Source organism: Cuculus canorus, chromosome 1, assembly GCF_017976375.1.
Source record: "Cuculus canorus isolate bCucCan1 chromosome 1, bCucCan1.pri, whole genome shotgun sequence".
Lineage (NCBI taxonomy): Eukaryota > Metazoa > Chordata > Aves > Cuculiformes > Cuculidae > Cuculus > Cuculus canorus.
Genome location: NC_071401.1, coordinates 171,839,461 through 172,105,298, shown reverse-complemented (window position 1 = coordinate 172,105,298; position 265,838 = coordinate 171,839,461). Strand labels below are relative to the sequence as shown.

The following is a 265,838-nucleotide window of genomic DNA, read 5'->3' as shown; positions in this document are numbered from 1 at the left end:
CAGCCTCCAGCCCTGCTGAGCTTGCTAGGGCTGTGCAAACCCCAGGATGTTCAAGAAAGCACAATAAAAAATAGGGCAGTGCTGAGCCACGACGTCTTTGATTCATGCTCAGTAACCACATGAGAAGATCCCATGCTTATAAAACTAAACTGCTTCAGCATTAAGAGAAATATTTATGAAGATGCTGCCAGCACAGCTGACCTGCTAGTCTTCTGCAAACAGACTGATTTCCTGATGTCTCCTCTCTCCCGCAATCTTCATTTTTCTGCCAGGTTGTTACATCTTTCTTTTATCAGCGTTTGTTTTGTTGTGTCATTTCACGGAGCAGAAAGCATACTTGCACTTGAACTTTTACATCCTTGTCATTCAGAGAGGGGCAAGTTCAAGTTTAGCAAACCATCGCATGTGGCTTTAGGCATCTGAGCTCTAGAAGGCAGAAGCTTTCATTGTTGGAACTGTTGGAACGGGTCCAGAGGAGGGCTACAAAGATGATGGGAGAACTGGAGCACCTTTCCTACGAGGACAGGCTGAGAGAATTGGGCTTGTTCAGCCTGGAGAAGAGAAGGCTCCGAGGAAACCTTATAGCGACCCTCCAGTACCTGATGGGGCCACAGGAAAGCTGGAGAGGGGCTGTTCATAAAGGCTTGTGGGGATAGGATCAGGGGGAATGGGTATAAACTGGAGAGAGGCAGATTTAGACTGGATATTAGGAAGAACTTCTTCACCATGAGAGTGATGAGACATTGGCACAGGTTGCCCAGGGAGGTTGTGGGTGCCCCATCCCTGGAGGTGTTCAAGGCCAGGTTGGATGGGGCCTTGGGCAGCCTGATCTGGTGGGATGTCCCTGCCCATCGCAGGGGCATTGGAACTGGATGACCTTTAAGGTCCCTTCTAGCCCGAACTATTCTGTGATTCTATGATTCTACGATTGATGCCTGTCCTGGGTTATCCTGTGTTCTTTTAAAAAAAAAGTTCTGGGCTGTTTAAAGGAAACAGACATGTCAGGGCCCTGATCATCATATTTTCCTCCCAGCGTTCTCTGAAACATTTAGGCCTATCCAGGAGGATACTGAAGGAGCAGTGCACATTACAGAAAGGTGTGTACAGATGTATATATACACATACATATGTGTTTATGTGTGTTTGTGGACTCCTTGTGCTAGACCAGGCACCACCAGTGGGGTACAGTGAAATAAATGCATGCACACTGCTTGATTTTGCAGGTGACGAGTCCTACAGTTTTCTTTGGCATTGTGGCTGCTCAGAGCTGGGGACTTTCTTGTCATTATTGTTTTCTAGAGTTTATACCCTTTACCAGGGAGGGTTTGACCTGAATGGCATCAAGAGGGCATTTTGGATTGGAGGCTGGCAAACATTTGCCAATAATTGTTCTAAATCATAGGAATAATATTAATAGGAAATGGCTAATAGTGTTCAACAAGCAAGCCTCAGGAAAAAATGGATGATGTTAGTGGCATATGTTGGTGGATGAGGACTGTTTCCCCTGATTTTGCAGTGAGAGAAAGTAAACAGTACTCAGTGTCTTAGAAACTGAAACATCTAGAAGCATTTTTTAAGGGTGAATGCTGCAAAGAACCCACTTGTGACAGCCATGCCTATGATCTGGAGTGATCTGCAGGGAATCTAAGAATTTCAAAGGCGAGTTCCCTAATTAGATGTTCATAGCAATGCCTGCTAAAGAGGTCTGATCTCCAAGCAATGTTTTTAGTTACAGCAAAACAAAAGATCAATCATAAAGAGCCACCAACAGGAAGAAGCGTAATATTTGCATTATGCAGCCTTCAGGATACTGTAGTGACAGCTCTGGAGCCTGTCCTGCAAAGCATCACCCTGCACGTTGCAGGCAATGCTTACTTCTCTAATCCCACCAGCAAAGTTCTGAGTGACTCTGCTGAGCCGAGTTTCATCCCTTCTCTTTATTCCTAGAATACTGCTAATGGAATTAACACATAGGCCAAAAATACAGGCATTTTTTCCCTGCAAAATAAAATGATGGCTGTCTCGCAGGAGGCCCCTAAAAATCATTTTCCATGGCATTGTGTGGGCTTCTGCACGATGGAAGCCACACATATCTTTTGCTGACTTGTGCCCCAAGAGGTTATGGTTTGGAATGTAAAATCGTTGACAGTAATATACATTCAACAATCATTTTTTATTAGGAGGTTGAATGGTAGTGGTTAACAAATTAATCAGAGAACAGGACTACAAACATATGCCTTTATAGCTTATGGCATGGGTAGAACTCTTATTTTCTCCACTTAGTCAGTCTGTGCGATTTAAAAAGAATAAGTTATATACTCATCATTTTTCTTGTTGTCCAAGATCGGAGCAACAAAACAGTAGGAAACTCCCATTACACATTTCAACTCAGAAAGTATTCCTTTCTGCTCTCTGTAAAATGCGCAGATCTAGTGATCCAAGTTAAACATTACTGGAATTTCACCATAAGTCAAAAACAATATTAATTTTGAGCCCACATATTTTTCTTCTGGTAGGGTATAAAAGTTTAAAATAAGTACATGCTGCAGACAATCTGTAAATGTTAGAGAGCAGTGGATGAAATGAGTAAAACAAAACAAAACAACACACATATTTAATAACAGAGCAGCAGCAATGCTGGGTGGCAAGAACTTTTTTTGATGCGATAGCAGTTTTTTCTCCTCTTTGTGGTCTGGTTGAAAGAGAGGTGAAGGCTGGTATTGTGCCACTGAGTTGGAGCGAAAGATTTTTGTCCCATACAAATCCATAATTGGGGTTACTCCTCAGCTGGAAACACAGGGATTGTTGCAGAATATTAGTGTGGCATTTCTGAATTCCCGCATCCCTCACTCCCTCCCTGCGCAGGAGACACCACGCTGCTGTTTGTCTGAAGTCTGAGGACTGCCACAGCCATCTTTTTCAAATTAAAATGGCAATGTAAAGTTTTGTAAATGTTAGTTCTCCTAATTTACAGTGGCTTGTATAATTAAAATAAAATCACTAATATTTTCCCTTGTTTTCCTTTTTATCACTTAAGTTCATTTTTCAGTAACTCAGACGAGGTCTTCATTTTTATGAAGACCCATGCTGACCTCTAAATATCTGATTTTTTTCAGTGAGTGTTTATGCCCATCTGGTTTGAATTTAGCATTCTTATGAGTCATTTCACTTTGATAGGAACACTATGCTATAGAAAACTTCTTTTAATATTTTAACGTTTTAAATCCAACACTGCATAGTGCATTACCTAAGCCCCACTACAATTATGGAAACTGATGGGTTACTTTTCTTCATTCTACATTGTATTTGCTGTCTTTGTGAAATAAATGTTGCTTATAGAAGAAAAGTCTACAATGCATGTGTGTTCGAGTGTTTTACCATCTTTTCCTGCCACATCCTTTCCCAAACTTAATAATAGCCTTTTTGGAAACAGCCTTGCTAGAGGAATGGTGAGTGATTCTATAGGAAGTAAGGATGCCCGGCACTTCCTTACATTTGACATTTAACCCAGGCAAAAGTGCTGTATTTCTTTCTCTATCCATACTGATTTTATTACTTATTATGTTCTTACTATATGCATTTCCTGATGTTAAAGATGTAACCATCTCTTTTGGGCCTTTTCTTTTCATGCAGGGAAGCTTTTAAACAGATATTTTAAGAAACTCTAAGTGATTTGCAAATGAAAGGGAAAGAAAAATGTTATAAGCAAGCCATTAAAAATACCACGTTGGAGAGACCATTCTATTTCAAAATAAAATCTGAGTTTGTCAGTATGAGTTGGTAAGTTATAACTGAATCATCACATAAAATACAATGGATTGGTTCCAAATGGAAAACAAATGGAATATTTTAAAGCATTATTTGTTTGCAGTAAGTGGAAATATATTCTAAGGTTTTCGGAATCCCCTTCCTTTCTTGACTGTTTAGATACATTTTAGCTCTTAAGAAAATACAAAATAGAGTAAAAATTTGATGTTTTCTCTGAGATTCCTAAGTAAAAGAGAATTAGTTTCTGAGTATGAGTGATTTGTCTTAAAGCAGATGAAAATTGCATGCGGGAAAAGGTAAGAAGTTCTTTTTTTCCATAAACAAAAGCTGTTCAGGCACTTATTTTAAGCAAGCGCTTAGTGATTTTAGAACTTAAATATCTTCCCATGTACATACAAATTAGACTGGCACTTGAGCTTTTCCCTAGGCCCTGCAAGATAACAGATGTAAGAAACATGCATCACACAGTTAAATACATGTATGTTCTCTGCCACTTTACGGGTGAGGAATAGGGTGAGTCAGTGGAAAGGCTGCCTTTGTGACTGGGCAAGTTATGAGCGTTCTTAAGCAAAACACGGTTTGAAGGTCTAACATTATTTTTTCTACTACCTTCCTGCAGATAGTCTATTCCTTTTGGATGTACTAAGTACTCAGTGGTACCTAACTGTCACACACAACTGGCAAAGTACAGAAAGGTGTCTCTGCAGAAAATTGTTCTGTTGTTCTATTCACTTTGTGGATGTAGTCTTCTTGGACTTCTGTAAAGCCTTTGACAGAGTTTCTCACAGCATTCTGCTTAGGAAACTGGCTGCCTCTGGCCTGGACAGACGCACACTCTCCTGGGGGGAAAACTGGTTGGATGGCCGGGCCCAGAGAGTGGTGGTAAATGGAGATAATTCCAGCTGGAGGCCAGTCACAAGTGGCGTCCCCAGGGCTCAGTGCTGGGTCCAGTCCTGTTCAATATCTTTATCAATGACCTGGATGAAGGCATTGAGTGCACCCTTAGCAAGTTTGCAGTTGACACCAAGCTGGGAGGAAGTTTCAATGTGCTGGAAGGTAGGCTTTTCAAAGGGATCTAAACAGGCTGGATCGCTGGGCCGAGACCAATGGCATGAGGTTTAACAAGGCCAAATGCCGGGTCCTGCACTTGGGGCACAACAACCCTATGCAGTGCTACAGACTGGGGGAAAAGTGGCTGGAAAGCTGCCCGGAGGAGAAGGATCTGGGGGTGTTGATTGACAGCCAACTGGACATGAGCCAGCAGTGTGCCCAGGTGGCCAAGAAGGCCAATGGCATTTAGGTTTTTATCAGAAACAGTGTGGCCAGCAGGTCCAGGCAGGTTATTCTGCTCCAGTACTCGGCACTGGTGAGACTGCACCTCAAATCCTATGTTCAGTTCTGGGCCACTTGCTACAAGAAGGATGTTGAGGCTCTGGAGTGTGTCCAGAGAAGAGCCATGAAGCTGGTGAAGCGGCTGGAGAACAAGTCTTATGAGGAGCGGCTGAGAGAGCTGGGGTTGTTTAGCCTTGAGAAGAGGAGGCTGAGGGGAGACCTTATTGCTCTCTACAACTGCCTGAGAGGAGGTTGTAGAGGGGAGGGAGCTGGCCTCTTCTCCCAAGTGACAGGGGACAGGACAAGGGGGAATGGCCTCAAGCTGTGCCAGGGGAGGTTCAGACTGGATATCAGAAAAAAATTTTTCACAGAAAGTGTCATCGGGCACTGGCAGAGGCTGCCCAGGGAGGGGGTTGAATCACCATTCCTGGAGGTATTTAAAAGACGAGTAGATGAGGTGCTCAGGGACATGATTTAGTGGCTAATAGGAATGGTCGAACTTGATGATCCAAGAGGTCTTTTCCAACCTGATGATTCTATGATTTTTATCCAGCCTCCAGTGTATAAAGGACAGGCTTTCAGTTAAGGCACTGATCTGAAATGCTAGAGACTGGGCTCAGTTCCTAATTCTGCTACAAACACCTTCCCTGCCATGGCACATGGTATTTGGGATACAGGTACAGCCTGTGGCAGGTCTGTATCTGGTGTCAGACCCCTTTTGCCTTGATATTATACAGATGCAATGCCTGTTCAGGTGCTTCACTTCAGTAAAGCTGAGGAGAAATGCTAGGCTCTTGCTACTATGGACCCTGATGCAAGCATGCACTAATCCACAGTATAAATGGGGAAGACATACCATGTTATCCCATCTGCCTTCATGGTGACAGTAGGCAGCCTTGGGCAGGGAAATTGGCTGAGAGACCCTTTCCAAATATGTCTGGAGTACTTTCTGCAGAAGCAAATAGGATATCGTTGTCCCTACAGCTCTGAGTCTATGCTACAGGAAGGCACGAACAGCCTGTGCCTCAGGCTGAGGGAGCTGTGGTCCTTGCCCAGCTCAGTAGTACCTGGGACTCTGACTGTCTGGGCACAGTGATGCTGTAAAATCTGATTGAAGTTGGCCAGAAGTTGTTTATGGGAGCCTGACAGGCAAACAGACAGTCCAGCTGCATAGACCTGGTTTCCTAAGGAAACTGGGTTAAGAAAGGAGGATGATAGCACTTCCTGACCACGCAAGGATGTTGCGAGAATAAAAACAACTCTGATGGTGCTCAGGTGTTACAGTGGTGGAGACAATGCAAATGCCTAGACAACTAGATTAATTTTAGCATCTTTCCTTCCTCTGCATACAGCCTGAGTATGAAGTATCAGTAGTAAATAAGGTGGTAAGACATTCAGATTGTCTGCTGAAATGCTCTGTGTGTGTGGCAAAACATAAGAATTCTTACATATTTTTCCATGAGAAGAGTATGTTTAGAGTACAGCATTAAACCCTTGCTCCAGAAAGTGCATCATCTGATGTAGTTATTTCCCTTTCTTGAGTTTAAAAAAAATTGTGCATGTGTAACAGTGGGAACAGTATTATGATTCAAAACAAAAGCAGATTGGAGCCTCAGCAGTATGCAACAGGCTGTTCTTTCTGAGCAGAGAAGTAAGCAGCAGTAAGTTGTTAAATCCCAGGCTAGTGAGGAGCTGGAACATTTCCAGCAGGAATCAGAAAGAATTTGGGAAGCTATTCCAAGGCTGAAAAGCCTCAAACCTCCTGCTCTTCCACTGTCCAGTGTCACAGAGAATGAAACTCTGGAAACAGTTCAGTTTTCCACTTCCAAACCCTGGACAGGGTGGGGTAGCTTGACTCCTGGGCACATGGAGAATAGCCTCTGAGAGGCCTGGGCTTGCAGGCATCTGCCGCAGTCTGGAGATCTACTGGGACCTGTGGAGGAGGTGTTTCTCCTTGTCATATCATTCTTATTAAAACAGGTTGCTAAGAAGAACCGTGACACCTCTTTTAATGCCCATGACAGTAGGATAGGGAGAGCAATGTGCTGCTGTCCTGTGTTTACCCCTTGTATGGAAGGTGGGGCCAATACTCTGATCAATTTTCTCCATGCTCTGCCCTTGTTGGAACAACCTTCTCTCATGTTGTTCATTCCTTCGTTCTCTCTTCTGTAACAAAAGTAGAAATTACTTGGTCAGAAAGAAGGACCTAGTACATCTTTGTACTCCTTAGTATGGAGGAATTCAGGCATCTGCTCCAGCATATTTTTAAATATGCTATCTAATGGTTTTTCCATCTACAGGGAGGTCCCTGCAGGCAGACAGGGAAATCAAATTTAGGTCTCCCACATGCTAGATGAGCAATTCTGCCACTGCACTACTGTAAAAAGAGACATAGCTGTCTCTGCCGCTGGAAATTAAGGGCATAAAGAAGCAGGCTTGCTCTGCTTTTGAAGGAAAGAGGTTAGCCTCCAATCTTGTAGGGGAGGGATCCATGGCATGCACCTCTTAAACCCTCTTTCTGCTCAATGTGGGTTTTTCTGGAGCATCTCCAAAGACCACTAACTCCACTTGTGTGCTGGAGCTCAGCACCCGGGGAAAAGGTCTAGACTCTTATATCCATAACAGGCATCTCAAATTAGGTGGTGCAAGCCCTGGCACGTGATGATTTGGCCCTGCAGGGTCTGTGTTTGTTTAAAGAGCTATATGCTGAGCCAGGTCAGTGCCTACTGCATTAGTCATAACAAGCTTTCAAGATTATAAATGGGGAAAGTGCTGAGTAACTTGTGATTCAGCCTTATTATGATTTCTAAGTACATATTACTAACACACTCCCTGCTATTACACTAATCCCCCTGACCCCACCCCCTGTTCAACACCTACACTCTTTCCTCTCACAAAGCCAGAGCTGAGAAAGCTCCACTTATTTTCAGTAGCTGGCAGGAAATGTGGAGCTGGCTCATCCTCCACTCGGCATTTCTATCACCCTCAAAAACTCCCTTGTTTTTAACAGTTTACTCTGTGCCAAGATGTTTTATTTAGGCAACAGTATTGATATCGACCTTCCAGTCAAGACTGCAGGTTCTGCATCTGCTGCATGTTGCAATCAGTATTTTTTCCTTTTTATTTATCATGCATTATCCACTGGATTTTCAAGGAAGAGTGAAAATTGAACCACCAGGTGGTTTCTGTGGTAGAAGCTTGAATACTTTATAGGAGAAAAGACAACTTTGTTTCTTTTGGCATTATCTTAGATGAAGTTAATGGTGGGTGGAGGCTTGCCGGGAAGGAAATGTGTAGGGGTAAAAAATGAAATTGTGGTAGGCCACCACCCTGCAGGGCCTTGGTGGAAACCCTGAATAATTATCTGAATGTTTTGGGTTATAGAAGTTTGGGTCCTCTTCAGCCAGAGTTTTGCAGAGAAGTAGAGTGTTGCAGAAAATCTTGTTTGCGTATCTTTCCAATGGCAAGAACGTTGTGCCATTTTCTCACAAAGATGGCAGACCTTTACTCAATGGAATTTTCTTTGATCAAGTGTACTTACTTGAGGCATCTATTTTGCCAAGAATAGTCTCCTGAAGAAAAGATTATTCCTGTGGTAAAGGCCTGTGGGCCTAAAGTGCTGGGAGAGGTTTGGAGTGGCGATTCTAGATTAAGAGGGGCTCTGAGCTCCAAGAGCCATGTTCCTTCTCCCGTGGGGCTGTGGTAGCTCCCCAAACTGGAGGCAGAGCCCTGTGGCTCCCTCAGTAGTTGGCAGAAGGAGAGTGGCACCCACAACTGCCCTGCTCTCCTTCTCCCACTTTCTTTTCAGGGGCTGTGACCAGGCATTTAATTTAGGCACCTTAGTTAAGCACTTGAAATTAGAAAGGATGCGTCTGAGACCTGAAGTGCAGATGACATCCGTGACAGCAACCTAGCAACTTCCTCCTCCCTGGCTCCAGTGAACACACAAGACCCCAAATCTTTCTGGTGCTATCCCAGTTTGGGAACTCAGGCACAAAGCCAGAGATGCTGCTGGTTTATCATCATGCTGAAAAGTCAGTGCAGTGGTGTAGTTGAGAAGGACACCACAGTAGTCACCCAGGGCAGGGGACATAGAAGTCTTGTGAATGCCCAAGCCAGAACTGCAGTGAGGAACCTGCTGACCATGCACATGGGAAATTCAACATCTGCAAAAGCGAGATTCAGAAGATAAAATCAACTTTTAGGCATAAGTACTGTAGGAATCATGAGTTTGTCTGGAAACAGTGGTACTGTGTGTCCCCATTGGCCGAGTGTCTCAGAGGCCTGCCTGGGAAGAGGGAGATAGGTGCTCCAGGTTCTCCTTGGTTTGAGAGATTTGAAACTTCATCTTCTGCAGGCAGGTGAGTGCTTTGGCCACCATGTTTAGGATATTCTAAAGCAAAAAAACCCGCTGAAGCTGCACAGAGAAGGGCAAAACTTGTGGATCCAGAAGAAGATCCTGCTAAAGAGAGACTACTCTCCTAATCTTATTGTAGAGATTCTTGACCAGAGGCAGGGAAACCTGCTGGTCTGACCCCTGCTTCCAGGCCTCTTTATGAATTGATTTCACTCTGTATATAAAGACAAAAATGACATGAGGAGCAGGGCCTGGGATGCATCCTCTTTCTTCGAACACTTCTGCTGCACCACATCCACTCAGCTGAGCCCAGTAATGGCCTGAAGGCACCATGCAAGTGAGGTCCATTGGCAAAGGAAGCACGGTGATGCTTGTTCTTCTCCTTACGTCCAGACACCCTCAGTGAGAGGAAAGATACCTGCACAGTGTGCTCAACACCATCTCAGACTCTTCAGGAAGAGTTTTCCCTAACTACAGTCTTCCTGGGAGCTGGGAGTAGGTCTTTATCGGCATGACTGACTGGTTATGTGTGTCAAGATCATGGCCAGGGATTAACTCTGGGCCACCCCAAAGGAGTATGTGCTGACTTTGAATGGAGATTAATTTCATGCCTTTGTCTACGGTTTGTAATCACAGGTAGGAAGCGCTATCATGTCTGGTGGATATGATCAGTGTTATACCTTGCAAGAAAACCACAATCAGCTGGAAAAGACCTTCCTAATGTCGATTACATGCAGACAATGATGACATCATGACAAAAAATAAAAGTTACAGAAGAAGAGTGGGGGCTGGTGACTCATTTGGTGTAGATTCACATAGCCCTGGAAGGCTTTAGTGGTATTTCTCTGGTATGCAATCTCTACTGACCTAAGTGGGCAGTGGATGGCATATGTCGGGCTAAGCAAGGGGTGGTACCTGAACCCCATGTGTCAGCAGGTACCTCTTCTACATGACTATCAGTTGCTTCTGCAATTCAGATAGACTGAGATGGTAAATAATTCCTGTGAAAAACGAGAGCTTCCCATTTCACAATTTTCATTTTACTTTCTTTAAACATCTGGATACATTCCAGTGCTTTCTAGTAGCTGCCATTATAATGGTGTTCTGAACAAACACTCATGTGAGTTGCTGTGTTGCCATTTAGAATTCATCCTAGAAATGCTCTTTCTCCCAGTCCGCTGGGCGTTACAAGTTTCTTCCAAATTGTACCCTGAAGTCCTCCCCATACCACCTGACCTCCTCTTTGTGGTGAAATCTAGTTATTACAAAACATCTTGACCTCTCTGAGGTTAAGCAGATAAGCTTACACTAAATCCAGAGACATTTGGGTAAGTGCTTTCTGGCAAAAACTGTTTTATGTATTTGCAGTTCAAGGTCTGATTGAAAGTGCTGTTCATATAAAACAGAAAGTCAAGATAGTCACATTTAGGAGTGGAAGGCTCACAATCAGGTTAAGGATACGGAAGGGAAAATAATGTTAATGGTCTTAAGCATTATTGTATAACGATTGTTCTTTCCCATAATTAGTTAGCTGTGTGCCTCTGTGCTGCAATTTGACTCTTTAAAGTTTGTGTCTCTTGTTCTGGGTGAGATTATTTTCTGCATTACAGCAGTGATGAGACAGCATCATTGGAACTATCTGTGATAATAAGGGAATACTTTGTGCATGTGCTCTTCCAGGATTGTGGCTAGAGCTGTTGAAGGCGCAGAGTACTGCAGGTCTTCAGGAAAGCTGTGTTTCTAACCTGATTCCTTCCCTTTTTGTTTATTTTTGGTGGACAAAGCACAAGGCTCATGTTGTAGAATCAGCTTCAGATGGAAGTGCCCTGTCTATAGATACAATTTGTACAAGATTTTGGCACCCTTATTTGAAAAATAATCAAAATTATAGACAGCTTACAGACTGTGTACTCAGGTGGGCCTCCAGAACTCATCCTGAAGTTAAGCTACAACCATCAAAGGGATTTGAGGCTCAGCCCTGCTAATTGTGTTGCTCTTTATCTTTCCACTTCATTTCCTCTAGCTTTTCTTCTGTGTCATAGAAATCATTATGGTGTTTTTTGGACTTGTGTAGGAGTCCTGCATCTACTTTTTTCTAAATCTAGTGTCATACCTATAATGTAATAGGAACTGCAGTCTTGTTTGAATTACCATTGTGTTGCATTTGGATGCTGTTGTATCTGGTGGTCAAAACACTGGGAAAAGTAGCTCATAATTTGTGAAACACGTGAACTACATCCCTGCGACATTTAGAAATACTTGGCAGAGAGGTACTGTTGACTAAAAGGGAACAAGGAACCATTACTTTCCTGTGTAATTTGCTCTGTGTTATGGTGACTAAGAATGCTCTTGCATAACAATTTTTAGTTGTATTTCTTTCAGGTGAAGAGGCCAGTTGCTTTAGCATAATATTCTCTCTTTCTTTTCTTTTCTTTTCTTTTCTTTTCTTTTCTTTTCTTTTCTTTTCTTTTCTTTTCTTTTCTTTTCTTTTCTTTTCTTTTCTTTTCGTGCAGAAATAACATATTCATCACAACACACAACTGCTTATTTCCCAGAATGTAACTAACAGCTTGAATGGAGAGAACCTCCTGAAACTCACTGCAGGTAAAGATGACTAATCTTCTACTAGAAAGATCTTGACTGGGCTCTCAGGCTTTTTAACCTATTGCAATATTTATCCTCTGGGAGATCAATTTCTTGAATTGAAAAATGTGGCAATGTAATAACCAATATGTCAGCTATAAACATCTCTTTTGCTTGCTAAGGACAGAAAAGAAAACAAACCTTACATTCTACACTAAGCCCCACTAAGATAGTTATAAGTATGAAAAGGAATGACAAATTGTAAGTGGGAAATTGGCAGAACTTAATACAGAGCTAATACCAGTGGATACTTTGTCACTGTGTCAGATCCTGTACTACTCAAGCCTTGGAGAGTTTATTTAGCCATAAGAGCTTCCTCTATGTGGAGGGTATCAAAGGATATCTTGAACTCTCAAACATCTCCATGCACACTCTTACTAAGCCCCATAAGATATGATGGGATGCATCCTCATGTCATGCCATAAAATCAAGTCCGATGGGCTGCAGTGCAGTGGTTTTGTTATTTTGGGCACTATGATGAGAAAAGACATTGAAAACTATCGTGGTGCCCAGGGAAGCCCTGTGCCAAATATTTTGTGATAGGGCTAGATATTGTCAGATGTGAGCAGTCTGCAGTAGCTCACTCAGGAATCAGGCTTTCCTCTCGTGGTACCCAAGGCTGCAGTAGCTGTGGGTAGCTTCTGATAATTTCTAATCTAGTGTCTTCCTTCTAGTTGAAGAAGTCATGGATCTCAGAGGAGGGAGGGTCTCAGGAAACAGTATGTTCATTCTTCCATCAAAGTTCTGCCCTCATTTCCAGCCCATTACTTACAGGTGATACTAATGGGTGATAGGTAATAGCTATAATAGCATATAGCTATTAGTTTGTGGTAGATATATGATAGATCTGTGTCCTTGCGAAAGTCAGAAGCAGAAACTTAGCACCATAATTATTCCTGAAGGGGACACACTTTGAGATGTCTTTTCGTATTACCGCTTTCTTTTAAATGATTAAACTTGCTCCTCAATCACACAATAACTCATTTGTGGTCCAGCTGGGAGGTAGCTGTCAGCAGTCTTTGGGGAATCAACTGGCAATGCACACCAGTTTACCTCTGGACAACGGCCCTTGTGACCACGGGCTATACTGTTGTCTGACAGATTTTATTATCAAGGGTAAGACAGAGGCTTGATCTGAAGGGTAAAATTATGTCAGTTCAGGTGATGAGGTGTTTCTGTGCTGAACTGGTAGTGGGAGAGATAAGGAAGGGACAGGGCTATGAAGCTCTGACCTCTTGCGTCCTGCTAGCACACATCTACTATTCATGTTGGTTTTGTGTTTAATAAAAGAAAACCAACCAACTTATTTACACACACACACACGCACAGGAACACACATTATTAAGGAGGATGATAAGGATAACTATCTTGGGGTAAAACAGAGACTGGTTATTTTGCAGCCTACATTATTGTATGTATTCAATATGACTTAAGCAGTGTCAAATTGCTAGAAGAAAACTTTATTTATCCTCATGCAGCGGTTAAGATCTCCCTGTCTCAGGGCTCTGAAGCCATTGGCTTCAGGAGGCAGGTCTGGTAACAGGGCTCACTGCTGTGTTTAAGAGCATTTGTTACTTGGGATTAGCAGTTTTCCCATAGCGCCTAGGAGCCACAGCCACAGTGCAGAGCCCCGTTGTGCTCGGAGCTGTATGAATGTGCAGTGATGTTGTCTTTGTAATGTTTCAGCTTGATCCAAAGGAAAAAAAGGAGCCTGTGGGAGGAAGGTTTGTGTTGGCTGTAAACCAACACGTGCACAGTTTAATAACATACATCTATGTTCAGTGATTTCAGCTCTTATCTTTTAATTAGAAACTATAGGACCCTAACCCAATTTTAAACAGCTTACAAGTGCAGATTTTATAGTCTTGCCTTTTATTTTCTTTTTACTGAGGTGAAGCAGTGAGAAAAATCACTCTTAAGGAAAAAGCCCTTGCAGTAACTGTTATTCCTCAACGGTTTTTAAGTTTTTCTACCAGCTTTGAAGCTGTTATTTCCAGGTCTCTCTTAATTAATCCTAGGAACAGAAGGATTTGACAGAAGTGCATTTTGCTGGTTTGAGAAGCCCTATCCTCATGAGGTCTTTGATTACATTAATTAATTAGTCTTATATAATTCAATTCACACAGCTGAATAGACCTAATTAAAAATAAGTACATTTACAAGCTATCTTGTTACGACAGCATTAAGGGTAATGAGTTCATTAAGCTTCACGCGAAAACGTTATCAGACTGAAGGTACAGGCTGCAATATGTTGAAGACACTCACTGCTGGGAAAAGGAGGCTCTGCCAACAGAGATAGCCTATCTGCACCAAAAGCATTTACTTCAAAGATCATAGATAGTATTGGAGGGATTAATGAGGGTAAATAATTTTCAAAAGTAAATAGAACGATATAGTGGGCACATAAATTACATAACACTCACAGTATACGCTCTGCACTGGGGCTTACGGAAGCAATGGGGGTAAAAGTTAGCAGGTTCTGTTGCTCCCCCTATGTCAAAGGGATTTTCTGCTTGTAGATCAGGTCCTGTTGGTACAGGAGTGCCTAGTTGTGCTTACTCATTGGAATAGCATCATAAGCTTGAAATAGTTGCTACACACCCCATTTGTCCGAGTACTCCTTGTACTTGTGAGGTTTGTCCCAAAATGTTTGGCTGGTAACGGAGAAAAATAAAAGGTGGGTCTCAACATTGCTGTTCTGCTCCAGTTTTATAATTGTGAACTTTTGAAAAACCTGTTTCAGATAAAATGACATAAAAAGCTGCATGGTTATACTGAGAACAGGATTTAGAATCATAGCAAGCGTAGACTCATAGAATGGTTTGGGTTGGAAGGGATCTTAAAGATCATCCAGGTTCAACCCTCCCTGCAAAGGGCAGGGACACCCCCCAACAGACCAGGCTGCCCAAGGCCCCATCCAACCTGGCCTTGAACATTTCCAGGGAGGACATTCCCACAACTTCCCTGGGTAACCTATTCCAGTGTCTGACCACCCTCATCATTAATTTCTTCATAATGTCTGGTCTAAATCTCCCCCTCTCCAGTTTAAAACCATTCCCCCTCACCCCATCACAAGTCTTTGTAAAAAGTCCCTCCCCAGACTTCTTGTACACCCTCTTCATGGACTGGAAGGCCATTATAAAGTGTCCCTAGAGCATTCTCTTCTCCAGTCTAAATAGCCCCAACTCACTCAGTCAGTCCTCATAGCAGGGGTGGCCTAGCCCTCTGATCATCTTTGTGTCCCTCCTCTGGACCTGTTCCAACAGTTCCATATACTTCTTATGTTGAGGATGCCAGAACTGGACACAATACTCCAGGTGGGGTCTCACAAGAGTGGTGTAGAGGGGCAGAATCACCTCCCTCGCCCTGCTGGCCACGCTTCTTTTGATGCAGCCCAGGATATGGTTGGCCTTCTGGGCTGCGAGTGCACATTGCCGGCTCATGTCGAGCTTCTCACCAATGAGCACCCTCAAGTTCACTGCAGGGCTGCTCTCAATCATACCATCTCCCATCCTATACTGAAACTGTGGGTTGCCCTGACTCAGGTGTAGGACCTTGCACTTGTCCTGGTTGAACCTCATGAGGTTCACACAGGCCCACTTCTCCAGCTTGTCCGGGTCCCTCTGGAAGACATCTCCTCCTTCTGGTGTGACAACTGCACCACTCAGCTTGGTGTCATCTGCAGACTTGCTGAGGGTGCACTCGATCTCACTCTCTGTATAATTGATGAAGATTTTAAACAGCAGTGGTCCCAATATGGGTCCATGAGGGACACCACTTGTCATGGATCTCTGTCTGGACGTCGAGCCGTTGACCACTACTCTCTGAATGTGACCATCCAACTAATTCCTTATCCAACAAACAGTCCACCCATCAAATCCATCTCTCTCCAATTTAGAGAGAAGGATGTTATGGGACACCATGTCAAAGGCTTTACAGAAGTCCAGATAAATTACGTCCGTTGGTCTTCCTGTGTCCACTGCTTTAGCATAGCTTCTAGCAGGCACAGAGGTGAGGCTGACAGGCCAGTAGTTCCCAGAGTCATCTTTTCTACCCTTTTTAAAAAGGGGCACAACAATACCCTTCTTCCAGTCACCAGGGACTTCTCCTGACTGCTGTGACTTTTCAAATATCATGGAGAGTGGCTTGGCAACCACATCTGCCAATTCCCTCAGGACTCTGGGATGCATCTCATCAGGTCCCATAGACTTATATATGTTCAGATTCCTCAGGTGGTCATGAACCTGATCCTCCCCTACAGTGGGAGGGGCTTCTTGTTGTCCATTGACCCTGGAGGGATGAGGAGCACAGTTGTCGATCAAGGCTGAGGAAAAAAAGTCCTTATGTACCTCAGACTTCTCCTTGTTTGTTGATACAAAGTCACAACATTCATAGGTGGGGGTAGGCTTTCTTTAACCTTCCTTTTATGATTGAAAAGGACTTCTTTTTAGTCTTTACCTTCCTTGCCAAACTGCTTCAGATGCGCCTTGGCCTTCCTGACCCCATCCCTACACAACTGGGCAACGCTCCTTTACTCTTCCCAGATTCCCTGTCCCTGCTTGCACTGCCTGTGTAGTTTCCTCTTGGTCTTCAGTTTCACCGACAGACCTCAACTCAGCCACTCTGGTCTCTTCTCTTCCCTGCCTGATTTCCTACATCTGGGGACAGAGCGCTCTTGCACTTTATGGAAAGCATCCTAAATATTTGCCAGGTCTTCTCTGCTCCCTTGTCCCTGAGAACCGTATGCTGAGGGTCCTACTGATTCACTCCTTGAAGAGCTGGAAGTTTGCTTTCCTGAAATTTAAGGTCCTGACTGTACTCCTTACCTGTCTCATATCCCTCAGGACCTTCAACTCCACCAGTGCATGATCACTGCAGCCCAGGCTGCCTTCGACCTTGACAGCACTGATGAGCTCACTTGCATTAGTGACCCTCAGGTCCAGTATTGCATCCCCTCAGGCAGGAGTGTCTATTACCTGGGTTGAGTAATTATCTTCAATGCACTCTAGGAGTGCCCTGGATTGCCTACAGCTTGCTGTGCTACTTTTCCAGCATATTTCAGGGTGGTTGAAGTACCCCAGTAAAATGAGAGCTTGCGAATGCAAAGCCTCCTATAGCTGAAGAAGGCTTCATCGGTAGGCTCTCCTTGATCAGGTGGCCTGTAGTATACACCAACCACAAGGTTCCTTTCTCTGCCTTGGTCTTTTATTCTGATCCACAGTTTTCAACCTGTTCGTGGCAGGTTTTTATGATATGGTATTTTTTTTTATGATATGATATTTTTTATGATATTTATTTTATGATATGCAGGACCGATAATTGATTCTTTAAAACTTCGCTGTGTTTTCACATCAAACATTAAAATGTTATGTGCTGAACTGGCAGAGACAGGAAATTTTTAATGTGCTGAAATAAAATGTGCTTAAATAACCCTCCACAATACTCTTGCATTCTTTGCTTTGCTTGTATTGAGAACCAGCTGTCACTTTTAAGTTTTAATAAGTTTCATATGTTTTGTAGAGGAACCATGTTTGGTTAATTCTAACCTTTAATTAGTAGCCTCTGGATTGGTGTATACCCCAGGCACGGGGATGTTATTAGTGCAAACTGAAAGCTATGTGTGTTACTCCATAGCAGATCAAAACAAACCTTGTATGCTCTGACAGCATTAAACCCCACTGAGACCTGGTACAGGATATGGTTTTCCACTTGCAAAAGAAAATTGTAATTCACAAGCCTTTGCCAGATGTTGCCCCCCCGATACTTCGGCTTCATTACATACCTACTGAGTAGGTGGTCACCTAAGGTAAAACCGAGCGTGCCCTGTTAGAGCATTTGCCAGACTAAATAATTTCTCCAGGTTAGATTTTTTTTCTTTTTTTTTTTTTTTTTTGAAGAACAATAACAACAACAATGAAAAGGAGGTGCTGGAAAATGGCTGTTTAATATGAAAGGGATCCTGCTGTCTTCTGAGAGAAAGGCAGACCCATGCTCATGATCTCTTACAGAGGGAAGACTTAAAAGCTTAAAGGAATCTGCTGAGGACTTTGCTTCTTCTGAACAATGTCACTGCAGAACACACAGTACAACAAGTGCTGTAGCAATACAAAAAGGTGAGACAAAGAGAATGAAGAGGGCAGTAAAAGGAGACGTTTCCGTTTTACAGTACACAGATATATTTTATTTGTTCCAGTAGATTTTATAAGCATGGCAAGTAATGACTGCAAGTGCATTTTATACAGTAAAAAGAATTGAGATGACTTTTAAAAGGAAATTAAGTTCCCCCTGGCTTCTGGACCTTTTGAGAGGGATTAGGTAATTGTTTGACTCTGAATGCCATACGGTACTTATGGTACTACTACTTGAAGCCACAGAAATCTTATCTGCTACCATGGTGGAAACCAGCTTGTGAACATCAGGCATTCAGTAACATACTTACTTGATCTATTTTTGACCAGACCTAATTTAAGTGTTGTGATAAAAGAGCAAGTCCTGCTGACACGTTGGCATAAGGAGTGAAGAACAAATGCTGGTGGTGCCACACAGCAGTCCTGCAAACTGTTCTTCTTCCAGGAGTGGCACTATGGAGCTGTTGTCTGTAGTCGTAGGTGCACTCCTGCAAGATCAGACCTGCCTGAATGCAAATGGGATTGCTTTATTGATTATTTTGATGCTTCCTGAATGATTTCTTACAAAACGTACTGCAGCAAGTACATTTCTTCTGTAAAAAGGCTCTCGTAGCTCTAGTTCTATCGACGAGCCCCTCTGTCAGGAAAGCCAATAGCTGTCATGGAAGTGATTTAAAACCAGTCACACAGCAACCTCTGGCTATTTTATTACAGTACACTGAGGGCAATGTTATTTCTTTGTCTACAGATACCACACTGGCAACTCATTTTGAGAAACTACCCTATGTATGACTTTTCTAACATCTTGGTTTTAGTGGTATCACACCCTATGTCCGTGTAATTGAGGAAAAAAACTTCTCTCAGCAGCAGCAAGAGCAAGTTATCTTTCTGAACCTGACTTTTGAGGGCTTCCAGCACTAAATTTTGTGTGTGAACAAAGCAATAAAGTTTGCAGGCCTAAGTGAGTTAAGCTTTGAGCTTCAAGGAGAAGGCTGAAAAGCCAGGGTAGTTTTCCCTCTTTTCCTTTCTTCTACCTTTTAAATAAACATACAGAGGCAAACTTGCCAACTTCTGTTCAAACAACTTCCACAACATCCATCTTTCTCTACAGGTAAACACTGCAGGTCATTTCTTTCAAGCACATTATCTTCCTAAGTTTAGACCTGGATTAATCTCTTCTTTAGACAATGGCTTTCAATTCCTTGACAGAAATCTGAACAGCATAAAATAAAATTTCCTGGTCAAAATTACAGATCAGCTGGAAGTTCATATCCAGTCACACAGGATTTCCTCTGGAGGAATGAAAGAATGAATGAATGAGAGACATTTTATTTTTCAATTACATTGTTTGCCTCTAGAGGATAATAGCCAAGCAAATTAATTAGTGAAAATAAGCCACAAAACCATCAAAACATGCAGGCAAAGCTTCGCTCAAACTAACATGTTCAATGGAACAGAAACTTGGACTGGCAGCTCAGTGTTTTTACACTATTTGTTGATTCTACTGACAGCTTTAATCATTGCTGAGCTGACACTTCAGTGGTACAAATGAGTAAATAAAATGTCAGGTTTGCTTACAATGACATTGAACATAACCGTTCAGCCTTGACAGGTCTATATTTGTAGACAAGACAATCACTTCTTATACTTTCCTGCAAGAATAACACGGCTTAAATCTGCAGTGCTACCAAATACATAGCTTGTAACCAATAAAAGTCAGCTATTTTTATTTGTGATTCTTTGATAAAAAATAATGGTGTCTTTTTTCTTTCCCTGGTCAGAAGGACAGAGCAGCTGTAATGTGCACCCAGCTCCAGATCTCAAAGCAAAAGCCTCACTTCACTGAAACCAATGGGAGTCTGGCTATCAGCTCCTGTGGGCTCAGCACTGGCTCTACATTTGGTTCTAAGGATTACATGAAACTCTGAGTTTTTCTGCAAAAAATCCTATGTCAAAGAGGTTCTTTGTTTAAGGCATAACCTGAGTTGTCTGTCAAACGTGGGCCCCAATCCAGCAAACCACTTAAGCACATGCGTAGCATTGTTGAAACCAACAGGACTACCGCTCACATGTTTAAAGTCACGCGTGTGTTTAAGTGCTTTGCCGGCCTGAAGCCTTGCAGAAGTCCTTTATATCATGTTGATTTCAAAGCACATTTTGTTATTACATCACCATGCTGTTCTTGGCAGGGAATGAATTAATAAATGAGACAAGGAGAGGTCCAGCAGGAGCTGCCGGGGGAGTGGGATACTGCATTCCTTTCAAAAACAAGGCCGTGGCAATAGGTTTTCAGAAGACATGAATCAGCCACGTTGGCAGTTATAACTAACATGAAGCAGCCGGGTTGGGTGACATATTGCTGCACTATGTATATTGCAAGAACATATTGATACTGGGTACTTTGTGTTTTTGATCTACCCACAGACTTGGCGTCCAAACACGCTCCAAGGCCAACCGAAGTCTGGTTGGTGGGAGAACGCATTTACCCCTTCTCTCTGCATGAGATTTAAATTCATGAGCTGGGATTGTGTGGCTGGAGAACAGCACTGTTGTTTATGCCACACTATTGGCATAATTCTACAGACACATTAAAGCCAAACTTCCTCCCTGAAGACACTGCAGTAAGCACAGGGTTGCATGGAGAGATGTGCTTGCTCTCGAAACACATAAGCTGAGCTCTCGCAGAGATGATCTGCTGCATCCTGGACTCTGCAGTCCTACCTGTGTTGGCACATGAGTGCTGGGTTTAAAGCTGGATTTCTCTCATATGCACAGTCCCATTCAAAGAATGGACCTTCCCTCCCCAGGAACCCACCATCATGACATGGCTGTGCTACTTCTTACCAGCATCCAACCTTGCACCCTATTGCCAGAGGGTCGGCTTGGCACCCAGGTCCGCGCCTATTGGTAAGGTTTCAGAGCCCACATTGCGGAGAGCCCTGTGCCACTGTTGTATGAAGGCAGTGTCCTGGGAATAGCTGAAGGTCTCTTTTGGGGTCTCTTACTGGGGAAATACTGAAGCAAGGATGTAGAAGGGGATGCAGCCTCATTCAGCCGTGACAGCAAGAGCTCATGCTCCATGCTGCAGGAAGAGGGTGCCAGTAGGGGAAATCTGGGAATGGAAATTCAGTACCACAAAGAGTCTGGCCTGTCGTCATCTGGGAAAGGCATCAGTGTCCCTTTTGTTTTGCTGGGATTGAATTAAATACAACTTGTATTGATTACATGAATGGGAAGGAACAGCAGAAGCTACGGAGCTTTCAAACTTATCTTCACACACAATAAAATAAAGATAAATAGCACAAGTCTAGGACTTCTTCCCTTGGAAAGTTTCTCTTAAGGAAGCCACTGTGCTACAGATACTGACAAGCAGCTGGAAGAAAAAACTTCCGTGCAAGCCCGTGGGAAGAGGGGCCAAGCTCCCTGTCAGAGCCTCAGCCCCACATGCCTTTTCTGTTGAAATCTGCAAAAACTTGGTAGAAAGGACAAAGGATTTATTTATCATTCCATCTTGGAATTCTAGAAGTTTGGCACTGTTTTTCATTTCTTGCACTCTTTAGATTTGTTTGCTTATTACTAATAGATTATTTTAATGCCATTCATGACCAGAATGCAACAGATCATGTAATTAAATTTAAACAAAGTAAAACTAACTACAATTTTCTAGTCTGAAAAGAGGCATGATTTAGATTATTTCCTTGAACTAGGACCCATAGTCCACTTTGATTAAAGTTACCGGAAAGGTCTCAGCAGCAGCTTAAACACATGCTGCCAGGCTCACAACAGAGAAGAAGCACTTGCACACTTTCAAGAGGATGTTTTGCATCATGTTATTCCAGCAGTATGCAGCATTACTGTTATCATGGAGGCTGAATTGCTGCTTTTCATGGGAAACCTCATTTGGCGATCGGCTGAAATATTTTTTTCTCATGCATACATTGCACAGAGCTGGGACTTGATACAAAATGAGGATCTAATCCAAGGCCCCCTGTTACCAATGGTAAACTTCCTGTGACTTCTCTGGGATTTGGATCAATTTCTCTGCCTGTAATTGCTGATAGAGGAGGAATGTTATTTTTGCTGTGGTACTTGCATTAAGAATCACAGCTATCATTTGATCAAGCTTGTTGCAATATGTTTGCTAGCAAGAGACTTAACTTCTTTGAAGGATTTAAATCTGCTAAACCATCTGGGAAAGCAAAGATAATGCAAAATGTAATTTTAATGTATATAAATGTAATGCAAAATGTAATTTTAATCAATGTCAGAAGTGAACCACTTTTTACAATCTGATTCTTATCTGCAATTTTTATGAATAATGTACTACAGCTTTTACGTTTCTTGTTTTAGGACAGCTACTTCCCAAGGATTCTTCTTTTAAAAATGCATCAGGAGGGAGGCAAGAAAAAGAAGATCTTGTGATAACACCCTGCAGGATACATGTTATATTCCCACTGCCTACAACACTCAGCTTACCTCTATGTGTGCCGCTCTAGTGAGGCTGGGGCTGTGCTGAATAAGAAGTTATCCCTCCAGCCTGGCTGCTTGAGGTTCATTGCCGCAACCCTGCAGAGGGCAACTCCAACAGATCAGTGTACCTAGTTTTCTTCTTAACTTGGTGGATCTTATTTTGAGCAATTTTGAGTTGAAGGTCCTGACTAGTATGGGCTTCTGTCTGCAGCAGCTTTGGCAGCACTCCCCAAGCAGGAGTTGCCTCCTGCAAGTGACGAGGACCTTCGTCCCATGTTATCGTGATTTGCCATCTCCATGAGTTCCTTGGATGCAGGCTGCCTGCATGGACTGTTATCCATATCCAGCTGCTGGATACATTATCTATATCCAGCCACTGTAGCTGCAGGCAGGGCTCTGACAGCCACTGATCAAACCGAGCCATGGTGATTTCACCTGGAAAACTCACAAAAGTTCAAAGATGCCAACAAAATGCACCTTTCTACAAATCATTGATATACATAACCAGAGAAGAGTGAGATGTGAAAAAATCTCTTCGATCGCTACAGGAGTTTTAACCCTCAACATAAGTTGAGGCAAGTGGCTCTATTCAAGAAAGGTGCCTGGAAAGTAAGAGGAAGGAAGTGTTAATTTAGGTAGGGAATGTTAGTGCACGGGCAGACTGTGGGTAAAATTGACAGCACCTCCCAGAAAGAATCAGTTGCTGTGTAGCAGTAGAAGTTAGGGAGGGCAAGAGGTCTCCTGAGGGTGGGGGGTGAGGGGTGGGGGAGGGAAAGGAAGCTCCTGCAGCCTGCAAAGCGCATCAAGGCAGGGAGCAGGGGAACACCTGGTCACTATTTACTGCTTTCCTGTGCTCTTCTGCCCTCTGCTCCGTTTGGCTGTGAGCAGCGGTGGTGTTTATTGCTTTTCAAAGATGGCATTTCTTCTGCATGACACTATTTACTCTGGGCGTAGGAGGAGATAACCAACTGATTATCCTAGTGGACCAAAGGAGCAGAAAGTCAAGTTTCAAGCTATTGCCGTGACTTAAGAAACATGTAAGGCTTTTGCCTCTGGACATAATCAAGTCAACGTGTTCCGTATTGGTTTGTGCTTAAAAAGCAAAGTAAAAGCAGATGAAGTGTATTTATAGGCTCATCAGCCAATGAATGGATGAAAGGGAAAAAGAAATTAATGGGAAAATGTCAGCCAGAATAGAGGAGGGACTCACTGTGAAGTTCATGTCCAGACCAACAATTTGGAGTTAATTCCAAAGACTAGGGTATCTTGATTTACAATAGAAGAAAAATTGACACTTTATCAACTCTGAATTTAAAAGTAAGGCAGTAAAAATAGCCTAGTGTGAAGGAGATCTTTTTGCCAGACTACCTCAGGATGGGAAAGGCTAAGGGGCATTTAGGTTTGGCCACTTGCAAATGTGTGGCTTTGATCTGAAGCTCAAAATATTAAATAAAAAGGGGATCTCAGAAAGCAGTGTTACAAAAATGAAGTTGAGGCTCCTTCATACTCCTCAGGTTCAGATAAACTTGGGTGTAACCCTGAGAGTGATGAAAAAGAAAGGAAAATGGAGGAGTGAAATACTACTTCTCTCTGCCTTTGTGCTTTTCTGCTCTGACTAAACTGCTGCTTATTGTGTAGGCAAAAATCTCGTATTTAAAAGTAATTTTCAGCAACATGAAATACAGGGACAAACAGAAAGAAACAACAGCCTTGTTAACTGAAATATGAGGGCAGGCTAGCAACACAAGATAAGATCAATACACCACCCCTCTTTTAAAAATGATTTAGGGAATTGCAAAGAAGACTTTACATTTCATAAAAATCTCATTGTCTGATCTAGTCCAGTATTTAAGAGAAAGGGATATGAGGAAAACAGCATAATGAAACCCAGCCCAAGGAGGCCAGACTAGAACAAAGGAGTTGCTGTTGATTTCATGTCAAGCTTTGCCATGGTTTGACTGTGTGATCTGGAGCAAGTCTTTACATCCATGCTGCCATCAAAGGTGTGATCGCAGCTTATATAATCATGCCCTCGAGCTCTCTTTGCATCAGTTTAGCCATCTGTACCAGAGCCATTGTACACTTTCACCTCATTTAAGGGCTGTAGCAATGACTGACGTAATTGGAGTTTGTAAAGGATTTGCTGGTCTTCTGATGGAAAACATGGAAATGCAGAGCACTGTGATATTTCTGTTTGTTGAGCCTACTGATAGAGGCATGTGTCTTGGTGTTGGAGGAATCCTTTAATAAAACAAAATCCATTGCTCATCCACGTTCTTCTGGCTGTAAAACTATTGCTGTGACTTGATGCAGGCTTAAAAATGTAAACCAGAGCACAGAACTGAGCAATAATACACACACACACACATATACATATATATTCTTGGCAGATCATGACTGTGATCTGTTTAATGAGTATGTATTATTTAATGGTCTTATCTGGTGTTGATTTAAAAAATAACAGATTGGAATATATGTGCTTAAATGGCAACGAGGAGAAGATGACTCAAAACTAAACCGTTCCCTTAATTCTGGTAGATCTCAAGGCTCGAAAAAGCCCCTTAAAATGGCTTTAAATGAGCCTGAGCAGAGTTTACAAACTGGTGTCCATAATACCATTTATGTTCCAGAAAAGTAATAATGGAGAACACACGCACAATAGAGGCTCAGTGCTCAAAGCTTGTAATGTATAATTTGAGAGGAATATTCCTTTAAAAATGTAGAGCAGGAGTATCACTTATCATTCCCACATGGAACAAGTGGTGAAAAGGTTGTGGAAATATTTTTTATTGTTATCATATGTTTTCCCTAAATGTTGCTATAGAGGTAAACCTTTTTTGGTATTACTTACAATATGCTATTGTTTGACATCCAACATTACACTTATGTTTGCATAGCTTACTCTTGTAGCATCCTTCTTTTCCTTTGTTGATTAAGTTTGTGATAAATATACCATTGTTTTCATGAAGACTTTAAAATTATTCAGTCTCCTGCTGCGTGACTGAATACTAAAAGAATGGCAGAACTGACCTTAGTGGAATAACCTATTCAGACTGTTGCTCTTTGGACTGAGGGATCCAGATATGATTCTCTGATCTAGTTTCTTTCAATTCCTGTGCCCCAGGATGGAGCACCAGGCTCCTGGAGACATTGGTTGACTGTATGACTCTTGCTGTTACCCAACTCCATCATAAAGGAGGAATTTGCAGTCTGAAGCAGGCCTACAGGATTTGAGGATGAGTAAAACTTCCTGCGGTTGATTTCATTTGACTTGTGTGGTCAAAATGAATCATACTGGGTCTTCTGTGAGAGCAGATCAAGGAGGTTCTGCCGAAAAATGTGTGTAAATCTCTTGAAGTATATATTTCAAGTTTTGGGAAAATGCAACTTAGAGATATAGGGGAGGAGGTAGTTTTCAGTCATTGATTTTTGTAGTTTTCAGGCAAACTTCTGAAGTTTCAGAACAAGAAATACGTATTTTGATATTTGTTTAAATCTCATTTTCTGACCATATATTACCACTTCCATGTGAAAGGCATAGCAGGTCACAATTTTATTCTGTGTGAAACAGCTGCAGTAAGCCAGGCAGATATCCTTTGCTATGTCCCAGCTGCTAAGAAACAGTTGAGTTCTACTGATGTCACTGGATATATGATACCTAACTGTATTTTTAGATATATTCACCTCTACCAAAAGTTAACAGGTCTGGGACTACCTGACACAACTTGTCTTCGGTGTTCTCAATGTGACAACCAAAACTGCTTTTCCTGTATTTAAAGACGTATAATAAATACAAACTAAAATAAATAATAAGATATGTAGATATGTAAAGGACTCACCGTTTCAAAAGCTCGGTGAGTCACCAAGGACTTTAGAAGAGGTTGGGGCTCTCAAGACACTGGTGAGATTACCAGATGAAGTACAGTATCAAGGTTGTCACAAAATCACAGGATGACTGAGGTTGGAAGGGACCTCTAGAGGTCATCTTGTCTAACCTCCTGCCCAAGCAGGGACATCTAGAACAGGTTAGCCAGAACTGTGCCCAGATAACTTTTGAATATCTCCAAGGATGGAGACTGTATAACCTCTCTGGGCAACACTGCTCAGTCACCCTCAGAGTAATAGTGTTTCCTCATGTTCAGGAGAAACCTCCTTTCACTTTTTGTCCATTGCCTGTGGTTCTGTTACTGGGCACCATCGAAAAGAGGCTGGCTTTGTCTGGACCTGCTGCACGGCCCTGCCAAGGCCCTTTTATCCCTCTACCCTTCCTTCTCCCTTCATACACCTCCCTTGCCAAGCATGAAGTCTGTATGAAAATCTTACTACCTAGTGTGCTGCTGTGATACAGAGAGTTTCACCTGGTGCTGCTTGGATTTGCTACAATGCATTATTTCTTCTTAGACCAGGTCTGGTAACACAAATACTGCAAAATAGTAGGAAAAATTATCTGGAAACTACCCTGAGACTGCTGCTCCTCCCCTTTTAGGGACATCAAGTAACTTCATTTCAGGGCCAGCAGTACAGAAATCTACGTCTCTGCAGGAGGAGTTTGCCATTAGCTGTGAATTACACACTGCTCTCTGCTACGTGTGCTAGTGTCCACAAAAAAGGGCCGAAAACCTGCCAGAGCCTGCAATCACATTACATGTAGCTTCGCGTTATGGTCTCTGAGGTGTGTCTTAGATATTTTATCAGAAAAGCAGCCTCTTGCGATGAACTGTATTGATTCAATAAACTTAAATCAGCCTTTAAAGGAAACTTGATTTCAAATAATGGTGCATAATGTCTAAAATATATGTTGTGTAGCTTACATAAAGTTTTCATCTCATTTTCAGTAACCATTTAAACAGAAATACTTCATTTTAGGTAGATGTTAACATTATGTTAAGCCGTATTCTACTTCTGTGTACTAACAAAGGTCATGAATATAGTAATAAGCATTTGAGGTTTGCAGGATTGCTTTGATGTAAATTCTATTTGCCACTGGTATTCTCCATTTACCACATACATCCCCAGAGAATGGCTTGCCTGCGAAGATCATGAATTTGTTATAAATCATAGTGTGTCTATTACATCATTTCCAAACTAAGCTAAAAGCACAATGTGATTTTTTTTTTTTTCTGTGTGAAATTTCTAGTTTGGTGGCATATCTGCTGCATAATAAAATCCAGACAGTCATTCTTTCGTGGCATATCTAACCACTGGACATTTTAGACCTACGCTAGTTGCTTATTGAAAACTATGCGAGCTTGCCAGCCATTACAGCAGGACCAGAATTGGATCCTCTCTCTGTCTAACTTGCCTTTGTTGGAGCAGCATGCTGAGTTGAAACCAGCTTCTAATGAGAATGTATCTGGAGCTGTAAACATCAGATGTGCTAATTGTCTGCTGAAATACTGATTTTGGTGCCAGCAATAAAAGTTGGGCTTCTAATTCAATGCTGTTTGTTTTCTCTTGTGATTTAGTGTCACAAAATCAATCTGTTACATTTTCTAACAATGGCAAATGAGAAAAATGTTGGTTTGCAATGAATAATTCGGTATTATGGCAAAATAATGACAGTGATGCACCGTATTTCTCTTATGCTTCTGCTGTGCATACTTTGACTCCAAAACGAGGAAGGGGGAAGAAAGTATGTGATTTTACGTCACAATATTATCAGTCCTAGGTATTAAATCTTGTTGAAAGATAAGTCTGTAAGCCAAGTAAACTATGAAGTGTAAACCACCATTTGCAAGCATTTCTATACATAAGTTAGTCTCTAGACATGCATATTCTATTGAATTCAGTGGAATTACCCATGTGTATTCAGTTATTCAGTTGTGTGCCTATATTCTTGGGACTTTTGTTTGGCAGAAAACAGAAAGCTGAGATAAAACCGCTGGTTTGTAATATTCAGAAACACTTTAGCCTAAGAATAGCAAATGCATGACAGTTACAGTAACTATGTGCTCTACTTTTCACCAGAGGCATAATTTGGTGCTTACGTGTGACTCTACCTCTTTTCTGTTTATCTCTGATAACAACATAATGAAGACTAAAACTAACTGAAACTGCCTGAATAATGAAACAGTGTTAACAGAACAATCTCTAAAAGTAAACAGATACAGCAGAATCTGTATTTTTCACCAAGATTCTTATACAACTCATTAAGAAGCAAAATTGCATTGGGGGACAGCTTATTTGTTTTCTTCAGTAAAATGGTGGAAAACTTTTCAAAGTGCTATTTATAAAAATATGTTCTGAAAAAAATGTTGACATATTAATTTTTCACTTCTTCACCTCATCCTTCTCATCTCATTCAGCCCATTCAGTGCAATTGCAGCAGCATTTAAAATGAAAAAGTGGGCTAAGTTACCTCAGGCAGTAAAACCAGGAAAAAAAAATATGAAGAAGGAACCAGAAGGAAGTAAAAGGCAAGGCTTTTCAATTAATATTTTGGTCTTGTGAGGTGGTCAGGAGTGAGTAAGGTCTAGAAACCTCTGGGATTTCAAGATGAGGGCAGGTTTGCAGAGGGCTCTCCAGGGATAAGTCTCTGCAATGCAGGCAGCCATCAGGGTTTTCCAGTGGTCCTGGAGCAGGGACACAAACACCTATGAGGAACATTCAGCCCACTGTGCTAAGCACTGAAAAGATAGAGGGAATCCCACGTAGTCCGTTTCCCACCCCCGTAATACACTCTGCAACAGAGCAATCTACCTGCAGAGCTGAAACAAGAGCTAAAAAGTCAGACACAGCAATGGGTCACTTGGATAAATTTTTGGCAGCAATTTCCCACGCATACCCAAGCTCCATTTAAAACAGAAGTCTCCTATCAAGCAATCCTTTGAAATTATTTACTCTTTTATGGTTGCAAAGTATGGCAACATAATACCTTTAGTGGAAACCCAAATAAACAGCATATGCTGCGAAGTGTCTATGAATGGACTTTATGGGCTTGAATTCTTACGTCACACTGGTTACATTATGACTCCAGCAAATGCCTTGGGGTCATAAAAGAGCATATATAGAGTTTTAATGAAGGTATAAAGTGATAATGTTTATTTTAAAAGTGTATTCTCATTCTGTGAGAGAAGGTGGGGGAAACGTCATAAATAATGAAAAGATTTATTAGTGTAAAGTGCTTTACAAGTGTTACAATATGTTAAAAAACAGTGGTCCCCAATAAAGGGATTGGCTGCATGGGGAGTCCCACTGGCTCAGTTGCAAGTACAACAAAGACCCCAAGGACAGGGGTTAAGTGGCAATGTGATGACCTTCAGGCTGACAGCTTGCGGCACTGAGCCCTTGGGCTGCCTGGTTCAGAGGACTGACACAGAAGTTTAGGTGGGGCACATTTGGGTGTATCCCTGCACCTTGTTGGGATAAACTCTTACTAACTGGGATTATCCAGATCTGGACATCCTTTTGAGCATGCTTGGTGCCAGACTGTTAACCAGCCGCTAGTGCTCGATGAGAGCCATTTTCTGCACATATTGCCAAGCTAAGACATCAGTATGTGACTGCTTCAGCTGGAAACGCTTTAAAACCAACTCTAGTGTGGCTCAGTGTTCTGATCCTCTTCCCATACCATACTATGCTCATCCCCTTTTTTTGTTTTAAAATCTTATTTTCACAGTACTGGAAACATGATTTATTTTCCCCACTAATAGCTGAAGTGAAATTCCCTTACAATGTAATAACTATCCCATGTATAACCTTCCTCTCCCCGAAACTTTAAGATCCCACACTGTTAAGAGACTATTCCACAACTGACGTATTTAAGATCAAGCATTTCTTGGCCATATTTGGTGTCTGTTCAGCTGTTTCAATATGTGTTCAGTTGACATATACTTCGCAATCGAACAGTTGTTATCCGTGAAGAGCAATCACTTCATGAACAGCTTTCATGGCAGCTTTCCAATGGCAGGAGAGAATCAAATCACTGCTGTTTCAGTATCCTACGCTGGTCCCACCAAGCAGAAAATATTGGGAAGATGTGCAAGGGCTTAGATGTATTGAGATTAGGATTTGCAAAGTGTTTGAAGGAAATGCCAAATAATTAGTGAATCATGGAAGGAAAAACAGAAATTGTCTGGGGAACTGAATCCAGACCTTCCCCATCTAAGTGACTGCCATAACTTTATTATAAGAGTTGTGTTTAGACATGTCTATTTAGACCCACACCTGACACCTGAGCTGTGCTGAAGTGGCAGATCCTCCACACCACAATCCTGATGACGTCCCCTGCGGATCCAAGCTCCCCAGCATGATCCACTGCTGTGGATATGCAAGGACCCACCAGGGCAGCCTCAGGGTTGAGGTGGCCACGTTGTGGCCAGTAGAAAGGAAAAGGTAGTATTTTTCTGCTCTGAAAGGAGGAGTCTAGTTGATTTTGTCACTTGTTCCCAGTGGAGGGCCCTCCTGCTCACCCAGGACAGGGTGTGCAAGCAGCAGGAGAGGCTGGCATTGACTTGAAATCGTAAAGATCAGTGCCTTCACCTGAAGCATGTGCTCCTAAATCATCCAACAGCTTTACCCTAACCCAACACATGTGGGATACTCTATATGTTTCCCCAACTAGTGCTTTACAGGAAATACAAACCAGAAAACATCGACTCATTTCTGCTCTGTGCTTCTATTGCCGACCCTCTGGATGGTGCTGCCATCATAAACCTTCACACATCAGTCAGAAGGTTGGCCTCCCAACCAGTTGGTGCCTCCAACAATATGTTTCAGCTCCCATCATCAGTGAACGGCTGCCACAAATACATCCACTCCATTCTTACACAGCAAGGGTGGAGGGGCTGCATTTCTGGGCGGGGCAGCAAGCAGTCCTCTGTTGGGTTTCTAAGCACAGGAACAGGGAGAAGCCCAGGAGAAAATTTAATCTGAGCACCCTTTCTTATAGCACTTTCCAACCCTGCCTGCTCTCCATCAAAAAGGCTCCCCCATTCACTCTATGTTTGGAGCTAGGCCAGTGCTCAGAACTGCTGGTGTGATAAGTACCCTTAGTCTCCGCGGGGAAAGAGGAAATCCTGTCTCCAGCAAACTTACAGGCAAAATTCAGAGGCATTTGCTTTATTCTAACAGCACTTAGCAGATGGATTTCACGGTTACTATTGAAGCCCTGCACCTCCTTTCAAACTGCTCTGTGATGTGACTGCTGAAGTACCAGTCACAGCATTTACATAAGACCAGCATTTACTATAAAGCTTAAACGTTAATATTTATACATAGTGTCCATTGGGATGAAGTAATTCATTTTTTATTTAGAAGTTATTAAAGAGTTTTTCTAAATTGCCCCAAATGGGTTTCCCACCTAAAACATGCCGTTCTTTTTCCCCTGCAACTTATTTTTGTTTTCAGTATGGCTTTGATCTTCTGTTTTATTGGTGCTTCACAGAAAAATGCTCATAAACCTTCACAAAATGGTTCTCTTGGCTTATAGCTTTAGTCAAGAAATGTGGCGGATCTGTAGCAAAACTCTTAGGAGCACTTAAGAAGGGAAATCTACTGTCAGAGTACCAGAACAAAAAGGTTCACTTCCTCAAGTGTTTAGAAAGACACTTTCCAATATAGAGAAGTCTACTCTGATTTTGATTACAGATATACCACACTTTACAAAGCTTGGCCCTTTAAAGTATGAATTTTCATGTACTTAAATTCTTAAAAAGCATTCAAGAATGCCACAGCAAGACCATGCAAGTCTTTCTGAACACTTCCCTGGTTCAGACAAGCACAAATCCAGTGGCTGCAAACAGATCCCTACCCGCCGTAACTCTGGGGTAGGAACCAATCGCAGAACACGAGAGTGAGAGTTAGCAATTTGCCATAATCCAAGATTACTACGGTTTTATTGCAGGTCTCTACAAATTACAGAAGTATGTGAAACTAATGGTTTTTCTAAATGCCAATATGTGCTTTTGTTAAACGTATGGAATTGAGAGCAGAAAGATTATTTCTCAACAATTAGCACTTAATCTGCTATTACTGTAGTTTACCCATAAAATCCAAGACGAAAAGTTCACCATATGTATATTATTTTGTCTCTTGTGCTGTTTTAATCATTTTTTTCATATGATTTCACTTTCTTCTAGTAGAAGAAAATAGAATGAAAACAGTAATGAAACCCGGCATGTTACAACATAGGTCTGAAACGCTGTCGCTCTTTGCATTTTGATATTTAAGCTTCACAAGAGATACTGGTTGCAGATGCACGAAAAAGAGAAACTAGTCACACTGTGAGGCCAAAGGGAAATTCTGGCAAAAAAATCTGGCAAAAGGCTATTGTTTTTCTTCATTTTCATCCTGTCCATAAGTCTTTGAATCAAAGTTTGACCCAGGTCTCCAAAAGCTGAGGTGCAGCATGTCCAGGGAGGACCTCACAGAGTGCCATGTTAAGTCAGCTCTCAGCCTTCCCTACTCATAGCTTTGGCTGCTCATATGGACTAGAGAAATTAGACGTGAGAATCTCATTTGGTTGCAACAAGTAATATAGTTTGGGAGATACAGGTGCTAAAACAGTGCTATTGACCCAGGGACAAGAACCTATTCTGGGAAATGCCCTGTCAAATAGGGGCTAAAGAAAGAAAGGGAACAACCTTCAAAATAAAGGTTTCTCTTCCCCATGCAGTGGCTCTACTGGATGAAATAGAAAAGAGCTGTGTTTTTGGAGTTCCCTGGAGTTCTGAAATCTTCTTCTGGAAACTGATAGAAACATCCGTGCCTCCTGCTGAGAATTGTAGTCTGAATCACAGGTGAGAACATATCTCTTTCCACAATTCTCAGCAGGTTTGTGTGACACCAGGGTCAGTCTGGAGATGTGGCTATTAAATTTTGCAGGCTGTTGACACTGGTGGCTTCAGGTATGTGTATAGTTGTGTGTGCTTGTAGGGGTTGTCTGGTGGGAGGTACATGAGGATGTAACAGGGAGCAGAGTGACTGTAGAGACCAAGGTCCTCACTGGGAAAATCCAGCCCAATGCCTTCACCCAAGAGTCAGTACATTCAAACACAAGGTTTGCTTTTCTCATTAAGGTAGGTGCCAACTAAGATGGGCTTCTCTAAGTAGTATAGTAAGCCATGGCAAGGTGAGCACTTGCAGGGCTTAGGATGTCATGTTCATCCATGCAGGAGTTCTCCCTACAGTTCCAACTACTTCTGAGCACTCAAGTCCCGGAGAGACCCAGAACTGCCCTCCTGGCCCCCACCTCCTGCTGCTGGTCCCCTTGGCTCGTGTCTGACTGCACAAGCCTTTTCATGGCTGCTCCTGAACTGCATTATGGAATGTCATTTGTATTTCTGCTGTTTTAGTCATTAGCAGGCAGCTCAGATTGAATAGGAAAATGGTGGAAATGACCAAGGGAGAGGAGAGGCTGCCCCTAGAAACAGATTCATGCTCAGCTAAAGCTGCTGTGCAGCTCCAACACCAAGTTCTTTCACACCCCTTCTTTTGTTTTTTTATTTTTCCCTTCTGAATCCTAAAAGTTGGAGTCTAACTTGCCTTTTTCTTCCTCTGTCTCATGCATTTGCTTTGTTCCACAGCTTGCCTTAATCATGTCCCAACATTTTCTCTCCTATAGCCCATTCCCTCCATCTCCTCTGTTTTGCTGGGTGCACACAGGGTAACCTGTTTATAGGCATACAACTGAGTGTCTCAGCAAAGACAACCTTGGTAGATGAGTGCGTGGCTCTGGATAAGATACAGCTTTAAGAAAACAGACATGACAACACAAAATGTGGTGGTCAGCACATGAGTGAAGTTCCCATTCTACCTCTTCGGACTTCATTGCAAAAGGAGTTGAAGCAGAGAGACCACAGTAATTGGCAAAACACTGTAACTCATGTGGTGTGAAATCCCAAATACCTAGTGTTTAGTGAAAATCTCTGTATTTACTCCAAACTTTGGCCTAAGAATTGCAGGTAAGACTTAGGCCCATAAAACTCCATGGGAAAGCTCCCACTTTGCCCCCGGGCTGTTTCCTTTGTGAAGACAAGGTGATGGGACTGGGCTGTGAGCCATAACGAAGGATATATGGAAGGCTGCTAAAGACTTTTATGTGCCCTTTGCTACACTATGTGAGCAAGGAGAAAGGAAGTGGCTGGAAATCTAAAATGGATTAAAAGAAATACATCTTTTTTTTTATCCTCTGCACAGATTGCTCAGTGGGATAAGAATATTGAACTCATGGATAATAGTACTGTCCGTATTTATACCAGCTGAACTGCTGGCTGTTCCAGTAGAGTTACAAATTCTTTCAGATGAAATGTTTACGGTACCTTGCAGCATAAATGCTGACCCTTCTCCCCCCTCCGCAGATAAATCTGATCCTATAAAAAGAATAAGATACATTTTAGATTTGCCTGGAAAAGTACTGTTGTGCTATCCTAATGTTTGGGAGAGAAGTTCTGCTTATTTAACACACGAACATTAGCAGCCAAGCAGGACATTACGATTCATAGAGATCTGCACTTTTAAACTCAGGAAATACAAATCAACCTATTTCTCATTAACCTTATCTAAAAAATCTAGTCAATGGGACATACTCTTAAGTTTACTCCTCTTTCAAAAATCCTTTCCCTCCTCCAGGACTAATAGTGTTAGCTGCTTAGATCAAACTGCCAAATTTAGCCATCAGGCTATCTGCTAACTACTTCTTAGATAAAGACATTCTTCTCAAATTGTTTATAGGGTGCTTCCCTCCCTTTCTGTTCAAGTCTGGACCTCTGTTTTTTAAATTACATACAGTGTTAGGCATCTAATCCCATCAATCCATGAGATATCTCCTCTGCCCTCCTGGCTTCTTTCTATTCTAAAATAGATGGGTGCCATAACACCCTGACAAAATTAATTTCTTGCAAACCTGTATCATTTCAGTGGTTTTCTACTGCACCTTTCTAATCCTAGCAATATTCTTCCCATAACAATAGAGTCAGCCTCTCACACATAGCACTTGGAAAGGGCTCTCATCAGTGTGCTTTGACACTGCTAGAATAGCTTCAGTGGGTTTAAATGTCAGGCATACATACCCAAAAAGTTTGCTTGGCTTTCTGACAGCTGCCTAGCATGGTGCAGATGGTTTTAGTTTATTCCCCATTTACCACCATATGATTTCCCCCTTAAAATTAATAGAAGAAAAATATTTGGAAAGTGATAGCTGGTTGTTAGATATTACTTTTAGTGTTCCTGTTCATATTTTTCTTTTCTTTCTTTTCTTTCCCATATGCACTTTTTCTTGTGATCTTCCAGGGTTGTAATGTAATTAAACAAAGAACTGAAGTTGAGCCCATGGCCTCACTGATGCTGTGGCTGCTGCTGCAGCTGGACCTCCTCCTGAGTGTGCCTTCTGGTGGAGTCCTCAGCTTTGTCACCCCACAACGGCACCCTGGCTCTGGTGCCACCATCACCTTCAGGCCATGGTGGAGGAAGTGGTGCACTCGGTGCTGGAAGAATCTGCACCAACCTAGTGTTTGCTGTGGCCATGATTTTGGGATGCAGTGGATGAGGGAGGTTTTCAAAAAGGATTTCAAAGGGATGTACAAAGAAACCCCCTGTTGTCTGTGTTTATTGCTTTTGGGGACATCTAGCTTCTCAATCCAGACCATCTCAAGGCTGGAGAGAAGAGCAGCTTTTGATTCATACAGAATTGATAGCGTTTATTGAAATTAATTCCACATGGGGAAGTAAGCACTATCTCTGCATAGTAACACCCAGTGCAGAGTATACTGCTGAGTTTAGGCTCTGACTCTGAAAATGCTTGAAGGCAGAACATATGTTTTGGAGGGGTTGAAGATACCACAACCCAAGAGATATCTAAAGCAGCATGAATGTGTTTTGTATAACCCATGAACGTAAAAAACTAAAAGATCTCAGAAGGCTTGAAACTTTTCTCATATATATTGTGCTCAAATAAGTATAACTGTGGTTTCTGCTGGATCACTCCTCATTTATCCTTGTGTAATGAGAATACACTTTTGCCTTCTAATTAGATCTCCTTGAGATCTAATCTAGGCATTCAGATGGGCCTTAGAGCACCTGTCCCAAGCTCAGGAAAGTGCTATTAGACATTTCCGCTGCTGCTCCTGTGCACCTCTCCTCTCCTTTTCTTGGTTGAGGAGGCTCTGAAAGTATTTTTGGCCTGAATTTGATAGGCTGACTTCTTCGGTGGCATAAGGCAGAGTGGTTTCATTGATTTCCCCAGATTCACACCATCTGGGAACCTGACACAAAGGATTTACAGTAAGAAAGGTACATCATATTTCTATTATTTCATGATGTTGTTTTATTGCTATGACATCACTTTCTGGACAATAATAATTCAAACCCCTCCTTTTATAGCCTTTTTACCAGGCTGCCTAGGTAAACTCATCCCAGCACAGGCAGAGTTGGGACAGCAAGACTGAGCCTGACGGCAGTTTTGGTAGAAATGAACATTGGCTTTAATGACCCAATCCAAATCACAGGAAGTGTCTGGTGTATTTTGATATGTTTAATTATAATATTATCTATAGCTGAGGGAATCTGATAAGGTTTGGACCTGCAGTTCCACACCTGATGCTGTCATCTGCTCCAAATCAGGAAGAGCAGCAGTGATGAACTTTCCAAGTCTCGAAAACAGCTGCTGGCCCTTTTTTGAAATATTTGTCCTTGTTATCTGTGACATAAATGCACTTACTAAGCAGCGACCTTAGCTGAGATGGTTGTTATCCATAAGAAATTTAAAACCTTGAGCATTTTTCTTTTCTCTTATCTTCAGCTAGCAAGAAACATGACTGGACAGAAGCAGCCTGAAGTTAAGTCATGTAGATGTTACACTCACTGCAGTGAGACTTTTTTTAGGGAAAATAAGGAAATATGCCTTGTGTAGAAGTATATTTTGGCAGGATCATTTGTGGCTAAGGACACCTAATTTTTTCAGTCTATACCTCTAATTAGCCTTTCTCATTTAAGTAATTGTTTCAGGTAATCTTAAGTGGAAACTGTTTGAAAAATTAGAGAAACTAGACAAAGAAAGACCAGAAGACAATTATTTTATACTATACAAAATGGTTCCCACTCACTCCTCAGCTGGTGCAATCCCCCTGGCCACACATCTTTAGGGAGAGACTGCAAGATTCACCTTAGTTCCGGTATTTGTTGTGACCATTGATGCTGTTCCTTCCACTTTTTGAGTGCTGTACTTGGGGCTAGACAAATCATAAGCAAAATACACAATGGTAAGAAAGTGTAGTGATAACATAACACTGTATTTTTGCCTCTAATTTCCATGCTTCAAGTGAACATCTCCTTGCAGGTTCATGACAGCATTGTATAGCAGGACTTCAAAGCATGTATGATCTTAGAATCCCCAATGTATTGAGGGCATCAAAGTAGGGGCTGGTGCATGTGACTAAATATCTCTAAGGTTTATGTCTGAAATTGCCCTATCCTTTGACAAGGAGTATCCAAGAGACAAGTATGGAAATGGTTTTCTGTTCCAGGCAACTGGTTGTGGTGGCTCTGACGTAGATGCCTGTCTATACTAACTCTGGCTTTTCTGGTCTGTGGTTTCTGCGCAACTGGGACTCATAGTCTTAGCCCTATTCTGGATTTTATAGACCTACTTTGTGCAAGTGATGAAAACAACTGGCTTTTTTTCTCTTTGAAGACACAGTTGAAAGAGGAGTGCAAGGGTTACAGCAATTCCTCATGAATAGGAGCTCTCAGCTCAGCAATGTAACTGGAAATTACACATACTCCCGTTTTTTTGGAGCTAGGTTAACTTCACTGTCTCAGCTTCCTTAACAGTCAGTGGGGAAGGATCAGTGATTCATCCCACCCAACTTAGACCCATATTTTAGGAAGGAATGAATTACCCTCTGCCTGATTCAAACCTTAGATGAGACATCTAACATTTAAATGACTAAACCTTGATGACACAGACCTCCTTCTAAATGTAGAAAACCTGTTTAATTTGGCTATTCTTTTGACCTCTGTGTGGGAAAAAGAAACCATGAACTTTTCATCAACACCAAGCACTTACGTTTACTTTTTTATTTACTACTATCACACTGCTTCCTGGGGTCAGCCCTCCCTACCTTGCGGGTGTTTGCCTCAATTGAAAACATAGTGTGGCTGCTTTAGTACAATCTTCTACACCCCCATAGACTACAAAGGCACACACTTCTTTTACACACTTCTTTTACTGATCCTGTCGAAGTGTCTTTAACTGCCCTCAAGCACATGGTGGGTAAGAGGAGCTCAGCCCGAAGGTTTGCATTGCTGACATTAGTGCTGAGCTCTGTCACTGAGGGACTCAGCCACTTTGGAGAAAAGAAACCTTTGGACTTCTGTCAGTGGGAAGCAGAGAATCAAACACCCAAGATGTCTGCATCCTTACATCCTTGTGCATCACCTTCTCAGCAATGTAAAATCACATCTCTCTCTCAATCACCTATTGCAAAACTGTGAGGCTGGTGCATTGAACTCATAAAAATAAGAAGTGTTTTGGAAGCTTCTCAGATGAAGATTGGCTTTTCTCTGTTTAGTCACCAATGCACAGTTTTACTGAAGCCCATAACAATAAATGAAAAGGAAACCTCATGTAAACCAATTTAACACGCTATGTACTGTACAGCAGCATTAGTGCGGGAACCCAAGTGAGACCAAATTCAAGGTGAGTTCCTGCAAAGTGCTCATGTCCCAGAGGCAGGATGATCAGCACTGTCTAGAAAGAAGCCCCTAGACTACGCTATGCTTGTTGAGCTTTCAAAGGCGCTTCAGAAGAAGTCATGATTTTACCAGTAAGGATATTTCAAAGTAACCTTGTTGTAGAGCGTAACGGAGTTAGTGCATTAGCTGTGATAGTGTGGAGCAGTTAGGAAGTGCTTACTTCTAAATGGTTTATTGGTCTGTTTCCTCGTATTTAATTTTCTAGAGTAACTAACAGCTACTATAAAGCAAACAGCAGAATGTTAAGTTTATTAGGAGCTGTGTGTCAGCCTCTGAATTTCCATAAAGTATATGAGCAGAAGAAAAGCAATGTATGTAAACAGCACAGTATCAGTAGCCTTTCATCTCAAAAAGGGGAGTGCAAGTCAGGGCAACCGTTCCAACCTGCTGATGCACCCTGGGATGCCATCTGCTCTGCTCTGCATGTGTGCATGTGACTACTTTTTGAATACCTTCTCATTTCCAAGTCAGGCAATTAACCAAAATTCAGGGCCTTGGATGTATTTTCATTTAGAAATACAAATCAAGTCAGGTGTTGCTTGACCTAAGCCTGCTTCTCTGTAGGCAATGCGCTGAGTCTGGTCTTCTGAGCAGAGCTGGAATGGACCAAGGATCTGTACACAGCTCCTTTGCTCACAGGTTTAGTCTTTATAGTTTGCAGTTGGTCTTCTGAAAGCCATCTTGCTAAGCTGTCCTCCAGCCATGCTCTCAGTGCTATTTACATCATTCTTTCACTCCTTTCTCTGCTTCTTTTTTTGTCTTGCTTTTTTCAGTTATAATTTTCTATAATAAAAATAAAATGTGTTTTACTAGTTTCTGTGTGCAGAGCAGAGGTTGCAACTTTAGCTGGTCTGCACTTCCATAAGAGATTAATTATTGCTAACACATTGCCGTAAGCAACTCTAGTAGGTTTTCACCCAAGCCTCCAGCACTGTTTTCTTCACTGCCAGTGTCATTTGTGTGCACCTCCATCTGTGTTTATTTACCCTCAGGATCTTGCAGGTTTTGGTGTTACCAGAATAATAACTGCTTCTGCATAACCAGTTACCTTCAGGGCTGCATGTCCTAGAAGTATATTTAAGACCTTAAGGTTCCCCACAATGTAGAGTTCAGAAAAGTACAAAGGTAAATCTATGCACTACCATCTGATCTCAGTCAAGACTTCACAAAAAAAAAGGCAATAGTAGAGGTCATCCTTTCCAGGTCAAGGCTATTTACTGAAAAGAATGGAAACAGCCTTGAAGTTGTTAAGGGAAAGAGTATAGACAGAAGATTATGAATGCTTCCTGTGTTCCATAGGAAATGAAAACTTCCTAGTTTCCTTTCTTAAGCCTATTTCCTATTGAAATCAGGAGCTATACCATTAAATTGTGTGCACTAGTTAACAAAGATGGGGACTATTTTCATTTAGCGCACACATATAACCAAGCCAAGGTGTTCTGTGTCAAATTCTGACAGAAGAGAGACAGCTTCCATTCCCAGAATGGATAATTAAGTGCCGATGAAGCAATTTAATTATAAGGATTTTAATCAAATGCTGTAATTTTTGCCCCCATAAAACTGTGAATAATGATGCACTGAGACTTATTTATGAAACAAACGTCCTTATTGGTCTGCAAATGCAAGGCTTCTGACATTAATTCTCATCTCTTAGCCTGTGCTGTGTCATTGCTCTGTTGTTTTAAACACAACACAACACTTTGCTGAGTGTGCCAGATGCACATGTGACGGCGAATCACCATAAACCTTTGAAAAATCTAAAATATATATATATTAAAAGAGTAAAAAAGATACAGACACAGTTATGGCCCTGCCGTATAGTGTCACACACTCAAAGACAAACAAAGATGCATCTCATTAATAATGTAAACTGTTTGCAAAAGTGAGAGTGGGGGTTTTGTTATGGTCTTCTCAAACACAAGTTCTGTGTCATAAGCTTTGCCACACATGGTGTTGTTTAGGGCAAGACTCCTTTCTCTCTGCAAAGAAGTAAGGTGAGTTGTTGACGAGTCATGGTAGTACCTCAGAGACCAACGGGACTATAAGTGGACAGTGAGGTGGATCCCAAGGGCGTTGCTAGCAACACAAGAACAGCCACATATGGTCCTGCTTTTCTCCTGCTTTTTTCCTGCTCTGGGGAGACCAAAAGTCTGGATTGCAGAGGGAGATGCCAGCGGCTGGCAGGTCTTAGGTATTACTGGAGTTACTGTGTGTCTGTTGAGATATAAATGCCAAATCTAAACCATCCCAAACAGAGCATATTATGAACCTTTGTCAAAAACAGTCTTCTAACAGCGCCTCAGACACAGTTTCATTTGTCTTGGCCCCAAGCGCAGCTGCAGTCTAGGAGTGGTAGTTCATTGTAAACACCTTTAGAGCATGTCAAGCCTCATAAAACTATGATATAGTTTAAAGACAATGATCTGCAGTTATGTAGGGCCAAAGTAACTCCTTCTATGCATCTGCTGAGCTGATTTGTTTTCAAATGTCGATTTAAATTTTAGCTTTTATTATGTGATATTGCTAAAACTATGGTTTTATGACAAATGTGTTCCAATGCAATAAAAATGTGCTTATTTTTCTGCCTACTCCCTGAACTAAGAATAAAATGCCTTAAGGGACTATATATATTTAATAGATTTTCTGAATTAAAAAACCCCAATGATTAAAATCATAATCTTTGGTGGTCCCACATAATATTTTGTAGCTAACATTCATATATAATGTAATATAATCTTGTTTTCTGATGGGACTTATGCCTTCTCTAAGTTTCCTCTCTGTCTAATTAATGTTCCTGCCTGCCATTGATTTTTCAGATCCACCCAGATTTCATTTGTTATTTTCTTTCACTGATTATTTTAATAGCTTGTCTTAATGTAGCATATGTTTGGATTCCTGCTCCAGTTTTACCCTAGCCATTATTAACAATGTAAACTCCTCCTTCATATAGCAATGCTAATGTGCTCAATTAGCCCCATCTTAGCTGGCAAAGCATCGTTGAAGACTTGCATCCTATTTCCTAACGTTTCAATTTCCCATTTTGTTAGCAGATAAAAGCTGATGATAACCCTGTGCTGCAGATTTGGGGCACAACCATGTGCAGTCTTATTTTAGAGACTAAACAGACAGATTGCTTCCCACTTAAACTGCTACCTCATTGGACTATTATCGTCAGGCTAATCGTAATTGCATTCATGTATTTTCTGAGGATGCTAAATACAGGAAGATGCTTTCTATTTCTTGAATACTGGATCAAGTGCACTGCAGAAAGAGGGGGAAAAGCATTAAATTATAGGTGAAAAATATTTCCAAGGGGCCAAAACGTTTTTTTGGGTGGCAAAGGGAAATAAAAGTGGGAAGAAAACAGACACATAAAACCCTACTGTTACGCGGAGGTGATTCAGGCTGGAGGGTAATAGCAACAGAGAGCTCATCACACCATCTGAAGGATGTGAGGTTGGTTGGAGCAGCAACTCATCTAGAGCAGGAGCTGCACACTGGAGATGTCCCAGAGCAAGGTGGAGTGCATGCAAGGAGTGGCTTCACTCCCCATGTGCCTGTGAGTGAGGTGGGGTGGCAAGGGGGTCAAGGTTTCCTCATCAATAGCGTCTCCTAGCGTAGCACACAGCCCATGGGTCCAGGAGCCAGGAAGGAACAGAGCATTAACCCACATTAACTGTGCTGGCTATGAAACACCAAGGCAGCAAAGACATCTGTATTTTTCAGACAATGTATATAACGCATAGTGGCAGACATTAATTTGGCTGAACAAGTAGATGTAATAATGCTACAATTGGTATTATTTTTGAATTAAGAAGGCATACAGCAATTGGACCTTTACCTGCACTAAAGGCTATATGGCAAAGTACATTTGAATGTTTAAAAATTAATGTGATCAAGAAGATGATGAGAGATTAAAGAAGGATTAATTGAGAGACAGAAATTCTACATGCATGTATACAGAGGTGCCGGGGTAAGAAACACTGCTTGGTTCAGGCTTCAGGTGAAGCTTGAGGTGTGACAAATCTGACTCCCCTCTTGTGATCAGAGGAATGCATTGTTGTCATTGCTCTGGATTCTGTCTCTAATGATGACCAGACCAGATGTTCTGGCTTTAAAATAAGCTATGGACAATTAAGTTACTGTGCAAGGAACTGGCAGCGCCAGCTTTCAGTAATTTGCTGTCTGTGTGTGGATGTGATGTGATGGGAGTGGAAAGCAAAAGCAGAAATTTAATATGACCCTTGCTACAGGCATCTTGGATAAAGTACTCTTGGCCGCTAGACAAACGCAGGCCTCGATCCTGCAGAAGCCGATTAGTTTTATACACACAAATAGTCCCACTGTGGCATAAAGCGTGCAGAAATTTATTGGAAGATGACTTGAGAAGGGAAGTGGGAGTGAAGCAAGCTGGAGGAATGACTAATTAAGAAGTAGAAGGCAGTTAAGCACAGGGTAGCAGAAGTTCAGCCACTTGGCTGATCTGTATAGTGGGTGGGTTACAGCTGGACCATCACATCAGATAAAATAACAGGAAGAGCTGAGTGATGGCAATCACAGGAAGAAGACCACCAGGAAGACTAAGAAGTGGAATGATCCTTTTATACCACTGAGCAGGGTGAGAAAGGAGAGGAGGATACATTAAATGATTAATGCAATTATTCACATCTCTGACTCAGGACTGAATGGCCGTGAGTACTTCTTTTTTATGATTGTATTTTGGTTATTTTGCAAGTAACTGGGTCCAAAAGGAACATGCAGTGAAGCCTTTGGGAAAGCAGATTAGGTGGAGAGTCAGCAAATGAGTGAACAAAAATAATGTGTAAATCTAAATATCTGAGGAATTAATATCTGAACAACTGTGTTGGGTGAGAGAGGCAGGGTTGCAAATATGAATGACCATGCAACACAATCTTTAAATCTCATCGTAATAGGCCAGGAGACCATGTAAGAACAAATGAAGAGGGGAAGCCAGAAGAATCCTATCCAATCTGCCTATGACAACTTTGGAGGGATGGCTGCTTAATTCAGTTTCGTAAGCTCTTCAAGTTTTGCCCGTACCTTGCCAAGTCCCTGTCTCTGCTGTTCTGAGTACCTGCTCTTTTAAACCTAATGGCTGCAAATTATAAACTCCATGAACTTGGATGTGAACTACAATATTGCCTAAAAAGAGAAAAAGGCTCATCATCTTCATGGACTTCCAAGAGGCAGGTTGGAAGCGAGGCAACAGAACTCATTTCAGCTTGTCCTGTGCTATAGTATGTCCTGTCTGGTATGTGTCTGGTATGTAGGATCACTGGTGCTCGGTGTCCAGCTTAGCTCTTAGCTCGGCACAGTGAGTCCCATAGTGAAACGGGTGTCTCACCTTCAGGGGAGCCTCATAAGATGTGTCCCTCTGCTGAGCGCCCACCTCTGGGGCCCTTAACAGCAAACACACTTCTTGTCAGGCACACGCCTACAGTCCTCGAACAACAAAAAAAGACTACTTGCATGCAAAGCTTTTACAAATTTGGTCACTGTGACCAAACTTTATTACCCATTTTATGGAACTGTGACAAAAGTCTAGGAATCAAACAACATGGGGATCACAGAGGCTATTATGTTTATTGTGCTGAACAGACTGTGATAATCCATTAAAGGAACATTTTCAACAAGCAAGCGATTCGAAGTACAATCATCGACAGCAACTCTACACGAAGAACAAAGCAAAAAGTTAGAAGACACTCAAAAGAAAAAGTAAACTGTAGTTAAACATCTTGAAGTGTTTTTTTTTTCCTGCAAACACACCTCTCTTGCAGAAATGGTAGAAGAGTTAAATGTCCAGTCTTAGTTAGCAGTGACCAATGACAGCAAAGAACAGTCGTATAAAATTTATCTCCCACAAAAATAAACTATATATATAAAAAATTTTATGATGTTCTCACTGACTCAACGGCCACATGCAATTTTTCAGTCTGAATAAATGAGGTATAGAAGGCCCTAAGAGGTAGTAATGTGTTTTGATTGTACTACAATATATAGAAAATACAAGATTCAGTTCATCAGAGTGGCAAGTCTCTCGGAGGTTGAAGTGTGACACACAGAGAGCAATTATTTCTGTGACATCCACTGAATACAGTGGTTTAAAAACTGCAAAAAACCTCATCCCAAACCCCAAAAGGGACTTGCTAAGGCTTGATTGGATGCCCTTTGAGGTAAGCAGAATTCCTTCTACTGTCTTCAAGTGACACTGGATTTGGCCTGTTAGAGCTACTGTATAGCTAGGACTATTTCTCATTGACTTAATATTAATGTGTCTAGTTGTAATACTCTGATCAGCTCTTTCTCAGCAATTTCTGTCACTGAACCCTCTGTGGGCTTTTGAGGAGGTCTACCTTTCTTGACATTGCCTCGTGGAATAAGCCAGTAAGTAGTTATCTTTAACTGCATTTGGCTTGGTACTAAGCCATACCAACAGACGCCTTCCTGAGAAACTACCCCTGGCCCAGTTATTAACACAATGGTACAAAGTACTGACTAGAAAAGAGAGGAAGAAGTGAAATAAAACAGAAATAGAGAAAATGAAATAGGAGGAGAGGGAGAGAGAGAAAGAACAACAGAAGCGAGAGAGAAAAGAATAAAAAAACCTCTACACAAGAAGCATTTAAAATATATCTGGCTGAAACATATTACAAAATCACATTTGTGTAAAATACACGAAAATACTTGTCAAGTATTTTCTTACAATCTACTAATTATTTCTTTTAAAAACACATATTTGTGATTGCATTATGCAAAAGCTAAGCTTGTTGCCTCCCACCTACAAAGCTTCAAGTTTCTTTGAAGGTTTTTTTTGTTCATTTTTTTAATACGAAAGTAATTTAAAACGTGGTCATTTTCGACAAGTTATTTTACAAAAATAGTTTTGAATTAGGGATTAGTTGCAGTCCTCACTGTTTCAAACGTCTCAAAACTGATGCTGAAAGTAACAAGTTCATTCCATTTAAAGTCTGGAGGTAGGTCTTTGTCAATCAATTAGTCCATTTCTTTAAAAAAATCATTTGAGGTACAAACTTGGACAGTAATATTTAAACATTACAGCTAAATTTTTTTCTATGTCATGTAGTGTCATTGAAGAAAATTATCCTTACAAACCTATCAGCAATTCAGTACAAAAATATATTCAAGTTAACAGTACATTACACAGAAGTCTAGCAGAGAATAGGGTAAGTACATTAAAAAAAACCAAACAGACCAAGAGAAAGAAAAATACATAGTCATGCCAAAACACAATAAAGATATTGCTTATTTAACTGCAATTAAGTGTCGAAGCAGAAATAAGGGGAAAATGCAAATACTCATGATTATCTACCCAGTAAAAATTTCCTGCATTGAATGCGTATAGCAGCATGTATTTATCAGTCTGTTGAGTTAACTGTAAAAATCAGAGGTAGTATTGAATAGTGGGGTAATATTGCATCTGGTGCTAAAAGTGCTGCTTTGAATGAAAAGATGGAGAAATGCCTCTGGCACAGAAGTGCTCAGTGGACCATCCTATGTCAAAATACATTGCTTAAAGTAATGCACGCTGAGGTACGTGGTGGTTCTTACATCATGACTGATGAGCAATGAGGAGAAATTAAATTCTTTTGAAATACTGGTATGGGACGAGTGGAATTAGTTGAAACTAAGCAAAACATGGATTATGTTTGTTCAGATAAATTCACGATTAATTTTGAGGTACCTTTCTGTATGTTTTAAAACACTTTTCTCAATAAAGACTTAGTCATTAATGGCATAAGAGTGTTTGGTGTCAGTCGTTTTTGTTTCCATAGAAAACACCTGGCTCTACAGAAAGCCGACTCCGTCTGGCTTCCTATCCTCCAGAAGATGAGGGCTGTTCATTTTGTCTACTACTACTTCTGCTGATATGTTTGTATCTATAATTATACAACCTATCTTTGTCTTCCTTCCCTTTTGCAAAATGAAAGTACCTTTTTCGTGTTGATTTCTTTCTTCCGATTACCAGCTGAATGAAGTGAAAGATCAGCTCTCATTTTTTTCCTGAAATAACAGTAAGTCTTAAAAAAAAAAAAAAATCAAGTACAAGTCTACAAGAAGGTTACAAAAAAAAAAAAAAAAAAAAAAAGAGTAGTATCTATCCCTTATCTTTGGTGTTCTAAAACAGGGAGTTCACTAAGTAGGGACTGGGTTGCTGGAAGTGTTGCAAGGCTTTAGTGTTACACACCCAGCCTTTCCTATTTCAATGCCCATTATATTGACTATGTTACAAGTTTCTTGTTTATATGCAGTGCAGTGAGTGACATAAACCTGATTCAGAGCTCTTCTTGACCCATTCACCCTTACTTAGCAGCTCAAACAAACTATTAGTAGGTTAAGAAAAAAGAAAACAGTAATTAAAAGTTGCATCATTAATCTGTGTCCCCTTTGTTACAGCAGTTTTTCACTAAACCTGGGACTGTGAAGGGATTACAAAGAAGATGATTAATCAAACCCTTTTTAAGGTTACGCGATTTTTTTTCCCCAGGTGAAAGTGGAAAGACCATGGCAATAGAAAATAAGTGGTCAAGGCAGTGTCTTCTCCCTTCAAAAGACCCAACTGCTGATGAGGTAGAAATTGCATGGTGCGGTCTCCTAGTCTTCCTCTGCAGACTCTTGTGAGGACGTTTCTTCAGTCTCTTCCTAGAATACAAAAACAGAAAAAATAAACACTCTGGTGACAGTACACCTAGGCTGCCACCTCACTCTTCTCTCACCCAGCTGCCAATTACATCCTGGGCTAACAAAATGCCCTTACAGCTGCTATGACATCTCAAGAAGCCGCCTTGGGGAGGAGGGGAAGCTCCTCTGCCTTCCAGTCACCCTACTTTGGTTTGCCAGGCTTTCCTCCTACCCTAGTACCACATAAAAGTAATTTTCGCTTTGCTCCATTATGGGCTTCTTAGGGCCAGCAGACATGGGCCACTAGAAAACAGAAAGCACTTTGAACAGGTATCCAATGTGAAGCGGGTGCTCTGGGAAGCCTGCTCCTTATCCACTGTCGTCCTCCACTCCAGCACTTGCCTTCACGTTTGCCTTCAGCAGCCCTGACTAAACGCAATGCTCTTACACTGCTTATTTAACAAATGTGCAGTACCTTTCAGGACACAGGCCATAAACTGGGGGCAATAAACATTTCTGATAAAAGCCGCTATCAATGAAAAGTTGTTTTTCATCAAACGTTGCACATCATCGCCTAAGATAGCACGTGAAAAAGATCTAGCAAGAAGAGGAATTTACCCCCTCGGCCAACTGAGACCTTTTAAGAATGACCGGCTTAAAACAGCTTATAACAGTCTTCATACTTTAATAGATCTGATTTTCCACATGGCCTCATTTTGTCTGGGTGGCTAACTGACACAATTTATAACTCTCTTCCTTTCCCAGGCCACTACAGTACACCATTCAGCAAAGCATGCCTTAAAGCCTGCCTGCGTTATATGACCAAACTTCCATTCATTAGTGTTTGAAACACCTCAGCTGTGAAGAGCTCCTAAATGCTACCATGTGTGACACTGCCGCGGAGGAGCGGCATCAAGGAAAAGCACTGGGCTTTAATCATAGGCCACTGCTTACTGCAATCCCCTTTCAAAAGGTTTCGACCTCCCCTCCCCAACTCCCCACAAGACTGAAAAAAAAAAAAAAAAAAAAGCTGTAAATCCAGGGAATAAATGTAAGTATAAATGAATGGATGACAGCTTAAAAAATATAACCATAGCAGCATCAAGACATGAGATTTCACACTGGTTTTGTTTAGTCTGCTTTGGGTTATGTGAGAAATGTGAAAAGCGTGAAGCAAACACTCTCCCCTCTCCCTTCAAATTCCCACCCCCTGCTAAAGCTCAGGCCTCAGATATTTAAGCCAGTAGTTTTTATCTCCTGACTAGGAAACAGGCTATGACCCTGGGGTACTCTCTTGAGCACCAGGCACAAAGAAAGATGTAGCATGATCAAAGCCGTGGACAGAGGAAAGAGCAAAGGCAAGTGTCAGCTGCCCTCTGACCTTGACTTTTCAATTAATATTTAAATTCCAGAAGACATCGATCTATCATGCAGATGAACAATTTCTTCCTCACAACTTGTGTCTGCTTGTAGCAAGGTTATATTCACAGTGCTGCCATGAAAATGATCCCTGACTCATGGAAGGATTAAGCGAGTTTTAGCCTATCCCTGGCAGCATCAGGGAACTCCACTGAATCCCATTAACACGTAATGCATTTTTCTTGCTTACTTTCCCCACAGAATGGGGCTGCAACTGTTACGACATTTCAGTCAGTAAGAAAACCAGCATCTGCAGGCATCTAACGAAGGGCTAATTTGGGCTGCATGTGCATAGACAGTGCAAAACATGCTGGTTTGGGCCTTGGTAATTCAGAATTTTGGATGGTCGAGGCAAACACCAGCTTTGTCTCCAAGCCAAGTATTTCAGTTAAAAATTACAACTGTGGATTCTGTGTGCTTTTTAACATAACACAGATAGACAAGTTTTGGTATACGATGATGATCACTTGTTTAACTCCTTACAGCACCACAGTCATCCCTGAGCCTCTCATCATCATTTCCCAGAAGACAGTCCACACACATGGGCACGAAGCTGCAGCTCACTTTGTTTTACGCTTGGCTTGTCAAGCCTAGTGAAACCTGATGTACTCGTTTGCCGTGAAAGTGGACTTCCAATCACAGAATAAGGACAAGGAAAAGGCAAAGTATGTGGAAAGACATGCTTCAGAGCCCAGCCAGGGTGGCTACAGAGAACTATGTTTAGTTAAAGAGTTGCCCACTCTAGTGATTTTCTCTGCGAATCTCACAGTAGTTTTTCCCCTTCTACACTCTGCTGCAGCGACCAAGAATATAAATGAGAAGCTCTTCCTTCACCTACTATGTTCATGTAATGAAGGATGAGTTTCCCTCACGTGCATATGTATACGAAAAATATGTGTAACTGTAGTACCTGGAACGATTAGAAGCCAAAAATCAAGCTATTCCCCCCTAAATATTTTAAAAATACACCAATTATTAAAAAATATTTGAGACCAGCAGACTTCAAATTCACATCAGTCTTGGGAAAGATTTTTTTTATGAAGAAAAGCTGGCAAAGGGAACAGATTGTTGAGCAGGAAAAAGAAAACTTTCCTTCCCTAAGTTCATTCCTTGCAACAGACTAAGATAGCTTAGTTACAGATGGGTGGTTTTAAGCCAATATATCACGTACATCCCTTGTCAAGACACAGATGCCAACATGACTGCAGCTCTGAAGTGCTTACAACTCAAACAAAGGGATAATACAGACATATATGCATGGAGGGACGCAAAGGAAGAAGCAAGCAGAGGTTCTGAAAGAGAAAATGCAGATGTACGTGACAAGAACAGAGAGGGAGTTTTGCACTGGTGAAGAACTGGTTGAAAATAGCAGCAGGTCGTGCGGCTGTGATCCTCAACCCAGCCTCTGCCTCTACAGCACCCACACACGCACACACTTCCCCCAAAAAGATGGAGGGGAGCAGGCATTTTGAAAACTGTGCACCCCTTAGAAGTTGCAAACCTGCTCTGCACTGAGTCAGTTCAGCCAGAGATTCCCTGAAGTGCACTATGTGGCACATCAGGGCACTGGGTATGTCTGAGAAAGGGTGCTCTACCATCACTCAGCCCCCTCCAGGCACTATCAAGATCCTCACAGACCCATCAAGGTTGATAGATCAGCCATATATCATAGGATCAGACCCTAAGTCAAACGTCAGAGGAGGAACTGGGGCTGGAGTGAAATTTTTAAGTTCAGATGCGCTTCTGATCAAGGTGAAGAGAAGTGCGAAAATCAAGAAGGAAAGCATAGTCATTAGAGCAGACGTTAGAAATCCAAGTCAGCCTGTTACAGCCTGATAGCCATACAGAGCATAAATTCAGCAACACCACCACAGGAAGCACTCAGCCAAGAAGCAAAGGTTTCAGGTTACATAGCAGCCTTAATTCAGGTTGTTCTCACTTTTTAGGTGCATTCACTGTAGTTGTGGAGACAGAATGGTGACATGCGTTAATTGACCGTAAATGTTCATCGATCCAGTTTTGCCTTAAACAAGTACTCCCCTGGTTATTTGTTTTCAGCTGCTGCAAGCTCATGAGAGGCTGGGCTAGCAAACTGCACAGAGAAACCTGAGAAAGTTTCAAACTAATAAGGTGGGATCCAGCTACAAGGGAAACCACAGCTGCACAGAGCTCAGGGTGAACAAGACAAGCACCTGAAGAGCAGAGCATATACTCAAATGCACAGCTCAAGCTTTACTGCCTGCTACTCACACAATATCCCAAGTGGCTCCACATGCATCCACGTGCCCTCCATACATGTATCCCCAGGGGCTGACTGACACGGGCATGTTCTGCAGAAGCTGTTTCACTTCGCATGCTCTGTCCTTAGTTGTCCCATGCATGAGTGTGTTTATCCTGAGCTGCTAAATATCACAGCGTGATATTGCAAGACAAAATCTAAGCTAGCACGCTGAGCTGTTTCCACCCTTAACTGCTGTTAACAGCCCTACCAAGCCAGGAGTGATGTGGAGCTGCTGTCTCTCCTAAAAGAGAGCATCATGAAAGCTTTCTCCACAGCTTCTATGTGTACAAAAGTTTAACAAGTCTTTTCCTGGGGATGGTATCACTGCCAAGTGGCTAGCAGACATGGACACTGGACTGGGACCCACCAGTGCAGCCCCTTTACCCACTGATCTTGGGTCGCAGTAGGAGAGAAAGGACAGATGTCTCCCAGTAGCTCAGAGCAGGCACCTGCTCTCAGAAGGGCTGCTGTGCAGAGGGTTGGCACTGCTGTTGTTACCACTGATTCAGCAGTGGTGAAGGTAACAAAAGGGACCAGGAGGCAGGATAGCAGGCTTTGGTTAGAAGTTCTATCTGCAGCCAGCAGACCTGTTTGGGCTTTCTCAACACAATTTCAATATATGTACATCCTTGGTGGGATATGGTTGCCTAAAGATAGGAGCCTGAGGCTGTTTCAGTGGGTATATCATCTGGTATCCAGCAGCCAGGCCAGAAGCCTGCTGGTCTCCTATTTCATGCCCACTTGCTCTGTGTGGATGTCTATGATCCCCTAGAACACCTAAAAGGGCACAGCATAGCAGTGTTGCAATGTGTAGATCCGTTAACCCTTTGCAGAGCTATAATTCTGCTTCTTTGCTTTTGAAGGTTCCCTACTATGGAAAAACTAACTGGTGTATGCTGCAGGAATATGTGAAGTGATAACCAGCAGCACACGCACCTCATTCCTATAGCTCAGTGATGGCACCATCTAGAATGGAGCTGTGCCACGAATGACCATATACAAACGACAGCGTCTTTCCAGGTCAGAGGGACCCATTGTTCCCAACGGACTTCCTTCCCATCACATCTTGCACGGGTGAAATGTAGCGCTACCTGCCACCTGAGGCCTTGATCTGGTGATACACATTTGATTGGTGCAAGCTATTTTTCTGGCAGTACAAACAGGTAATAGCATCCTGATGTCCTCAAGAACAGAAAGGCTTAATTCAGTCTTCACATGTCCTCTACAACCCTTTTTTGACAGAGGGCCAAACATGATCACAACAAAATCAGATGATGAGACAATTATCAGTGTCTGACAGGAGCATTCCCTCCACCTGCAGAAGAGTAACTGTTTGACATTTTTGTAAAAATGTTTGTTCTGTTCTAATACCCTGGGGTGAAGCTCCTTTACAGCTACTGCAGAGTTAATTGCCTTTGCCTCACGATACTCACTGGCAATTCAGCCTGCAATTCCGATTTTCCCACCTCCTACTCATGAATATATGAACCATGGATTTAAAAAAATAGATTCAGTTTTGTGAGATAAATTGCAGGATGATGGTGATGCTATGTATGGAGCCTCCAAAATTGTCAGAGCTTTTATTTTATAACATAGTGTTAGTTATCAGCACAGATTTTGCTGGCTTTCTAAGCCTGAGAGGGTATGCTGGAACAGATACATCAAAAAAGAACTGCTGAAGAGAGCAACTTCCAAGCTATGGACTATGGTCTGCTGTTAACTTGTCGGGAAAACTCTGTCATGCAAGCTAATGTTTTCAGTGGAGTCCTTGAAGCCAGTGGCTCCTGTTGCAGGCACAGGGGTCTGTGCTGTGCCCAGCTAAGACACAGCACCATCCCAAGTGCTCCACAGCCAATGCAATAAACCACTCGAGGAATAGTGCTAACAAACACGCAGAGTAGGTTTGCTCTGTTAGGGTGGGATCTTCGATCTTCCCTGCAAAGCACACTGCTGAGCTCAAAGATGTCAGCTGTCACTCAGCAGTACGGCAAACTTTTGATTTAAGAAGATGGACTCAGAGCTCGAATTTTTTTGCAGGTATTTATTTCACACATCACAATAAAAGGATTTATTAAGGCAGAAGAGTGATTCTGTGATTCTGTGATCATGACCTCATATAGAGAGGTGTCACAACTCCTCTTACTGCTCAATTAAAGCATGTTTTTAAAAAGGCCATGTAAAAGAAATTCTTTCAATACAGAAACCTGTATCTGAACACAGGTGAGCCAAGCAGCCCACAAGCAAGCAATTTCTGTATGCTGTCATTGCTAGCATGCAAGAAGGATCATGACTTCTGTAGCCTGGTGGTTAAAAGCACAATTAAGGCCTCTGCCTACAGAGCAGTTCTGAGACCCTCTGACCTCTCTTAGTGCTGTTTCTGCAGTCATTGACTACAGCATGGAAGAGATCTGGAAGTATGTCTCCCCAAGGAAGCAAAACTCTCAGTGCTTAAATGACATTAAAGATAAATAGAGAGATGAACAGAGAAGTGACAGCCCATGGGGCAGTTTTGGGTTGAGATTTAAGGACTGTAAACCAGCATTCTCGCTTTACATGTCTAGGTCCCTATGGTCCTCTAATGGTCTACCTTGTCACCTAAGGATTTTGGCCTTCAAAAGACTACAGACTTGGCCTCAGCACAAGTCCAATATTTGGTTATCAGCAAGCAGCCCTGCTGAGATGCCACTTAACTTTACCAGTGCCCAAGTGCATGCTGGTGGGCATGTGCAGAGCTGCTTAATGTTCCTGGGAGCAGTCTAAGGGCTGGCAAGTCTCTTAAAGATAATGCTGACTTGGAGATGTCCTCAAAGTTTCCACAGTCAGGAAAGCAACGCACAACAGGCAGAAAGAATAACTTATCTTTGAAGTGTGCACCTACACAAAAGCACTGGTTTGGAAACTCACATGCAGACTTCTTTTGAAATTCCCATGCTCTCTGATTTGAAGGAGATACTTCAAACTGAGTTTTCTACCTTCTAGGAAGAAGCCGACCCACCAAGCTATTGTGTACAGAGGATGCCTCTTTCTTCTACAGAATTCATTCCAGTTTTATACTATCAATCAAATATTGTGTGAGGGATGCAAAGGGAGCAGAAAGAATAAAGCATAACACCGATGCTGTCCTGCAGGTGACCAGTTTGTGGATTTTCAGCTGCACAGTTAGTAAGCAAATTAAGGTTGTCCTCTCCTTTCACTGCTGGAACAATATTGCTTGACTAGCAAAAAGGCTGCTCATGAGGATTACTGGATAATCCACATGCCTAGCTGTTGGAGTAAGTGCACTAGCTGGGGCAGCCAGGGTGAAGTTGCTGAGGCTGTGCAGGGACTCAGCTGCTGGTGAGCATGGCCCAGGCCAACCACAGCAGCAGAGGTCAGAGAGAGCTACCACCCTTGCACACCCAGGAACCACTTCTACAGATCCCCTTCCTCTGCTGGAGGAAGTGTCTAGTAGAGTTTGGCAAATTTTCGTCCTTGAGCAACAAGTTCAGATAACTGGAGGGGACCAGGACAATGTTCAGGAGTATCCCTTCAGGAAAGCACAGGACAGGACATTTCTCATTAAGTTAGAACTGCCTTCTTTAAACATAGATTCAAGTCTCTTCTTCCTGTTAGATTAAGGAGGAATTCAAAACCATTTCTCTATCTCCTAACTTATCTCCCACTAGGAGAACCGCTTGATATAATGGAGTGATAATGAGTCTCTCTGATTACTCTGCTTGAAAGGGCTTATCTGACACAGGAAAACTTCCAGAGACAGAAAGACAGGCTGGTGGACATTTAGATACCCTAAAAAGTAACTGCCTTAGGCTCTGTTTCTCAATGTCTCCTTACAGATGGGCTTGAACAAACCTCAGCACCAGGTGCCCAAGGTTGCCTTTGATTTTAGAGCAGCCCTGAAGTTAACTAAGCAATGAGTTTTCTGCAAGGCAGCAGGTCACTCAGTGCTGAAGCTTTTGAAATTGAGACTTAGCTGTCTCAATTATGTCAGGCCAGATTTCTTAAACGCATTTTGGCATCTGAGTATAGCAAGTGCCTTTTTGACCTAAGCAGGTCAAAACACTTTGAAAATATCTGTTCCCCATGTGATCAGAAGGAGTTAAAATCTCTAGCAAAATCTCAGTAGTGACCAGAAGAATTTTTCAGGAGGCACCATTTAAAGTCTGCAAAGCACAGACCTCAAGCAAAAATGGTGCTTGAAGCAATCACGGGTGCTGTGGTAACACTGACAGAGAGGTATTTTGCCTTGGAGAGCGAGAGCTTCAAACCTACAAGATGTAAACAGTTCTGGTGGGGAGGAAATAAAATATTAAGGAAGAGAAGGCAGTGGTACTGTTAGAAACATATACAACCGAGCTGGACTAACCTCAACTTTGAAAAGCTTTTCTTACAAATCTCTTTCAAAAGCTGTAAACTGGAGGAGTGGCAAACTGCTCTGCATTCACACAGCACACAATGCTCCAGAGCTGCTCCAGAGCCAAAATCCAGGCTGCAGTGTAAGGCAACAGATTCTCTAATAATGGCCTCTAATCACTAATATTTACGCCATAATTAGATGAAAAATAATAAAAAAAAAAAGGTAGATGGCAACCTTTAAAAACCCTCAGCCTCGTACAGTCCACTGAAACACTATGGGTCACTGCATTAGCTCTGTTTTCTTATGGCAGTGGAGACAGCAAAGGCCAAAAGAATACTGGAGCCACACAGGTGAACCCAGGGGAGTTTGCCTTCCTTCTGAGCCCCTGTGGTACTGGGAACAGTGCCTAGTTCTGTGCATATTTTATGTTGAGCGACGGAGGAAGGACTACAGTGAGGGTCTCCATCCTCATGGGGGAATGGAGTAGAGAAAGGAATGCGAGGACAGGCTTTGAAACGGAGGTCAAGCCCGCATCATTTGCCTTTTGCCCACCCCCCCCTTATTTTAGGACATGAAAAGGAGAATAGAGTTAAGCCCTGTTAGATTTCTATTCTCCTTCCCCTTCCCTCCCCCTCCCAAAGCGACTGCTTGTTACAGACAGGAAGCAACTGCCAGAAGTTATTCACCTCCAATCCTTTATCACTTAAAAAAGCATTACGGCTCGGCCCATGGAGCCACTGGCAACCGTGGTTTGGAAACAGCTCTCTATCTGTAATGATAAATAATAAAATAAAGCGTCTTCCCTTTTGAATCCCAGCTGAGAGATTCTGCCAAGTGATCAAACTTGTCTGAACCTCAGAGCAGCAGCTTTGAAGTAATAAGAACGAGATTGAAAACCTGCAGCCAAGAGCCGCACACACCTCATTAGAGCCCAGCCATGCGGGAAGCTTGAGCGGCAGTCGCTGGGCTCACCCTCGCGTACCCACTGGAAAGGGGCTGTGGGAAGGGAAGATAAAAGAGCCTTTCACAGTGGAAGTGCACAGGTGACATTTTTATGAGCACGAGCCCCGAGGCCGAGTGGCTGCGCACGCCATGGCGGGCAGGGTCGCAGGGGGCTCTGCTGCTGCCATCGCTCTCCCCGTTTTTCCTCTTTTTTTTTTTTTTTCTTTTTTTTCCTTTTCTGAAGGAAAGAGTTTAACGTACAAGGCTTTACCTTCCCCAGGTTGTGCTTCGAAAAGCCCCCCAAATGAGAAACATATTTCTGAAAGACAGCGAGCTGGGTTCTCCGATCTGGTGTGGTAGAGTTCATGTGAGACTTTGTGGTATAATTCAGCTAAATAATTTTTTTCCTTCAAAAAAACCCCAAAGAAAACAAATACTCTAAAGTTTAACAGACTTGTAAAGCGCTTTTAAAACCGTCTGAAGAGTTTAGTCATAGATCTTTACCACACAGACACTGGTGAGGCTGTGTGCTGGCAGTAAGGCAGAGTATTTAACTTTGAGAGCTGAAGTTCTGGGTTTAATTTTCAGTTTCAGACTAAACAGCAGGTCTGCAGCGAAGGGCAGGGCGACGACTCCTGAGCAAAATGGGGTAATGGAAATGCTTCTCTTGCAGACTTTACTGATTTTGTAGCCACGGAGCACCACTTTGTGCAGGCAAAAGCACAAAATCAGAGAAGTTTGTGTTGGTTTTAATAAACTGCCCCCCCCCCCCCCCCCCCCCCGCCTCTGGTCCCCTACCTTTTTTACTGCAAAGAATTCTGCTGCTGTTTTATTATGTAATGCTGCAGGCTAAAAATATACCCCTAATTTAAGCCATCTTGCCAATAAATATACAAATATCAGGTAATCCAGAAAGCGTAGTTACGGTTTAATGACATACTCCTCTTGTCATCTTAATATGTTCAACTTCTAAAGGATTTAGAGCAATGCACTTAAAGTTTTTTTTTTCAGGTTCTTTACTATTTTCACACAGTGTGGTGGAAAGGGTGATAAAGTATGGTCCTCTTCAGCACGAAGCAGCAACTCAGCTTTTCAAGCTCCACCTGTGCCATGATCCATGCTACCACAGTGTGAAGCTTTTTCTTTCTCTAAGTAAGACAATCTGATTCAAAGGAAGTGGGGCTGTCCAACTTAATGGATAGTGATTATTTTCTTTTGATTATAGAACTTTTTATGGTAGTTTCTTTTCCAGTTGAACACATCTATATTCTATAATCAAATCAGAAAAGGTATCCTGGTGGAAATGTATGTTCAAAACATGTTTTCCTTTAGGACTGAGACAGATTTACTGCAATCTATACCTCAATGTTAACCTAGTCTCCTCTTCCTAAATATAAAAAATACAAGTATAAATTGCAGTTAATGCTTCACTGTGTAACAGAGTTCTCAGGAGACTATTACAGCGATGGGTGAGCTGCCTAACACACTGTAACTGTCTCTTTGCTGTACTGATTTCAGTTTCCAGATTTCGCCTCAAAGTAAGCATGAGAATCAGGGAAGAGAAGGGGGTGGAAGCCATTCACTCCCCTGAATCTGATATCTCCTGGGTCCTAGAACTCACATGTCCCTTCCTTCCAGACTCAAGTCTGGTTTCAATGGAGCTCTCATTTTTCTTCCCACTAATCCTGCCGTGAGATCAACCATTGGTAACTCTGTGACAAATTAAATACCAGGATGTGGGAAATACGAGATCTGAATTCGGGCAAAATGTCGGTGATTAATTTTTTTTTATTTCTCTCCTCCTCTTTTCCCATGGTTGTTGTGTGGCAAATAACTCTCCAAACCTGAAATCAGAGATCGGCCCTGAACAATGTGACTACACTGACAGAGCAGTGGCAAAGCAAGAAGTATGCTGACAATATGTCTTTTTAATACAAGCAACAATCATTTCTAAAGAAAGATTTCATCCAACATTTTCTTAAAACACTGACATCTCCAGAAATGCCTTTCAATAGGATCAACAGCAGAACTTTATCACGGTGATCTGCTGGAGTGGACTTCATAAAGAATTTAACATTTATGGTATTTGGCTTCCAATGAAACAGAATTCATTAGGTAGTTTGCTATGACGATGTGAGTGCTGCAATGCCCAACAGCGGGGCAGTCATTTTGAATGGTTCTTTTCCTTACTCAGTGTGAGAAAACACATTTATTTATTTAGATCCTACAAGAATGAACTCAGGACATTTACAAAGACTGGACTGCCCAAACGTTTAAATCCTTCATGCACTGTTTGGCATTGTGCTGATGCCTGTAAACCACCTAAGTACGTGTGGCCTTGAACGTGAAGTATCTAGAAGCATAATTCTCACTTCATAGTCTACTAAGAGGTTGTGACACTCCCAAACTTTTTACACTATCTAAAAACACAGCAGCACCATGCTCACGATATCCAATGAGCAACTGATGACCATGAGCTGCGAACCGCCTCCCAAACAGCAGCCTGTCTGTCACAGCTGGCTTGGTTGCTTCACACCATCAGAGCACTAAGAGACAGCACAGTGACAGCACCAATGGAAGTGACACAGGACAGAAGCTCTGTTGGGGAAAATGGTTTTAGAGTGTCTACCATGTTTTTATTTCATGCTGACTTTTATGAATCCTTTGCCTGAGCTGCAAGGAAAGAGGCATGCTCATGGTCCAGCCTATTCATCCCAGCCTTAATGTTTGGCACAGGTGTCCCAAGCTGATGGTCCACCCCAGGAGGCAAGATGTCATCCCAGGGTGGCATGGCAGCACTGATTTCAAGGAATTAAATGCACCAAGTTCCACAAATGCGCTTTGCGACTGACAGAGTAGCTGTGAAGTGGTTCTTATTCTTCCTCTATTCCAAGACTGTTATTTTGGGTAACAACAGGACCTTATAAAATTTCCCAGATGTCATGGAAACTCTAGAATAAAATGCGATATTGGCTTCTTATTGCTTCCATCCAGGATATGTGTAAAGATGTATATCAGTTAATAAGGGCTGAGCATACTGCTCTTTTCTCTATCCAAATATTTTTTAATAGTCCTGGTATGCAAATACTATAACTGACCATCCCAGCAAATTAAATATTTAACAGATAAAAATGTATTTACATTGGTCTTAACTTTGGTTTTAATTGTGTTTACCTTATTCACATCCATATGTCATTTTTAACATACAATTTCCAGCAGTATTTATATGGTCCTACACTAGCATGGAAAAGATGAAGCAATTTCTAGAAATGGATACATAGAAAGTTCATGTCCTCTGTTTTTCAGCCCCACACGTGAGCTGAGTTATAGCCCTGGAGTAACTCTAGATAATATTTATGTCTGGAAATAGGGCATCTTTCAGTTACTTCAGCAAGGTGTAGAGGAGCAACAACGATACTGACTGTGAAAGATGCAGAGCCATTATGAGAAGCTCAGGAATCAAGCTCTCAGCCGATTCTTTGCTGATCAGCATTTTGATTATTTTCCTTGCTGTATGTCCAGAGGCTGATCATTCTGGTAGTTTCAGCCTTCTGGCTATCATTCTAGAAACATCTTAAAATGATCAAAATTTTCATCCGGTAACCAAGTACTGCCTAGAATCCCATATGTCTGTGAAGTAAGATACCCAAGTGTTAGCAGTACAGAGTTTTGTTACTCTTGGAAATCTTAGCCAAAATACGTAGCATGTGTATGCAGAAGTAGCACTGTTTAATTTACTCTTGAATAACAATTTAAACACTGTTCCAGCCATACTCTACAATGGTGTTTCCCCACGCACACATCACAGCCCCTTCTCTTCTGGCTATCCTTAGTGAGATATTGGTCCATGTCAAATTGCAGCTAAGTTCTGAACTAGATGGAGCACCTCTCTAAATAGCATTTGTGGCCACAGTCATGGGGTCAAACACAAAGCCACTCTCCCCATAGCCATCACCTGCCTGTCTCAGTCTTCTTCCCCATGCAGGGAGGAGAGAGGAAGGAGGTGGGGAGAGAGAGAGGAGGAGATCTGCTGACTTAGGGAAATGTTTTAGCTTACTCTTCAGCCTCAAGCTTTCTACCACCAACTTCTGTGTCTGCTCGGAGTGCTACACATGGGGCAGCTCAACAGCTGTAGCCCCTGAACATTTCTATGTGTTTTCAGGAATAGGTCTTGCAGAACCCACAGACTTGAGAGCATGCCTGTACTGAATGGACAAATGTGTGACCAGCGCTGCATTCAGAAAGCTGCTCTAGGGCTTGTCTCAAAGGAATTATACGTTACATGTCTGAACAGTTAAAATAACTTTCTTTTGCTCTATATAAAATGGGACTTGCACACTGCAATACTTGGTGCTAATGGCTTCAAAGGCAGCAAGAGGCTCACCCAGCACGGTGCTGACCAAGGCACCTCTACTTCTTCGGCAGGCACCTCAGTCTGCCCTGCGTTACGCTGGTAAGCTAAGCAAGAGGATGCATGATTTAGTCAGTAGGAAATCTTTAACAGATGGGACCATTCAAAACCCTGTTTCTTTTCTGAACTCAGTCATTGCCCAGCAGCACTGAGGCCAGAGCCGCTGTGAAGCTGGGACTCAACGAAACTCTCTTCCTTCTGGTTGTTTGCTCTCTGGCTCTTTGACCTTTGACTCATTAGCTGCACTGCGTCCCAGGTTCAGTGAGCGGCATGGAGAACGTTTCTCCCTTAGCAGTCTGGGGTGCTGCTGAGATGAGAAATGGAGCTGCTTCTCGGGTCAGCTACTTGCAGAGCCACTCCTGCAGCCACCACAGTCGTACGAGAAGCAGGCTACCTCTGCTCCCCTGCAAAGCTCATTCCACTCCCACTACCACATACTGAATCCTAGCAGAGGCCATATAGGGTTTCTAAGTCCAAAATCATGTGAGATGTGAGCCTGGGATAGGTGGCACTTTATGACAGTGCAGCTGCTGTGCAAGCGCCCCTAACTCCTGTGGTAAAGCTAAGGTGCCTGCTGACTGCAAGAGAGACCAGGCAGGTAGAGATCGGGGTATTTGTGACTTTCTCTATTAAAATTACAAATTCTGCCAGCAAGGCTACCTGTATATCTCCTGGTAAACCAAAATGATGGAGGTTGGGATTACAAAGGTTATTTGAATATCTCGTTATGATGCACACTTAAATGCTTAACTACTTTCGTAAAAACCATCTGCCTGTTCTGTTTGTGCTCTCCAAGAAATTATGTAAATGCTGGGTGAGCTCTTCCAATGTTTTCATTACTGGTGGGATGGGTTCAGTTGAAGAAAATACTCAAATGTGCTATGTGCAAAAGCAATTTTATAAAAGTTATTTTTATAAAATTGATTTGTGGTAATGAACCTATGGGCCTAGTGTTCATTGGGTGAAAATGTACTTTGCCATCACAACACTGAGAGGCCAGCGTGTACCTAACAGTGTCAATAAAAGAAACTATAAAAAAACGTAAAAAATTGCCTTATAAAGCAGCAACCTACATCTTCAGATCACTGTATGTATTTCTGATTTTTGACTCTTTAAAAGTGACTTGAGTATACTCCTGTCTTGAAAGTAATTTTTCTCCTTTTCTTCCCTGCCTTCCGGTAACATAATGTCTCAGCTTATGCGTTTCATTAATTTACAGGCAAATTTCTGGAAACAGACATCAAAAAAATGTTACTCTATCATGACTATGTAATAAATGACAATAATAAATACTTAAAAACTTGGAAACCTGTATCTTTGATTTAGGTATTTAGGAGTAACCTCATTTAATTATGTTATTTAGAGTCTACTCAGAAGCTATGTCAGATTAATAAAAAAATATTTGCTGTCAGAAATACTTGAATTCCTCTTCTAGCCCTCATTCTTTAGAACAGGTTGGTGCTTTCTCTGTTCATAGAACTGGTAATTGCAATATCTATATTTTCTCTCTGTTTAAAAACAAAAAATTAAAAAACCCTTTTTCTTTTCTTTTATGTAACCAGACAAACTATTCATTCTCCCTGTCACAATAAACTGATTATAAAAGAAGACTGAATACATCTTCCTTTGGAAACCACATCATGCAAATGCCACCATTTTGCCTTGGAAGTAGAAATAAGGTAAGGATGTAGAGCTCAACACCCTCCACCAGACTCAACCTATTACATCCATGAAGAAAATAAGAGACTTTCCGGATTTTCTTAAAATCAAATTCAAACCTCTCCAATGGTAGTTTTATTCCTGCAGTTCAGACATCCACCTAATTTCTTAATAATTCTGGCTGTAATCCACAAGTTTGATATTACTGTAATTCTGTTTGTTTTTTATTTTACAGCAAGCAATCCTTACAGGTTACTTGAAATATAAACAGCAGAACTAGTAACAATGAAACATAATTTTCAAATTGGAGCCATTTTTCCTAAGACTTCCCATAACATTCTTATCCATTTGTTAAAATAATGTTTTCAAATCAGAAAACAATGTTTCTGGAACACTCAGAAGTACAATCTGGAAGGATTTTGCAAAGCAAAAATGTTCAAGAAACAGAATCAAACCCTATTTTGATTTTAAATACTCAGTCCCCAAGTGATCATAATATGTGAAGCTTTGGAAAAACAAAAATTCCAAGGACACCTGTGGGGAAAAGGGTCAATAAAACCAGGTTCTTTCATCATGAAGCTATTTATACAAAACCTCTGACAAGTTCCAACAAGCACCATCCCCCTTTCTGGTGGTGGTCGGAGGCACAGCACTGAGTCAGAGGGCTCTGCCGCAGGTCCAGAGCTGAGCCCGCTTGGAAAGCTTTGGGCAGCTCCACTGGGGCCACAGTCCACATGGGAAGGTGCAGTGAAGTCTGGGCTGATGGAACTGTGATACACACTTGCTTGGTGCATGTGCACATGGTAGCAAGGACCTCCAGACATATAAGATAGCCCCTATTGCTGCCTTTGGGAAACATTCAGTATTTGCTTTAAAAATAACAATAATAAAAGAACGGTAACTCGGACTTTCAGTGGATGTTCTGGAGTGGTGTGTATAACATGCATAAAATTACCCTACTCTGAAGTATAAAATTCCACATACCATTGGAAAATAAATTTTATTCCTCCTGGGATCTGACAATTTTCTGGCTCTCTGTATCAGTAAACAAAGAAAAAAGTAAGCAATACAGCTTGCTGGATGCAGTGGGAAGAGCAATGAAACTCCAGGGCACCAGGTCAACCTCTGGAACAGAGGCTTTTTTTCAATGCTTCTATTGCCAAGACTCAATTGAGTAAGGCTGCAATATTCCCAGCATAGCAGGACACAGAGTGGGCTTAGACAGCGGCACAGGCTCTCTTGGATGTGTATGTACACTTGCATGGGTGAAAAGGATTTGCCATCTTTTCAGTAACACTGGAAGCTTTTCAGCCTGCTAAAGTGGATCTCTGGTGTAGTTTTACCACATTTCTCTCTGGGATTTCTCAGAAGGGAAAAAAAAATAAAGCCACATGTGGTGGCTTGCACGTATGCAGAACACCTGAAGCTTGTGGAAGCAGATCTATTGCACAGCACAAAGAGGAACAGCAGCCTGCTGGCCAGGGTGTCCCAGTGCATTGGAGCTGCCACACAACCACCACAGGTCCCAGGCTCAGATCTGCTCACAGTGTGTGCTCCTTTTGAGCTGCATATGAATGTATGAATCATCTGTGTAGCTCCTGGGCTGCAAAGACTCATGCTTTTAGCATTTACTCTTTCCTACATTGAGTAGGCATATGTGATGGGTGCAGCTGGGAAACGCATACATGTTAAGGCTGTGACTTGTGTATATATGACTAATGAACATGCATAACTTTATTGGTACCAACAACTAAGAAATGAGTAACAGGAGAAAAAATATAGCAGATCTGCATTTTCTTTTCTATAAAACTAACATTTTTCTTTTTAGCTTTTATTTTTGTTGGGATTTGATTTTTTGGATGTTGTTTTAAAAGCATCTAATGCATTTGGCATTGATTAGAAAAGTATACTTCATGTGTACTTTTTGTGTACTTTTTCTGTACACTTTTTTGTGTATACTTTTCTGTGTACACTTTATGTGTACTTTTCTGAGTAATACACTGTCTTTCTGACTGATATGCGGTCTTTCAGACTTAGATACAGAGGATTTGCATGGATTTGAGATTTTAACAGACCTCCCAATGAGATTATAAGAAGATTTTTAAAGGGCTGTTCTAAACTCACAGTATTTCTTCTCTCTAGAAATGATAAAAATAAAGCATGTCAGGTTTCTAAGAAACTCTGATAACTTTCATGATGTTTTCCTAAAAATATCTATTTGCCTTGTATTACTTAAGAGCGTAACACACTCATATGGCTCAGGCCAAAGCTGCTGCAAAGAGCTAAAACCCAAGAAATAGAGAAATTTCTATTTCTGTTTGGACTGCTTATATGCACACCTTGGTAAGAATATTACTACATCATGCTTGTAAGATCTGACTGTACATTCCTCAAAGATAAAGCGCATTTCAAAGGAGTGCTTGTTTCTGTTTCTGAGGTGTAGGCATGAATTTATATAGAAGTGCTAAACTTACTGATGTCAGGCAGTTAGGCTTGCTATCTTTTTGTCATTTTCATAAGGAAATGTGAGAGTCTGCATCAGCGAGCATCACAAAATGTGTACACACCATAGCATTTAAAATTTTGCATGAATTATATGGTTGTGTAGATTTCCAGTGTATTTTACTGTTGTATTTATCATCTGTGTGATGGTAAAATCTTCAGAGCTCTGGGGATGTTTCAAGATACCGCAGAAGTTTATGTAGGTATCTACATGGCCCTAAACTGGACAGCAGATGTCCATAAAGAGATTCAGAGCATGGCAGACCCCTGCACAATGCTTAAAATCTGTGAAACAGTGATGGGGACAAAGCTATTATTCGTAAAACGAGAATTTTACCTGGTCTTGCTGCTTCTGTACTTTTATAAATTATACAAATCCAAGAGGCACAGCTACTAGCAAAAGCAACATGAGTAATAGTACTTTAAATTAATGTTTATAGAGATCTTGGAGAATACACCAAAAATTCAAGGCACAGCACTCAGGGGTGAAACGTGACCAAATGTTTCTGCCACTTTTACCAAGGCAGATTGGGGTAACACACTAAGCATCACACAGCAGTTCCCAACTGTAACCTCTTACAGTCCCCAGTGATGAAGAAAGGATACATTTCTAACTTAATGCAGACTGCCACATGGTAAAACCATCTGGGAAGTTATTTTGAAGGAAACAGATGGAAAAGGAAGAGATTCCTCTGAATGTAGTGTAAGATTTACATTATCCTCCATGAACTTCCATGTAGTCCCCATGTTTATATAATTTATCATGATTTCCTCAGACAGCTGAGATTAGGAAGCCTGCATGAGCTCATGTTCTTGTTGTTAATTCTGATTCTGAACCTCCCTCCTTTAAAGGGAAATTTAGTAGTGTAAAAAGAAAACTGAGAAAGGCAACCAGACTTAAGTGAAACCCAGCAGCATGGAGTTCCTGATATCCCAGGAATTATGCTGCTTTACCTCCTCCTTCTTTCATCCTCAGGAAGACACTGCCAGGACTGCTTGCTCACAGGGATAATTTTTGTTCTCTGCTGTGCACCCACACCCAACAAAATCATGAAGTTGAGCTAGAATAAGCATGGTATTGGGGCCTAATAAAATCAGGAAGGGTTAAAGAGAAGTCCATGTTTTGACTTCAATGATTGGGGGTTGGACTACATGGCCTGTAAAGGTCCCTTCCAACCCAAACCATTCTATGATTCTGTGATTCTATAATTTCGCTGAACAGCCCCCAGGCCAAGGATTAAGAAAAAAAAAAAAAAAAGAAATGTTCCCTGAGTAAAGACACGGCACACAAATAATTTAAAGTGTAATTTCATTAGTTACGTTGTGATGACTGGGGATTTTGTAAAAAGTTCTCTCTCTTCTTTCATGCATCCTTCTGTGCCTCTTCGTTTTCTATACAAACATTTCCTTTACTGATGGGAATGTCAAGGGGCCTCCTTTTCTCACTCTCTTTCTCTCTGTCACTGGCCACAGAGATGCTACTGAGGCACCATGCAGCAGCAGCTGCATCTGGCTGGCTGAAACACTCTACAGCATCCCCGTCACAGTCCCTGCTTGGGGAAAGAAGGGATAGGAAGATCCATACAGGCAACCCTGGTGCTTTGGTTCAAACATCTACATCATTTTGCCATCAATTAAATCTGTCATTACATCGTTCTGCTACAAAAAGAGTCTCAGGCCCCCTCCTTGCCTTCCTACACCACGGCCCCAGTCATTCCTTCCTCTCTTGTGCTAGGGCTTGTGGTCAATTACTATTCAAGAAAAACATGTACATGAGTAAGTGCACAAGGAGATTAGTGGCATCACACATGCCATCAGTGGCAAGGCTGCAAGCAGAGCCACCAGCTCCAGAGCCCTTTGCCCTGCTCACCCCGGTGGGGATGAACTCTGCTACATAACAGAGAAAACCGCAATACGAACAGCAAGCCAGGGGTCTTTGCCAGTTGGATTTACCTTCCTTTGCACAGCAGGGTTTAAGCTTCCTTGTTTCTCAGCTGCCACGGAGGAGATAGCTGACTTTGTGCTCACCAGCAGACTTACTACCATGTAGGAATGGCCTGAATGTGGCTGTAACGGTTCAAGGATGTAAGTGAGACCAGTGAGAGGAAATATCTTTTATTAGAACAACTTGATGTGTTTTGAATCGTGTGGTGTAGTCAGAAGGTTACAGATGGTACGTCCTTGGGGACTCACTTTGTGTTGCTCACATAGCCAGGCTAATAAAAGACATTACCTCTCCTTGCAAGACTTACCTCACTTGAAAACACTACTACATTCATCCTGTATATTATGTCTGCCATTCGGAGACATTAATATTGTTGCAAGTGCCATGGATTCATCATTACTGTGACTGTATTGATTTCTTTTGTACAAATGCGATTCCTGCACATGCTTTCGAGAGTTACATCATCTCACCCCTCCAACTTACAGGTAGGATGTTTTCTCTTTCTTACGTAACAACTCCTAATTCTGATTACAGCAGACATTACAATAATGTACACTGTGCAATAATGTACTGAAACCATAAGATGGAAAAAGAGAAGTATTATTTCCTCCTGAAAGCAGATCTCTTTCCAGAAAAGCAATGGATCCTTTAGGCTCTTGACTCAGCAATCATTTATACTTGCTGAGGTATGGTGGCACAGCCCATGCACTCTGCCAGGCAGGGATAGACCTGTTCCCATGCCCACACGCTGCTGCTGATGTAAAAAAGTCAAAGATTTAGGATGTTGGGTTTCTTCAACATGGGGTAGACTGGGGAAATAATATGGAAGTGATCATAAATGCAGAGTTTGACTGGTTTCATGACACCTTAGCTTGCGCTTTGTCCAAGGTATTAAAGAAGAAGGTATTAAAGAATTTGAACCGGAAGTTCAAATATGTTAGTCTTTGTGACAGATCTAGTTTGGTTATCAAGTTCAGCCTATTTTGTTTTGTGGATTTAGAGGCTCCTTTAAAACAGTAGTGAGAAGGGTTTTATACCTGTGCCCCCTCCTTCCTGTAAACAGTCCCTAGTTACGCACATTCAGGACACCCAGAGTTACATATCACATTCCGGAGTCACGCTAAGTGTGTGTGCATGTGCCTGCATTATTGTCGCAAGGTGGCTGCTGCAGAAAGAGGACACTGTTCACTGCTTCCTCCTCTCATTCCCAAGGGCCACCATGTGAATTATTCTGCTGGTTGTGCCTGGCAAGCCAACAGCTGTCCCCCAGCTCATATGATTAATATATTTTCCTTCATTCTTTACAGTAAAAAAGAGCAGTTCAAATACTGAGGAATTATTTAATTTAAAGTATTCCAAAGAATTTAGATTTGATTTTCTTACCTGAGCAGGCTTCTTTTGAACCACTTGTTGAGGCTGAAAAGTAAAACAAATGCATGGTGAGAAACCAAATTCACTGAGGTCACTTAATTGTGGTTTCACAGATGCTGGGAGAAATGTTTTCAGCAAAAGAAGTAAAACAAAGGAAAAGCTCACATTCAGAAACGGAACGATGAACATACCCAGCTCTCACCCCTGGCCTCTCCTACACCTATCTATGATCTTGCTTTGAAGTCATTCAGGTTACTGTGGATGCAGAGGAATATGTTAAGTTTATTTAATTACAATCAAGATGAAATCTAATTTAGCATGCTACAACTTTCGGCTCTTCTATGGTACTGCTAGATTTACTTTACTGCATTATTTAGCAGACTGTGACAGTGACCTAATTTTATAACTAGATCTTCTTGTCTGTACCGATGCTGTTCACTCTCTTCCCACTCTCTTTCAGCTGTGAGTGAAGCGTCCTGCTGTGGGGAGGCTCTCTCTCCTGGCCATGAGCAGGAGCACAGCTTGGACAGAGAGGTGAAGGACACATAACCTCACTCCTGAGCCAGGGCTTCCTGCTTGAACAAAGCTATCCTTGTCAAAACCAGGAGACTGGGATGGGCAGTGACTCCAGCTTTTGGAAGCTCTGGTTGCACAAAGGTGATGCTGGGCTGAGCGTTGTGAACCTGTTGATACGATTTTGGGAAGGCCCATCATAAGGCAGGTTGGGTGTGTGGGCAGGGAAAGCTGGCGGTTGTGTCCGCCTGCCTACGCAGGACCTGGTGTCACAGCCATGGGTTCCTCAGCAAGTCTCCTTCCTGGCTGCTACCACCCAGGAATGGGAAATGTGGTCCGTACACGTCAGGACACTCACCAAGGTGCCCGTGCTCTTCATTCCCACACCAGGGAGGAGGAGGAGTAGTACCAATTAAGGAACTAATACAAGCACACTTAAAATACACCACCACCCACACAATGTGACAACCCTTGCGGGTGCTAGAAGCAGCACAGAATAATAAAACCATAGATAAAGGATGAAATCCTGACATCAGGAGCACAAAAGAGCTTTTCTTACTTCAGTGGGGCAAAGCTGCTGCCATCCTCCCCTGCAGGACTTTCTGTTTTCAAAGTATATGAATTGCATCCAATGATTTTCTTCCTGCCCTTCCTTCCTGCCTGTTCCTAGTCCCAGCCATGATTTCAGTGACTTGTTTGGGCAGAGGCCAACAAGCTGTCCCTTTGCGTGGCCAAAAAAACTAATTTTCATGACAGTGTAGTAGGAAATAACTGGAATATTTCTGAATAAACAGTTCAGTGTAACTGGCTTTTCACAGCAATATTTCAGTGAGAAGGATCAATGAAAATGTAAATTAAATGTAATTGATTAATTTCAGACTGCCTACCACAAGCGTCCCATTTTAACAAGAGATGCTTTGTTTATTTTCAGTCTTTTTCAAATTCAGCGGAATCCTATTGCTGTAATATTTTTGTATCTGTGCCTCAGGCTCCTAGTTCTGCTCTCAAATAAATACGAGAAAAAAACATCTGATGACAGAGTCCCTCTTTAAACTTCAGGGTGGACCCTTTTCCATTAAATTCCCTTGCAATGGAGAAGCTATTACCAAGGTACATATTTTACTGATGCCTTCTCCAGGTGGACTGAAAGCCCTGAACTCATTAATGGACATTTGTTGCCCTTGGAGAAAGGAATGATTTGTTTCAAAGGAATCTCTTGTAATTAAAGAACTTCTTGAACTCTTCAGCAATCTGCCACTAGTGCTTTTCCTCTTTATTTTCTTTTTTTGTCTGCTGATTACACCTGTATACGTGTTTACTCCCAAACCACATGAAATCTGCAGACATCCTCAGAGGCTGATTGTTTTCTCCTGCTCAGAAATACCCATATATTTTTGGCCATGCACTCTGCATTCATGTGACTCTCACACACTGTAGCTCAATGAAATCTTCTGAAAGAGCTGCCAACTCACCAAATTTTCCATGAATTAGGTCCTGACACTTAAATGAGAGGAAAGACAATGTCTGAAACAAGGCCAGCTCTGGCTTTCTGCCTAGTATGTGTCACAGTAATTCTACCAGCTGCCCTTCTACACAGCAATCCATACTTTTCAGACCACCAAAAAGCCCCTTGAATACTTTCAGTGATAGCTGGAACTCAAGCTGCCAGCGTGTTTTCCCAGCCTCTGGCACCCAGCAGCTTCAGACTGGACCTAGAAAGTTTTTTGTATGTGTTTGTTTTGTTTTGTTTTTACTTTTATGAATGGCTTTCGCAGGGGACTCTGACTCCAGCACAATCCTATCCAGCCATTCATAAAAAGCAGAGGGAAAATATTGTACTTTGCTCAGTTGGAAACTGTCTCTGATACTGACCAAGGCTTTCAAGAATGTTATTAATTCAAGACCTTTGCTATCATAGTGCTTCATGTCGAGAGCTCCTTGGCAGTGGCTGCTTGCTGCCGGCTAGGTTTCCAGTGGATCTGGGATATGAAGTTCAGTGTGTGTTATGTCTTATCCCTCAAATGGAAGAAGTACAGCTATGGAAGCTCAAAAGGTGGGCTTAGCCCTACAGCCAGTGTTAACGACACACATCACCAATATGCCAAGAGCTGTCTGTGCCCACTTGTGCCATGCTGAGGGCTCCAGCTTGTAGCGGCTAAATCACTGCAAGTGCTCTTTTTCAGGGGCACTGCTTTTCCTACTTCAGCCTGGCTGTCTGGATGAATGCAGGCTGGATAAATCCAGCAAGACCCAGTCCTGAGAGGGTTGCAGTGTCCGCTCACTTAGGTCACCCCAAACCAGAAGAAATGAAGCACACTGAAATAATGACAGATTTCCTAAGCAACTCTCGTCATTTCTTTTTACTGTTGTGGATGTGATGCCTTTGGAAACTTCTGGACGCACTATGAATACAAATGCCTGGACTCACTAAGCTTTGTGTTCACTGAGTTAAGAGATCTTTTCAGGACTTCAAAGGAGACACCTCTGATTCAAAACAGTGTTGCAACAGCATGTTGAACCAGCTAGAAAGAAAAAGAATCTGTCTTGGTTATGGAAAAGACTGGAACCATAAAGAAAAGCCAAGGACAAGGGATTTTTGAAGAGGTGCTTTGGAGCAAAATAAAGTTGTATACATGACACAAGAACTCCGAACTATTATGCACACCACTAGAAGCCTGCAGAATATGACGGCAGACCTGGTCTCCCAGATGCTCTCTCATTTATGTCAGTGATTGTATGTAAGGGGAGCTTCAGGCAACATGTGACTTTCACATTCTATTTTTATCATAAGTTTAAAAACCAGCTATTGTACACTGAATGTGTATCAGCTGAAATTCCATGCTCTTGAAAACAGAATTCAGGGTTTTTTCCATCATATACAAGTACAAGTCAGCCTTAGGTAGCTTTCTTAAATCTGTATGATACAGAAAGAACAGTGACAGCATTGGTAAAAATCCTATGACCATGTCATTTGAATGTCTGTCACTTAAGAACAAATCCAAAGTACAGCAGATTTTCTTTTGCCGTGTTTAAACTACGTGAGCTAAGGTAAAAGACAATAATTTAAAACTTCATAAGATTCCTAACTTTGAACAGAAAAATATTAAACGACCTAAAGAGGGAAGTACACAAACCTCTGAGTGGTTTTATCTTTGCTGTAAGTTTTGAATGTTCAAAGCCCAACTGTTTATTTTCTACAACACACTTATTCCACTCCTCCTTTGTCACTTCACTCCTCTTTTTATCACCTAATTCTGTTACTTTACTCTCTGTCAGTATCTTAGATGTGTCCTTATATCCTATACAGACACTGGTTAAAGAATTTCTTTGCTTTCTATATGAGAACAAAAGAGTAGCCTCATGTAATAAGTCCATATTCATCTTGTACCAGTGGTCTAAAGTTGTATCAAATTCAATTCGCCACACTTTGGATTTGCATACTCCTTCTTATCCTGTGACTTTTTACGGGATTACAAAAATAAGGAAGGACAAGGGTAAGTCTGTGTCAACTAGTATGAGCAATGCTGGACACATTTTTGGTGTTCAGAAATAAAAGCACTGGTTTGAATGCAAATCAACCCTTGACTGCTGTGCCTGAAGCTCCAAGGGCAAGCTGCACACTCACAATGCTCCTAGATTTTGTGCTCGTGTCTTCCTCTGCAAACTAAGTGTGATGAAAATGTTTGACTGATGCTTCTTGGCAACAGTGATTCCCTGTTTTATTCCCACAGCTTGACACAGACAAGACATTCACAAGGATGTAGCTCTTCTAGTGAGACTAAATGACCAGGATGGAAACTAATACCCAGTTAGGATGACATTTATAGTGCTGACAGCTCAGAGTTGTGTAGAGATGATTAAAATAATTTTGTAGGTCACCCAAACACTTGTAGTTCTAAATTAAAAGATGAGTAAAACCATATTTAGTCTTTTTGTCTATATATCCTCAAAAAATCAGGAAGTACATATTATACCAGTTGAAACAAACATAACCCAAAATAAATCATGTCTTTCAAGCAGTTCCATATGACAGCAGAATAACTACTGTTCTGCCCTACAGCTTTAATTGTTTAAGGTCAAGCCTTTCCCTCCATCTCCCAGCACAGGGCGATCCAACAATGAGACTGGGGTCCTACGCGGTCTGTGAGGGAGCCCCCACCTCTGGGCAAAAGCTGCTTTCAGCTTCACGACCATCAGCAGGGATCAACCCCAGATCACATGGGACGGCGTGCCTGCCATTTGCTCCTCTGATTCAGATATGCTCATGGGTTTCTTTAGAAATTATCTTTCTTTCAAGGGTGTATTGGAAATTTTTTTTTTTACCCCACCAAAAGCAAGGGGGATGCCCCCTCCACCCAAGCAGGATTGGCTTGTGTTTTGGAAGCACAAGGTCATGAATCCTCACGCTTCCATCACACGTTTGCAGTCAACTGGCAACTGTGGTGTCTGTGTACGCACACTGCTGTGGGTCATTAGGATCTAACAGCAAAACCATCTGGCCCTCAGAGTTCAAAAGAGATCTGACAGTCCTCTGTGCAGTCTCATAAATGAGGTTAATAGTAATCTGTGGAGAATTTTGGCAAAATCTGTGGAACTTTTATTCTTTATTTTCTATCCTACTTGGCACTCCTCTGAGTTTTTAACACCAAATACAAAGTCAGGTCTTTCAAAAAATATTTATTAGCTTATTAATCTGACCTCCCCTGACTGCTGCTGGAAAACCCTGCAACATCTCAGAGCTGCACCAATAACTTCAGCCGATGACAAAGTAAATAGTACTTATATTGTACTTGTGGAAGAGAGCAGAGAACATCAGAGTTGTTCAAGTACACAAAGTGACATTAAATAGTTGTCTGGTAACAAAATTTTATGTTTCAAATGATGAATACAAAACACATTGCTTCAAATTACTCCTTCGGTAGCCTGAAAATTCAGGCTCTGGAACATATATCCAGTCAGGTATCTATATATCCAATGGAAGTCAAAGAATTGACTTAGCAGGGTCAGCATTTCCCACGTTTTGTTTACAGAAGACTACATTCACTATAGAACATCTGTAAGTTGCTACATTTGCAATGGTTTTATGTTCTGACAGGATAAAAATCATGCAAGAAATGTATTGAAAAATAAAATTACTTTTCAGTTGCTTTGATCCAGCCTTCCTCACAGTGGTAGATTTTCCACTGTTACAGATCTTGGTAAGTACAAACTTAATGGTTAGAACAGAAAGGGAAAAAAACTTAATTTTTCTTCATCTACTAGCTGAACTATTAGTTCAGCTAATAGTTCAAGGACAATACCCCATTGAGTTTATCAAAGATATAATCAAAATTCAAAGCACGGTAGCTGTTAGTGCAGTGTTCTTGATAGATGCTATTATTTTTGGTTGTATTTCCATAAAATATGTAGGGTAGTGCAGGTTAAATATCCATTTAATGGGTCTTGTATCTGTAGGTCAATGCTATAAACAAAGTTTAAATTGGCATACTCAGCTAAAATCAGTAAAGTTCAGCAGCAGGAGGATCAGTTGTTGCCGATTGCTCTTCTTCAGAGTTACCTCTGTTCTGTTGGGTTCCTCTGTTAATTCACTATTATCTATTATGTATTTGATAAGCTTTTCTCATACATTTTGCTCAGATTTACTTCAGCACCCTGGGCATTTTTCTGCTAAAATCTTCAGAAGTGATTTCTGTCTTTTTCAATAGTTCTAGCACAAGGTTTAGCATTGAGGGTTTTTCTGACAGGCACCTAAGGAAACATGAGCTGGCTCTTTTGTCTGGCAAACATCATATGCATCTGTCTATTTATAACTTTCTACACAGACAGACTATTGAGAAAGCCAAATGGGAGGTTCCAGTTATTCTTAGCTATAGCATAAGGAAAAAACATACATTTTAGTAGAAAGAAATAAATTATAAGTTATTTGCAAAGAAACCAAGCCCTCATAATTCAAGGATATAAACCAATCAGAAACTACTTACCTTTATACGTTGCAGACTTCGCCAAACAAATAACTATTGTGCAACTGTTTATCTCCAGACTGTCTTGTCTGTTTGGATACAGCAACCCCTGTGTCCACCATGCATTTCTCTTGGGCCATGTGGAAATGATTTTTGGTCACTACAAAACAGGCTAGATTTGAATTGACGACCTAGAGGTGAAAAGCACCATATCACATTACCATCCGGTTCTAACTCTTGTTTTAGAGTCTTCCCTCTCTACTTGCTCCTGCCACATGGACTTAAAAAACAGGGGCAGTTCCTTCTTCAGGGGACACTCCTGGCAGCACCACTGATGGTGGCTGCATGGAGCTCATCAGAGCTGCAGGACTGTCACCAAAGACTCAGCTCCAGAACTGACTGCCAGGAGCTCCTTAATCCCCCTGACCTTTGCATTGGCCTCCAATGAAATAACAGAACAAACAGGGCAGTAAAGTCCCAAACCAGGCAACCTGCCACAAAATCTGCTACTGTTTGGAAACTGAACTCTGAACTTCAGTGGTTTTGCTCAAATCTAACTATTGTCAGGTAACATTTCTCTTTACATCCTCCTACACCCATTCTCCTCCTCATTTAAGGTCATAAAGACATTAACTCATTCAGTACCAGTGTCCTTACGTCATTTAGAGACTGATACATGGGCACAGCCCATTTTCCTCAATGTAGGCTAAGATACAAACAATCAAATTAATTCCCAGGCCTATGAAAGCTTCGGCCAACAACAGGCCCAAGCCTAGAGGCAGGGATGGAAAAAGAACTGAAGTGGCAGTGGCAGTAAACGAAGGGTAAACTGCTCAACTGGGCAGACCAGGGACAACAGTAGCACCCCAGCAGTGCCAGGAGGCAACTCTGACCCTGCCTCATATCTCCATCAGTGTGCTGCTGCAATGTCCATGCCACAGCCAGGAGCTGCACTTCTTCACAAGAGCCCCTGAAGGAGGATACTGGTGAAAATACAGTATGCACTTCTCTCAGCCCTTGGCCATCTTCCCTACCCTTGAAGGTAGTGATTCAAGCCAAAGTGTCTCATTGTTGTCCTTTGGGTATTTCCCAGTGGCAGCCTGTGGCATATTTCTCCAGTTTAGCTGTGCACAAAAAGTGCTGCTGCTTCCAGAAATTTGCACATATTGTTTTAGCACGGCACTTCTCAACCAGAGGAGGAGAGCATCAGAACAGCCACTATATAAAGGCAGGTGCAAGAGAACATGGTCTGCCTACAAAACCTGCAGACTTCACCTATAAAAGAAAACAATCCAGTCCATGTCAACAGCCTGGCTTGCATCCATACTACTTTTCCTCCTCCCATATGAGGCTGTCCCTTCCATGCTGACTAGTCGGAAGAGCCCATGGGCTGTACTACTTCTTAAACCACACCTAGGCACCATGCTAGGTAGCAGAGGACAAGACAGTGAAGGAGAGAAGGTTCTCAATTGCACAGCACAGATGACTGCAGGGCAGTGCTTGAGACTGTGCTGAGGCACTGTTCAGTTCACTGAACACAGACACAACTCTAGAATTTTAGGAAGAGCTGTCTGACCCCTCATCTCCACAAACTGGGGTAAGGATGCAAGGAATCTGGGCAGCCTCTTTTGCAAAGCCATTTCTGCCCCTTTAGAGATGTAAAGCATCTTGTACAGAGCACATGTCTTCATCCCCAGCCCTAGCCCTACAGTCATAAAGGAGTTTCCCCTTCCCATCCAGCACATTGCCCCCATGATCTCCCATTGCCCTGTGACAGCTAGGCAGGGTTTTCCTCCAAAGAAAAACTATACAGCGCAAGGAAGGCCTGGCTGATCTTCTGCAGCTGAGGATCTGGCCTGAGGCACTTCTCTTGAACTTCTTTGTCTGAGCAGATCCATTGGTAGCCACATGGTTGGCTGGGGATGTTTTCCTATGTCTGGGATATACAGATGTCTGATAGCTGTCTGTCTATCAAATAGATTTGATAATTACTACTGCCTCCAGGAAACTGATGCTGCTAAGAGGGTCTGTCAGAGTCTGACCAGAACCTGCTGATGCCCTGGCACAGTTTCATAAAGAAGTCCAAAACAGAAAAACTGTACTTGAAATATACTAGCGGTTTGGTGGCAAGTTGTTGTAATTAATCCACTTCCTGGCTTGATATATTTTGGGATCATCCTCGTGCGTGTTAAGTGCTGAACTCAGTTCATATTGTTATTTTTCAAATGGAAATTACATTAATTATATGCAAAGGTATGATTTGTAGGCACTCCTTGCAATGCAGAAAAAACCCTCACTGCATTGCATTTTTCATGTGCTTTTACCATTCACTCATTAATAGGAACTTCATCATAAGCGTCGTTCTGAAATCTGCATGACACGGTAATGTATCTTAAAAGATGGTAGCAAAACGATTTTTTCTTTCAGGCAGCTAGAACTCATTTACTAAATGATTGCAAAGTCGAACTCTGCAATATCCTATCATCAGCCTCTCAACAGCACCAGAAATATGAATAGTGTCCACGTACACATACTTCCCTCAGTCTAAAAGAGAGAGAAATAAGGGGGAAGAAAGGAAGGGAGAAAGATTTTGCTCTTGATAATCCTGGTGCAATTTTAGAGTTGTTCTATTTATGTCCCTGGACAGACTCTGAATTTAGCTCAGTCTAGGAGAGAAGAATTTGACTGTAATTTTTACAGGACAATTACCTGACTGTCTAGCTACAGTTATTTAATAGCATTTTGGAAGCTACATCTGACCTGAAGATCCCATTTGTTGCTTGGATCTAACAATGTGAACATCAAAGGTATGTGTGTAAGGTATGCACACAAATCCCCTGCAGCTTTTTTCATAATAGTACTGAAATCCAATACCAGACCAAGAATGTGGCGCCCGGAGCACCCTACTACAGCCCTGCTCCCTGGTACAGCTTAAAGTGGTTTCCTCACTCACAGAGCTCCATCTGCCACTTGGAAAGCAGCCTGCTTTTAAATGTTGTGGTTGCTAGGGAGTACTTGTGAACATTTTAGCAAACACAGGTCATTTCAGAGAACAGGACTGCTCAATATTTACTCTCAGTTTCTGATAACTCTTCCATGTTTCGTTGTTTCTGTTGTTTACGTGACAAAACCTACTTTTTCATGTTACAAAAAACAAAGCTAAATTTTGTCCCTGGCTAAATTCTGCCCTTAGTTCAAACCAGTTCCAGAGTCTACCCAAAGAGATAAATGCCTCCATTTCCCAACTAGACACATGTAAGTGTTCTTGGAACCTATGTGGTTTGGTGTGCCAAAAATACACCGTTTGGTAGCATCTGTAGCTAGGTGGTCCTGGCAACAGAGGTGCAAGCAGCTTGTTAGATGAAAGAGAAGGATAGCTGGCCTCCAAATATTGCTGTAGTTGGCACAGACATACCCTTTCTGGGAATTGGGTACATTGGATAGAAAGAAGCTGGATTTGCAGCTGAATAAAACTTGCTTCCATGAGATCAAGTATTATATCAGCACCAGATCATTTAACGGCAGTTGCAACACCATTTTAGCACTGGCAGCAATGTGACCAAGGATAATCTGATACTTAATACTGTTAATTAATACCTGTTACTCTAGGTATTAACAGGTAAGGGAGCTAGAGATGGTGTGCAGCAAGGTCCTTCTGCTGGTGATCAGCAGCAGAAGGAAGAAGGTCTGGTGTCTGCAGGCTGTTCCCAGGCACCTAAACATCCCTATGTTCCATGCCTGTGACTGCCCAGAGCAGCCTCAAGCAAGATTTTTTCCTGGGAAAGGAGCCAGGGAGCCTGAGGGTGTGCCTTGAGGCAAGCCCCATGGACACTAGAGGTTGCTGCAAAACTCATGGCCAGCAAGGAGGCTACCAGTGAAGGAAGGACAGTATTTGGAGGAGAGGTGAGGAAACAACAGTATAGCTTGGGACAGTGTGTGCACACATAGGAGCTTCTGGAAATCTTTGACTGGTAGGGAACGGTGCTGGGAAGTTTTGGTTGGTGTCGGGAAGTTTTGGTTGGTTGCAGAGTGAGAAAGATCCAAAGGGTTGGGATGGAGGAATGAAAGTCTCTAGGAGAGATGATGGAGAAGAGAGGGACCAATTGCACAACACCTTCCCTGCTTGCACACAAATGGCAACAAGGTGTTTGCAGTGCGTATTATGCACAAGGAACTGAGAGGAAACATAGAAATACCTTATTTGTATTTCTTTTTGTCCACCAGCACATACAAGATGGCTGTATTTTTGTCATATTTTTTTGCTTCTTTTATGCTCTTAATAGTGTGTGCATTACTGACATATTTTGGGGGTTTTGTGGTGTTTTTAAATTGGGAAGTTTCATTAGAAAGACTGCTTTTAGGTTCCAGTGATTTTTTCAGATTTTAGGATCAATGCCTTTTGTGAGCTTCATGGAAGTGCTTCATCTTCTCAGATCATAAAAAGGAAGAGAGAAGTAGGAAGGCTCTGGGACTATACTGCCTCGGGGAGCAGAGGATTACACCCCTACCCGCAAGCAGAGAAACAACCTGCCGTTCAAGGCTGATGACAGCAGGATCCGCAGGAGCTCATGCTCTTCCTGAAGAAGAATTCAAGCCATCTCTCAGCACAGCAATCTCTGCAGAAGCAAGTCTGCTTCAGCTTTGTGGTTAGACAGCTCGGGCAGCGGGACAGCCGGGACACTCACTGTTTGTTATACAAGTACTTCAAAAGGGTGGGGGACAGTGATAGGATAAGGAGTTGCCCATGCCTCTTTGCCTTTCATCACCTCCCAGGAATGTCTGCCTTCAGGGCTAATTTAGATGAAATTACGTTAATAAATGTGTGGCCTTTTCAGCCACATTTTTTTCACTTTAATTCCTGTCTGCCATTGCTGGCACATGCCCTTGGCAATTCGTGGTTATTATGCTCATTCGGCATTGTACAATTGGCCTTTATTACTGAATATAGATTTTTTTTATAGTTAAGCAAAGGCAGAGTTCATGAAAGTCATATAGTCTAGCTCCATTTTACTTAGCAAATACTGGGCTTTTCCCTCTTTATTTTCTTCTTTTTCTCAGTCATAAAGACAATATTTTACTAACTGTAAACTTGTTTGCAAGCCCCAAACTGGTGATTTCGTGAGTCTTCCAGATGCATTGCCTCAATTCCAGAAAGCTTCCTGACTGAGAAGAAAGCCAAGACTTCTGTGACATCTCCACATCAGGACATTATTAATAAACTTTCTGTACATCAGAGAGAACCTCCCCAATATCACGTAAGGTCCATATGGCTACCTCCTCAGCACTGCGGACATCTCCTGCCTCTCCTCACTCCTAAGAGTGATAAGGCCCATTCTTTTGGGCTGCAGTTGGTTGAATGGTCCCTTTATGAAGTGCTCGAGGTCTCTATGTTCAACTCCAACCACGGCACTTCTTTCACATCCATACTCATCCTGTGACAAGATTATGGCTGTGCTCGGACCATTCAATATATATGAGATCAGATGGGTGAAGAGCATCCTTGAAGACAGACCATAGCAAAAAGAAGGCTGTTGCCCTCTGCCCAAGACAAGGGCTTTCAGAAGAGAGGATGCAGGGTAATTTTGCACTGCTGATAACTTTGGCAAGGAGGATCCAGCCCACAAGCTTTAGTTTAACCAGCCCTACCCTGGAAAACTGTAAGTATATCCATTTAAAATTTTGAACCTTCACTTATAGCATCAGCCGGTAATACCTAAGATATGCTTTCACCTGCGTGTCTTAGCCATGCTACACTCCAGCTACCAGGCTGCCAGTGTCCTAGGGGTGTCTTTAGTGTGCAGGAGTTACAGTTACATTCCTGGAAGACCTTAGGATGTCACTGAACCATGGAGACTTTAGGAGCAAAATGCATAATGTATTCACTGATTAGCATCCCATAGTAACACAAATACAGGCAAGGACATCTAGTTCCTGAAGACTACAGAACTAATCCCAACCTAAACCCAACCCTATGGTACGTAGTAGACAAGGGTCTACAAGCAAGAAAACTCAGGAAGTGCCTGGACATCACAATGATGAACTCATTTGTCTGTCTCCTCCTCAGTAGTATCTCTTGTGGTGAATTTCTTTTTTTTTTCCCACGCACATTTTCCTTAACCCTCAGTGTTTGTTCAGAAATGGAAATCTAACTACTAGATGTTCTGTGGGAGACCTATGGTGCTGTGAAATGGGTCATATCAGTACCACTCCTCATTTCAACATGGACTTCCTCACAAAAAGCTTGAGTATGTATCAGATAACTAAAAACAATCACAAAATTTAAATATATAGCCTCATTTTTGAATATCCTTTTCATGTCTGCAGATCCCAAAGTGATTTATACACTGAAAGTGACATGGGGACATTACAAAGGGATCTGTTTCATTCTGTACCAAAATGCAGCCATTCCTGGGATGAGGTCTGGCAGCTGTTCTAACAGCAGAAGACAGTGTTACATACAGTTGGGGCATGAGGTGAAAAATAGCATATCCAGTGTACATGGCAGAGACGGAAGGATGTAATTATCCAAATTGGAACTGGCCAGGACACCAGGGTCATAACCCTGACTCTTTTGAAAAGTGCCATGGGAAAGCTAATGACCAGAAGTGGTCAGGGCTTTGATTTCACATATAATCTGAAAAACACCTGCTCCAATGACAGTTTTCTTGAGTGCCATGCAGAGGCATTCATCCTAAGTTAATCTGAAAGAAAATTACATTCAAGCACAGCAGCTAGGTGTCCTTGGAGGTATTAATTTTGTTTCCCAGTTAGCCCATATAACCTGAGAGCCTGGGAACACATGCACATCCCTTTCACAGCACTGGTCTGCAAATAGAACAGGACACTGCTTGTGTTGGATATGTTTATCAGAAACTCAGATCACAACCCCACTATCTGGAAAACAGCAATATTCCCCCCATGACCATCTTGTGACTTGAATTCTGTTGTCTAAAATGTGAGTCACACCGAATGATTAATCTATGACCAGCTACTAACCAAATAACCATCCTTCCTTTGTGGTATTAGTGAGATACTGTATTCTGCATGATTTAAGTAAAACTTGAGAGGTGGTTGAGTTACCATCCCTGATGAAGTGCTTAGGGATATCATTTAGTAGTGGACAGGTACAGTTGGAGTTGATGATTTCAAGGGTCTTTTCCAACTTAATGATTCTATGAAACACATCAATGACTTAAAAGGCATTTTAGAAATTACTACCAGGTACGCAGAAATAACAGAATACATTCTGGTTTTAGCTTATTTCAGGTGTAAGGATATACAGCATCACTTTACACACATTTTACTAAGGTGAAGGAATAGTACTTAGCAATGAGGACAGGCTAGCTGCCTGTACACAGGTAGTCACTAATACTTATCAAAGCTCAGCCAGGACACTGTAACCCTGTCATGCATTAAATATCTCAACTAGAAATTATGTACAAATATGTTTTTATAGCTGCAGAGCGAGGAACTTAGTGCTAATGCACTAAGGTGGCTTACACCTTGTGACTGTTAATTTTATTGTCTTATTTCCAAAAATCAGCTTCAGCAACCTACCTGCCCTGAGAAGATTCTGCCTGGCACAAAACAACATGCAGTTCTCAACAAGTCCCTGCTGCTTATAGAGTAAGTCTTAGACTCTGTTAACTGAGAGCTAGACCTAGCGGCAGGTGCCTCCAGGCACTCAAATGACTGTAGCCCTCCAACAGCTTGTGAACTCTATCATCCTAGACTATGTACCACAGCTGGCAGTGGTACCAAGAGGAATCAGAGACTTTGCTGCTGGAGACAGGACAAAAACACCAAAGCCAACATTTCCAGGCTGCCCAACAAATGTTCACCCAGTGCTGTTCCTGTCAACTCTGGGGAAACAAGCAACGACCTCAGCAAGCAAGGCAGAAAGAATCTGGGCAAAAGGATTTTCATAAAGCATTGGGAAAATCAAGGAAATTTATTGTCCCTGCATTAGATGCTGCACAGGTGATTCCTTCACATGAAGAATGGTGGTCCAAACATGGAAGACTTACAAAAGGCTGGCTGTGGAAAAGAGGCCCAGAGAAGTGAAGCGTTTCCTCACAAAACATGTTAGTGTCAAAATTATTACTGAATGCAGGTTTCTTGGAACAGTTCTAGACTTCTAGCACATTTCTCATCTTTCAGATATGACTCAAAAGGTTATGCGAGTTTGTCACTTGCATTCAAATGCCATTCATAGGAAGGAATTCCCTTCTGACGATAAACCTTAGCACCTATAGCAGACCTTCACTTGTGATGGACTCATCAGCCCATCCTGCACAGGTCATGCCAGATTATCACATAGTCCCATCTGCCTTTCGCATTTGTGGGTCAAAGGTCTAATATTGATGTCACTAGTCTAACAAGGAAAAGCTACTCTGCTCTTAGAAATACTGCCAAAATGGTTTCTTTTTCATGAGGATTTCCATACATAGCACGAACATGCACACATGTGCTGCAGAGAAATTAAACAATAAATTATGATCAAGGAAAATTAAAGGAGTTGACACAAAACCCACTAAGACCAGATGCACATAACTAGAAATCTCAAATTTGTTTAACCGTCTCACAGAAGTGAGCTCAACTCAAAACCACCAGGCTGACAGCATAATTGTAACTGCACGAGGGAGAGCGCAGGACTGCAACACTGGGAGAAAATGGATCTTGGAGGTTCTACAGGGTGAGACAAGGTATTATGTAGTATATATACACATGAAGTGTAGACCAGCCAACCTAATAGCTCATCTCCTTTTCATAAAATTGGAATAAAAATTGTGATTTTTACTAACAGTAGCCAAGCACAGATTGTCCTCTTTTCAAAGTAAAATCTACTTAACAGACACACAGGTATGTTTGCTCCTGATCGCACTGTTAGAACTGCAAGTGAATGTTTGCTGCTTTGCTGGACATGCACAAGTATTAGATAACCTGTCATCCAGATAATTTTTGCTTATTTAATAATATTATTAATGATTCCAGATTATTTGTCTGTGCCCTTAAAAGCAATTGAACTTAATGTTAAATGATTTCTTATATTTCCTTTCCACCGCTGCCTTTTATGTAGAAAGAGCATTGCTGCACCTTAACTGTACCCAGTGCCCACAGCATTAAAAAAAAGCCCAACAACAAATAAACCAATGGCAAAATCCAAACCTCCTCTTGCTCACTGTTTTACCCAGTGTACTATCCTCTCACTGTTTTACTTTAATTGCCGGAGCTTGATACTGTACCCATTTTCTTCCCTCAGTTCATAATATCAATTTTCCTGAAGGTCAGAAACAATACATCAGGAAATATCCCCTGCTATTCAGGGATACCACAGGAAATTTGCATTTCCACTTTGTAATATGTTATTATTTTGGACTGACAAGCTACATTTACTTCATTATCCCAAAGTGTTTTGGTCCTTGAAAGCTAGAGAGATAATGGGTGTCCTAGCTGGACTCATGCAAGCATTTAATGGTCATTAAGACTCAAGAGTGAGAAGAAAAATAATTTGCTACTGAAAGATGTGTATTCTTCACACACAGTTCTTCCTGTCACTTCCACAGGAGTATGGGAGCCATTCAACCTCTTTGACAGTCTCTCCCAGCTCAACCAGCTCTCCTTTGGAGCTAGGTTGCCTCCTGAGTGCATTCTTCCAGCCTCTGTAAACTGCAATAAGGAATGAGTTGGCAGATAAAGCCAGAGAATTTGCTCTCTTGCAGGAATACAGGAGGCTCGAGCATGGTTTCTGTAGGAAGCTGGATGGTTTCCTTCCAGTCTCTTATTCACTGCATGTAACAACACAGAACTGTTTCGGGATCATCCACAGGGGAAGGAAAGCTGCCCACAGTTAGGTCCTCCAAGCCTTGCAACAGCTGTAGTGAATATCCCAAAATCAAATTTCAGCCCTGCAGCACTTTTTCCCCAGAGGGGCATTTTGAGGTAGCCACCAATACAAACTCCCGCAGTTTTACTTCCTTAGCATTCTCAGCACCACCGTGAGGGGTTGGGCAGGAAGGAGACCTATTCGAGTGAAGCTGCAATCCTGCACATTTCTGAACCATTTTCTACACAACATGGAGTAGCATTCATAGCCTTTTTTTCCAGCTCCTCAAATTCAAACATCTTTGTCTGTTCTTTTTTTCCTCCTGAGCTGACGGCGGCAGGGAGCAGCCATACCCCACAGGGCAGAGCAGAGGACCTGCTTCAGGTGGATGTGCCAGGGCAGTGCACAGCGTGGCTGCACATCACATCCCCTCATACGTGTCAAGAAGCGTGTGCTACATGCAATGTTGTGGGGGACGGCTATTCACAACCGCGTACCACTTCTCCCAGGAAGCCCAGCCTGCCATTCAGAAACACATGCAATGATGGGAATGAGGCCACCAGAATGAAGGTAGAAATGTGCTTAAAAATGGCTCTGTTTGTGGAGATCTGTCCGAATCCAGTTCCATGGCACAGGAAGAAGCGTGACTGTGGGAACTTTCTTGCAGTTTCTTCTTGGCTGGCCAAACACATCCCAGAGATTTCTCTTCTGGGACGAATGCCTTGAAGCTATTTTTTTATTTATAATGAGGTTATTTCAAGACATATCTCTATTTCAAGCAGCAGCACTGGAGACTGCTGAGAGAGAGAGTGCACCTTACTGGCCAGATTAAAGGAAGCTTTTTGACTGGCTGCACAAAAGGGCATAAACGACGGCAGCAGAGGAGCACACTCACTGACAGCTTCCCTGAGTCACTGTCCAGCCCTGCTCACACAAGGTTTCTGCATGGCCACCACCAGAGCCAAGCCAGCCTGCTGCCAGGGTGCTCCACATTATGCAGAGCCAGGGGTGACACAGGCTCCTGTGTCCCAGTGCAGTGGCAAGGCTCTAAGTTGCTGCTATGCCAGCAAGTCCAAGCTGCAAACGGAGTCCTGGCACAAGCAACCTCAAAGCCATCCTGTTATACCAGGTCAGTTTGCTCCCCTCACCCAAGAACAAGGAATGTAAAGTCCATGCACTTTCCCAGAGATGAGGACTATTGCGAGTCAGTTGAGAATTTCCCCTTTCAGGGAGTCCTTCCCAAATATTTGGTTTTAGTACTTGGCATCAATGGCGAAGTCTTGCTGGCAGAAGAGAGCTGCGAGCTGGCACTGACACACAGGCTGTTTGCACAAGGGCTGTCGTTTAAAACTCCAGACTGATAAAAGTAATGACTGTGTTGAGAGATGCTCATAAAACACTGAGTCACCTCTTATTCAATTAAGGAACCCATCACCAATCTTTCAAGGAGGCCTGAATGGGTTATTCCCCTCTACGCTGTGCTGAACTCAGAAATATCAATCTGCATGACACTTTGGATGACCTGGGCTAGCAGTCAGAAAGTTCAAAAGGTGAGGAACACCTCTCAACAGGAATAAACAGTGATGCATATTTGGAAATAACCCTTAAAACTACAGTTAACTGCCTGGTAGCCTCTCCTGCTTGGAAGCTTTTGTGCTGCTAAAAGGTTACCTAGGAGGGCTGGCAAGAAATGACTATAAACCAGCCCCAGCCGCCTTCAAGGCTGACTTAAAAATCAGGAGGATGAGAAATGGCAATGTTTAATATTTAAACAAAAATGTTTAATTTTTAAACATTTGTATTTCTTTTACGATTGTAAAATCAATGTTAATACAAAATGTAAACTTTTTTATAGCCTCCACATAGGACTTCCCTATCACTCCCTTCCTAAAAGATAGGTTTTTCAGGCAGATGAGCACTACCAGCCGGAGGCTCAGAAATGTTGATCCTAATAAATAACTCCACAGTAAGACCTGACACCCTTCTTCAGACACACTGCCTAATGACTTCAGTGAGAGTTCCGCCTGAGTAAAAATACCAAGTTTTGGCCCATTACCTTCAAATGAACAGAACAGTTTATTTGTGGTTTGAGGTGCTTCCTCCTCTTTCAGTTTTCTGGGCTGAGCCAAAGAGGTACAAAGGAGGTTACCCATAGTCCCGCAAATTCTACATGCACTCTAAAGGGCTCCCAAATTTTCGTGACTTGAGCTTGTACTTGCAACCCCTGCCTTCAGTGAACAGAAGCAATGGGTAGAGATGGAATATCTTGACAACGAGCTTTGACTGACTTGCAAATAATCTTTTTCCAGCACTAGGCTCCAAAGACAAAAGCCTTTCTCTAGTGCTATTAAGCTCTCATCCCCTCTCCAAACTACATATGATAAGTCATGCAGTGTTTCTAAATGCTCTTACAACCTACAGACAAAAACTGGGACAGTGCAGAAAAACAGGAATAGAAACAATAGACAATGACCATGCCTCCACCATTACTTCCCAGGAGTTGCTCCAAAAAGCAGTCAGTAAATACTCGTAAGCAAACCTAACACAAATCCACTGTGCTCTGCTAACACCACGCAGCTGCTGCCTTCCTTTTGCTTCCTCACGTTTGAATTTCATTCATTCATTCATTCATTCTGGAGAAGGTGCTGCAATTCTACCCCGGCACCACCAGCCGTTTCCAGAGAGCAAGAGAGCATCCCGGCTCTGAGGGCTGCAAAGCAGCCACCTGGCTCCCCTTCTTAGCATCCCCCCACCCCGCGCGCCGCCATGGTCCTTGGGAGGGAGACACGGGGAGGAAATGGTTCTGACATGTATTTTACTGATGTTTTAAAGCATATGGTCTGAATGCCCTGAATGCCATGGAAGATTACTGTCACATGTCCTAATCCACTGCCTATCTGTTGGCACAGTATCACCTTTCATAAATTGCTGGTTACCATTTTCCCATCAGCATTGCTCTAAACATAGGAATTATAGACAGGACACAAATTGAAGCAAGCTTCATATGCTTAATAAGAAAAATAACAATCAGCCCCTTAAATGTTTCACCTTTAAAGGTGATTTTTGATGAAACTTTTCCTTGGGACCTATGCTAATTTGTACTTTCCAGTGCCATAAATAATTAACACAAATGGAGAAAAAAATATAGCACACGCAAATCAGCCAGATTTATATTTTTAAATTCTAAAATACATGCTCATGTCGTGCTTTGTGTACTGGCACAATTTCTGAATGAATGCTAACAAAGCAAGATCTGCTTGAATGCACCAGACCCCCTAATGCATACCTAGCATAACTTCAAGTCAATGGAGCCAGACCAATTTACACCAGTTCAACAGTTGGCCGGCAAGGTTTACGTGTGCGTCATATCTTTCCGAGTACCTCCTCCTTTCCCTCCTTCCCAAGCTTGTGAATGGGTTAATGCCACATATCTCAGTACGCCCCAACTATCTGGATTTACTTCAGGTCACATGAAAGCAGGCTGGAAATCACACATACACCTCTGCACCTCCTCCAGCTCCACACATACTTCCACATGCTGATGGAGAGATAACCTCAGCTTTTCATAGGCAAACTGATTATTACTGATAAGCTAGTTCAGCACGGACTTGCATTTGGAGGTTTTCCATAAAGGCAAAATCTTCTGAAGTGAAAAAATACTTTCAGCTCAAATTTTGATTTTTTACCCAGTTTTCTGATGAAGATATTTCAACAGAAATAGCCTTGTCAGTAGCTAGGAAAGCTTTATACTCTAACAGCATAGCTCTGTGTCCTTCTACTCTGAAAACCCGTATCCTCAATCCCTAGATGTTTTGGCTTTCAACATGGCCTGCAGGTCCATAGATGGAGACTTCACTTGCTCAGACCCCCAAGTACCCTGCTTTTATCCTCTCCTCACCTAAGTGAAGAGGGGATTAGCACATATTAAGCCATTGGATTTGTCTGCTCCAAGTATACAGGGAAATAATAGTGACGTGTTTAAGAGCCAAATGTAAGCCATTTGGGGTTGCACCAGATAAAATCAAGACCTGGCAGCTGGTGATCAGCCAGGTTTCACTCCAGTGGAGCAGTACTGGTGAAAACTGGCTTGTGTCACGTGAGGAGACAAATTCTGTTATGGAGAGCTCCAAGAGGAACTCAAGCGTAGAGCCTCTTGAAGAAACCCAGTCATTCAGTGCAGCGGAGTACTGAGATCTCTCTGTCTTGCAGTACCATTGAAGTTTGTATGAAGCTCTCATTGCTACAGTACCGGGCAATTTCACATACATTAAAAAATATGCATGAAAATGACAATTTTCCCCCTTTCCTGTAGGCTTATAGAAACAGCTTAATTACTACACTGAGTTTATCTCATGTCACAAGTATCTACGGAGGATGCTCTGATAAGCATGCACAAAATTCCAGCACATTTGAGCTGCCATGCTTATGCACCGTAAAACAACCTTTGCCTCCTAATGTTCTAAGATTTCCTCTGTTGACTTCATGTTCCCAAAGTCTCTGAGAAACATATATTTGCACTCTAATCCTTCCGTTACATCTGCATGAGCTTGTGTCACACAATAGCGGTCTGGGAAGTGAAATGCTAAGTTGGCAGCCTAAGCTTAACATTGGGACTTTCATTAAAAAAATACACCAAACCTCTGGAAAGTGCCATATCATGTCAGTGTAGATCACTGGGCCATTAACCCCTTCCTTGCAGGCTTGTCTGGAGCTGCAGTGGCAGTGCTGCCCTAGCTGCCAGAACTCTCTGCAGGACCAGCTCACAAGACAGCAGGATCAAGAGCTCCAGCAGCACAGTCCAGCCCAGCCAGGCTTTGCCTTGTGGGCATGATTACAGTGCAGGTCACTGACATCATAGTCTCAGTGGCCCTTTCAGTGCAGTGAGGCTACACAGCTTCTAGCGTAATAGTTTGAAACTTGAATAGAGATACAGTGTGTGTGGCCCAAATCAGCAAGTTTCTGGCCCATAAGACAGACTGAATCTTTCCTCGTGGCCTTCCTTTGTTAATAATTGTCTGGTAAGAGATTGTACCCGGTTCTGGTGCTGACTACTATTTAGGGGACATTAGATTAGTGAATTCATGATCTAACCCTGTATTGTATATGTTTTTTTTTTCTTTTTCAAAGGAAATGCCTACACAGAACTTGCAAAGTATAACAACCCCAGGTCAGCAGGTCGAGGGAGGTGATTCTGCCCCTCAACTCTGCTCTTGTGAGACCCCACCTGGAGTATTGTGGAATCCTGAACATAAGAAATATATGGAACTGTTGGAATGGGTCCAGAGAAGGGCTACAGAGAAGATCAGAAGTCTGGAGCACCTCTGCTATGAGGGCAGGCTGAGAGAGTTGGGGTTGTTCAGCCATGAGAAGAGAAGGCTCCAAGGACTCCTTATGGCAACCTTCAAGTATGTGAAAGAGGCTACAAGAAAGCTGGGAATGAACTTTTTACAAAGGCATGTAGTGATAAGACAAAGCAGAATGGCTACAAATTGGAGAGGGGCAGATTTAGACTAGACGTACGGAGGAAATTCTTCACAATGAGGGTGGTGAGGCACTGGCACAGGTTGCCCAGGGAAGCTGTGGCTGCTGCATCCCTGGAAGTGTTCAAGGCCAGACTGGATGGGGCCTTGGGCAGCCTGATCTGGTGGGACGCGTCCCTGTCCATGGCAAGGGGCTTGGAATTAGATGATTTTTAAGGTCCCTTCCAACTCAAACCATTCTATGATTCTATTTCCTTACTGCTGACCTTAAAACAGAATCCCCTTGCTAAAATGGGGGATTATGCCATTATTTTCACATGTGGCTAGCCAGTTAAATTGTACAGAAAATCTTCTGTCTGATTCCTTCATTTTCTTATATATAAAACCAGCAGAGAAAATTATTGCCTACGAATGTTTGTTTCTGTTTTAGCAAAAGAAATGTCAAGTATGTTCAAATGCAGCCAAAATCCTATCTTTATCTTATTCTAACTAAACCATGGCCAAACCAATTTCATTCAAATTTTAAGGAAAAGAGATATATTCTTGAATCTCTGCTGAGAACTTGGGCATTACATTTCAATCTGGAGAAAATTTTCACGGCTGTGTTATTACTAATAGATGAAGTTCATAATGGAAATGTTGACAAGCCCTCCACCAAAGCAATACAGGCAGAGGCTGCTGTAATCAATTCAGTTAATACCTAATGGAAACTCTGATCTCCTGACATGCCAACTAACATTATGCTCAGAATAAACCAGAACAAGCATGGACTGCCTGCTGCTAATTCTCGAAGACTGCCATCATCAAATTCCTCTCACAGAGTAGCCGGTTTTATAAAACAATGCACCTTCTTCAAATCAACAGAAACTAATGATGTCAGACCAGATTGCTTCTTCATTTGACTAGATTATACTCCTTTAAATCTAGAACATTACTGCTGGCTACGCAAGCCCTCAGCCTCCTTACTGAAGTTATGACCACAGCTGACTTTGGCTCAGTAGCTGCTGAAAAGATTAAATAAAAATTAGCAGTTCCCATACAACAAAACATTTGGATATTAACCAGAGTTAAAAATCAAGCTTTAGTTTGTTTCCTGCAGTCAGACATGCTACACTGAACATCCTTTCTAAATTCCACAGGTAATAAAACTTGCAGTAAATGAGGCCAGTGTCAGCACAAGCCTGTCCTGATGTCAGGCACAGCAATCTCTTTCATGTGTGCTGCTTGGCAAGCACGGAGGCTGCAAGGCATAGGGGTTCATGAAAAGACACTGCTTCATAGGTTCTCTGATAACTTGATAAAGCTGATAATGCAATTATGGCTTGCTGGTAGCTGACAAGTTAAACAAATTTTTGCAGTAGTGATAGAGTGATACCAGAAATGAGCAAGAAAAACAAGGCCACTATGACTCACAGAATGTGAACTTTTGTTTCCTAGTCAAGTAAATAAAACAAATCCTTTTCAAAAGGATGTGCCTGTAACCTGGACTTGACATGGCAGAAGCGCAATCAAGGTAATTACAGTGCAGTTCAGGTGGGGCTCAAGCGCATGCAAATATAGCAAAAAAAAAGCCTCACACCACAGGATAACGGAATATGTAACATAGGGAGCCTAATCATCTATTCCTGATAAGACAACCTCCAAGGTGGGAACTCGGCAGCACAGAGTGGCAGGGAAGGGAGAGCCAGCTCTGAATCTGAGGACAAGCACCCTCTTCCCATGGGAGGACAGCACTGCTGCTGTCTCCACTGTTTCTACTCTGTCAGTGGCGGGCGTTGTGACACAGCTTCTCATCCTCTTCAGACAAAACCGGCCAGGCTCACTCAGACCAACCATTTAAACAGACTGAATTAATGTGTCTGATTTTACTTGCAACAGATTAGAGTGTGCTCACAGACAGCATTCAGTCTCAGCTGGGCAAAATCAGTAACTTCTGGCCAGGAGGCTGTGATAAGCTGCTGAGGGCAGTGATCTCTTCTACTGAATCTTGAAGGGGACCCCCTTCTACAGCTTAACTACATGGGGTCCTCCATTGGCAATGGGCAGCCAGGACGACTTGTCTTCTTTCTCAGGGAAATCACTCACCTAGGGAGTCATTCCCTTCTCACCAGCATGCAGCTCTGGAAGGGATGAAGTTTTTCTTTCAAATAATTTTTACTGCTACAGCAATGTGAACAGTTTTTATGGTAAACAGCAAACTAAATAAAATCAGAATGTCGGGGTTACAGTAATTGATAAATCCCCAAACACCCCCAACAGACACCCGTATGACTAGAAGATGCCATTGCTGTCACAATGTCACAGCTCCTGCACAGCCCAAGTCACAGAGTCTTACCCGGCAATTCTTGCATCAACATCACAACTTCAGGTTGAAGGATCACATAACTTCTAGAAAAACATCCAATTGTGATTTAAAGACTGTAAGTCTTGAAGAATTCACTACATCCCCAAAGCAAGCTGTTCCCATGATCAAATGCCTTCATTCTTCAAAATACCTCGGTGCATGTGGGAACTGAAAACGCAAAGGGTGACTGAGCCAAGTTCTGGTGCTCTGGCACACATGAAGAATCAATCTCTTATCAATTTTATGAGGTCATTATAATTCCACATAAGAGGTTATGATATCTGTCTGGAAGATCTCGTGCAGATTTTAGCATTGAACATTTTCTGCACTTCGTGAGAACTTTGCTTCCTTCTCAAGACTAAAACAGACTTGACAAGTTGCATCATTTTTGCATAGAGTTCATGATCTTCAACACCCACCACGATGGCAGTGGTACCATGGCTCTTTTCTAGCCCCCACACTGGCTTGTCCGCCAAGCAGCTGAGGCTGAAAAGTTGGGTCCTGAAGTTAAAAGACACCATGGTGCTACCAATAAAAGAGCAGGTTTTAATTTTTGCCAGCTACAGTTCCGGTTCCTCCACACAAAACAGGACAGAGGATGCGCCGCTGACAGGCAACCGAAGGGGAGCGACTGTGTCTTGCAGTCTGGCAGATGTCATGCTAAGGGCAAAGAACTGGGAGCTATATGACCCAGCAGCTGGTTTTTCAAGGACTGAAGAATAATTTAAAGTCCTTTAAAAATAAAACCATCATAAAAGGTTCACGAAATGAAAGTACCAACACAATGAATCAACTGAAATGTCTCATTTCAGACACTGGTACCCTGTTCTGATCACTCATGTTTGTATTAATCATAGACTGATTCATATTTCAAATAGAAAAGCAGGCCTTTCCATTTAGAAAATGCCAAAACAGGACATAACATTTTTTGGCTTTAATTGAAACGGGAAATGAGTTGAAATGGATCTTTCCTCTTCAGAATCTCTGATTAAATAACTTTGCGTTTCTGGATGAAAAAAATATAATCCTTGAAAAACTCTAAACCAGTTCCAGTAAACTCTTACCCAAGCTGAACAGCAGGCCAGTGTGCCTCAGATTTTGCTGTTGTGCAATCACAGCCCTGTGTGTAACAGAGAAAGGATGCATCTCCTTGCACTCAGTTCATATTATTCATGAACTACACCTTTACAACAGTGAGCAAAAGGAGAGCTGGTGCTGTGAACTCACTGCAGTGGTTGGACATGGCTGCTCATGGTCCACCAGCAGCCAGCAGGAACAAAACAATGAGCAGTGAGGGGCATCTTATTTCATGGACATAAGTGTTGCATATCTTGTTTTCTTAACTTAGAATAAAGTTGAAAACACACACTGATGTATGCTATCATCTATTCTTCCCTTGAAGAAGATGTTAACCTGTTAGAATCACTGGGAACTAAGGAGACAATTATTATCGTGCTTTCTGTACTGCCAGAATATTTTTTCCCATGTAAACCTTATCTCCCACACAGAGAACATATTCTCCTTCCAAGTTTTTTTCTTTCACCTGGAGGAATCAAATCATCCAAAGGGTATTGCTACAGAGAAGACCCTCAGCAGATCCTCATCTGCTGGTTGACTCCATCCAGCAGAGGCAGAGGTTCAATGTCTTTTTTCAATGAGCTGAAAGCAGCCAGCTGGCACATGGAAGCACAGCCTTCCCCCTCCTCCTGTCAACAGTTCCTATGTTTGATGAGAAAGGCAGCATTTTACTTGAGTCATCAGAATTTTCAAATGGCTATCTTACCTTTTTTCAGTCAAATACACAGAAAACAGATCTGCAGAAAACCTGAGCTTGTGGCTGGAGCCTGACCACTGGGATGACCCCTTCATGACTCTACTCTAGTCTCCAAATGAACATTAGAATGACTTCACTTTCAATCACTGCTAAATGTGACCCAACAACTGTATTTCCCCACATCAGTTTAGCTGCAGGCCTGTGTTTTAAAGTTCAGCACTATTAAAACACAGATTATTAGACACAATGAAGAATTAGACTTCAAAGACCTTTAGTCTGTCATGTGTAATTAACATACTGAATCATAATTAAACCATGACCGGCATTTTATAGCACTAGTTCTTTGAGGACAGGAAAGCTCATTTTTACAAATAGTCTTGAGAAAAAAACTCCATTATATAAAGGTACCTCTAATTTCTATACCATTCAAGATATTCTCAGGAGGTATGAAAAATATAATTTCAAACATTAAGTTGCTTTCATATTATTTCATTTTCCCTGCAGTATTTTGGGCAATGAGTATTTTGGAAGGTGAATTTAAAAACTGAACAAATACAAACCAAAGTTGTCAGTGCACTGATTGGAATTATGACTACGCATCCTTTAATCCTGTGTCCTACTCAAATCATGCAACTCTAAGTCCACATGGCCCAGGGTTGAATCTCCCACCGTGGGTATTAAACGCTATAATATGTTTCATTAATTCACTAAAAAGCACAAATTCCATGGACACCACAGTGACTGGTGCCAAGTAAATGTTTATAGTTATAGTAACTGTTAATAAAACATCACGCACTCCAGGTTTGGAAGCTGATATGGAAGAGCTGAGAGGCTCTGGGGCCTTGAAGTCATTCATATCTTTAGTCTCCTTACAGTCAAGGAGACGAAATTTTTGTCAAGCCAGTGCTTGACTCCTTTCTGTACTTTCCTGACCCTCTGCAGCTGCCTGTTTTCCACCATCACACATTATCAGGTGTGGTCTTCTTGGAAGCACAGCACTTGGAAGCTGATGAAATGCACCCAACAGTTCCTGGCTGTGGTATGACCAAGGCAGATGTGCCACCCAGACGTCCATTAGAACCAGGCCAGCCAGCACCAGGTGCTTACACAGCACCACGGTCATTCTCACCCCATTTTTCCCTAAATCTGTCAAGAGATGCAACCTCTGTACTCTCATTTGTTCATATTAATTTTCATTTCAGAGCTGTCGGCTGGATCTCTGCAAGCTTTCCATTCCTGTGACCATCAGCTTAGGCAGCCTTCTTTGTTCCCTGAGTACATCAGAAAAGCCTTGCCTCCTCTGACAGCTTTGCAATCAGACCGAGATGGACAGACAGATAGACAAAGGAATGATAAATGATTTGGGGAGTTTCCCCCAAAAGAGCTATAACTTGGCCAAATCGTAGTAGACCTCTTACATTTCCTCCAAACTAAACAATAACAACAGGTGCTTAACTTTAAAGTTCTTATATGAAGAGCTACGAGGGTTCTCCAGGGTACCAAAAAAGGGAGGGATGGACTCCAATGCCCTCACATGCTGCCTGTAGAGCTACTGTTTACAAATCTAAGAAGAGTTCTCTAGCATACTCGCATCCAGCTTTTCTCCCAACACTCTCCAAAAACAGTACTGTTCATCAGCATAAAAGGGAGAGAAGTTATGTGCGGCACGTGAGGACAATGTGCTTATTTCCCTTCTGTCTGATTCATCCCTCTCTTACTTTCGAAAGGAAGATTTCACAAAAAAAAATTGGTTTTGCAGAAACAGACTGATTGGCTTTAGGAAATTCTGAAACAAAAATACTTGGTTTATGTTTATTTAATTAATTCACTACCAGCTTCAAAATTAGATAAATTGACATTTTAGATAGTAAATGTGAAAATGAATTGGTTTGAAACTGCTGGAAATCTAATACTTTTCAAACCTCAAATTTAAAATTAAAGTTTTTTAAAGAAAAATCTTGCAATTTTTGTTTTTCAAAAGGAGCTGTACTGCTCACCCAAGCCACTGGTGTGATGTCTCACCAGAAGATGTATAAGATGTTCAAAGGAAAGGAAGGGCAAGTCTCAGGGTTGGTGGTTTCTGCAGGGAACAGCCTGCTCCGGAGGATCCTGCTGGAGTTTAGATAGCTGCAGGCTCTCTAGGGTTTTAGATCAGGTAGGGTGCTTTGGAGGCTAAGGCTCAGTTGTGCTCTACACAAAGAGTCTGGCAGCTCAGCCGAACCCTCCCTCAGACTGAGAAAATGCTTCTGCATGTTAACCAACCTTGGGCTCAAAAACTGCTAGAAAGAGCATTGTAGTGTTTACATTTACATTTTATTTGGTTTTGTCTCCCCTCAAAGATCAGCAGAAACAACTTCAAAAGAAAAGATGCAGTCCTGTCTTACCTTTGGTTGATAAGCTTATTTTTTATAAATAAAACTACTTTTGTACTACCTCTGTGAGCTTAGAAAATTATTTTTCACAACACATCCATTACAAGGACGATACAGCAGTTCTTAAGAAGTCACTAGCGAGAAAACCCTGCAAATATATTGTCTAAAACACTACAGGGTCACTATTACCAATGGAGTTTAAAAGCACTGGCATCTTTGGCTTTTATTTTCATACCAAGGTGAGTCCTTCCCTAATTTCTTTTCCTTCCTCTCCTCTGTGGAACACCAGTTATTGATCAGAATGAAACGCATTGATGGGAATTAAACCCATGGGAGGGAAGACAGGAATTGGGATCCGCTAGTGTCTCTGCTCTGATGATGTATAAGACGCCTTGGAGAAACCACTGAGCTGCTGAAGTTTGTATGGGTTTACTGCATCTCCTGGGACTGAGCTAGTCCACTGCTTCCTGAAGTGAGCAGAGCTAGAAAGATCTGCCACTGAAAATGGTCCCACAGAAAAAAAAGATTGTATGTTCACAAAAGCCAGGAAAGGATGAGGAAGAAACGGAAGGGAAATGGAGAACGGAGGGAAATGGAGGACGGAGGGAAACGGAGAAAGAGAAAGAACTGCACTGCCCTACAAGAGCAGCTTTGTGATTCCTCCAGTAACGTTACTCTGTTTTGTTTATCATGAAAAGATCCCATTAATGCTTCAGCCCCATCAAACAGCAGACCAAGTTCATGAATGGCACCTATCAGAGCCCAGGGTAAATCCAATGATTAGAGGGAATTTGCCAAAGGGCCTTTGTAGCTGAGAAAAATGCCTACTCCAGAGAGGAATGCAGAAAATTCCTGGGAGGACAGGCCCTCCTTTGTTGGGAGTCCCGCGGTATTCTGGAGCAAATAAAGGCACAAAAAATGGGATATTAGCTGCAATGAACATTTGAAGAAAATGTTCAAAGACATCCTTGAAACATTCACACCTCCCCCTCTTTCCCAACTGTACTAACTCTGTTTGGGATGACTGAACCAGCTATACTCAAAACACTACTATTTTAGGATTACATAATAGGAACGTCTCCGGACAGCAACAGCTTTACTTACTTAGTACTTTTTCTACTGCTTTTTCACCAGTTAAAACTTCTGTTGACACACTTTTTAGGGGCCAAATACAGTACAAATTGCTACAGATCCACTGAAAAAAAAGGATCTCTGCGGTATAGAATCTGACCTTAGATATAGCCCATAAAATAGAAGAAATGCACCCAAAGAAGGGAATGGACCTATAGCCAGCAGTGGACAACAGATGCTGATAACCCATCTCTGACCCACCCCACCTTGTTAATGTCTGTGCCAAATGAATATGCATTACCTATGAGCTATGCAGTGGCAGCTGAGACTGTGCTGCAGAATGATGAATTTGCCTTGATAGATTTGTCTTGAAAGTATAAACACATTCAGGAAGAAATTAAAGTCACGAGATTGGACGAGACAAGTTGTCACTTAGCAACTGAAAGGGACATGACATATGGGTGTTGATTCATTTCAGACTCATAGGGTGGATGCTCTTTTACTACACTTCTAAGTTAAGAACTCATTCATAAGACACACATTTAAAATAGCAAAACTACACGGAGACCCAAAGAACTCAGCCAAATTATATTATGCTGCAAATTCTTATGTAACATTTGTCCGTATTTGCTTACCATCACTTTGTCAACTACATTACAGCAATATAAGTTTTGTATTAAAATAGCCCCCAACTATACTAAATGTAGAGAGGCGATACTCTGTGTGCCACAGGCAAGACACTAATCTCAGTTAACATCAGTGTAAATCCAGCATATTTCCAACAATTTCAAACACCAACGAAAGTGAGATCAGAATTTGGCCCTATGCCTCCTTCCCTCTGTTTTCCTCCAGAGAAAACAAAAGCACTTTTTGTTATTTCTTTGGTGTGAAAAATCAGATACAGATTTTATGGTTGATTTAAAAGATCTTATCTGCTTCTGAAATCTTGAATTGCATAAACTGCATGTAATCCTCACATAAACACATTCAACAAACATTATTTCCTCCTCCTCTCCTCACTTCCTACGCTCTGAACAATCTTAATGCCTTTTTCTCTTCACAATGTGCACTTAAACGCAATATGCTTCCTCATAAACATTGTTAATGACTTTTATTTTATGTGCCATGTTAAAGAATTTGCTGTGATGATAGAATGAAGAAGTAGTAGTGTAGTTGGAAGTAGGCTCTCTAAGCATCGATGGGTGTATGCCCTCTCTGTTTGTGTGCACGCATCTGAAACCTAATAAAAATACACTTTGCAACTTTGGCGACTGATAGTGTAATGTTTTTCAAAACAAGGGTGAACTGTTTTCAAAAGTGGGGTTTTTTATTGCTCTCCAAAATCTTCATTTTACTATTTGTTTTAAGTGATCTTTTACTGGTCCAAGTGGATTTACCTTCACACAGCAGCGCAGTGGCAGCGAAACGATAAAGCGCTGGGTGTACAAACAAAGCTGGGCTGTGCGGAGAACTAGTGTGTTTCACAGTGGTCTGTAAAAAAAGCAGTTATGTTCAAAGAGCTCTTTTCCACTGTGTTTTAATGAATGAAAGCAACCAAAGCTTTCTGCTAACACCTTAGGTTCTGCCTTTTCCTGAATATTCCCAAATCACTTGATTAGGGGATGCTCTAGCTTTCCTCAGTGTCAGCAGGAGCGCTGCTGCTGAAACCGACTGCAAAACCTGGGACAGAATCTCCTTCTTTGGCAGGGAAGGAAGAGCTGGATCCTCTCAGTCTCATTCATGCTGGCTCATTTCCTTCAATGGGATTCCTTTGAGGGTAAAGATACCAAAGTGCTCGCCTGGGCGAGATGCCTAGAGAACAGGGCTTTGAAGGAAAAAAAAATGGTATTAAGGCATACAGGTTGGAAGAGCTGTACCACTGACACACAGCCTGTCCCGCACTTAACGCAGACACCTATGGTGCCACTTAAATAAAATGGGAAGTGCAGATATTCAGCACCTTCCCAGGTTAGACAATCAAAGCACAGTTAGACATAGTAAAAAAAACCCAAAACTGAGAGATAGTAATTCAATTCCTTTCAAGTGGAGCACGTCTCCCCAGCATAGTTCTTTAATTGCCATCAGCTGTGTAAATCCTAGGAGCATCTTCTGCTAAATAAGAATCAACTTAGAAACCCAGTCACTGCAGAAGTATGCAAACTCTGCAAAGCACACACACGTGTGTGTGCACTAACCTTCTCCTGCAACCTTGTTTTATTGAGCCTCTGCCCAGCAGATGGCTGACATTTTAAAATAGGCTTCTAAAATTACAGATCTGTTTGTCTTGTTTGTTTGTTTATTTGTTTTCCATCAAACAGACCGTAACAGCTCCAGGCGTAATCTATTAAAATCCAGGCTAGCAGGGTAAATGCCTGTCACTGGAAGCCTGACTTGTCATGCTGCCACGGAGCAGTGTGAAGCCCTAGGCTATTCTTCCCAAGCCAGAGTTACATCATCTCACACATGCTCCTTTTACCGCACTGTGTTTTGAGCTCCCTTCAAAACCATCCACAAATGATGCACTGATTTACTCGCTGTTCGGCACCATCAGGATCCCTTCTCCAGGGAGATGTTCCTGCTCTACCACAGATTTTGGGAATATGTGTACACTCAGTCATTTAAAGATATTTTAGGAACCAAGAGGCACAGACAGATGTTTGCAATAATATGTCAGACCAAAAAAACCCTGTGTTAATCCAGCAGCAGACACCTTGGCTGTTCAGACAGCCCGCCTCAGCCAGCAGCACAACCTCCTGCACGAAGGGTGACACAGAGGCTCAGGGCAGGAACTGCACGAAACCACCCTGCATGAGGTGGCCGATGGGTGAATCATGACAAACACAGACGGTAACACCCCGGTGACTTCTGCTTTAAAGGAAAAAATAAAGACTGGCTGTTTAAAGAGGGGATTCCGTTCAGAAGATTTTGAACTCTCCTTTCAATTAAAGGCAGAGTTATTTACCACTGCAAACAACCTTTAAGTCCTAAGCCATTAAATCCTGTAGTGAAACAAGGATTGAAGCAAGAAATAACTGACTGGCCTAGATTCAGAGGCCAGTACAGACAAAATGAGCTTGGAGGCATTTTTGCACCCCATGTTTTCTGGGGCTCGTACGGTTTCTTTGATAGTCTCTTCCAAGGAGTCAGGTACTGCTCGTGTCCATGGGAGACCTGCTTCTCCTCCAGTGTCTTGGTGAAGTGACCACATCTCATAACAGCAAGCTAAATAAAATGGATGTTTGTCCAACAAATGTAAGAAGTGAGAACATTTACAAAAAAAGGGTAAATGCATCACTGCCTCTTTCTGGTTACTACTTAGCATTGCCTCCTTCTGGTTCCCAATTTAGACTTAGAATTGAGAAGGAATTATTCCAATTAAAACAGCAGTGCCAAATTAGTCTGAGACCAGAATGAGGACTGTGGTTTATCACAACAGCTTCATGACTGGGTTCTTCGAAGGCCCAAAGACGCTGGCACCACTCTTTACACATGCCGGGAACCTCTGAAGCCTTCACTCTAGACATTAGAGTTTTTCCCCTTCCCCATGACAGTAAAACTCAGAGAGGGGAGCGGGAAGAGGCGACTGGATGAAGGAGTTAAACTTGACATTTGCTCGGCATTCAGAGCCATGGCCAGTGTTCGCACCCAGGCCTGACTGCTCAACATCAGTGTGGGAAGCAGGAGGAAGAAGTCACCGTCAAGGTCAGATGGAGGATGTGGTGACTGCCCCTCAAAGCCACCCCAGACTTCATCAGGATATGAATGTGTCTGCGCAAGGGTAGGCACTGCTTCCAAAATGAAATCTGGACAGTGTTCATTTATCATGCCTAAGCCTGAGGCCTGAAATAACAGTCACCAACATTTGTGGTTTTGTATACACTCTGAAAGTTCTGGGTAGCTAAAACTAGCTGTTTTCTTTCAAGAATTAAAGCACTTCTGACCTTCTTTTCAAATACCCTCTGTAAACACAACAGGAGATACAGGCACACATTAACTGGCTTTTTGTAGGGGAGAGGAAAGTGAACTTAGCAAAAAGCAAACCGGCAAAGAGAGGGCAGAGGTAGCTCTGAACACAAAAGGTCTTGCTCTGTTTCTTAAAGGTTCTCCTGTACTAACAGCAATTAGAAAGTTCAGCTGTAATTTCACCCCTCATTCATACAGGACCTTGTCTCACCTTCAACAGGAAATAGGGACTGAGTTAGGAGAGCCTGAATATAATAGAAGTCTGTGGCTGTGGTGCACTGCTGCCATCAATATAAATCTGTCATAAACACACTCAGTGAGGAAGGGGAACTTCCACGCACTGTGGCCTCTACATTTCTGGACGCAGATGCAGATTTATGGTGCATGGGAAGCAATAAGCCTTTGAGCCAACGTGGGTCTTGCAAGCATGCGGGGCTGTGCAGACTCATATTCCTCAACTGAACCACATTTCCATGACTCCATTTGTAACCACCTCCTGTTGTACAGGGGAGCTGGGTCAGAATAAAGCTAAGGATATGGTCTCGTTACGCTGGATATTCACAACAAGGTGGCCTACAAAAGGAAGACTAAAAATTTTTAAGCTGGACTGGAAAGGATTTGTTACGTGGTCTTCAAACTGCCACCCTGCACCTCCATGCATATGAAATGACATATGCATTTCTTTCATTCATAAATGGGATGGGACACATGCGCAACCCAGGGCTAAGGGGCCATCCACTATGAGGAAAAAGGGAAGCATCAGGCCCACAAAACCATGAGGAATTCAGTACAGCTTGATTCACTTTTCTAGCTAACTTCTAACTCCTCACTAAAAAAACAGCCATACCTAGAAGTAACTTACTCTTCTGAATTATGGTATCTTAAGAATGTTTTTACATAAAAGGAACTACAAATGAAAGCAGTTTTGAACAAATTAAAAAACAGCTCAGTGTCACTATTAATTAATTAAAAACATTTTTTCCAAGTCTGCCTAATAGAAGGCTTCCTACATGCAACCAGTAACTGATTAAGTGAGTGACTCAAGCAGTAAAATCACAGTTGGGCCTATTTTCTTCATCCTGGAAGGCCAAGTTCAATATTTTTCCTATGAGGCATGCCTTACTATAAAAAGAATGTGATGTTTGAACGTGAGCGTCTCTGCTTTCGGTGCTGGCACCCGAAGCCTTTCCTAGCCCTCTTGCCACATTTCAAGAGCGCAAGCTGAATCACAGTCATGTGGCTCACCTCCCTGCCAAATTCATTTCTTCTGCTACCACTATGAGTTCCTCCCAGACGGCTGCCAGCAGTGGTTGTCCCCCAGCCAAGACCATGGGGGTGAGTGTCAGTGGGAGAGACGAAGCTCCCTCCCTCCTTCTCCTCCAAGGAAAAGAGCAGGCACAGCGCTAGAGACCTGCAATCACAGGGCTAACTAAATAGGTAGTAGAATAGGTCAAGAAGGAGAGAAGGAGCAAGTAGGAGGCTGAAATGGAGAGAGAGAGAGGGGAAGGGGCATGTGTGGGTCCAGCTGGACGCTGCATCTCGCAGTGCTGCAAGATGGGTGAGCAGCACATCCTTCCTGCCACCCACCTGTAGATACTTTATCTATCTGTGCTACAGCAATCAGTACAATGCTGCTTTCAACCAGGCAACAGAGACTCTGGCACAACAGAGCGGCGAGGCTGCCTAACTCTACTATGATCTATTTTATTAGGCTGTAGCACCAGGGCCATAGTCTACAGTGGACAAGAGAGTGAGAAGAAAGATATTTACTGACAAGAGCTTGAGGAACATGAGCGATAGGCCACATCATTTCACTTTGCAAGAGGCGAGCAAAGAGGATATCATGTATGATACTGTTCTGTGTGCCAAGTTCATGCTGGCAGCCAAGGCAAGAATAAATACACGTCACACGTGAGGCGCAGGGCATACTGCAATTAAAGCACATGGGCTTCTGGATGCTTCAACAAGCAGTGGACGTGTACAAAAACATGCAGAGCCACTGATGGGCGCTTTTCGCTTGTTTCTGAGAGCTGCCCACCCCATCACTGGGGGTCGAGGTGAGGGCTGGAGATCTGGCAAGACCAGCAAGCACCTTTAGCAGGGTGCAAGAGCAGCACCCACAACCTCGCCTGAGCTGCCCAGCCACCAGCTCTCCTGACAGCCAAGCTCACAAACCTGTGCCTCTGACAAAGATTTTACGCGAGCTGCAGAGGAGAATGAAAGGTTCTGTGCCCTTTTCTACAGTCTTTGCCACGAGCATTGATTTTATATAGAAGGCATCCAGGGACTACAGGAAGGCATGAAAATGCAAAATTCTGAAATAAGGTTTTAAGCAAAGTAAAAAAGAAAGAGCATAGTATTTGCAAGTCATCATCAGCTGAATCCACCTGCTAGCTGCTACTGAGTACCTACAGCACAGAGTACCCCTGCTACAAATGAAATAACGGAAAATCCATGAACTCTTTACTACAGATCTTTCAGACAAAAGAATCCTCCTTTTCAGATAATGTGCTGTTATGATTTACCTGTGCAAAAATCATTGCCCATCTTAAAGAAAATAGTTCCTTTTCATGAGAACAATGGCACTGACAGTCCAGAACACTAGACATAACAGTAAGACTGAAGATTCAAGGTCATAAAAGATTCATTCTTTAAAAGCATCTCTACCTAGCCTTACAGATTACTGGCCTGCTTCTAAATGATTAAAAAATTATCAAGATAAATGTTTGACCACTGGAAAAGCTTTACTAATCTTGGATGGTTTTACTTGCTTTAAGGTAGTAAAAAGGTTCTAGCTGAATAATAGTGAACTGGTTTTACTTTTTTTTTTTTTTTCAAAATTATGCCCCGATTCCTAAAAACAAACATCATCCCAGTCTCTTTGATGGTTCTATACTGATTTACACAGAGCTGAAACCTTGAACTTTCACAGCTTAACTTGTGCCATAAAGAACATGAGACTTAAAACGTGTACAGTAAATCTAGACTTATATTACTCTCCTAGGTTTATTCATTTTCCATAAAAGCAAGGAAGGAAAAGCACCCCAAGGATATTAAACTCTGGAATCTCTGAGCTCTGGTGCTTTGTTCTGTGTATGCAGCATTCCCACGCCCAGAGACCTCAGGCTCAGGGGCATCCCAGAAGACAATGCCCACCTTCTTGAGACATTGCAGCTACTCTGAGAAACCTGCTAGCACTATGATGAAAGCCTTGGACTAACTTCTCCCAATTTACACTTAATTAGTCCCCTTTTTGTTAAGGCTGTTCCCATATTGGTTGTATCTTAAACTTTATCTGCCAAAGTCTCTCTCTCGGGAAGATTTTTACAACCAACTGATGGCCTCTGGGTCAGCTCAAAATAGGAATCACAGGCACACAGTCAAGTTACTGACCACATGCTTGCTCTCTGAGAGCAGTTTAAGTGAGGCCCTTTACTTTCCACTTGCAGCAGGTTGACAACACACACATGGCTGGCTACCACAGGTCAGCCAACAGGCAAAATGTGTCCTAGGTCCCACTTCTTTTGTGAGCCTTCTCTATGAAATAATACACCATGGCTACCAAAGCTCTGACTGGCTTTGCAGGGAAGAGACACTGAATAAGAGCATGTGAAATGCCTGGGGTTGACCCTTGCTCCTTTTCTGTAATATAAGCTGCCCATTGACTAGATTTTTCATTTTCAAAGTATTCCTTAGCATGGAGCCGAGGCAGAAACTGCTGGCAAGTTTCCACTTGAGAAGGGACAGTCTTTGAGACAACGTACTGTCAGTTTCTGAAACACCTTCACAATACTTTTTTTTTCCCAGCTGAGGAATAAAACTTTTCAAATTATTTCAAAATTTTTCTTGCAAGAATACATTATTATGTACTTCATTCAAACTCCTGAAACATAGTTATGGGCAACTGAAGCAGCCAAGTCTATCAGGCAGGGAATGGAGAGTTGGAATATGCCACCAATTCACTTTCTGCTGCCTAATTTCTCCTCCTACATGGGACAATAACATTCTCCTTTATACAATGTCCAAGAGATCTACACATGACAAATGTGCTATATATAGAAGACAGGCAATTTTTCACTCTTGCACATAAGTAGGTCCCCAATCAGAGGTTCAGAGCACTGAGAACAAAAACACCAGGTAATTCAGAAGAAGAAGAGATCATTTAAAACGCGAGTCTTTCCATTTTAAATAAACGATTGTTAACTTTCCCTAACTACATTATATTGTCCTAGTTTAGAATTTTTAGAAAGCTGAATAAATCATTGTTACCGCTGTCTTAATGGGAGAAAGCACTGTTTATAGGCATCAATAAATTCTGGAAACAAAAGTGCTCGATTACAAGACTACGACTAATTTCAGAAATAGTCCTTTCCATCACTCTTGATAGCAAGTTGCTTTAGAAAACATAAAAGACTGATTTGTGTCTTTGAACTAAAGCTAGTAAGTGGTTTCACTAATGTTAGCATAGGCCACAGCATCTCAGGTATGCCTTGACTCCCATGGTGATCACATAAGTAGGTGGTTCAGAACAACTGCATGGAAGAAAAATTGTCTCGTTCTTCACCAAGAGCAGAATTCAGCTCTGGCCTCAGTAGGTACTGTTCCCATGGAAGAAGGCTAGGATAAGCATGTTTCTATCCCATGGAAGAAGGCTAGGATAAGCATGTTTCCATCAGCAAGCTTATTATTTCAAATCAAACAGTCCTGAAATTATGACTACCTTGACAAACAGCTTTACAGTAAGAATTGCATTCCTATTACAAGTTCACATTCAGCATCCCAAATGTCATTTGTAGACTATGTCTCAAGAGGATGTTTTCAATTACTTAACTGCTTTTCTTGCTTCCCTACCCTGTCTGTTTCTCCTAGCTATTATTCAGTCCCTATAAAAGTATTTCTCTTGCGGCTATAACTTGGGCATGAGACACGTAAGTGTATACGCCTGTCTGTACATGCAAGTTAATGACTCAGATTCTCTCATTACAGGCTGTTTATAAGCAGCTTTTACCATTTCCTGGTAAGAGAGTTCTACTTTCCTTCTGTACCAGAGCTCAATTAAACCATGTAATCAAATTGATTGGTTCAGACTGAGTTCATTCACCTCCACCTACATATGAGTCGTAAGTGACTCAGGGTTTTCCTTTTGGTGTTTTCTTGTCTAACAAAAAAGCTATTTAAGTTTAGAGAAACATATGCCCGTTTTTGCTTTTGAAATTAAATAAACTGAATACCTTTCCTGTGACTGAAGAGGAAAGGAGGCTCCAGGACACTGTTCCAATACTATTCAGCGGACCTATTTGTTAGCGAACACAGCTGATTTGATGGGGTTGTTTTGTTTTGTTGCTGGATCCAGTACAAACACAAGCCATTGGCAGCTCAGCCAGAAACATATGAGAAGGGGCTTCCTCTCCCGCTGTAGCGTTCCTGGCTGCTTGAGCATGAACAGAAAACGTGGATGGATGCCAATTGGCAAAACAGATAGGAATAGCAGTGCATTATTCTAATACAAGCAGTAAAAAGACCAAGCACAAAACGTCTCTAGCACTCCCATTGACTGAGGCTGCTTTTGGCAAAGAGCAGCAGGCTTCTGCACGCTTAATTCCCTCTGGTCAGGGAAGATAGCTTTAATTATGTAGCCATGCAAGGTAATACTATACAGTCTCTGGCACTGTTGACGTACGAGGGTAGTAAATAGAGGGCAAAAGGACTGATCAGCTGTTAAGCAGCTCACAGCCCACCTTGGCTTTCAAATGAAATTCCACATAAGGGGCGTAGCTGGAGGATTCCTCAGACCAATTTACGTGTAGTGCAGGAATGCATGGGAAAGGGTGTGCACCTAAAGGGAAGGGAAATGTGTCAACGGCAGTGAGGCACTAATCCTGGCACATTTATACAAGGCAGGTTCACTGGGACTCACATGCTTCCTTCATGAACAGATCTTCATTAACAACTGCATGGAGCCTGTACGTGTTTCAGCATGTACAGAGTATGGCAGTGTGTGGACAATATACTTGCACGGTTCTTTTTGTCTTCCTTTCTTTCTTCCTTGCTCTTTCCTCCCTTCCTTCTTTCCTTTCTCTCTTTCAGTTTCCTGCAGGATACTGGCAGCTAAAAACTGATGCAGACCAAGCCTTTCTACCACTTTGCAATGAGTATGAGGACTTGCGGAAGGCTTTTTTCATAAATTATTATTCTTATCTGTGTGATTGTTGATATGATTATGACTATGAATATTGCTGGTTTGCTATTAAGGATTTCTCCCCCACTCAAGCAATAATTACACTGTGATCAACCAAAGGTAAGATGGTTAATTCGGGGACTCCAGAGAGAAAGGAAATACAATGTAAGATCATTTCCAAATCAGGTGACTTTTCTGTGATTTTTTTTTAAATTTTTCTGCTATTTCCCACTCCTTAATAGGCTCATTTCATAAAAATCCCAATTGCTATTTCTTTATAAAAGCCTCTGGCAGATGTTTTTGTTGTAGGAGGGACTAAGCAGAAAGGTATGGTGATCAGTGAAGCGTTTCACTCTGGACTGTGACAAGTGATACAGATCTAATAGGAAGACATGCACTCTCCTGAAGTACTAAATTTGGTGACTGCATGTTGGGAGCCCACTAAGCACCTGAGGCCAGCACCAAGGGCTTAATCTAATCCTCAGTAAAGCCAGGTCTCCACTGACTTCGGTGGATTCCGCATCAGGGTCATAAATGCATACGCTTCCACTCAAGCCAGAATAAATGTGCTCAAGTACAGTATGAGCTTGTACAATGTCCATTTTGATAGACAAACACAGGCAGTTTGATGTTTAGATTCACTGAAGACACATATGCAGCCTCTGATGTTATTAAAAGATGGCAACTGTGAAGTATATTTGAGGATGCCAAGGGCAGCACTTAGCTCATGAGAATCCTGAACAAGGATCCAGGCAGATTTCCAATGAAATGAACATGGAGCTGAAGACTGAGCCTTTACTATCCTGTCTTTGGAGGCTGATCCTGTACAGTGCTCATAAGAACATAGAGCAAAGCAAGAAAGCTCATCATAACATGTTCAGCGTCTTGCAATAACCAAGTCCTGCCTGCATTGCTATTGTTAAGAATGGATGCAAGGGAAGCTGAGTGCACTTAGAAGATATCGCCATAATTAGACATGCCACATATAGAGGAACAATCCTACTAGGATAGAACAAATCTTGATCTATCCCCACATTCTTTTTCTGCAAGCAGATGCCTAGAAAAAGGACACATTGAAAAAGGATACAATGCTGTGCAAACTCCTGATATTCTCTAAGCCTTTAGTTATTTTAAGTTGTGGGGGCTCTTAAGTCAGATGTGGTCTGAGAGTGTTTAGTAAACCTCAACGGATCTCATGAACTTTTCCATTCTTCCCTTGAACCCTCATAAAATGTTAGTGTCCAACCTCCCGTGGCAAGGAGTTCCACTGCAAACAAACTGCAGCATGAAGAACCATCTCTGCTTGTTCTGCAACAGTTCTGAAACTGTTCTAAAATCTGAAACTGATTTTAGTTGATCCGACTCACTAGGCCTCACTACAGAAATCCCATGCCTTCTGCTGTGTGGGTGAGTAGGGAAGAAAGATCGGGGTAGAGTGAGGGAGGGGAGAAAGGTGTGTTTTGTTTATAGTTCTAGTGATTTGGAAGAGTGTGTGTTTTCCTTTAGGAAGTGCCTAGTGCTATCTCTAGTGATCTAAAATCAGTGTCAAAGGTTTGTGAATGGGTTACAGAGTGAGCAAAGGCATCTCGTGTCATTAGCTGTCTACATTTTTTATAACCATTTGCAAACTTTTGGTCAACCACTGTAAAATAAACAGTCCTTCCCAAATGTTTTTGTTTTCTTTGACAGCACAGCAATAATTCACTTGGAATGCTGCAGAATATAATAGCACTTTAAAGCTGTTGTAAATCTGCCTTTTTATGATTTATGTCTGAGTTGTTTTCAAGTAGAAAAGATGCCAGAGCTACAAAAGTATATGCAATTAGCCGCTGTATCATATATGCATGTACATGTGTGCACGTATGTGCACAAGTGTGGGCTCAAGTGTGAGAGACTATTTCAAATAATTATTATTTTGTGGGGAATATCTTATCATTTGCCTGTGTCTTTGAAAAATGACTCAATGCAACCGCCAGATTTACTTCTACAACTACCAAAATCAAGATGACCAGCACAAGTCTCTTTCAATGTGAACTCTTAGGACTTCATGCTTGCTACATCCTTTGAGTAGAAAAATAATATACTCATTACTGGATGTTACATCTGACCAGAAGAAATATTTTACAGATAGAACATTGTATGACTGCAAATGCAACTGGGAAATCATATTCCAGGCTAGAGCAGAAACCTGTGAAAATTACTCCGGTGTCTGTTACCCTGCACTACCAGGGAGCAAGTCCACGTGACCACAAATGTTTATGTTCAGCCAGCATCACTATATTTATCTCTCTCATCTTCTTCCTGAAAACTCTTGCCTCCAGCCTGCACAACAAAGGCCCTGAACTGTGGTGTATGGGGAACAGGAATAAGCTGTACATTAAATTTGTTCTTGAAGGCTCAGAGGTTATCGGTTTGGCCATCACACCTGCATTCCTGACAAGCAGTTGGAGCCCCAGAGAGGCCTGCCCAGCTCAGTGCTTCTCCAGCAGAGAGCAGTGATACGCTGTCAGTGAGCTCAGCCCTGGAAAGCAGGGCAGCTCCCAAGCTCGGGGAAAAAGCAAAACTCAAAGCTGGCAAGCTCGCCAATGTCAGGGGAACTGGACTTAACAGAAATAGATGACAACGTGGGGTCATGTGAAAACAAAACCATTGAAAATACCTGCAAAGGCAGTGCCTGAGTGGCAACCCTCACTTCAGGAGGCACAGGCACACGAACAAGAGCTCTCAGATGAGATACGCAATCTTTGTAGCATTTTTTACTCTAAGGCAAGTAGCGTAAAATGCATTTTTACCATAAACTCCACCTGCCTCCAAATTAGTGTCTAATATTCTCTGGTAGCCATGGCTAAAGATGCCTACAACTGTTCAAGTGAGATCAAGGAGAAGACTCCATGCTGCCAAGAGAATAGGATCTATCTTACAAACTGTGTTTGAAATAGCAGAGTCACTGTACATTTAATCAGCTCAGGCTGTAAGCAAGGCAAGGTCTGCAAGCAGGAATAGACTCTTTTCATAGACAGGTAAGATAGACTTAAACCCAAACCAAACCTGTCTCACGCTTTGTCCTGTATATACGATGCTTCACTTATTACAAAGATAGGCTTACACATCCACACACATAGTCACTTCACTCTTTGCACCTTGTATGTATTTTATCCTTGTATATATGCTCAGCAGCCACTACTTAGTATAATAAAGTCAAAATGTGAACCTCTCCTATGCAATAAAAGGTACGGCATGCTAAATTACAGATTTCATTGCCATGCTCTAAGCAGCAGATAATGATGGCCTTACCTCTCAAATCCAAAGGAACTGATCTGGACCCTGAGAAGCAAGCCTTCCCAGGTGGAAAGGTTTCCCTCTGTCCCACATGCTAGTAAAATATTTGGTTTTCCTCTAAAGATCTCAAAACATTTCATGAAGTGAAAGACCAGGATTACTATTCCTAGTTTACACATGATGAAAACTGAATCACGTGAAGTACACTGTCTGGACTGAGGACACGAACCTGGGAAGGGAAGTTTTATGTTGTACATTGATGCTTCCCAACGTGCTTATAGCCAGGGCATCCTGCCACTGCTTTTTTGCCTGCCACATCGCCTCAGCTCTCTGCCACTGCTGCTTCAGTGTCCCTCGCCACTTCAGTCTTTCCCTGCTATCCTCTCAACAGCAGCCTACTCCTCCCCAGCTGCTGCCACAGCACTCCCTCAGCCTCCCACACCAGCAGCATCAGTGGGGAGCCCACAGTCGTACTCTCCATAGATCTTTGAAGCTGGTGCTCTCTGCCACGCTTTGGCTCAGCAGGTGACCTCATCTAGTGAGAGCCACCTCCTTTAGTGACATCAGCTGATTTAAACCATAATTTGCCTCTTCTGGCTTTGTGTCCCACATGCAGACACAAGTCTGCTCTTACAGTGAAAAGGGCCCACATAACATCCACTATAACACAACTTGCATTTTCTTACAAGCGCTGTTAGGTCAGCCTAAATATTTCAGCTGTATGTCTATTTCACACCAGCCATCACTAAAAGAAGGCTGTTAGGTCAGCAGGCAGCTTTGTGAATCAAGAGTGTGCATGAGTACATGCACACTCCACCCCTCACCACGGCCACTTCACCTCGCCTAGAACAGCAAAGGAGTCTTTCTTGTCTTAATGAAACCCCGGCAGAAACTGCTCTTTAAGCAACAACAGTTCTCTCAGAGCTGCTTTGCGTTATATACAGCCATACAACCTGGCTACCCAGTCTGTCTTCCCACCCATGTGCAAGATAAGAAAAGCTTGTGAATCTTGCTACACTCCCCGTTCCAGGGGATGGCCAGGGTGCAGGAGAACCTGTGGTGGTGAGAGCCTTGCTGGTGCTGGTAGAAACCAGACTGGCTCCCCTTTTGCTGGAGCCTATCTGTGTGGTGGCAGAGATGGGGAGTTCTGGCAAGCTTGTAACCTCCACTGCAATAACCCAGAATGATGCCAGCTCCAAACAACGAGCTCAGTCTGATTCTTCCTACTTTCCTCCTCCTCTTTACTCTCTTGGTAGCCACAAGGTATTTCCAGAGCAGCATCTACTATAAAACTTATCTCTAATAGTGTTGAAGCAATTACATCAAGAAAGAATTCCACATTGGAAATACAGGATTCTGCTGTTTTCTCCTCTCATTTCACCATATTCTGCCTGAAGTTGTCCTATGCTTTTTGGTCTCAAGTATGCATGTGGGCGCAATTCCTTTTTTACTGGAATAAGCACACACTCTTTCTGCATCTCATGGGCACATGACTCTGCATGATACAGCATGAATTTAAGTTTGAGAGAGAGCGCTTTGTCTACTGTAATGGTCTCCCCACTTTCCCCATGACTGGGCAACAGCACTAAGGTGAAGGAAACCCTTGCTTTCTCCATCAGCCTGGCTGTACTGCTAACCAGCATGTTCTATCTGTGGATCACATGAGATGGCCCTGTAGACACCATGTAGCCTGTAAACAGCAATTCAGTTGCCTAAATGGTATGAAAAATAACCATGAAAGCAGAAACTATAGGCTTTTTTGATCCTTTGGCACACACTGACCTTACAATGTCCCCTTGCAGCCAACATCCTTTTCTGTCTGAATTAAAAAATTATACAAGCCTATCTATTTGTCATCAACATTTTGAAATTTAGTCTGACACCACTCGGAAGGGTAAAGAGCTGCTATTATTATTATAATTATTATTATTATTATTATTATTATTATAGCTGATACTACTTTAAGGACAGCCTCTGTTAGAGCTTTCTGATATCCTATCAATAAGAGAGGTTGAGAAGGCAGTGACCTCCTTTCCCCAGGTACCTGGAGGGCATAACAAGTGCAAACCAAGAGTCCATGCACACAAAACGTGTAAAATTTTGGAGCAGATGGTTGTCTCCCATGTTCTCAGAGCAAAAATTCTGGTTTTAATTGGTATCTTTTGTAGCTCACTGCTCATCAGTACCAATGTGGTTCATACTGGCACACCTTTGTAAACCTCAAGCTCTTGTGGTGACCTTCTGTGCTTTCAGCAGGAGCAAGAAAATGCAGATTACTCATAATGTTGAGTAAATACGGAAAAAAACAGCTAGAGTTTTCATCCAGGACAGTGACCCCGTAACAGCGAGAAGAGACTAAGTCTGTAACAGCACTTGCTAACAAGTGTGCAAGAGGCAAAGCAATGCTCTCAACATTCATTACACATTCCACCTTCAAAGAGGTTCATATGACGGCTTGGAACCAAGAGCTTTAGGGTGCCTTCCTGAATTTACCATTCAAGGATACAGTAGAGGAATAAGGATCAAGGTGGCACCTTTCCCAAAAGGCACATATACAGTGAAGTGAATTTTGAAGGGCTGGCTCAAATCAAGTGACACACTTGTGTTTCACATTCCTCTTGGTGATCATGATCTCCTGCCACTATGCAAGGTTCCCTTCAAAGCAATTCTACCCAGGGCCCCAAAAGCATCTATTGCCCTGCTCCCTCCTTGCTCTGCCACCACCCTGGGCCACATTTGCTGGCAGCAGCTAGTAAAGCGGCACTCGAAACCTCAAGCCTGGGCTTCTCAGCTAGTGAAGAATGTGGGCTGCTGTGCTGGCTGAAAGGGTTGGGAAAGTGCAGCCCTGCTGTTTCATGTCAACATTCCTCCCCCTCTGCCTTTCCCAAGGTCTCCGGCAGAAAATCCTTTTTTGTTCTTATCAGTTCAAACAAGAACAATGAATTCCTCAAGCCCACAAGAATGTGACAAGGTGCCAACAAAGCCAACCAGGAAGGTGATGTATGGTCTATAGGCTGCAGCTCAAATAAATCACTTCAAAAACCAGTGCTGCAAGGAGGGAATTCAAACAGCTTTGAGCCTCTATTTCTAGTTCTCCCCTTCAGATTTTCACCTGACAAGTATCCTGAATAAAAGCAGTATGTGTGATGCTAAAACGCTGCGCACTCTTTGCTTTTGTCACCAGAAATAACTGTGCAGCATCTAACTAAGTCGATACTACAGTCTCGTGTTTGCACAGTCTTGGTGAAGGCAGAGTTACAGCTTCCATTATAAACCCCTATATTTGAAATTTTTCAACCGGCTGTGAAAGTGGCTCACTGAGCAGAATTTGGTGCACACAGCTGTCAGACAGGAAGCAAATTATTTTTACCTAATCTTAAAAATAATTTGTTTGGTTCTTTTAAAATCATATTTATTTTTTTTTTAATAAGGTTACCACATCTAGATGCTTCTTGGCATCTTGCATTTTAGATGCATCTTCCATTTCTACAAAGAAACACTGATGTCCTAGTCCGCTAGTCCGATTGGGAAAATAAAAGAACGATGACCAACATATTCAGTCGTAAAAAGGCAGCTCAGCAAGTACATATTCTGTATGTGCAAGGATTCAAATGTCTCAGTCTTTGCTTGGACAATGTACCTTCTAAACAGAATTCACATGACACCTGACAATAAAGAAATCAGAAGAATTGCTTCATGCTAAATTACATGCATGATGGTGAAAATTCACAATCCAGACAGACTGGCAAGGAGGTGTCTAAGATGATCAGCCCATACATAGGCTCTTTTAACAGCCAGTGATTGAAATAACTGACAGACACTCCAGCATTGCTCCTACTCCATCATCTGCCTTGTCTACATCCTGCCTCACCAGTATACATACCACTGGGATGCCAGTGCTGCTATTAGACTGTAGCAACCAGGGTTTGCCGTATTTGCTGGGTCTAAGTTGGCCCTACTTGCCATCTATTGAATAAGAAGAAGGTAAAGAGAAAGAAATAACATATCTGACTGATGGGGCTTTTCAGATCAACTTTTATGGCTTGTATTAATAATTGATAAAGCACCAGCAAACGTGCTACAGAGTACTGAAAAAAACTACGACACCTCCATGAGAATTCTTAGTATGGCTCTGGATTACTCCATTTTTTCCTAACAAATGGCAAGACAGAGTCAGTGTTGTGTGACTGGCCACCTCTTAAAATGGCTTCAGCTGAAGCAGGACTTGGTCTTCCACCTTTAATGGGCAGATTTGCACATCTTTGAAGAAGTATCATTTTTGTGTAACTATGCATACATATGTTAAAAAAAAAATCTCTGCCCTAAATACATATTTTATACAACCTACCAAAGCACTCAAGTAAGTAATTCATGTGCTGGGTTGAAACAGCCTATTTGGAACTACTGCAGTCTGCTGAGCGTGTCACATGGGTTGGGAAAAAGTCCTCCTCAGAGATTACTATATAAAAATCATTCTAACAGAATGGGAAGGGTTCCCTTCTGATACTTACCTTGCCACTTGCATTCACCAGAAGACAATCTGTGGGCATGGATCTAAGCCTGGAAATACTCATGGATATGAGTTCTCCTGGTTTATACCAGTCAAAACTATGATTCCAGAAATGCAGCATTCCTGATGGATGAGGTGTGGCAACAACAGAGGAGAGGTGTGGCACAGAGCCCAAGTTCATTCCCCCTGAGACATCATGATCAGGCTGAGCTCTGTGCCCCTTTGGTGGGACTTGGGGAGAGGCAAGGAATGGGAGGAAAAGAGGACTGCTGGGCTACTGGGGCCAACAAAGTAGGCTACAGAAGCAACAGCCCAGATTGGAGGTGGACAGGGCACCGAAAAGGAGACAAGACAGCAAGAAAGGCTGGTAGAAGAACAGCTGGGAGCTACCACCCTGAAAGACTGATGCACTAAGTTCTGTGGTATGTCCCGTGATACTTGGTGAGTTTCTTAAACTCTCAGAAGCTGAAGCCAAATACATATGTAAAAATATTAGAATACATCACCATTAAACTGTTTTTAAAGGAAAAGCTCAAAATTCTGAAGGCAGTTTCTCTTCTAAGTCTCTTATGGTTCTCAGCCAATCTCATGAAGCCTGTTGTGCATATCTCCTCTTTTAGAAAAATTTCTGTACAGCTACAGAAGTTACATATAGACGACACCAAGGCACTTTTCAAGATCACACATACAGTTCTCATATAAAAGAGCTTTTGATATTTTAAGAGAAATTACAACTAAGGCCAAAGAAGGGGAACACCAGCAAACAGAAACTGGTTTTACCTTATCACTATAAATTTACATTTTATATTACCTATGAAGTTCTGACTGTTCCTATATGTTCTGGCCCAGCTAAATAGTAATTACAAGAATATAAAGCACTTTCAAGTGAAATATATAATTTTATTGTAGTCCTAATTCAGGACTAATTGTAATTCAGATCTAACTAAATCACTAATTTACACCACATAAAGATAAAAAAAGTCTAAAAACCTCTGCAATTAGCTCCATTCTTCTATTAAATCATTTTTTTATATCAAGCTTGAAGAACACCAAGAGAATTTTAGGTAACAAAGACAGACCGTCAGTCCATTTCACCTCAATGGTACAAGCTCTTAGCACATATCACAAGCAGAAATGCTCTCTGGCATCCTCTTATTCTCATCTAATAAAATAAACAAGTAAACATGCAGTTTGGCACAAACCTCACAGCTCAAGAAAGGCCCCAAATGGCATAAAAGCAGATGTCACTGGCTGGGTCTGAATTATAGTAAATAGCCTCCCACAGTGAGCACTATCACATGTAACTAACACAGGTATACGCAGCTGCAGCTTCTTATTCAAATAAATACGTATTTGCCTAGTGCACATTTTTAATATAAATAAATGATGTGATATGATTAATTAGCAACTTCCACCTCTTAAACAGTGTCGAGAGCTAACTAACTACCTAACTAACTAACAAAACTTACAGCTCAGAAGTAATATTTAACAAAATCCTACAGGCAGTTTATCGTGTACTAATTTTGTGATGTCTGTTAAAGGAAAAACTCATTTTTCATGTGACCTAAATAAGCACGTTCATCTGGGCAGAAGGATAAAAGACCCAATTCTCCTTGTTGCCAATTCAAATTCATCATGGTCTCAGAAGGACTTCACTGACAACCAACAGTACTGAGCACTTGGAGCTCAGAGACCTCACAGTTTCCAAACAGTTGGAGCAGGGCTGCAAAGGTCTCTCATACTGAAAAGGAGAGATTGGTAATATGATATGCTCGATCCTCTACTCTTAACTGCAGTAATGCCTTGTGTACTTGGTTACTAGTATCACATTATTAGCAAAATTTCCCATCATCATTATTCAGATCTCAAGCATTATCTCTTCTCCATTATCTTTTTCCTAAAAAGATGAAAATGGGCATTACAGTTACACTACCAAGGCCAGTATCCCTTCTAAATGGCTGCCAGTGAGGAACACTTTGGGAAGACCATATGAGTAAGACAAGCACATGGTTACACTTCCCATAATGCCGTCTCAGTTTTCAACGATTTATGGCTCTGCAACTTCCTAAACCTAAGCTCTGGCATTGACTAGCCAACGATAAAAAACACATGCTTTGAATCTGTCCAACTAATAAGAACTTCCAGTTTCTGTGACATCCTGTAATAAGAGGTTTCAATATGTCTTATGTGATAAGCCATCTTCTTTTCTTTCTTTCAGACCTGCCAGCCACTACAATCGTTAAAATTACTCCCAGTTCTGTCATCAGAAGAATGACAGTGAACATTTCTCTTTCTGTGTGACGTGACTGATTTGAGACCTCCAAAACACATCCTACCTGCAATCATCTTCCTTCCTGACCAAAAAGCCCTCCTCTGTTTGATTCTTCACCTGAAATTCATTTTGCACCTTCAATTACCAATTTTAATCTCCTGTGTGTCTTTACCAGTCCTATTCTCCTCTTAATCCTCACACCCCCTGTGCTCTCATTTTTGGCCAGCAGAGGAACGCCTCCAAGATGACTGAGGAATGCTTTAAGTTTCTTTTGGCTGCATTTAGGCCAAGTGGCAGCTGAATGCTGTGGTGCACCCGCTGTATGGATCAGAGATATGGCTTGAGCATGTCATGGCTCCCTTCTGGCCCACACGTTCTGGTTTCTTTTGCTAGGAGAAGAGTACGTGTTTTGAGCAAGGAACCACTCAGAGGCTGGCCCACTCCTGGCTCTTGCCTGGACATGGATTTGGAACATGGCTGGGGTGAATAACTGGAGTCAGGAGCTCACAATAGTCTCAAGTTCACTAAATCATGTGTAGCCTTTTTATTCTGCTGCTAGTTCCTTGGGTAAGCAACATCTCCTGTTACTCTGAGAGTCAAACAGTATATATGAAGTCACCCTGACTTTGCCCTTCTCAACTCAATGGAGAGTGGCGACACTTTTCTGATGATTGCACGGAGTCAGGAATTCTAGAAATCCTGTATGCCCTTTCAACAGTCTAGAATAAAGCCCACTGCTGTCTCTAGCTTCTCATTGCCAATTACATAACTTTGCTCCAAAGACACGAATGAATTATACGGCAGTGGCTTGAAACACAGTGCCAGTTCATGCTGTCCCTTTCCTCCTTTGGCTTATTGACTGCAATTCTCTCCTGTGACTGTACCGAACACAGCACATTTTGGAAGCACCTGCACTAGAATCAGCACACACCAAATCTCTGTCCTCCCTGACAAAACATAGGCTCAGCTGCAAGCTTTCTAAAGGATCATTCTGCAGAAGGCTGATAAGAGAAGGTAAAACTGAGGACAGTTATGCAGGTTTTACCTTGTCGTCTTATAGATCTACAGAGAGCAACCAGAAACAAAAATACAGCCTGCAGTTGTTTCACTGAGTCACCAGTGTTTCCAAGACTAAGCACACAAAGTAGGTATTCTCAAGGACTTATTTTTGTTTATGGTTTGTTTGCTTTTTAAACCAAGCTTCTTAAAATTCCCATTAAGTAATCATGCACCACATATGCAGGCCCAACTAAATAAATTTTGCAGTAACCCACCTTTGCCCTGAGCTGCTCTAAATTTCTCTTGATGATACTCCAGTTGTTTTGGGAAACAGAATCTGTCAAATGGTAACATGGTCTTCCTGCTGTTAAACTGTCCACTTCAAAGAGAGAGGAGCCCAAAGGACCTGGTTTCTCTTCTGATAGCTTCAGTAACTGGACTTAAATTGGAACTGGAGTGGAATTTCTTCATGAAAACAGAAACACTGCCATCACATTTTCTCTGCATGGAATTCTGGATTTTTAACTCCAGAGAATTAGAAAAAAAATGAGGAAATTAAACCACTATTGAGCTACATTAACAGGAGAGAAGCAGGCACTGCAATATTTGGCAATGTCTTCACGGCTTAAATTAACCCGATCATAAATGTATTTTTAAATATGTGTAGCTGGTCCCCCATCTTCGACTGGAACCTCCATAAAATATTATATATAAATCTACTTTAACATGTGCACAACTTCACAAATCACTGTTTAAAGGCTTTATGTCTACAGTACCGTAGTTGATGGAGGAAAAACAACCCTGTAGAGAAAAGGACTGGTAGAACTCGATCCTGTTCCTGGTTACGCTAAAGACTTCGATATTTTTCTGAGCAAGAAAAAGACTCTAATTTTGCTGACTGTAAAAGGGGGATATTACTGCCTTGTATCTATTCCAGCTTAGGCGATAAACCTTTGTGGTAGTTCTCAGACATTGCCACAGTAAGTAAAGACTATGTTTTCAAACATTATAGGAGCTAAAGAGTCTGTACTCGTTCACTATATTAGGAAAAAATCTCTAATCCATGCAACCTTTTGCTGGCATGAACCAAGGAAAAAGGAACAAACCTCCTTCTAATAAAGTGGAGACAGTAACCGTGCAGTTCCACTGAACATGTGCTAATCCAACACTTCCCAACCATCCCTGCTGCCAGCAGGATTTACTCTGTGCAAGGGAAAGCTGCTGCTGCTCTCTCTGGAAGCCTCACAAGAGAGTACAGAGGTACCCCTACTATCCCATCTGCTTGGGAACTTGCCTCCTTGGCAGCCCAGCTGAGTGGTGCAGTTCACCTTCCAGCACCCACTGAGGCCCGAATCACATAATTTAAATTTTGTGCGTTGTGTTTTTGCAAAATCATCTGTGGAATAAGTCAACTGACTCAAAAGACTTCTACAGGTAAATCCAACTTGCCATTTTCAAAGGGGGCTTTTAATTCATATCTGCTTTTTTCTGTTGGCTTGGGTTTGGGTTGTTTTTTTTTTGAGGAGGAGGAAGAACAGAATCATAGAATCACTTAGGTTAGAAAAAACCCTTAAGATCATCAAGGCCAGCCATAAAGAGCAGTACAGCAGACATTATCTTCTTCCTCTGCCTGTATTCATTACCTCTCACCTCACGATACTAGGATGGAATTCAGTGAATCCAAATGTAACTTCTACTATAATACTATGCAAAATTTGGCATGTTCATAGTTCGTCCTGTCGGACTAATAAGTACACTTCATAAAGTATAACTAACCCTGAAGATCCGGAAATGTTTGACTATTAATACAAAAAGATTTTCATCTACAGAACTTACTTGCAACATACTAAGGGCTATTCTCTCTCACAGAGAGAGGGGTGTAGATACATGTATGATACTGGAAACAGAGACATAGAAACACTGCTATGAAACTGAAGATCTGCTGTTATGGGACAAATTGTCCTACATTCATGTTCATTAAAAATGCTAATATTTCTATTCAGTGTTCAGAAAAATTCTCCTACAGCATGCTACCATATACAACATATCTAAAGCAGGCAAGGAATTGACGCACACAGGAACAGCTGCAGTTTCTCTGCATATAAGAGAAATTATAAGCTTGATTTGTGTCATGTAAAGAGATATTCAAGGTGAAAACATACTTCCAGTCCAGGGATTTCAGAAGCTTTACATCCATCAAAATACATATTCTTTATTGTAATATATGTTGGAACTTCTGTTTCTGCTGAAATTTCTTATTATTGAAATATTAACTATAATATAGAAGTGTTCTGAACTAGAAATTAAGACCTCAAGAGCACTCATAGTGAGTCACAATAAAAATCTATGTCAAGAGCAGTGCCAGTTCAGACAGTGGTTAATAAGGGATGCTGTGAAAAATACACATGGCAAATATGGAATCATACTTCCTGCATTTTTGAAGTGAGAGATGGCATTAAGTCCACTGAGTTTAAAAATCCTTTCTGCACAAGGTCTGTTAAAATCTTTTTTCTGTATCTCACTTTTTCCTTTGAATTTGTCTAAACAGTTTTGTAAACCAAATTATACATCTGACATGAAGAACTTCTATGCTCATGAGCTCAACCATCTAACTATACTATGTGAAAAAAATACTTCCTTTTGTTTGCTTTTACTCTAATAATTTCTGTTGGTCTTCTAGTTGTTATATCTTGAGAAGCAATAAATAATGATTTTCCATTTATGCCTTATGCAGAATCAACTAGATTTACAGGTCTCTTGTCATGTTTCATTTTAGGTTCTCTCTTAGCTTTAGTTGAGAAGTTCTCCCTTATTTTAAGTTGAGAAGACCCGGTCTGTTTATTTCCCCTTGTGAGGAAATCATTCTGTACCTCTGAACAATGTAATACTCATCTGCACTTCTTCTGGTCCGTTATTATTCATAGTGCTCAAATTCATTCAAAATCCAAGTATGCCACTAAGTCATCTATGCCATATTTTGTTCTCTATTTCATTTGTAGCAATTATTAATATTTTATTCTCTTCTTTTGATGACTGCTGTCGCTGAACTGACATTTTGCAAGAACTATCCATCATGACTCCAAGTTCTCTTTCCTGTTCAGAAATAACTAACTCAGAGCCCACCTTTGCAAAGGCGGAGTTTCTTCTCATATACAGCGACACAAAGTGTACCCTGCCATTGCATTGCCAAGCCGTTCAGTACCATGAGTTCCCTCTTTCTGCTCACAATCCATTCTGCATTAACTGATTTTTTACCACCACCAAGTCATAACTTTGCACAACTAGCTTCAAAATCATTAATCTTGAGCAGCCTATGTCCCAGCACAATTCCCGATGGAAGTACACTGGTATTTCCCCTCCATTGCCAACGTAGTCCAGAAGAGGACTTTCTCTCTCATTCCCTGACCACACAATTCTTTTAAAGCCCTCAATGAACAACACTGAAAAAAAAAATTTTGGTAAACCAGACACCTCACATTGATTGAACTGTGCCTAACCACACACTCACTGTTTTTCTTTCAGAGAATTCCTACGGGTTTGTGATACACAATTCCCTTCTAAAAAATCTTACCACTTTTCTTATGTTTTTACTCATTTTCCCTATCAATATTACATTTACCCAGTTCTCTACAATTTTATTCTTTTTCATAGCTTATAACTATTTGCCTGGCATGGTGATTAGACCTACTATGCTGTAGTTCCAGAAGCTCTCTTGGTGTCAGAATGGCTGCTACTACCTTCTCTGGGGCTGAGCCACTTACTCTATGTCCTACAGCTAGGGCTTTGCTGTAGGAAGCTTGGAAATTTCATATCTCGACTTGATCTGACTTCTTTGGATAACACTGTTTGGTCCTGACAATTTGTCACTACTGATTCATTTATCTCTTTGAAAACTCCTTCACCTGCATTTCAACATTAAACAGCTACCCAACATCATTCCCTGTAAAGAAAGGTTCTGGTGTGGAAATCTTAAATTCTTCTAAGATGCCTGGAATTCATATATCTCTGTTCCTGTGGCCTTGCCTTAATCGAGCTCTCAATGAAACTTGTTCAAGATTCATTGCCTGTACAGAATCTTCAATGACCTCCTGTTTCCAGCATGTTTGGAAGTGTTTTTATTAGTACTTCCAAGCTTTTCATAGGCTGTTCCTCAGCACCTTTTTAGGACTGCTTCATCAATGCTTCCCATTTAACATGCTTCCCATTTAACATAAACATATTTTGCTTGTTCCTTCATTTGGACACGACTTCTACAAAGACTATTTATTTAAAACTGTCCTCTCCACTGATCTCCTTAAAAATGTCAATCTTTCTATAATCCTTCTAAAGTATTTTTGATAGCTGGTATATACATACTTTGAACGCTTTAAGAGGTCTGCAAGCAGTCTTCCTGCTGAGTGAAAGTCACTTCAACCTGTTGACTCTTCCTTTTAATTCCCTTTTAACCTCAATGTTATGTTGTTCTCCGTTATGACCTCAGATATGACTGTGGAGAAATTACTGTGAAGTAGAAGCACAAGTATGATTCAGCAGGACATCTTTGCCCAGTATGACTATGGATTTTATGTATGCTACTTTTATATAGGATAATATGAGGTTCCTTTTCCCAAGGACCAATAAAATGCTCTTTGTTCTGGAATTGTGCATTCAAGTACAGACCCAATGACGAAAGACTGGGTATTGCTGTGCTTTAAATGCTGATTGACTGGCTTACATCAATAAGTCTGTGGCATCAGCTTCAGCTCCTCATGGATAATCATGGATTCATCAGTTCAAGTCCATGTTTTGAGGATTTCAGAGAAAAGACTCTGGTATTTAAATCTACCCTACAACAGCTTTAGGCAAACTGGTGCAGCAGTGTGAGCCAACCTGCAGTTCTTCCAGCTATTAGCATGCAGGATACTATTCAGAGGGCATTTATCCAGCACCTTTAATTAATATTTTTAGTTTCATCAAAATAATTATATTCTACACCTATATTGCCTTTGTCAATACTGTTAATCACTGCTTTAGGTCACGGCTTTTCCAGATTAATCAAGCATTTGTATCATCATTCATCTAACAAAAACTACGGCAATAACCATTTGGTGAGAAAACTAATTTAGAGATGCTGAGATTTTTGCTGTTATTGAAAGGGCTTGACCTCATTAGTTCTTTGGTTGGAATTTTGCTTCCAGAAATACCTGTGAGGATTATTTCTCAGGTTCATTTTCTAGTTCTTAGATGTCTAATTGCCTAATTTGTAGATCTGATCAGGTAGTTAGTGTTCTAAGTACCATAAATGGCAACCACAATTATTTCCTGAAGCAAATTTGCAAGAAAAACAAAAAAAAAAGGAAGGCATTTTTCAAAAACAGATGAGAAATGTGTTTTTAATTGTAGATAAAAGCATCCCCAGCAGCACTAAAATACAGCCAGAGGTGTCATGCCCAAAGTGGCAGAGGCTAGGTTCATAACTGATAGATACCAGCTACGTTTAGTGAAGCTGTAAATGGTACGTACCAAAAAGTACTACAATTATGCTTGGCCTTATCAAACCTCTTCTTGATTATTATGAATGTATTATCAAACTTAAAAAAGAGTTGGGCAAATACATTTAATATCTGCGTGCCTCTTCTTAATTATTATGAATGTATTATCAAACCTAAAAAAGAGTTGGGCAAATACATTTAATAACTGCGTGCCTATTTGTACTTCACTGCACAATGTCTCTTGCATGTGTATCTGTGTACACATGTAATAAAAGTGAAGCCTCCCCTTCTTCTTAACTACATGAGATATGAAGACAATGAGTCTGGTACTAATGCCGCTTTGAGTTACTCCCTTTCAACTTCTGGCAATTTCAATACCATCATGGGCTGTGGTCTATCATCCTTAAGTCTTTTATCTTTGACAGATTAAAAAATAAAAGGCGAGTAGTACACAAGATAGGCATAAACAGTATATATATTGGATATACAGTCATATACATACATACATAGTCAGATATAGTCATCCTCCTACAGGATATTTGGGCTGTACACAACACAATGTCTTGCACTGATATCAAGACTCCTTAAAAATAGGAGTTTTGGCTATGAGAGCTGACTAGTGATCCTGATGGCAGCACCTACACACCTACAACAACCCTGGTAGACCTCAGCATTGCTGCACTTTAGTTTTCTAATGATTTATCAGAACTTAAAAAAATGTTTTCAAATACTGAGTACAGCATGCTGGAATCCTCAGCTAGTATAAAATGTAGTAATTTGGTGGAGCTATTGCATCTTGCTGCAGCTAAGAAATCTTGTACAAATCCTCTTCTAACTCCAGTCACAACCTGGCTTCTTCCCCTAGGCTTAGCACCCTCGCATACGCAAAGGTCACAGAGAGACAGACCCCCTAGATTCTCTGAAAAAATTAGACCATGTCTGCAAAATCTTTCCATGGGAATAAAAATCCACAACAGATAAAAGGCATTTTGCCTGGTTTTGCCTTGGAGAGTAATGAAGGAAAATTACAAAATCAACACTCTCAAGCACAGAGGCAAAGCCTTCTTTAATTCCCACTTTAACTGAAAGTCCCATCTGTGGAATGCTGGAACTAGGAAACTGAAAATCTGACTCAATGTAAAGCACTTAATTGTCATTAGATGTAAAAGTGAAAGGTATCTCTACTATACTTCCTGTCCTGGAACTTAAAATGGAACATATGGCACAAGTGGGTGGAGAGCTTGGATGTGAAAATACAGATATAGTTCTCTTTCCAGAAAGACTATGAAGAGCAACTTACTGACCAAATGAAGTTGGAAACTCACAGCACACCAGATATGGTCAAGGAATGTCAGAGTTTTAGCAACTGCTGATTAGTTAGAGAGACCTAAATTTGCTTACAGTTTTTGGCTATCTGGCACTCATTAGTGCTAAACCTATTATAAAGGATCAACTCATCCCTACCAAAAGGGAAGGCAACAAAGATAAACTGGAAAATAATACCTGGACTCTTAGTGGCAGCTGACTTTCCAGCTGGTATTATTAAGGGACAGAAGTATGCCGCAGTGTTGAGTACCTAAGATAGGAATGCTATCTAAATATTCCTTGAGTGATATTAGTGTGCCGAGTTTGCTGGTGACGATGCTTGAACCAGTTCTGTGTTATTTCCTTTTCCCCTTAACTATGGACACTAATAGCAGAAATATTCTGTCTCATCGCTCTTATATAAGAGTTCTCCTCCTACACCAACATTTTAGTCAGAGGGCAGGTCAGTGGGCAAAACACGCTCATGACTGTTTCCTTTGCTTCAGAAACACTTGCCAGATTGTAATGGCAAAAGTTTTGCATTCGCCTGTCGGGATGAGTGGTCTGGAGATTCTGGAAACAAGCCAGCGTAGAGTGGGACAGTTCTGCTGACCACACTGAGCTCATGATCAGCCTGTGAGCATTATCTTCAGGACTTCTCAGTACAGCTTCCCGAATGAGTAAGTCTTAAACAGGGGATAGCTGCACTGACTCTCCATTTAAATATGCAAGTATAAACTCAGAATCCTGTGAGTTTATAATCATAAACTCTGAGGTTTCCTCTGGAGTACTGTCTTCTTTTATGACACTCAGACTCTTATTTCCTCTGTCCCTTCTTCAAGCTGCCCTCCCTCCTTCTGCTTCCTTAGTGCCGCAGAACCACAAGAGTCCAGATTGTGAAAGACTCTTTGCCTCATCTAGTCCTCTGATTGCAGGAAAGACTTTCCAATACATTTTTTTTATAATGCAATGTAATCTCTTGCTTTTCTTACCCCCTCTGTCTTTGCTCTGCTTTTCGTTTCTTTTATGTTGTACAGTAGATTACAGTCTACCTTTCTTTCCATTTGCCTGCAGTGTCTGTTTTCTCTTTCCTTTTCACCAACCCTGTCCTTTTTCTCTTTTTCTTTCTCTGATCCCTTTTCTGTACTACCCCTGCACTTTCTCTTTTTCTCACACTAAATCACACCCAAGGGCTAGGTCTCCTAACCAAAGACAGAGAAAAGAGTAGTTCATGTCTCTGCAATCCCAAGTATGACACTGATTACTTTATACATTATCCTCAGGTTTTCAACTTTCTAAAGAATATGAATCTTTCTTTATCTGCCCATTCAGCCTGTCTTGCTCTGAACGTATGTTCTTGTTTGTCCTTTTTTTTTGTATGCTCAGTCCCACTGTCTGTGGGTTTTTCTGACTTGGCCACAATCACTATCACAGATGCTTTCTTACCCTACCTCTGCTCAACCAGATTTTTTTCCAATTTCTGAGAAGAAACATAGGGTCTAAAGAAAAATCAGAACAATGAAACAAAGTGTTGGGAAAAGCTTTTAAAAATAAGAAGTTAGGCAGAAAGGGACAGGAGTCATGTGAACAGGAGGCTTTAACAGGAAAGAGAAGCATGCTTTCCTAGGAGGGAAACATCTCACTGCTGAACTAGCTGAGGCAGATAAGAAGTCACTGCCAAGAAGAAAGTGACTCCATGGATCACAGGAGAAGAAAATAATCAGAAAGGACATCAGACTTTTCACATGATTTTGCTCTGTCCTTGTAAACATAAGAAGAAACCGAGGCAGGGAAATGTGTGGACACTCATTATTTTGCCTACGTCTCTATAAGCTAGGGCATCTTAAGATGCCTTATACGTCTGTTTTCTTTCACACAACACACATCTAAGAGTGAAAGCAAATGTTGTACTGCTGTCAGGATTGGCCCTCTGGGACAATACGAACCTGAGAAGGAGTGATCAGTGGCTGCAGGGGCCATCTGACTTCCCATCTGTGAAAAGTCACAGCTGTAACAGTGTCAGACACTCAGTCAGACTCTGAGAAATACTGCTGTGGATACCTTCCCAGACCAAGAAAGCATTGGAGTGCCTGTACAGCTGAGGCATCAACACAGCAGCCCTGAGAGCTTTTAGGTGAGCATCTGAGATGCGTAGGTTGGATTCACCAGAGAAGGAAAAGACAGCAGAGAAATTAAGCAGCTAAACTTGCTGTGATGTCTGCTAAAAGCAGCTCAGCTAGTGGTCTATCAGCAGGCAGAGCTAAGCTCAACTACAATTTCAGTTCAGGCATCTCAATACAATGGGATTTTCAGCATGGCCCTGGGGAGTCTGCTCTATCACCTAATATATTTTGCTTTTTTTGGAAATATTCCTGATAGGCAATTGAAGTTCTTCTTTGTTCAGTTTTTCCTATTACATCCACTTTATCTGCTAGTTTTTATTGAGTCCTTATTCATCTTTACATTAAACATGCCAAAAAGTGCTGAACCTCTGCTAACAGTCTGCTATAAGTATTTCAGGTACTGTTCCGCGTATTGACTCTCAAGCCTCTGATGTAAAAGAAAACCTTGAATTACAAAAATCTTTTAATCATGAACTTCATTACTATAAAAAAAATAACAACAGCAAAAGGAAAAAAAACACAGATCCTAGTATACTTAATAAATCATTATATCTTTGCTACTGCATTACGCAGAATACTTTAAAAAGAACATATTTTCCTATTACTTGCCACTTTTTCTAGAAAAAAATGCTGAAGAAACAAATTCATGTTTATAGCCACATCACTATCTACTATAATCAATCATTAATGACTCTTCCGTGACAGTGAATTTTGAACCCTGCTTATTTAACATGTGCAAAAATCCTTCCACAAGAAGAAAGTAGCAAAAATCACTGAAATAAAGTACTGAACCCCAGCTAGATATCTATTGGAGTTTTTCTGCATTCATTTTAGAGTTCATTACTACTATTGCAGATATTACTGTTGCTACGCTGATTTCTGATACATAAAAAGAATTTTTTTAAAAGCTATAAATTCAGTTAGTGCTGTGTACAGGAGGTGATTTCAACTGCAACAGGTTGATAATTCAGCAATAGTTCTCCTGTTTGACTTACAAATGCCACTTGCAAAAACATGAAACATTTGGAAGCCTAAGCAAAGGGAAGTGCTTTTCATGTAAAAGAGCTTGTCATCTTCAATTTAAACACAAAACCATTTTGCAACCCAGCCTAAGAGACAAACATATTCAAATCAAAGTTTTGGACTTTAGCTGAACAAACAGCTTTTATTGCTTAGCTCTGCTAACTGCATCCTAACCCTAAAGAGTCATTTTGGTGGTAATAGCAAACTGATAATTTTACATCAGCACCTCATGACTATTCACAGAGATCCCCACTGACCACCACAGAAAGCAATGTTAATAAAGGTCAAAATTACCATCTATCTGCATAATCTCCTGTAAGAAACATGCTGTAAAGGATCAACCAGTATAATTGTTTAATGTGTTTGTAAAAATCCGACTAACCCACACTAAAGTCACAGAAAACACTTCCACAGATTTTAAACACCCGAGCTGAGCCCGAGAGATGACAGTACAATAGCTTCTTTATCAAACATTTTAGTTTGATATTAAATTATTTCCATTCCTTTAAAGAGTACATTAGCTGACTTATTAAATCAACTGGTTACTCATTTAAAATTACTTCCTTGGTTTGTGGTAATAGGAAATGACTCTTTAACAAGTATTCTTGAAAGTGTATCACTGCTCATTTGCTCCGTAAGATAAGTCGATGCCTGTTACAGCAGTGTATCAACTTGCAAATTTTAAAATAAAAAACAAGGCAGCAATTAGCACTATAAGCATGAAAACAAGTAAAAGGCAGCATCGTCCAATTCTAAATATCCACCTAACCGTAACTCTTCTCCACTAACCCCACCAAACATTTACTTTTCGTATTTGTTTTGTAAAGTGCTACGCTATCGTTATTTTCCAGAAAGAGAATAGTTGCCACAAAACTTTCTTTTCCTTAAGCACTTCAAGAAAAACAGTGTACATGTCAGTGAAGTTAATGGAAAAGTCACAGGGAGCTGAATGCCACATGTAGGACACGCCACATTAAAAGCAGCCTGAGCTGCATGCACAGAGAGTGAGATTGTTTGTCAAATCATTAAACGTTTCTCTTTGCACATTCCATACGTTTTATATATTCTGCACATAGCACTCCATATTATTTATTCCATAATTTAAGGATTTGTATCACATCATCTTCTACTCAGAGATACATTTTTGTGACTAAGGACGTAGAAGTAATTGTTGATCAATGCCGTTGCGCTGCATAAGACTTTAGGAACAAGATGGACTCCTTTTCTTGCAAAGAAATGTGGAACTAAGTAACTTCGCAATCATCACCAGTGTTGTCCTCCTCACAACTTGCAAGCTGAACTTGACCCACAGACAAATCAGTCTCCAGACATGAGTACATTCCCCACACAGCCGGGCATAAACAGGAGCTACCACAGTGACTCCAGACCAAATGTTATCCATTAGTTGAAGTGGAGTCAGAAAGGTTGGCCAGCTCTCTTCACAGGATAGCACAGTATGCATTTAGATTCCAAGACAAGCTATTATTGAGATGAAGTAAAAATCATAATGAAAAAGAGAAAACAAAGCAGGTGATTTCAATGAGTTAGCTAAAATTTTGTCCCCACTGATGTCTGTTAGAGCTATAGTGAAATGTAACTTATTAAAAACATATTTTAGTATTAGGGGTCACTGCAGTGTCTCTCTAGGAAAGGTTGTCACTAAAATTCTGGCTATGAGAAAGGAGACAAAGGAAGAGATAAAGTTGATTGACCTTAAATAAGTATTTGCACATTTTCCAAGCTTTGGGAAATAGCATATGGTGGGGCTTTGGGTTATTTCAGGTTTGGGTTGGGTTTTTTCATAATATAACCTGAATTTTGAGTCTCTCAGGCTTAAAAACATGAGGATTGAAAAGTTTTAACTGCAATATTAGTTTCTATACAACTGTGTATTTTCTATATCCATACAATTTAATTTAATGTACAATTTAAGAACTGCTATTTCTATTACCTATAATGACAGGTTATTGCCTTGGAATTTCTTTGGTTTAAAAGTATGTCTGCCTGCCTGCATATATTATGTATGCAGAAGAATTGCTCAAATACAGGCACTGCTAAGAATCCCACAAACCCCGTACTTGTCAATCTGTTCTTTCTCAGATGGCATCCGACTCACACAAAGGCTATCTCTTTCTCACTTCTCATTCACCATTTAATTCTGATCAAATCAGATCTGACTAATCTCTACATGATTCCTCATCACAGCCACTCACAGCCTCCTGACGTCTCCTTCAAACAAATGAAGGCATTATTCAGGTCTTACTATATGACCGCAGACTCTGAAGTATTTTTGTAACTTCCACAGACACAGTATAACACACTCATCGGCCACAAACGTTTTACGTAAGTAACAGCTGAAGAATATTAAACTGAACACCAAAGAAGTGCTCTTCATCAAGACTAATAGAATAGAATACTTGTTTAAGAAAGAGATGTAGCTAAGGAGAGCCTGAAAAAAAAGTCAGACCCAGAATGTGAGACTGATCTCAAATTTTTGACATTTAAACCTTTCAGGGAATACGTTTGTCTCCAACAGAGAAGGTTGCTTCTGCATAAGCTGCAGGAAAGTTGGTTTCTTTTTTAGCAGAGATGTTACGGTGCTCAAAATGAAATAGAAGCTACTTACTTGGAGCCTGCGAGTTAAGCACTTCCAGCTGCAGGAAGCCCCAACTTGCAGCACAGTTGTGGTGGAGGTGTGGGTATGGGTACAGAGGATTCCAGCCTACACCACTCATCACTGTCGTTTGCATTAAGACATTTCACATTGTTGCTGGTGTAATAATTCCAGGTACAGTTACTGTGAAACTGAGACTAAAATAACCACCCACATCATGGCTAAAATATGGCTCTGTGCATATAAAGGTGAATGACTTTGCAACAGCTGCAAGCAGGATTTCGGACTGCTTTGGTTATGTGCATGGACCAGGAATGTGAAGAGTGTGTATGTTTGGATTTATCCATTGACAACCATAGATTTTCTCAGTACCTGACAGAAGCAACGGGTTTTCTTTTTATCTTCTTTGTCTTTTCTGGCATGAAAAAAACTCAGCAGACACTACTTGTTGACATCGGCACTTTTCCTCACAAAACTGAAGGATTTGCTCTTTTATCTACAAGGCCTACGGAAAGCAGAGCCTAGTAGGGTATATATTTCTAAGAGGACCATTCCTATACATCAAGTTTGCTAAGGTGAAAGAGTTGCCAACAGCAATCTGCAGCTGGCTGGAAGAGCTGCCCCAGGATGGAAAAAAAGAAAACATGGTAGGTTACAGAGGGAAGAAGAATCAAACAAGAACCTTACAACTAGTCCTCTCATTTCTTCATGGCATTTCTTTATATTTGGACCACATAGGCAGCTCAAGGGACAGCTGATCACTTCTCATCTTGACTCATTATTCAATGAGGAAAAGTGGTTAGTCACATCGATTATACATCTACCCTAGTTATCTGAATATTGTCCACAGAGCCTGCAATAGATGTCAGTACCACGGCAACAACCCTAAAAACTATTTCTGCCTAGTACATCTACCTTAATACAACTTTAATTTTCAAGTACCTGAAGAAACTGTACTGGGCCAGAGTTACTAAAAATGCCTAATGTTCAAAAGGGAAAAGTTTACACAAGAAATCTCATTAAAACAGTCTACACAATACATTCCACTCCCTAGAAGGGCTGTTCTACCTCTTCTCCTTTTAGCTCATCAAAACGAAAAGCAAACTCACACTGGATGCTTCCTAGGGATGGATAAATTAAGAGTCAGCAACCCCTTCCAGCCAGTCCTGCTGCCCAGGAAAAGCCCTATTTGTTGTTCTTACTATAATACCAGTTGTGAGAAACATTTCTGCCGTCTCAGGAGCAGCAAACAGAAAATTCCTGTATGAAACCCGGTGCATGAGACACCATTAACAGGCCATGGTTGGGCACAGAGGATGTAATTATTAAAACTTCAGGAAGTGGAGAGTCCCTGTCCAAACTTCGAAATGCTAGGAAAAAAATGAAACAAATCCTAGGGGAAATATTTCTGAGAAATTAAGAAATAGCACCCGTGGGAAACTAAAGGAGAAAGGAAATTTGAAAAGCATTTAAGAGTTAGAACAAATGGCCCACACAGAAACCCCTCCTGTCATTATCAGAAGAGGGAAATGAGAGTAAGACAAAGATGCCTGAAGAACACAAATGCAATTAAAGAAGGCAAGACCTACCACAATTTATCAACTTTATTAACTGATATGTCCGTAACTATGAATCCTGTCTTGAGGTCTGATATGGGAAGAAGCTGAAGAACAAACACAGAGGGAGGAAAGCTCCACCAGGACATGCTGGCCATTTAATACAGTCTCTGTAAACTTAGCCACCCTTTTCTTTTTGGTAAAGATGCTGTGGGAGGGAAGTGGATGCAGGAGGAGTTAGGGGGGAGAAGATAACTGTCACAGAGATAAAAAGTGGTTGCAGGATGGCAGTTCCCAGTCTGAAGTGAACCAGGCCCATGAACTCTGTACAGAGCCCCGAACTGACACCAAAGCAGGGGAATGGACAGACTTTCACCTCTATTAACAGCCAGAAAGAAGGGTAAGAAGCATGCTCCCAGAGCTGCAGTGATTCATAAGCTTACCCAGCAACGTGCTCTAGGAAGAAGAACAAGGACTTCAGAAATACAGAACACAAAAGGATGGCCACGGAAACTAAATGGTTGCTGGAGACTCAGTCTTGCATCAATTGTCTTGTTTACACTAATGACTCCAATGTATTAGGGAGGAATTAAAAACCTACCTGCTTGGTGAGGACATAAGGCAGACATTCCTGAACTCTGAGAAGTGTCATAGCTCCTTCAAGTGGGGTTTATGAGCCCCACTAAGCAGCAGGAGTGAAAGAAGAGCCGTAAAGCCAAAAGTGAAGCTGGAAGTGGGAAATGTCATCAAAAAAATGTGGGAACTTCTGGCATCAAAGGTAAGATTATTCCTGACAAAATCCTTTCATCGTGTCACTTCAAGAGTGACCGCAATTCCACAGAAGTTCATCAGGAATGTTTGCTGGCTACAATCTGAGGGAGCTTTTGCAAGAAACACACCACGTTTGTCAGCTGTAGGTGGACCACGCTTGCAACAAAGTCTTTGAGGAATCAATAGTGTCTGTTTCAACAATAGCTGTGCCTTCAGGGTTTGTGTTGATAAGAAAAAACACACAAGTCAGTTTGTCTTTCCAACAAATGCAGCAGCTTTCAGTAACAACTTCAGCGTTTCTGACAGAGATGTGCACAATTCATTCCTGTGACTGACTCATGTATTTTTACTGCCTTCAAATTATGCTATAAACTTAGAGGAAATCCTAACTGTTAAGCTTGAATCACCTTTGTTGGTACATATATCATGTGTTTGGGTTTTTTCCTCCCTTCCCTCTCATTCTTAATGAGGTCATTTGCCTGAAAACCTGTTTCTTGAGAGTTTGCCTGTTCCTTCTGTACCTCAAATCATAAGCCTTTGTTTGCAACCTCACAATTGGTTGCTGTGGAAATGCTTACGATGTCACATAAAAAAAAGGATTAGTAAAACCGCAAATACAGAATAAACAGGTTGAGCAGATGAACTCTTAAAAAAAACCCCAAAAACTGTTTTCCTGCAACTACTCACAGAAACAAAAAAAAAATAAACAAAAAAAGGAAGAAAAAAGGAAACAAAAACTTTCTCCCAAACCTGATGTATGATGTATGATGTATGTTCACACAGTGTTGTCCCAGACCAGGGATAGAAGAATTTCCTTCATGATTTCTGGTCCAGAAGCAATGGTCAGAAAAGTCTACTGGTAGTGAATACATACATGTCTTGGTAAGATACTTCCAGAACACAGGACACTCCATTCAAACTACTTGTGCTTCTCTTCCCTTCTCAATATATTAAAAAAAATATTCTGTGGCTATTTTTTCCCCCTGGAAAATGATGTATTTGTCACAGTGATAATATAAAGCTTCTCAGTGGACTTCAGATCAAACTAATTAAAACCAACCCCTCTTGGCTCCCACCTGCTGCACCATCAATCAGAATAACTGCTGCTCATGCATCTTCACCATGAGATGCTCAGACTTGCAAACTCTCTCACTTTGACAGGCGACATGGGTCCTCTGACTGAGGACCCTTCCCAGCAGCTCACTGATCACTACAACCTCTTGTCCATGACTGGCAGCAGCCATCTGAAGCAGACGGGTGGAAAATCTGCCAATTTGTTGTAGCTGGCATGTGAGATCAGAGTGGAGAAGGGAAGGTTATGCCTGTGCACAGCCAGCATGGGATGTGCAACCCATGCAGGTGAGAGCCCTCCCGCTTTACAGGCTTTAAGGGCTATGGTCAACTGGGATCCCAGAGCCAGCTATGCCTCCACTGCATCCCAGACAGCTCCTGAATCACCAAGCTTGCCCTTAACTCTGCCAATTCCCACACCCCCGAAGCAATGACTAGCTTCTTCACCCTTGCGTAACAGACATAGACATACATAGATATAGCCTGTCTCTGCATGGACACAGGATACATGAATATTGTTTCACAATTTAAGATAAAAAACAGCTAATTCTTTGAACAAGGGCTAAAAATCCACTTAATAATACGGGAAATTTTGTTCCTCTTAGAAGCAAAGAGCACATGCAGTGCTGGGATGCCACCTGGCTCCCACCAAGTCCTCCCAGAACCAGGGATCTCCGTCCTCCTCCTTTCATTTACTCCTGACCATCATGGGCAGCTAAAGCAAAGCTGGGACAATGCTACTATACATTCCAGGCTTGATCTGCAACAAAAAAAACCCCTGTAAGCAGTCAGGATTCAAAATACCTGTCATTTCACTGGTATAAATCAGGAAAAACACCAGGAAAGCTGGTCAGCTCCTCAACAAATCACTCTTACCTAAGTGCCTGGCAAAAGAAACTACTACAGTATGCTCTGGCCATTCTCAAATCCTTTTTGCCCTTCCCCTCCCAGGTAAAAAGGAGAAAAAGAGAGACGTGACAGCAAATCTGTCCGGCTTATATCAGTCCTGTGCTTGATGGTAAGGAACCTCACACATAGCTATTCTCCTCTTACGCATCAGAAGGGCTTTACATTGACCAAGTCTAACATTTTACTGTATACTTGAATAAAAACCTAGTGGAAGATCCTTAAATCTAATGCATTCCCAATGAATAAATGAAGAATTTGTGCATAAATTGGGCCCTGTTATCAATGTACTCGCCTGGACAACATTCCCAGGCATTGAAAGATTTAAGATACAATGAGCTCTTAAGACAGAATGAGCTCTAAGTATGTTGACATGTGTAGCATAAAAACACGAAAAAATTGGTTTGAAAGATGCCTAGAGTTTATCTAGTCCAACCTCTTGCTCAAAGCTGGGCTAACTTCTAAACTGAAAGATCATGTTGGTCTGGCCTTTCTCTGGTTTACTTTTGGAAATCTTCAAGGAGATTCCCTAGACTCTCTGCACTGCCTGTCGCATGATCATCCTTCCCACTGTGGAAACTTTTTCCTTGGTCCACAGGAATTTCCCCTGCCGAAATTTGTGGCGATCACCCCTTGTCCCCTTACACCAATAGATGATAATTGGGGAAATGCCATGGACTCAGTAAAACTGCGGAAGAGGGGGAGAACTGAGTTCTGTTTCTGTTAGGAATCTGGTTTGCTCAAACGATGCTCTCCATTCAAAAGCCTCAAAAGCCTCCACTCTTTGTAGCCTGACTTTGTACATAACCTGTGCCTCCCAGCAGGCTTAGAATGAGGAATGCTGATGCAGAATAAGGGTAACCAATTTCTACATAGGTATGGCATACAACTGCTTATCCTACCTTTCCACATGTCTTAAAAAGAGCTCTTTTTCAAGGTTTCAACAAGTATAATATATTGATTTTTTTTATTTAGACTGCAGATAATTAATTTTAAGAGGTTGCAAGCACACTGCGTATAGACTTGGAGAGCTAGTTCTGTTACAAATAATTAAAATTTATCATAATATTTAACTTTGGAAAAGAAGTGCTACAATGTTCTTTAAGAGATATTTGCATCTTTTCATTGAAATGAATGCTTTAGTTACACAAGCAACAACCACAGATCTGAAATAAGGACGTGCCTTTCACGTGGTAGCTACGCAGTGTTCACGAAAGCTTTGTGACCTCCTCAGTGGAAGATTGCTTTTAGTTTCATTAAATATATATATGTTATATCCCCAGTAAAAACAACACAAAAGACATCAAACACCAGAAAAAATACATTGAAATAACATTAAGGATCTAATATAAACCCACAAAAGCCAGGAAATTCAGAGATAAAGAAAGACTTTCAGACGAGGGAAAACTTTCCAATATATTAAACTGGAGCATAAATTCACTTCCTCTTCACATGTTTGCCATCAAGTCATTCCAGATGCAGGGGGTAAGTTCCTCCCTGGGGTAACACAAGTGCCTTCAGCAGTACTACACCAAGAAGCCATTTGGCCCTACAGAACTATATCTTGATACTTTCTCTATTTCTGATAATTACCAAAGATATTTGAGTTTAAACAGCAACTTCCTCTCTTGCAGTTCATTTTTCCATCAGAGACTGCTATAAAACTGAATTTGTGAGATTGCAATAATTTCCATGATTACAGGCCATGATGTCAATTGTGGTGTCATGACTTCACTGACAGACCAACTAGAAGGAGAAAATCCAAACTCAAATACAAATATATCCGAGATTAGCAAAGACAACACTGCACCTCGCTGGGCACCATCTGCATAAATAATATTCTCTACTTTTCACTTGAGCCAAATCTGAAAATGCCCCGTAAAAATGTCTGTTTTATTCATAAGTCATTCATGGCACTGATGTATTGCCATCCAAATGAGCCTTGGTGCTAGTGCAGCGTGGGCCAAGCTTGATGTCAGCAGTAGTTTAAATCATACATCGTGGGTCCGATTCTTATTTGCACTTTCTGGAAGTCCAAAATGAAACGCACAGCTTAAGACAGGATATGAAGGGAATTAAATGATTTTGAACTGCTTCAAACTTCCCATGGTTCTGCACTCATCCTCAAAGCTGACGTGGTTTTTGGCTTTGGGCATCTAACTATCCCCTCCCTGACAAAGCAAGATAATCATAATGAACTAGTTATTAGAAGATCCCCAAGTGTCTGGCTGAGCCACATGATCAAAAAAAGGAATGAGAGGAAATGGCCTCAAGTTGCACCAGGATAGGTTTAGATTGGCTATTAGAAAAAATTTATTTACAGAAAGAGCGGCAAAGCATTGGAACAGGCTGCCCAGGGAAGCCGTGGAACCACCATCCCTGAAGGTGTTCAAAAAACATGTAAACATGGCACTTCAGGACATGGTTTAGTAGGCATGGTGGTGTTGGGCTTATGGTTGGACTCGATGACTTTAGAGGCCTTTTCCTACTTCAGTGGTTGTATGACTCTGTTCTAATGTGACGGGGGAAACTGGAAGGAAGTGAGACAGGATGCAGCCTCCTGAACTGTGACTTTCCGTAGCTAATTCAGGTACATAAGACAACTAACCTGAACACTGAGATATCGAGCAGAACTGCTGTAAATGAAAGAGCTTTCTGCACTACTTTAGTTTCTGAAAAACAAAAACTATTTTCCATTTCAAATTCCTAGACTGCAAGAGGCAAAAGGACTATGACTGACCTCACATGGTCATGTAAAATAACAGATGAATAACTTAGGCACTCTCTCACTATACGCTGAAAATCAAATATCAGTGCATAGGCGACAATTGAGCTGATAGTTGGTGAGGTCAGACTCAACCCAAGAATACAAAAGTAACAATTTCCCATTGTTCCAAGTCTTATGGAGACTTTGGCTCTGTGTGGTTTTTGCCTGCCTTCTACTCCTTGCTGTAAGACCTTCTCAAAGGTTACCTGAAATTTCTCACATTTAGTCTTGGACCAGATGTTTATTTTGTTGGATAGCTTTCAAATAAATCCAGTCAGACATTTTTTAATTTAAACAAATGCCCTTTTCAATTTTTCAGCCGCCTTATCATGCGGCTTATCAAATTACTCAAAACGAGAACTTTTTCAAAGCTTCTATCCGTGACATTTATGTAGCCCTGAATGAGGAGAGCAAGCAAGCAAAGTACTCAAACATCAACATGGAGAAGACAAACAAACTAAGAATGGATGCAGGTGTGGTTCACCTCTGCCCCTATACATGTGCCAAGTGTCTGGAATGCTTACAATGCACAAGTGCAAAGCAAGGACAGCATCACTTCTCTCACTTTTTATAAAGACACTAGTAACTTATGAAAACTAACATGTAAACAAAAAATGAGGAAGCTAAGTAAATCAGCAAAGTTCTGCCTCCCAGTTATTACATACTCAAGATAATGGCTCCTAGGGGTGCAACGAAGTGCGTACAAAGCTTTGCTGTGTACCAAGCTTGATTTGGGAAATTATTTAATTAACTATTCGGAATTTTAATCATGTAAAGCAAAGCACGATGATTCATAATGATACAAAAAGATCATGATGGCTCTAACTTCTCTCTGAAACAGATTTCCTAGTTACTTGGAAGGACAACATTAATAATCTCTTTCTTGGAAACAAATGGCACTTCATTTGCCTGCAGAGCCTCTGAGACCTTCTACTTCCTGAAATGAGCAATGGAAGAGATTAAGTAGCTTCTGCTTGGAGCAAAATTATTATTAAATATATAGTTTTGAAACTTTTTTGTGTGCATGTGTGAACTTTAACTATAAGATAGTTTCTCTTTGTTGCTCTCTGTGCAATAGACATTGCCTTTACCTAAGGTAATTTGGTCTAGTTTAAACAAAAAGTATGATGCACAAAATCTTCTTATGGAAGACACGCTGCAGATTAAAGAGTAAATTCTTTCCCTAACTCAAAACCATAGTCAGTTTGTTAGCATAACTAAGTAAAGGTTTCCAATTTAATATATGTCATGATTTAAAAGTATTTTGAGAGAAAATGCTAACTCCAACAAAGTCAGTTGGAGTCTCGCTACTGAATTATTTTGAATGGAGCTCATACTTTTACACAGACTTGCCTAAAAAAGGAATCTGTTTCAGTAAGTAAAACACCCCCTGTATGTATCCACCTATGACCACAGCTAAGCACATCCTTAATGAAAGCTACACATAAGGAAGAAGCAAGATCATTCAGGCATTTGCAAACCCACGTCTTTGTGTATCTTAGAAAAAATTGTCTGAGGATAAAGTGGTGGTAGAGGTGCCCATATTCTAGTTTTTAAATAGTCCATTGAAGTGGTTAAAAAAGAAAAATCTGCTTTATAAGAAGCAATACTGTTTATATGGCACACAAGTTGCTTTGTAATTAAAAAGCATCAATAAAAATCTGCTCTGTATCTCTGTACATGTCTAGCCCACCTGTTTCTCACGCAGTGACTGCTCAGAACTTCTTGATGTCAATGATAAATTTATCATATTCACAGACAGATTCAAATACTGTTCTTGCTATGTGAGAGTCACCATAAAGTTTCTGTTTACGTAGTGCCTGACTTAAACAAGTACAGATTTGCTTCCTCAAAGGACCTGATTTTTGTGCAAACACGGCTATTTGCACAATTTATAAAGAAAATAAACAATCATTACACACAATTATACACCATATCAGCGGCAGATGGAGAAGGGCTGAAATCCAGGCAAGAGATTTCATTAGGAGTTTGGCCACTGACTTCAACAAGTCCAAGATTTTATCATGCATCTCATGACTGCATACTCAATCTACTTGACCAGAGGCACCATGTGTTACTGACGGGACCATCTGTCCATCTATCTCTATCACACCTACATATGAAGCTTGATAAAATAATTGTTGCATGCTTTAATTGTCATCCCTGATTAGAATGGGACGTTTGCAAAAGAAGCACCTTAAAATTGCACTCACCTCTGCCTCCTTCAAACACTTTGTGAATGTTTATGAATGTTAATGAATGTTCATGATCGCAGGAATGCATGCCATGGCAGAGATAGCCTTGCCTCCTCTACATTTTTAATATTGTGATCCAAGTACTGTATGTACTTTGTCAATGTGTTGTACGAGTTGTTTTTTCGTTTTCAAGACCCAAACAGACAGTTGTCTGTGGAAGGACAGTCCCCAAGCAGATTTCTCAAGGCATTTAGCATCATTAACAGGACACAATGCAGGAGGAACAGCCAGAGCATGAATAGGTTCTGAGTGAATACTAAGGAAATCCTAACTACATGTTAACACAATGCAAATTTGAGAAGTCCACAACTGTGAAACTTACACATTTGTTTGCCTTGTGTCTTGTAAAAGGCCCCAATTGCTGTCAATTAGGAAAACTGATATAACAGTCAAAATGGAGTAGGATAATATATTGGGTAAATTAATTATTTCTGCAGTATACAGGAACTATCAGTCTGACTGTTTTTCAGCTCCCAGCAGTTACTCTGAACAGACAGGATATAAAAACCCCTAAATCTTGCCAATTCAGTGATAATCTTAAAGGCTCCAAAACGGAGACTGCCACTACTAGTAAATCACTTCTAATTGAAGAAAATCAACATCTGCAGACCAGACTCTGTTCTTATTGACACTGACACAGATACACAACTACTATATTATTTCAAATGTAATTTATCAGTACTGTTGTTTAAATGATCATAAGTAGCGCCAAAGTTTGACCCTGCAGTTTCACAGTTCAATAGTTCTCAGGATTGACAGACTGGAATAAAACAAACTGAAGACAGCAAGTTTATTTTTAAAAAGTAAAAAGAAAAAGCAGAATAAAGACATACATTATGCATTACTAGCCTCCTAGAGCCACTATAGAAAAAAGTACATACAGAGCTATATAACTGAATTGCCAAAAAAACTGCTGAAACTCTACAATACTTGCAGTAAAAATAGGCAATACCATTTCAACTGGTAAGAGCAAGAACTACAGTCATGTGCAAATAGTGCAAGCTATTGCCTGCAAAATTCCTGCAGCCACGCTACAAAATATACAAATAACGTCTTAATATATGTAGAGATTTTTCCAGGGTGAGATTCAATCCACGTATTCTCCACAACTGCCTATCTCTATAAATTCCCCAGTTGCCTAGTATTTTCCTGCTTAACCTTAAAACTCTCTGCAGACTGAAGTTTGATTAGCTGAACATGCTCAAAATTGTTAGTCTAAGGTAACAAACCTTACCTCCCAAAAACATTTCATTGCATTTCAAGTTTCAACTGACGAGATGCCCAAAATACAGCTCCACCCCCTGGAGAAACTTTCAGAGCTATGTAAGGTCAGGACAGAGCACAACTCCATCGATAGTGCTCACACCAAACCGGTACTTTATTTGCCCAGATAATTGGGAGTAAGAGCACTCAAAGGTTTGGTCTGCCCACTAGTAAACACAATGAAGATATAAACCCACACCTAGCATCCTAATCACCAGCTCCTACGCTTTCCTGGATGAGAAGCATTCTCCAGCCCTTCTCTTGAAGCTGAAAAGCCATGCAGAGAAAAGGCTCCAGGAGCAGTTCTAGGAGTGTCACATCAGACCTTTACACAAATGCCTAAAGCGCCAGGCCAAGCTGCTTCTTGTCTTCTTCTTCCATGTGAACCCTTTACATTCAAGTGCATCAATGAATAGCAGCCCTTGGTCTAAAGAGTTGTCACCCATACCTGCTCATGGCATGTCACCTCTCTTTACACATATGTTCAGCCCTAGCTTAGCAGTCTCTAGGACCTCGGGTCTTTCAGCGCTCCAGTTATTAGGCTATTATACAAAAGATGGACTTACAGTCCTCCACAAAGTGTCCATCCTTATGAGATGGTTAAGCAAGTTGGTCCCGAGTAGCACGAGGGGAAGTACCACATTTCTGGTTTCCCACACACAAAGTGGAGGGATAGATGGGTTAATGCAATGTAAGCTCAGTGGATCACCTTGTGGACAGCGGGAAGCACACACGCTAGATGGATGGATCTCTCTCTACACACCTCCAGAGGCAACTGTTACACAGCACTGACTGTATAAAGACCAAGTGAGAATGGGTTTTATCAAGTAGACTTTATCAACTCTCTCCTTCCAGGACAGGCTCTTAAAACCCTAGTGCGGCAGCGCATAGCTTTGGTGGAATGGATTACCCACAATGCCAGTCTACAAAAGAGATGAAACCCATAGATGTCTGGGTTCAGAAAACAAAAACACCTTCTCCTCCTGCCAGTCAGCTCAGAAAGTCCAAAGGCTGCTGTTGCACAGCAAGATTACCTTCCTAGAATGAAATCACTACAATATCAAAATGACAGAGAAGAAGCCTCCCTACCTCGTCGTATTGCAAACAAGGAAAATATACCCCATCAACAGCCTCCAGTCAAAGCAAGGCTGATTAGCACTGTGTGAAAAGAGAATCATTCTGAACAGAGAATAACAAAAGACAGCAAAACAAATGGCGCATCGTGACCAGTATCAGCCTCAACACCATGATTACATGTTCCTCAACATACAGCTTTCTCATCCAGTCTTTCATGTTCCCAGGCCTCAGCGTTTCCCATTTCAGGGTTCCGCAAAAGACTGAAGATATCTAAATTCTCTTGGACCTGACAAGATCTCTTCCTCCTTCAGCAATGTACCTAAACTGCATATCCCAATTTGACTGTCTGAACAGTACAGTCTGTGAAGTCACAATTTTCAAATTTCAGGTTCTTGTCCCTCTATTTTGTTTTTTGTTTGTTTTCATTTGCAGTCTCATGAATATCTCAGATGGGTCTTAGGAGAGAAAAATAGCTGAACTTCTAAATGCCATAGTGAACTATGCTCCCTTTGTATTTTAGATTGGTACCTAGCACAAAATAAATTCAAAGATAGCAGAGGAAGAATGCATCATGCTAATTAAATCACGTATAAAGTATGTTACTGCTCATACAAAACTTTTTTTCCTTGCTCTGAGTTCTGTGCTACAAAACCAGAAGCAACCTCCTGGTGAGGGTATTCTGCAGCTATTTACTGAAAGATGCCCACTTAATTGTTGGAAATCTAGCCTCGTACTTCAAATGTAATACTGAACTGCAGTTTAAAGTGAGGGTTAGTCCTAGGATTAAGGAAGAGGAAATAGCAATACTTGCACTTAAAGCAAGTAATGACTTTCATTCAAACACCTGAAAACACTTTCCAAATATTAATTGTCACAATACCATCCTCCCCCCAACCCTTCCAGGAGAGCATCAGCCCTGCATTCCTTCAGCATCCACTGCTCCTGGTCGGGTCTGTAAAGAATGTAGAAGGAAGACAGAAATATTACTCCTCTTTCATTATTACCATAACTCTTAACTGAGAGGAGCAAATTCACCCACACAGGGACTACCTGCCTTTTATAAAATGCTCTTTTCTATTACTGGCAGAGAGTATTTTTTCATAAGGCTACAGCATCACTGGGGTTTGCAGTATAAAGCAGAATTTGCCACAGATACATTAGATAAGCCGGACAATCAGTCAGAAATTATAAGGCAACCTTGAAGTCTTGACTCTAAATCTTCTGTTCTAGATCACACTTGAACATATGGGTTTTCATTCCCTCTGCACAACTATCTTTGAAGAGGACAGGGAATGCTCTGGATGAGGTGACCTAGAACGGCCCTGTTCCACGATTATGGCTCAGATCAGCTAGTCCTGAAAAGTGGAGTAACCGCATACAGAACATTCAAGGAATTAGGCATCTTGGTTTTACGGATAGTTTTTTTATTTACAGGATCAGTATTAGACCTCTATATGTAATTAAGGTACAAAGATGAGAAAATACCATCAATACACAACAAATACCTTTCAGGCTTATAGAATCACAGAATCATTTAGGTCAGAAAAGACCTTTAAGATCATTGAGTCCAACTGCTAACCTAACACTGCCAAGTCCACTGCTAAACCATGTCCCCAAGCACCACATCTACACATCTTTTAAATAACTCCATGGATGTCAACCACTCCACCACCTCCCAAGGCAGCCCGTGCCAGTGCCTGATAACCATTTTGAAGAAACAATATTTCCTAATATCCAGTCTGAACCTCCCCTGATGCGACTTGAGGCCATTTCCTCTCATCCTTCCACTTGTTTGAGAGAAGAGACCAGAACCCACATTGCTACAACCTCTTTTCAGGTAGCTATAGACAGTGTTACGGTCTCCCCTCAGCCTCCTCCTCTCCAGGCTAAATAGCCCCAGCTCCCTCAGCCAGTCCTCATAAGACTCGTACTCCAGACCCTTCAACAGCTTCATTGCTCTTCTTCGGACGCACTCCAACACCTTAATGTCCTTCTTGTAGTGAAGAGTGCAAAGAGAACACATATTTGAGGTGTGACCTCACCAGCACCAAGTACAGGGGGATGATCACTTCCCTAGCCCTGCTGGCCACTCCATTTCTGATACGTGAGTTTGGTTCAAAAACGTTTTGGTCCCAAATATCTCCACTCTAAGCTGTATATAGAGAATACATCGATTTTTTTACTATCTTACTCCTACCCCTCATTGCCCACCAACTAAACATGTGGTACAGATATTTATATATGGACGTCTACAGAAACAGGCAAAAAACATATGTCGGTTTAAGATACAGAACTGAAAACCTTTGTTTCCTTTCCTCATCCAACCTGTTCTCAAGCAAGCTTTACTGAAGGAGGACAGCCTTGAACTGAAGGCACAGGGCAGGCTGCCAGGAAATCCGAGTTCTATTCCTGGCTCTTCTACAGATTTCCTTGGGCAAGGCAATTAACCTTGTGGAGTACATTTTCAATGGAGGTGAGGCCCAGCTTCTCTTTCTGCATTCATAACATTTTCAACAGTGAAAATGAAATCGTAGGAGCCAGAACAAGTGCCTATACTTTTCACTACCTGATATGCTTTCTCTGTCAGGTACCTGGATGCACAATTGCTGATAACTAGCAACAAACTTGAGAATTCAAACACTGCAAATGAAAAAAAATGCCTCCTGATGCTGCCACAACCTGCGTCAGTGCTCAGTTTCCTTCTATGTAAAATGGGCGATGAGGTTTATGAAAATCAAAATATGCAGCCAAACAGTAAACTAACTTTTAAAGCTCTTGAACAACAGTTTAGCTCATAAAAATGAAACTTCTCAGCATTTCAGTTTACCTTCTACTATGGACGCTATATGTTTATTTTCTGCATGTTTTGCCTGTTAACATTTCCTCTTTGGACCTCAAAGAGAATAAAATATTTCCCTTTAAGGATTCTGAAATGACAGCTGAAGTTAAAATATATTTTAGCTAAACTGGGTATCTTTTAATATCCCTTAACAGAAGTGGAAGCGAATTAGAGAAAGAGTGAAATATCCTTCTAGTAATATAGATGTATTTCAGCAAAGAAATATCATGGATAAATTTTCTGTCGTGGCCTATGGGAAGCACTGCACTTGAAATAAAAAGTCCCACATCTACTTGTATCAACAAGGAACTGGACTCTTCCATTCCAAGGAATGATGTTATTTGCTTGGACAAGCTTCTAAACAAATGAAGATACACACCTCTCTGAATACAGGTGAGACAGAACATATTTTAGTGAATTTTTATGCATTTGGTACAAGCATGCAAGATAATTTTTCCTTTCCCTGAAGTGTAAATAGAGAAAAGACCAAAATTGGCAAAAAAAAAAGAGCATTAAGTGTCTGCTAGTCATTGAAGAAAAGTTCAACAATCACTACTGCTGCTTTTGTCAAAACTTGCAGGTTTTAAGAGATGATTTCTTTTACAGATTAACTGAACTGAAAAGTAAATGTAAAGGTATAAAGCTTTTAAGGCTTTCAATTCACGTCCTTCACCCACTTCTTAAGTTTAGGAATTTTGAAGGAGAGAGGTCAATAGTCTAGTTTTCATAAATCATAAGAGCCCCGTCATGCTCTCTAGGCAACTGAAACAACGACCCCTCCAAGGTCACAGTCTTGCCCACACAGATGTAAATGTGTTCATGAAAGAAGCTGGTTTGTATTACCATGTTGCAAAATAATATCAATGGCCTCCACAAAGAAGGTAAGGTAGTTTGGAAGATTAAAATAACAGCAACATGTACAGATTTTCATTATGTGCTTCACACAAAGCAGTAACATCACAGATATTACAGTCAAAAGTTGGGAAGATGTAAAGTAATTGAAATTACACTATTCTCTCAAGTACAAGAAACTGAATTTTTATCTGCGCTAATCTTCTATAATTACAAAAATAACAACTTCCTTTTTCATTCATCATCTATTACATGTGATTTAAGTTTTAGCTCAATCATAGCTTGCTCCAAATGGACCATGAAGTAATTAATTCAAACAAATATATGTTCTCATAACAATGGAATCTCTAACCTAGTTTAGGAATGCACCGGTAAGCACCACGGTATCAACAGAGATCTCTCACACATAGCTTTTGCTATCTACAAGTCAGATATGAGTCTTATTTTATCATCTAGGTTGTCCTTCCTAATGGCAAAAGGTTGCCATCTCCAGCCAAGAATTCACCTAATCTATAACAAAGCCTTTTTTTAAGCAGGGTGGACTATGATCTCAGAGCATCCCTCTCTCCCCACTCCCAGTGAAAAAGACTGCATGACTTAAAGCACCTCCTAGGATATGACTACACTTGACACAAAAATGATTGCACTGAATGACAAATAAGTGGCTTCACATTGCAGAGCATGACACAACCTGACAGAAACTTCTACTTCGATAACGGTTTGCAAATACTCACTATGGGCAAGAAATAGCCTCAAAACATCAATGGGTTTTCTGAGGCAATAAGGTTCTCTTGGTATGTATTTCTTCAAAATTCTGAACCTTGCCTTCAAAATCTTACAAGTGAAGAAGGATTAGCAGTCCTTGCCCTGACACAGGCTTTCTGGAACTGCTGGCACAGAACCATCTCGCAAATTCCATGTTTAAGGTTTGATATCTCACCTCTGTCAAAATTTCAGCAGGAAATAATCTGAGGGAAAAAAGTTACTAGAAAAAAAGGCATTTTTTTAATGATTTTTTAATGGTTTGACTGATCATGACTGGATCAAATAAATCTCCTGCTTAAGTTCACTTATAATTATCTTTTATCTCCTACCAGCCTGTGCTACCTAGACTATCTAGCAGGAAACAGAATTCTCGAAAGACAGAGACATTTTCTGAACGAGACATTTTCTGAGCAAGTCATTGTTGTTACTTGGGCATCAGTGACAAGATGTCGGCACACGGATGCTGTACATGTACCTTGTGACTGGTAATTCACCAGTTCTTCTCTGCTGTTATAATCAAGCATCATCCAGAACCGCATCTTTCCATCCTTTAAAACAGTTTCATGGTATGCCATCAGCTATGTCTCTCCCCAGCAAAGTCCTGCTCAAAGTTGCAAAAGGCTGTGGACTGTTCCTTGATTTTTTGAGCAATTCTGCTATGTCGTGCAGTGAATCTGCGGTTCAGGTTAAACAACCTGGAGGTGAAATCACACAATGTAAAAAATGTATCTAAAGACATAACAAAAACTATGGTAATAAAAAACAAATATGCTTTTAAGCACCAACTTCAGAATCTGGTTTCAGGTTTCTCCATTAAACTGATATGTGAGAGCATTAGAAGTCTATGAAATTTCCAGGGATTTTCAATGTAGTTCTTTGGAATAAGTAACAGAAAAATTGATTATTCAGTGTCCCGTTCCACTCCTAACCCGTCAGCCCTCTCCTTTCAGTCAACATCTAGAGACACGCATTAAAAAAAAAAAATAGCTTTTACTGGGTGACACAGGGTTATATGAAGCCATTGGCAGAACTGTTGCTAATTCCACAAGCAGCAGCATCAGGTCTCAGAAATGAAAACCTGGCACTGATGAAGTCAATGACAAACCTTCCACTGCCCTCTGGGAATGTATATCTCCACAGCTATGAATCTGACTTTATGCCTTTGCTATATAAAATAATTCTGCTAATAAAAACCAGGTCTCTGTATTTGCCTTTTCCAAGCATCAAAGGCTATGTCTACAATACATAGACAATATGGAGCAGCAGGAGAGAAAAGGCTGGTGCTGAGGACCTAAGGTCCTTTCAAGAGCTTTTTACTTCAGTGCTTCACACATGTGCAGCAAGCTACAGTGAAGATGAGTTCTATAGCAACAGGCTCTGTCTTTCTGATTACAAACACTCATTTCCCACCTGTGTGATCCTTTTTATCTTCATGATTTCCCATCAATTAGCACTCCACATTTGGAAAGCTTTTCTAGGTAGCTGAATATTTCATTTTCAGAATAGTGTGCCAATCTTTCCTGTCTGTTCTACTGATAAGAGTCTTCCTTGACAACTTTGCAAAGTACACATTATTGCATTAAAAAGATCATCAAATGTCTCAGGCACTTGTGATAAACTGGGCTTCTTGCCCTCTTCATTTGGGGTCTCTCCCCCTTCCCAGTTCTCTACTAGTCAAATAAATTCACTTGTCTTTAAAAAATAATATCTAAATTGTGAGTAACAAACATTAGATACTTAATTTGAACCGGCAGAAAGACCAGCTACTGGAATTCTACGGTGGTCTGTTAGGTCATGTGTTTCTGTGTCTGCATATTGAAGGAAACAGAAGAAATAATGCTTTACAATTCCGTGAATGACATATGACACACAACCTCTAGACTCACAAAAAAGGGTTGCAAACTTAGGAAAGTACCTGCCATATAAAATTTGGCCCTCTCCAAGAAAAAAAAAAAAACCTACACATTCCCACATTCCTTACTTTCACTGATACAGATCTGTCATCATTAAGGCTTGATATATAGATAAATTGGATTAAAGAAGAAAATTATCACTAAGGACTTAACTGAAGTCTGCATGATAAAAAGGGACATTATCTGAGTACATGTCGGGTGTCAAAGAGAAAGGACAACACTGCCATCCGCTTTTAAGCAGAATTCTCCCTTGATTTCAGCTACAAGCTTTGCTTAGAGTTGGCACCATAATGGCTTATAACAATTTAACCACATTTCTTTCTGGAGCAAACTATAACATCAGTCTCCATTTCATCACGCACAGAGAAGGAATCCATGAACCTAATTTAAACTGGAAAAAGAGAAGAAAGAGAGGAAAAAAAGGGCACATTTGATTCTCACAGCCTATAAAATTATCTCAATGCAAAGCTGCAGATATGAGCGTTACCTCTGAAAACCACATGAAGTAATCATATCTGAATAAGCAAATAAAAAGACTTTCAACAGGCACAACAGCAAAGTAATACAAAGTTTGAAAATATTTCTTAGTCTCAAAAAAAAAAAAGACTGAAACTGTTTTAAGTATCAGTCTCATAATAAAGTAATGCATATACCTAATAGATAACCAATAATTCCCATTTCCACAAATCAGATTCTTCACCTGACAAAGAGCCTATGCTAAACTTAAAGTTCCACTGATACTGTCTATTTTTTCTTCCTTTCCCATAAAGTTACAATAATAAAAGGGAAACATTCTAGCCTAAAAGATGCCACAAGCCATATACTTAACTCTTTTCACCGACCACGCACCTTAGTTTCTAACTATGCGTGCTTGGGAGAGAAAATCTTTTTAACATTTCAGACTTCTCAGCATTTTCCCTTTTTGCAGAGCTCAATCACCCCTGTTCAACTGTCACACATTCCCAACTCAGTGAGGATGGTCTGCCTGTTATAAATTACTCTCATAAACCAGCTATTTCTGCTGCTTCCCCTGGGATTGCATCCAAGGTAAGGATCAAGCAAGCAACACTCAGCATCCACATGTGCAAGCTCCGAGCCAGACAGGAGGAAGCAGACAGTAACTGATCCATGTTTTACCGCGCTTGGCTTTTGCCTTCTGCAAGCTGCCTTTTGCAAAGATCACCAGCACAGGTAGGTTTGAATACGGCACCCTCTTTCCTTTGTGTAACTGAAATCTGCCAGACTTAAAAAGTAGAGGCACAAGCAATACATCTGATGTGTAACAGTCTGCTTTGTCCACAGAAATATCCTGCTGTACTCTATCCCTGGACAATGCTACAGAACTGGGTCTTAAAGTGACTGGTAAAGCCATCTCTCCTGTGTTTAGCTGCTCCTACTCTGGAGAACTTCAGCTGTAGTTTTAAGCACCTTCTGGTGCTATTTGAGCTTTCACAAGCATATACTTTTACAGCTGTGTTAATATCTAAACAAAATAATTGAACAAAAGGAGGGAAAAGCCGGAACTGCAGAGAGGAAAGGGAAGGCAGAGTGAAATATGGGAACAAAACTGAGATGGGGAGGGATGGATTTGAAAAAAGAAATATGTTGGACAGAAAAAGTGAAAAGGAAGTAGAGAAAGAAAATCAAATGTTAACTTGTGATGGAGCACACAGCCACACGTTTGTATCTTCTAATACCCAGGCATGTTTTCCAAGTGGTATCGCCATCATTTTTCTTTTGCATAAATGAAATACACACAGAGGAGAGGTGCACAAAACAGACTCTCGTTAGCTGTAAACATCAATGAGAACACAGAATTGCAAGTGTCTGCAACTGAAATCTTTCCACAACCAAAGAATCAAAACACGTCTGATAGCCACACCAACAGATTAAATGGTCAGGGAAAGAGGCAACTTTTAATGAAACATTACCAGCCACTACAATTACATCAGGCATAAACATGGTCCAGAATGGAAAAACTAAACTATAAGTGCAAGTATCCTGCTGTTCATTTTTGTTCTTTCTCACTGGATTTCAGGAAAATATGCTGTGTTTCCAGGCAGTGCAGGACAAAGACTTTTCAATTTTTACAGTTTATCTTGTGCATACTACATCTGAATGTTATCACCTCTCTTAATCACCTTCTGATGTCTGATAGTGCCCCTTTAACCTTTGTTACTCAATTACTGAACAAGTTATCTCATTGTTACTCTCTTTTGAAGGAAGAGTTGTGCCTCTTTCCATGCTGATAAGAGACACATAAATATTCACTCCCAGCCAACATTTAATAGTAAAGAGTCTTGAGCAAACTACCAGAGTCTAAAGGTAGGAAGCTGTGGTTAACTTCTTTGCTATCTTAACCCTTTTTAGTCAATCCACCAGAACAGACACAGAAGATGGATGCTCTTTTTTAGAAATGAAGCAGAAATAATTATTCTCTAAAAGAATGGACTTCATAACATGCTTTATAACACAGCAAATAAATCAAACGATTGAAAGTGAAATACCTACCCATTTTCTGGGCCGGCCTCTGGGTCGCTTTTCACCAGTGGCTTCTGCTTTCTGTAAAGGGAAAAGAAACAGAACGTATTTTATACTTCAGCATTATTTAACAGCCTCGGTAACTAGGAACTCCTTTCCTGTAACATTATCCATAATTATACCTCTTGGGTGGCACCAAGCCCCTCTTGCTCTACAGGTTTTCCAGTAGAACGTGTTTATGTTGGGTTTTCTGACATTTCTGGACAGTGTAGCCAGGGGGTACCTTGCCTGCACCCAAGAGTGCCTTCAGCTCTGATCCACAGTGCCTCCAGGGGAACAGAGAAGTGTGCCCACACACACAGAGCTGCTCTGCACCCAGAGCAGCCTGGGGTGCCTCAGCCCCAGCCAACCATGGGGTACGGAGGCTGTGGATGTGGGCACAAGGCAGTTTGGGAACCCGAGAATGCCCAGTAACATAAAATCTAGTCTTTCACAGGCTGTCAGAAATTACCTTAAGATACTAAATTAAAAATACAACCTGTTTCAAGCCCGAACAAAGCAGTTTATAGCAGGCACAATTCCTTCTTTCAGTCTAATGATGTTCATACATGAAAGGGATTTGGACAGACTACCACCATGAATGTGTGTTTGTTCATATTCAGAAGCAACTTCTCTACTTCACGTGAAGTTTTCTGGGTAAAAGCGCATCCTTAAACTGTAAGTAAACCCTTCACTGGTCCAAAACACACCTTTCCTTTTCAGGTATAAGGGAACAGCATGGAAGGTGTCCCAGAAGTGACAGTTATATTTAAATAAACTCAGTAGTTGGTTCTGGAGCTCAACGTAGAGGAAATATGGGTTCTTTTACAGACTTTTCCATTAATTCACCACATGACACTGTGAATTCTATTACTGAAGCACTACACTAGAATACTTAAATGCTTTAAAATAAAAATTGCAGGTTATTTTGTCTACTTAGGCTCTGCCCATCCATACATCTCATCAGATAAATAAGGATTAGGATTATGAGGATTTCACCATTAACTTTAAGGAGGGCAGGACTCGCTACATACAAAGTCCCTGAGCATGAAGACTTTCAGTTCACATTCTGTAAATGTGCTTCCACATTTCCATTAATTGCTTTTTTTTCCATTTAACTGTACGTGTATTTGATTTGCCCTTAGAAATCAACTGTGTCATTAAATAAATCACTTGCTGGTCTATCTCTGTAACATATACTGTAACCTAATGCTGTGTAAAGCAGATCCCTCTAAAAGGGAACATGAGCTGAGAAAGTAGTGGAGGAATCTCCACAAAAAAAATGCCCTATGAGTTAAATGCAATTACAATGAGATAAACATCTCACCAAGAAGAAAGCTGTGAAAAATAAAATTCACACTCCTAAAGGGCAAAATTATCACTTGGACTTGTTAAAAGAGTAAATTTGCTCTTTAATCGTTTATACCAGTGTTACATGTAAAGTGAAACCCTCTTATGAGAATACTTGTTAAAGTGCATTTATTATATACTGTTGCTGTCTATTTAAGAGTTTTGTTTCCTTTTAAAGCATTCATTTCTCTATATTTGATAACCTGAAGGATGCAAAAAGAGATGTGTTTTAGTTTTGACAAGCTGTAGCCCCCTCCACTTAAGGTTACTTCATGAAACACTGGACATAAATTTTAAATAAAATATTAGTTAAAATTGTTCTTAACAAATCAACATCTGAGATGTTATGAAAACACAAACACTATTTATTTTCTTCTCTACTTTACCGCATCTGAAGCAAAGGCCTTTTTCTAAAACTCCATGAAAAAAATTTAACTTTTTGGGAATGAGAACTATTTGGTCTCACAACTGAAGTTCCTACAAACCTGACACAAACTCTAAGTTTAACTAGTGTGCAATCTAGTTTGATGGGAAAGAGAACATGAGAGATTTCTTTGAATAACTAATCTTTGCTTCCTGCCATAAACTGTCACGCAGCATGGCCACTGGCCGTGAACAATGCCGCGCTTTACCCCCAAGGAAGGTCCATGTCAGAAGTGGCCAGTGTTCTTGCTGGCTAGTTTGGATATCAGTTTGTCAAGTGCTTGGGGACCTTTCAGATTGAAAGGCACTATATTCCTGCTGTATACGATTTCCACCTCATGTTAGAAGAAAAACATTTCCACAGTTCATATCAAAACCAAATCTTTCCCAGAGGTGAGCTGAGCAAACAGCGGGGCATGCCAGAGACAATGTTTTGGTACGGAACGATTCTGTAAGTAAATAGGAAGATTTCCACAGACTAAACTGCAGAAAATGAATGACAAGAACCTCCAAGGTGGACGCTTTTGTCTCCATTCTCAGGGAAGAAAAAGACAAAACACTCCCAGAACAACCAAAAGGAGTAGTGGCAGTCCAGCAGTGATGATAAAGACATGAAGCTTAGGGAAATATTCCACCTCTTTCCCACCTGGTTCTTTTAGTTTCTATTTTGCAAACACAGCCTGTATTTTCTCCAACAGCGCAGGACTGTCTTTTAATTTAAACACTTGAAGAAGTTTTATTGCATATCTGACAAATAATACAATGTTTCTCCACATAATTTTCAGGTAATTAATAAGAAAAGGAACACTTAGGTACCAAAGCATTGCCTTTCCTCCGAAACAGGTATTTGCATAATCAGAAACGTGCCAGCTCTTCTGTTGCTTTAACTGAAGTCTTGCCCCTGAAGCTAGGAACAAATCCAGAGCGCACCCAAGCCACCCAGAGGTAACACGAATTCTCATCTAGGCAGCAAGATACACGTGTTCCCAGCTATGCAGTTCCCCTGTACATACAGCAGTTAATATCTGCTTAGTCAGAAAGCTGCCGTAATTGAGATGTGTTTGGTCAGGGGTTTCTTAAACATTAGGTATTACGCTGTTAAGGCATCATCTTGCACTGTATAGCTAAGACAATCACCAAACTTAAAGGAAGATTGCATATGTTATCAAACACAACTCTATGATATCTCATGAAAAACTACGAAGCTTCCTTTACCAATAATATGAATAAGTCATTTTTGCTATGTCACAGTTTAGGAACAGAACTAGATTTACTCGCTTTTAACTGCATGATCTGTAGGGGAAATAGGATCTTTAGTTCCAGGTGAGAAAGACGGCCATTCCAGCCATCGCCATCTGGAAGACAGCTAACAGAGCCCAGGCAGATTTGCAACTTACCTACGCCCTGTACCACAGGGCCATCAAACCCTGCTTCCAAAGAGCTGCTCTCACCAACCCTAGGACTTGACTGTCCATCACATCTGCCTCCTTGTTGCATAAAAGCGCCCTGCCCAGGCAAAAAGTGAGTCTGTACTGCTGAAAGCAATTAACAAGACAAGACAAGTATAAATAATTGAATGGCTATAAAGTGCTCTTTGGGCATCTATCTGTCCTGACTGAAGATCTCAAATGCAACAGAATCCAAATTTGGAGAACTGTATCCACTTTGCAAACCGATCTGCTGGAGACCTCAGATAAAATGTGTCAGAGCTGTAAGTCAAGTAAAACAACCAAGAGTTCCTGGGAGGAAGACCACTGTTGTCAAACCCTGCCAAAAGACCTCGCCCAGGAATGTGTCCCTCTCCTAAAAAAAAAAATATTTTGTTAAAAAAAACCCCGAAAAACTCTTAAGAGAAACTTAGGCAATGTGTCCCTCTCCTAAAAAAAATTTATTTCGTTAAAAAAAAAAAACCAACTCTTAAGAGAAACTTAGGCATTGGTTAGATAAAAAAACAGCACACTTCCCATCCTGTTTTATCTATTTTAATTCTAAACAGGAGTCAGTCTTCTCCTGCTTCTCCCATTTTGCTCAAAACTCCTGATTTTGAGGTCTTGTGTTTTTTAGGTACAATAACCATGCTACGATCACTTGATAAATCTGATCTCGTTTACCCTCTAAGCCTGTAATGATTGGTGCTGGTGAGAATGAATGAAGCATGGAGAAGCCAAATAGATTTTCGTGAACCAATTTAGGGCAGAGTCCTGGTCACATGTGCTTTTTTTTTTACCTTTGGACTGCTTAACTCAGGGACATGCCTTTCTACATACCAAACTCTGTCTCATGCAATGTAGAGACAGTAGGAAGTGTAGTTACACACAGTACCACAAGCTCCAGTACTCATAGGATGATTTTTCAAGACCTGAAGGTATTTTCAGCGAATTGCACACCACCATTAACTAAAACAGAAGTCAAAATATTTTAACTGAAGGTGAATTTTACTAAAGAACATTTACTTTAGGATATTCCTGGGATATCCCATGACATTTTCTTTACAAACAAACACCTGCCCTCCTTTTTTTAATCTCACAATCGTGTTTCCTCCTCCCAAAGAGGGGAGTCTATATGTCTATAGAGTAATTTTGTCAAGCCCAGCTACAGGAGCTAAACAAAGAAAAGCTCTCAAATGCTTAAGGGAAATGCAATGAGCTGGGAACACAGCTCAGCCTAACAAATAAAACTCACCACAGAACACCCAGAAAACTAAAAAGGAACATCCCTACGAGGATCTTCCCACAAAACCAGTTGTTCTGTATGAAAGGGGGGGAAAAAAAAAAAAAGGAAGAGAATCTTCATTTTTTTTTCTGATTTTTTATAAATATTTTAAATGAGTAACAGAATGACTCGTTTAAGGACACAGACTTCAATAACAGCCTAATTGTGGGGACTCTAGTACAAGGTGATCAAGAGCCTTTTTGTGTTTATCTCTTCTCATCTGCTAACACTTCCTTCTGTTAGTGAAAATGGAACAACTGAGAAATGGTTTGGTTTTCTATAAAATGCAGTTTACCTTTTGTGTCCAGTTTATAACAAGTTAGGCATTCCTGATATGCCAAGCTTTTAAAAAAAAAAAATACATATTACCTAAAATTAGAGTAATTGCCACATTATTAGCTGTCCAATTGATCTTGCAACATTCTGTATGCATTGTCAAGTTTCACATTGCTATTTTCCTAACAAGCACAGTTTGTTTTCAGATGCCCCAAGGCCAGTTTACTGAGACCAAACACAAGCTCTGAAAGCTAAAAAAAAAATAAATTAAAGAAATCCCACAAACCAAGAAATTTTAAATACACAACACAACCAGGAATCCAGGGTAAAACTGTCCCTCAACTGATTTAAGAGTATTTCCTTTTTGTAGTATAAGAAAACAAAGTCCCAGTTCTGGAATATTTTTAACTCACTGCCAGTTTGTGCAATACATTTTTAATTGTGATGTGTAATGGTCTGCAAGCGAACACCCAATCAATTAATCATGAGTGCCTTCTCATGGCTGCTCGGTGGGTTCTCCTGGCCGACGTTTATCTTACATGTTGTGAACACTCTAATACATCTCAATGAGCTCCCTTTGAAAAACACAGGCCACACACTATTCTTTAGAAATTCCAGCAATTTCCAGTTGCGTGTATAGTGCCCAAGTTCACATGTAGAGGGGCTTAAAGCTAAGTTAGCCAGCTCTCCTTCTGAGAGTTGAGACAGGCTGTAGAAAGCCTTAAATAAATATATGTATGCGTATGCATGCGTAAATATGTTTACCACAAAATCACACACATAGCTCACTCTTTTAAGAGGTGATACCCTCATCACCAAATGAAGCTTTTCTTACAGTGCCAAAAGCTTTCCATTCACATTACTGCTAGAAAAAGCATCAGAATTAATATCACATGAAAAGATACTTTGGGGTGCCCGGTGAGAAGCTGAACCATTTCAGAGAGGGTTAATTATCAATTTGGAAAAAGAGCTAAAATATTTATTTGAAATGTGATCTCAGAGTGACTTTCTTCTAGTAAGGCTTTATAAGGGCTTTATATTTTAGAGGACTTTATCTATAAACCTAGGAACAAGTAAGGCTTGCAATTACATACTCCTCAAAGATTTTTTTTTTTTAATGATAGAAAGATATGTGCTCTTCAGCCAGTTTTTTACATTATAAACACCAGAAAGGGTTTGCTCTAATTAGAGCAGTAACTTGATACATTCTGAAAATCAAAACATCACAATGAAATTGCTCAGTTTGTAAATTAGATTAAAAAAACTCCAACTATATGCACTAGAATAATCTGGAAAGCTCTTCATTTGATATACCTACATGAATGTTTTTAAGTTATTTTCCATTTATACTGATTTTCAAACCACTCATGTAAATGAAATAATGTCAATATTTCTTCTAGAAATCTCTTTTAAAAGCACATTTCTATGAATTACTTAAAATTTAATCTAATTTTTGTAAATCTACAAAGCCAACACTCCTAAAAGTAATATTTAAAACACTAAAGCTCATATTTGAGTCTTGTTAGACTGCTCACTGTCTTTTGAAGAGTGAAAATTAAACTACTTTAAAATGAATCTGAAGAACATTTTTACTATATAAGGAAAAAAAATCAACATTTTAAGCACACTAGGTTGCAGAGTGGCTTTGGTGTACTTTAAATACTTAACCTGTAACGCATTTTTTACTAGTTTATGAACTTATTGACAGAATATACTGCTTTTTTTTCCAGCTCAAAAAATGACAAACGATTTTAATTTTAAAGAGAGTTGGAAAACGTCCCTCAAACATATGTTGAAAACACAAGAAAGCAGATATAAAATCATAGTCACCCCCAAATTATTCAGTATTTAGTAGTAGTTGCTATAGTTTTCAGTGTTTTAAATTACTATCAAACTTAATATGGTCAGTACCGTGGGCATATTGAAAAATGAACCAGAAGATGAAGCCACAAATATCTTCCACACACATTTTATCACAGATCTACTTAAAAGATACAGATAGACTTAAGCACTACAGTCCACTCTCAGATTTTGTAAGCTTTTGTTTCCAATTTAGTACCTGTAAACGAGTGCTAACTGCTGTGTAACCATCAACATAAACAAAACCCCTGTATTTGTTTTCAAGCCTATACACAACTATTTGCCTTCGCTAAAATAATTCATACAGAAAGGTATTATTTGCCTTGATAGCACAGTTTTCTAATTTCCCCAATTCAAACAAAATTAAGTCCCATTTTCATGTTGTATTTGTGATGTAAACTCCATGCACTAAATGCAGTGACTCCAAAGAGCTTTCCCCAGAGATAAATGCATTCAGAACCATCAGAATAAAAGTTTGCTCCCATCACCAAGCAGAAGCAGTAGTTCAGCAGACTACTAATAGCTCTTCAAGTAAAAGTCTCTTCGAAAGTGATTACTAAACAAGATATAGTAGGCATTTACTGTAACTCAGTTTACTTTACCATCACATTTTAAAGCTGTAAATTTCAATTTATGGACTTATTTCCATCAACACATAATTGGATTTACTTCTAATTAACCTAATGTTTGACAAAACACTTAGCTTTAATATACAGATTTGGTTTGCAGTAGAAGTGACTGTAAGTGGGCAAGAAATTAACCTTCCTCTTTCAAAAACCTTTATCGAGAAAATAATAGCCTTAATATTGATTTCCTTGCTAGATACAGGAGATCTCAGTAAATATATCAAATGCATTATGTTATTTCAGTAATCTGCACACTATTGGAAAAGTAAGCTGCCCTTAAAGGGTTCTGTACATAGAGTCTTCATGAAGCATGTTAATTCTGATCTTTAAAATGCAAAATACATCCCTTACGTAGCTTCCATTATTAAAAGGGTTCCAATACCACAGTTCACAGCCTGAACGACTGCATTTTTTTGCTACCAGTTGATGAAAAAACAGCATTAGGAACTCTCTCTCTTTAATAATCTCACCTTCTGAGCTGCTTTAGAGGGACTCTTGTTTTTGCTTCCTTTGGGTCTTCCTCTTGGTCTTTTAGGAGATGGTTCACCGGTTGGTTCCTAAATACAGGAAAACATGCTATTGTGGCAAGAGGCTACAACTAACCCAGAAGATCTGAAGGATAAACTACAACTGAGAAATAACAGTATAAATAAATAACAATATTTAAAACACGTCATGAAAAATCAAACAGCTTGAGGTAAAGAAAAAATGTATTTTGCACAATAAAAGAGTTCAATTTCCCTTCTAATTCCATAACAAACACTGAAAAGTTTGCACATTCTAGCAAGTAAGTTATATCAGAAAGCCTATTTTTAAAAGATGGCTATGTTTTCCCTGATATAAGAATGAATACTCGAACAAACAAATTAACCATTTAATTTCAATTGCATTTCAATACAGCAACATACAACTATATGGAGTTCCTAGCACACGTTTTTAAGGAAAAAAGTTAACTACTGGAAAACTTTAAATCAAGCTTAGACTATTTTATCTCTCAAGGACACAGATATTTTGGGGGGATTTTTTCTGTTCCACAGTCGGCATTATATTTACCCCTATTGCAAACAGAATTGATTGGTATTAAAATATAAATGTAAAAACGTCTTCAAGCAGAGCATAAGCAAGGCAAAAAAATACTCGATGAAAGAAAATACCCGAAAAAAAACCCCAAGTCTAAAATTACTCGAAAGGAACACTGACTATTTGAGCAGTTTTCTCAACTAACTCCTCTGCCTGACAGTAAATAACCGGTCCATAAAAATGGGTATGAATTACTAAGAGTTCAGATTCCAAATATTTATTCAGTGATTCATAAATACTATAAAACTCTTTTTAGTCTTAAATATTATACATTTCATTCAGATTACAGGATGCGGTAAAAGTAATTAAATGCAGTCTGTTAACGTAAAGCAGCTCAAAACCCTTCAGCTTTTGAATTCCCGGGTAGGTTAAGGGGAGGCGGAGAGGGGACTCCCGGCCGCTCCAGCCCTCAGCAGCGAGCTCGCAGGCACATCTGGGCTGAACACTGCGAAGGAGACTTTTCTTTCTCTTCCATACATTCAGACCCTACGCGGGGGAGGGAAAGAAGCCCCGGGGCGAGCTCGCAAGGGTGATACCGCGCCGGGGCTGGGCGAGGGCAGAGCCACAAGTCCCTCCGACCAACTCCGTGTCACCGACCGGGAAAAAAACCAAAACACTTTCTTATGGCACTTTCTGTGCAATTGGGAAGAGCGCATGGGTGGGAGCGAAGCAGCCGGCTTTCCCCCGGCTCTGCCGCTCAGCTCCCTCCGTGTTTTCGGAGCCCGCGGCAGCGGGATGAAGCCAAATGAATGGAGGGAACATTTTTAAAGCCCGCGGGAGCTCCCTTTTCAAAGGAGCTCCATAAGCAGCCCCCGCTTCGCGGTGGTGACTTCCCAAGGAGGCATGGAAAGGGCAGCGAGCCGCCCCGCGCTCCCCCGCCACGCTGCGCGCTTAATTGGTTGCATCCGCGGGCAAAATGCCCCCTCGGCGGCGCCCGTGGAGGGGCTGCCTCGCCTCGCCCGGCATTTCCAGGCGATGCGACAATGGCACTTCGGGAGAGGAAGGGAAAAGAGGGGGGAGCGGAGTGGGGGAGGTGGAAATAGCGCAGGCATCTAGCGACCTCCGCGCGGATTGAGGTCTCGCAAGTCAGGAAGGAGAGCGCAGCGCGTCCCTGTCGGGAGGAGGCGGTGGGTGCGGGTGGGAGGGAGCCCGGGGACGGTCCCCCTCGCTTCGACCTGCTTGGGAAAGCGCTGGAGCAAAGGCAAAAGGTGTTGCAAATGCAGGGCAAGCCCCCTCCGGCTACCTCCCCCACCTCCGTCGGCAACGGGGGCACCGCTCTGCATACGATGACGGGGGGTGAGGGAGGAGGTAGAGAAGGGGGGAAAGCCGGGGGGGGGGGGGGGGGGGGGGGGGGAGAGGCGAAAAAAAGACTTATGCGACTTTCTAGACACCCTCCTCTTCCCCAACCCCAGGATCTGGGGGCACTCAGGGGCTGGGCCGGTCAAGATCGGAGGCGGCAGCAGCCCCCGGTGGGACCCGACACACGCGCGCACACACAACACACACTCACACGCGTACACACACACACACACACACACACACACACAGAGCCTGAGACATTGCGAGGGCTGAGAGGAGGGAGACGGGAGAGCCCCGTTCCCTGCTCCTCGCTTTCGCAATTTCAAAATCAGCTCGAAATGACCCAGCGAGCGCTGGTTGGTCGGAGCCGCGCTGCTCCATGTTCCCCATTTACATTGAAAAGCCCCAGCTCGCTCCCTGCACAATAGCGAAAGCCCCGGGGAGGCTGCGCGGCTCGGGCACGGGCAGGCACACCCCGCAGCTCCCGGGGTGCGGGTCCCCGAGCCCGGCCGAGCACCCCGGGCGCCCCCACAGCACCGCACAACAAAGCCCCCCGCCCCGGCTCCGGGACTCCTGCGCTCGCAGCATAATACACGCACATGCCTATAACGCTATAGATCTGCGGCTCTACGTATCTACACGATACTGACTTGTGGTTGCTTCCTGGGTCTGCCTCGTCCTCTCTTCTGAGGCTCTGCGGTTGCAGGTTGCTCCTGGGCAGCAGTGGAAGGCTGACCGGGTCCCTCACCTTGTGCACTCATCGTGACTTCTGCTGCTCAGCCTTAAACCAGTCTCTCCAAAGCACCTTGGAAGTTGGGGGGGAGGGGGGGGGAATCAAAACGAGCTCTTGCTGCTTTTGCTGCTCGCTGCCACCACCACACCGGACGTCCTGGTGCTGCCAAAAAGGAGAAGAGAAGGGGAGGAGGAGGAGGAGGAGGAGGTGATGGTGGTAGTGGTGCTGGTGGTGGTGGAAGAGGAGGGGGAATGAATCTCTCTTACAATTTAGGAACGGTTAGTAACGTGAAGCAATTCAAAAGAGGGGAAGGTAGAAAAAAAAAAAAAGAAGAAGAAAAGGAAGAGTAAATCGCAGCCCGGGAAATACAAGGAGAGAGGGAAACACTCGGAGGGTAGTCGGAGCAAACCAAGAAGGGGGGGAAAAAAAAATCTTACAAATTGAAAGCAAGTGGTGGCTATCGCGCTTAGATCGGATCAGGACAAATTAAGATAAGACACACTGAAAATGGACTGAGAACACTGCACGATCTTGCCAGAAGCATGCACCCTGGGAGGACGGGGATTTCGGCAGCGGCGGGAGCAGCGGGCAAAAAGAAGGATAATTTAAAAAATAATAATAGTAAAACGATTTGGGAGATTGGGAAGAGGAAAAAAAATGGGGGGGCGGTGCTGGGTTTGTGTCTGTGATGCGAGCTGCTGGGACTGGAAATATTATTATGCGAGTCCTGCCCACGGACGTTTAAAAAAAAAAGGGGGGGGGAAGAAAAACCACCTTTACCCGTGGGTGGATAAAGCAGGAGGGGTCTGTGCAGAAAAGAAAGGGGGGGGGGGGGGGGGGGGGGGTGAAAGAAAAGGGGGAGGAGGCAGAGCGAAAACCCGAAATATTCAGCGCTCGGGGCTGGCGGGCGGCGGCGGGGCGAGCTCGGGCGCCCCACGTGTCCTGCCCCGGCGGGTTTAAAGGGGCAGCCCGGGGTCCCGGCAGGTTTAAAGGGGCGGCACGGGGGTCCCAGCAGGTTTAAAGGGGCGGCGCGGGGTCCCGCCGCCCCGGCTGCACGTGGGCGCCCCGCCGAACAAAGGCTGCGGGGGAAGGTGCGGGGGGTGCGGGCCGGCAGCGGGACGGAGCTCTCCGGGTGACGGGCCAGAGCTGCTGCTTGGGAAGTGCTATCCCTCGGCATTGTCTCCGGGAGCGCGGCTGGGCTCCTTCCCCGGCTCCTTAAGCAGGGAGTCCCGCATAGCCTGCCCGTGGTCCTCGCCCGTGGGAACCAGCCTGCAGAAGGAGATCGCTACAAAGGCCGCTGAGGACCCCCGATGTCGGTGCGTCCCCCAAAGAAAACACACCTGGGCTCCATGTGCGACTTTGGCATTTCCCCCAGCCACGCACCTCCCTCAAGATCTTGGACTTCTGCTGAGAAAGAAAGAGACACCCCTCGGTCTGTCTCTTCACATCCTTCCTCCCCTGCTCGGGGGTGGGCAGACAGGAGACCCCTTAGAAGGAAATAAAAGGTTACAGGATCTTAAATAATGCCGAAGAGATACCGCTGCAGCACGTCTTGCGCTGCTCATCTAGACAAATCCCTTTGTCTCAGTACCTTAGAAATTCTTAGCTGTCTATCGATAAAGGCATAAAGTTGCTCCAATCAAATATATGCAATCACTGATGAGCAAGGGCTGTGCTGAGAAGACAGCTCGGTTATTTTCTGTGGGACAAGAAAGGGACACTGCAGACAGATGGGCTAAAGAAAGAGTAATCCTAGAATGCTTCTTAAGGCTGAAAATATTCCCGAAGTGTTCTTAATCGAATCACAAGCCTCCCAAAGCCTACTCCCCTCCCATCCCCAAAAGCATCCAGCTATGGAAGATGAATGCAGTCCACCTGTTAAAATCTCATAGCTGTCAGAAAAGTCCTGTGGTCCCAGCTATACTTCGTAAAGTATTCATTTCCCAGCACACAGATCTCTACATCCATTCTGTACATCAAAAGATCAAGCCGCTGTATGAGATCAGGATTCCAAGCAGAGATTGTAAATTCTATAGTTTGAAGTGTAGCAGCAAACAATTTTTATAACATCTATTAATCTCTTTGAAGCATATTCATGGATCTATTTCTGTATATGAAAGTTGTACGTGCAATTGCTGAAAGTCCGTAGCTCCAAAACTGTTATCTCCACAGATTCATCCTACATGGGCTATTAATAGTTCCATTAGTCTTCTCTTGAGTGATGGTCCAAAGACATATAGCCATAAGCAAATAATCTTTGTATGGGAGCAATGTTCTTGAACTCAGTGTTCAAAGGCTGTTCTGGACAAGAAAGGTCTGTGTGTTTGCACCATGGCCAGCGCAAAAGAATTTGAGTCTTGCTTGGGATGTCACTGTCATAATAAGAATGTTTTTTGGAAGCATTCATAACAGGGTAGGATATTTATAAACATAAAATGAGGCCTGGTTTCCATAAAACAAGACCTGGTTCTACTCTCCACGAGCCTACAAACTCAGGAAATTCCCGCAGAAAGCAGAGAAACTTCTGCAAAGTAAAGAAGAAGAGAATAAACCATAAGTCAGAGATTTTGCTACTTACTCTGGAAGACTTACAAAGAGGGTGTTTGTTATTCCATAGTCAGTGTGATAGCTTGTAGGAGGTTAATTTGCCTCTGTTCCCAGAGGGGTACTTTTTAAAACATGCAGTCTAGCAGCAGCAATAATACTTTCCATTAGAACACAGAACTTCAGGCTGCAGCAAAGTATCTTTTAGAAAGATAAAAGATTACAGGTTTAATAAGCTGTGGAGTAGAAACAAGAAATTCCCTTCCCTTGCTTACTTCTTCCTCTACTTCCTTTCTCAAAAGCCTGTGAATGCATAGGATGTACCCGATAAGTCAGCAGACTCCTACTGTCAGAGGCAGATGCCACCTATGGATAGCAAGCTAACATGACCCACACTATTCTAGTAACTAGAACTAACTCACACGTGTGGAAGTATGGGAACTGAGATGGTCTTGACTGGTAATTCATTACACAAGGAAAGAACACCTTTTCCCAGGCTGCTGTGTTTCCCTGGAGGTCTGCAATGTCATCTGTGTGATAGGAACTTGTCACCGACTTTACGGTAGGTGCTCAGCCATGTATGTAAGACTGCAGAGTCAGACCACCTCTCCGTTCTCCTCAAGGGGGCCTTGTTTTCTCCATCCTAGTTCTCAACGGAGTACAGGATACTGTGAAGGGAGAGTGACAAGGCAAATTTAAGGCTCTAGCTCAGGGGGACTTCAGAAGGGAGGACTTCCCTCTGGCCAGAGATGGGAACCAGATGGTAAAATTTAGAATTTTTCTGCCTCTTTCCTCAATAATTCAAAGGGTTCACAGATCTGCACTGCCTCCAAGAGCTTCTAATGGAATAGTCTTAGCCTACCGGTGCCATAGGCTGCCCTTTCTATAAGGGTCGTATATTGTTTGGGTATTTCACTTCTATGGCCAACCAAAGCAGTGAAAGATATTTACGCAGTGAAAGATATTTACATAGTCACAGAGGCTTCAATGGATACTCAAGGAGCTGGGAATCCTGGTACTCCGTTTCTAGACAGACAATCATCCCAGGAGAAGTACATTTTGCAAATATTGTCTGTATTTATGGGAAAAGTTAACTTATGTTTTCCCTGGTTCTTTTTTTAACCTCTGGGAAGGTTTATTTTTTCCCTCTTATATCTGGGGATACAAGGGAGAGAAGGAGAAGAGTAGGCACAGGAATCTTGAGCGCACCTATCAGGTGGGCCAGGGTGAATCGCTGCTCTTCCACTCACTGCTTCTCATCAACTGGTGGAACCAACAGCGGCTGCTGCTTCATGGTCAGCAATCTGCAGATGGCTGGGAGAATGCTTTAGGGAAGCATGACTGCGACTGACAAACAAGACCCAGAAAAGAACATTAAGACTCAATCTCAGGCCCTGTCTGCACTTGGGAATTTTCTTCCCTCCTCCAAATTCCCACCATTGCTAATATGAATGCAGCTGCACAATTGTTAGGGATGTTGGGATCATAATATATGAGTTTTCATCTCGTCAGCCATTTGCAGCACTGTGTCAATTAACCCTCCTCAGAGCAGGGTTAACTGATACAGTGCTGAAAACGGCTGCTGGAGCTGAAAGCTGTCTAACTAAGGCTCCCATTGTTGCTAACACTGGTGCAGCTGCAGTGGAGTCAGCCCATGTGGGGTTATTTTGGTAACAATTCTCCAGCCTAAAAACAGCCTAAAAATGCAACACAGCCACCTTATGGGCCAAAACACGCTTCCGCTGCACCTCAACAGCTATGCACTTAGGCTGTCACCCTTCATAATGAGATTTTTCTTACAGTCCTTTCAGTCCGGAGGGTACTTTTTGTATTTCTGTATGAAATATTTGGTAGACCTCATCTCAGCAAACTGGTATTTTGTCACCTCCATTGGACAGCCTCTGCACATTCGTTCTCACTAGCTCTGGACTTGAAGATGTGTGAGGATGTATTGGTAATTGTCTAGTAGTTTCTTACCATTGATTCATATGTTCATTAATTCAAAACAAAATTTGCCCTTTCACTCATGGAAGCTTAGTAATTTATTTGTGGTTTTAATTTTTAATGCAGATCTAGCTCTTTCGTTTATGGCTGGAGATTCTCGTTAACCAGCAATTCGGGGTTTTTTTAATGCTCACAAGTAAAGCCTTTTTTACGCAGACCCGCACCATGAAGATCCAAGCTGATTTTTGGTAAAGTTCTATTTCGAATGAGCAGAGTTGGCAGAATCAGTCCCACTTGTTTCTATGTGCTTTGGGAAGCAGTTGTGAAACAGATTGGTGAAATGGGTCTTTCAGCCCCTGCTCAGTACGACTCATACTTTTAAAAAGCCCCTATCTATCCTTCTCCCACACCCATGTTCAACGCTAACTACAAGGAAGTGTTGTTTTGCATTTCTTATACTTTTGAACAACTATTTATCTGATAGATGCTGCCAGTCACATTTTTTTTTAGGTGCAGTTTGCAAGTGTGAAAATGTTGAAGCCCGGGCTCAGGAAAAACCTCAGTGAAGAATTTTAACTCACTAAGGCCCTTGATTAATGACAGGGAGGTTTCAGTTCATGCATGGCGTTTGATGCAGATACTGAATGTAGCTATATGCAGAATGGTGGGCAACTGTATATGCCTAGAAAGTATCTACAGAGGCTTAACATACCTGCCAAGGGAAATGAAAAAGAGTGTGGCACAGAGGTGATGCTGTCCACAGCCTCCCAGCTGTGGAGGTGAGCTGCAGAGCTCAGCTCAGGGTGCTGAGATGCTGAGAGAAAACTGAGCTGGCAGAAACTTGGATACAGCTGGATATTCTGAGAAAGGGGAAAGAAAGAGTCTCACTCTTCCTTCATCTGTGATACTGCTGTGGTGGTTGTTTCTCTCTCCCTTTTGATAAAGTCAGAGAGTGGGCAGAGTAACTGAGCTGCCTGCAAAGCAGGTGTGGCAGCAATCTGTAAAAGGAAGGAGGAGCAACCTATTGTCTACCCCTTTAGCTCAGATTGAGCTGTGGGGATGAATGACAAAGTTCTCAGGTCACAGCTGTTGCACGAGGAGCCTGCTTCTTGGTAAACATATTATATATTTGCTTAAATGGTCTTCATTAATCTCTTGAAAGGTTCTTCTAAAAATGCTAAAAACACTGCCATCCTGAATCCCAGTAGAACTTCATTTCTACTCTTTCTTATCCCCTTTCCTCTTGGATATTATACTCAGTATCTTGCATATGTTTTTATATGAAACTCTGTGATTAAAACTACTTAAGACTGGCTCATTTTTCTCTGCAATGAGTTCAGTTATTTCCTTTTTATACCTTCCAGAATTTACTATACCATATCTAAATATTGGCTGCAGTCCACATGTTTTAGATCATTCTCTATAATGGTCCTGTTGTTATAGAATCCTTTGTGTGTGTGTGTGTGTGTGTGTGAGAGAGAGAGAGAAAGAGAGAGAGAGAGAACATGCATATGTGTTGGAAGTGAGGCAGGGTGCATATAATTGTTTGGAAAGATAAATCAGAGTATATTAATTCCATAAGTGATTTCTGAACTGATAATGATAAAAATGATAAAAATAGTGAGCAGCAACATTATAGACCTCCAGTGCATTACCTTGTATGTGTAGTAAGTAATACTTCTGATCCCAAAACATTGCTTTACTATATATATACTACCAATGAAATGACTCATTCGCCTTTCATTGCTATATAATTTTAAAGATCAGATTCATTGTTGTCACACTTCCTCATTTTTATTTACATTCTAAATGAAGATACTTCAGCCTGAGTCATAGAACATTGTTAGTGATAAGCTACGTGAAGACGAAACCAAGGCAGTAGCTGAAAGTCCTTACTTGCTACACAAAAAGCTCATTACCTGCTAAAGAATGTCCAGAGAATGTACACATGTAAGGTTAAGTTAGTGATCTAGGGAAAAAACAGAATTTGATTCTTCATTTGACAAATTACAAGCTTTAATCAAAAGAAGCAAGCAAACTTTACTTGCAGTGTCATAAGGTATGGATAGAGCACATGAAGACTTAACTGAGAAATGCCTCTCTATTCCCAGGACAAAATTAAATGAGTAGCGCTGTCCCAGTGGACACCTTTGACTTTTGCCTGTGGCTCCACACGTAGAGGATGCATTTAAGTGGCAAATGGACAGATTCAATCTACTGCGTGTTCTTCCCCGCATGGACTGATTTTGTGCACAGCATGTGTGACTTAGCTCACAGCACATCAGATAAACCCATTCACACTCACAGCAGGCTGAGTGTCCTCACAGTTGTGGGTACGGAGTCACAAGTGCTTTGCGAATTTGCTCCCGAATTTCTTTTAACCTCTCCTTGTGGACAAGCCCTGAAACAGCCTGCCAGTGATGTAAATTCAGACCACTTTCCCATGTGGAGTTCTCAGCCACTCAGAGCAGAATGGATAAAAAAACCTCTGCACTAACTATTTCACTCAATTCTCACCCTATAGAGCCCAGAGTCAGAGTTTAGGCAGTTCAGAGGGCTAAGTGGATATAATTTTGTACTTGCATGAATTTCATCCAAGGAGAGTATACTTAGTTGCTGTAATTTTTTTTTTCCCTACAAGCTAAGATAAATTTCTTCTTTGGTCCATTAACAATACTTGTATTTTTAATCATAATTATTTTGTACTGTATTTTCTTTGGAAATAACAGTAATACAATTTATGTGAAATACAAACAAATGAGGGAACGATTTTTACCTAAATATATGAATAGCATTTTGCAATTTGTCATTGTGATATATTTATCTTTTGAACTTTTAAGTGAGCTCAGCTGAAAAAAATGCTTCTCTTCAGCACATGACTGGAAAATATATTACACCAGAGAAGTATATTGCTGTTTCAGTTTAGAAATTAGTGGCTAAATATAATTTTCCACTATACTTGTTTTCACAAAGTACGTAGCAAATTATTTACGTTACAGTAAATTCTCAGTACATATTCCAAAATGTGTTAAAATCAGCGCTCAAATTAATGGATATTTTGTGAATGTGAATTAAAAGTAAGATCCTTAAGGTCTTTTGTTGCCTCCTGAAGCCTTAAAACCACTGTAATATGGCTAGAACAGAACAGATTTGTCAACAAAATGAACTTGGGGGGAAGGAAAAGAAACCAGGATAGAACAGAAAGATACAGGCTGGCCAGTATAGTTTACAACAGCTGAAGATCCGAGTCTGCTATCTGTCCTACATCCATCTCCTTCTAGTGGTACAGCATATGCCATTTACTACATGTAGTCTTTTTAGTCAAAACTTCATACAGGTCAAGAGATGTCTATGATTTCCAGCTGGGATGGCTGCATCGCTGACCGCAGCAGCAGCAGGAGAGGCAGCTTCACCCCAGTTTCCCGTGCAGAGCAGTGCAGGACTGCGGTGCCCAGGCTGCAGCACTGGCTTCACTGCACGCCTGCACAGGTAAAGTCGCTCCCTGCTTCTGAGCTACCCCAGCAAACGGGGCTGCTGGGAGCAAACTGCTGCCACAGCAGCAAAATCATTCAGCCTGTACATCGCCATCTCCCTTCCCCTGGATGGCTTGGGAACAGGGAGGAGAGCTGCCTGCAAGCTGGACGAACTCTTCCAGCGATGGCAGCTGCTCCCAGCCACCATTTTTCCCAGGGGTCAATTTGCCTGTCACATCCCAGACATGTAACCCTCATGTGATGGGAAAGCAGCCAAGGAGCCATCAGGAAAGGCTGGGGCCGGGTGGGATCTGTGGCTGCTGCCAGAACAGTTCGTCTGAAACACAGCCCGTTCCTTATACGCTCCAGAGCTGTACCCAGGGAAGAACAGACTGAGAACAGACTGGGGGCCTGATAAATTGTCCTGTCTGCCACGAAAGCCTGCAGTCCATAGGATAAGCACCTGTTTCCTACAGCATGCGATCATCATGTTTCCAAACTGCTCCATTTCTTTAATAATTAGATTGCTTTTTGTCCATTTTCCCTGTGTCATGTACAGAGTACAAAGGAGGTACCAGAGTTTATAGCATCAGTTGGGAGCTCAGGAGACAGGAGAGTCCTCCTTTCCCAGAGCAAAGCATTCATTCCTGTCTGACCGTGGGCAACGTGCAGACGCTGAGCTCCTTGGAGGTGTTCAGATGCCTACGGCCCACCCAACAGAGCAAGAATGAAAAGTCTATGCTCTATCAGGAAAAACGCAGATGTGAGTATTCCCCATCTTCCAGGGTCATTATGAAGATGAGGGCATTTCTGGCCTACGGAGACTGGGGTAATGGCAGTCATTCATAAATGGTGTCTGTGAGAGAAAGCAGTGCAAACACTAAGGAAAAGCTGCGTGGCTACCTAAGGCAAAGAAACATCTTTAAATGGTTTTAGTTAGGACTCAGAGTTAGTAAAAAGAGGTTTAAACAAATCTTCTTAAAGTTCTGTCTGAAAATATTCCTAGCCTTTTATTTATTTTTTTAATAATTATATTAGTAAGAGTCCATTATATAATCACAAGAAAATTAAAACTCTCCAGGGCATGATCTTAGCTGTGTAATTAAGTGGGGTGGTTAAAAGTACAAAGTGAACCTGAAGCAAAATTTGTACCAGAACCACACCTCATTATGTTCTGCTGCCCAAGTTTGTCATAAATAGAGATGTTTATTACACATCTGCCATTTAAAGTGCATATTACATGCAATGTTATATTTTATTTAGATTTAAAAATTTAAAAAAACATGATGACAAGCTGTGTTACTATTAACACATGCCTCGGGGACCAGGGGTGCACATTCACATTGTGCCTTAGGTTATATTACGATTCAGCCACTCCACAGTTACAAATCGTTTATAGAAGTATATTGTGTAATTAGTGTGCCTGATTTCAGTCCATAGAGTTTCATTGGTGTGAAAGAACAATCAAGCCCTGTATATCCATTCACATTTATTAGATCAAACTTTGTAGTCTGTCCTTAGAGCACCATTCCCTCCTCTGCTTTCAACAGCAAATGGCACTAAAATCTCCAGAGCTTCCCAAAGCAATAGCAGTTATTATTATTTTCTTTTCTTTTTTTTCTTTTCTTCACAGAAGTGGTTCAGTACTGACTCAAATGTATAGGTGGAAAGGGCGAGAGATGATGCACTAGTTACATGATTCTTAATTCTCTCTTCTTTGGGTTTGCTTTCCTGAACAGACTGCCCTCCTGGACTAGCTCCAGAGCTGGCTTTGAAGAAATCCTTTTCAGAAAAGCTTTCATAGAAAATAATCTTGTCCAGGATCTGCATGCAGTGAAGTCCCTCTGCATGCATATAGGTTGTTTCTAGCAGATCCTAAGCAATTCAAGCGGCCAGTGAGGAAAAAACAAATACAGTTTCTTTGATGGAAGAACTTTGAGGAAGAAAAATGCCACCTACTAGTCAGCTTTCTATTGCGAGCTGGTTATCCAAAGTCAGCCTCTCACTGTTTCCTAGTTATCACATCCTCTCGGTTGCATGTTAAGGTAGGACAAATTTAGTATACCTTACATACCCAAGATATATATCTGCATAATGAACACTTGATGTTGTGGATAATGTTACTCAGATCACTGGTAATGGAAGTTAAACTTTAACATCGGCCCATCCAAACTTTTCTGTAGCATTTCATTGTACGGATTACCTGGTGGTTCTGACTGGTTTTTAAAAAGTTAAGAGTAGCAAATATGAATGCTCAAATATGAGTCAGGCCCATCCCTTCACATCAAATCCAGGGAACTATGGAGTCCAGTGACTCCTTCAGCACTCAGAAACATTTTATCGGGGAAAGAGAGACTGTTTGCAGGGTATATTTAACTGCTTAAGTTTGGTCCACTTTCAGTACAAAACAGTCAAAAGCAAGCCACTCTGGATAGGAACCAGTAAAACATACACAACATCTATCATGTATCTCTAGTGTCTAAATGTGTAATCTATAAAGATACAGATCTCAATAAAATTTTTTTACTCTGAGTTTAGGAAACAGAAAGTCAGTGGCTTTCTTCTTTGTCCTTAAAGCCAAATGTTTAAACTTCTGTGAGTCTAGTAACAATTTTTTAAAAATACAAACATATAAGTCAGTTAAATTATTATTTTATTAGTAGTTAGAACAGATGATATATCCATATTAGAACTGAACAAGTAGTAACTTAATTTTGATTTCTGATAATGCATAAGTTAACGTTTTCTCAGTAACATGCTTTTGTTCAGTTGAATAAGATTCTTGGAGTGTAAATTGTAAGTAAATTCCCAATATCTAGATGCCAGACATTTGAACATTGGTTTATTTAAAGTGTGTAAGTCCTTTAAAACAGACTATATTTATCTGGAATTCTTATCATGTGACAGATTCAACAAACTCCTAAATGCATGAACTTTGTGTGAAGTAAAAAAATATAGGTGAAACCTTCATGCATTAATTGACATAACTAAATAATGGCATAACAGAGCTGCATTCAGTGTAATACTCTCCTATTTCCAAAAGTCTATCTGACTCAAATTAGGACAACTTATCTTCACTGAGAATTCGGTACTTCATAGGCTCAGTACTTTGGCCAGGACCCAGTTGAGTAGGAAAGTCTGTTCTCTTCAGTGGAGTTAGTCACATGCCTAAAACTAAGCAGGAGATTATGTACTTTGCTGGGCAGAATGCAGAGTACTCCAGATCTTTTCATATTCTCATGTGCAGGCTGAATATATTGACACTTTCTATTTTGTTTCGTTCTATAGGGCTGCCTACATTTTCAAAAGTAGAATCAAGAAGGAAACTGATAAAACTAGGAACAAATACCTAAAATTTGGGTTTGATTAAAAAATCACCACCAATCTGATTTTGCAGGATTCTGCTGCTTCTGCTATCAACAGAGATGAGCCAAAGCCGTCTTAGTTTTGAAGGTAAGTACTGCTGGAAAGACATTCGTATTGCATCGGTACCCCTATTATGTTAACAATTAGGGAAAGCTGCAAGGCTCTGCTGATTTTTAGGGATTTGAGTGTCTCAATACAGAGAGTGTAGGGAAGACTGCAGAGAACTGGAATATTTGGGAAAGCCACATTGCTTTTGCTGTTATGATTTGATGATTTATTTTATGCTGTGGGGAGGACAAGCTTCTCAGAAGTGTATACTTTTAATAGAAACCTCTAGTATGATATGAAAAATGGATGGCACACCACTAGCTATCATACAAAGCCTGTTCTTCTAAAGAAACAATCCATCAATTTTTACCATACTTGAAAGAACAGCTGAAGACTCAATAACGAGACTCCTACAAGTAGATGAGAAGGGTCTAAATGACTGCTCCAACAGAGGGAAATTTGGGCAGAATTCAGGTGAAATATGTTTTTTTTTACAGTAGCCCTTTAACCAATCAGTACAAATGATTGATTAGCCATTCAGAACATGTGCTGTGAGCGCTTGCCGCAAAACTCCTCTTTTTGTCTGGCAGGGATAGTCAAACGTGGGGATTGTTCACAGTGAAAAGGAGGAGGGGAACTAAAGGATAACCAGCACCCAGAGAGAGTGTGTTCAGGCTTCATTAGCTATTCATAGAACAATGTGTATAGTTCCTCCAGATTTAGCTGTTGTTTAAGACTTTAGATCATAAGTGGATACATGTAGAATCCAGTAGCAGCCAGAGCAGGAGAGTGTGGGAAACTATGAATGAAGCAAACGGGGATTCAAGCAATCAGTGTTTATGGGTAGGAAGTGCAGTTATACAAAGTACATTTTTTGTTCACACTGGAAACAATAGAACAATACACACTGAAGAGACATTTACTGGATACAAGAAATATGATGTTGCAAAAAGTAATAAAAAAGGAGATATAGAGAGTTATTAAAATGGAGTATCAGAGAAGCCAAACCACATTTGTGTACTCATTTCCTCTAAGACATTTTGCAGTGTTTGAAAACTATGATTTGTCTCTCACAAAAAGTAATCATGTGTTCTCATGGATTTCCACAGAACAACACTCTGGGACGTGGTGGACAAGTAGAACACAGTAAAGGGGTACACAGACACAGGTGCAGAGTTACTGGCAGCTCTGCTTTGAGAGTCCAATAGGTTCTTCATGACAATGTTCATTGCAGGATCGTTATTAACCCATATTCCTCTTCTGTAATACGTGGGGGTGGGTTTTTTTGGTTGTTGTTGTTTGTTTGTTTGTTTGTTTGTTGTTTTTTTATTTCTAGAATGCTGCTTGATTTAATAAGATGGTTTTTTTTTTTTTTTGGAAGAAGATGCCTCAAATACAAGCAGAGGAATGGTAGCCCAGATATATACTCTTCTGATTTTTCATCTTCTCTTGAATCATGCTTTGCAGAGAGACACTTGGAAGAAGAACTGAGTCTCCTTCCTTCATTTATAGTGCCAAGGGTTTTAGTAAAACAGTGAAACAAATTCCTTAGGTAAAACAACACAGCATATCTCCTGATAGTTTAGAAGAGATGAATATCTTGGGGCTAAAATGTAAAGTTTTTATTTGATTCCTATTCATTCATTCCTTGGGCAGAACTCCACTTGTTTTCAACAGCTTTGCCTGAGGAATGACCTCAGGATACACCTTTTAAAGGATACCAAGTGCCATAAAGATTACCCTAAGAGCAACTAAGATCCTTCAGGCCCTAATGCATTATTATGTTTCCTGAATTAACCATTCGAGAGTCTACAGGAGAGATCATCGTAAGTCTTCAAGCAACATCATTATTTAAGTCTGGGAACACTGGTCAAGGGCAACACTCCTCTGCTTCGATGTTCTAGAAAAGTGTAAAAAAAGCTGTAATTTGTGAGGTTGAGGATTGATCAAGTTTTCAGAGTGCAGAATAGCCCTACAGGAATTTGGTGGAAGTATCTGAAATTACTATAGAGAAGAAATTTGATCTTGTTTTAAACTTAATTAAAGCCTTCTGCATCTCCACAAAAACCTCCAAAACCCTAGAGACCTCTGATGGTTTACCCTCTGGGGAGAACACACAGATATGAATTTTAATAGTGTCTTTTGGTAATGTGGTGGATAAAGACAAATTGATTACAGCAGTCTGGAAAAAAGCAGGTGATGCATTACCAGGGCTACTGGGTTCATGTTTTCCCAGACACGGTGAAGGCCACCCAGATCGTAAATGAAAGTTGATATCTTCAAAAACTTGAGTTCTATGGTTTGGGGCATGGTATGGCTTTCTTGTTTCACTGGGTTATATCAAAAGAAGAATAAAATGAATGGTCCAAATTCTGTTCTCGTGTACACAAAACAAAATCTAGCCTATAACTTCTGACACTGATGGATTTGCTCCAGATTTACACCCAACAGGAGAGCAGTACTGTCCTTCTGATTATGAATCATTATGGAGTATCTGAAGAGCAATGTGAAACCAGAAGAGAGTAAAAGTCTAAGAAATCTGACCTCTGAGATAAATGTTTGTGCATATTTGCATGGAATATCAAAACACTTGTAGAAGTCCCTTATGAGGATACTTGTGCCTGGTATCAAAGGACATGCTTGTTCAAAACTTGTTTCCAGGAGCACACTAGGTATGCACCAATGGGACATGAAGTGACTGTACTGAGATAACCGTAGGCTCCTTACCTCTATTCTTTTCTAGCCCATTTGGGTTTGTCCCCACATTAGGACAATTAGTTATAAGCATATGAATATAGAAGACATTTCACTTACATGCATGAGTATTAGAGCAGACAGCAAGCCAGTTGACAATCCTACTATCGTTTAATTCTCTAGCTTTGAACATTGTCTAACTTTCTTGAGTAATATTTGATACATGTGGATATACACATACTAATAAAATGTATATGAATCAGATTGACATGTGATCTGCTTTAAGACCTAGCTGATTTTCAGTATCAGCATTCTCCTTAGAAAACTGGCTGCCTCTGGCCTGGACAGGCGCACACTCCCCTGGGGGGAAAACTGGTTGGATGGCTGGGCCCAAAGAGTTGTAGTAAATGGAGATAACTCCAACTGGAGGCCGGTCACAAGTGGTGTCCCCCAGGGCTCAGTGCTGGTTCCAGTCCTGTTCAATATCTTTATCAATGACCTGGATGAAGGCATTGAGTCCACTCTTAGCAAGTTTGCAGATGACACTAAGCTGGGTGGAATTTTCAATGTGCTGGAAGGTAGGGAGGCTCTTCAAAGGGATCTAAACAGGCTGGATCACTGGGTCGAGACCAATGGCATGAGGTTTAACAAGGCCAAATGTCGGGTCCTGAACTTGGGGCACAACAACCCTATGCAGTGCTACAAACTAGGGGAAGAGTGGCAGTAAAGCTGCCTGGAGGAGAAGGACCTGGGGTTGTTGGTTGACAGTGTTCTGAACATGAGCCAGCAGTGTGCCCAGTTGGCCAAGAAGGCCAATGGCATCTTGGCTTGTATCAGAAACGGCGTGGCCAGCAGGTCCAGGGAGGTTATTCTGCCCCTGTATTCAGCACTAGTGAGACCACAGCTCGAATACTGTGTTCAGCTCTGGGTCCCTCGCTACAAGAAGGATGTTGAGGCTCTGGAGTGTGTCCAGAGAAGAGCAACAAAGCTGATGAAGGGGCTGGAGAACAAGTCTTATGAGGAGCGGCTAAGAGAGCTGGGGTTGTCTAGCCTTGAGAAGAGGAGGCTGAGGGGAGACCTTATTGCTCTCTACAACTACCTGAAAGGAGGTTGTAGAGAGGAGGGAGCTGGCCTCTTCTCCCAAGTCACAGGTGATAGGACAAGGGGGAGTGGCCTCAGCTGCACCAGGGGAGGTTCAGACTGGATATCAGGAAAGAATTTTTCACAGAAAGGGTCATCGGGCACTGGCAGAGGTGGTTGAGTCACCACCCCTGGAGGTGTTTAAGGGACGGGAAGACGAGGCGCTCAGGGACATGGGTTAGTGGCAGATAGGAATGGTTGGACTTGATGATCCAAGAGGTCTTTTCCAACCTGGTGATAGCTAGCCTGCAGCCTGTCACATATGGAGGAGCCTCAATCACTACAGTGTTTCATTTTATTAGCCTACGTTTGAAAAAGAATATGTATCTAATCTAAACAGAAACTAACAGTACCTACAGAGATGTGGCCCTGGGAAGCTCTGCTCAGCTGCATCTTGATTAAAAAAATAAGACACCTCTATCTGTTCTGTGAAAAATCTTGAAATGTCTGCTTTCCCAGATGCGTAGGGCTGTCTTTTATGAGGGCTAGAAATGAAGTATGTATGGGAAACACTGATAGAATGAGATGTCCTGAAAAATGCCGTATCAACCATGCTCTTCTTTTAAAACAAGCACAAAGAGAGAAATCTTGAGTTCTGATCCTGTCTGTGAGAACCATTCTTATTTCTGTGTTAATGTAAAGTTTATAGTCCTTGCCTAAAACACAGAAACTACACTGAAAACATCTAGTGGAACTTTCTTAACTATTAGAAGGAAGCCATGCTTGGCCTTGACTATCATTGCATTTTGCAGTGGCACAACCCTAACAGAAAGAATGGAGAAAGCCCATATTCTTCTTCTTTCCAGCAGTCTTTCATCTGGTGTTTAAAGCATTCTGCTGAAGGGTAATTCCCTTGAATGTAAATCTTCACCACCAGAGCTGGGGATTGACCCTCATCCCTTGAATCAGAAGTGTGTGCTCAGACTCTTATACCAAAAGCAAGATGGCCAGGCTACCAGAAGCGGAGCCTCATTTCAGAAGAAAAATGAGCTGTGTTAGATTCCTGACAGAAAGGATGTTGATAACCTTCTTCAAGAAGTGCCAGGCTATAGATTCAGAGTAAATGGAAACAGTTCCTGCAGCCTTGAATGAAATCCACTGGGGAGAAGGTTTACAGATTTATCTCCATTCTTTGAATTTCTCAACTGGCCAATTCCAGGCGTTCAGAGCAGCTCAACTTGCCAGCGGTTTTGGAAACCAGCTCTTCCCCTGCTGCAGAGGGAGCCTAGGCACCTAGGATTCCCCGAGGAATGTATTATAAAAGACTGGTGTTTCAAGAATTAACATTTAGGCACCTAAGTCCTCACCGGATCTGGCCTTCTGCATCTGCGAACCACTTTGAACACCAAGCCAATAGTCTAAATTCTTTAGTTCTTGCTTGGCAGAGTGATGCCTGTATATCTGAAAGAAAGTCTAGGTAATTTAGTTTGCATTTACAAAGGTGTGCTGGCTTAGCTGCCCTTATCAGCAAGTTGAAGGTAGCCCAAGAATACAGCCCACTACCCCAAGGAACCAGGGATACAAATAGGCAGATATTTAATTTTATTTGGTTTAGGTATTTCCATGCAAGGCCTGAAATTACACAGATCCATAATGGGGATTTTTCTTCTGAGTTACAAACCAATGTCATGTCTTTATATAAATCCTAGGTTTTGGTCTAAATATGAGCTAAAAAACTTAGCTGGTATGCTGCAAGTTAGTATTCACATTTTGATCCAAAGCTTGTATTGTTGGATGTTTTAAAATAATACTCCATGGTGCAATGCTAGTGCTGCATGAATCTTTTCTCCACAATAAAGTATAGCCACCCACCTCTATGACAGCAGAATGGTTGCATCTTGTAACAAGCATCATTGCATAGTAAACAAGGAGATAAACGTGTTTTCCTATGCAACAAAAAAGTCTTTGATTTGAGAAACCAAACTGGGAGAAACCAAACTTTTGCAAGGCATGCAAAAGTTGTAACAGAACAGACAACATTTATGACAGATTTACAAGTCTGGTACTTAACTGGCTTTAGAGAAGAAACAAGCAAACCAAATTTAAATAATATTGTTTAATATCTGTTAGTTACGTATGGTTTGATTTTACAGTTAATTTGCATCAAGCAAAGTTTATACATTTAATGTAATGATACAGTTAAGATAGTATAGACACCATACAAAAAAAAACAACACCATACAAACGCTCCCATGATTTAAAGATGAAAGAATATGGATTTCCCACAGAGTTATGACAAAGAGTCTGGGAATTACTTTTTTTTTTCTATTTTCTTCTTTTCTTTTTTTCTTTTTTTTCTTATTTTGCTGTTGAGATGAAACATTAACTAGTTTCTCCTCTACCCATTCCAGCCCTGGAGAGCTGAACTTGTTAAAGAGCTAACCATAACATACTGGCATCTAAGCTGCCAGAAGCACTGACAAAAGAACCATACCATGGCTTTGAAAATAGCAAGAAGTAACCAAGGAGCATGCATATTGATGTGGAATACAATGATCGGATCAATGTTGTGTTTAGTCTGATATCCCATCTCCAAGAATGTCAGCAATTGATGAATGATCATGAAACCAGACAGCAGGAAGCTATAGGTCACTCTACTGGCATATAATGCTGCCTGTGATTAATTAACTGTTTAGACCAGCTCATAATAACTTCCATTAAAATGAGTTCAGCTTCATGAGCTGAGGGTTTGTCTCTGTACAGCTCTTACTCTTTGTTCACTGTTTTAAACTGAATATACATGGTTGTAACAATCTACTTGCTTTCTTTATGCTTGATAAGTTCATGGTCTGAAACTTGCAGCAATTGGTTCCTTCAGATGGCTGTTTACCATGCTAAGTCATATTCTCCTCCTTTCACAGTTGAGTGACCTTCAATTACACTGAGAGAGTAAGCAGAAGCATCCTATTTGTCTTGCCTGCAAAGGACACACAATTAACAGTTCCTATCTTGTCATTTGCCTTGGCTGGATCTCCCATCTGACTGACATTCTAATATATTACCCATCTATGCACTGCTCTCTTGTCTTTACAGCCCAGAGTTCAGATTTGATTGACATATCTGTTGCTTGGAGTAGCTACAATGAAGGGGAAAAAAAATAGCCGCACAGCTATAACTACCCACTGCTCTTTTTAAAAATGTGACCTGCTTTCAAAAGCTACCCAACACTGTGAGAAACTCACTGATGTAACAGTACGGCTGCCAGCAAACTAACAAGAGCAAAATTAGGCAACTAAGAGTATTCATGAGCTACAAGAGAGAGAACCAGAGACCTGTCTTTAAACACAGCAGCAGAAATAATACAGTTCTGTAGTATAGTTTTCATGTGATGAACTAGCTGTTCCAAAAGCCCGTATTCTTTCATAGGCTGCCAAAGCTGAATGAAGGAAACATCCAGTCAAAGCCTGTAACTTAGGACCAGTTTTCCAATTGCTTGGGCAGTTTCTGACTTGTACAGGTAGCAGTAAAGAGCAGTGGATTCATATTTCACAGAGCTCAGGTTAAATCCAAACACTGAAGAGGTCTCCTGAGGATTCTTTGTGGGGTTTGCATATACTTTTTTTTTTTATCTTGACAATCCTGGCAATAATCTGCAAGGGGCTCTTTGTTTGCTCCCTGTGGAAATTTTTGACTGGTTTATGTTTACAGAATCAAAACCAGAATCACTGAAGAAAGTCAGGGAAAGCATGAAAACTGATGCAGAGAGCAAACGGGGAAGTACCAACCTTTGTTAATACCAACAAAACCTTACCCATTAGCCTTTGTTTACTCTCCCCATGTAGTGTGTGCTCTGTCTTCTCTCATTTTTTTACAATCTAACAGATGAGTTAACTGAGAAGATCTATCTCTATAAAATAGGGAATCCATTTTAGTAGGTTGACTGAGTTAGTTGGCTGGTTCTCCCATTGGAGCAATTTGCTAACAGCAGGAGTGTATCCAGCAAAATGTACTTCTTCACACAGACCTCCCAAGTTGTCCCATCTCTCCATCAGAGAAACTTTTGTGGGGCCTGGGGAAGGGAGAGACTTTCTGTGAAAATAAAAATAAAAATGCCATGTCTAGGTAGAACTCTGGAAAAATTCCACGGAAGAAAATCTCATTATGAACCCTTTCCCTCCACACAGTATTGCTAACCTGAAATACTAAGGAGGAAAACAGTGTATTAGCTGGGAAGGAAGAGAGGCTTGGAGGAAGGGGGATCTGGATTCTCTTGTCAGGCTTTCTAGGAGATCTTGGGCAAGAGACATAGCTGCTGTGCCTCACTTTCTTCTCAGAAAATAAAAATTGATTAATGCTACCAGTGTCCCTCTGAGAGCCATCTGGAGAGATTATTTATTAGGGTTTATAAAACATCTCACAAGGAGGAAGAACGTGTTTTTTAAACAAACAAAGTGAGTGTGGCACACACTTCAAATGGGTAGTGCAATGCACAGGAGAAGGATTAACCTGCATGCTTAACTCTAACATTTATTCTGCATAGTGTGCGGTGTTCCATTCTGAGATGCTGTCTTGCTGTCTGCAAGTTTTCTTCAACACATATACACTACAAAAATCTATCTTAGATCAGGTGATTGTGCTGTTCATCGGCAGGAATTGTATGTGTTTTGTTGGCAATTGTTTTGAAGGTTTCTAAACCTTGGTATTTTCCCCGGAGAACTGCACTCACTTTAGTCAATCCTTCAAGCTAGCAAGAGGAGAAGTACACAAAGGCAGATTTGATGCTGTTAAAACAGTTATATTGAGTTGTGCATCTGACTTGGCTTTCAGGAAAATAAAATAGCTTATATGGGCATAGGGAGGAGAATGACTTAAAAGTGCAAGTTATGCACCTGGACTGTTAAACTGTTTGACTCTGTGTTCCTTAATCCCTGTTTTCTGTTTCCAAAAATGCACATAGGAGTACTTTCAGATTAAGGATATGTTATGGTCTCTCATCAGTTATACACGTGGGACTGAAAAATACCAGGTTCTCACCAATTCTTTGTTCTAATGCCTGTTTCAATAGAGATATGAGTTCTGGGAGCACTGTATGACTTCATGCATTTTTTTTTCCAGAAGTAATGATAAAGAAGTAACATGAAAGACCAGCCCAAATAAAATCTTTGAACTGGAAGATGAACTAGATAACTTCAATATATATTTTCCAATCCATTTCTATTTGGGCTTGCAAATTTTTGGCAGAGTAAGGGCTCCCTTGAGTATCCAGATGCCCCACTCAACTGGGAATCTTAAAGGCATAACCCAATATATATGGGCGATTGTTCAAGAACAAAGGAAATGGGAAAACAGCAGCCTGTTTGGCTCAGAAGCCATAGAGCATCTACAGATCAACATTACTGTGTGCAATTAACTTTTAAATTCAATTTGTATTATATTTAAGAAAAACATTTGCCTACAAACTTACCAGGATGTATGTTAGTCAAAATTTATTGTGCTTCCTTAGAAAGAGCCAGGGAGGGAGAATATGAACAGCAACATTCCCTGGGCTTCTGCAATATTGCAGCTGCTCTCAATTAAAGTGAGCAGTGGTTTCTAGGGACTGTATCTATGGTATTTATCTTCCAACCATTTTTTTATTATTTTGCAATGATTTCATGTATTGCAATTTCAGCTTAATAAAGGGGTGTTACAGTGATGACCATATTGTCTGCATATTTCTTCCGTTGAGAATCCCAATGCACATTATGTTACTGTCAGAGATTTAAGGTAAAGCTATCTATAAAGTACCAGAACATGAACAAGGCTTAAGTAATTAAATCCACTGCATCCACAGAAAGCACCCTCTATTAAGGGACAAGAGGAGAGAGAATGTATGTGCTTTCAAGAGCCTAGAGAAAGATACCTGCAAACCACTGTCACTGAGTTACACACAGTGGAAAACAGACACAGACAAGCCTTGTATTTAAACCCCTGAGTAACTGGTGGGGTTTCATCCTGCTGCAACATTTTTCCATCCCCATTCCTCTGAAGTCAGCGGCGGACTTCCATGCTACTTATTGACCAGCTCAACCATCAACATGCAAGGGTTAAAAAGGAACATTCTATTTGTGCAGGATAAAATCCACTAATCAATTCTAATTCAATTCCAAGTAGTTCCTAAAAGCAGGTCTATTTGTACTTGCCTATTTTCTATTTGTCACCTGAAATCACTGGTTGGGACATGTGATGAGCTATCAAAAGTTGTGTGATAGCATATTTCTGCTTTAGCCTTCTTCCCTGACTCTAGATGATTTTATTAACATTTACCAGCTCTACATTAAACATACGGTTACAGCCAAAATTCCTTTCCTCTTCCCTTTCTCTCCACAGCACCAACAAATAGTTACCCCTTCTCTCTGGACATACAGTACAACCAGGTAGCTCTGTTAGCTGCTGAGTAGGATGAAAATAACCACCTTGTGCTTATAAGATGACAGTAAAAAGGAAGCTCAAAATTAAGACTAAGTAATGAGAGTTCTATTATCCACACACCATCAGACCTATGTTGTCAGATGTTATCCTCTGAGGTACTATCCCGTAGCTCAAAGCATCTACAGAGTATGCACTGCCTGTCTGGGCTATACCATGCACAGAAAGACTATATGAACAGAAACTAGATTATATGAGCAGAAATTAGACAATAGTAGTGATTGCAGATTCCAGAGTGCATGGGTACTAATGCTGAAGTGACCTTGCCAGGCAGTCATGAGGGGTTACGATGAGCATGATTGGTGAGTCTGAGTCTGATAGCCAGCTCACCTTTTTCCTTGGACAACACCACAGTTACGACCTAAGAATCTAATCAGGCTAATCCCCTGCCAGGACTATAGTGGCAATTACAGAATATAAAACATAAAAATCAAATCTCCAAAACCTGGAGTAGGTGCAATCACACAGGAAAAAAATACTTTGCGTTCTGAATTTCTTTTAAGGAATAGCTCTGTCAGCAAAACCACATAAATGTCATCAATGTCCTTTGACTAATATAAGCATTGTAAAACTGTACTAGTTTGGTTCACAGGGCATTAAAGAAAAGTCCAGAAATGTTTCCAGAATAGAAATTTAAATGATCCAGAATACTTGGTCAGAAGACAGTGCAGTAGACATGCCCACATAATCAGACATTCCTATTTTTTAATGGTTAAAAACACTCTCTTTTCACATAGCAGCCACTACAGAAAAAGGAGGTAGTGATCACAGGTTACCAGTGGGCATGGATGAGAGTACTCTTTCTAAAGCTAGCAGCCCAAGGTGACTATTGCTAGCCTACTTAATGAGAAAAAGAACACTTTTTAAATCTGCATGCTGCATTATTCTATATTAATATTGAAATAATAACTTCTAATTACAGCACAGCATATTACAGGTGCTCCTGTGCTGTAACCAAAATATTTTGGAAGATGAAGTAGTTGAAAGTTTCCTTATTCCAGAGAAAGGACCAAGCAGCAGGAACAGGGAAGGCAGCAGTTTCTGGTTTCAGATGGCCCTGTCCATTTTTCTTGTAAGTTCTTGACACACTTGCTGCCAGCCTTCATTCACATTAACACCAGCCCTGAGAGTACAGTAGACTACTAAACTGATGTCACAGAAGAAAAGCATTAGAAAAAAAAAAAAAAGAAAAAAATAAGAGATAAATTTGTGTCAACAGATGTGTTTTACCACTAATGATCATGAAGCCATGATACAGTTTTAATTACCCAAACTTCCCTTTATTACAATAGCCCCATAAAATGCTGACTAAATAAAAAATAACATCAATATACATAAGATGGAAAGCAGATGGATGATATTTTTGAACTAGAAGCCACTGCTGGAAAAAGAGCAACTGCTTTTGAGTCCATTGCCTATTTGGCTAGATATATTCTTTTAAAATGTTTTACTACATGATTAGAAGGTTGTGCCTGAGGACTGTGCTAACAGATACAGAAACATGAAAGAGTGACTTCCCTTTAAAATCATTGGCACAGACGCTGTCCACTACCAGAAGGCACAGAGGAAGACAAAGCGAACTCAGACACAGCCTTGCACACTTTCCAGTACAACAGAATAAAATTTTGTACTAGTGAGTCTTGATAACAGCACACTTATTAACGTAAACTTAACAATAGCTACCAGCAACATAGGCTTTTTTAGCATGTTCATTATGGCTTTGTTCCTCAGACATCCATCTCAAATTGCTCTCCACACTGTCTAGCTCTCCAATCTGACTTTCTAATTCCTGCAAGATGGCTCCATGATTCCTAACTCCCATGTTTGACAGTATAATACTTGAAGAATACAACAAAATCGATTACGGTTGTGAGAAAGGTTAAGAAGGGATAATAGGCTGCCAAGAAATTCCAGTATAGTAGAACGAAAACTCAATCCCGGTTGTCTGGCCACAGCCAAATACTGAGTTACATGGGGTTCTGAGCAAATGACATGTTCTTCAGCTGCAAGACCATCTCCAGAACTCTGTGGATAAGGTGAACATAGCAGTTTACTCCTCTGAGTGCTGTTATCAGAGGCTACTTGCTGTCCCAGGCAGGCACTGCTGAGTGCATGACACATGCAGATGCCTTTCCTGGAAATAACAGATGTAAACAGAAGAGAAAAACAGGGACAGGAAACAAAAAAGATGAAGACTCAATTCTTTAGTATCTCCTTTGAAAGTGAGGTTGGAATTCCATGGATACCAAACTCCCAGAAACTTTTTAATAAGAGATCGTAAGTTCTCCAAGATAGGAGAAAATGAAGTGTGATGACTGTCAAGAACTCTCTGTGAAGTGTCTCCACAAACTTACTATGACATTAGAGCTCCATTGGCTTTGAAGAAAAGAAAGAAGCCCAGCAGAACAGTAGCCCATGGACTAGCCCATAGACTCCCTTGGGGATGCCTAGAAGAGAAGTAATATTTCTACATTATGATTGTATCTGAGCTGGAAGAGAAATTCCACAAAGTATACATTAAAATCACAGTGTTGAATGAAGATGGGCTTAATTTTATTAAGGTTTGTCTTCTATAGATCCTGAGCTGATACATTTTTTACTCACTCCCAGTGACAGCCAGATCTCCATACGATGAACTTTTCAGGATTCTCTGCGTATGTTTTTCTAAAGACTAGTGAGTGTGGAGCATGGGAACTAACATTTTCATCCTGATCCTGTAGGTTTCTGCATCAACCACAATGTTGAATATTGAATACTTCCGTAACATCACGACTCAGCTAATCAAATGCAGATACCCAAAACCTGGTGGCTTAACTGATTTAATTGTCGAAACTGCTTTTTCAGTCAATGGAAAGAAAGAAGGTATAAATAATCTCATTCTAAAGTAAACAGCATAAATAATGTTGAGGAATTGTGCTCTAAAGGTATCTCTTCCTCTCCTAAAAGGGAGTCTGGGTTGACTCTTGCAGTTTTAGAGAGCTCCACTCCAAGTATATGAAAATAGGTGAGAAAAATCCCAAACCTGTGTGTAATATAAGTGCTGACACAACAGACGCAATAGGGAAGGCTAAATACTGCTGATTAGTTTTGCTGCATAAATAGCACTCCTGTAAGTTTGTATTTTTGATACAATTACTAAAATTCAGTAGGGCTAGTGACGTTTATCTCCCTGATATGGAAATTCAAAGAACTGGCATCAGATCTAAACTTCAAACCTTTGTTGACAGGTACTAAACCTACTCCCGTGTGGATGAGAAACATGGATGAACAAGTCTATCTCATGAAAGTTTTCAGGGCAGTGCCTGCACCAGGGAGAACAGAACAGAAAGAATAAACATTGTTAAGGTCTTGGAGTGCGCACAACTTTCTATCAGCACAGGTAATTTTCTGCCATTCTCAAAATGGTGAGCAAGATAAAAGCTTCCCTAAACAAACCATGTTTTGGCAAACGTGGCTCAAAAAAAAGAGAAATTAAGCTGGATGAACTTCCATAACATGAGAGTGACTAACTGAGGAGGACTTTTGTAGGGCAACAACAGAGTTTTTTAAAAACTGTCCCAGAAAATGTTGGCATGATTGACTTCTGCCTTACGTACAGTACAGTGCAGTGCAAGAAATGAACAGGAGAAGCAAGAAGGAGCAAAGAGAGGGAAATAGGAACAGTTTGTTTGTCTACAGATTGAAAACAAAGAGAGGTGATTTTCCACATGCTATAGCCATGCTGTGAAATTACATGCCTTAGGATACTGTGGATGGTAAAAGTTTATTAGACAAGTTAATAGGGAAAGGAATCCCTGAGGGCTTTTAAACACAAAGATACAACCTCTTACGCAGGAAATCCATGAACTGCAAGTTACTGGAGGCCTGGAGACATATCTTCCCCCTTATATCCTTCGCTGTGCGTCTGCTTTGGCTGCAGTTGGAGGCAGGATCCGAGGCCAGACAGATCTTTGTTCTAAGCTGGAATGGCTATTCCTGTGATTTATTGATGTATTTTTATAGCAACCATTGCATTATACTAAGTGTGATTCATGAGATTTTTTTTTTTAAAGCAGAAACTGTATTTCGTCCTACTTCTGGCAGCATGTGTACGAAGATACTAAGAGGCTTTGTTTGTGGATGCAGGCGCTTTTTGTTTGGTTTATTAGAGGTATTTAAATACAAGACAATTTGAAGATTTAAATCTTTGAACAACATTTAAAATTCTCTTCTATACAGCTGCTACATATTTAAAAGAGATTGTCTTAATTCTTATTTTTAGATAGGCTGTTTAAAAGCTTAGGGTAAGTGGCTAATTTTCTACCTCTTTCTGATGGACAAGCTCACTCAGATCATCATCATTGCTGTCCGTGTAAGTAAGGACAAACATACAGGCACAACAGAGAATGAAAAATCATGTTTCCTGCAGAGCAAGGTAGGAATATACTATCAGCTTAGTGGTGAAGTAACACCCACAGCTGATGCCTATGTTGCACATGTTCTAAAGACAAAAAGGCTAATCCAGTTTTGATTATTTGTCAGTCTTGTACTTTTCATAAGTCTCTCTTTCGTGGAGAATAATTTAAAACTATCCAGAAATCCCTTTAAAGAACTCAGATTTTTCCTGGAGTAATGAGTTTCAAATATTTGAGAATTATAGTTTATCCAAAGTTGATGGATAAAGTTTTTTATTCCAGCTCTAAAATGCAGTTTAATACAGTTCAACAAAGCTGGACAGATGGTACTAAGAGTACAGAAAAGAACAAACTCAAGAAATTCTCAAAAATTTCATTCCTTTTTAATTTTCTCTGCATTAAATTACAAAATTCATTTTTATGTACATATTAGAAATGTTTGTCTTAAAGTCCACTTGGAATGGAAAGGAGCTAAAGATCAAAACATGCCCTAGAATAGCAGAAGAGGTAGATATGGCTTGGGACTTTCTAATGTTCTGAACTACCATGTAGCAGCTCTCTGGGTTGTTTACTCAGCAAAGAACTCTGCTCAGAGAGTAAGCTTACAAGTTTAACTAGTATCTTGCCATCAATTCCCCAGTTACTATCTCTTCTGTAATCTGAGCAATGCAATATGACAAAATATCACTAACTCCTGCTTCCTTTCCACCTGCCAAAACAAAAATAAAATTAAAAAGCCAGGGACAGTTCATGGCAACCAGACAATTTCTGTCAAGACTCTGAATGTGCTTTTACCATTCTGTAAAGAGTGGTCCTATCTAGTAATTAGCCATCAATAGACAGCAAAATAGGAGGCAATTCAGCAACTTCTAGAGCACCAGTTTAACTAATCAAATAAATTTTCTCATACGGCTCAGCCTTCCAAGAACCAGGTAATCGATCTCTGCTGTCAACAGAATTGGAGGAGCAAAGGATAAGCACCAGGAAGGGCAGGTTCTTAAGAGAAAAATTAAATCAGTTCCTAAAAAAACTTCATAAAGACTCACAAAGATCTTATAAATATTTAGCAAAATGTAAAGCACTTGGAAAGATTTACAGGATCACTGTAAATGTTTCTTGTCATGGTGAAGGAGCCACACATTCACATTTAAAGTATTAAATAATTTTGCTGCTTCTTTTTTCCATTCAGGTTTTAGCCTTATCAAGTGGAAACCCCAACCTGCAAACTTCTGAAATGAGTGGATTTACTAGAATTATAGCCCCATAATCCTTCCAGTTTCTACCTATTTTGTAAAAATGACAGCAGCCAGACCGTAACATATTTCTATGTGTTGTAGGTTTACTGAATCTTAATCTCTTTTATATTCTTATTCATGCTCTAGTAATTGATGTAACTAGAATGTATTCAACTTTTCCACAGTGATAAGAGACTGATTGGACCAGAAAGATTAACTTCTTAAAGGCAACAAACCAGACCATATTATTTTAAGAAGCTCTCTTCCACCTGAGAGCTTCATACAATTAAAGAGGAAAAAAAAAACCCAAAACGTGTCTCTGAAATCTATACACTTAATGTGTTCCACAAAAGCCACCAAAAATAAACTTCTTGAAAAACAATCTAAATTAGTGGCTTCACTTGAACTAGTTAACATATCCTCATGGTAGAGAAGAACCTCAACCAACGAGCATTTTTGCAAGATTTTTCTCATGGATTATACTGAAGTGTCTAAGTATGTACAGATGTGCTGGGGCACGGTAACAGCCTGCAGCTTATAGCCAAGGATTAGAAAGAAAAAAAAGTTATTTTGTCTAGTTCCTTCTTCTTACTCAATGTATTACTTCAGTCTTCTCTTTTCAGATTTCTTTATGTTTACTTAAAATTGCTAATCTATATTTATATGAATGAATTACTATCATTACAACTGCACTCTATCATTAGGCTAGTAGCTGCTGACTACCATCTGCATTTCTCTATGACTCTGCTTTCAAAGCCTGTCCTAAGAGAGAGCTCTAGCTATCCTTTAAAGCTCAGTAAGACCCAAGTTACTGAATTCAGGACTCTTGTCCCGCTTTTTGGGTCTCAAAAGGAAAAGATGGCATGACAGGCCCACTAAGTGAAAACACGTCGTAAGATCCCAGGTTATTCAATGCTCAGGAGTGGCTCTTTTTATTGTTTACTATATGAAAAACAGATGTCTATCAGTTTGGGAAGTTTTGGCAAAGTAGGTACCATAGAATATCAGCAGGAATGACACTCTTGTCAGTGTCTACACCTGTGTATTCACAGAAAAGGCTAAACCAAACAGCTTTTCCTAATATCATTCCTTCTTCACCCTTTATTCATCTTCCAGCTTCCAATTCTGCCTTTTCAGTTGCTCATGGTCATTTTCTCTAAGCCATCAGAGCAACTGGGAGCAGCCTGAGAATGCTGCCTTATTTTCTGCTTTTTCCTTTTGAAAGCAAGCCAGCCATTTCTTTAGCAATGAGCAAGAACAGGCAACTTTCTAAAAGGACAGTTGCTGTAGCATGAAGAAAAAGTAAACCATTGTGAGCATTCAGCTGTACACAGGCTGTGTAACAATGTTAAACTGCACCATTTGTGGCTTTCATATAAGTATAGTTTCACAAGGGCCTCGGAAGTGGACTAGAATTACTGGTGAAAAAGCATAGCATGAAAAATGGGAATAACAGGTGCATGTTATAGTAGTATTATCCAGCAACACCTGTAACTGATAGACCGGAGTATGTGACTTCTAATAAATGGACACCGCCTCTCTCTATAATTATATACTGGAAAAGTTCTTTCTAAAATCTGTAATAAATTACTACAGCATGGAAGGCATGCTGGAACTATTCCAGCTGCAGAGTTCTTACCCTCATTTCAGACTTTGCCCAAAGGACCTGCATTAGATAAGCAAAAGATTAGGGTGAATGCATGTGGACAGGATCTGAATGGGGATAGAAAACAGACTGCTTACGTGTTTGGAGCAACATTGCTATGAGTGGAACTGTGGTTCCCACAAACTAAAGATGACTATCAAGGCTGAAAATGCATTGAGAAAGTGGGGGACAGTGATCTTCTGAGAATGGAGCATGGGAGAAAATCTGTGCAAGCACAAGAAAGTGAGTGCAGGATTAGAAAAATCAGTATAAAACAAGAAATATATGTGGAGCAATCACAAGGGTAATTTCACTTGAGACTAAGCCGGTGTGAGGGTAAATGTCTGGAAGCAGTCTGCACTAGAGTTCAAAAGAATGAGGAAAGAGGAAGCAACGCAAAGCTGTGTTAAAACTGAACAGAGTGGTGGTATAGGATACTTCTGAGCAATTCTATTAAAACACAGGATTTTATCCCATCCCACAGAGGTTTAACTGCCTGTCACACTGCATATGATTCTACATCAGGCTTCCAAGTAAGTACAAATTAATCTCAGCATATTTTCAAGAACATTGGTTTGGCCATTTTAAAAGTTGGAAGCCAGTAGTGGTGTGAGAGCTGATTTGTAGCTGAAAACTAGCTGTTTTATGTTTTATAAAACCAGTCCATAATGATGATTAGCCTCTTCTGAAATCATTTTTGTAATAGTAATAGTAATAGTAATTGGGAAATTTAGTATTTGCAAATTGGCTACTAAACACATGTAATATTTTTATATCTAAAAAACATTGTGGGTGAATTTTCTGCATGTAAAGGCAAAGGACAAACCGCACGGGCCTGAGCCAAGAACTGCAGGCAGATACTGTTCAAATTTTCATGTACAGCTGTCAGTGCATTCAAGAATTTATCTGCAATACTTCAGTGCAAAGCTTGGGCAAAGTCTTTGCAAATGGTGGCACCTCTGCATGGTTCTGATCCTAACTCTTTCTTCTCCTGTGAGTATTCCCACTGCTATTGGTCAATCCAGTCAGGCTGCTCACAGTCTTAAGAGTCAAAAGAATAAAGTTATTCCTTCCTCACAGTTAAAAAATCTCTGTAACTAGATCTTTGAAAAGCATGGATGCTTACAACTAAGCAAGGTCAATTTATTTAATTTCTGTTATCATTTTAAAAGATTTTTACCTACCATTCCTTCCCTTAGCTATTTCACTCTGTCAGTTGTGGTAAAGACCTCTTCATCTGTCTGAGTGGCTATGCCTGCATCACAATGACAATGCCACCAGTAGGAGAACAACTACCTGGGTCTCAGAGCAAATTTTAATGCAATTAAAACTGATATCTGAGAATGCAAAATGAGCGGCTGTCATTAACTATTACCAATTAGTTCTGTCCTTCCTAGTATCTTGCATTATCTTTCTTACATGCCACAATATGCACTCAGTTAGATCACATCAGGTATTTCTCTGTGCTAGAATCATAGATTGTGCTATTGTACTGTAAGGATTTGAGTTTTCAAGACTGGACAGGTGTGTTTATTTGAACTCACATCCTCCAGGGAATACATGTGGCTTGTAGCATTCTGACCCATGGCACATGCTGATGACCACCTCGGCACTCATCTGGCATGGGAAGATCCCTTTGTGGCCAGCTTCACAGCCTCTTTGGGGCTTTTCAAGCATCATTGAGAGATCTCAACTTATCAGTTAATGAAACTCACGGTCTAATTCACATACCTAACAGACAAAATTTTGCAACTCTCACATGTGAATAAGTGATTCTCAGATGAAAGAACTGCCTCCAGGTTCTGCAGTCAATCAGAAGTGATGCAGATACCAACATTCACAACTGACATTGAAAAACAAATCCAGGAACCTGCAAATGCTGGCATCTATATTGTTTGAAAACCTAGTTATGTACCTAATTTTTATTACACTTGCAAATCATGTCATTGTGTCTGGAGTTCATTGAAAATGTTGTAGTGAAGTAGTTTCATACTGTGAGAAGCAGTTTTCAGGGAAAATTCTGTTCAGTAAAGGTTTTAACATCTTGTCCCCGCTCGGGATGAAAACATACATCAAAATATTGGAGTTCCCTGCTGAATTAATTTTTCCTTCTCCAACTTTGTTGATGCATTAGTTGTAGGTTCTGCTCTTCCTTATAGTCCTTGTTGCCTGCATATACACAGCTGAACTACACATCCAAAGAGTCATCCAGCTTGAACAGATAGAAATATTATCAGCCTGACTTTAGTGAACTGTAGTTCATACCCCTTGATATATTTCCATCTAAATCAGTCTTTCTCAAGAAAGTTAGACCTCATCTTACACAATTTTTCAGAATCTGTGTTTAAAAACATATTGAGGTTCTTTCTGGATCCTGCTAGAGACAGCCCATGAAACTTTGCTCAAATTGTATACACTCAGTTTCTGCCCCTAAAAAATTAGAATAGTATCTATTTATCATATATATTGTAAGATTAAATTATCTTTAGGGGGCTGTGATTTCCAGTAAGACAAAATTTTACGGCAGATTTGACGTACAGTACCCAGATAGCTTGGCACAGACATCATAAAACATTACTAACTTGCTTAAGATTTCCCCAAAGCATAACAGAATGACTTCAGATTATTTAAGATATCTGTGAAAAATAGAAGCTATTCAAGTCTTTCTTAATGCTTTTATTGGTCAGTGGCAGCAATGAGTTCAGAAAGCCTCTGTTGACACTGTAACATGCCACCTGAGTGCTACCAGTGCTTCACAAATTGCCCTATAAAAGAGGGCAATTTTAGTAGGTGTGATTTTGCTAAACTTTCAGCATGTGCATGTGCTAGGGTAGTTTGTCAGGCCAATAAAATCCCACCGAATTGAATTAAAACTGAACACCGACTGACCTGCAAGAAGTCTGCACAGTAGCTATCTGGTGCTGCCTGTAGTTTAATATCTAGACAAATGATCCACCACACAAGAGGTATTTTTCCAGTTTCTCAAAGCCAACAATGTGAAGCAAAATGCAATGCAATAGAGCCTCGGGTCACAAGATCATTCTTGGAGATTGAAACCAAGGAAAAACTTGTTATATGGATGTGATCTGCCTCTTATTTCTTTGAAAGATGTCTGCTGTAAACCTCTTTAGGAGTCTGGTCATACAATTCCCATTCCACACTCTCCAACACACAAGTCTGGAAGCTCAAGAAACTCAAAGAAAAAGACCTCTTATCTTAGACAGGAGAGAACATCTGTTATTTCTCTGTTGATTTGAGTAATTTGTTCTGAGCAAAGAAGTATAGACAGGATCCCTTCAGCAGACAAACTCTCCTTGCTCAAAAGGAGATGTCTATCATGGTGGTTTCACTGCACAGATGTTGCTTCACATGTGCTATTACTCTGAACCTAGGACTTGAGCAAACAGTTTAACTAGAGCAGTAATGCACAAGAAGGCAGAACAACAGCAATTCCTACAAACAGCTCTTACATACAAGAGAAGTTTCTTACCCTGTAAATCTTCACAATCTGTAGACAGGGTCGGAAAGCAGAGGGAATTCAAAATTCACATTTCTACCCACAAATCCCTCTCTCCAAAACCAACAGTTCTAGGAAAACACAGAGCAAAATTTCACTAACCTTTCTACTCAAATCTTTGAGAGAGTTTTCCATGTGAGGAGGCCATATGACTTCCTTATCCACCAGGGTGTGAAACATTCACAGGATACGTAGCAGAGCCCCAGCTTTGGTACCTAGTGCTCAAAACACAAGTGGAAGATAAATATAACAACACAAGTAACAGGATAGAGATCTACTGGTTCATGTTGAGAAAGCAGCTCAGGAATATACATGAGTCTTCCCAAAGCAAGTTCAAACTTTGGTTTGTTAATTCAGCCAAAAATCTAATTGCTTTCAACAACAGCACATAACAAAGATTTTCTGCTAAAATTACCAAATTTAGACCAAACCACAATCCTTTGGGAAACTTATGACCATCAAAGTAGAAGATGTGGGTATGAAGAACAATGCTTCCAAGAGGAAGGTAAGATGTTGTTGGATGGTAACTAAAATTTAAGGGTTCAGGCCTTCAGACACTTCAGACCAAAATTATTGTTGTTTATAATGCGAGAGAACTCAGTGGTCCCAAAGAAGGATTTGTATCTCCCCAAATACAAAGCTAAGTCTCTCTCTATCTCTCTTTGTATATACACAGCAATACAGAGCCGTACCTGAGACCTGCTTGGTCCAGGAAGTTTTATCAGCTGATGATACCAGATATCTCAGAGTCAGCTGCTAGAAATCCTTTTTAGGTAGCTGTGGGATAGTCTGCCATCATGAAATTGCATTCTGTCCCCTAAAATGTTTTCTTAACCTATGAGCCATAATGAGCTATAAAGCATCAGGTTTTATTCCGTATGCAAACTATGCATCTTTTAAGCCATTAGCTATAGCACGGGATGTTCTTGTTATCATGTTTACCTCATGGAATATTTTGCTTTATTCTTCAGTGAGAGACATTGGTGAAGTCTCAAATGCCATGGTAAATACTGCCTTGTGTGAGAAAATGCTTTCATAGGATGGTTTTCAGTTTGCCAGCTTTCACTAGAAATGCCTCTTGTAAAAGATGGCTCACATTCAAATCTAAGATTATATTTAGTTATTTTTTATTATAACCTCTCTTGTCTTCTGAGCAGATCACTTCCAATCCTTCCAGTCTCACTTCAGACTTCCTGTGCTCCAGTCCTTCTGTCTCATATCCATAATGACAGTCTACTTTTGAAAATGGCATGACCAGAACCAACTGCAATATTCTCATCAAAGATAAAAGTTGCTGATTTTTCTAATGGTATAAACCATTTTCTGTATTGTTCTCCAGGCTATTCTTTGCTCAACCTACACAGCCCCACTCTGAAAATTTTACAGCCTAATTAAAAACAAGTCCTTTCCCTCTCAAACACACACGGAAGGTAGGAAAAATGTGACGGTTGAGCAAAATCATTAAGATGACAAATTCTAATGTTATATTAGTTCTGTAACTTTCTTTAACAGAATCACTTTATTTATACTGGAAATGCCTGGGGAATGATTCTCCATCACCTTTGTACCGTAACAGGGCAGCTAGGCATTCCCTGATGTAGGAAATCCCTGCACAAAATGAGGCAGTGTAGGAGGCCTTCATAGGTGGCCAAGGCGGAAAGGAGCAAGTGGCATAGGATAGGCCCTTGGGAACTGTTCTAACTAGTGTAATTTAGAGCATTCCTGCTCTCAGTTATGCCAGGGGCCACTTTGGCATCAAGTCAACCTAGAATCCATGGAGATGAAAAATGGCTTAGAGCCACTTTCCCCCTCCCTATACCCTGGGCCTACACCATGTGTGGTTTGGCTGGCTCCGAGGATCTGGCCCCTACAATTTTTAAATAGAAGGTTTTAAGTTGAAGTTGAGAAGTGAAAGAAAATGTGAAAGAAAACGGAATATGAAGAGTAAAAGCAGTAGAAAAGTGCTAAAGGGAAAGATTAAAAAAAAAAGAGGGAAACAGAACGGGTGGTATTGGTGAAGCAGAGCTCATGTTTAGCAAACTGAAGGAGCACTGGGGTAGTCTGGATTCACTTTCCAGCTACGCTAGAGACTTTTGGATGCCAAGACTAGTCGATTAGGGTCACTTTCAAGGTGACCATTGAGTTTCTTTGACCATCTATGCTAAATATGTCTAGCTTGTTCCCTGAGAACTACCCACCTTTTCCTGCAAACACAGTCACCAAGTCTGAGGTCAGAAGTGCCTTTTAGCCTCAATGACCTATAATAGAATCATAGAATCATAGAATCACCAGGTTGGAAAAGATCTCTTGGATCAAGTCCAACCATTCCTATCGGCCACTAATCCATGTCCCTGAGCACCTCATCTACCAGTCTTTTAAATACCTCCAGGGATGGTGACTCAACCCCCTCCCTGGGCAGCCTCTGCCAGTGCCTGATGACCCTTCCTGTGAAAAATTTTTTCCTGATATCCAGTCTGAACCTCCCCTGGCGCAGCTTGAGGCCATTCCCCCTTGTCCTATCACCTGTCACTTGAGAGAAGAATCCAGCATCATCCTCTCTACAACCTCCTTTCAGGTAGTTGTAGAGAGCAATAAGGTCCCCCCTCAGCCTCCTCTTCTCAAGGCTAAACAACCCCAGCTCCCTCAACCATTCCTCATAAGACTTGTTCTCCAGCCCCTAAGGGACATGTCTGGAAAGAAAGACACTACTGCCTTGAGAAGACCCACAAGACACATGCATGGGATAGCTTAGGTGCAAGGCTGCATGCATGGTATTCAGGAAAAGATGGTCTTCATCTCTTAGATGGTTTCTCCTCTATCATGTGACATAAATGATCATGCCATATCACACCATGGTAATGGAGAGCTTAGGTCCCATAGAAGTCTGTGTTCAGTGTAGACAGGCGAGGAGGGCTTTTACAGCTGGGGGAGTCTGAGGTTTCACTTCAAAATATGCACATTCAACAAGATTTACTTGGAGTCTCTCCTTGCATTGGTTTCTCATCTGCAAAACGGCAATGCTACTTCCTCTCCAAAAGTACTGTGACAAGGATGCATTGAGACATGTTCAAACTCAACAGCGACATGAAAACAGGGGGAGGGAAACCTAAACTGATGGAATTTCAAACTCAGGTTTAAGTGACTAAGTTAATAGTTAAATAGACTAAGGGCAGGTGTGACTAGCATTATAATTCAGAATGTATCCAAATATTAAAATGTTGGTAAAACTTTAACATTCTTAGCCTAAAAAGCTGAATGATCTTCTTGGGATCTTACAATATCAGTGACGCTGGACTTGATGATCTAAGAGGCCTTTTCCAACCTAGTGATTCTGTGATTCTGTGCTCAAGTTGTGCCACACTATGTACCACCCTGTGCCAACCAACCCTATTGTGCCCCCACCTCTCGTTTATTCAAGCCTTCTTGATATCACTCATGTACCTTTTTCACCTTAATGACAGGGCAGAGGAGATGTTCTTTCTCTTCGCTATTTGAGGTAAAGTTTTGTCGTTACCCTCTTCAAAGTGCTATAGCAGGAATGCTGGACACATGAATGGAGGCAGGAGGGATGTAAAGATTAATTCCCAGCATGTTCAGCATACCTTGTCCTGCAGCCTTTACCATAAGATGAAGCCTCCCAGGGAAAAACCCTTCTGCAAAGATTAACTATAAAGCAAGAGTTTAAGAAAGGAGGAATGGAAGGAGAGAGAGAGCAAGCGAGTGCGCGCTCTAGAGAGGGAGCATACTTCCCATTTACAGACCTCCATACTTTACTGACCATGTTGAAAAGGTTTAATAGCATTACAGTAGTGCTAGGCATTGTGATCTCTTTCTGCAGCGAGTTTGTAGATCCATATGGCATGCCTACCACCACTGCTTCTCTTGTTTTATGGTGGGAGATGTTCAGCAGCCCCAAATGTGTTCCTTACCACAAGCTGAAGTTATTGTTAGAAGTGTCCAGGGAGACAATTATGAAGTTTCCTGATTCAGAGATCCTCAAACACCAAGTATGAGGGGCCTGTCAAACCCCAGCCTCTTGTACCATTCCCTAGACACTTCCCAGCTTAGCGGAACACTACTTCAAACTTCCCCTGTCCCCAAAGCCCCTTCAAAACACTAGCAACATTCTCCTTATCAATTCAATCCAGGGCATCCTCTCTCCTAAGAAGACGGCCTTTTGCAGTTTGGAACTGCACCAAGTGGTTCCACTTATTGTCTCCATGTTGCTGCTGCTGCATTGCTTGCCTCTTCCCATGTACTCCGTTATCACTCTCTCATTAGATATCACACAGGACCAAGCCCACCCCTTGTCTACTGCTACCTGTAGCAAAACAAAGCAGAAAGAAGAAAATTAAAAAAACAAAACAAAACAAAAACAAACAGAGAGTGAAAACAAAACAAAAAGGCCCAGTTCCCACTCTGGCAGAGATTTTTAAACACAGAGTGCAATTATGAAAAGGTTATCCAGATGGGACCCAGAGGGCGGGTGAGGGGAAGGAGAGCTGTCATCCAAGGGGAAAAAAATCAGATATATGGTAGCCCTGTTCCTATAATACGATTCCTATTCCATGCGCAAATATACAATGCAACGATAGTTCTCTTAGCCAGCATGGGCTGGGTAAATTGGATGTAAGGAATTTTTTTAAAAATAAGCTATTCATTTGATAAAAATCCATCCTCAGTGATCACACCAAGTACAAGTATTTCACTAAGACGCTTGTTCCTAATTGACTGAGGTCAACACTGAAAACACAATCCTGTTGAGAATATGGTTACAACATAAAATAATAGCCAAGTGCTTTTAGCATTTTCAGTTTTCTTTGTATTTAAACTGGACTGAATATTTTTTCCCCGAAATAACTCCTGAAAAATTCACTCTGGGAAAGAAACTAGATAGAAAATTAGTATGGAAAGGGCCAGTAACTGGAAGGCTGCAATCAAGTGAATGGAAATGGGCTTTCTAATGTCCCAGTCCAAGCACAGGGTGTTGCCATAAGCTCCACCTGTACTATGTGGCAATAGTAAGTAACCACTTTACTGCTGCTGGAAGCTCACCATTGCTGACCCTACAAGTGCAAAGATATTTGAAGGGTTACTGTGTATGCAGAGAATGTTAAAATGTTATTATTGCTTAATTAAAAACACTATTAGTTATCTGAAAAACTCTGAGAGTGACTAAATTTCTCTCTTTACGGTAAGACAGCTTATATCTAAAATACAAGAGATGCTAAACTGACTTGCAGCTACTTTTTCACCTCCCCTCTGTCTGAGGCTCACCAAGTCCCTGTCACAAGTCACAGCAGCCACAGGACTACCTCAAATTACAGTTGATGGTACAACGCAGCATGCGAGATATCTTGCTCCAGCTGCATGCCTGTGCTGCACTAGCACATTTTTTTAATAGCAAGGGAATCCCCAAATGGGCTCAGAGACAGACCTGGCTACTAGCTTCTTTACACATTTTTCTACTGCTAGACGGGCACAAACTGGGGAGCAGGGACGAACCTAAACTCTACTAAAGTTATCGAATTCAGTACTTTTCAATTTTGCACATTTAACTAAGAGAGGGGGGGAAAAGTATGATACAATCAAAGTGTATTTAAATGTTTAATCAAGGCACACCAGTAAGCAGTATAAAGTAAGAAAATCAGGTTAGATTCAGCTTTCTCACAGTACTAAAAAGTTCAAGGCATCATGATCAGCAGATTTGAGGGGGTGGATATGGAATTGATTGTGTGCAGTTTTCTGCCATCTTAACCCAAATATTTTATTTAGAAAATGTCACAAAACACAAAAATAGTTACGTACCTTTTCTACTCTAGTTATTAAAATGGTGTTTCTAGATGTAGTTTTTACATCGTGGCATATATGAGGGAAGTCCCAGCTGCAGCTGGCTCTGAATGGCAGATGTCCTCAGCGTGGTTATGTATTGTCTTGGCATCATCTGTGCTCACCCCTCCCTCCACTGCTAAAACTGCATGCCAGAGTAGATTGCTTTGTACTACGGGCTACGAAAGACAACCCTCAGCTGGTGCCAAACAGCTATTTTTTTTCCTTCTATAGTGACTTACAGTGTAAAAGGCACAGTCCTAAAATTGTCCTAGAGAGGTGGAAAAAAACGATAAGGAGAACCACTATTTCACATATAACTACAATGCAGCTATTTAGACAAGAGAGGAGAGAGAAAAAGTGCAGTCAGGAGCTTGTGTGTTTGACTTGGGTGCATTAACGCCCCCAACCTCCCCCCCCCCCCGCCTTTCCACAAAGTCTGCGGTTTATGTATTGATTGGATGTCCTTTAGAGATCGAAGGGCTTTTCCCCTCTCTCCCCCCACCCCCCCTCCGCTCTCGAAGAAGGAGGAGGAGTAAGAGGGGGAGGAGGCAAAGTGGGTGCATTACGAGCTGATTGTGCTCTTGCCCCGACCTCCAGCAGCCTGATCTGCCTTTGAAGTTTTCCACCCCTCGACTTGAAGTGAGATCGATTACAGAAGAACAACAGTGACAAAGAATCTGCTGCTTTACGTGCAGCCACTTTCCCACGATCGGGGCAGCCAGCTCGACCGCAGCAAGAGATCGCCGCTTTCCCCAGGCTCCTCCTCAGCACCATTCACAAAACACGCAGCCCTCGCTCCGCACGGGAAAGCCGGAGGGGGCTGGGCAGGTGCGAAAGGCTGCGCAGATGAATCATACTGTGATTCAATAGATTCATAGAGCGAAGGGACCAAGGGGCGACTAACGAGAAAAAGAAAAATCGGTGCAGAGCGTTTGGGGGAACGCATTTAAAGGGCAGATAGATTAAACCCCACGGGTAAGTGGCGAAGTGTGGTAGAGATGCAAAGCGAGCGCCTCCTCCGCTGTCGCTGCTCGGGGGACGGGGCAGGGGACAGAGCGAGACACGTCTGCGAAACACCTCCGTGTGTGTCACTGCCGCCTAGAAACCGGGAGCGAAAGGAGGGCGGGGGAGCCCAAAGGGCAAAACGGAGATCGTAAAAACCTTACCGGGGCGAGCGGAGCCGGCTCCGTCCAGCCCAGGGGCAGCAGTCCTTGTCTCGACCCCCCCGGGACCCTCTCTCCCCGCCACCAGCGTCCCGGGGCCCTCCCGGGGCTCGGCTCCCCCTCTGCCCCCCCCCGCCCCTGGCCACCGAGAGCCGCCCAACCTCGGGCAGCGCTGCCCACGCCCTCCCGCAGGGGACAGACGGACAGACGGACACCCGGGACGGCGAGCACAGGGGAAGGGGGCACCTCTTCTCCCTCCCCGAGCTGTTGCTGCCACTCGGTTTGAACCCATCGCACGCCGCCTGGCTATTTCCAAGAGCAAGAAAAAGAGTTTCATGTGTCACCGGGAATCCGGTCTGTTCATATTAGAAAAAAAAATAAGGAGGGGCGGGAGGGTGGAGAAAGGCAAACGTAGGCTGAGCACGGGGAGCCCCAAAGGCAAACGTGAGCTGAGCACGGGGAGCCCCAAAGCAGGCGGCTGCGGAGAGGGGGGGTTTCTTCCCTCCCCGTCTCGGCCGGGCTCCTCCCCCGCAGACTGCTCGGCGTCGGGGCGAGCGGGACGGGGACAGTCAATAGCCGCGGTCACAAATTACTGCAGGAAGTGTTAGCTGCGCAACAGCTCCTAAACAAGATCGATTGCCCTTCCACCGCGGCGCGGCCGCAGAAGGGCTCCCCTGCCCCCTCTCTCCCCTCTCCATCGCCCCGCTCGGGGCACGGCTCGGGGGCAGCAGCCGTGTCACACGCGGTCACGCGCGGGGAACGCCGCCCCGGCTCCTCGGACCGTGACTCAGCGCGGGGGCGGCGCAGGGAGCGCTGACTCAGCGGGGCTGCGGAGGGACCTTGTCCCTGCCCACAGCTGCCGGGACGGAGGGTGCGCAGAGGCGGGTGCCGGGCTCTGCTCCCGAGTGGCAGGCGGTAGGATGAGAGGAGACGGCCTCAAGTTGCACCGGGGCAGGTTCAGATTGGACATTAGGAACAATTTCTTCACTGAAAGGGTTCTCGGGCACTGGCACAGCTGCCCGGGGAGGTGGCTGAGTCCCCATCCTTGGAGGGGTTGAAAAGATGGGTGGATGAAGCGCTTAGGGATACGGTTTAGTAGCGGACAGGTACGGTTTCGCTTGATGATCTCAAAAGTCTTTTCCAACCAAGTTATTCTATAATAAATGCACGACAAGCGGTTCCTGTGCCGCAGACAGCGAGTTCTTTGACTGCCCTGCAAAGCACCCCGGTTGCTGCTTCCATCCGTGTTCCCGCACAGCTGGGACGCGGAGCCTGCAGGAAACTGGGCTTAGCTCGTCCTAGTGCTGCTTCACGAGCCCTTGGAGCTTGAGGAAAAGGCTGCAATAGAAAAAGAAACTATTTCTGTCCCTTCTCGTTGTAAAAATACCCTTTTTCTCTGTGCTAGGAAATTCAGGGGTTCGCGTTTTTGTTGTTTCATTCATCAGTTTTAACTTGATAATGTCTCTAAATATTACTAGAAGCAGTAGTTTCACAGTGGTAATTAAATTAGCAAGGTAAATAGGAGTCCATCTTTAAATGTGTGCATTTATATAAGCATAGTTATGCCTCCATGGTACATGCGTACACTCGTAGGTCTATGTATGTGTCACAACAGGCAACCAGGTCACACATAAAATTTGTTTTGTTATGCTGGTTTATGATTCATTCTCCCTACAGTGATGTAATTGCAAGTAAGGTATGATATACAATGTGTATTATATGCTTTTATTACTGAAGACAGAAATACCATAATTTAAAGTAGTCAGGTTGTAAAGTCAAGCATATAGTTTGGAAAATACCTAAGTTAAGGCTGCCAGCTTAATCAGAATGCATCTTCCACCTACGCGGTGGTCTTCTAATTAAACTTTAACATGCTATTTTTTCTACCGCATCCTCTTTCAATGCATAGGATTTTTCTTAACCTCTTAAATAATTTGTTTTTCTATCCTTAAGCCTGTGGGTTTCTGAATTGGTAACTACATAATATTAAAACCTCACACTGCATACAGAATATCCTCATGAGATTTTTCTGTCATTCTTGCATCATAATATGTTATTACTAGGTACATATTAATAAAATTATGCAACATCTTTATGGAGTGTGTTTTCTGATTGATACTGAACCATCCTGAGACCCAAAGTGCAACTACTTCATCTCGGTGCTGAAAAATTGATATCCTTCTCCCTTGATTCTCATTCTCTCCAAAAGAAGATTCAGAGTTTGCTCTCAGTGCCTTTGTGCTGCAGAGATGCAAAAAGTACACCACCATAGCTTAGGGAGTGGTAAAATATTACCAGCTCAGGTGCTGCTAGTAGTAGCATCACAGCATCACATTGCTCAGCACAGATTAACCACTCAAGGTAGTGCCTTAGGCAACCTGAAGCAAGTTTTACCACCCTTTCTGGGCTGCTTGCTGCTCTGAGCCTCCTGCCAGGGGAACTTGCACTACCTCACTTAAGGTAGCTCAGATACCTATCAGAGCTCTGGTCATGATGTAAACATATGTTTTAGCTTCATACTCAATTCCTTTCACACATCATTCCTCTCTCTGGCCAATAAAGCTATTCCACTTGACCAACTCTCCTCTTGCTTCCTCTTCACCTGTTCTGCATCTATTTTTTTTTTAAAATCACACACATGCACACAAAGATAACAAAAAACTATTTTCTCCCTTTATCAGCAATGGGGTCATTTAAAATCTATGAAGAAAACTTGGATCAGAAAATATAAATGCACCTATTGCCTGCTTTGCATCATTAGATTGAGAACCCTCACCTGTTTTGATACATACAGATAAATATACGCTTGGCAATACGTACAGTAGTTAGGAAAAACATAACTAATAAAACCTACTAAAAAAAAAAGTTATATTAAAGGCATTCAATGTACAGAACATTACTACAAGTCTTGAACTAGCTGTCACCACAGTACCATTAGTCTACATCCTTAATGTATGTTCTTTAACATACATCTGTACTCAATGTACCTTGTAATTACCTCATTATGGTTAACTACTGCTGACCCCTGTGTGGAACATGTTAACATACAGAGCAACTGTGGAATAGTTAAGGAAAAGCAAGGAGAGATTTTTCAGAACCAACTTCTAACTCCCATTTACATGGTTTGTGCCACAGAGCTAGCATTATCATAGACTTTTCTTCCATACTTAATTCATTGCCATTCCATAAATATTTCTTTAATCAGAAAAGCAAACAGCTCTAACATGATAGATAAGTCAGAAGAACTTATCATACAAGGACCAGGTGGTGATCAATCCTTGTATCTACAATTCAATATTAAGTCCCTGGAATAATGTGTCAGAACAGTGTTTACTTGTTTAAACAGAGCTCTTCATAGCACCATTTTAAGAAATAATTAGCAAACTGTGCTTTACCACTGAGAAACTATTTGTTGCTTTGCTTCCACCCCTTCTCACCTCAAATTGCAGAGCAGTGCTCTTTAGTATGGTCCCATAGCCTTTGGGAGGATAACCTATTTCTATCTCAGTTTCTGTGTCCTACAGTCATAGCTCCAACTCCTGACAGAGAGAGCTGGAAACTCAGGTACTGTTACAATGGACTACAATTATTCACAGTACATCCCCAGGAACTTCTCCAGCCTCTACAGAAAAACATAATTCTGCATGCCTGTCTTCTATAAATATGGGTTAATTTTCACGCACAAAATTCCTTCGTCCCTGCAGCCTCCAGAATTAATTATCCCTCTCTCCTTCCTCCAAACACAGTTGTGCCTAGCTGCATTCATTAATTGAGCAGCTATTATAGCTACCACTATTTCTTTAGCTCCTCTTATCATATACATCCTATTATTGCATCCCGCTCTTGTGAAGTGGTGAGTAGTAGACAAGGACAGCTGGAAAGCCAAGCCCTGGTCACCTAGTCCTTAAAAGGGGTGCAGCTGGAGCACCGCTGTGTGACTCTTCCACCAGGAAGTAGGTGGGAAAAAGGGAATGACCAGCCAGAGGAGCTCCTCCTGCAGAGCTAGTTTATCCTTCCAAAACCTTAAGAAGGTCTGAAATATTCCAACCTATAAGGAAAACCATTAGAGCTGGCAATGCTGCTAATGGTTCTCAGTTGCTCAGCTTTCACTCTCTTGGCTCTTGTAATGTCATTGTTTCCCCTTGCTCTCCAGTTGCCAGGGAGATTTCCAAGCCAGACAACACCTGAACTTTTAATGCTATATAAGAAATATATAATTTCGGGGTTTTTTTACGCATCATAAAGAAGCCCCATAGGCCACATGCCACATGCCAGTCAGACAAGCTGCGGTGTTGGCAGCTGGGGAGCAGAGGTGATTTTTGCTCTAATTAGCAGTACCCTGCCCATGGGGAGGCTTCTCTGGCTGCTAGCTAGCTCCTGCCCCACTGCACCACCACCACTGGGGGAAAGAGAGAAACCAAGAAACATTCCAACTCCTGCTTTTGTGGAGACAGATCTCCTTCCTTTTCCTGCTTTCAGCCTCGTGAAAAACAATTCTCACTCTGGCTCCCTTTTTCTTTGCTTCCACAAAATGCTACCAGCCCAGTTTTGATTGAGTAATGCCCTAGAAAACTTGAGACAAAAGTTCTCTAAAGGTATAACACACTGTTTGGAAAGATGTGGGAACTAAACCTGTCCCAAATTTAGGAGCTGGGAGCCAGGGCACCACCTCTCCAGCCCCATGCTCCCTTCCCAGCAATCTTCTGGGAACAGAGCCCCGACACAGCCTCCTTGCAAACACTGCAGGTTCATCTTTAAGAGGGGAAAGGTGGGGGCTGGACTGGACTGGTATCAATCACCAGTAATTTATACATTAAGGAAAAGCTGTGAGTTCTCAACAGTATCACACAGCATATGATTTCTGTGCTGGGTTTCTTTTTCACAAGAGCTTTTCCAGAGGAAGTCACTATTACTTTGCTCACTATAAATTTGTGGAGAGTGGTAGGATTGTAATGGTCATGCATGCTCCTGCAGAAGGGGAAGAGGTGTTAAAACAGAAAAGTAAGCTCAAAGAAAAGGCTTTAAATGACCGTATTTAAAACTTCTCTCTCTTACAACTTTCTCAGAGTCTGACTCCTGGTGTTTTCATTTGCTGGGAGAAGACTTAGCAGCTCTGAGCATAACATTTGAAATAAACAACTCGGTATCTGCAGCAGCAGTTCCAAAACCGAAAGTCATGGCCAGAAGTGGGGTCACAGAAGTTACAAGTGGGGTCACGAGCTTGACAGAAATTAAATTGTTTACAGCAGCATCTGGGGTTGTGAGCCCATCGGAAGGGAAACTGTAATGTTTAGTATTTGCCCATCTCTAGTGCTTGTGTATTTTTTCTGAAACTTTAGCTCCTGGAGACTAATGATCTTCTATTTATATGCAGCGACCAAGGAGAACAAGATCCCTTTAGGTGTTGTGGGAACAAAAACCATCAAAAAGTGAGAGAAATGTGTCCTAATGACTTAAAAGAAATCCCTTGGGATAGAAAGGTTGTGTTTGGTTTGGTTTTGTTTAATTTTCGTTCAGTACTGACAACCAGTGCTAAGAGGGAAGGTATTTCCACCTATATCAATGTGGGAAAACTCCTTCCAGGGTAGAAACTGCCTTACAATTTTTAACCTGCACAGCTTTAGCACCTCTAATACATTACTCTGTCTGCTTTCAAGATTAAAGCTCAAACGTTCTAGAGTGACAATACATCTATTTTTCTTATGGTCAATCATTCACTGCAGGGAAAAAAACCCTTGAGTACAGCAGTCTCAGAGGTGATATAGCACATATTTCCTGAAGTACATTTCTAACTCATAGTGCAAATCAAATGAATTTGTTTTTCTTTCTGCTCCGAAAGCCAGGAGATACATTTCTGTACCTGAAGAAAGAGGTGATGTTTGGAAGAAAGAAGTTAGAGAATTAGTGACATTGAGATCTGTCCCATTTTAGGCTATAAATATCTTTATCAAGCTGAACCTCTTTGGCCTTTGGTTTCCTCATGAATCAAATGGGAATAATTTATGCTTTACCTGACAGCAACACTGAAATAATTGTTTGTAAATGTTTTCCAAATCCCATGTGAGACGTGGAATATCAAAAGAGTACAGTATATTCTTGTAGCAAGTTACTGGGCTTGGGTAGTAGCTTTTTTACAACTATCTTCCAACTTTTCAAGGGATACTGTTTTTCTAGTTTTGCCCCAGAGTAAATACTTATGAATGAACGATGAAATCCTTTAAAGCAGAACTTTTTAATGGAAACAATGAGACAGCATGAGCTATGATAGCATCTCCATATATGTAATGTTTTGTGATGTGTGTCTGTGTGGGTATTTCCTTAGTGTCCAGAATAACTAGCTGTTATGCCTAAAATAGCCTTTGTACTCTACTCTTTTTTTTTTCTCAACAGTCACACTGTCTTTGCAGTCAAAATTTCCTAGCCAGTCATGCAATCAAGAACAGATCCACTGTTCACACTGCCAAAGACAGCTTATACCACAAAGGTTCCTCAGTTTAGCCACTTCTCACAGCTTCCTAAGAACAACTTCATATAGGACGCTTCAGGTGGATGCTTTGGCCGTTACTAAGCCCACACTTTTTAGTAATCTGACCTGCCCCTTCCTGGAAAACCAGCAGAGGAGGGGTTATCTGATTGCCTCTGGGCGTGAGAGATGGAGATCTCCTGAAGCTGAGATTTCTCATGACCCATCACTACCTTCCCAGGTGGGCTGCATAAACATCTCTCTCTCTCTATCCAAAACAAGCAACCTACCAAACTCTAAAATGTCAACTCCTGCTTCTCCATGATGCAAGAGTGATGTTTTGCCCCTGCTTTTTTTCAGCTGCTGGGGCTTGCTTCTTCCATCTGTAAGGCTGGGAAGGCTGCTAGTGAGCCTTCAGCAGAAACATAAGGCATGGTCCAGCCTCTTGAAAGTTGTTGATTTCCTTTGGGGAGCCAGGGAGGAAACCTATGTGTGCCCTTGAGCACCCAGGGGTTGGCTGGGAGCAGGGCAGGCAGCACTGTGCCCACTCACGTTGAGGAGGCACCTCCAGGCGGAGTAGAGGGGGACAAGAGCTGCTGACAAAAACAACTTTGTTTCTCTGCGCCTTTCTTCTGGTGATAGTAGATGTGTAGGAATTAGTCAGACAGCCATCAAAAGGCTAGCACTGCTCAGTTTTACCAGAGGGAGTTTGCGCCCCAGTCAATACAGCCTCCTAGAAAAGAGCAGTTTGCTAATTATTAGACTTTCCACAAACATCATTTATTTGCCTTGAAACAAAACACATTCCATTCAAAATCCTGAACAGCTTAACTTTTTTTTTTTTGTAAAGAAAATAATAATTCTAAAACCCCAAATGGGTATTATTCCTATGTGGAAGTCAGTGGTTCTAGAATTCACCTTTCAAACAAAGGAAACACTTACTTGTTATACAGAATTAACTGGAAAAAGTTACTGATAGTCCAGGCGGCCATTCAGGGGTGTGGGTAGGTGGGTGGGGGTTGTTTAAATATAGCAATAGCCACAACTATCATGACTTCTAAAATTAAAAAGAAAAAAAAGTGAAACAAAAATTTACAGTGTCAGTGAAATTAATTCACTGGAAAGTGAGGATAATCCACAGTCATAAAAAGCAGAAAATAACTTCACACAGTTGACAGTTTTATTATAGGAACATAGGAAAATGGTGACAGAAAATGATATTTTGATGCCGATTGTTTTATTTGTGCCTCTTTCTGCATGTTTTCTTTTCACAAGTCTGAGCTTTTAATACCCTGACTGTCAAGTAATAAGCAAATGGAATGGTGTGAATTAATTATCTCTTTCATTTAAATGTACATTTTAATTAAGTTTATTGGTGGGAGAATTGACATCTTGAAAAGTTCTTTACATTTAAGAGATGTTAAAATAACAAAATCACTGAAGCTTAAAGAACATCAAGTAGGAATGGCATTTGTTTTCCTTAACTGACTGGGAGACATAAAAGACTTATCCCATTGACTTTTAAAAGACCTAAAAAATAAAAGAAATTAAAATAATTAGAGGATTCAACTAATTTAAAATATAAATGTATTAAGTACTCAGTCTGTAATTAAAAGCAAAAAAACAATGTAGTAGCTATAACTAGAAGTGTATTCCCCAAGGGGTATTACATTTTTCTCTATCTAAAATACAATATCTTTTAAAGAAGAGTTAGTGGATGGCATGGTTTATTACTTTTGAGAGTTGGAGGAGACTTGGTCACTGATTTTTAATTTTACTTTTATTTAGTTTTAAATTGAACCCTGTATATTTTTTTTCACATCTATAGCTAACCTGGTAACACGGAGATGCTTGCTTTACAAAAGATCAAAACCGTTGACTTTTCCTCTGGCACAGCTTCATTGTTAGTGAAAAAAAGAAAACAAACTTGAAAAAAGAGGCTGTTATTTCACCAGCTTGGGTTTGGTAAGTGCCTGTTGTGTATCACAGCAGAGAGAGGGAAAAGGTCAAAGTTTAAATTGAGCTGGCTGCTTTGCTAGGTCTCAGTTTGAATTCTGCACACAGAGCTTGGTCCATTGTTTCCATGCATGCCCGTTACCTCTACCGCCTTGCTTCCCACTCCTGCTCACCTCAGCCCTGTGAGGAGAAGAGCAGAGAGGAGAGGATGGGAGACGGGAGCAGGTTTGGGCCAAAGGTAAGCAGCAGTCCTCGCCGTGGTGGGAATTTGCCAGAGAAGAAAATGTAGTGCTGGGGGATGGGGTGGCTGGACACAGTTCAGGAGAGAAACAAAATTGGAGGGAAATGAGTTCTTGCAAATTAAAATTTGACTGTCTTAACTTATAATAACAAAATTGGCTTTCACCAGTTATAGAGAAAAACTGCACCAACACCTACTAGAGGAGCTGTGGAAATAAGCGTTAAACCTTTAAAAGGAGAGGAGGAGAAAGAAAGAGAGGAACATAACAAAGCCTCCAAACATTCCCTCTTTTCAAAAGGAGAGCAAAAGGCAGTGGCAGACACCAGCACAGCATCTTTCTTCCGTGTGTTTTGTATTCCTCTCCAAGGATCTGAGTTTCCCGAGTTTCTGATTTTGAGCTGTTGGGAGCCCAGCGGGGGAATGTGGGGAAGGTGAGGCAGTAGGGCTGCTGCTGCAGGCCATCCAACTGGCACCTGGTCCGGGCTGTGGTGGTGTCCCTCCGCGCTGATGTCTGTGGAGGCATGCAGGGTCCCAGCAATGTGGCCGAAAGGTAAATTCATGCAGCTGCTCCTCAGGAAGGCAATGCCCGGCTGGCACACACCTGCCCGTATGCCTGCTGGACCAGGGTTCCCGCAAAAGCCATTCACTGACCCAGAAGAGGAAGGGCGAGGAATGAAAGTCTCATGGGCTTGAGGCAGAAGAGCACCATATTCTGGTATCCAGCTCTAGAAGCACTTACTTATTTTCAGTTGTCTGGCGAGTGGGTAGCATGAAGACAGAGCTGACCTCCATTGATCATAGAATCGTAGAATAGTTTGGGTTGGAAGGGACCTTAAAGATCATCTAGTTCCAACCAGGACTCTGCCAACCCTGCAGTGAGGAAGCTAAAGTCTCTCCCTGGTGGCTCCTGATCTTGACAAGGCTGAATGAGTGGCAGGCTCATTGCAGTAAGGAAGGGACTGAGCCTAGCTCTCACGGCCTGGGTAAATGATCTAGCCTCCACTATGTTAACCATAACAAGACACGTATTGGCATCACTGCAGAGTGACCAGCCTCCTGGAGAGAAGCGGAGGCCTTCATGTGAAGGGAAGCTGTCCCTATGTTCCTGGAGAAAGGGCAAGGGGTGAGCAGTCTCCCTGGGATTACAGAGTGCCGTGCAGCCTCAGCAGCTCCTGCTGGGTTGACGGGCTGCTGGGTCCCCAGGGAGACAACGGCGAGGAGCAGTGACAGCAGCAGGCACTGGGGTAGACACTGGCATTGGAGGCTTAAAAGCAAAACACTGGACCATGCAACTCTTGGGCGCCTGTTATTTTTGTTCTGGAGCTATGTTTGCAATTTTGAAAAGGCTTTTGAAATGGGTTCACTCCTGTTTTAATCAACATATTTTTCAACAAACCTTTGTAGTTTGTATCTATGGTGAAAAATGATTGCAATCATGCTACTTAGTCATGGTTACTCGTAGTACTGACCACAGTTACCTAAATCTAACAGAATCTAAGCTGCTAGAACTTCTCCTTTAATTAATTCCTGTTTATTTTGCTGATAATGATGTCTTGGTATCAGCAGGAAAGGTGCAACTTTTGTTTCTGTTTTTGTAAGACAAATGCCTGCTTCAGCTGACCTAAGGTTCCTCAAAGTGAGCTAGGTGGTAACACCCTCGATGGCACAGTCTAGAATTGTTTAAGCACAAAAATTAAACTGGTTGACTTAGAAACAGGGTGTGGGGGAGGGTTTTAATAATTTATATTTGTGAAAAGGTGCAACTGGAGACTCGGTGTCTCGCGTGTAGGGTAGAGTCAAGCAGAGACTAAGGCAGCAGTTCTTCCCTCCTTTTCTTGAGCTTTGTGGGTCTTGAACTACTGCCTAACTAGGGTTGGGACCTCAGGCCTGTTTTCCTGTCCCTGAAACCAATTCTGCCAGTGTAGACATCTTTTGATCACACTGCGAGTTTTATTATATGATTATACATTACCTAAACCAGGTTTTCATTACTCATCATGCACCTGTTATGTACATGTAAACAATGGATTTGTACTTGAAACCTTAAAAACATCCTCATGTGTTAGGATTTGGATTTGTAACCCAAAGCTGAGATGGCTTCTCTTTTAGTAGAAGCAGTGGCAGCTGTAATGTTTTTAGCTTGAGGGGACCCACAAATAAAGTTTTGTTACAGATAGCTTGTGCTCATGCATCTGCACAAATATAATGGAGGGCAATGTCTAGTCACTCACAACAACAGGACCTGTTTTCACAGGGGAAAACGAAAGATGCATTTTAATTGCAGTCATTCACTTTGCTAGAGACAAAAAGGGAGAGGGAGACGTGGGCTCTTTCAGGCCTATACTAGAAAACTGCAGAATTGTAGATTGGACATCTATGAACTGGAATCTCATACTTCATACTTTCATGATATTTAAATCCAATTCAGTGAGCTTAATCTAGACCTGAAATTAAATCAAATGAATCTACAAAGTTGCAGTACCGTGTCTGAGGAGAAGAAACCTCCTGCTTTCTCCTTATTTTCAAATGCTTTATATAGATCTATGTCACAGTTTCCACTTTGGACAAGCAAGCAGGTGGTGTGCAGGGAGAAGCCGTGTCAAACCTGAAGTCATAGCAAAGCAGTGGCAGCACCTGAGAGCACCTCCTGAAGCCTGGTCTGGAGGATGTGAGGGTAGCTCATGAAATACCATCTCAGTCTCAGCATCCGTGGCTGTGCTGGAGCATATTTGCCCCTCAGGCTTGCCAGTACAGCCATACAACAGTCCCAAGCTGTCTGTCTTTATTGAGACTATCTTTCATTTTTAACTCTTTCACAGTCTTCTTGAAGATTTGACAAATCGTTTAACCTTTTCCTGCTCCTTTTTCCTTATCTACCAAGTGAGGATAACACTCATCTCTGAGGACTGTATGAGACTAAATTCATTAGCAATGGCAGGGTGCTGTGAGATTTGTGGGTGGCAAGCCCCATGTAAGTCCAAAGCATATTTAAAATTAAATAAATGTTTGATCCCATCTCCAGTTGTTTGCTGGGGCTTCTCTGACTTGCAAAAAATGCTGCTATAGGGGCTTTAAAAGCAGCTGTCTGTGGCCCTTGCTTTTTTTCACTGCTATCCTTTCTTCATTGCATAACTCACACTTATGCCTTTTCCTCAAGCAGCTTTCTTCTAGCAATATACAGCTTTCTCTTCCACTTCTCCACACATGAAGATAAGAGTGCCTTTCATTTGCTTGCATATAAGCTTTCTGCATTTTCTTTTCAGCTTTAATATAACAGTTTTAAATTTAATAGATGCCTTTTATTAAGCTGTTATTACATTTTTTTATTTGACCACAATCCTGAAGTGCTTACAAAAGACATTTCAAGGACAATAAAAATCCAGAAGGATTCAACAGTTTCATTCACTTTCCTAAAAAATGATGACATATGACATTCATGTTATTTTCCATAATGTTTGTTAGTAAAAAAAAAAATTATTTTAAGAACATAAAGTAAAAAAAAAAAATCACAACACTTTATAGGGCATAAGCTTTCCTTTTGTTTTTATAAGTACAATTTCCAGCAGAGCTCAGTCTATTTGTAATTACTCAACACTACAGAATCTCTCCTTGGGCAGAAGATTAGATAATAAGGTGTCTACGACAAGCACTGATCTTTAAAAGGGCCAAAGAAACAGCACCAAGAAGATACCAGTAAGTGCAAAAATTCTTCTTTAAAGAATACACTGGTGTTTCTATTTACTAGCTTATCAGCTTTGCTTAAATTAATTATGACTGAAGTATGCTTTGCCCTTTTCCTCAATTAACTTTTCATTCATTCACAAATTCGCTGGGCCTCACCCTAGAATGAGACCCTTCATTTTTCAAAGAACCAGGGTGACCTGCTACGATTTCCAACTAATCAGAGAAACAAAAAAAGCCTGAGATTAAACCCCAAGGAAGCCAGGCTATCTTGGAATTCACTTGCAAGAACAAACATAGTCACTTACAACAAGCAGATCTGCAGATACTTAACAAATTCCAAGGTGCTCTACACAGTGAAGATTTCCACATTTGATTGCCATCTTCTCTCACAGAGGAGTTTTTCTTGGGTCTTTATCTAATCAAGAAGCTAGTTGGTGTGTTAGACAAAAGAAACTTTCAGCATACTTCTAAGGGTTTAGACAACTCTCTGTGTCCCAATCCATTGCAGTTAGCTCTGATACTGGATTAATAAAAATCACATTAAAATCATAATTCAAACAAAATTGGGAATAATAATCTATATGTGCAATGGGGCAACTTACATATGACATTTTTTTGTAAGAGAAAAAAGAAATGCGGTTAAAATGTATGTTGGCAAATGGCACCATTTCTGAATAAGCCTTGTAATTATCCTTTTACAGAAAATGTTGTTGCAAATGTCTTTTCAGTAGCAAGAGCAGGTCTTGTTTGGTGACTGAATGATTGGAGCTAAACTGACAACAATATTACAGATACCCTCAGAAAATAAAAAAATGGCTTCGGAGTCAGAAAGTTGCTAAGCTTTAGGAAAAAATTCCTTGACTTGCTGGGCTGCTGGACTGCTGGGGTGCTGACTGTGATTTTTTTTTTTTTTTTTATGCAGCAGAATGTTCAGTTCAGTTTAGACACTGCAGAGCTGTTTGGAAGGTGTCTGTCAAAAAGAGTCTGTCAAAGAAAGATCTCAAAAGATTAAAATTATCAAGAAACTATTTTAAGTAAAGTAAAATTTCTACTATATTGTTTCATCTTATGCCTTTGAAAGCTGCTCCTGATATGTCCTCCTTGGAGGGGCAAAGTAGAGATGGTAAATATCTTCATATAAGTGCTGTTTTCATAGAAGGAAGGAGATGAAGCAAGGGAGTGGGAAATGTGAAACAAAATGTGCTAACCATGCACAACATGTGTTCTGAAGAATAAAAACAGGACAAAAAGAGTGGTCAGATCAATGGGTTTCATGCCAGAGTCATCACAACACACCTAAACTGTGTGCATCTCCAGTGATAACTTCAATCCCTTTTAACTGTAAGACATTTCTCCCCATTTACTGTACTCTGGCGAAGCAATGGGAAATGAATTCTTCAGTGAATTGAAAGATAGAGATGGAGAAAATGGACAAGCTTCCTTAGAAAGAAAAGTTTGTGCACCCTAACCTGTTCTGGGATATTTAGATACAGATTAAGAGAAATGTCCACAATGAGGAAATGTTATTCCTTGTGGAAGTCTGCAGTAGCTTTCATTTTAAGACTGTGCCTTTACAGGGAAAAAAAAATAATAATCACTCAATCTATCTATCTGCCTACATACCTGCTTACCTACTTGGGTGTAACATTATTGTAGCAGTGTAAGAACGTAAGCACTGTTCTTGAAACTTCTGTAGGGTGAGGTGATGTCTTCTTTTGTCTTTTTTCTTCTGTTTTTTTTTGTTTGTTTTTTTTTTTTTTTAAGATCAACAAATATGGCTAAAAAATAAAAAGAGATAAGCAGTGGGATACAAAGAGTCTCCTCCAAGTCAGATGGCTGCTGGAAGTGGATGGAGCCCTCCCGGCAGCTGTTGTCTGCAATGGGTTGCCTAAACTCTCCTGCAAAGTCCTTCCATTGGCAGAACTGGGGAGTGGTAAGCAGATGGTGAGAAGTGTGAAGCAGTCAGAGATGGTGGATTCTTTGGTCAGCACAACTGGATCCAAAAGCAGATGTCTGCCTACCACCTTCACTGCACTGAGAAAATTAAAAATACAGCAAGACTGGGATTAAGGTAGATTATTTGCCTTCCATTTTATCACATCTTAGGTAGACACAAAACATTTTAAATGGCACTTTGACAGTGAGCTTTCTTCCTTAAAACACAACATGAACAGGCTATGGAGGGAAAACAACAGAGCTTCTTGTACCCTCTTGCTCACCAAAACAACAGCATACAGCCAGATCTCGTGTGTGGGTCTAACTCTGCTCCCACTAATCTAGTAGTCTATACACTGTAGTGGCAGAAGTAAAAGCCTCAGGGGAAGGAGTAAGCACTACTGTTTTTATGGCTTGCAGTTTTTATGGTATATTTCTACATTTGGGGTGAAGATTCACAGGCTGGTTGCCTCAGTGCAAGCATAAAACATGTTCCAGACTGCACATTTTCATGGCTGACTTGCAAACTGGTTTCCAAGAGTGCACTAGCACAGACATATTAAACCCACTATTGTTTGAGATCTTTATCCTTTCATGTTTAAAATTTTATGAAAGACTAAAATTGCTTTCCTTTGATTTCAGATTTCCTTTGATTTAACCTAGTTACTTTGTATTTCTCTATACAGGTTGCGGAAAACAGGATTTTATGAGCAATTCAAACTACACACGAAGAGTCTGTTAACAAGTACATAGTGCCAAACTCTTAGATACACAGGACCACTGCAGTAAAAACAAAGGGATTGTATGGGTGGGAATAGGAATAGTTTTTGCAAGGAATGTGGATTCCCAAAGGAAGTGGTAACTTTCATAAACTCTTGAAAACCCATTTTCCATACCCGCGACTTTCACCACCTTCTTCTATAAACTGGGTCATTCAGTAAAACCTGTAGTTTTCTGGCCTGCCGTGCCGTGCTATTATGGCTGAACAAGTGGGGTGAAAAACAGGCATGCGAAATTTTCATAGCGCAGCACACACCAACACAAAGCCCTGCCTTGGTTTCAAATTTCTTTACCAATCCAAAACCCAGACAAGCTCCATTGAAAAGTTTGTTAAGGTTCACGAACCACAGGATGAGTTTGGGGGTGTGCCAAAAAAAAGAAAGGTCTGGAAGAGCAAGCAGAAACTGGGAGCAGATCTACTTTGGGCTCTGCCACAGGCTGGCCTGCAGTTCTTGGGCAGATCATCCTCCTCTCCTGTCTCTCAAATGGCACTGCGTGAATAACACTGTGTCTCAGGAGCATTGAGAGGATGAATGGCTGAGAAGCCCCTTAAATAAGTGGAGTGTGATACCAGAACTATAGTGGACTATAGAGATTTCTCAGTAGAGCTGTTGCAGCAAAGCTTCGGCAGAGACCCAGCAGAGACCCTTCCTGGTTTGCAGAAGCCACCCTAAGGACAATACATGTCATTTTCCTGACAATAAATTATTTTACTTCTAATGAACACCTTCACATAGATATTGCCACGTTACCTGTGGCCAATATCCCCCTTCTTCTAAGGCAAAGGAAATAACTGTAGAATAAAGTTTACCGAGTGTGGCATTGGGAGGCCAGAACTTTGGACTCATCAGGAAGAAGTAGGCAGAGGGGGCAACTCTGTTCCCATGCTCGTGGGCAGACCTGTGTGTCAAATGTGCATAGGGGGAGGTTCCTATCAGTCGTAATACAGCTTCTTACAAATCACCATGGAGTCACAAACTGGAATTAGTCTGTTAGGGAAGTCCTGATCCCAGGTTCAGTTTTATTAGGGTCATTTAACTTTTTAGTGATTGCTTTACCAAGGATGTAAGAAAAGATGCCGAGAAAGAAAGAAAAACAAAGGGCAAACATGAAAACCACAGTTAATACTTTCAGGAGAAAAATGGCTCAAATACTGATGTTTTCTTTCAGGTAAAATTCTCCTGCTCTGGATCACAGCTCTACAATTTCATGAAAACCAGGGTGGCATAAAAAGAGACAGCCATCACTCCACTCACTTCAGAGAATGCTTTGTTTTAAAGCTGAGTAAATACACCAATCTGTTTGCTGGCCTATGCTGTTGCTTGAAGAAATGCAACTCTTTAAAGTTATGAGATTTTGTGTTAAAAGTATTCAGGTGTGTTAAAAGTAATTGTATATAATGAGATATCCCCCTATTACTCTATTTAATCGAGAACCTTAGTTTGCTCTTTAAATTCCATGATTGCCTTTCAGGGGAGCCATGTGGTTTTTGACCATGTTATTAGAAGTGTTTAACATATCTTGTTGTTTTGTCTATAAGCTTCATTTAAATATTGCAAGTCTGCAAAGCCCTACCCACAAATTCCTCAATACCAGAGGGAAGGGAGTTTTTTCATGTCTGTAAAATACTTTTATTGGGTATTAAGATTATTTGCTGCAGCCGCATTCGTTGTGAGGTGATGAAATCAGAGGCTTTGTGACAATCCCATAACGTACACAGTGGAGTGTCAAGATATTGATTACACTGAGCAATTTTGGGGAAATTGCATTTTGCAGCAGCCACACCAAGTGGTGTCCAATACATTCAAAAAAGGATTTTGTGCTGTGTATGTCTAGACAGATGGTCTAGAGAGAGTAGAGAAATAGTGGATACAATATTTGCAGCCACGCAGTAGGAAACAGGGAGGTCTCTGTTATCTTTACTACATATGGGATAAAGCAAGTCTGCTGCAAGTTAAGGTTGTTGAATTACAGTAGATATTGTTCTGATATAGGGCTATTTAACATAAAAAAATCTATTTTAAAAAAAAGGGGTCTAAAATCAAGACAATCAGCTGCATTTAGGGCCACAAAAATTATCAGAGGGAAGAGATGGCTCCAGTGAGACCTTATTGTGGCCTTTCAATACTTGAAGGGGGCCTGTAAGGAAGATGAGGACAAACTTGTTATCAGGGCCTGTTGCCCTAGGACAAAGGGTAACCGTTTTAAACTGAAAGAGAGTAGATTTAGATTGGATATAAGGAAGAATTTTTTTTTCAATGAGAGTGGTTAGACACTGGAACAGGTTGCCCAGAGAGCTGGTAGATAGCCCATTCCTGGAAATGTAGCAACTTCAGATTGGACAGGGCTCTGACCAACCTGATCTAGTTGAAGATGTCTCTGCTTGTTGCAGGGATGTGAACTATATGACCTTTAATATTCTCTTCCAACACAAATGATTCTGTAATTCTATATTATTCCAAATGAAGGAAACCTCCATTTTTTTGTGATACATTTGTGTGATTCTCAGCATTTCTGCAGGGAAGAATGAATTCCAAAATGTGTGAGCAGAAGCTGTAAGTGTAAATGAAAGGACTAATTTCCATGGGAACTAGCTATGGCCTAGGCCAATAAATTCCTTCTGCCTAAGACAAGATCAGAGGCCATGTGACAATCATAGCAAAATGTAAAGCTTGTCTATTGAACTTGTTCTCTTCACTAGAAGATTCAGACACCATCTTGGTGTTATTGGCTAATGTACATGTGCATACCTGCACACACACATTCATTTATCCTGCAGAAAAAAAAAAAGAACATAAGATACTGTTAATGTAATTTTTGGGTCTAAATACCTGGACACAGATAATCATTAAGGCTATAATGCATATGCAGGGTTTGCTATGAAAGGTTTGCTATGAGCAAATCCATCATACACTGTAGCTTCACCCTGGAACTTTATAATTCTTTGCTCTTATCACTAGTTTATGCCTTGCAAAGCAAATGAAACCTAAACATATCATTGCTTCCAGTATCCGTGTGTTACCTGTTAGGAATAAGTTGCTGTTTATGCCACTTTACGTTTCAGAATAGTTGATATATGCTGATTAAACATGACAACCTATGCAAAACTTGTCAGCTCAAATTAGGTAGATCAAGTATATTGTTTTACAGAAGATTTTTTAGAATACATTACATCATACTTCTTTATCACCTTCTGAAAAGACAAATGCACTTTCCAAATTCATACTTTTTGTCTCACTAGAAATCTTTTAGAAAGATGAGTATTGCAGATTTATCCCCTATATAGCAATAAGGAAACTGAGACACAGGCCTATATCGTTGCTGTTGTAATTCTTCTCTTGCAATCAAACCATGTCCTATACACAGAACAATAAATGTAATCCATTTATTCACTGCATTGTTTTAAACAACATGTTTAATGAATTAACTGGTCTATTATTATGACAAATAGTCACTGTACATTATTGGAAGGATGGGACATCATATGCCTCTCTTGTATACAGTATCCAAAACATTTTATTCTCCTCTGGGAATGTACCAGTTCCAAAGGGTGCTTAAGTGCATCCTTAGGTTTCCATGAAAATATATACATCGAAGAATCTTACTAATAGCTGATTACTTGTAAACTTAATACTTATTAATCAACTGAGTGTGGTCTCTTATGAGCTGCAGAAATCTTCTAAGACCACGACATAGCAGTGACACATAGAAGCCATAAAACCCCATGCTACATCTTTTGTCATTAATTCTCTGGGTGTGATAATCACATATTGAATATGCACTTAACCCCCAAACAGTACCCACTGCAGAGCCACCAGTGTCTCCCTGACAGAGCTCTGGCTGCACAGACAGGCAGAAAGGCAGGATTACACGCCTGCTGCTGCAAATGATTGCTTTCCAAATAAGTATGTGGTCATTGACTGGGTAAGGCTGGAAAACTTCCAGCACAGTTGTTTAGGCCACTTGACTAGGTGATATATAGGGACTTCTTTTTACAGTGCTGTTAGTGTCTTCATATGAACATGAAATAGGATTCAATAAAAATACTTTACTGGGAGGCAGGGGAATCATAGAATAGTTTGGGTTGGAAAGGACCTTAAAGATCATCCAGTTCCAACCCACTGCCATGGGCAGGGACATGTCCCACTAGGTCAGGCTGCCCAAGGCCCCATCCAACCTGGTCTTGAACACCTCCAGGGATGGGGCATCCACAGCTTCCCTGGGCAACCTGTGCCAGTGCCTCACCAACCTCATTGTGAATTAATTCTTCCTAATGTCTAGTTTAAATCTGCCCCTCTCCACTTTATAGCCATTCTCCCTAGTACTATCACTACATTCCCTTGAAAAAAGTCCCTCCCCAGCTTTCTTGTAGACACTTCAGGTACTGGAAGGTCGCTATAAGGTCTCCTCAGAGCCTTCTCTTTTCTAGGCTGAACAACCCCAACTCTCTCAGCCTCCTATGGGAGGTGCTCCAGCCTTCTGATCAACTTCGTAGTCCTCCTCTGGACCCGCTCCAACAGCTCCACATCCTCCTAATGTTGAGGATTCCAGAACTGGACACAGTACTCCAAGTGGGGTCTCACAAGAGAGGAATAGAGGGACAGAATCACTTCCCTCGCCCTGCTGGCCACGCTTCTTGTGATGCAGCCCAGAATACAGTTGCCTTCCGGGCTGTGAGCGCACATTGCCGGCTCACGTCGAGCTTCTCACCACTCAGCACCCCCAAGTCCTTCTCTGCAGGGCTGCTCTCAATCACATCCAATACTAAACCCGGGGACTGCGTTTCACCTGGGAGGCACACTGCAGCGCTCCAGCCCGACTCCCGGGCCCCCGAGCCCCGGCTGGCGGCGCGGATGCTGCCCCGGAGCACGGCACCGAGCCTGCAGCCGGCGCTCACCTTCCCAGCACCTTGTTCATGTCTCCAGGAGCCTCCCGCCCATCAGCCGCGACCTCGCACCGCAGCGCCCCGAGGGCTGGAGGCTGCGCCGCGGGGGGGGTCACTCCGGGAACGAGGAGGGAGCCCCCGGGGAAGGATGTGCCTGGCGCGGCTCCGAGCCCTCAAGCAGCCTCTGCCCGCCCCGCTCCCGCCCCGCCGCCGCCTCCTGCAGCCGCTCCCCCCCTAGCGGCGGGCGGGGCTCGGGGCGCGGCTGCGGGGCGGAGGGCGGGTGGGCGCTGCGGGAGCGCTCGGGAGAAGCCCGTTGTGGAGGTGGAAGAATAGAGATGGCTCTTCCCTCCTCTTTGTCTCTATCAACTCTAGTGATCAGCGAGTAAACATACCTGCTTTATAACTCATTTTGGGTTATAGGGTTTGATTCCGCAAAACACTAGAGCCTCAAGGAACCCCTTTAGGGCCTTCTTAGACCCCTCTGAGACCCCCCAGGACCCCTGTAGAGCCATCTGGACCCTTCTAGAGCCTCCTGGGAGCCCTTTAAGGCCTTCCAGGACCACCCTAGGACCCCCCAGGACCCCTCTAGAGCCTCCTGGGACCACTTTAGGGCCTTCTAGGACCCTGCTTGGACCTGCTGGACCCTTTTGGAGACCCACAGGACTGACCTATGACCCTGTAGACTGCTCTAGAGCCACCCCTGACCCCTCTAGGACCCTCAGAACTCCTGTAGAGCATCCTGGGACCCCCTTAAAGCCTTCCAGGACCCCTCTAGGATGCCCAGGACTCCTCTAAAGCCCCCTGGGACCACTTTAGGGCCTTCTAGGACCCCGCATGGACCTGCTGGACCCCTTTGGAGACCCACAGGACTGACCTATGACCCTGTAGACTGCTCTAGAGCCACCCCTGACCCCTCTAGGACCCTCAGGACTCCTGTAGAGCATCCTGGGACCCCCTTAAAGCCTTCCAGGACCCCTCTAGGATGCCCAGGACTCCTCTAAAGCCCCCTGGGACCACTTTAGGGCCTTCTAGGACCCCGCATGGACCTGCTGGACCCCTTTCGGGACCCACGGGACTGACCTATGACCCTGTAGACTGCTCTAGACCACCCCTGACCCCTCTAGGACCCCCAAGACCCCTCTAGAGCATCCTGGGACCCCCTTAAGGCCTTCCAGGACCCCTCTAGAGCCCCCTGGGACCACTTTAAGGCCTTCTAGGACCCCGCTTGGACCTGCAGGACCCCTTTCGAGATCCACGGGACCAATCTATGACCCTCTAGAGCCACCCATGACCCCTCTAGGACCCCCAGGACCACTCTAGAGCATCCCGGGACCCCTTTAAGGCCTTCCAGAACCCCTCTAAGATGCCCAGGACCCCTCTAGAGCCTCCTGGGGCCCCTTTAAGGCCTTTCAGGACCCCTCTAGGACCCTTTAGACCCCTCTAGAGCCCCCTGGGACCCCTTTAAGGCCTTCCAGGACCCCTCTAAGACCCCCAGGACTTCACTAGAGTCTCGTAGGACCCCTCTAAGATGACCAGGACCCCCCGAGAGCCCTCTGGAACCTCTTTAGGGCCTTCTAGGACCCCTCTTGGACCTGCAGGACCCCTTTCAAGACCCACATGACCCATCTAGAGTCACCCATGACCCTTTCCGGATCTCCAGGACCCTTCTAGTGACTCCCAGGACCCTTCTAAAGGCCCATGGATTGCAGTGGGTGTTCCAGCGCATGGCCAGCAGAGACAAGCTAACAGTGTGGAAAGAGCAGGATGTCTCGGTGGAAACGGGAGAACCTCCTTTTAAAAACCATGTTCCGAACTCATCCTCCATCGCAGGTTTCAACCTGCAGGTCCTGCCCACTTCGATTCAGGTTTTGTTTAAGAAAGACTGCAATGAGGCAGAAATGACTTGAGAGGAAACGTCTGTTTTGGGGTGTGGGATTACGGATGTACCGGGAAAGGAGACATTATATTTGATCCTATGTATGTTTATATATGCACAAATAAGGCATGCTGGTGACATATGGATTTCCTATATTTTCCCTACGTAGAGAGAAACATAAAATAAATGCACACAAACACAAAAAAGGGTATGTGGAGAGAAACCACCATGCTGGGCAGCGAGGTTCTTGGCAGGTAACCGTAACAAAAATATTAAAAAGCATCTGTAGCCTCCTCTTTTCTTTGATAAACACAACAGATTTGAACAAATACATGAACTGAGTAGCCTTTAAAGTACAAGATAAAACTTCTGGGGAAACGACATTTGTGAAAGTTGTCAGTGGTGTAACAAATTCCTCACACCTCCTGAAAGGTTTGAATGTCATAAAGTTCTCCCATTTCCTAATTTGCTTGCTTTTATCTCTGTCTCAAAAATGCTGTCTTAAAGCTGTTCTACAAAGACTGCTGTAACTTGTGACAACAATTTTTTTTCACACAAATACACACCCACCCACCCGCCCCCGTTTCAGTAGAAAGAATGCTTCCCTCTCCATCAAATCTTTGCTGGAGGAGTTGAGTTTACTGTATCAAGAGATTTGTAGAATTTGTAAAATTCTGGGTTAATCTTATCTGGAGAGTACACCCGGTCTCCCCCTTCTTTCTTTGTACTCACAACTGTTCTCTCAACTTCTTTGCCTCACAGCTGCAGTACTAAGAATTTATCGGCCTGGTCACCTCCCTCATAGTGGTTGAGCTGAGCCTTCTTCAAAGCCAAAGGAGTGAGCTGTTGGACAGCATGCGATATGGGCGGCATGCTAACAAGAGGGATGTGAGTGAGCCTCGACTTCCGTTTGGTCATGAGTTCATGAGCCTCATAAAGCTGCTGGGCAGGGTAACCGGAGTAAGTGGAGATTAAAAAAAAATAACTTTTGAAGATAAGGCCAGATCATCTTTGATCTAAGGCAAATTTGTGCTGCTCTGTTACTCTAAGCTTGCACTAAAGCAGACCTTGCTGGCAACAGGAGAATGAGTGGAGGAGTTGCCTGAGTGGTGTTGGGAGGCGGAGGTATGTTGCTTCCTGCCGTCTCAGTGCAAGTGTTACAGAATCACAGAATCACAGAATCACACAAGGTTGGAAAGGACCCATTGGATCATCGAGTCCAACCGTTCCTAACACTCCCTAAACCATGTCCCTAAGTACTTCATCCACCCGTTCCTTAAACACCTCCAGGGAAGGCGACTCGACCACCTCCCTGGGCAGCCTGTTCCAGTACCCAATGACTCTTACTGTGAAGAATTTTTTTCTGATATCCAACCTGAACCTCCCCTGACGGAGCTTCAGGCCATTCCCTCTAGTCCTGTCCCCTGTCACTTGGGAGAAGAGGCCAGCTCCCTCCTCTCCACAACCTCCTTTCAGGTAGTTGTAGAGAGTAATAAGGTCTCCCCTCAGCCTCCTCTTCTCAAGGCTAAACAACCCCAGCTCTCTCAGCCGCTCCTCATAAGACTTGTTCTCCAGCCCCCTCACCAGCTTTGTTGCTCTTCTCTGGACACGCTCCAGAGCCTCAACATCCTTCTTGTGGTGAGGGGCCCAGAACTGAACACAGTATTCGAGGTGCGGTCTCACCAGTGCCGAGTACAGAGGGAGAATAACCTCCCTGGACCTGCTGGTGACCCCATTTCTGATACAAGCCAAGATGCCATTGGCCTTCTTGGCCACCTGGGCACACTGCTGTGTTGTGATAAAAGAGATGAGTCTGAAGGCATTTTGGCATCTCTGTGATTCAGATGCAGTACCTGGCCCTTGGAAATACCAAGAACTGGCAAAAATGACATCAGCGGCCTCTGAGCTGCTGCAAATGTGTACTGAGACTATTCAGCAGTGCATGGGTCAGCAGTTAGGGCAACAGAAAAGTGGTTGGTGTGTACTCTGGGCTTGTAGGTGAAAGCAAAGTTGGGGCCAAATTGTATTATCACACAAATATACAAACTAGATTCACTCACATCTGGAAATAGCCGGCCAAATATATTCAGTATCAAACATTTGGAATGGGATTGTTTCCTCTGAGTCTCCATAGCCCAAGCTACTAGTGATAAAAGGAAATTCACTGTATGTGAGCTAAAAGTTATTTCAGTGCCAAATTTCACCCCAACTGTTAATACTCCCTCTCTGCGCTCCTGCCTGGCTTCATGCGAAGGGCATTCAGTGCTGAGCCAAGCTTCCTTGTTTCCATCTGTTTTGCTGTTCACTTTAATATTTTCCTTTCCCTTCTCATCTCTTTCAAAGCCTTAACAATGTCATGTATGCACACACAATCTCCCAGCCACTGGTGAGAAGACCTTGGCACCTTTCCACGTTGCTCTGTAGCCAGGCAAGACTCCAAGACAGCAAACTCACCATAGAGAAACAAGTGGCTGTGGGCATAAATATAATATCTGGTGCCTTCATAGAACCAGTGTGGTACCCAGACATCAGTACAGGCCTTCCAGCTGTGGCAGAGGACTTAAACCAGTCTTTCCAGAATCACAGCTAGAGACTAGGGGAATCATTGTATGGGTCTAAAGCAACACAAGATGCCATAGGTGGGCAAGCTCCCAGCTTGTCTGTTTATTCCTGTGCAGGTGTAAATTGGAATAACTGCACTGTCTTCACAGAAGATTTGGGTCCCTGCTAGTTTTGTTCTTCTTTTTTAAACTATTTTCCCAAATTAAACAAGACCCAAGCTCGGTGCCAAATCAGCTGAGCCCAACATACATATTCAACTGAAGCTGGCCAATTATGTAAATAATCAGTCATTGCAACCACAGTTTTCAGTTAGACAATGTCCATTCTTGACAGAATTTTCACATTTTTCAATAGAAATAGCAATACCAACAATATCAAAAAAGCATGGCCATCTCAAACCAGTGCTTCCCTTTGAACAGAAATTTTAAAACACAGGGTTTCACTTTGACTGGAAGAGTTGCCTTTTCTCTTTTGCTATTTCTAAACAAAAACATCAGTCAAAAGGTGTCCTCTGTGTGAAAATATCCTATATTAGGATGTTTTGTTTGGTTTTAAGAGTAAAAAAATCTGTTCTGTGGCAATTTGACCGCTCAGACTCAGTGGCTTACCATGGACCTCCTCATGTCATGCATGGTTGGTTCCCTAGTGATGTGCAAGTCACTTTGAAGCAAGGTCTGCAGGCAGCTTCCAGCAATGTAGGTACAGGTAATTTCCTAAGTTTTAACATGAGGGTATTCACTCTCTGATTGTTGTACATCCAGCAGTGAGTCAGCAATACCTCAATGCCTTAGTGACTGCTCTAAAAGCCATGCCAGTGCCAACACCTGCATCTCCTGGTAGCATATAAAAGCAGGGCAAGACAATAAAAGAAGAGAGTGCAAGGTGAGAGGCAATGGAAAGATACAGACTGAAATCTCTGACTGGATGAGCACTGAGGGTACAAGGTAAAGGATGCAAGGTCCTGAGTGCATTTTCAGTCATGGTTTGATGAGATGGGGAATAACAGTTTTGGATCCCAGACTGAATCTAGTGATGGAATAGAGTAGAAGCCATGCCTCCTCAACCCTGTATGGATGAGATGCTAGAGGACCAAGAGCTGATACTGCCAGGGATGCCATGTGGCTCCTGCTTTGTAGGTAAACTACATTTGGAAACACAGATTTGACAATTCTTAAGTCTTTCTAACCCATCCTCTTAATAGAAGAGAAACAAACTACACTGCATTTCTGAAGGAGCAAAGGGGATGATTTTTTTTATCTGCTTGTACCAATGAAATGGCATGTGTAGGTAAAGACTATGTATTTATGCCATGATTATAATTTCCTGAATAGACAATTTCTGCCAGAGGACACAAATAGCTTTATAAAGCTTTTCCATGTCTGGATGTGGGCAAACTGACATGCAGAACTGTTGAGACATGAGGTTTTCCAAGAGATGGAAAGGAATCAGGCATCCAGGTTTGCCTGGTTTTCCTTGAGAGTTGTGCATCTCAGCCCCCTTGGAAACTCCAGCCTTAGCGATTTGCCCTATGGTCAAGTAGTGAGTTGGTATGTGAAGTGGGAACAGAGCCAGGGTATCCTGACTCTCCATTTCCTATCCTAACCACCAGACTACTCACAGGATATTTGGTCATGCAAATCTCATTGCACAATACCTTGTCAGCAATGTTTTGCCATGAAAAAAATGCCAGCCCTAACAGCACATAGGATGCCTTGAAGACAGAAATGGTAACGCCAAGCCCTTCTATACATTCAGTACTGCAGATGACACATCCCACGGTCAGATCTTATTACAATCAAATATTTGTGGCGAAAGAACCAAGATGAAATGATGCAGTCCTGATAAAGTGGCCATTAAAGACCAGATGTATGCACCTGGAAAAGGAGACGCTGCATTAAGTATCAGGTCACAAATATTCCATTTCCTATTTGGGGTCAGATCTAAAGTCAAATGAGATCATTTCTCATGCTGAGAAGACTCTTCTCAGCCTTCAATATTAATGTAAAAATGAAATAACAGGTATTCTTATAGGTTTACCTTACCCAAAGAAAAATATGCTATATTTGTATATATAAATTCAATTAGCCAGTGAAAAACTATAAATATATTAGTGCAGCCAGAAGTAGAGTTTGGCACTATAGACAAAACTGTCCCTAGTGTACTGAAATTAGTCAGATATAGTCAGCTATCTGTTCAGTTATATATAAACATTTTAAAAGTATTCTTTCACCACTTGCCCACTCAAATATTGCACTGAAATAGAAACTGTTATACGTACCCTCAAACTGCAGGTTCAGCTTTATAAGTTATTTTACATATAAAATAAACAATATAAATAAAATGTGTCATTTTCATTCTATGGAAAAATAAGAATCCAGAGAACTAGTTAATAGTATAATATAGTTCTCTTCTTGATCCAGCAGTAAGTAAATACAACTGGAATTTAGAAAACATTTCCCTTGGTATTCTATACAAAGACTGACCTTGCTGGAAGCTTTCCAGTGGGATGTCCATTAACTGAGTATATAATCTATCACCTTTCCATTACAGTGTCTTTAGCTGCCACACAAGATCAAGAAAAACATAATTTTGTCTTAAAAATAGCTACAGTCTTCCCCAGAAGCAGATTACATTGAACTACAACAGACTCTTTAAATGGAGAAAATGGTCCTCATTTCCATGTGCTCATACACTGTTAGCATTATATACACCATAGGACTTCCTAGATACTCTGAGGAGTGGAGCTAATTCAGCTAAGTGTTGTGGAAACATGTCATGAAAAAATAGTACCTGCCTGTAGATATAAGCTTTACGCTTACACTGTGCTTGTCTGTACTGTTTTGACAGTGGAAATCTGTTCCAGCTGCCACTTTCCAATATATGTGCAATGCCATATATATAGCTCCAGGGTACATGAAAAATTATAATGTGCCTTTTAATCATCACATACACTAAAGACTGCTAGATCATACCTTTGCAGGTATTTGTGCCTACCAAAGTGTTTTAAAAGCTTTGTTGCCAAGTGAGTCAAACCCATCTTAAGATCTATCTTGCCATTCAGCAAGTTCTGTTCACAATGAAAGGTAATCCCTACCGTAGCTGAAGCGCGGTGACAGAAAAAGGCAAGGAGCCACTGAACATGCTGGGAATGTGAGCAGGCAGCTTTGAGGAAAAAGATTTAAAGCAAGCACTGATGTCTCAGTGTTGATTTCTTTGCTACTAAAATTAAAACTCAGAAAATCAGCATATTTGGACATTAACAAGGATGAAAAATTCTTATAGGCAAATCACCATTTCTTGGCGAGCTTGCCTCTTTACCAGCCTGCCAGCTCCATTTTGAACATGTGCCGCTTATCATCTTCTGCATTCTTACCTCCCCAGGAGTTAAGTTCCAGCCAGCAGTGGCACAAATCTCAGTAAAAGCAGGCCATGTGAAGGAAACAGTCAAGCACCCAGGTGCAAATATCCCTGAGCAGTACCATTGAGAGTGGCCATATCCACTTTCTGTGACCACAGTGAGCTTTACATCCAGCCTTCCCCCAAGAACTTCCTTTTCATTCCCCTTGCATTTGGGTTTGAGTTGTCAAAACCACTTGAAAACCTCTCTACTAAGGCAATAACCTAGCTCCTACTAAGGAGAGGAGAGTTGCCATGGAGGTAGGCCAAGCTGGCAATGAGATTGCATATTAGGCATCTGTGGTCACTGGTCAGGGTAGACCAGAGAGTCTGCTAAGGGTTATGCAGTGGCAAAAACTGACTATCAACCATCTCCAGAGTTGAGGATAAAGCCTGATGGGGCAATAAAGAAATGCTGCCTGGAAGGATCCCCTACTTGCCCACCAGAAAAGTAAGTACAAGAGCAAGATGGTATATTCAGAGAGTTTACTGTGTTCTCCTGAGATGTATCTTGTACAAAAAGACAAGGTAACAGATTCAACATCCAGCATACCTGCATGAGAGTCCTATTCATTGCTACTAAGCATCTCCTGGAAAGACTTATCTGCAAAGAAAAGATTCACCCTTTCAGCTGGATCCTGGGAGACAGCAGAGCTAGAAATCAACATCTGTTTGGCAATGTACTTTAGGAGAAAAACCTTACTGATGTGAAGACTTTAACTGCTTTTCCTTCCCACAAGCACCCTGAGCAGGAGGGACACAGAGACCTGCACTCTGATCACATCTCTCTGTCTTCTGACTTTGAGAGAAGAAGTGAGGGTCCAAGGTCCTCACAGGATCTGCCAGCTGCCATCCAGAGTAAATACTGGCCTGGAGCTACTGCAGGGGAACCTCACTTGGGAAATCTCGGTTCCTTTTAAATGAGAACTGACAAAAAATCATGAGCAAGACCAAAACCTTAATATGAGTGAGACTGTGGGTACTTCGATGTTTGTGTCCATCCTGTGTCCATCTCAGCTGGGTTGTTAAAGTTACTATCTGAGTCTGGATCCAGAAGCAAATAAACTCGTTCTTATCAGTGGAGCAGGTTAGCGTGAATCCTCATTTTTCTGCTTTCTCCCCCTACATTAGTTTGTTGTACGCTTCGTTCTCTGCTTCCAGTTTTTGCTTCTGATTTTCAAAAGACTCTAAGGTTGACTTAGGACCCACTTGAGTCATATCACCACCATGATATCATTTCCCTGACTCACTCAGTTTAGCTGTATTCTATGAAGATAACACAGCTTACAAAGCCTCAGATGAATCAAGTCAACAGAAAACATTTTATAAAAGGGAATTCTAATGAGATTTTACAGATAGATTTAATACTGTGTGACTAATGCTTGCAAATGTGACAACATCTTCCTCATCACGAAGCATTTTTTCTCAGAAATAGCATGATGATAATACAGGTGATTGAAATGTTTCCCACTGCCTTGGTGAGACAGAAGATCTCTCCTGGTATTCCCCTTGAAATGTATAGATCTCATTTTCCTCAGTGGCACTTCAACATCCTAGAAAGAAATTCTGTAAAGCCTATAAGAAAGTGTTTGCTGACAGTAGGAATTGGACTAATTTCATTTAAACGTAGCCAGGGCTGGCTCTGGATTTACTGAAGGTGTGGACGAAAATAAACACACCAAACACATATGATACACATGGCTAAAACCCAGCTGAAGACAAGTAAGTAAAGAAAAAGTTGGCTTGCTTTCTTCTGACAGGCTGGGGCAAATCTCACCTGTTTGGTTTGTAATGCAGTCCCTAGTTTGGCCCCTTCATCGAGAATGACCTGTTTTGTCTTAATTTTATCCCTCCCTGAAACCAGAGGTTTGTATAACAGCTACACAGAACAGCTGCTTGGACTATGCAAAGATCAGTTTACATTAGCCTGTTTTTTCTTGAGAAAGTCATAGTTTAAACAAATGGTTATGTCTATTTTAATCATTTTTGTCTTCTTTTGAAGTGTTTTTTCAAACATGAGCTTTTTTTTCCTTCAAAATCAAGTTTAGCTTTACAAATTAGTCTGCTCTGCCATGTCCCCTTTAAACACAGCTGTTACTACAATGTAAACATAAGTTTAAAAATGTAGATAAACAGTTGCAAGAAAGAAGGCTTCAAGTGTTTTTAGCACATGGTCAGCTCTTGCTTACTTGATTTTCCTTGGTTTAAAATTAGAATTCAAAATACACGCTGTATTTCACAGATGTCAGCCCTTCAATAATAACACTTACATAGTGCTTTACATTTGCAAAGTGATGAACAGAGAGACACCAACTAATAATCCTCCAAATGCTCCTGCGAAAGAAGTGAGAATTATTTTATAGGTGGTGAAACTGAGTTATGCTGGTTATAGCAGGAAACGTTTGCAACATTTTCCTACCCTTGCAAACAGTTCCAGTCCTGTCAGCGATAAGAGCTGTTGGGGTCCCACTAGTGCTGCAATTACCGTATAGTACTTCTTTATATAGCAGCAGCCTGTTGGAGCACAAGGCAGGGACCAGGGCTTACTCAGTAGAATGAAACAGTCAGTCCCTGTTCCAAAAAACACTGAAAATCAAGATTAGTGGCAAAAACTCCTAGTGCTATTATATTGGTAGACCCCATGCTGCCACAAGAGACCAGTCAAAAATAACCAACAACATTTTAGAAATGAAACGACAGGGACAAGGTCATCACCAAGGCATACGGCAGCTGGAGTTCAGAGTTGGATTTAAGTTTCTCTGCTGCGACTGTAGGCACTCAGCCTTTCTCGGCAACATCACCTCTTCAAGCTTGGCAACATCAAGCTATTCTCTTGCCTTTTCTGAAGATTTTGCCATTAGGTTCAGCAGCTGGCCTCGGCAGGACATTACCACCCTGTTAAAAGAACGTCAGTCATGTAACGACAGAGTGCGCATGATTTTAATGTGCATACTTCTGTGAATGAGAGAAAGGGCATGGGGATCATAAATTTGAAGCAAATGTTTTCCTTTTAATGAATTGAGAATGACTTCAAACTTGGGAAGTACCAAAATAAAGTGAAATTATGAATGAGCTCTCCCTTCATGGTTATCTCTAACAACCAAAAGCAAAGCATATGGTATTTGTGCTGCATTTATATCAGACAAGTGGGAATGCCTACAAAGCATTAAAAGCCTAGCATAAAATATTATACCGTTTTTTCTACAAGTCTGCATACTTGTTCCCCCAGATGAAGTTACACATGTGCTTTCATCCTGAAAGCTCATTTTCAGATACTTAGAACTATGTTAAAACATCACCTTTTTGGAATGCGTGTTTCCAGTGTTGGACTGAACTGCTTCAAGCAAAATTGGATAGGCCTTTTGAGAAAAAGGAGATCGAAATAGTGTGTTTGGGGCACTATAAAAACTACTTGTTTTGCTTTTTAAAAATTGAGAACAGTTGCTTCTTAGGAAAAAGAACTTGTAATTTGCCCGGAGTGGTAGGACTCAGCATCAGATGTCATCCTCTGTGGGAGTTAGGTACCAAGATCCCTTTTGAGGCTGTCATCCTCAGGTTGTAGCTTAGGTCCTCTGAGAAGATCAGTTTTGAGCTGGCAGGGTTTCAGTATGTTTGTGAGTGCACAACAGATTTTGCTACATAATGGACTATGGATGTAGGAAAAAGGTTATTTACAGTGTAGGCACTGAAACTTGGAAAGATGCAGAGGATTCATCTCATTTCATTTCAGCCATTAAAAAATTTATTTCCTAAGTTCAGACCATCTGTGCTCAATGGCAAGAGACAGGGCACCATTAAAGAAAGGTCTATCATAAAATGGTATTTCTAGGACAGAAGAGATGAATCACCACTTAAAAGTGCCCTTGATGAAATAGAGAGCTGAAATAGTTAGCTTTTAGTCAGCTAAAACTGTTGAGATAAAAACGACTTTCATACAAAATGCTTATCAGCAAAATAAAAATAAACCTGATTTCTTCACATACCCTGCAGCACGTCCTTTGTTATGAGTGTCTGCAGTGTGTAATATGAAGGAGAGAAAAGGAGGTCACTCGTACGTAATATGGAGCATGAACGACATCATTTTTTTTGATATTCCATGCCAGTATGAGAACTGAAGGGAAATTTCAATCCAGTAGTTGCTCTGCTGCTAGTTTATTTGTAGTTGAATGTCAGAGTAAGCATTGAAAATGGGCTTTCGTTTTTAATTATTGGATGCTTTTAAAATAACCCTGCACCTCCCCTCCTTCTGTATGATATGCAAAGAACATGGCTCCATGAACGGCTGCTTCAAAGGAGAAAGTGCCAAAAGACCTTCTTCTGCCTGGTAAATAGTTTTCTGTCTTTTTTTGGAGGAGCCTTGCCTTACTGAGCGGCAAAATTGTGCAGACTGTACTGCTGAACTGCTCTTTAGCAGTTAATAAGTCTGCTGCAAATAATGGAATCCTTTGCATGTTTTATTTTCTCACATACATCGAAGAAATTCCATAACATGCACTCTCAGACACAAAAAAAAAAAAGAGGGATAGGAAGGGGAAAAGGGAAGGAAGGAAGGAAGGAAGGAAGGAAGGAAGGAAGGAAGGAAGGAAGGAAGGAAGGAAGGAAGGAAGGAAGGAAGGAAGGAAGGAAGGAAGGAAGGAAGGAAAAGGAAAAAAGGAGGGAAGGGGAAGGGGGGAAGGAGAGGAGGGAGAGGGAAGGGGAGAGGAAAAGAAAAAAGGGAAGGGAAGGAAAGACAAAAGAGAAAGAACAGCTGGACATTGAGCCACCTGCCTATAAATAAATATCAAAAACAAGCTGCCCATCCATCTATATATTTATGCTACCACAAGAAATGCTTTAATTGCAAGGCCGTGTATTTTCCAGCCCCCACGAACAACACACTTGCCTTTTCTTTCCATGTGATGGGTGGTTCATGGTTGTGAATGAAGAAGATTGAGATTTTAATGATGTCTTACCTTTTTTTCTAGGGAACTGAATATCAGATGGAAAGAAGAAAGAACTTTGTGAAGAAAACACGAGGTGTGAAAACCCGGTTAGTTCCTCAGTAGTCTGGTTTCAAGGCTAAATTTTGTTAGCTCTTTCAGAGAAGGGTTGTGATTAAAGGAGAGGGAACAGGGGTGCTTGGTATCTTTGTTGGTGGAGCCACAGATCCAGTCCTGAGGTGACCCTTGCCACTTTGGACTAATGGACAAATGTTCAGAAAACCCAAAATGTTTTCCTTGTTCCCCACCCTACCATGGCTGTGATTTGAAACAGGGTCATTTTTTCCATTTGCAATAGAAACACACTTGCCACACATATTCTGCACTGTCATGAAAGCAGCTCCTACATTGCATCAGACTACACAAACTCTTTGCTAAAGAATAAGGCAAGAAACTTCATGTTTAAAGTCATACACCAGAGGGAGTCCCATGAATGTGCTACAAACATCCTGATATATCCAAAGAAAAGTGAATTTAAAAATGACAGGACTTGAGAATTGTGGTCCATAGTTCACACTGTGGCTCCTCCTGTCTGCAAAAGTTCATGGCCATCTGGCTTCATTTACACTGCACTTTCCATAAGCAGCCAAATGCCATGGCTGTTAAAAGTGAAGTTGTTCCTTACATTTTTTTTCCAGCATAGGTCCTCATTGATTTCTCAATGAGAAAACCTCATAAAACTGATTTAATGTAGTAATATTAGATAGTAGATTCCATCTAGATTTGCATGAAATGCAGTTCTGACATTTTTACTGCTTTTAAGACAATATCTGCTTTAACACAATATTTGAGATTTTTCCAGCCACTTGGCCCTATATGATGTGTATGATGAGGAGCCCTCCTCCTTTCCCTGTTCATCTCTTATATGAACATGCAGTTTTAACATCAGCCTGTTTGCTGAAAGGATTCCATTTAATTGTCTTCTGTTTTGCTCTGTTATAATTCCTTTACCTCTCCGGAAAAGTTACAAATTTCATTATGGAAGACCAGCCAGTCCCTGTCTTTTCACCTGTACTCAAGTCAGCAATGATCAGCTTCTCCGTACAGAAATGATATCTGGAAACCTGCTATATACCCGCTTAATGACTTCAGGAGTTTACTTCAAACCTAGGCTTTGAACCATGGTGGGGACGCAACAGGTCAAACATGATTCCTGATGTTTTACATGTCTTCTTTCCACTTCTTTCCTATTTTTTTACTGGACTTTGTTGATTTGTTTGGGTTTTTGTTTTAGAAACTACGTAAAAAAACTTCGTTTTGTCTTTTTTGCACTTCATGGGGCTATTTTTATAATAGGTCCCACCACGGAATTGATTGTTTTTCTTCCAGTAACATAATGCAAAAAAAAGGTAGTGCCCTCGTTGGAGGTAACTGTTAATTAGAGGAAGGGCTTGTATTGTGTGAACATTTGATAACTCTGACTGTGGGCTGAGTCACTGCTGCTCTTTGTCTGAGAAATTCAGAATCCATTAGGCTGATAGCCACTGTTCTTCTGAGGAAACTACAGCCCTTGTGGCCCTTCCTGTTTCCTTTCAACATTCTTAATGTGATAGTGGAAGAGGATATCCTAAGGTCAAACATTAAAATGTAAAGTTGTGAGGTGATGATTAAATGGGAACACAGTGAAAACTTCACTCTTCATTATTTTAATATAGTCCAGCCTGTGCTGATATAATCATTTCCAGCAGATATTTAAGGTAGTTATAGAAATGATGAAAAGAAAGGCCTTTCATTTATTATCTTAATTATATTTTGTGTGTTGCTTTTTTTTTCCATTTCTTTTCCCAGAGACCAACATTAAATGTTCAGGTTTAAGTCTTAGAAGCACATTTTAAAAGACAGCAGTATATTTTCAGCTCTGTATTTCTCTTTGATCTTTTGAAGTATAATACCTCACAAAGTCTTATAGCAGTGGCAACTTCAGTTGACATTCATAAAGATTTTCCATCATAACTCCATTGTTCCACGGTCTTGTAACCTCCTGAAAAATCCCTTTTGGGCTGAAACTGTCCATTCTCGATCATTGCCTGATGGCAATTAGTTTTAAATTTGGAGAATGATCTTTTCAGCTTTTTTTTTATTTATGGGGACAGCAGAGAAAAAAAAGGAATACTTTTCCCATGCTAAGTGGTTTTCTGAACACTGCCACAGCAAAACCAGCTGAAATATTAATCTTGAACTTCTTTCCATTGACTGACTGCAATTTATTCTTTACAAAGCATTATTCTTCTATATCAAACCATACAGGTAGAACAAGTGACAGCCTTCAGATGCATGGCTGGTGGATGTGATCTCCTAGCTGGCAGGAAAGTTATGAATCAGGAACAGGAGAGTCCAGAAGAGACATGCATGCTCACATACCTTCTTAAAATGGGTTGTAGTTAAAGGTCAAACTCAAAGTAATCAAGGCAACCTCACCCATAAAAACAAAAATAAAGCGTTGTGTCCTGCACTAGGACTATGGCAGTCTTTGCTTCTCGGCTGCAAGGAGAGGGAAGGCAGAAGAGGCATGCAGGTAGCATTGGCAAAAATCATACATACCCCACACTGACTTTATTCTTACCAGAATACTAACTCAGTCACACAGGTACAGATTTCAGTTACAGTTTTGATTATTTAAATGCCCATAGTATTAATAATTTACACCTTTTTTTTTTTAATGGAGACTCCAAAACTTAGAGGATGAGCAGGCAAATTGCAGTTTGCTGTTGAAACCTTACATTTCCCGACATTTTGTGACTGTAACTGTTCATCTGTAGCAAAGCCCCAGTCCAGGGCTTTTCCCTCCATTTAATTTTAGACTGAGTACAGAGTAACTACAATAACCTCGGTAAATGAAAATGTCACATGATTTCCTTTCTGCGAGCCGAGCGGATGTGTCTGCAGAGCTCTAATGAAGGAGAGTAACTACAAGAATGGAGAGCTTGCGCTCCAAGCACATCAAAGCCCTTTGGTGCTCATAGAGTTCATGTGCAAAAAAAACGCAAATGTTGTGTGAAATTCCAGTTTGAATGATGTATTTGCATGAGTTGCAGTCCTCTCCTATCTACTATTAGGTCTTCATCTGGAAAGAAATTATGATGGAAGCGGATGGAAAAAGCTTAGACAGTAAAGATGTGCTAAGATTAGGCACATCAGTAAAAGCTTTGAGCCTGGTCTCTAAGTTGTTACACCTGGCTGGGATTGCAGTCCTTTGCGAATTCGTGTACAGCACTTACTTGGAGCATGAGCTAACTGTGGGCTTGTGCAAGAGGTCATGAATTCATTCAGTTTTAACTTCATGTCTGGTATTTTTGCTTTTCCTCTAGAATCATTAGAGCTATCACTACATCACCTCAAGGAAAGGGAACAGACTCATGGCATTTTGAAGAGAGGGAAGGGACAGTTGTTGGCCAGGGCTGACCTCTTTCAAGTCCCATTACACAGAGTCAAAAGCTCACAGCACTTCCCAGGAAGCATTCAACAATTTGCAGGAATGGGTTCTCAGGATCTAGGTCACCTAATGAATTTTAACAGAGCGGAATCACATTATGAATGGAAAGCACCAAATAGCAGATACTTTTCTTTATTTAAACTGGCTGCCTGTAATTTCTGAGGTACAATTGACTTCTTTCAGTCCCAGCCCTGTTGCAGAATTGTGGAGGGATGACAGAAGGATTTGGATAGTCGAACGTGCAATTTTACTCCAAAAACTGGCTTCAAAATGGCATTATGTATTAATGATTCCCAGAACAAATTTGCTCAGTTCACAAGTGAAAAGCTGAGGGGTTTTATGTCTGCCAGCTCTCCAAATCCCCCTGGGATGTGAAGGTCAAGCTTGCGCTATTTCCTTCTCACACATCATCATCACCGTCCTCATCAGTAATAGGGATTACGAGGACCAAACCATGTCTCAGTTACGCCTGTGTAAGCTTCAATGTGTTTCACAGGGTTACACAGATGTAAGGAATTGTTCTCCTGTGACTGCAGAGCCACACTGCATGGCCAGCATCACCCAGGGACCTGTGCATGGGACAGGCTCCAGCCCTTTCTCCCATGCCCTGCAGCTCTGGGGGACCCTGTCTGTGTGAAACAGGTCTGACCTGCAGTATACCTCCTGGTCACCCAAGACACTGCCCCAGGTGATCTCTAAAGGGAGTTGTGGACGGAGCTGGGCACCCTACAGGCAATCTCGCTTATAGAGATGGTGAAGGTCTGCTGTCAATGTCACGGTTGGATCCAGTGTGGCTGTCAGGCCCCTGTGCAGGTGCTTGGGACCCAGGCATCACCTGTGAAAATGTTTTAGAACTCATGTTTGCTTTCCCAATGTCTGGGAATGCCTTCTGCACCACAGGCCTCAGACCACGGGCTGTCTTCGAGCGTGGACACGTCTGTGTTGCAGAGCAGCTCCTATAGCTTCTGTCAGCTGAATATGTGAAGGAGCTAAATGACTTCCTATTAATGTTCTGAAAAGAAAGGCTGTGGGGTTTGCAGTGAGTTTTAACACAATTCATAAAATAGCACCTAATAGGGATCAGAGTTCCTGAGGTCCTGAGAACTGTCATTTTGCCACTCCTTAGAAGAGGGTTGTGCTTCAAATTCATTTCAGTGTAATGAGAGCATCTAAAATGAAAAGTTGGCCTGAGACGCGTCATCTCTTTTCCATCAGAAGAACTGGGGTCATGTTTCAACATTTTGTAAGGCTCTCCCAGCTGACACTTCTCTGTGGAGATTCAGTGTTGGACAAGGCTGAGCAGCTAAGTTTCCTGTATGGGATTTCAAGGTCAGACTCTACATGAGTTCAAAGTCTTTCCATAACGTGAGTGCAATGATGCAAGTGAGAAAGCAGGTGGCTTTGTGCACTTGGAGAGCAAGTTCAGGGGCATTTTCAGCTATGTAATGGTTTTGTCTTTTTATGTTGCATTGTGTTTGCTCTCTACCTGATGCAGACTGTGCTTGGGAGTAACTCCAAGGGCCTCACCGCAGCTACACAGGAAGCGGTAAAAGAAGGGAACTAGACCATATATTTGTTAAACCCTAGGCTTTTGGGGGATATTTTAAATTTATTGTTTCCCTAGATTATTTTTTGAATATTGCAGGTGCTTGGATTGTAAGACCTGTCTTCTGAGCAGCACAGCGCATAGCTGACAAAAGGGGTTTTTTTTTATGCTCTGTCTCTGTACCCTCCTACTACTAGGCTGCTCTGGGGACAGCAGAGTTAAGCTGGCATAATTTGCATGGCACCAAGTGTGTTCCTGAAGAGTCATAGTAGCTTTCTCAATGTGTGCAAGGGGTTGAGAGGCTGCTGAAATCCTCACAGCTGTGGTCCCCTTGTCTTTACCTCTGTCATCTCCTCTGTCTCTAACGTGCCCTCAGCACTGATGCTCCCGCAGGGTTGTATTTGTGCTTCCTGACCCAGAACTCTTTCCCAAGCCAGATGGATTCCCTTTGCTCTAAGTGCGACCCTTTTGTATGAAGGGTTTGGGGCAGAGGTGAGAATTTCATTTTTGTACTAAGAATTAATCTCATCCTAAAGTTTTCTTTTTTGTATTGAGCTTCTACCTACGTGGACTACACAGGTTTGTGAACAGACACCCTGCTAGGTCAAATTACTCTGTTTGTGTCATGAAATGCCAACAAGATCATCCTGAATTGTACAATACAGTGGGAGCACAGAGACACTGCTGGGAGAAGCTTGTGTTTTACGGAGAAGTCAAAGGCTGTGGGAGAAAGCAGTCTTACCCAAGACTGCACAGTAAATTACTGTGAAAACCAAGAGCAGAGTCCAGTTTTGCTCCTGTACTAGTATCCCACTCCCTGAAGATAAGAATCAGGAACCTCTTTACAGAATACTGCATTTTTCTGTATAGGTCTCCCTTTTGCTTTGGAATTACATAATAATTGAAACATATACTAAAGTTTAGAGTTGATCATGACATCCCATATACTGCTTGGTCTCAAAGAATCTAGCCACACAGAGCTAGATTTGTGTGTACCATATATACGTTGTTACCACTATTTGTGCCTATATGCATAGCACATCCATGAGCTATAGCTATAGCTCATGGAAGTCTACATCTTCCTCATAACTTCTACAATGCAGACAATAAGCCATGGTAGGGTAATAAAACCTTTTATTGTAGCCTTTGGCCACCAAAATACTTTGATTTCCCTACAACTTGCAGCTGGGGACATTGGGATGATGTACAACTTCTTCAAGCACATTTTTGAATTTCACACATCCTTGGTGGCTGTGAAACAAGCAGCCAGGCTTCCCAGGTAGCCAAGGCCAGGGGTAGTGTGACTTAGTTACGCATGAGTGGTAGGAGTTACCATGCTAGGGAGGAAAGAAAGCATGCAGGAGCGTAAGGTGGTGTCATTTACATGCCACAGGAACCAAAGAGAAGGTTTTCAGAAGGGAAGCCAAGCAGCAGGGTGAAGAATGTGCAGATACCTGCCATGTACTCCGCACATCCTCTTGTTAGTAGTTCTCGCTGCAACAAACTTGCCCCTTGCTCTCAAAAGACACTCACAGCAGTTTACAAGCCAGTGATTCATAGCACCGTGTTTCAATCTGGTGCCTAATCTTGCACGAGGTGATATGATAACATAATAGAAATCTTCTACAGAGTAAATGAAGTGACTTCAGTCCAGCCACTTGCTGCTGATGTGACAAGGCCTTTTCTTGAAAAATATTTTTTTATAAAGGCAAAAAAATTCCTTTACTACTGTCTGTGTTAGTCTCATTTCCTTGTTTAAATCTCTGTGGAAACCTGTATTTCTACTTGCAGCCTCTAGCGTTACACTCAGGTAGGACATCTGTTATTATTTACTTATACAGTCAGCATCACTGTTGCATTGTCTTAGCAAAGCATCTAATTGTAATTGTTAACACTGAACACCTAATATCCATTAGGAAATAATTCTGGATTAATATTTGTTTTACTCTAGGAAGTGCTGTAGCAGATAAGATTTTGTGATTACTGCCACTATTAAAAGTGAAAATGAAAACATAAAAATCCTGGGTTCCCCAACGTACTTTAGAAAATCTCCGATCTTTGCACTGTTTCTACAATACTGGTGCCATGGGTACCTATGGTATAAGTGTTAGTGTACTAAAACAGGTATTCATACTCTGTTGTTGTCTGCACTGCTAGGTGATAGTAACAAGGTTTGTGTGCTCTTCACTCCTCTACACCTCTCCGTAGTAATCCCTCCAAGCAGCACTCTGCCAGATCTAACTCGTGTTATGTTGGGTGCTTTACTGAAAAATTCAGGAATTATAGGGACCTCAAAGGGTTCTGTATCCCAAAGGTGGCTAAATGAGCACCCACAGGCCAGATCCAACCCACTAGAACAGACAGATCGCTACTCACTCCCAGGCCTCCAAGAGGTGAGCAAGGGCTGGCGGGGCTGGATGAGCTGTCATACCAACCCACCATCACTGCCTCTGGGATTCCTTGCTATGTGAACAGACATGCATCCCTCAGCTCGCCTTTCAAAAAAGGTCCACATAACATCTTGTATTCTCCACAGATTTTTACCAGTGACTATCTGGACTGTCTTGTATGACTATGTTATACTGCTTCTTTTCTGTATCTCAATTATTCCCTTATTGGTGAAAGGAAACAAAATTTCTTTGGTTTTTTTCTTCCAGTTGTTTCATAGGCCATCTGCTGCTGCCTTCTGCAACTCTTGTGGTCTATGACCAAGCTAGTTTCTAGCAATGCTCAGTTTAGAAATACATGTAGATCAGCCTTATTCAGTTATTGCATTAATCTAAGACTATAACTTGAATCCTTTTCAGTGTAAAATAAAGTCCGTAATTCAGACAGAAGATGGAAACATATTTTACTCAGTCTGTTTTCTGGATTTCACGTTTCTATCACTACAGTTCCTAACAAGCCAAAGGTTTACTCAGTTTTCTCTTTGTTGATTTTGAGGAGGAGAATGGAATTAATGAGCATGCACACATACACACATTTATTTATATGCATATGTACATACACGTAAGTATATATATAACACAGTGTATATTTTTTACATGCAGTATTATAGCAGAAAGAGTTCCCTGATAGTTCACTGTTTGCCTTTTTCAGTCTTAGATAAACATCCCCTTCCAATGGCCTGGCTGTCTGGTCATTACTCAGTTTTTGTTAGACAAGGCTGCACCTCTTTGTATGACGGGGACCGACTCCTTTATTCCCTGGGAAAAAAAAATGCCTCCGCAAGCAGGAACTCCCTTAGTATGAAAGTAAACTCTGTTTTACTGTGAAAGCTAAGTTCCTGCTGCTCCTGCAGCAGCCTGGCTGGCTGCTTCCCACCACTTCTCCCAAAAGATACCAGCTGCCTTTAAAAGGACCTGACCTGATTGGCTCCAATGGACATGTCGTGTCTCCTCCCTCTCATGGTCTCAGCATCGTTGGGCAAGGGCAGGAGTGGGCTGCTGTTTGGAGGAGCTCAGGCTTCTCCATGTGTTGTTGACAGGTTCTTGCATGTGACGCAGCAACCTGGGCATCTGGGATGGGGCAGATCCCAGCTGCCCATGCATTGGGATGTTTTCCAAGTCTTCCTCTGGGGTTCTACTCCTCTCCCTGTCCTATGGGTTTTCCATGAGCTCTTTGCACAAAAGATGGGGAGAGGCCAGACATCATGGAGTCTCTGACCCCAGTGCAATTAGCCCTGGGGGTCAAGGGGCCACCAACTGGCATCTTATTTGTCTTGTCCTTGTCAGGATTCCTGGCTGAGGCAGGAAAGCAGGGGTTATATAAGCAAAGCAGAAAAGCTATTGTTTTCTGGGCAGTGAACAGATCAGGTGAAGGCTGTTTCCTTTCTCCCATCTGCTGCATTGTAGATACTTTTAGACAGAACAAGGGGCTACACAAAAGCCAGGGGTCAGCTACACGTTTTGGTATTATGTGGGTCTAATTCTTTAATCCCATGCCTTTCTTACTAAGCGATCAGTGACTGACTGAAATGAAAAATCTCAAAGTATAGATTTTAAAAGTGAAAAAATGGAATCATTTGAACCGTGGCTGATTAAAAAGGAGGAGATTAGACCTTCAACAACAAGTGGATCAAATTTAGCTGGTTGCAGGATTGACATGTCTTCAGTGGTGTCTGCAACAAGAACCAAATGTTAATTGCCTGACACTATTAAACACCTCATCGACTGTGACTTAAGGCTCTCTCTGTGCATGAGTTTGGAAAAACAAGCCTGCCTTTATGTTTATCCTAATTCCGTGATTTTCAGTGGATCTATTTTTCCAGTGCTAATGGGGGTAACGTACTTTGTTGCTACCGTTTTGCAAACTACTTCTGATGAAGTGCACAGAGGAAGCTTTCACACAGCCTGGATTCACTAATTGGAAAAAGACTTGAGACAAATCTGAACAACACCGTGTTTCCCTATGTCATCACAGAGCCATTGATGTTGTTCAAAAGACCACAAGGAATGGTGGTGACATATGTTGTTTTCAGAACTCTGGGAAGAATGGATATAACAGGAAGATTCTAATAAAAATGCTAAGTACAATATATTATCTTGCCAAAAAGAACTCGCCCTACAAAGCTATTATTCAGAACAAGATGAAAATATGAAGAATTTGACCACAGCTTTTTTCAATTGTTTTTTTTTTTTTTCTGAAGTCAGAATATGATCCAACTTTCAATGCTTGAGAAAAAGTCAAGCCAAATTCACAGATTCTGTTGCGTTGCTTGAGTAGTAAAGGGTATTACTGTGAAATTTCTAGGAAAGTGGCATGCTGTTGTGGTAAATAAAACTCTGACTTATCCAATGAAGGCAAATGATATTTATATCTGCAGTATGTAGGTGACAAAATTTGTGAAGGATTTGCTGCAAGACAGCTTGTATACTGGCAGAGGTAATTATACCTGCAACTAGACTCACCTCCAAAGCTGAATATTGACTTCTATTATAGATCATGCTATGTTGGTTTTGTTTGGCAGTACGAAATCAGTAAGAAGAACTGCAACTCACAAATAGAGGTTTTCATGGGTACATATACAGGTTTTCATACAGTATGACCTGGCCAACCGTCAAGCATGTGATGCAATGTCGTGAAATTAGAGTTCAGTGAGGGTTGGTATGGCAACTCAGATGGGAAAAAGCAAAGTGATAGTGGTAGAATTTAGAAAGTCTTAAATATCGAGTAGAAAATGCATGGATCATACATACAAGTCACGGAGGTTCTATAGCCTGAAAAAGAACTTTTTACTTCAGTCCATGCACTAGATGAGACACAAATTATTCTAGGAACAAATCCATGAGAAATTTGGGGATGAAATGACTGGTTGAATTCTAAAGGTGAATAAAGTTTCCAGGAAGATATTGAGTGTGAAAATGGAATCCAAACACCTACATTGTGAAAAGAAATCTTATGGACTCAGCAACTCAGAAATAATGAATTGTAGTCAATATTTAACCAAGATGTGCCCTTAAAGTTTATGTCATTATTTAAAATGTCGAGCTTCTCAGAATAACTCAAACTGTAAAAGAAAGAAGTGTTCAATGAAGTATGTTTCTTATTTCAAACAAAATTAATTAATGTTTTTACTTCCCCTCTTGTAAAATGACTAGAAACTTCTCAAAAACCAAATGGAGATATTATAGATGCACTGTACAATTTATATCCTCCATACACTAAGTTCCAAGGAGAATGAAGGATGAAATGAAGATAAGTTAAAACTTGCTTGATAGATCACATTAAATCCCTGCATTATCATCATTATTTAGGAGAGATTCTACCTTTAATTAACATAATTTTAGTATTTTTCATACTGATTTTAGCTTTTATTTTTATAGATATATTATATGTTTAGCCAAAATGCATACCATCTGTTTTCTGATTTGGAGCAGTTGATAAAAATTATTTTGTTGGGACGCACACTGCAAGGGACAATTCTAGTGCTCAGCATAGAAGGAAAAGTTGTTTTCGGTTTGGGCTGGGACAGTTTCAATTACTGCATGATTTTCTAAGGCTACCAGGACAGAACTGATTACTACAATTACAGCTGTTGTGGGAGAATTGCTTTCAATTAAAGACACAATCAATCATGCTATAACTTTTTTTTTTAATATTTATAAATCATGCTTTTCATTAATATTGAAAAGAGTAATGTTTCAAAGGGTGGGTTTTTAACTTGAATAATTAGTCCGTTTTTGACAAAATGCGATAATCTTGTTCTATTCCATATTCTATCTCTCTTTTACAAATAGAATGTCTAAATATTGAGGAAGGCACTAAATCTATAATCCCAGTCCCAGTATCCTGTGATCTACCATTGTGTGTGGAAATTGAACGTGAAGCTGAAGAAAAAGGTTTCCTCATCTCATTATTCCTCGTCTCATTTCCTGGCTCTCATTCAGGTATTCTAAGACAAGAATATTGGGAGATGCTGTTAAATGTGCATTTCATGAGAAATGATGTTTTAAACTTCTGAACTCAACTGTTTCTTGGGTTTACAGGTGAATTGAAAAAAAAATATATTTGGAAACAAATGGGTATGGTCTTGTGAACCCCAAGCACCAGGACTTCTCACAAGGCTATTTGTAAAAAGTGAAACTGATTTTGATTTTCGGTGTCCAGAATAAAATAAGAAACGTCAGGGGAAATAAAAACGAGAAGAAAGCCACAATAGATGGTAGCATGTGAGCTGGATTTGTGAAGTGCTTTTTTTTCTTACCGGGATGTTATCTGCCACATAAGTAAAGAGTTGTGAGTACAAACATTACTTTTATGAGCAATAAGTTAACTGATTTGTACCATTTATTCAGCTTGTACAATTGTTCTACACCACAGTAAGTACATCGCTCTCCAGTTGGGCATTAACTGCAGCCAGCACTTCTCCCATTCCAATTGCATACCTTCTTTTTAGGCAATATATTACATACAAAGAATCCATTGTACTTCCATTCCTGCCAATATGATACAACTTACAGGAAACAAAAGAGCAGAACGGTTCCTTTTAATAGATCTTGAACCTCCTAGTAAATAGATAGAGGTTGCTCAAGTGGTAAACTCTGAAAACTGAACCCTGCAAGCTTTGACTGTAGTAGCTCAAACAAACCGAACTCTGCAGGGCTTGCCTAGTGGTAATTGCGATAAACAACATTCAAGAGCTCCCAAACATTGCTCAGCTGAACATGGTGTTGGCCACCTGCCAGATGTCTGATGGCCACTCTGATCTGCGTACAACGGCACAGCTCAAAACTGCCCTGCAGCCAGCGGGGAGGGATGGCAGCAGCCCAAGGGACTGGGCTGGCTTTCCTCAGCCTGTCTGTGGGTCATCAGCAGAGCAGAAGGGAGGCACTGGAGGAATCGTGGACATCTGTGGATCACGTTTGGCCTCTGCATCTCCCCTGGTGCTTACACGTAATGAGTCAAAGAATAATACGTACACAAGTCATGGGGAGTAGTAATACAATGGAGCGCAATATTTGTAGCCAAAATAAACAATACTAACTGCACTTTGCGTTCAGAGTGGTGCTACACATAGCAGCAGGGAGCCTTTTATTATACTTAGAGCAAAATAGTGTAGGGAGAATATGGTACTTGGAGAAGAAAACTATTTGTGTAGAGAAAGGCCTGCTCATATTTACACTGAAGTCAGTGATGAAACTACCACTGCTCCTTCCTGGGATGCTTGTTTGGCCCAACAGGACAGAGACTTTTGCAGGGTGTGAAACTGTGCATTACCATGGCAAAGCCCTAGTGAAACACTGGGTGGTGGAGAGGGTAATTCTCAGCAGAGGGATCAATGTACAGCTTCTCAAGTACCCAGGAGCAATTCCCCCACTGCCTCTGCTCCACACCGAGCTCCACTGCCTTCTCCACAAAATGTGTTTGAGCACATAAAGCTGACCTCCATATGTGGAGAAGGGTCCTGAGGAAAAAAGCCAGGTTTTCTTTCAGGATTGCCATTATCGACAGTATCTCTTATTTGTAGTTATTACCCTGGTTAACAGGAGGTTAGGGGGAAATAATACCAGCAGAAATACTGTACCACTGGTAGAAGGCGGTGACGAAAAGACCAGCAGTGAGGGTACATAAATTTATCATGAATGCATGACAGGATGCTTTGTGCAAAAAACCTGAGTAAATCAGTGACATAAAGCATTCCCTTTTTCACAGCTAAGGACTCAGACATAAGACCCTGAGCACTTAGTCACACCAGCAGTCCCACTGACTCCAAGAGCATAACCCATTTAGCCTGTTTTGGTCTGGGCCCCTTGGTTCAGAGGAGCTAGTGATAAACCAGGGCAACCTAAAATCCAGCAACACAACTGATAAAAGGTATGGGGCCATGACCTATAGGGAAAAAGTAGGTAGACTTCGTTCAGGCTGGAGAAGAGGTGACAACAGACATATGCCTTTTGTCAGGAGATGATGCAGGTGTTAGTGAATGATTTAAAGAAAGACACTCTGGAGACGGAGTTCCATGACAAGAGAAAATAAGGTGCAATAATACTATTATAGTAAAACTCATGAGTGCAACTGTATGAAAAGGTCTTTAAAAACGTCTTCAGTCAGGCAAGAATAAGCATACCCTGAGAAATCACAAAGGTATACACAGTACCCCCAAACAAGTGCAAGACAATATTCAGAAGTGAATGTTAAACAAATGCAGTATTAAAGTAACAGTATTAAAACGTGCGGCAAAAATATCCCCTCCAAAAACCAGGAAGGCACTCAGGAACAGTTCCCTCACCAGGACAGTACAGTCTCAAAAATATGCCAAAGCAAATGTACGAATAAAACCAATAGAAATAAGTGATTAAAGAGCAACAGTGATTGTAACACTTTCATCGCTGAAAAAGGACACACCTCCCCCATTTTAAGCCTTACTTGATGTGAGATGGAGACAAGCTAGATTTCAGAAAGAGGAAGTCACACGTTGTTGGATTCTTAGAAGATTATTAATATGTCACAAGGCTTGTGCCTGCAAAATCTGGTAAATGATGGACAAGTTGATTCACAAGCACAAAAATAAGGAGGCTACTTTTAGGCTGGAGATTTACACAACATTAAGGCTCACATAAGCTTCACTGTTTCTTAAAGGCACACAGTATAAAAAAGACACTATGAGACTGAATATTGTCCCAGAAGAGGAAGACCATAATAGCGTAATGAAGTTGTAAGCCAGCTAGGGGAGGTACAAAAATCCAGCCTCAGGGTCATGCCTCTCCAGACTGTCATGAGATAAATGGCGAAATAACTTATGCAAAGCGCATAGCTGGAAATCACATTTTAACTCCATAGCCAATTCAAGGCTTTCCAAGCTCAAGGAGATATTAAAAATGATGCCAATATTATTAACCTGATTCAGAGTCTCCACATAAGTCCCAGCAACAATATTTCTGTCTTTTCAAAGCTAGAGGACAAGACACTGCTAGTGCAGCCAAAAAAGCAATAACGTTCAGACATTCCTCCATGGCTTAGACTGAACTTGCAGTATTCACATGAAATACAAGACGAGTATTGTCAATATACTCTACCTTATATTTTATAATGATCTCCCCAGCTGGCTATACTTTAAAGAACACAGACAGCAAAGCTGACCCATATTTCAGAGTGATGAGTCCAAGTAGCCATCACCAGGAGAGTATTCCAGCATTCTGAAAGGACAGGGACTACCAGAGAGTACCTTCAATTAAAACAGCTGCTGAAGCAACCATCCATAATCTTGTACATCACTAGTTGTTAAGAGGTCCAACACAAGCAAAATAGCTCAAAGGTCTTGATCTTACACAAGCAGGGAAAAATTTACAGATTCTCATGCATGATATTAACTCCAAAGAAAGACCAAATGACAGAATAACATCTGAACCAACATCTCTCAAGGTGGAAGAATCACTACCTTTCTCCAAAAAAAGGAGATTTAAGATGGGCTGCAGCTGGCAAGTACTCCGCAAGAAGAGGTGATTTCTTGAGGACTGGACGAAATGTTCATGTGTTTTAAAACAGTCAGTGTTTTACCTTTAGTGAGTAATGTGTTAATAATGTCTGCACCTTTGCACTTGCCTTGAATAACGGTGATGGAGAGGAAAGAATTACAAATGGTTGTTCTCAGGGTATGAGAATGTTGGCCTGGCCCCACTAGAAACTGGTGTGAACCCAAACACATAGCTAGAGCCCATGGAAACCCCAAGCTCCTAGTGAAAAGAAAAGAAAACTAGCAACAAGCCAACTTACTTTTTCCAAAATGAACATTGACAAAGTATTCATAGATTCATAGCACTTTATGAAAGGTAGCTAGAGAAAGTGATACACTTCGTAACGCTATGGCCACTTTTGTGTTCCAGCTGCAGTCATGTCCTCTCACTCCCCTCTCCTCTCTCGCCCCCCAATACCTGCAAAGTCCAACAAATTATAGAATTCCAAGATGCTCTTCAGGCATTTCCTCTCCAGGCTGTAATCCAAATGCTTGTTAAGTGCCAGTGGCTTCCCAGAAACTGAGGCGATAGGGTATGGTACACAGTTCACAAGTCAAAAGTTTCCTTATGAATAGATCAGTTATTGATGAGCCACCTTCCTGTCTAGATTAATAAGTTACATCCATTTGTCAGCAGAGTCGAGCATTCTCCAGGGAAGCTGCAAAATCTCTGCAGCTGTAGGTTTTCAAGACCTAAGAGGACAAAGCCCTGAGCAGGGTCTGAATTCAGTATTGACCCAGGTATGGGTGACAGTTTGTAGTAGGTGACTTGCTGAGGTCCTTTCCAGTCTGAATTATTCAAAATCTATGACTTTCACTAGTACGAAAGTCACTAAAATGAGACGGATCTGTTACGCTGTAAGGACATGCTGAAAGACCTTTACCACAGCATTAAAAACAATGAAGAATATTTACCTTGTCATGAACGAAGTGGCATTTCAGGGAAGATCTCAGAATCAGTGGCCTCCAAACCATGGGTCAAAGCCACATAGCCACCAGTTGCCACATAGAGAATCTACGTTATGCTGAAATCCTCTAAGGGCTACGCATCAACACCAATGCCACCAGATCCCTGGGATCATCTGAACATTTTTCCAGTGGATCTCATGATTGTTTCAATGGTAAAACTGACAGGTTTGGTCTACCCCTTATCTCATAAAAAAGATCAAACATTGCTCCTCTTGAAGGCTAGCAACCTCTAATGCTCTAAGTCCATTTGTGTCTCTCATCCTCTATGATATTCCTAAATCACCAATGGGGAATATGGAGGCTTCTATGATGGTGTGAAGTGAGATGCAAGTCATGTACAAATCCAAAAGTATGTGGGTAAACTGCAATTCTATTTGCATAATACCATTAAAACTCTTTTTGATATTTGCAAGCTTACAGACTTGATGAGAGATCAAACAAACAATAAGAAAATAATTTAATATTTTTGTTTATGTCAAGATTCCTTGCCAAAAGTTTGAGAAAGAATTCTGAACATTGTTCATTTTCTTAAACAGACTTTTAAAAAAATTTTTTGGCATATAAACAAAATTCTGATTTCAAATGCTTTACCATAAGCATGAAAAGCAGAAACATTTTTAAATAAACACATTTTCCATTAAAAATAATATGAAACAGGTGAAAACTCTGAGAAAAATAAAGACACGGTGCAGGAGAGGGAAGAATGAGGCTCTGGTGTGTATAGCACTGTCAGACGTATTGGAATAGCCTCAAAGGTCTATGAATGAAAATCCCAGTCAGACTGTCTCTACAGGAAACAGTCCATTCAAGGTCTGAATTCCTTTCAGAGAATTTGCTAGCCATATATTAGCAATATTATATATTAACATTTATCAGTAATATATTAGCACTTATCAGTAAGCTTTATATATATTAGCATATACTAGCATTTATCAGTATATTAGCATTATCAGTATATATATTAGTATTTATCAGTAAGCATTAAACAAGTCTTACAGGTATGTTACTGTCTGTTTGTGAATGACCAGTATGAGAGTTTTTCCAGAGTCACTGCCTCTCTGTTTGACTTTCATGAGAGCAGAGCCAGTTAATCTCTAGGGCATGACAATACTTCATCTCTTGCAAAAGATACAGATATATCGCTCAGCTCTCCAAGGGAATCACAGCATGCTTTGATTGCAACAGGTACTTTCTGACATCTAGAATTTAACATGTCATAAGTTATTGCTTGCATGCATGATAGAAGGAGACCTTTTTTGGTTTTCTTATCTAAGTCAATCTTTGATTTGTCACCTGAGGGCTGGTTTATTTTCCAGGTCCATTTGGAAATATGTAAAGTCCCAAAATATTAATGAATTCCTAAATCTGGGTTCATTCCCCAAGAAATCAGCACTTCCAAAAGAAAGCAAGCAGGAGACTAGAAAGCCGTCCTGTCCTGCGCGCAGGACTAGGAGCCAGGAATCTCTCAGCTCCGGCTCTCATACCCAGGTACTTTTGCATTCTCAGAGAAGCCACATGAGTAAAAGCAAGTGTTCCCCCCCCAACACACAGGAGACAAGTGGGTAGAGACCCTTCTGATTTCTGATTGCCAGGCAGCAATCTATTTGCTTTTCATGCTCTTCAAGGTGAGTAGGTTGTATCTTTACACTGACCCATTCTCACACTCCCTTCAGTCTCCCTAAATAAATACATTTCAGCTTTTGTTTGGTATAATGCTAATGCCAGCAAGTTCCTTCAGCACACTCTCAGTGTTGTCAGCTGCAGGTGTGGTTAACCAGAAAAAGTACTTTGATGATATCTGAAAGTCCACACTATTTACTAGGTCCTAAATTGGTATAAATGCAGAAGAGTAGTTACGGTTTCCATGATTTGAAATGAATTCTTTATTGAATTATGAATATTTCAGTGTTGACTGGTATCAGTTATTACACTGCTGCTATAAGCTAAAGAAAATTCGGAATACTCAGCCATGATAATTCTTCCACCCCTGCATTTGTTGCTTAAGAGCAGGAGAGCTGCTACAATGCATCACACTGCTCAACATCTTAGCAGGCAGTGGCCAGCAAAGGGTTCTTCATGACATCATAAGAAATGAAACCTCCGCAATGCCAGGCAATGGCCGAGGAATGTCTTTATCTGTAGGTTTTATAGAATCATAAAATGGTTTAGTTGGAAGGAATGTTTACAGGTCATCTAGTCTAGCCCTGCTGCAGTGAGCAGGGACATCTTCAACTAGATCAGGTTGCTCAGGACCTCATCCAACCTGACCTTGAATAACTACCTGGGCAGTCATTGTGGAGTAGCCATCAGTAGACTTCCATGGATTTGTTCTAATCTTGTTTTTCATCCATGTATATGTTCAGCCACCACAACATCCTTGTGGCAGCAAAATGCACAATTATGCAGTTGTGTGAAGAGATTTGTTTGGTTTAAATGTTATTCTGTTCGCTCAGTTCTTTGAAGGTTTCTTGGTTTTGATTAATGGGGAGAAAAAACCAATAATTTCCTGACTCCCCCTCTGGTTTTTGGGTCTTTTTGATCTGTCATATCTGCCTTCAGCTGTATCTTTTTCTATTTGAAAACTCTCAGTGTGTTTAGTCTTTCTTTGTATGTTTGCTGTTCACTGGCTGCCTATGCAACATTCCTTTATAACATTTTCTGTTCCTTGTACGCTGCTGTAGGGTGCACTACACTACAAGTGCATTCAGCATGTATTTATCCAGTCGCACAACTCTCTAGCACTTCTTCTCAAGAAATTCTCACCAGTCTGCTTGTTTTCCCGACCACCTATCTGTGAGGCTGATTCCTTCTTTTCTTTGTAGATGGAGAAAAACAATATTTAATAGCCTAGAGATGCATTTGAGTTCAGCCCAGAATACAACTGCCTCTTCTCCACTGGCTAAGCCCCCTCAAAGGGGAACTTTGTGTCTGTCAGAAAGGAAGACAAGTAGGCACAGAGCGCACTATTAAACATATCAGAGTTGATTTGCAGGTTTTTTACTTTATGGGTCCTGCAACAGTAACAAAATGCGCTGAAAAGAGCAGAATCCAACAGTCTGTGAGGGATGAAACATCTCACAGCAAGTGATATTTGATTATATTTGCAACAGTGTGAGCAAAGCACACTTGCTGTGAAGCTTCAGAGAAGGCTAAGTTGCACACGGCCACCTCTGGGCCAAATCTGGACTTGCTACTGTATCCCATTCATCTCTTGTCTTTGGAAATTCTATTAATCCTTGAAGCACCACAGAAAGTACAAAAGGTTTTCATTACATGTTGGTGAGTGTATTTCCTTAAGAAGGTTCTTGGCATCCTATGGAAGTAAATGAATCACTGGCTCCTCTGGCTGCTGCATAACTACTTATTGTTTTATTGAACAAGAGAGTAAAAAGTCACATAAAACCTTGCATACTATAAATGGCCAGAGTATAATTCAGACCTGGCCATGTGCACATTAATTTACGCATTGGTCTTTTTGGAAAAAATGTCAACTGAATAAATATAGCTTAGACTTAGCACTTGAACCAAAAATGACTTTTTTTTTTTTTTCTTTTTTAAATTCCACTTGCCTTTTTTCCCTCCTTTTTTTGGTTTATGAACTTTTCAAGCGTAGAATGAAAACATTTACTAACAAGGGGAAAGAGCTAGAACTACAGAAAACTGAATACCTTTTTACCAAAGTCATTAGGAGCAACTTTTGGCACTTTCCATATATGAGACATAAAGCTTTATGAAGCTAATTCTTAATCTCTAGGTTCTCAAAAGGATTTATATGTTTACTTATGGTATTATGTGTTTTCTCCTTCTGAAGAGCGCGGTCAAATCTCTTAAAATTCATAAGCAGGGAAATATTTTAAGTCAACAGGATGGTGTGAATTTCAAGAAACTACTACAAGCTCCTTAATACTTCAACATCCCTGAAGGGTCAGTTGCATATGTATTTTTTGGAAAAGCCCAATTTTAGTCTCTTTCACAGACGTACATGTGTCCTACAGCTTGTCATGGAGTTTCCCAGAGCCATTGCCAGAGCCTGATCCCCTGTGCACCAGCTGAGGCGCTAAGTGCCCACAGCACCCATGGATGTCCACGAATCACTGCTGAGAGGTGTTGAGTACAGCAGCCTGATTTAGTGGGATGTCCCTGCCCATGGCAGGGGGGTTGGAACAAGATGATCTTTAAGGTCCTTCTAACCTTAACTATTTTATGACTCTCTGATTCTATGAGTACCTGTAGCTCCCTCTGAAGTTAATGGAAATAGTAGGCTCTCAGCATTTCTCCAGAGGGTGACCAAGAGAGGTGGGAGGTACCCTGACACTGGAAAAAAAAACAAACCTGCAAGTGGAGGGAGGTTCTGAAGGAAAGAAAATTTACTGAGGTTCCTCAGCACCCCATTTCTTCACAATCCTCCTCCTGTCAAAGCAACAGGGAGTCTTTGTGTCTGGGGAGGCTTCACTCCTGAAAAACCTCCTGTGCTGATAGAAAACAGGCCACCCTTCGGATTGGCATTTAAAGGAAAAGAATTAAAATAGGCAAAGAGGTGCCTGCTGGAAGTCACGTAGGGAATCAGGAGCATCACCTGTGATGCTTACCTGGACAGGATACATCTGCAGCTGTCGCAGGGTTCCTCAATGAACAGCTTCTTGTGAAATATTTTGGGAGATGTTGAAAATATTTCAAGTTAGAAGTATATCTACCCACTTCTAATTGGCCACAAGTCAAATGAGAAGGTGACTGTATTCTTTAAATAGCTAATCCCCTCATGCCAGCACAGCTATGGTGGCAACTGAGAGCACCTTAGAAACACAAGTTCTCTCAGTATGATTTCCATAGACCTTTTCATGAAGAAGTATCTGTCATTCCCTGGGTGGTGATCCACTAGTACTCTATGCAAAGGATACAGACGTTGCCTTCCTACAGAAGTGATGAGCCCCAAGAAATAACAAAAGCAGAGAGCTAGGAGAAACGTAGCATGTATTAAGTGTATTTACACCAGCTGGTTGGAAAAGAGGGAGAAATGGCGGCAGCCAAACCAAAATGGTCACTGCTGCACGTCTGTGTCAAATTTTAAGGACTAGCTTTGCAACAGCATGAGTAAAATGTAGAGAGAAAAGATCTTTATAGAAAGGTTTCCCATAAAGATGCAGTAAGAATCAGGCAGTAATTGTGTGATAGGCTGTTACTGGATGGTGAGGTGGTGGCGTGCTCCATGCATGCATATATAGCATAGGCAATATATAATGGCATGAACAGACTATATAGCTTACTTGCTGCTTGTCTCCCATTAAAAGTAAAAACCACAGCTGTCTGAGCATTGTGACGTTCCACACATATGCCATAGGCAGTTCTGCAATAGTTTTCAATTGGAAATGTAAATGTATAGAGAATGCATGCAAGAGCTTGACATAAAAGGAGCCATATATTGCAAAATTTACATAGGAAGTGACTGTAAAATTTACATAGGAACTGACTGTAAATGGACTCACTTTCCCCTATACGTAGCATTAGCCTCACTAATATTTCAGAACACGCATGCCTATTTTACTTATTTTACTTTCAGGTCCTTTGAGCCCACTAAACAAGTAAACCCTATGTATGTGCAATAGTGCACATTGCCTATGAAAATATGAGCTTTAGATACTCCACTAGATGTGCAAGACATATTTACTGGTCTTTATGAAGGCACACATTGCTACTATTCCCTCTTGCATTGCTGGGATCAGGGTGTTCAGTCTGATTACGTGTTAATCTGTATGAAGCGAAGGAGGGGTGGTGTTGCAAAGCTTTGGAACAGATTCTTTTTTCATCATGACTCTCCCTCCAAACCAAAATTTTGCAAGGGCACTGCCTTTCAAAGGATATTGTCAGGTTCTACTTTTCAGAAAAGCTGCAGGGGAACTTCTTGATCCTGGAGGTGAAATTTATACAGGGAGACTGGTTTGCTAGATGTTCACTGGTTTTTATGATGAGGTTATTGAGATGTTTTATAATGTGTTAGTGTAGGAAGAAGCTCACATCACCTAGCTGTAAAAATCTGCATTGCTGACTGCTGGACTAACTAGTAGGTAGTTGAGGATGCAGATACATTACTGTTTCATGCTGGATCTGGATAGTACTTCTGAAGGGGTCAGGGACAACTCTCTGCAGCCAAACCTCTGTGGCTAACTCTCTGTGGCCAACTCTCTGCAGGACAACTCTACATGGCTAACTTTCTGTGGGGAAAACTCTACATGGGTACCCACAAACCTTAACCCTCCCTGTTGTCCCCACAGAGAGTCAGCCATGAAGACCTGTCCTGCAGAGAATTGTCCCATGGAGAGTTGTCCACTGCAGATAGTTTACCACGGAGACTTGACTGCAGAGAGTTACCCCTTTCCATTCTGTAGTGAATTTCCTCATTGCCACCATTTTTCACACTTTATTTGCATTCTGGAGTCTTCTCAGAGTGTACATACTGGTTTCCTTTTGGTTGATAAAAAATGATCTCCAGAGTACCATCAAATATACTGCTATTGGGTATTCAGGCCACAGGAGCCAACCAAAGCTAGTCCAAAATAAAGCCCCAAATGTGGACACCAGGGTCTCCATACCAGCTGCTTCACACTACAGAGCTGCTCCTACTGCTCCCATGATGTCTGATGTAGATATAGCTCTACATCCACTTTACAGTCAATGGAAAGAAATGAGTAGGGTATGAGTTATTTGATCTGTGTTACTATGTGCTTTAGGATGAGTTAAATTATATTGTGGAAGTGTCTCTTTCACTTCATTGACTATAAAGGGAATCCAGTTGATAAGTCAGTTGTGGACGTGTAATGTACAAAAGTCAAGATTTTTCCCACTAGGCCTAGAGTGTTTGTGTAGGTGTCTTTTGCCACTTCTGTATTTTAAAGAATGAATAAATATATATCACAACAGCTTATGAAGTTTAGGGATGCTACTTTGTAATTTTTGAAGATGCATGCAGGTTATTTTGAAAAAAAACCCCAAACCAACAGAGCAGCTTTTTATAGCTGTAAAATCATTTTTAATGGCATTACGGTCATTTCTGTAGCTGAATTGTCTCAGATCTTATATGCATTTATAATAACTATTTCATCTGCCTTTTATCTTATCTCCAATTTATCTTCCCTTTGTTGTATGTGAATGTACTAGAAAGGGAATAGCAAACCAAGAATGACTCAGGCTATGCTGACATGAAGTTAATGCTCAGCTTATACCACAAGCGTAAAGACATGTTCTCAGTCATATATCCTTGCAAATAGTATTTATTGCATTTCACTGCAACTGCTTTCCAAGAATCAGGAGAAACTGCTTTCCAGTAACTAACCAGGAGGGCAATGTGACTCACATGGTGTCCATTTGAGCTAAAGAAATCACCTTCCCAGAAAAATCTTGTGCTGAGGATGGAGGAAAGCCTCCCTATCATTTGATAGTTATCAGGTCCTGTGAATAAGTGCCTCATCAGTGTCTCCTCTTTCTAATCACAGGCTCTGGAAGGAGCATCTTCATGACGCTGGAAGAACACGTACAAATATCATGTGCAGAGGATTCCTCCCTTTCAGCTGCAGACCTCAAGTTAAGTAAGATGCTAGTTTACAGTATCTTTCTCTCAGGACTGGTGAAGGGGCTGGAGAACAAGTCTTATCAGGAGCGGCTGAGGGCACTGGGGTTGTTTAGCCTTGAGAAGAGGAGGCTGAGGGGAGACCTTATTGCTCTCTACAACTACCTGAAAGGAGGGTGCTGGCCTCTTCTCCCAAGTGACAGGGGACAGAACAAGGGGGAATGGCCTCAAGCTGTGACAGGGGAGGTTCAGACTGGATATCAGAAAAAAATTTTTCACAGAAAGGGTCATCGGGCACTGGCAGAGGCTGCCCAGGGAGCGGGCTGAGTCCCCATCCCTGGAGGTATTTAAAAGACAGGCAGATGAGGTGCTCATGGTTTAGTGGCCAATAGGAATGGTTGTCTTTTCCAACCTGGTGATTCTATGATTCTATGACTGTTTGATGAATTTGTAACTTTGTGTATGAAAACTAAGTACATAGCATCAACTAGAATCTACATAAAGGAAAAGAGATGTCACAAAATGTGTACTGAAGTGCAAGAGAGATCATGCTTCACAGATACAGCAGAGTCAGAAAATTATTTCTCAACAGTACTCATTGCTCATGAATTACTTGAACACTGGCGGCACATCTCCATGTACTTTTAGACATTTTCATATGTTGCAGGTAATGTTATGATTTGGTTCTACCAAAAGAAATTCTTCAATGGACGGTTTGCCTCTCCTTATAAAGGTTGGCAGTTTTCTATATTCACTATGTCTCTCTTTAAATCTGAGGTACTGGATGTCCTGAGATATTAAAGTATTTTATATCTTATAAGTCAGTGAAGATACTTTTAGCTCCATCGAGTAACAATGGCAATATTCCTCATGGCTTGCCCATGGTGCACACACAAAGCATTAGGGAGTCAGGTTGCCCAGATTATCAACACAAAGACTAAGTTTATACACTCAGCTGTTTCTGCTTTTGATCCAGATCTAAGCCAGAAAACTTTTCCACCTTTTAAGAAATGTCTATTCCTTTTTTCTACTGTTAAAGCTGAAGTGCTATCACTTCTGTGATTGTACTGCAGTATTGTGATCAATGGTAGTATTTGTGAAGACAACAGCATTGTCTATGGGCATTTGAATCTCTCTCTCTTGTTCTACTTCAATAAACAGAGTTTTCCTTCCATGAATCTCTGAATCAACAAATCAGTCAGTTTTCCCCCATATTAATTCATAAATATGTTGCTTCCATTCAATCTAACATTCTTGCTTCCCCCAGTAGCTGTAATGCTTGTTCTGGACAACTCAGTAATCTCCCATGTATCACAGGTTCCCCGGTCACTCAGTGCTGAGGCTGATAGCTTATCTTGGCTTTAGACAGTCAGGAGCACGAAGGGAGCAGAGAAAGAAGATCATATTTATTCTGTGTAACATTCGGCTAAACCAGCCATGTGGAGGGGATGGAACTAGGAGAACTGCTGGAGAGACTGTTCATTTTTGTTGAAGAATGGAAATATGTACAGGTTAAGCCCAGAGAGATGCATTTGAAAGTAGGGCTTGATTGGAAGGAGTCACTACAGTTTTTATTGATAATATAAATGTTTTTGTTTCCCTTCTCGTAGAACAGAAAGAATGCCTCATCTTCATCAGGAAGAATCCATTCACACGCTGAGAAAAATGCCTCAAATCTCTTCCTCCCCTCGCTAACCAAATTATTGCCTTGTAAAACAGTTTATCTCCTCCCATAATCCCTTTAGTGATAGAATAACAGTCACTACAAGTACAGAAAACTCATCTTAGTCCAGCTGAGTTCAGTTGGAGAACAACTGGCTTAGATCTGCTCCTGCTATTAAGGGGGGAATGCATCTATTTGTTTAACATATGATGATTAGTTCCTATTATCTCTGCAGAACTTTAAATAAACAGGGACTTTAGTGTCTGATTAAAGAAATAATGAGCTCTGAGTTATTTGTTTCATGCGAGTGGAATTCACAGAAATTCCAGATATGAACCAGACCCCAAGAAGACATAGTCCTTCCCCTTCAGAAGGCATGTATGCCGTATCTCCAGCACCTACGTGGTCTTTCGCAGGTGATGTAAACCAACAGCTTTGGTGGCATCAGTGAAGCAATGCCAGTTTCTCCAAAATGAGGCTCTGGCTGTGTTTTCCCTCCCTGTCCGTAGGAGTTGTGTTTGCAAATGATCTTTTGCCATGACTCCGCTTCCCCAAAAGGACTCAGAAATGCACCCACATGCATTTTGCTGCTACCCTGTGAAATATTTTGCCTTCCTGAGGAAAACACTCTATGTCAAAGCGTCATTGTTCTGTGATGCTAACAAGGTTGTTTCCATACCCTACTGTCAGCTGGTTTTTCTGCAGTAAACAGGAGACATGCCCATGCAAGCCTTCAAGGCAAAGATTCAACCCCGTAAAGAATGAAATGTAGCCTTTTCATGGACTTCCAGTCCTTGGAGAGGATTGGAAAGACACTGGCACAACAAAGGAGTAGCAGCACTATGGTTGCAATATAAGTGGACTCAACAGCAAGACTAAGGTTTTGGTATCTGCCACCAGAGAGACTAAAGCAACTTAACAACACAGGGAAATGAAGTATGATAGGTATTTCCCCAAAGATTAGCTACGCACGTTTCCATCGTAAGGGAGGGAAGGAAGCTTCTGACTTTCTAACGAAGCCAGAAATAGATCATTAGACTCAAGCAAATCTCAGAAACCTTGACCTGCCTGAGACACCGAGAATGTCCACGTGGAAAAGAACGTGCTAGAGGAATTCACCAGTGTTACCTCAAATTTCCTCAGAAATTCCACAGGAAAAGGGAGCCTCAATGAGTAACTAAAAAGAGATAGTAAATCTCACATAAAATATACACTAGGGAGAAAGATGGAAGGAAACTAGTACGTTAGTGCATGGCCAGAACTGAGAGAAGAGAAACAAAACTCAGTGCCTCAGTTTGTCTGCGCAGAGGTGGTCTATGTCAATTTCCTATTCCCTAGTTGAAGGAGAAGCTTTGCCCCATTCTAGAGGTTCCCCAGAATCACAAAGGAGCTGACAAAGGAGAAGGAAAGAGTCTCTAGAGTTTTCTCTTCTGAGCTATGTATTACAGCTGCTCTGCAGGAGGTTGCAACCTGCCCAGAAGAGCCAGTGGATGAAACACAAGCGCTTCTCTTGTTACTGCAGAACGGGTCTGAGTTATGAGGTATATGGGATACGCACAAGAACAGCTGAGCCCTAAGACTTAGTTTCAAAGGTGTTCAAATCTCTGAGTCCAGAAATCAGAGGAATTAATTTCCTAAGACACTTTGGAAAACTGGAGTTGAGCTTCTACCCCATGAAGACAAATGTTTACCCATCTCTTGATCTTTAAAATGCATGCGAATCTCACCTGCTTGCTATGCCTTTTGGATACTAGAGAAATTATCGTAACAGTTGGGGAATTTAATGTCTATTTCCATCTTTTTGGTGTTTGTGTGAGTGGAGCTAAGGAGGTGTAGCTGACAAGATTCTTCAGTATTATTGGAACAAAAGACCTATAGAAAGTTTTTTAGTCAGTATATAATTTCCATTTTTAAGCGGATCTTTCCTCTCCAAGAGTCTCAGAATAGATAGGCTGCAGAGAGAGACTTCTCAGGAGTGCAAACACCATTACACTTGGACATCCTAAAGAGCAGGTCTGACCAAGGCAATTCACTTCTGCTGTGGGAAGTGGAGGAGAAGGTGAGTGCACACAGGGGCCTGTGTGGGATGATGAAGTGCCAGGATTATGGCTGCTGTGATAGATGAAAACGTTTTGGCAACTTTGGGGGATTTTTTTCACTGAATAAAGTCAGGCCTAGGCAGGCCACGGACATTTTTACATCATCTCTGCTTTATTGCTGCAAGTAGCTTCCCCATTTGTGCTGGGCTGGCACAGAGAAGCAGCACTCGAACCAGGCACAGTAGCTTAGGACAGAATATGATCAAAGACAATATTCTTCTCATTTCCAATGAGAAGAAGAAGTATCATTATCAAAGATGAGGTGTGCAGGACAGCCCTTGCAACATTTGCTTTGGCCCCTGATTTTTAATCTAGGAACAATGGGCCAGCATGGTGAGTGAGATCAGTGAAAGCTCTTATTACAGCACCTGAAGTGAATTTTCCCCATATGGTCTTGACTTTACCCTAGAAAGAACCCCATTACTTTCTCTTGCATTTAATCTCCAGAACTAAAATTCACACACCTGACAGCCCTTCAGGAGACTTGCAAGTTGTTCCCCCTACATCACATAGTGGTCCCTTTCACACTCAGGAGGAGGAATTTTCTTTCCCACTAGTGCTGTAGTTCTTGTCAAAGATTACAGATCTGCACCTCAACACCACCTTTACCCACTGCTGAGGAAGGCCAACAGGAATCCATTATTTCTGCCCATTATCTGGTAGGATGAATGAATGAATGAATGAATGAATGCACTAACCATTTGTACACCAGCATAGCTCTGCCTCTTCTGAAATACACTGTGGTTACACACTGATAACTTATGTACTGCTCACGTGAGCTGGAGCCTAGAAATCTAAGTACATTTAATAGGTCTTCTAGGCAGGGGCATAGGTCCTTTCTTTAAATCTTTCTGTGGAGCACAAGGGTTTTGCAGTCAGAATGCGAACTTTGAAAGACAAATGAAAAGCCACAGTTTAACATTAGTTGTCTCTTACCTTCTAAGAAGTAAAGATATTTGCCATAGAGTTGACACCACTCTCCTCAGTGGTGATAGAGGAGGACAGCATCAGGATAATGCTCCTTCCCTCCATCCCTTCCCTACAGCCGAAGTTTGGCAGTCCTGCTGCCCACAGGTTTGGAGAAAACCCGTGGCACCTGAGTGCAAGAACCAGTACAGTTGTGGTAAGGTGGAGGCTGACTGAGGAACGACTTGGTGCAAGAGCCAGGACATCTTTGTCCCCATTCCTCCCTCCTTCCCTGAGAAGGAAGCATGAGGCCAGAGTAGGGGCGCGAGGCTGAAGCGAGGACAGGCAGCTGGGGAAGGGGAGAGCAGGGGAAAAGGGGCCTGGCAGAAGGAGTGGGGTGGAGACCAGACAGAAACCAGAGAAAGCGAGGATTTTCATGTCTCCCTCTGACACACCAGTGCAGTTCATGAGAAAAGCAATCTTTTGATAAGGAAAAAATGTTATTTTCATTGTTAACTTAAGCATTTGCAGACCTCTGAGATCAGAGAAATGCTTTGGGATGCAATTGCTTGCTCAGACAGCCATCACATTAAAGACAGGAATAAGAACAGCAATATTACCCCAGTATTACTTTAGTCATAAGCAAACAGAGTAGTCACATACTGAGGTCTGACAAATTACAGATGAGATCAGGAGGTCGCTCATAAGACATCCTTGTCTTTAAGAGAGGTTTCGCATCCTGCAAGAGCTTGAGCACACCTGCAGGAGAGCAGCCCCTCCAGACCTTGCTGCTATACCTCCACCAGATGTGAGGGCCCACAGGCAGCATCTGGCGCTGCCCAACTGCAAAACCAAGAGCACCAACATTATATGAAAATCCACATCACATGCTGTACACAGTAAGTGAAAGCAGAACGCCACAGGAGCGGTGCAACATCAAGAAGTGGGCTGCCAAAAAGTGTAATCTTTCATGAAATGTATTGCCTAGAAGCCTCTCTGCTTTTCCCATGTGCTAAATGTATTGCCTAGAAGCCTCTCTGCTTTTCCCATGTGCTATTTTCCATTTGCTATTGATGGCACAATGGTCTGGTCCCAGTTGCGGAGGACAGGGTTGAGGTGATGGGGCAACACATAAGCAGGCAGTGGCAAGGCAGAGATTTCTGCTTCTCCTGCCCCAGTGAGCCCAAGCAACTGCTACACATGGGGACACTCCTTCACTACCTTCACCCCCACCACCCTGGCAGTCCTTTTGTCGCTTTGGTTTCTCTTTAAGGACTCTGTGGGTACATCTCCATGGTAGGCCATCTCTGTGAAGTAGGACGTGGGCTTCTGATTCATGCTGATTGACAGAAGAAATGTGCAGCTCTGGGGCTGACATGACAAGCCCTCTGCTTTCCATCCCTGATCCAGTCCCACTGAACAAAGGGTGTTTGTCCAAAGAACAGGAAAAGCAACCCCCCCCCCCCTCCTAGTGGCAGCCAGCTCCAGGTGGCTGAGAAATGCCAACAGCATATACACTTACTTCTGTCTTTCTCATTTCTGTTTTTACTAACCTCGCACACACACATAAATGCTATTTTTAACCTCCAAAAATAAGTTTGTAGGAAAGTTTTTCCTATTGGCTAAGAGCTGTGGTGAAATGACTTCATATATTGACCAGAGTTTGGCTCCAAACATGTTGAAATATTTGTGTGAGGTTTGTGTATTGGGACCCAGCAGAGTGCCATACAGGTTGATGCAAGTGATACACTGGTTGCCACGATACTACAAATGTTAGGATCTGTCCACTGGCCCAAGCATGCCTCAATGCACAAAGCACTTCTTATACCTGGCCCCGAGCAGTCCAGCCTCATGCTAATAGAGGCTGAGAGTTCCTTTAGCTCATTGCAGTCTGTGGATCCCCAAACGTTCTCCAGCAGATGCATGAACCCCTTTAGAAATGTCACATGTGTAGATGGCTGCACAGTGTGTATGAACTTGCTTTGCTTCATCACTTTTTACACACCACTTAGAAACTCATGGCTCCCAGACTGAAAAAACACAAGTTGCAGTTGCATGCAGCATTTCAGCTTTTAAATGCCTTCTCTTTGCTTCACTGACCACACTTGATGTGAGGAAATGTGGTTTATAATTAAACTCAGACAAATGAGAGTTTCTTTGCTTTTTCTTCCAAATGACAGATGACAGAGGGCATGTCCACTGTGCCACAGGGCCCGCCGTGGGGTTTTTAAGCCAAGATTACCTCTGGACAGTTGGTACTGCCAGAGCCACTCCAGGTGTGGGAGATGGCTAGTTGGCAGAGCCAGACTGTCCGTCTGTCCCCAGCAGCCACAGGGTCACTCCATAGCAGCCTGGCTCTTTGAAGGCTGAGACATCTATGAGGTGCCATTGGGCAAGAGAAGGTAGAGAAGTGGCTTTGGGAAGGTAGCTGCCTCCAAAGCCACTCCCTTTGAGTGGTAATGGAGGGGTCCAGTGCTGGATGGTTAGACCTTGGCACCAAATGCACATCCATCCTATTGGCCAAGCTCACAAGGCAATCTGCAGGGCTGTGCTTGCAGTGATGTGGGGGCTGCTAGCTAAGACTAGTACTTGTACCACTGGGAGTATGAGATCAGGGCTG

At 41.6% G+C, this 265,838-nt stretch overlaps 1 protein-coding gene and 1 long non-coding RNA gene across 6 annotated transcripts; both read right to left on the bottom strand.

The window, feature by feature from the left end:
• Positions 1–44,931: 44,931 nt before the first annotated feature.
• Positions 44,932–163,161, bottom strand: HMGA2 (high mobility group AT-hook 2). 4 transcript variants are annotated; one of them, XM_054056760.1, is made up of 6 exons: positions 162,844–163,161; positions 160,285–160,371; positions 152,559–152,609; positions 75,430–75,599; positions 68,948–68,980; positions 44,932–48,072 (listed from the first exon to the last, which is right to left on the bottom strand). In XM_054056760.1, exons 1-4 carry the CDS (start codon positions 162,952–162,954, stop codon positions 75,432–75,434), a joined length of 417 nt encoding a protein of 138 aa, XP_053912735.1. In that variant the 5' UTR covers positions 162,955–163,161; the 3' UTR covers positions 44,932–48,072; positions 68,948–68,980; positions 75,430–75,431. The 4 variants fall into 4 exon arrangements, with proteins under 4 accessions (XP_053912735.1, XP_009561667.1, XP_053912737.1 ...); XM_009563372.2 differs by lacking the exon at positions 75,430–75,599; XM_054056762.1 differs by lacking the exons at positions 75,430–75,599; positions 160,285–160,371.
• A 16,580-nt stretch (positions 163,162–179,741) lies between these two features.
• Positions 179,742–202,449, bottom strand: LOC128853603 (uncharacterized). 2 transcript variants are annotated; one of them, XR_008452236.1, is made up of 3 exons: positions 202,333–202,449; positions 195,437–195,555; positions 179,742–182,164 (listed from the first exon to the last, which is right to left on the bottom strand). It is a non-coding gene; the product is annotated as an uncharacterized LOC128853603 (long non-coding RNA). The 2 variants fall into 2 exon arrangements; XR_008452235.1 differs by having other exon boundaries at positions 195,437–195,549; positions 202,333–202,444.
• Between the last annotated feature and the right edge of the window lie 63,389 nt (positions 202,450–265,838).

Excerpts from the sequence above, each read along its gene's own strand:
- HMGA2 (XM_054056760.1), bottom strand. The coding sequence starts at position 162,954 with ATGAGTGCACAAGGTGAGGGACCCGGTCAGCCTTCCACTGCTGCCCAG. Across the intron at positions 160,372-162,843 it reads GACCCAGGAAGCAACCACAA|GAACCAACCGGTGAACCATC; the intron begins GTCAGTATCGTG and ends TCCTGTATTTAG. Across the intron at positions 75,600-152,558 it reads GAGGCCGGCCCAGAAAATGG|GTCGTCAATTCAAATCTAGC; the intron begins GTAGGTATTTCA and ends TTTCACCTCTAG.